Genomic DNA, 288,358 nt, shown 5'->3' with positions numbered 1-288,358 from the left:
CCATACTTCAATAAAAATTAACAAAAGAAAAAATAGAAAAACCTACTTGCTAACATCCTTATCTCTATCAAATTCTGCAAACTCAACTCCCTCAGAGAATGACAGTTTCTATCTCAGTGCTTTTATAACTTTTTTTTCTGCATTATCATCATCTTACTGAAATCCTTGAGAATGCACTTCGCTGACAATTATGAAAAAGAGTTTCAGCTAAACAGAGCAAAAAATACATAACGATTTTCTGTCTCTCAGTCAATCTGGACGCCTACTACATATCCACAACAATATAAATGAAAGAAAACCTCATAAAAAATGCAAAGTGCTGACCAGCCTAACAAATTATCATCTGTCCTCCAAAATGCAAGGAGAAATAGTGTACAAAGAACTGCCACACAGTACTCAAGCTTTGGTCATAATCTCCATGTTACCTAGAATTCTTAAATGCCAATAGCCTGATTTTCTTCCAAAACAAGACTACATGCACTGCTGACTTGGAGAGATTAGTAATAGTAGCAGTAGTAGTAGTAATAGTGTCATCATCACTAATTTTTAAAAAAAGAGCATTATGTTACTCTCCTCTTCCACTTCCTCTTCCACTCTCCTCTTTTTCGTCCTCATCATTTCCCTTCTCTTCCTGAACAATTCAGTCCTTAGAGCCATTAACTAGGGTAGAGAAAAGGAGGCATCCACACCAGAAGAAAGAGGGAAGCCGCAATGGCCTACAGTGAAGCGATAAAGCTCAAGCCAGGGGAGAAGGATGATGGGGTTGGGGACAGCTGACACCATACTGGGGTGTCAGAGCTTAAGCAAGCTGGAGAAGGCATCTTCATACAGGAGTGGATGATGTGAGAGGGTCAGAGCCCAAATAGGGTGAAAAGGGTGTCCATGTAGTAGTGGCAGAGGGGAACATCCTGATGTGGGGTGTCAGAGTCCAAACAGGGTGAAGACTGTATTCACATACCAGGGTCATACCCAGTGCAGGCAGATTAGGCCCTAAGAAAAATTTAAAAGGTATCCCTCTGTAGATGCCAACTGGCATAAGGAGTCAGAGCCTGAAAAGGGCAAGAGGGTTTCTGTGTAAGAGACAGCCTAAAATGGTGGCAGAGCCTGAGTGGGGCAAGGAAGACAATGACACAGAGAGGGTAGGCAGTACTGAGAAGGACTGGTTACATACAGGGGAATTTATCAAATAAGTATATGTACTAAAGTGAAGTGAAGCTAAGTTTTCCACTACTGAAAATGTAAGTTACAAATATAGGAAGGGAGAAACTAAAATGAATCCTGCATGTGGAGTTGGAATAGAATTAGACATATCATTGTAAACTCATGGGTTACAAAAAATGTAGATACAGATGTTAATATGTGTATCTTTGTATGTGAATATTTTTTTTCACTCTCTTGTGGAGATAATCGGAGATAGGTGACACGCCAAAAGCAATGAGCATACCTAGCACCCAAAAATCTTAGCTTCTAATTACCATTTTCCAATAAAAGGAACCATAGTTTCTTGGAGAAATGGTTGGTTCAGTACTGAGGCAGAGAAAGATGAGTCTTCTAACATTTTATGATGCCAAAAGCAAGGAAATGATGAAAAGAAGTCAGCCTGAAAGGACTTGTACTGGCTAAGTTTGGGACAATTTAAGTATCAAAATTAATAATGTCAATAATGCATTATAACCTATGCGATAAAATAATAAACCATGAGTCCTTACGTATTTACAGGCATACCTCGTTCTATTGTACTTCACTTTATTGCACTTCAGATACTAGATTTTTCACAAATTGAAGATTTGCGGCAACCCTGTGTCAAGCAAGTCTACTGGTGCCATTTTTCCAACAGCATTTGCTCAATTCATCTCTCTGTGCCACATTTTTGTAATTCTTGCAATATTTCAAGCGTTTTCATTGTTATTATATTTGTTATGGTGATCTATGATCAGTGATCTTTGATGCTACTATAGTATCAATAATTGTTTCGAGGGAGGGAGACATTCAAAATGGCAGAGGAGTAAGACGTGGAGATCACCTTCCTCCCCACATATACATCAGAAATACATATACATGTGGAACAACTCCTACAGAACACCTACTGAACGCTGGCAGAAGACCTCAGATCCCCCAAAAGGCAAGAAACTCCCCACGTACGTGGGTAGGGCAAAAGAAAAAAGAAAAAACACAGACAAAAGAATAGGGATAGGACCTGCACCACTAGGAGGGAGCTGTGAGGCAGAGACAGCGAGTGGGGGGGAGGGGAAGGGAGCTTCGGAGCCACAGAGGAGAGCGCAGCAATAGGGGTGCGGAGTGCAAAGCAGAGAGATTCCCGCACAAAAGATCGGTGCTGACTGGCACTCACCAGCCTGAGAGGCTTGTCTGCTCACCTGCCGGGGCGGGCGGGGGCTGGGAGCTGAGGCTCGGGCTTCTGTTGGATCCCAGGGAGAGAACTGGGGTTGGCTGCGTGAACACAGCCTGAAGGGGCTAGTGCGCCCTGGCTAGCCGGGAGGGAGTCCGGGAGAAAGTCTGGACCTGCCGAAGAGGCAAGAGACTTTTTCTTCCCTCTTTATTTCCTGGTGCGCGAGGAGAGGGGATTAAGAGCACCGCTTAAATGAGCTCCAGAGACAGGCACGAGACGCGGCTATCAGCACGAACCCCACAGACGGTTATGAGACGGTAAGTCTGCTGCTGCAACCACCAAACAGCCTACGTGCAAGCACAGGCCACTCTCCACACCCCCGCTCCCAGGAGCCTGTGCAGCCCGCCACTGCGAGGAACCCGTAATCCAGGGACAACTTCCCAGGAGAACACACGCACGCCTTAGGCTGGTGCAAGGTCACGCCGGCCTCTCCTGCCTCCGCCGAAGGCTCGCCCCACATCCGTACCCCTCCCTCCTCCCAGCCTGAGTGAGCCAGAGCCCCCGAATCAGCTGCTCCTTTAACCCCGTCCTGTATGAGCGAAGAACAGACGCCCTCAGGCGACCTACAGGCAGAGGCGGGTCCAAATCCAAAGCTGAACCCCAGGAGCTGTGCGAACAAAGAAGAGAAAGGGAAATCTCTCCCAGCAGCCTCAGGAGCTGTGGATTAAATCTCCACAATCAACTTGACGTACCCTGCATCTGTGGAATACTTGAAGAGACAAAGAACCATCCCAAAATTGAGGCAGTGGACTGTGGGGGCAAGGAGATACATTATTTTTTCGTTTTTCTCTTTTTGTGAGTATTAATGTGCATGCTTCCTTGTGTGATTTTGTCTGTACAGCTTTGCTTTCAACATTGTCCTAGGGTTCGCTCTGTCCGTTTTCTTTTTTTTTTTTTTAAAGTATAGTTTTTAGTGCTTGTTCTCATTGGTGGATTTGTTTTTTGGTTTGGATGCTCGCTTCCTTTCTTTCCATTTTTTTCTTTTTTTATAACTTTAATTTTTTTATTTTTAATAATTATTTTTTATTTTAATAACTTTATTCTTTTTTTCTCTCTTTCTTTTTTTCTGCATTGTTTTCTGAGCCATGTGGCTGACAGGTTCTTGGTGCTCCAGCCAGGAATCAGGCCTGTGCCTCTGAGGTGGGAGAGCCGAGTTCAGGACATTGGTCCACCAGAGACCTCCCAGCTCCACGTGATATTGAACAGCGAAAGCTCTTGCAAAGATCTCCATCTCAACACTAAGGCCCAGCTCCACTCAATGACCAGCAAGCTCCAGTTGTGGACACCCTATGCCAAACAACTGCCAAGACAGGAACACAACCCCACCCATTAACACAGAGGCTGCCTAAAATCATAATAAGGTAACAGACACCACACACCACCGGACACAGACCTGCCGACCAGGAAGACAAGATCCAGCCTCATCCACCAGAACACAGGCACTAGTCCCCTCCACCAGGAAGCCTACACAACCCACTGAACCAACCTTAGCCACTGGGGACCAACACCAAAAACAACGGGAACTACAAACCCGCAGCCTGCGAAAAGGAGACCGCGAACACAGTAAGTGAAGCAAAATGAGAAGACAAAGAAACACACAGAAGATGAAGAAGCAAGGTAAAAATCCAGCAGATCAAACAAATGAAGAGTAAATAGGCAGTCTACATGAAAAAGAATTCAGAGTAAAGATACTAAAGATGATCCAAAATCTTGGAAAAAGAATGGAGAAAATACAAGAAACGTTTAACAAGGACCTAGAAGAACTAAAGAACAAACAATGATGAACAACACAATAAATGAAATTTAAAATTCTCTATAAGAAATCAATAGCAGAAAAACTGAGGCAGAAGAACGGATAAGTGACCTGGAAGATAAAATAGTGGAAATAACTACTGCAGAGCAGAATAAAGAAAAAAGAATGAAAAGAATTGAGGACAGTCTCAGAGACCTCTAAGACAACATTAAACCCACCAACATTCGAATTATAGGGGTACCAGAAAAAGGAGAGAAAAAGAAAGGGACTGAGAAAATATTTGAAGAGATTATAGTTGAAAACTTCCCTAATATGGGAAAGGAAATAGTTAAGTCTAGGAAGTGCAGAGAGTCCACACAGGATAAATCCAAAGTGAAACATGCCAAGACACATATTAATCAAACTATCAAAAATTAAATACAAAGAAAATATATTAAAAGCAGCAAGGGCAAAACAACAAATAACATACAAGAGAATCCCCATAAGGTTAATATCTGATCTTTCAGCAGAAACTCTCTTGTTTCAAGCAAGCCAGAAGGGAGTGGCAGGACATATTTAAAGTGATGAAAGGGAAAAACCTACAACCAAGATTACTCTACCCAGCAAGGATCTCATTCAGATTTGATGGATCCATTAAAACCTTTACAGAGAAGCAAAAGCTAAGAGAATTCAGCACCACCAACCAGATTTACAACAAATGCTAAGAGAACGTCTCTAAGCAGGAAACACAAGAGAAGGAAAAGACCTACAATAACAAACCCAAATCAATTAAGAAAATGGTAATAGGAACATATATATCAACAATTACCTTCAATGTAAATGGATTAAATGCTCCAACCAAAAGACACAGACTGGCTGAATGGATACAAAAACAAGACCCATATATACGTTGTCTACAAGAGACCCACTTCAGACCGAGGGACACATACTGAAAGTGAGGGGATGGAAAAGATATTCCATGCAAATGGAAATCAAAAGAAAGCTGGAGTAGAAAGCTGGATGTTTTCTCATATTAGACAGAACAGATTGTAAAATAAAGCCTATTACAAGAGACAAAGAAAGAAACTACATAATAATCAAGAGATCAATCCAAGAAGAAGATATAACAATTGTAAATATTTATGCACCCAACATAGGAGCACCTCAATACATAAGGCAAATGCTAAAAGCCATAAAAGGGGAAATCGACAGTAACACAATCATAGTAGGGGACTTTAACACCCTACTTTCACCAAAGGACAGATCATCCAAAATGAAAATAAATAAGGGAACACAAGCTTTAAATGATTCAATAAACAAGATAGACCTAATTGATATTTATAGGACATTCCACCCAAAAACAACAGAATACACTTTCTTCTCAAGTGCTCATGGAACATTCTCCAAGATATATCATATCTTGGGTAACAAATCAAGCCTTGGTAAATTTAAGAAAATTGAATTTCTATCAAATATCTTTTCTGACCACAACACTATGAGACTAGATATCAATTACAGGGAAAATTCTGTAAAAAATGCAAACACATGGAGGCTAAACAATACACTACTTAATAACCAAGAGATCACTGAAGAAATCAAAGAGGAAATCAAAAAATACCTAGAAACAAATGACAATGAAAACACGACGACCCAAAACCTATGGGATACAGCAAAAGCAGTTCTAAGAGGGAAGTTTATAGCAATACAATCCTACCTTAAGAAACAAGAAACACTTCAAATAAACAACCTAACCTTACACCTAAACCAATTAGAGAAAGAAGAACAAAAAAAACCCAAAGTTAGCAAAAGGAGAGAAATCATAAAGACCAGATCAGAAATAAATGAAAAAGAAATGAAGGAAACAATAGCAAACATCAATAAAACTAAAAGCTGGTTCTTTGAGAAGATAAACAAAATTGATAAACCATTAGCCAGACTCATCAAGAAAAAAATCAAAAGACTCAAATCAGTAGAATTAGAAATGAAAAAGGAGAAGTAACCACTGACACTGCAGAAATACAAAGGATCATGAGAGATTACTACAAGCAACTATACGCCAATAATATGGACAACCTGGAAGAAATGGAGGAATTCTTAGAAAAGCACAATCTTCCAAGACTGAACCAGGAGGAAATAGAAAATATAAACAGACCAATCACAGGCACTGAAATTGAGACTGTGATTAAAAATCTTCCAACAAACAGAAGCCTAGGACCAGACGGCTTCACAGGCGAATTCTATCAAACATTAAGAGAAGAGCTAACACCTATCCTTCTCAATCAAACTCTTTCAAAATATAGCAGAGGAACACTCTCAAACTCATTCTACAAGGCCACCATCACCCTGACACCAAAACCAGACAAGGATGTCACAAGGAAAGAAAACTGCAGGCCAATATCACTTGATGAACATAGATGCAAAAATCCTCAACAATATACTAGCAAACAGAATCCAACAGCACATTAAAAGGATCATACACCACGATCAAGTGGGGTTTATCCCAGGAATGCAAGGATTCTTCAATATATGCAAATCAATCAATGTGATACACCACATTAACAAATTGAAGAATAAAAACCATATGATCATCTCAATAGATGCAGACAAAGCTTTCGACAAAATTCAACACCGATTTATGATAAAAACCCTCCAGAAAGTAGGCACAGAGGGAACTTCCCTCAACATAATAAAGGCCATATATGACAAACTCACAGCCGACATCATTCTCACTGGTGAAAAACTGAAACCATTTCCTCTAAGATCAGGAAGAAGACACGGTTGTCCACTCTCACCACTATTATTCAAGATAGATTTGGAAGTTTTAGCCACAGCAATCAGAGAAGAAAAAGAAATAAAAGGGATCTAAATCGGAAAAGAGAAGTAAAGCTGTCACTGTTTGCAGATGACATGATACTATACATAGAGAATTCTAAAGATGCTACCAGAAAAGTAGTAGAGCTAATCAATGAATTTGGTAAACTACCAGGATACAAACTAATGCAGAAAAATCTCTTGCATTCCTATACACTAATGATGAAAAATCTGAAAGAGAAATTAAGGAAACACTCCATTTACCATTGCAACAAAAAGAATAAAATACCTAGGAATAAACCTACCTAAGGAGACAAAAGACCTGTATGCAGAAAACTGTAAGACACTGAAGAAAGAAATTAAAGATGATACAAACAGATGGAGAGATATATCATGTGCTGGATTGGAAGAATCAACATTGTGAAAATGACTATACTACCCACAGCAATCTGCAGATTCAATGCAAGCCCTATCAAACTACCAATAACATTTTTCACAGAACTAGAACAAAAATGTTCACAATTTGTATGAAAACACAAAAGACCCCGAATAACCAAAGCAATCTTGAGAAGGAAAAACGGAGCTGGAGGACTCAGGCTCCTGGACTTCAGACTATACTACAGAGCTACAGAAATCAAGACAGTATGGTAGTGGCACAAAAACAGAAATATAGATCAATGGAACAGGAGAGAAAGCCCAGAGGTAAACCCACACACCTATGGTCACCTTATTTTTGATAAAGGAGGCAAGAATATACAAAGGAGAAAAGACAGCCTCTTCAATAAGTGATGCCAGGAAAACTGGACAGCTACATGTAAAAGAATGAAATTATAACACTCCCTAAAACCATACACAAAAATAAACTCAAAATGGATTAAAGACCTAAATGTAAGGCCAGACACTATAAAACTCTTAGAGGAAAACATAGGCAGAACACTCTATGACATAAATCACAGCAAGATCCTTTTTGACCCACCTCCTAGAGAAAGGGAAATAAAAACAAAAACAAGTGGGACCTAATGAAACTGCAAAGCTTTCGCACAGCAAAGGAAACCATAAACAAGACGAAAAGACAATCCTCAGAATGGGAGAAAATATTTGCAAATGAAGCAATTGACAAAGGATTAATTGCTGAAATTTACAAGTGGCTCATGCACGTCAATAGCAAAAAAACAAACAACCCAATCCAAAAATGGCCAGAAGACCTAAATAGACATTTCTCCAAAGAAGATATACAGATTTCCAACAGACACATGAAAGGATGCTCAACATCAGTAATCATTAGAGAAATGCAAATCAAAACTACAATGAGGGGCCTCCCTTGTGGCGCAGTGGTTGAGAGTCCGCCTGCCGATGCAGGGGACACGGGTTCATGCCCTGTTCCGGGAAGATCCCTCATGCCGCGGAGCAGCTGGTCCCGTGAGCCATGGCCGCTGGGCCTGCGCGTCCAGAGCCCGTGCTCCGCAACGTGAGAGGCCGCAACAGTGAGAGGCCCGCGTACCGCCAAAAAAAAAAAAAAAAAAAAACTACAATGAGGTATCACCTCACAGCAGTTAGAATGGCCATCATCAAAAAATCTACAAACAATAAATGCTGGAGAGGGTGTGGGGAAAAGTGGACCCTCTTGCACTGTTGGTGGGAATGTAAACTGATACAGCCACTATGGAGAACAGTATGGAGGTTCCTTAGAAAACTAAAAATAGAACTGCCATAGGACCCAGCAATCCCACTACTGGGCATATACCCTGAGAAAACCATAATTGAAGAAGAGTCATGTACCACAATGTTCATTGCAGCTCTATTTACAATAGCCAAGATAAGGAAGCAACCTAAGTATCCATCAACAGATGAATGGATAAAGAAGATGTGGCACATATATACAATGGAATATTACTCAGCCATAAAAAGAAACGAAATTGAGTTATTTGTAGTGAGGTGGCTGGACCTAGAGACAGTCATACAGAGTGAAGTCAGAAAGAGAAAAACAAATAACATATGCTAACACATATATATGGAATCTAAAAATAAATGGTTCTGAAGAACCTAAGGGCAGGACAGGAATAAAGACACAGACGTAGAGAATGGACTTGAGGACATGGGGAGGGGAAGGGTAAGCTGGGACGAAGTGATAGAGTGGCATGGACACATATACACTACCAAATGTAAAACAGATAGCTTGTGGGAAGCAGCCGCATAGCACAGGGAGATCAGCTTGGTGCTTTGTGACCACCTAGAGAGGTGGGATAGGGAGGGTGGGAGGGAGACGCAATAGGGAGGAGATATGGGGATATATGTAAATGTGTAGCTGATTCACTATGTCATAAAGCAGTAGCTAACACACCATTGTAAAGCAACTATACTCCAACAAACATGTTAAAAAAAAAAATTGTTTCGAGGTGCCATGAACCATGCCCATATAAGATAGCGAATTTAACAGATAAATGTTGTGTGTGTCCTGACTGCTTCACTGACTGGCTATTCCTGTCTCTCTCCCTCTCCTCGGGGTTCCCTATTCTGAGACACAACAATACTGAAATTAGACCAATGAATAACCCTACAATGGCCTCTAAGTGTTCAAGTGAAAGGAAGACTCAGTCATCTCTTACTTTAAATCAAAAGCTAGAAATGATTAAGCTTAGTGAAGAAGATACGTCAAAAGCTGAGACAGGGGCTTCCCTGGTGGCGCAGTGGGTGGGAGTCTGCCTGCCGATGCAGGGGACGCGGGTTCGTGTCTCAGTCTGGGAGGATCCCACGTGCCACGGAGCGGCTGGGCCCATGGGCCGTGGCCACTGGGCCTGCGCGTCCGAAGCCTGTGCTCTGCGACGGGAGAGGCCACGGCAGTGAGAGGCCTGCGTACCGCAAAATAAATAAATAAATAAATAAAGCTGAGACAGGCTGAAAGCTAGGCATCTTGCACCAAACAGCTAGCCAAGTTGTGAATGCAAAAAAAAAATTCTTGAAGGAAATGTAAAGTTCCACTCCAATGAACACACAAATGATAAGAAAGCAAAACAGCCTTATCACTGATAAGAAAGTTTTAGGGTTCTAGACAGAAGATCAAATGAGCCACAACATTCCCTTAAGCCAAAACCAAACCCAGAGCAAATGAAGTCTGAGAAAGACATGAGAAAGCTGCAGAAGAAAAGTCTGAAGCCAGCAGAGGTTGGTTCATGAAGTTTAAGGAAAGAGGCCATCTCCATCACATAAAAGTGCAAGATGAAGCAGAAAGTGCTAGTGTAGAAGCTGTAGCCAGTTATCCAGAAGATCTAACTAAAATAACTAATGAAAGTGGCTACACTAAACAACAGCTTTTTCAGTGTAGACAGAACAGCCTTCCATTAGAAGACAATTCCATCTAAGACTTTCATAGCTAGAGAGGAGAAGTCAACATCTGGCTTCAAAGCTTCAAAGGACAGCCTGACTCTCCTGTCAGCCTGTTAGGAGCTAAGGTAGCTGGTGACTTTAAATTTAAGCCAATTGTAAATCAACTATACTTCAATTTTTTAAATTAATTAAATAAAAATAAATTGAAGCCAATGCTCATTTACCATTCCAAAAAATCCTAGGGCCCTTAAGATTTATGCTGTATCTACTCTGTCAATGCTCTGTAAATGCAACAAGACTGGATGACAGCATATCTGTTTACAACATGGTTTACTGAATACTTTAAGCCCACTATTTCTCAGGAAAAAAATATTCCTCTCCAAATATTACTGCTCAATGACAATGCACCTGGTCACCTAAGAACTATGATAGAGATGTACAATGAGAGTAATATTATTTTCACACCTGCTAACACAATGTCCATTCTTCAGTCCACAGATCAAGGAGTAATTTCAACTTTCAAGTCATTATTTAAAAAACATATTTCATAAGGCTATAGCTGCCACAGATAATGATTCCTCTGATGAATCTGGACAAAGTCAATTGAAAACCTTCTGGAAAGGATTCACCCTTCTGGATGCCATTAAGAACATTCATGGGGGCTTCCCTGGTGGCACAGTGGTTGCGAGTCCGCCTGCCGATGCAGGGGACACGGGTTCGTGCCCCGGTCCGGGAAGACCCCACATGCCACGGAGCGGCTGCGACCGTGAGCCATGGCCGATGAGCCTGCGCGTCTGGAGCAGCGGGAGAGGCTGAAACAGTGAGAGCCCCGCGTACCGCAAAAAAAAAAATATATATATATATATAAAAAAGAACATTCATGATTCATGGGAAGAAGTTAAAAGATCAACAGGAACAGGAATTTGGAAGAAGTTGATTCCAACCCTTATGGATTACTGAAGGGTTCAAGACTTTAGTGAGGGAATTAACTGCAGATGTGGTGAAAATGGCAAGAGAACTAAAGATGGAAGTAGAAACTGAAGATGTGACTGAATTGCTTCAATCTCATGATAGACCTTGAACAGATGAGAAATTGCTTCTTATGGAATGGCAAAGAAAGGAGTTGCTTGAGATGGAAGCAACAAAGGATTTAGAATATTACACAAACTTAGTTGCTAAAGCAGCAACAGGTTTTGAGAGGATTAACTCTAGTTTTGAAAGAAGCTCTTTTGTGGATAAAATACAAAATAGCATTACATGGTACAGAAATCATTCGTGAAAGGAAGAGTCAATTGAGATGGCAAACTTCATTTTCTTATTTTAAGAAGTTGCCGTAGCCATCCCAACCTTCAGCAACCACCACCCTGATCAGTCAGCAGTCATGAACATCGAAGGAAGACCCTCCACCAGCAAAAAATATTACAACTCACTGAAGGCTCAGATGTTGTTTAGCATTTTTAACAATAAAGTATTTTTTATTAAGGTATGTACCTTGTTTTTTAGACATAATGCTATTGCATATTTAATACACTATAGTATAGTATAGTGTAAACATAACTTTTATATGCATTGGGAAACCAAAAAATTCATGTGACTTGCTTTATTGTAGTGATCTGGAACTGAACCCACAGTACCTCTGAGGTATGCCTATAAATAAATAAATGAAGGGCTTCCCTGGTGGCACAGTGGTTGGGAGTCCGCCTGCCGATGCGGGGGATGCGGGTTCGCGCCCTGGTCTGGGAGGGTCCCGTGTGCTGCGGAGCGCCTGGGCCTGTGACCCATGGCCGCTGAGCCTGCGCGTCCAGAGCCTGTGCTCCGCGGCGGGAGAGGCCGCAGCAGTGAGAGGCCCGCGTACCGCAAATAAATAAATAAATAAGCGAAAGTTTGATGAGGAATGGGATACTGACATAGTTTAAATGTACTTCCCCACAAAATAGTTTTTACAAATGGAAAAAGGGTAATTGTATATAGGGAAGTCTGACAGACACTAGTAAAAGCAAGTGATTAAAGAGAACATTATCAGAAATAGGACAAAATCAAAATCACATGCCATCAGATAGGATGCAATGAATAGAACACAGCATCCCTTCTGTGATATTCCTACCAAAATGCATGAGAAAACATCAGGAAAGCCCAAATGAGGGGCATTTTACAAAATAACTGGCCTATAGTCTTTGAAAAGTGTCAAGGTCATAAAAGTCAAGGCAAGACTGAGAACCTGTAGCATACCAAAGAAATTTAAAGAGGTATGACAACTAAATGTAATGGGTGATTTTGAACTGGATCCCAATGATGCATACCACTGGCACACCAGTCAAAACCTGAGTGGGGTCTGGTGGTTATTTCCTGATTTTAGTGGATGTACTGTAGTTATATTGGGAAATATCCTTGTCTTTAGGAAATATCTAAATACAAACTAAGGTATTCTGCGGTGCTAGTACATTAGGTTGGCAACTTACTCTCAAATGGTCCAGGAAAAGAAACAGTTATTTGCCTTGTACTTCCAGGTTTTCCTCTAGTATGTGATTATTTTTTTAATTTTTTTAAAGAAAAATATTTCAGAGTATATAGTTCTATCTTCAGCTGTTAAAGAATTACTTAAACGTGATTTATGATCAGATTCAGATCATATACTGGTATGCAGTGGAAGATGAGAGCCAAATGTTGACACTGGACTAAGCCAAAGAAAAAGTTGAATTTATGAGCTCTCAGACCCTAGTAAAATTAGACACTACTATATAGTTAGCTATCATCCTATGTGTGCAGTTTTTGTAAGGGCCTGAAGAGAAGTTTATTTTCTATCCTCCAAAGCACCATCATCATGGTAAATACACAGTACACACCCTCAAAATATTTGTCAATTAATAATGCTTTAAAAAGAAAAATAAGGAAAATATTAATGATAGGCTTATTAGGAACCCATTAACCACATGGATTATAGCAGAGCACATACAACTCCAACAGAACACAATTTCTTTCTGTTCAAATTAGCTTTGTGAGGAATGTAGAAGATATGAATAAAGGCTAAATCTTTGGTGACCAGAACCACTCCTAAAAGTAGGCATGAAAAAGTAATCCCTAGCTCTGCAGTCAGGAAGACTGGACAAATCATCATCCCCAATGGCCTGTCTTGGTGCCTATACCATTAACGATTTAGGCTAAGACAATGTCCCTAAAGAAGTTACCTATTAAAATGCAAATATCCCAGAGTTTACATTGAAATAAAGATACTCTGAATCTATAACAATTATTTCTTGCACAGCCATTAATGTCCTAGTAATAATAATAATCGTAACAGAAGCATGCATTTGAGTCCTCCTATGTGACAGGCACTGTGCTAGGTAGTTTATATAAATTATCTCTACTTCTTACAACTCTACAAGACAGGTATTATCATTTCCACTTTATAAATGAGGGGATTGAAGCCCAAAGAAGTGGAATAACTTGCCAAGGGCCAAAAATCCATTCAATGGCAGTTTTCATTCAATCCCAAGATTCAGACTTTTTCCATTACATTTTGCTGCTTCTTTCTACTATGCCATTTGCTGTTTTTGAAAATGGAGATCTAAGGCATGAAGGAATAAAATGTAATATAGGAAACTTTTTTTGGTACAGGGTAAAACTGAATGAGAGTTCTGAGTTCCAGATAAAAGAAGCCAAAGAATGCCTCATAACCAAGACAGACAGAAAGGCTCTGAAAAGGGACAGAGGTGCACAGAAAGAGAGGAGGTGAAGGTCCTAACTGCATTGGTTCCTTGGTTTTTCTACACAGCCTAACACTAGATTTGATGAGGTCCCTGAGTTGTTAATGAGCTCAGTTAAGAACTATGAGCTCAGATTTATCAGCTTGAAAGAGATAAACTATAAAGTTTATTAAGTGAGGACTATGGTGAACACTTTATTTTCCTCCTTTTGTAAGAGGGAAGAAATAAGGAGATATAAATCACACCCATCTGAATCACACCCATCTGACAAGTTATTAGACCACCTTTGAAGACAACAGAAGTTATATAACATCAAGTGCCTAAGAAATTTTGGGTAAAACAATTCCACCCTGTTTAAGGTGAAAATGATGACTGACAAAGAAATATTTTAAAACATCTTTAACTAACTTAACATTGAATTCAGTTTACTGTTTATGTGCCATCAAGAAACGAATGTAGGACTTCCCTGGAGGTCCAGTGGTTAAGACTCCACACTTCCACTGCAGGGGTCGTGGGTTCAATCCCTGGTGGGGGAACTAAGATCCCGCATGCCACACAGCACAGCCAAAAAAATAAAAATAAATTTAAAAAAATTTTAAAACTTGGTAAATAAAAAAAAGAAACAAATGTAAAGCAAAATACTGCCTATAATGTGAAACTGTATGATGAGCAAAAGCAAAAATAATGAGAACTATGCAAGATCTGAAATACGTTACTATATAATTTTGTAGAAAATGTACTTTCTATTTATATACTGGAATCATATTGGCATTTTCATATTTTAACCAAGGACATACATTGGTCCCTATGGAACAAGGAAGCAACATGGCACAATAAAAAGATCTCTGGGATCAGAAAGACCTGAATTTAAATCTTGGATCTGTCACTAGCTTTGTAACTTTGGGCAAGTTATTCAATTTTTCTGCTCTTTTACCCCATATATAAATATGGAGTTAATAATAAATACCTTTTAGAATAGTAATTCCACTTCTAGAAATGTATATTAACAATATAATTTTATGGAAAAGATGATTTGTATAACAATGTTCATCAAAACATTACTTATAATAATAACAAGTAAGTTAAAATAAACAAGTATCGAGTATTAAGGGTATGTTTAAGTAATGGTATATACATCACCAGATCAGTGGTTCTCACACTTTACAGAGTACACAGCAATTAAACTAGGGAAGCTCGTAAAATGCATATTCCCAGACCTTATACCCCAAAACTCTGACCTAGTAAGTCTGAGATGGGAATAGGAAATGCATATTTTTAACAAACAACCAGGAGTGATTCTGATGGAAGAGGTCTATGAAAATTCTGCATTAAATGGAATACTATGGTGTGATTAAAAATATGATTATGAAGACTTTGGAATAACACTGAAGAAGTTTGATATATTACTAAGCAAAAAATTCAGGATTCAAACTGTACGCTCTATCTAACAGCAACTACATTAAACATAGGAAAAAGTTATTTTAGCAATAGGATTGGAATGATTTTTACTCTTCTACTCAATTTTCTGAAACACAGTCATGCTATTATCATAAATGAATAAGTAACATATCAAAATTTGAAACAAAAAGTCAATGGATCTCCATGGCCTTCAGATTAAAATTCAAACTCCTAAGGGCAGCACACAAGTACTTCAATCTCCAGACTTACCTCATATCCATGCTCTATAACAAACTCCTTCTAATACCCCATATTATATATATTCTACATTTTCACACACAATTATTAAATATACTGTTCCTTTTGCCTAAAACACCCTTCCTGCAAACTGTCAACCTGACAAACTCCTACTCATTCAACAAGATTCAAGAATCACCTCCTCTTTGAAGTTTCCCCTGACTACTCCTCCAAACAGACTAAAGGTATCTCCTCCTTGCTGCTGGCATTCCTGTAGCATTGTTTGAGACTTCCATTACAGCACATATCACACTGTATTAACTCTTTGTTAAATATTCTCCCATTATTCTACAGGTACTTGTTTGTAATTCTTCACCTTCTCCATTATGTCTCCAAAGTTTCTATGAAATTCAGAGTAACAGACCACTGTGGTCACTAGCCAAAGCAAGCCAACAGGAAGCAACTCTGTTGCTACTCCACCATCATGTAGTTTACCATGCCAAAGAACATCTCTGCCTAATTCCTGCAGCTCCCCACAAACTCCCACTCACTCCCATGCCTCCATACTAGAAGTAAAATATCTATACAAAACAGGGATAATTCTTTAAGTAAATACAGCAATTTTTTAGTATATTCAAAACATAAGATACTAAATTTAGCATATTTATATGCTACATGAAATATTTCAAATGCAGATTAGTAACTAGAGGTATCAAACAAGGATTCAAAGTGGCTACTTATTTGGGGGGGGGGTGGAGAAAAAAAGAAAAGAAAACTTTAGTGTGGAAGAATGCTAATTGGGATCCAGGGGACAAAACTTCAAACACCTCCCCAGTAGTGAAACATGGGTTTATGAAAAAACCTACATATTGAGTAAACTTACAACATGAATTTTTTTAATAACAAGAAAATGGATGTGGAAGAATTTGAATCTAAAACCACATTAGATATTAAAGCTCTTATACAATTCTATATCTTTGTTATAATAAAAACATCTCAGGAATAATTTCTGGAAATAGGCAAAATATATACCATATGCTGATACCTAAGATCAGTATATAACAGATATCCAATAAAAAGTTCTAGGGACTAATTAAGTAGCTAAAAAAACAAAAAGGATTTTCCAGCACCAGCCCTATGCTATCCTATTTCTCTTGTCTCCAATCAAATCCCTTTCCCCTTCTACAGCACCAGCCTTGTAAGAAGAAAGGATAAATGACCACCTTTATCCAACCCACTCTTGAAAATCTGAATAATCCACTCCATCAACTCTGCCATTAGAGTTCCAAAGCTTTAGTATTTTGGCCTAAATGTTGTTTCCTCTTTAAATGAAAATACTAAAAGAGCTTCCTCTTCCTAAAAGCCTTTACCAGTCAATCATACTTCAGTATGAATTGTCAGCACCCACAAATAATTGTTGGTGGTGGGGTAACGTTAGGAAAGGCACAAGGGCACTGAGTCCATGACATGTGAGGAGAAATTAACATTGAGATATGCATGAAATTAGAGATGATGAAAGCAAACTCTGCAAACTCCACAATTTTTGTTCTTCTTAATCTACTTGTCACTATACACAGCCCACCCCAACTCTACTCCTCACACAAAATCTGCTACTCTTGAGAGGGACAGTTGGCACAGGAACTAGAGGCAGGTTGAACCTGTACTAATTAGAATGGAGAAGAGACTTTCTTACTAGAAAAAGAAATTTGAGCAGGAAGGGTTAGAGGAAATGGGGTACAGGGAACAGAAATATCAAGCAGGCAGCAAGAAATGAGGTTGGCTGTTTATGCCCACAACCATCAGTCAAGAGATGATGCAATTTAAGGGCAACAAGTTTAGGCCAATTGTTTCAGCTCACTTAACTAGAAGTAATTAACCACTTTAAATAAAGCTGCTCTCACAACACAATAGAACCCAAATAATTCTACAGCACAATTGAATCAAAATTCATTTTATAGACAGATTCATAAAGATATGCTGTTAAATAATAAAGCACTATATATAAGAAACACTCTCAGAGGTGAACTTTGGAGATTACAGTAGAAGGAAATGAGGAAAACAAAATTTATCCTTTGAACATATATTTTGATTCACCCTCAAAAAATCACACACTTGCAAGCCTCACCCAGGTTTAACACAAATGTAGAATTCACCCGCTGTCCTACTGACACAAAAGAAGAAAACCGGACTCTAAGAAGAGTTCTTAGATCTGTGTTACACAAAAAAATGCAATGGGCTGTCAACTGGCATTGTGCCTCTGGCTGCCATATGGTTTACATGACCATGTCATCACAAACTAGAGAAAGAACTGGCACACAGATGAGTCTTCTGTGTAAATTCCTGCTTTTTCAAATGTAAGATAATCTCTCATATCAACATATAATGAATAACCAAAACTCATCATATTTTAATTAATTAAAACCATGCTGCAATATGTTCAAAATGGAAACCAAAGACACACTGAAATGCATTAAATGTTAAATAGCTTCAGGTTCTGTAGGTTGAAATTAATCTTTTCTAACCCATGATTTGAATTATAGTCAGCTTCCATTTCTAGTTAAATACTCAGGAAAATGTTCTAAAATAGGCTCTTTGAAAGAATTTTCCAAAATTACCTCAAATGCATAATTAAGTAAATTATTTCAGTATACAACTGAACTAATCAAATTGTGTTTACTGTCACTCGAGAGGTTAAATTGCTAAGGTCAGTAGGCACACTACTGAATACTGTAAGTTTCTGCATTCATGTCAGTGAAGACCTACTTCACTCATCTGCAACTGTAAGAAACCACTGAGACGCACTAGGAATTGGGCAATGTAAAAACGGACAGGTTGAGTAGTCACCAGCTGGTTGTCCTAATTCCCTGCTACACATCAGCCTCACAGTTTTGAAGAGGGAGCTGAAAACCCTTTAGTTGAGAAAGAGGTCAATACCAAAATTCTCTCTCCTCTTTCCTCACTCCCCATCATGCAGCTGGCACTGTTCACTCTGGCAGACACAGCTCCCTGAACATAATGGTGCAATCACCACTTCAAACACCATTACTATCTAAAATAGATAACCCACTTGCAACTTGACTATTTTTATAGATATAACATTTCCATGCAGTTTAACTGCTCTATTTGTGATTTATTGCATTTAACTAATACAGTTTCCCTGGAAATAAGTACCTTATATCAGAGTCCCAATAACCACAATTGCCCAAATAGTTGTGAAAATTACAATACTTCCAAGTTGCCTCTTATCTCCTTGTATCCATCACCAAAAACTTCATGAACTGAATCCTGAATCTGAAAAATTTATAAGCTCTCTGGTTTATATACCTTTGATAACAAGAAGATTATTTTTTCCTCAGTTCTTACTGATATACTTCTTCACATGGGAGTCTTTTGAACTGGATTCCTTATGTTCAACAAGAATTTACTAAATACACTTTACATGGTATTCGACTCTTTGAGGCATTAAGAAAATCAAGTAAATTTGAGGTATTAACAAACTTTTTACTGCTTTATCAAAGTACAAATAATTCTTAATCTAGACTAAAAAAGAAATAATTTAACACAGTTTAAATGGGAATTATTCTTGTTTAGATTAAAAGGTAGTTATGCCAAAGAGAGAGATTTTAAAAAGCTCTGCAGCTGTCTCATGAAAGATATGTTAAATAAAATGAAATTTCACATATAATATGAAGGAAGAAAAGGAGGGAAGCAACTCAATTTGAGTACTCTAATGAGCTCTGATGAGCTCAGATTTTTTTTAAGGATGAAAGAGGGTGGTGACAGGTCAAACTGAAAACAAACACAAAAGTGAACTTGTACACTTGCCCTAGAAAAAGGCTAATGTCCTTTCCAGCTAAGTTTGGAAAAAAGGAGGGAAGTAATAGAAGTTCACTGCTATGACAGCTAATGTAACTTTAATCCCTCACAGAGTAAAACTGTGGATGGTTTTAGACCACAAGAGAATTTCCTAAGACATCTAACAACACCAAGAATCTGATTCTTCCCAACTTCTACTTTGCTCTTATCCCTAGTGAGAATCATTTTCAAACCAGAAAGGATAAACAAATAATGCTAGGAGATTACTGAACCTCCAAAAAGACAGAGATCATAAGAGACACTGATGCTTTAAATGAATCTAAGTATCCAGACCCAAAAGAATTAGAAGCAAGGGGGTAGAAGGAATTTGCACAATACTAGGCATCATCAATGGTTCGCTATCAGAAACAAGCTATAACAAAGTAGCCTAATTTTCCTGGAATTTATAGACTTACTACTACAGGGTACATCAAAGGAATGACAAACAGAACATAATGTGAATATAGAAAGGCAATGGATAAAATACCTCATAATATTCAAACAGATATATTGGAGAGAAACAGCTGGCTAATAGTTCTGTTAAGTGGCTTCGATGTTAGTAGGAAGACCAGGCATAAAGATTGCTATTTTTAAATTTATACCAACCTGAAGAGAGGTTCTTTAGAGGTTTTCATTACACAATACATGTTTGCTGTAGAATATTGGAAAATGCAGATAAGCCTAAATAAATAAAGATCACCCACAATTCCACCATTCAACAAAGAATACTATTTACATTTTGGTATTTATCATTCCAGACTTCTTAATGTACAGTATAAATGTTCACACACACTTATTCTTTGTTAAAGAAAAGGATCATACTACAAATGCTGTTCTATAACTTTTTTTTTAATTCAAATATCCCAGTATATTCTACACTGGTCAAATGACACCTAGTGCATTTTGTCCATTTCTGGTCACCACATTTGAAGAGAGTCATTGAAAAATTTGAGAATATGAAAGAAGAAAAAGAGGCTAGTGAAAAGTATAAAAATGTAAGTTCTTACCACCTATGCTCTACTGCCACATGACAACAGGCTGCTAAAATCTTGGGGAAAAAATAGTTATAAGAAAACAATATAGCTAAATATTAGCTAAAGAACTGCCCTGGCTACTTTGTATTGACTCATAAAGCCAAACTAGTACCAACTGCTGGAAATTACAGGGAGGTGAATTTCAGTTCAATAAAAGATGAATTTTTTTAATTATTAGAGCTGTCAAAAATGGAATGGATGGATCTAGCCATTGCAGGGTTTAACAGAACTGGAATAACTGGTAAAGGATGTTAGAGGTAAATTCTCTAAGTAAGAAGTTGGATGAAAAGGCCCCTTTCTATTTTAAGGTTCTGTGATTCTAATGGAAAACTTACTACAGAAATTTACTCCTAGTATAATGTAAAGCCAAACCCTTAGTAATTAAGGCCTTAAGACAGACAGTCAACAAAATGGTAAGGAAATGGAGATATTTAGTCTTGATAATGAAAGTAGGAAGAGGTGGCAATAAAGACCTTAAAATTGTTGAAGCATTGTTACATAGAAGTTGAGATTAAATTTATTCTGGAAAGCTCCAAAATTTAAAGCTAAAAACAAAATGCAGCAGTTCAAGAAAGGAAGATTTCAGCTCAGTGGAAGGGAAGGGAAGGTTTACTAATAAATTAGAGCTTTCTAAAATGAAAAAAAAGAAGAAATAAAGTCAAGTGCTTTAAAGCTGTGTGAGAAATAACGGCACAATGATGAACACCAATGTGCATTAATTTCTTTATACCTCATTTAATCCTTACAGCAGCCCTATATGATAGGTATTATTACTATTTCCACTTCATAGAAGAGCACAGTGAGGCTTAGAAACATATTTATATTTATTCAAGGTCATTTTTACTACTGCTAAAACCCACAGTGTCACCCAAACATACCTGACTCCCCATCATACAGTTACTGCTCACTTAGTAGATAATATGTGATCAAAAGCATCTTCAGAAAAGTCTTTATCTACTGATCCCTCAAAGGGCAGTTACAAGTTGTTTTGGGGGTTTTTTTAAGCAAAAAAAAAAAAAAAAAAAATTTAAGGATTTTTAAATTAAATTATTATTCATAGCAAAAAAGTGTTCAGATTAGACTATCTAATTGGCCATGTACCTTAAAACTTTTGCAAATAAAACAGATTCAATGAGTAAGACTTAAGACGCAGTAAGGCAAATCTGAATCACAGAACTTAAAATCTTTGCCATTACTAATTATGTGACCTTAGGCAAGTTCTTAATCTTCCTATCTCTTTAGTCCTTCATCTAAGAAATGAGGACCAACATCTTAAGGTTGATACAAGAATTGAATGAGATGACACACGCATTTAGCACCGGTTCCGACCCTATTACTACACAACACAAGTAATGAAGTAGGGCAGGGGAGTACCACACCTACTCCACAATTCATTCCAAAATAGTTTAAAATTTTGAAGTGCCATTATGTTTGAAGGAAGAGGGATAATTACCTATTATCCTGTAAATAAACTTTTGATGACAATCATTTGTGAAATAAAGTGACAACTAAATAAAATGTGCCTTCTTAGGAATTTCATTTTATGCAAAGGATCACCAAAAGAATATAATTTCAATTCTCATTTTCTTCAAAGGCACTGTTTTAGTTATTTATTCAGTATGAGATAGATAAATGCAAGTTTAAAGGTTATTGGTTTTGATTTTGATGTTTTACGGCTTGGTTCAAACTACTCTAATGAACACACTTTTTTTAGGTTTTTTGTTTTGTTTTGTTTTGTTTTCTATGTGCATTCTCATTGTAGAGCTACTATTGCTACCTCTGACAAAACCAGCAAAAGAGAAAACCTCTCATTCAAGAAGTACATTGGGGTCAAAATTTTGGTGTTTTATTTATGTTTACCAACATTAAATAGTTGCTATTCTAGTCCTAAAATTTGACATCTATTCTTTTTTTTAAATGGCACAACTGAGAAGGTATTTAAAAGATGTTTACCTTTAAGTTCTATCACAAAGATAAGCTTTTTAAAACACCATTTATCTCAATGAAATTAACCAAAATTCGCACTGTTCTCAAAGAATTCTTTAGTGTTTTTCCAAAGAAATTGATTATTTTTAGAAACCTCTTTCAGGATACAGGTTTCTAGCCATAATTATTTTTATCACTGATATGACCCACTGGCAAACATACTTATTCTACCTGCAGTTTAAAACTATAGTCAAATAAACTGCTTCTGTATACACTTCCTGTGACTAAGGGCAATTACTAGAGCTATAATCTGAAATATTACACATTGTCTAATTGTGATTTTTTTAAAGACTTCTAAGCTCTTTACCTGCCACAGTTGAAAACCAGAAGTACTTAACTTTCTTCTGACCCTTATTTGTATCATCAGTAAAATTAGAAATGATAAATGATACTATATTCTTTGTCCAAAGTATAGAGCCAAATGAGAAATAGACAAAGAAATTTGAAGTACATGTTTTAAAAACATATTTCAATTTGATACTTGTAAAAATTTTTTTGGAGGATGTGATTTAACTCTTTGGCCAGTCTTTGTAGAAGACATACATACTCACAACAGCAATGACATCCAAACTCAGTCCTTTACCTTACATCTCCTTTCCCTCTTATCTCCTAAAGAGAGCAATCTGGAAGGGCTGGCATTATTAGATTCAAAATCCCCCATGGAGTTACAGAGAGCTGAGCTATTTTGAAAAATTAAAACAGTGACATGGCAACAGTCCAGATAATAAAATGAGTCAAGGTTCTACAGGATGCAGAAAAAATGAAAAGTGCCATGTACTTCTGATTGAAAGTGAAAATTACTCAACAAGGGAGTACACACAAGAGTCATCACTTCTAAGACCTAATGAAAAAAATGTCCCATAAATATTCATTGTTCTGAAGTGAACTGTCATTCCAATAAAATGTCACTGTCAACAAGTATAGATGATCACTTGGAGTTTTCTAAAATCCTATCAACTATTTTCCAACTAAAGTCATTACACTGTAATAGAAATATTCTCATTTACCCTGTTGGCCAGGACTGTAAATAACTGCTTTATCTGACCACCACAACATATGAAAACTTGTGTAAAGAACAATGTCATCACCCAAAAGTTTGTATTAAGCACCTGTCAAGAGTAGCAAGAAACAGTTTTTAAAAACCAAGAAAATCACTTGAGCTTAAAATTTTTTTTAAGTACAGCTGAGCTGTCTAAGAGATGTTTTAGGGTAAAGATATGAATGATGATTGATGCCGCCAAAATTATCCAGGGTAAACTGAATAGCCATGATTTTAGAAACTAAATAGCTTTCCTTGAATTTTATCTAGTGAATATTCTTCAGGCTTCCTCCCTCACAACTGATTTCATTTGCCCATCAATTCAACTTTTAATTGTTTTTTCAAACATGCAAATCAACACTGCTATTTCCAAGGTACTGCCTGCTGAATAAAGACCTTGACATTTTTTTAAATGTCATCTTAGAAAGATTCTCCAAGCAATATTAGTCTCACCTGGAACATCTTCCCATTAAAAGGCCTCTACTATATTCCATATACACTTTCCCAATCCCGACCAGGCATCCTTCATCCTGAGATATAATAACCAAGTTTCACTCAGCCATGTCCAGGTGGCTGAAAGTACTGCTGGGGCTACCTAACCTGCCTCATCAAGTTTTACACACACCCTGTACTGATGACATCTCATCAGAAGGTTCACTTTCTTCATTTTGTGGGATCATATCCCACAGCACAGCAAATGCCTTCTGCAAGGGAAGGGTAGCAGCAACCAAAGGCTGTGGCTTTTGCAGAATAATTGCACGCACGCAATACTTCTTTGCCAATTTCATTTATGTAGACAAAAAAAAAAAAAGACCGGGTTCGAAGCAGAAAATATATAATAAACACTTATGTAAAGAGGGTGAAACGCAGAAATTCTTCCAGCAACACTAGTACATGTATAAGTTCTGCACCACAGCTCAGAGAAAAGTAGCTACCGACGCATTGATGGAAGGCTATCTTAAAATTAGTCAAAGAATCTAAGGCATTAATCTGACTGGGAGGTTCATGCCTCCTCTCCATACACACATTCTGTTTTCCTACCTAATTTAAGAATGAATCGCTGGCAGCCACCAGGTGCAACAACCATGAGGCGCAGGACGTATCCATCACGATGCACAACGAGGTGTGCAGACCCGGAGCCGGTTCCAGTCCTTACCTTAGCAGATTAGACAGGGGCAGGGGTCCGGATCCACCGCCCAGGATCCCTCCTTTCCTGCCAGACAGGAGTTTCTCCACCAGAGCCACATTTCCAGTGCGAGCAGCTTCCAACAGCTCCTGGTCCTTCCCCATAGTCTCTCACCGACTCCCTCACAGAGTCCTTTCCCCTTCGGGTCTTCCTCCCCGCCCACCCCCACTGGCCCCAAATCCAGGGCCCTCCCCGCCCCACCCTAAGATAATGCCAGAGCTTCAGCACCGGGAGATGCGTGCAGCCCCCAGCCGGGGACACCACTCTCCGCTCCTCTTCGGGGCGCAGCTTTCACAATGAGAATCAGACCATGTCTTGGAAGAGGGTCTGGCCGAGCTGGGGAGCCGCGACGCGCCCTCACAGCCACTCCCCTGAATTCCCGAGGCCTGGTTCCCGCGGGTGGGGCGTGAGGGGGTGGGGACCGGGGGTGCTTTTGAGGAGCGGGAGGAGGATGGTGTGGAGTGAGGAGGTCGGAGGAGGAGACGGAGACCGTCCTCGCCTGAGCCCGAGCACCGCGAACGCCCGCGGCGGCGGCGGCGGCCCGCGCGCCCTCGCGCCCCGGCCCGGGTTCTCCTCAGCTTTCGCGCCCGGCCCGCTCGGCGGTTAAGGCGGCGGCGTCCGCGGCCCGCGGCGGAGAGGAGCGCGGCGGCTGTGGCTCTAGCGGCCGCAGCCCGCGCCGAGGCCGGGCGGTGAGGACGAGCCGCGGCGAGCGCTTGCCGAGGGCGGCGATGGCGGAGGCGGTTCGGGGATGGGATAGGGAGGGCGGACGCCCAGGTCCGTCGGCTGCGGCGGCGGCAGCTCTGAGGCCTGGCGCCCAGGGCGGCCAGCGCGCGGGGGGCGTGTGCGCGCGGGCAGGTGCGGCCAGTGAGTCCGTCCAGAGTTGGGGGTGGGGGTGGGGGGAGGAGATGGGGGCGGGGCGCCGGGACGAGATTCTCCTGGTTTTCGTGGGCGGGGACCCTCCCTCTTCCAGTCTCCTTGGGAGAGATTTAACCGTGTGAGGACTGGAGTTCTCCGGGCCGCTGCGACTCCTCAGCCGGTCGGGCGCCGGCGCCACTCCTCGGGTCAGTCACGACGCTGAGGAAAATCCTCCATGTCCGGGATGGGAGGCTCGTGATGCTGGGAAGGAGCCCTCTGCCACCGCTTATGTCGGTGTCCGGGTGACTGGACCGGTTTTCGTCCTTCCGTTTACCTCCAGAGACGACTGAGACCTGCCCTTGCTTAGAAAGAAGAGGTTTGTTTTATTCTAGTTTCTGTGACACTGGCCACTGGAATGGTTTGTGACTGTTCCAGTTTTCCTAAGGTCTTTCATCAGTCCTCTATTTCAGTTGGGCTTTGAGGATCTGCTGACTTGTGAAAATACCAGGAAAAAGGCTCTCATTGAAAATTCTAACACATTCACACTGGGAAAAAATATAAATGAGCATGGATTAGACACCCACTTTAATTTGCATATTCATCAGCAATTCACTGTGCATGGTTGGCTTGATTTTGTTAGCTGCTCTCCTTGCCCGCGATGGAGAACACGCATTTATTTTCTTTTGAAACTTCCTGTGACACCCTGTGCGTTGCCTTGCCCTTGGAATAGACTTCATAAATGTTAACTTGTTGTTAATCAGTTGGGAGGAAAGGGACATAATGGGCAGTTTCCTCACAACAATTCAGTGAACTGGATATTACTACCATATATCCATTTTGGTAATGAGGAAATAGTGGGTCAAAGGGTTAATTAAATTTCTCAGGATGCTGCACATAGTAAGTGGCTGACAGAACTGGACCAGAGAACTGACTCACTGCTAGCCCATGCTCTTCCCCATATACCTTACTGCCCCCATGAAAAAATAAAATGGACAGACAATAATCATCACAGACATTTGATGAGCGGTTACTAGGTACCAGGTACTATGCTAAGTTTTTTTCATGTTATCTCAGCCTTCATAACAATCCCATGAGATGGGTACCATTTTTATCCTTATTTTACAGATGATGACGCTGATTAGCCCAAAATCATGGAGCTAGAAAGTGAGCCAAGACTCAAATCCATGACTGCCTGCTATAGGCGGAAATTTTAAGTAAATAACTGGAGAAAACTTAAAAGACATTGAGATAAGTAACAACCAAAGTATATGTTAAAATTTTTTAATGAAATTTAGTATTCTGAGATTTTATTTGAATGGTTCAAAGTGTTAGGTATATTATGGTTGCTTATGGGAGGTTTCCTGAAGGAAGTAGATTTTGAGCTAGTGGGTTTTTGTTTTGTTTTTGTTTTTGAATCTGTTTTAATAATAAGATGATATTATATATGATAATAATATGATTCCTGATATTCTGGGACTAGCAGACCAGTTAAAGAAACAAGAGGTAAGGAGCCATTAATTTCATTTTGAAAATGGCACACAGAAATCTTTCTTCCACTTTCCTAATGTTGCCACCTAAGCAAAACACATGTATCCCAGAATATACTATAAGTATTCAGTTGGTCAGAGCTAAAAAGAACCCACAATTTTGAGAAGCAACGTTTCACCATGGCTGAGTTAGTGATCAGAAGGGTCAACCCCCAATGGGAAACCTTTAGTAATGATTTATTCCAAGAATCAGTTCCACAGTTCCAGCTACTCTAGTGGTATATGATACTCCAAGCCAGTTTTCAACTTCAAACTCTTTGTTTGAAGTTACATCATAGTTTCTTGTTGAAGAGGACAAAGGCTTGACTGCATGGGAACTAACATGCAAATTAAAAGTGAAAACATTTTTCCAAAAATCTGGAGAGGCCAAAAAAAAACAATTCAGATTTTTTTAAACATCCAGATTTCATCAAGGTATTTTGCATCTGTGTGTAGTGGAAAGAGCCAGAGAATCTTGGGAACCAATTGCACAGGCTAGATCTCAGTTGGCACGTATGTAAAATGAAGTTATGTCTGATGCTCTCCACTGGCCTTATATTGTATGCCTATGATGAAATATGGTCTTAGTCCATTAAGTTATATGCATAATTGAAGCTAGAAATCAAGTATGGGGATAAATTTGAGATCAATTTCTATTCTGTTTTAATAACAAAAATAAAAATATATTTATTCTCCACACTTTTCTAATTGAGCCTTTTTTATTCATCAAAATCTATCTTTGCTATTCTCAATGGATAGTATTAATTATAGTAAATATATATATGTGCCAGGAACAATACTAGAGTATTTTTTCTCTTTTTATTTATTTTTATATATAACATATTGTGTATATATACACATGCTGTATATACTGTGTATATATATATCATTATGCATGTTTATTACATATTGTTAGATATTATTGTATATATGTTTTATACACACATACAAACCAGTCAGGCTTAAATGAGACAAAGTAAAGAATCTAGTATTGTTCCTGGTACATAATAGCATAATATTATCTATATATATACTAGATATTATAATTCCTGCAGAAGCTCTGAATCCCTTACTCTAAAGTCTGATATACACAGATGTAATTCTGTATACTTTTAAGCAAGTTGAGAATTATTGCAAGTCACTCCTCTTGGGGTTGACTAATAAAAAAAGGGACTAGGGGTTGAGACTAGAAAAGGGAGATAAAGCAAAAGACAAAGCAAGTATAAGAAGCCTTTGGAAACATAAAGTAAAGGAACATGAATCAAGATCAATCTTAGAACTGCATACCAAGGTCTGTTTGCAGTGAGGAAGAGGAGAAGATGATGTCTTATAGCATCAAGTTATCAGCTGAGCTAAGATAGGATAACTCTGTGATTTAGGGAGTGGATTTGGAAAATATCTACTTTCTCCATCTTGAGCTCTAGTTACTCTGCATAACTGGGACTGTGATAGGCTGTGGGACAGAAGTTAGCAGCTCCAGGTTACAGAATACTATGAAGATATTAGACATCTGAATAGAACACCAAGTTCTTGCTTTCTGCATTCCATTTAAGTTTGTCTCCTCATGCCTACCTACATGGCACAAACTTTGCCCTTCATCATCTTCCTGAGGAAACCCAGACACCAAGCATATCATCATGTTTGCAGTCTTTCTGAATTTATGGTCATGAATGTTGAAGGCCATGGAATGTCCTTCAATCACCCATCTTCTCCAGGTTCTAACCGACTGAGAATAGACACAAGGAACCAAATGAGCATCTCATTAGTGTCATCTTTATTATCTGGATGAGGTAAGTATCTAATATCCCACAAAGTGCAGGGATCCATACTAAAACTAGACTGAAAATGAGACTAGGAACTTCCTCTCTGTAAATGTGCATCCTGAGACCTGTCTGTGGAGAAAGTTAGATCTGAAAATTCATATAGCCAGCCAGCCTAAAGCATGTCTCACAAATGGAATCAGAAGATCAGAGAGAATGATAGGTTTCTAGGGCTGCCTTTGGAAAGCATCCTGAGACAGGTACTGATGCCCAAGTATGCCCACCATCTTGTTAGGTAGCAGAAGAAAGCCTACTGCCCTTCTTAGTGATCCATGAGACAGGCATTGCAAGAGAGAAAACAAGCCAGCATTGAACCTGTATCTTGTTTTAAAGGAAAGTTTTCCCACCCACTGGTAAAGTGATTCCAATGGAAGCAAGTAGGGAAAGAAAGCAAAAGTGTTTGCTATAATACAATTCCCTCTTGGAAAAAGGAGCAGAAGTTTCTTCCCCCCTAGGGAAATTTGACGTGGAAAAGTAAGGGTTTCCCCCAAGACCATCACATCACACTGCACAACATTCCACCACCATCCTGCCGATTCTATCATTAACTTCCTCCTCTCTCAGAGCCCCCCTGCCTATGTGCTACTACCTTTGAAAACCTGTGTGCCCCACAGGTGACCCAGTACACAGCCCACTGAAAAATGTAGTCTTGTCTCCAAACTATTTCTCACAGAGAGAAGCCCCTGAAATGCCAAAAAATAAATAATTTTTACCATCTCTATTTATTTTCCATTGAGGAAAAGAGCTAGCATCCTGATAAACCTATTACACAATATCTAGAGGGGTGACTAAGAAGACACAAAGAATGTAATATGCACTTTTGGAATCTCATCTCATGTTTCTCAAGGGCTAATACCTCCTTCTTACGCCCCATCCTCTACTTCTGTCTTTCTCCTACACATGGGTCACACACTTTTTCATTAAAGGGCCAGAGAGTAAATATCTTCAGCTTTGTGGGCCACACAGTCTCTATCACACTACTCAACTCACCATTGTGGCATGAAAGTAGCCATAGGCAATATTCAAAACAGAGTGTGGCTGTGAACCAATAAAACTTTATTTATGTATACTTAAATTTGAATTTTGTATAATTTCCACGTGTCACAAAATATTCTTCTTTTGACTTTTTTTAAGCCATTTAAAGATGCAGGGACTTCCCTGGTGGCACAGTGGTTAAGAATTCTCCTGCCAATGCAGGAGGCATGGGTTCAATCCCTGGTGTGGGAGGATCCCACATGCCGCGGAGCAGCTAAGCCCATGCACCACAACTACTGAGCCCACACGCTGCAACTACTGGAGGCTGCGTGCCTACAGCCCATGCTCTGCAACAAGAGAGAAGCCACCGCAGTGAGAAGCCCACGCACTGCAACGAAGGGTATCCCCTGCTCGCCGCAACCAGAGAAAGCCTGCGCAGCAAGGAAAACCCAACGCAGCCAAAATAAATAAAAATGAAAAAAACCATTCTTAGTTTACTGGCCATATAGGCCATGGGTAGGTTTTGGTCCATGAGCCATAAGCCTACAGATTTAGGAGTGACTTATTCTAAAGCCCTTTTGGCGGATACTACTTCTTTGCTTGGCCTGATTGTTTAGAGGGGCGAGGAGGGCAGGAGCCTGGAATCAAATTATCCCCTCAGGCAGCCAAATATGCCCAGCCTGGGCAGAAAGGAATGCTTCCCATCAGCAAATCATCTCTAACTCTCTCATATCTCAAGAAAGATCCTTTCTTTAGATGAGCAGAAGACTTGTCTCCAGAGGAGATACTTAAACTGAGACTTGAGAGATATATGGCAAAGGGAAGCAGAAGGTGGAAAAAGAGTGTCCCATGAAGAACACTGTTTGGAAATCTGTACACTTTGCTCTTTAGAAGGCAGTTGGGAATTATACTCTCAGAACTAAATCCCTATGTTACCTCCTGCCATCTTTTCTTTTACCTCTGCTCCTATCTTGTAATAATTCACTCACATCTCCCAATCGTTTTTATTGTTTATGGAATTTAAGTGTATTATTGTTATTGAATGTTCTTAATTTCAAAATTATATAAAGTATTATACAAATGCTTTTTCTAAAAATGAAGTTGCTTTTTCATTTGCATTATGTTCTCTGATTCTTTTTTTTTTTTAATAGGAGTTCTTTTCCCATTTTTTTAAAAGTCTTTATTGAATTTGTTACAATATTGCTTCTGGGTTTTTTTATGCTTTGGTTTTTAGGCTGTGAGGCATGTGGGATCTTAGCTCCCCCACCAGGGATTGAACCTACACCACCTGCATTGGAAGGCAAAGTCTTAACCACTGAACCGTCAGGGACGTTCTTCTGATTCCTTTTTTAATTGATGATATTTGCCCACTTCAAAGGAGCTTCCCTCTTTCTTCATATGAAAAAAAAAACAAAATAAATAAACCATGGCTTGTATGTTTTTTAATGTCTATGTATACTTTATGGATCAATGAATAAGAATGGGAGTTAGCTGCATGAAACAACTTGAAAATAAAGCTAAGCTTCATGAGAAAAAATGAAGTTAATTCTAACTATAATCGTCCAGCATACATATGCTTTTTAATTCTATTACACTAACAAAGAAACATGTGCAACTAATTCTCTATTTATTTACCACAATCCAAAGTCCTCCCACCTTCCATATTCATGGACCATCTTCTTTCTATTACCCAGCTGAGGTCCAAGCCTGCCAACTGGGGGACCAAGCTGGGCTGGATTTTCAGCCAAGAACAGAAGGGGAATAATTGTGAGATTTTCCTGGACTCAGTAGCTAACATTATCTGACTAAATGTGTCTTCTTCTACATTGGTACCTAAATGCTTTCCAAAGCACTTTTTCTCTTATACCACAAATTACAGTTTTGTAATTTAAACACACACACACATACCTAGAACTGTGGTCAGAAGACGTGGGTTTCAATCCTGGTGTGACCTCTTCTTAGCTTGGAAAACTTCTAGAGCCATCAGTCCATAGACAAGTGTAATACATACCTTTACAAGTTTATCAGTTTGCTATGGCTGCCATAACAAAGTACCACAGACTGGGTGGCTTAAACAACAGAAATTTATTTCTTCACAATTCTGGAGACTAGGGTCTTCAAGTTGAAGGCAGGGTTGGTTTCTTTTGAGGCATCTTTCTTTGGCTTATAGATGGCCACCTTCTCCCTATGCTTCACATAGTCTTCCCTCTATGTGCATATGTCCTAATCTCTTCTTATAAAGACACCAGTCTTATTGGATTAAGGCCCATTCTAATAACCTCATTTTAACTTAACTACTTCTTTAAAGACCATATCTCCAAATACAATCACATTCTGAGGTACTGGGGGTTAGGACCTCAATGTATGAATTTAGAGGGGACACAGTACAGTCCATAAGAGGGTTGATGGATGTTTTGTGGATCAGATTAAATGAGATTTAAAAAGTGAAGGCAGGGGCTCCCCTGGTGGCGCAGTGGTTGGGAGTCCGCCTGCCGATGCAGGAGACGCGGGTTCTTGCCCCGGTCTGGGAGGATCCCACATGCCGCGGAGCAGCTGGGCCCGTGAGCCATGGCCGCTGAGCCTGCGCGTCCGGAGCCTGTGCTCCACAACGGGAGAGGCCACAACAGTGAGAGGCCCATGTACTGCAAAAAAAAAAAAAAAAAAAAAAAAAAAAAAAAGTGAAGGCATTTGACTCTTAGTAGATATGTGATAAATGCCAGTTAAATCTAAACAAGTAATTTTTTAAATATCCATTTTATATTATTATTTAGTACAATTTTTATAGTATCCATATCTAATGTAATGTTATCCAGAAACATTTGATGTTGAAGGTAAATTTTAAATAAGAAATTTGTACTTCCTATAGGGATACACAACTACAATTCTGTAATAAAGTAATCCAAAATGTTTGAGTTAATTCCTTCACCGCCTTTGAGAGTCAACAGTAATCAGGGAGAAATTACTTCCCTTTGGTATCCATGTGATCATATTGTTTATGAGGATCATAAAAATTTTCTCTTTGGGGGAATTCTGAGTATTTTAAACATCCTAGTAATTGGAATTAATTTTACTCAAGGCTTTGTTTCTAAACTAGAGTCAAACTTTTAAGTTTCATAGCTTGACGTAGAAATCCAAAATGTGTATAAACATGTATGTGTATGCATGTGTTTCCTACGCATGTAGAAAAACAGTAAAATTAGAAAAATACTGTGGTAGTATTAATAAATACATCAATAATCAATACTACATCAATAAATGCATTATTACTATAATTCATACATAAAAGTATATGAAACTCTCAGTACTTTTGCAGGGACCTAGTCTAAACAGGAAAGAGGAAAGGTAAGGACCCCCCCAATACTCTCTCAATCATGGAATTGCTTTTCATAAACTATCAGCCCAGTTTTTTTTGTTTTTTTTCTTGTGAAACATAAGCATTTAAAATATAATTTTGTAACTATGGTACAATATTTCTTCATTTTCAACACTCTGAGAGCTAAAAACCAAATACAGATGGCTTAGCCTTCTCTTTTCTTTGAAAGACCATGACAAGTGGCAATTTCTATGTGTTCAGAAACTTAGAAGGAGCCTGAGAAGTCTGTGGCAGCCCAGTTTTATGATGATTTTCAGTAGCTATGAAGTGTCCATTTAATAAACAGGATCACATGCACTAATAGAAAAGTACAGATATTTACTTGACTCAAATAAGTTTGCTCTAAGAATATGAATGAAGGAGAACAAAGAATTAAACCATGTACAGAATATGCGAAATGAAAGAAATATTTCACTTGTATGTTTCCTGGTTAGAATATGTTGTTTTAGGTGAAGGAACCTATAAGCAAAGATGATTACTGAAGCCCAACTTGATAAGAAAAACATTGTAAACACCTAGAGTCTAGAAAAAAGAAAAAAATGAAACTATTTTCTAGTATGTATAATTATAGAAGCAGCATAGAGAAGATTCCAGAGAGTCCAGGGAATTTGGGAAGGATGGGGAAAGAAATTACTGAGACATTCAAACTGCTAGGGTAGGTAGGGACTCAGTGAACTACTTCTCTTAAAACACTATGAACTGGGCTTCTGTGGTGGCACAGTGGTTAAGAATCCACCTGCCAATGCAGGGGACATGTGTTTGAGCCCTGGTCCGGGAAGATCCCACATGCCACAGAGCAACTGAGCCTATGCACCACAACTACTGAGCCCATGCTCTAGAGCCTGTGAGCCACAACTATGGAAGCCCACATGCCACAACTACTGAATCCCGCATGCCTAGAGCTTGTGCTCCTCATTGAGAAGCCTGTGCACTGCAACGAAGCCCCAAAGCAGCCAAAAATTAATTAATTAATTTAAAAAATAATTATTAAAATAATTAATTTTAAAAATAATTATTAAAATCATTAATTTTAAATTTTCTTTTAGTAATTATTTATTATTTTTAAAATAATAATTATTAAAATAGTTAATTTTTTAAAACACTATGAAAGAGATCAACACATTAAAAACACCCCCCACATAAAACATTTAAAATTCACTCCATTGTATAACCTTCTTCTCTAGATATACATCACTTTATACTTATAAGAATGTGATAAGATAAAACAAACAAACAAAAAATCCTCCTCTCCCATTCCCTTTTCCCTTTGCTCCTCACCTTCAGCAACCCATCTCCCACGATAAATAAATAAATAAAGTATCCCATTTCTCAAAGGAGGTACCTGGTAAATAACCTCAAGTTCTCTTCCTGGCTTTTGGCTTACAAAATCTTAGGCCCCTAAGAGAAGGATGAGGCATTTCAAATATGAAGAGAGGGGGAATTGAGGATAACAGGGTTCCTCACCTCACCCCCATCCTGGGATAGAAAATTGAGACCACCCACACCCATACAGCTTAAGTACTGGTACTGAGAACTGAAGTCACCTGTGTCAACATGACTTTTAAATTTACTCCAGGAAATTCTTTCCCAGGAAGACAATTCTATGAACCAATAAATAATTTCACTGTTTCCTTCAGGAACTTCCTTAAAATGAATTTATCTGAACAAAATCTTTGATCATCTGGGTAAATAGCCCCTTCTTAGGATTGTAGAGGGGGGAATGTGCTTTAATGGAGAACTTTGCACTGTTTAGGGCACACTCTTCTGGGTTATGTGATTCCGATTATGTGGAGGTTCTGTGCCTTTTGTTGCTTGTAAGCTATTTCAGAACTCTGTAAGTTCTAGATAACTGAACTTACATTGCTATGCAGAATAATTCTTGCCTATATACCTGCAAGTAAATTGTCCAATGAATGTCCACTAATGTTCTGGAGTAAAGATCTAGCAGAGGTGCCATCTTATAGGACTAAAGAGGTGTAGTATTTCATCTTCCCATTTTCCTATATTCCTCCTAATTCTTTTTTTAAATAATTTTTATTGGAGAATAGTTGCTTTACAATGTTGTGTCAGTTTCTACTGTACAGCAAAATGAATCAGCTATACATATACATATATCCTCTCTTTTTTGGATTTCCTTCCCATTTAGGTCACCACAGTGCATTAAGAAGAGCTCCCTGTTATTATACAGTATGTTCTCATTAGTTATCTATTTTATACATAGTATCAACAGTGTATATGTGTTAATCCCAATTTCCCAATTCCTCCCAACCCTCCATTCCCCCCTTGGTATCCATACATTTGTTCTCTATTTCTGCTTTGCGAATAAGATCATCTATACCATTTTTCTAGATTCCACGTATAATAAATGCTGGAGAGGGTGGGGAGAAAAGGGAACCCTCATGTACTATTGGTGGGAATGTAAATTGATACAGCCGCTATGGAAAACAGTATGGAGGTTCCCTAAAAAACTAAAAATAGAACTACCATATAACCCAGCAATCCCACTACTGAGCATATACTGAGAGAAAACCATAATTCCAAAAGACACATGCACCACAGTGTTCATAGCAGCACTATTTACAATAGCCAGGACATGGAAGCAACCTAAATGTCCATCAACAGAGGAATGAATAAAGAAGATGTGTACATATATACAATGGAATATTACTCAGCCATAAAAAGGAACAAAATTGGGTCATTTGTAGAGACATGGAAGGACATAGAGAAGTTTTGGTCCAGAACAAGAAGTAAATTTAAAAATGTATTCTTCTTCTAAGAGTAGATGAAGCTAGGTAGAGGAGCCAAAGATGATGAAAGTAATAAATAACTAAATATAGATTTATTCATTTATACATTTTTATTCCATGTGTAAATTATTCTATTAATTTTGGCAAATAATGTACTATATTTTTCAGGTGACTTAACCAACATTTCCCTTAAAAATATATCTATAATTTTAAAGTATAGACATTGTGATCTCAAAATTAGCTGTACAAATACATTTTTGATTACTTACACATTCCTGAATTTGTTATAGACATATGAGATAAAGAGACAACTAAACTCCATAAATGACTTTTACTGGAAACTTTACTATTATATTAAATTCATAATCCCACAATTCATTGTCTGTTACTCAAATCATGATAGGTATCAAATTATTTACAATACGATTAAGATTTTTATTAAAACTGTACTGCACAGAGATAATTATGTTTTGTAGAACATGTATTGTTAGGCTTTTTTTTTTTTTTTTTTTTTGCGGTACGCGGGCCTTTCACCATTGTGGCCTCTCCCGCTGCCGAGCACAGGCTCCGGATGTGCGGGCCCAGCGGCCATGGCCCAGCGGCCATGGCCCACGGGCCCAGCCGCTTCTCGGCATGTGGGATCCACCCGGACCGGGGCACGAACCCCCGTCCCCTGCATCGGCAGGCGGACTCCCAACCACTGTGCCACCAGGGAAGCCCTGTTAGGCATTTTTAATTGATGCTTATCAGCAACAAGTTATTTGCTGCATAGCAATCCTTTTTTTTTTAAGGATTTAACCCCCCTTAAGGTTTAATGTATACACGTTTAAGATCATTTTGAAGCATATTTATATAACATAAAATTCACCCATTTTAAGTGTAAAGTAGTATGGTTTTAGTGAGTGTATAGAGTTGTGCAACCACAACCAGAAATAAGTTTTAGAACACTTTAATCAACCCTCCAAATTCCCTTACGCCCTTTTGTGGTCAAGCTGTCCCTCACCCCCAGCCACAAGGCAAGCACTGATCTGCTTTCTGCTGTTACATTTTTGCTTTTTCCAGAACTTCATGTTCATATTTCATATGTGTTTTGTGTCATTCATTTTTTTACTTATCATTATGTTTTTGAGATACTTCTACATTGTTCTGTATATCAGTAGTTTATTCTGCTTTCCTTGCAGTTGTATTCTGTTGAATGTATATGCCACATTTTGTTTATACATGGACCAGCTGCTAGATATTTGAGTTGTTTCTATTGTTTGGTTATTATGAATAATGATGCTATGAACATTTGGGCACAAATCTTTGTGTGGACATATATTTTCACTTCATTTAGGTAAACCCATAGGAGTAGAATTGCTGGGTCATGTAGTAGGTGTACATTTCAATTTTTAAGACACTGACAAAACTGTTTTCCAGTACCTGCACCACTTTGCAATTCCACTAGCAATGTATAAGAGTTCCAGTTGTACCATATCTTCACCAACACTTGATGTTTCAGTCTTTTTAAATTAAGAAATTCTAACATGTGTATAGGAGTATCTTACTGTGGTTATAATTTGCATTTCCCTAATGACCAATCAAGTTGAGCATCTTTTTTTGTTAAGTATCTGTACAGATCTTTTTCCCGTTTCTTAAAACTGAGTTATTTATATCATTATTGAGTTGTAAACATTCTTAATTAGATGTGGACACAAGTCTTTTGTCAGATATATGCTTTACAAATACTTTTTCCCAAGCTGTAGTTTGTCTTTTCATTTTCTTAATGATTTCAACAAGCAAAAGATTTTAATTTTTTTAAAGTCTACTTAAAATTTTTTAAATTTATGGTTCATGTTATTTGTGTGTTGTCCCAAGGTCATGAAGGGTTTTCTCCTATGCTTTGTTCTGTAGGATGTATGTGTTTTTGCCCTTACATTTAGGTCTGTGATCTATTTTGAATTAATATTGGTGTATGGTTTGAAGAAAGATCAAAGTTCATTTCTTTTCCATGTGGATATACAGTTATTCCAAAAACATTTCTTGAAAAGCCTATTCTTTTCCAATTGACTTTCTTTGATACCTTTACTGAAAATCAATTGACCACATAAGTGTGAGTCCATATCTGGATTCTCAGTTCTGTTTCATTGATCTATATGTCTATCCTTATGAATTCTTTCATTTTTAATCTTGAAGAATGGCATAATGTTTAGAGAAAAATAATCATGTTTGATAACTTCCATTGAAACATACAATTTATCTAAATTTAAATACAATAATAGGCAAAAAAGGATGATTAATCTTTCTTTAAAATGTATTCTTTACTACAGTTTAAAACAAAAATGATAATTAGATCATTTTGGATATTTTTACTGGATGTAGAAAAAATAGATGGAAAAGCCTATTGTCTGAGGCAGTAAACTATTATTAACTACTGTGCTGCTTATATTCATTAAGAAAAAATTTCAAATTTAAGAGGGTTAAATAAACATGATTATGAGACAACTGAAGCATAGTAAGAATACACATAGTTCCTTTAAACTGGTTAAAGTCTTCAGCCATGGATGAATTACATCCATGGGTATAAAACATAGTACTAGGTGGTGTAATGATAGAATCATTGTCAGTAATTTTGAGAAATGGAGAAGAACACAAGACTTGCCAGAAGACTGAAGATGTACAGATGTTTCCATTTTCAAAACATAAAAAAATAGATTGCAGAAGCTAAAGGCTAATAAGCATGATACTGAAAGCTGGTAAAATTATAGAAGAGATAAAGCATATATTTTATCAACATCTTTTCAAATGATCACTAGAAGAAAAAATAATTTTTTTTCACCAAAATTATTAAATTACACACCTGAAAATGGCTAACATAGATCCTGAATGACTGTGACTAGTAAATATCTTTTTTAAAGTGAAACAACCTCAAACCTTTCTCTGAGAAATCATACAATAGGAAGAAAGAAAATAAATGAAGTAAAAACTAATGGCATCCAAACAAAATTTTTTAAAAATATCACATGTAATTCTACACTTAAAAAATAGAAAATCTTGATGAAAGGTACTAATCTCAAATTATCAAAATTGATGTCTCCTTCTCTGTGCATGGTAAGCCTAGTGACGCCAAGTATAGACTAAGAAATACCCAGAAGTTGAATATATGAGTTTGGAGTCCAGGGAAGAGTTAAGGCTAGTTATAGGAATCTGGGACTAGTCAGTGCATTTGTGGTATTTAAATCCATGAGACTGGAAGAGATCACCTAGGAAGTGAGTATGGACAGAGAAGACCAACAACTGTAGAAATTCTCTTTTATTTCCATCTTCACAGTGAAATAATAATCAAAGTCATGGGCTTGAGTGGAAGGAGAGGAGAAGGAGTGTTGGAGGTTTGTGGAAAGAGGAGAGAAGCATAAAATAGTTGAAGAGTAGACCTGTGAATATAGAGGGATTAGAAGGCAGCCCTGACGGCTTAGGAGTGTTCGGTCGCCATAAATTTAAAGCAAAATCAGCAGAAGGATCAGGAAAAGAAGCAAGAATTACTGAAATAACTGAAGAAAACTTTCAGTGTTAGAATTGAATCTGCCAAGTTAAAATGCCAAGGGCCAAGAAAAATAGAGACCAACGTCTACACATGCTGTCGGGACATTTTAAAACTTTAGATATTTTTAAAAATATTGCTAGCAGGACTTCCCTGGTGGTGTAGTGAATAGGACTACTCTGCCCTCCCAATGCAGGGGGCCCGGGTTCGATCCCTGGTCAGGGAACTAGATCCCACATGCATGCTGCAACTAAGAGTTCACATGCCACAACTAAGGAGGCGGCAAGCTGCAACAAAGACCTGGCACAACCAAATAAATAAATATTTTTAAAAAGTATTTCTAGTAATCAGTCAACAAAACAAGTTATATTTCAAGGAACAAGAATCATGCTGACCTCATATTTCCCTGAAGAAGCAATGGAATAACATATAGAGTTAAAGTTATGTACCAGGAAATTTTTAGTTCCAAGAAATAGAAAACGCAACACAACTAATATAAACAATAAAGCAGATTTATTATCTCACATAAGAATTTCTAAATTGGCTCTGAGATTGGTTATTTTAGTAGTTTAAGGATCTAAGTTCTTTCCATCATTCTTTGCCAAGCTCAGGGGATCAGTCTTGCCCTGAGTTAATCATCCTCTTGTTCATAAGGTGGTCCTGAAGTTCCAGGCATTACATGTAGACATGACAACATCAAGCAGAAGAAGAATCTCACTGGTTAGTGTTGTGTCACATACACTTTCCTAAGCCAATCACTTATAAGGGCAATGCAGTTGGCTTAGTTAGTATAGTGCGTGACTGGGTGGAGAACGATAGATTACCCAAACAAAACCAGAGTTCTCTTAATAAGGACGAAGGGGAAATGGCTATTGGGTAGGCAACGAACAGTGCCTCTTTCATGAGAGGGAGAAAATATTGTAACCCCAAAATAAAAAACCCACTAAAAGGCACTAAAAGTCTTCCCTGGTGGCACAGTGGTTAAGAATCCACCTATCAATGCAGCAGACATGGGTTCAAGCCCTGGTCCTGGAAGATCCCACATGCCGCGAAGCAACTAAGCCACAACTACTGAGCCTGCGCTCTAGAGCCCGTGAGCCACTACTACTGAAGCCTGCACGCCTAGAGCCCGTGCTCCGCAACAAGAGAAGCCACTGCAATCAGAAGCCCGCGCACCACAACAAAGAGTAGTTCCCGCTCACCACAACTAGAGAAAGCCCACGTACAGCAACAAAGACCCAACGCAGCCAAAAATAAATAAAAATTTAAAAAAACCCAACCCACTAAACTATGAGTTTTTATGAGGACATATTCTCAGACATAAAAATACTTCGAAAAACTATACTACCCATATACCTGTCCTGAAATTTTTTCTTGAAAATATTGCAGATGACTGAGAGAAGAATCAAAGCAGCTCAAAAAAGAGCTGGTAATCAAGTGAAACAAAGTTAAGTCTACTTACTTGTTTTTGATAAGTATCTCTGCAAATTATATTAAAAACCAAAGGCTTAAATGACATTTCAGCTGCTACCTGAAAACAATGCTTAGACAGGTGAAGAATTGGGAGGAGAGCATTACAGACAGAAGGAACAACATGGGAACATTTCTTTAAGGCTGGAGATAAACACAAGTTAGATGAGGCAGGAGTCAGATTGTGCTGAGTCTCATGAGCCATGTTAGGGATTTGGAGTTTTATTTTAAGTATATTGAAAATCGGTGATATATTTTAAGTAGAGGAATGACATATCTGCATTCTATTTTAAGAACATCATTCTGGTTGCTCTTTAAAACAGCAGATGGGAGGCAGGGCAAGGATGGAAACTGAGAGGCTATTGAAGGTAAGACATCATATTGTTTGGACTGGGAAGAAGTGTAAATAAAAATGGTAAGCAATTGATAAATTGGAAATATGTGTAGAGAGACTCAATAGGACAAGCTGATGGATTGCACGTATATGAGGATAAGTTGAGGGAGACTGGAGAAACAAAGATCCAAACTTTCGGCTGAGTGGGTGGTAGTGCCATTTACTAAAATGAGAGACACCAAAAGATTATCATGTTGCATCTTAACGTGGGGAGAAGAGAAAGGGAAAGAAGGACCAAGAGCTCTATTTTGAACATTGTGTGAGATGCCTATGAAACATCCAAGTGAAGATGTTAAGAAGTTCAGAATAGTGGTCTGAGCGGGAGATATATTTTTGGAAGTCTTGGCATATAGAAGATATTTAAAACTACAGTAAATGAATAGCATTACCTAAGAAAAGAAAAATGAAATTCCAGCACACAAAGGTTGGATAGAGAAGAAAATGAGATATAAAAGAAACAAGCAATGAATTAAGAGGAAAACCAGGAGAGTGTTGGAATCATGGAAGCCAAGATCAAGAAGGGAGTATTCAGTTGTGTCCAAAATTGCACAAAGTCTCATAAGTTGAAGACATGCACATTTTCATTAGATATAGCAACATAGAGGCTAATGATAACAAAAACAGTTTCAGTTGACTAGTGTTGGTGGGAGTGGAACTTCAGGTTGCAGTGGCATTGAGAATAAAGAGAATGTGAGGACGTGGAGACAGCTTGTTTTAGGTAACTCTTCTGAGAAGTCTGGCCATGAAGAAGATTGGAACAATATCTTGGAGATAGACTGGAGAGACACAAAGGCTCAAGAGAAGTTTTTTGTTTTTTAATTTAAGGATGGGAAATACAAGTATATATTTTTTAAAAGGTGTATCATTTATTTATTTATTTATTTTTGGCTGCATTGGGTCTTAGTTGCTGGCACGCAGGATCTTCATTGAGGCATGTGGGCAGGATCTTTCGTTGTGGCCCACAGGCTCTTCGTTGCTACGTGCGGGCTTCTATCTAGTTGTGGCATGTGGGTTTTCTCTTCTCTAGTTGTGGTGCGCAGGCTCTAGGGCACGTGGGGCTCAGTAGTTGTGGTGTGCAGGCTTAGTTGCCCCAGAACATGTGGGATCTTAGTCCCCTGACCAGGGATTGAACCCTTGTCCCCTGCATTTTAAGGAGGATTTTTTTACCACTGGACCACCAGGGAAGTCCCTACAAGTATATGTTTGAATGCTGATAAATGATCTGATAGTAAGAGTTTGAAGATGTGAGGGAGATGGGGTTTAATTGAAGGAGTGTCTTCAGAAGGCTTTAAACCCATCATTAGATTGAGAGAATGGAATTTTGATATTTTCACCAGTCAACATAGTTATTGAGTGCTATGTGCCAAGCTCGGTTCTAAGCACCAGTGCTGTGAGAATGAAGAAGACAGCCAATAAACCTGCCCTCAAAGATTGTAATTTCTAGTGTGGAAGAATGAAAGCATGTAAACAAGCAAATGAATATACAAGATTATTTTGAATATTGATAATTGCTATAAAGCAGTCAAGAGAGAGTCCATGTGTTAGAGCCAGACCATGCTCTGCAAGCCTCCCTGTATTATCCATCAGCCAAAATCAAATGGGAACTTCCAAATCTTATGGGATCCAGGCAAGACTACACTTCTCTTTCCTTTAAGACTCATAGCCTCACCACTGCCTTTATCTCTGGGACCCAAAGAACAAACATCCTTATACCCTTGATCCCTATTTATGTCATTCATCACAAGCCATGGTCTCCTTACACATCCCTCACTCTCCAGCCATTAATCCCTATACTGATCTGTACATCACCTTTCCTGATTCAATCTTCCATCTCTCTCCAGCACCCAAAACCTTTCCCCCGTGAGTCCTTCTGGAACTCAATTATCAGCAAAATCACATTTCCTTAATGTCTTCTTTAAATATTCCTTTTACTGACTTTATCTTACTGAAATCCGTCTCTCTCCTAAGGCCCCTGCTTCAAGTAGTGGCAGTTTTTCCTTCCACAGTCTTCATATCACAGAGCCCGGAGGTGGGGTAGGTGTTCTGTAATTTATTAATGCTTCCAGAACATTTTCCCTCCCTCCTCTTTTGAAAAAGTCACCTTTGAATCTTGTACCATCAGACCACAGCATCCATTACCCCACTCTTGTTGATGTTACCTTCCAACCCCACAGTTTACTCCTCCTTGATCCTTAAACATTTTAGCTCCTGGATCACTTCACTCTAAGACTCCTCCTGTCGTTAATCTTGGGGATTTTAAGATTCTCACTGATGAACCATCCAATGCCCTGCCCTCTCAGTTCTCTGGTCTCCCCTCTTCCAATGATATTGCCTTTCACTCTTTGTTAGCTACTCATTCCTAAAATCATTTTATTAATAGATCTTTCATTACCATTAATTAACCTCTACATAATCTCAATTTCAAACATTCCATCCTCCAATCTCTACGTTATTTCTAGAATCCCAACTCCAAACACCCTTCAGTACTATTGGGATCTACAATCCATTGATCCTACCACTATTTTATCATCTCTTACCCCCTCATGTCCTTACTTCTCTCTCTTTACTCAGATATTACGGGTTGAATTGTGTCCTTTCTAAAGATATGTTGAAGTCCTAGTACTCCCCAGTACCTGTGAATGAGCTCTTATTTTAATATAGGGACTTTGCAGATGTAATCAAGTTAAGATGAGGTCATTAGGGTGGGCCTTAATCCAATACGACTGTTGTACTTATAAAAAGAGGAAAATCTGAACACTGACACACAAGGTGAAGACAACCATGCAACGACAGAGGTAGAGATTTGAATTATGCTACCGCAAGCCAAGGAACGCCTGGAGCTACCAGAAGCTAGGTGCATGGCCCTGCCGACACCTTGACTGCACACTTCTAGCCTCCAGAACTGTGAGACGATACATTTCTGTTATTTTAAAGCACTCAGTTTGTGGTATTTTGTTACAGAAGCCCTATGAAACCAATATCCCAGGTTAAACTATTGATATATATGGTCAGATGATGACATCATGATAAAAGTTATTAAATGGCCTAATGATGAAATCATTCCCGTGCATACACTCTGAGTTCCCTTCCCTTTCTCTAACTTGATTGTACTTGGCTAAACAATAAACCCTGATTAAATCCCATTTTCAGCTTTCTTCATGACCAGAGTTGCACAGTAAAATGTGGCTTAAGAAAAACACACAACCATGTTGATCCATCTTACTTAAAACACATGGTGATTAAATGCAACTGGACCTGAATGGCGCTTGCAATCATATTGTGTTTGTCTACTCCATTCATTCTTTCTCCTATGAAACTATTTCAGGGACTTCCCTGGTGGTCCAGTGGTTACGAATCTGCCTTCCAATGCAGGGGACATGGGTTCGATCCCTGGTTGGGGAACTAAGATCCCACATGCCGTGGGGCAACTTAACCTGTGGGCCACAACTAGAGAGCCTGCGTGCAGCAAGTACTGAGCCTGCGCACCACAACTAGAGAGAAGCCCGAGAGCCGCAGCGAAGACCCGACGCAGCCAAATAAATAAGTAAATAAATCTTTTAAAAACATAAACAAAAAAACAAAACTATTTCATATCTCTCTCTCAAAATCTCCAATAACTTCTCCCTAATCCTCATTCTTAGTAAATGTCCTATTACAATAACCTTCATAAGAAAATTTCCACAAGCTCCCATGACATCATCTCATCTACGTGAGTTTGTCCCCATGTTCTTTGCCTTCTATCCATGCTCCTGGCTAAAACCAGCCTTTCCCTTTACACAATATACTATCCCCTCTTCCCTAATCAAAGAAATTGCTCTAAAAATGTCCTTTCCCTCCTCTATCATAAAACTTTCCCTCCCTACCAGATCATTTCTATTAGCTATTATTTCTCCCTTCTTAAAAAAACTAATCAACCACCACTTTTTCTTCCACTTCTCTTCCAGCCATAGCCCTCGGTCTCTCCTTTTCTCCACAAAATAACATTTCTTTCAGTTTGCCATGACACTTGCAGTTCACACTTAATTATTTAATTAAATCTTGGTTTAATTATTAATAGTACCCTTTTCAAATGTGTTCGTTTGGACTGTAAATTACATAGCTAGCTTACCTTTTGATGTAAAACTCCTTGAAAGTGTTGTCTGTGCTCATTCTATCCAATGTTTCACCTTTCATTCTCTCTTGTGCCCCATTTCAAAAAGGTCTTGTCCACACTACTCCACTGAAGCTGTTTTCAAGGTCACCAAACATGTCCTTATCCTTAAATCTGATTGTCAGTTTTCACTCCTCACCTTTTTGAGCTTTGAGCAGCATTTAACATAGCCAACTATTCCTTCCTTCTTAAACAATTGCTTCATTTGGCATTTAGGGCACCACTTTCCGGTTTTCCTTCTGTAACTGCTTCTTGGTCTCCTGTCCTGGTTCTTCCTCACCTCTCTGAACTCTGAACAGTGGATCGGCAAACAGCTCAGTCTTTAAACTTCTGCTTTTTATCTATAATCATTCCCTCCTGACTCTTCTCCTAATCTACTTAGTGAAGGAACTAAAACCCATCACACCTCCCCCACGACACACACTCCGAGTAAAGAGATGATAAAGCCACACTAGATGGTTCTTAACTTTGTGTAAGGAAGAGAGTTATCTTCAGGAATTGCATTTTGCTGAATATGGGTGTGCAGTACAGCTGAATGGTTCAGGTGCAGAGATGCTGAACACTCCACTAGACATTTTGTTGTTGTTGTTATTTGTGGGCGACAGTTATTTTATTATAGAAGAAACAGATGTAATAAAACAATTAAGTTATTATACAATGACAACATCACCATTTTAAAATCTCTAATGAAAGAATGGATATAGGCAGGGACCACCAATCACTACTAAAGCCATTAGGTGAAAAGTCGATGAGAAAGTATAAATTTGAGAGATTAGGCTATGAGAATTTGAATCCACTAAGGAAAGTAAGTATTACTAAAAGTGGGATAAACAGGCTGTATGTGCATTTGCTGTGATATAATATGAAGTATACAGAGCCACCTATAAAACATTCTTGCCAAAAAAGAAAAGAAAAAAATAAAAACAAGGACCCGAATTCAACCAAGACTCTAGCTCTTCCAGTTTTGTTTTTTTTTTTTTTAATCCTTATTGGACTATATTTGCTTCACAATGGTGTGTTAGTTTCTGCTCTATAACAAAGTGAGTCAGCTATACATACACATATATCCCCATATCTCCTCCCTCTTGTGTCTCCCTCCCACCCTCCCTATCCCACCCCTCTGGGTGGTCACAAAGTGCCGAGCTGATTTCCCTGTGCTATGTGGCCACCTCCCAACAGCTATCCATTCCATACTTGGTAGTGTACGTATGTCCATGCCACACTCTCACTTTGTCGCAGCCTACACTTCCCCCTCCCCGTGTCCTCAAGTCCATTCTCTATGTCTGCATTTCTATTCCTGTCCAGACCCAAGGTTCTTCAGAACCAATTTTTTTAGATTCCATATATATGTGTTAGCATATGGTATTTGTTTTTCTCTTTCTGACTTACTTCACTCTGTATGACAGACTCTAGGTCCATCCACCTCACTACAAATAACTCAATTTCGTTTCCTTTTATGGCTGAGTAATATTCCATTGTATATATGTGCCACATTTTCTTTATCCATTCATCTGTTGATGGAAGCTGAGGTTGCTTCCATGTCCTGGTTATTGTAAACAGAGCTGCAATGAACATTGTGGTACATGACTCTTTTTGAATTACAGTTTTCTCAGGGTATATGCCCAGTAGTGGGATTGTTGGGTTGTATGGTAGTTCTATCTTTAGTTTTTTAAGTAACCTCCATAATGTTCTACATAGTGGCTGTATCAATTTACATTCTCACCAACAGTGCAAGAGGGTTCCCTTTTCTCCACACCCTCTCCAGCATTTACTCTTTGTAGATTTTTGGATGATAGCCATTCTGACCGGTGTGAGGTGATACCTCATTGTAATTTTGATTTGCATTTCTCTAATGATTAGTGATGTTGAGCATCCTTTCATGTGTTTGCTGGCAATCTGTATATCTTCTTTGGAGAAATGTCTATTTAGCTCCTCTGCCCATTTTTCAGTTGGGTTGTTTGTTTTTTTTATATTGAGCTGCATGAGATGCTTGTAAATTTTGGAGATTAATCCTTTGTCTGTTGCTTCATTTGCAAATATTTTCTCCCATTCTGAGGGTTGTCTTTTCATCTTGCTTATGGTTTCCAATGCTGTGCAAAAGCTTTTAAGTTTCATTAGGTCCCATTTGTTTAATTTTGTTTTTATTTCCATTTCTCTAGGAGGTGGGTCAAAAAGGACCTTGCTGATATTTATGTCATAGAGTGTTCTGTCTATGTTTTCCTCTAAGAGTTTTATAGTATCTGGCCTTACATTTAGGTCTTTAATCCATTTTGAGTTTATTGTTGTGTATGGTGTTAGGGAGTGCTGTAACTTCATTCTTTTACATGTAGCTGTCAAGTTGTCCCAGCACCACTTAGTGAACAGGCTGTCTTTTCTCCTTTGTATATTCTTGCCTCCTTTATCAAAATTAAGATGACCATATGTGTGTGGGTTTATCTCTGGGCTTTCTATCCTGTTCCATTGATCTATATTTCTGATTTTGTGCCAGTACCATACTGTCTTGATTACTGTAGCTTTGTAGTATAGTCTGAAGTTCAGGAGCCTGATACCTCCAGCTCCATTTTTCTTTCTCAATATTGCTTTGGCTATTCGGGGTCTTTTGTGTTTCCATACAAATTGTGACATGTTTATTCTAGTTCTGTGAAAAATGTCATTGGTAGTTTGATAGGGGTTGAATTGAATCTGCAGATTGCTGTGGGGGTAGTATAGTCATTTTCACAATGTTGATTCTTCCAGTCCAGAACATGATATATCTCTCCATCTATTTGTATCATCTTTAATTACTTTCATCAGTGTCTTACAGTTTTCTGCATACAAATCTTTTTGTAGCTTTATTCCTAGGTATTTTATTCTTTTTGTTGCAATGGAAAATGGAGTGTTTCCTTAATTTCTCTTTCAGGTTTTTCATCATTCGTGTATAGGAATGCAAGAGATTTCTCTGCATTAATTTGTACCTTGGTTTGTTACCACATTCATTGATTAGCTCTAGTAGTTTTCTGATAACACCTTTAGGATTCTCTATGTATAGTATCATGTCATCTGCAAAAAGTGACAGTTTTACTTCTTCTTTCCCAATTTGGATTCCTTTTACTTCTTTTTCTTCTCTGATTATTGTGACTAAAACTTGCAAAACTATGTTGAATAGTAGTGGTGAGAGTGGACAACCTTGTCTTGCTCCTGATCTTAGAGGAAATGGTTTCAGTTTTTCACCATTGAGAACAATGTTGGCTGTGGGTTTCTCATATATGGCCTTTATTATGTTAAGTTCCCTCTATGCCTACTTTCTGGAGGGTTTTTATCATAAATGGGTGTTGAATTTTGTTGAAAGCTTTTTCTGCATCTATTGAGACGATCCTATGGTTTTTCTCCTTCAATTTGTTAATATGGTGTATGACAATGACTGATTTGCATATATTGAAGAATCCTTGCATTCCTGGGATAAACCCCACTTGATCATGGTGTATGATCCTTTTAATGTGCTGTTGGATTCTGTTTGCTAGTATTTTGTTGAGGATTTTTGCATGTATGTTCATCAGTGATATTGGCCTGTAGTTTTCTTTTTTTGTGACACCTTTGTCTGGTTTTGGTATCAGGGTGGTGGTGGCCTTGGAGAATGAGTTTGGGAGTTTTCCTCCCTCTGCTATATTTTGGAAGAGTTTGAGAAGGACAGGTGTTAGCTCTTCTCTATATGTTGGACAGAATTTGCCTGTGAAGCCATCTGGTCCTGTGCTTCTGTTTTTTGGAAGATTTTTAATCATAGTTTCCATTTCAGTGCTTGTGATTGGTCAGTTTATATTTTCTATTTCTTCCAGATTCAGTCTCAGAAGGTTGTGCTTTTCTAAGAATGTGTCCATTTCTTCCAGGTTGTCCATTTTACAGGCATATAGTTTCTTGTAGTAATCTCTCATGATCCTTTATATTTCTGCAGTGTCAGTTGTTGCTTCTTTTTCATTTCTAAGTCTATTGATTTGAGTTTTCTCCTTTTTCTTGATGAGTCTGGCTAATGGTTTATCAATTTTTTTTAATCTTCTTCATGAAAGAGCTTTTAGTTTTATTGATCTTTGCTATTGTTTCCTTCATTTCTTTTTCATTTATTTCTGATCTGGTCTTTATGATTTCTTTCCTTCTGCTAACTTTGGGGGCTTTTTGTTGTTCTTAATTGCTCTAGGTATAAGGTTAGGTTATTTGAGATGTTTCTTATTTCTTAAGGTAGGATTGTATTGCTGTAAAGTTCCCTCTTAGAACTGCTTTTGCTGCAACCCATAGGTTTTGGTTCATGTTTTCATACTCATTTGTTTCGAGGTATTTTTTGATTTACTATTTGATTTCTTCGGTGATATCTTGGTTATTAAGTAGTGCATTGTTTAGCCTCCATGTGTTTGTATTTTTTACAGACTTTTTCCTGTAATTGATATCTATTCTCATAGCGTTGGGGTCAGAAAACATACTTGATATGATTTCAATTTTCTTAAATTTACCACGGCTTGATTTGTGACCCAAGATATGATCTCTCCTGGAGAATGTTCCACGAGCACTTGAGAAGAAAGTGTATTTTGTTGTTTCTGGATGGAATATCCTATAAATATCAATTAAGTCCATCTTGTTTAATGTAGCATTTAAACCTTGTGTTTCCTTATTTATTTTCATTTTGATTGATCTGTCCATTGGTGAAAGTGGGGTGTTAAAGTCCCCTACTACGATTGTGTTAACTGTCGATTTTTCCCTTTATGACTGTTAGCATTTCCCTTATGTATTGAGGTGCTGCTATGTTGGGTGCATAAATATTTATAATCGTTATATCTTCTTCTTGCATTGATCCCTTGATCATTATCTAGTGTTCTTCTTTGCCTCTTGTAATAATCTTTAAAGTCTATTTTTTCTGATATGAGAATTGCTACTCCAGCTTTCTTCTGATTTCCATTTGCATGGCATATCTTTTTCCATCCCCTCACTTTCAGTCTCTATGGTCCCTAAGTCTGAAGTGGGTCTCTTGTAGACAGAATATATATGGGTCTTGTTTTTGTATCCATTTAGTCAGTCTATGTCTTTTGGTTGGAGCATTTAATACATCTACATTTAAGGTAACTATCGATATGTATGTTCCTATTACCATTTTCTTAACTGTTTTGGGTTTGTTATTGTAGGTCTTTTCCTTCACTTGTGTTTCCTGCCTAGAGAAGTTCCTTTAGCATTAGTTGTAAGGCTCGTTTGGTGGTGCTGAATTGTCTTAGCTTTTGCCTGTCTGTAAAGGTTTTAATTTCTCCATCAATTCTGAATGAGATACTTGCTGTGTAGTCATCTTGGCTGTAGGTTTTTCGCTTTCATCGCTTTCAGTATGTCCTGCAACTCCGTTCTGGCTTGCAGAGTTTCTGCTGAAAGATCAGCTGTTAACCTTATGGGGATTCCCTGTATGTTAGTTTTGTTTTTCCCTTGTTGCTTTTAATATTTTTACTTTGTATTTAATTTTTGATTGTTTAATATGTGCCTTGGATTTATCCTGTATGGCACCTTTTGTGCTTTCTGGACTTGATCGACTATTTCCTTTCCCTTATTAGATAAGTTTTCACCTACAATCTCTTCAAATATTTTTTCAGCCCCTTTTCTCTTCTTCTTCTGGGACTCCTATAATTCAAATGTTGGTCTGCTTAATGTTGTGCCAGAGGTCTCTGAGACTGTTCTCAATTCTTTTCTTTCTTTTTTCTTTATTCTGCTCTGCAGTAGTTATTTCCACTATTTTATCTTCCAGGTCATTTATCCGTTCTTCTGCCTCAGTTTTTCTGCTATTGATTTCTTATAGAGAATTTTAAATTTCATTTATTGTGTTGTTCCTCATTGTTTGTTTGCTCTTTAGTCCTTCTAGGTCCTTGTTAAACATTTCTTGTATCTTCTCCATTCTATTTCCAAGATTTTGGATCTTAACTATCATTACTTTGAATTCTTTTTCAGGCAGACTATTTCCTCTTCATTTGTTTGGTCTGCTGGATTTTTACCTTGCTCCTTCATCTGCTGTGTGTTTCTGTGTCTTCTCATTTTGCTTCACTTACTGTGTTTGGGGTCTCTTTTTCTCAGGCTGCAGGTTCGTATTTCCCATTGTTTTTGGTGTCTGTCCCCAGTGGCTAAGGTTGGTTCATTGGGTTGTGTACGCTTCCTGGTGGAGGGGACTGGTGCCTGTGCTCTGGTGGACGAGGCTGTATCTTGTCTTCCTGGTGGGCAGGTCTGCGTCCAGTAGTGTGTTTTTGGGTGTCTGTGACCTTGTTATGATTTTAGGCCGTCTCTCTGCTAATGGGTGGGTTTGTGTTCTTGTCTTACTAGTTGTTTGGCATAGGGTGTCCAGCACTGTAGCTTGCTGGTGGTTGAGTGGAGCTGGGTCTTAGCGTTGAGGTGGAGATCTCTGTGAGAGCTTCCACCGTTTGACATCACATGGAGCCGGGAGGTCTCTAGTAGACCAATGTCCTGAGCTCAGCTCTCCCACCTCAGAGGCACCGGCCTGACACCCAGCTGAAGCAGCAAGTCCCTGTCAGCCACATGGCTGAGAAGAAAAGGGAGAAAAATAGAAAGAAAGAAAACTACAAAATAAAATAATTAAAATTAAAAATATTAAAAATTAATAAAAATATAGAAAAAAAAGAGAAAGAAGCAAGACAGCAGCCAAACCAAACAACAACAAATCCACCAATGAAAGCAAGCACTGAAAACTATACTAAAAAAAAAACCAAAAAACGAACAGACAGAACCCTAGGAGAAATGGTAAAAGCAAAGTTATACAGACAAAATCCCACAAAGAAGCATATACATACACACTCAGAAAAAGAGAAAAAGGGGAAAAAAAATATATATATATATATAAAGGAAGAGAGCAACCAAATCAATAAACTAACCTACCAATGATAATAAACTCTAAATACTAAAATAAACATAAAGCCAGAAACACATTAGATGCAGAAAGCAAACCGCACGTCTACAGTTGCTCCCAAGCTGGGAGAAATTTCCTTCTCTTCTTTGTTCGCCCACCTCCTGGGGTTCAGCTCTGGATTTGGCCCTGCCTCTGCATGTAGGTCACCTGAAGGCATCTGTTCTTCGCTCAGACAAGATGGGGTTAAAGGAGCAGCTGCTTTGGGGGCTCTGGCTCACTCAGGCCGGGGGGAAGAAGGGGTACGGAATGCAGGGTGAGCCTGCAGCAGCAGAGGCAAACATGACATTGCAACAGCCTGAGGTGCGCCGTGTGTTCTGCCAGGGAAGTTGTTCCTGGATCATGGGAACCTGGCAGTGGTGGGCTGCACAGGCTCCTGGAAGCAGAGTTGTGGATAGTAACCCATGCTTGCACACAGGCTTTTTCGTGGCTGCAGCAGCAGCCTTAGCATTTCATGCCCATCTCTGTCATCCGCATTGATAGCCACAGCTCGAACCCATCTCTGGAGCTCATTTAGGTGGTGCTTTGAATCCCCTCCCCTCCCACACCCTGAAACAGTGGTCTCTTGGGCAGATCCAGACTTTTTCCTGGACTCCCTCCCAGCTACCTGTGGTGCACTAACCCCCTTAAGGCTGTGTTCATGCAGCCAACCCAACTCCTTTCCTTGGGATCTGACCTCTGAAGCCCGAGCCTCAGCTCCCGGCCCCCACCCGCCCCGGTGGGTGAGCACACAAGCCTCTCAGGCTGGTGAGTGCTGGTCAGCAGCAGTCCTCTGTGCAGGAATCTCTCCACTTTGCCCTCTGCACCCCTATTGCTGTGCTCTCCTCCATGGCTCCAAAGCTTCCCCCCTGCCACCCCCCATCTCCGCCAGTGAAGGGGCTTCCTAGCATGTGGAAACTTTTCCTTCTTCACAGCTCCCTCCCAGAGGTGCAGGTCCCATCCCTATTCTTTTGTCTCTGTTTTCTCTTTTTTCTTTTGCCCTACCCAGGTACGTGGGGAGTTTCTTGCCTTTTAGGAAGTGTGAGGTCTTCTGCCAGCATTCCATAGATGTTCTGTATGAGTTTTTCCAAATGTAGATGTATTTCTGATGTATTTGTGGGGAGGAAGGTGATCTCCATGTCTTACTCCTCTGCCATCTTGAAGGTCTCTCTGTTTTTTATTTTTAAAATTCTCAGTCTTGATGGTTGTGATTCAGTATTTGAGTTTTTTGTTACATCAATAAAACAATTCTCCTAAGTGGTTGCAAGAAGAAGGTTAATCACCTCACTGTACTCTCTTAAACTCCAAAATGCTCAGGTATATTTCTTCACCTAAACAATCAAATATGTCTTCACATAAAAGTGAAGAATTAAAGTCAAGAATGAGAAATTTTACTTACCATTCAATCAGCTTAATATAAGTTATTGGAAAGAATGAATTGACTTTTGATTGGTAACACAAGCAAAGTGAAAATAAAACCTAATGTATAAATTATTTACTATTGCCTTTTAATCTAAATGGTTTCAAAATCTTTTAAAACCCTGTTTACTCCTCTTGGTGATTTAGTGATACATTTTTTTCCCTAAGACTAGAAAAAACTATCATACTATACAAATAGAAAAAAAAGACATTTAGTTGATTTCATATGTCTTAAAATTTTTCTCGTAAAAGAGTTTCAAATCCTCAGACCTACCAGGCCAGTAGTGTGGGCAGCACTTATATTGAATTTCAATATTGTAACATTAACATGAATTTCCCTCCAGTGTACAATGATCTATTAGTTAATATCTAATGGTTTATAAAAATCATCATGCTTACATTTTTGCTTCATGTTACCTTAATTTTTGTACTTCTCAAAAAAGCAGCAAAAAAAATTTTAAATGTCAAGTATTATAATTTAATGAAGAAATCAGTGTTTAAAAACATTACTTCTTTAATGTTTCTATATATATCCTGCATAATTCCATCTTTGGGTATTTTATTCTAAAAGGAAATTGAAACATAGCTCAAAATTTATTTTCTTTAGCATCCCTGGGTGCAAGGTAAAATGAGACTGTTAACACCTTAAGGAATTAGGCACAACTGATCCTGTGTATCAATTTCTCAAAATTGAAAACTATTTCAGCCACTACTTTTTTGGCCTTATTTCCATTCTGTTTAGCTGACAGGACTGGCAGATCTCAACAGCCGCAACACCATATGTTACAATCAAAGCCAGATGACATTCTGGCACTGCAGTGCCTGTATGAATCGATGTGCTAATTTTCTCTTCTGTGATGATTTGTGATAAATCATCTAGAATTTCAGGTATTTAAAATTCAGAAGGACATAATATGGCAAATTTATCCATTCTCCATCTTTTTCTTTCCCTATGGACTCAAGTAGTCTGCCACTTTTAATAACTACCACCTCCAAATTTTATGCCTATGTTCCATTTCCCCTCAATCCAACTGAGGGGAAGAACTCAATACCTGAAAAACATCTTTGATACCTCATCCATTCATTTTATTCTTTCAACAAATTTATTGAGAACCTACTATGTGCCAGGCACTGTATGAGGCACGAGGAATACAAAGTTGAACAGTGGCAACAAAAACACACAAAATTCCTGTCCTCATGGAGTTTACAATGTAGAGGGTCTACATTAATCAAAAACATATAAAATTACAAAGGTGTTCAGTGCTAAGTAGTGGTATGTGTTCACGTGATAATGTATAACAGTGGGTCTTACTCTGGTGAAAGAAATTAGGGAATGCTTCCCTGAGGAAGTGATGAATGAGCTGAGATCCAAAAGACAAACAGGAATTAACTAAGCGACGAAAGTACTTCAAGCCAAAGGAATAGCATGAACAAAGATTTCTATGGTGGAAGAGGCACTTTGATTCTCACTTATTTCAGACAGTTAAAGTGCAATGAGGGTAGAACACAAAGAAAGTAAAACATGGTGCAAAATGAAACTAAGAAGTAATAATAATAACCTCTATTAAATGCTTTTTAAGGTGATGTGCCAGTCATTGTTTTAATGTTTTGAGACATTAACTTTTTCAACATTCATAATTATAATATAAATAGTGACCCTAATACATAATCTCATAGGCAACAAATTTTTGTTTTAATCATAAGAGCAATTAAATGCCATTAATGTGTTTTAAGCTAGAGGTGAAACTGGGGTAGGTGGGTTGCCTTGATCAAAAAAGAGAATTCTCCCTGCCTATAAAAATGAATCAGGAAGGCCAGAGTAGCTTAGGAAGACCAGTTACGAGTCGACTGCAGTAATGCAGGTAAAAAGTGCTGATGGTAGCTTAGATTAGGAAGGTGGTAAGTGAAGTAGATAAATTTACAAGGTAGAATGACAGGATGCAGTAGTGAACTAATTTGGGGGTGGGGGGTTGCAGTTAGGGAGAGGAAGGTGTCTAAGAGGAGTTCTAGGTTACCAGCTTGGAAACCAGGGTGATGGTGGTACCTCAGATTGGATACGTTAATAAAAACATAAAGAGGAAGTTTTAACCCCTGTACTGACAAGTACTGAATAACAATAACTACAATAAAAATCCAAAAGGAGTTTCTGGTTAATTTTTTCACATATATTTACCTGCAATCCTATACAGCCATTCTTACATGGCTTAAATAAAAATAATGTTTAACTACAACTAGTGTCACATGGTGATCTTTTGAATTCTAGGATAAAATGAGAAAAGAAAAAAAATACAAGATGCCAAGAAAATGTTTTTCACATATGTAAAATTAAAAAGGAAAACTCAAGTATCATTTTCTTCCCCTGATTACTAACATCTCTGCTAGGGATTTAGCAAAGACATGGCAACTTTATATCTAATTTGTGGTCATTTAAAAACTCTGGTAAGTTTATTACAGGTTGATTCCTATATTTCTCACACAGCTAAAAAGGTTGGGGTTAACTTAAAAAAAATTCTCCCCTTATCTTTTAAATAGTTTGAATAATACACACATCATACACACACACACACTTTAAAAGTATTATTATTTATGTTTAAAAGAAAAACAGATAAAAGACCAACAAGTGATTCCTTTCCCCACATCAAGAAAAATCTGTGAAATAAGGAATAAGATAAAATAAAAGCATATAATTGGGATGTAAGTAAAAAGAGCAGGTTATTGTGATTTCAGTCAAGTCACTTGTTCTTTCTGAGCCTTAAGGTTTTTATTTAACTTTTAAAATGTGAATAATACCTACCTCCCAGGTTTGCTGTGGGAATTACATAATGGTTTTGGAAGTGTTTTATTAATTTTAAATCTCTAGAAAAATAGTAATCACTATAAATTTTAAAAAATCTAACTAAGCATATAGAATGTTCAGATCCACATTAATTATCATCTCTACTGTTTATATGATTTTCTTGAGAAGGCCAAATAAATTGAAAATAAGAAAAACATTCAGCATCTATAACACTAAATAATTATAATATATCATAAATTTAAAATTCATATAGAGCAAATAGCTCAAGTCTGAGAAACACTGCAAGCTCTGAAGAAGTTAATGTCCCATCAATCCAGCTTTTCTATAATAGAGACTGCTTTTGTTGACTATATACCTACAGATCAAAAGTACTCTACTAAGGATATAAGCTATACATTTAAAATATTTAATTAGACCTTTGCTTTTAATCTAAAACTATATAATAGTCTTAGATTAAAATGGTTTATCAGGATTTTAAAAACACTCTGAGGTAAAATAATAACAATTTAACTTGCTCTTTGCTGTATCCTTAGCTCCCAAAACAGGGCCTGTATTTTAAATAATGTTAGTTAAAATGGACATTATAGAAAAAAAAAAAAAAGCCAGTACCATTTTCAATAAAATCTAAAATCACTCCAACACTTAATGTAAAATGAAATGTATTTCCTTCCAAGTACTTAGATAGAGGGATGGCTATATAAGTCATACCAAACAAGCAAAGCACCATAAAGTGTCTGAACGTGGTTGAAAATTTTCAAGTACCTTAAAGAAAGAGCAGTCCAGCTATTTCATGTTCTATCTTAGATATATTTATGTTTAAGAATGTGAATTTTAAAATAGACCCCACTTAGTTTAATTCTATCAGAAATATATTTTAAATTGTTAAAAGCCTCTGTTTCTTAAATACTCATAAACTTTTATTTCATAATGCATGATTGAGATTCTCTCTCATGTTGCTTTCAAACTTAACAATCCCTAGAAAATAGAGTTCAAAATTTACCAGTTTTTCTTATTATAGAAGATAATATATAAGTCACATAGAACTTTAATCAAAACTAGCATTATAAATTTGACATGTGCAAACATCCACCTGTTGTGATACTACAGGAATGGTATGAAATTGTTTTATGTATGTGAAAAGAAAATTCTCTGAAAACATTCCCTTCCTTAAATAAAGGAAAGATGAAGGTAAAGAACTAATATAAATAGCATTAGTTAAAATTCTTACAGTTACAAATGCTAAATTTAGTAGGATAGTTAAATTACTCTTTTACTTCTAACAATAAATGTTTAAAGGAATGTACAAATAATGCTTTTTAAATCAGTTGGCCATATACTCTAATGTCTTGCTTTTTTACAGTTTATGCTTTTTATTTTAACATTTATGCCATCTTCTTTGTTGAAAATTATAGCTTCAACTTACACAGTTTACCCATCACTTAAAATGATTCTTTTTCACATTTTCAAGTTACTTCATAAGTGCAGTAGGGTGATGATTTTCTAGAATTTTCAAACCGAGCCATTAGATATTCATTAATTTGATTGGACTTTTTTTTACAGTAATTACATATAGATTTAAGTACATAATTTTAATAACATTTAAAATGTAAGCCTCCTTTTATTTTACATTAGCCCTAAAAGCATCTGAATCTTTGTAAATAATAGTAAATTATTAACAAATAGTGATAAATAGTGGGAACACATAGATTTTAATTTTTCTTTTTAAAAAATGCCTATAATGTAATATCAAAATTAGGAAATGACATCTTCTATTCATTAGGCAGGTAATTATTTTACAGTATGCATTGACTTCCTTATATCACACCAGTTTAAAAGAGGGTTTAAACCCCAAAACACAAAACAACCAAAAGATTGTAATGCCCGTACCTAGTATTTTCTAAACTGGCTTTGGAATAGTCACCACTTCATCACATTCTATTTCATTTTATTGTCTTTTCATGAAAAGGAAAGTCTTCCACTAACTGGAAACATCACATTATAAATATAACCACCATACTCCAGAGCTATAATTTGAGTTTCTGACTGCCACTCCTGCTATTCAACTGTCATCTTCTTTATATGATGGAGAAGAGCATCTTTTTCCAAGTGAGCCTCTGCAAGAGCTGTTTTAGCTTTAGCCAATTCCTGTTTAAGAGATTCATTCTCTTCCATGAGCTGAAATGATAAATTTGGAAAATAAGAAAACTTAACCATTTTCAGAAAACACAAACTATTTATACAGTATCAAAGGTGTGAAACATGAGTCAGTAAAATTACCCAATGCTGGTGAGGATGCACTTAAGCCGGAAACTGTTTTGCGAATTTACTTGGAAACACATACCAAGCACTTAAAAATGTTCGTAAGTTTTGACCCAGCAATTCAAAACACTAATTAACTTCTAATTTCCAAATCTAATAGTGATTTTGTTTAATTTCAATTTCTCTTAAGATGCTGCTGCCTCACCACTCCTTGCTACGCCTCTCTCCTCTTTTGCCTTTTATGCTACAGTTCTTTCTTGTTTATCCCTCTCTACTTATGGACTTTTCATCTCTTCCTCAGCTGTTTAATAACCCTTAAATTTTTCATATTCTATTAAATTCCATAATTGGTCGCCTTCTCTTATCACTGGAGCCACTCTCTTAGATGATCTCATCTACTCCTGTGGCTCCAATAACTACAGATAGCCTGATCCAGCACAAGCCTCTCTCTGGAGCCCCAGACCCACATTCTGAATATCTCATTAGACATTTTCATCTAGATGTCAATAGGTCTGCCCTCATTAAGACTCGGTTCAAGCATTTTATCCTCTTAGAACCATTCCCTAACCCCTAGTCAGGAAGATGTGATAAAACTTTCTCCACAGGAAAACACATTTACACAGATATATTAAAATAAATTCGTTCAATTTCAAAGAGTTCTCAGACCTTTTAGTACCAGCTTAAGAATGCCTGCCTTACAGACCAAGTTGGGTATTTCACTGTACTTCCCAAACTCTAGTACATATAACACATGAAACAGTATGTTCTGACTACCGTTTACATGCTTCTGTCTTTCCCACTAACCTTTGAGTTTCTTAATAGACAGGGCGTGGTATACTGTTACAATTCTATATCCTTAGCTTAGAGTTGACATCCAACAAATCCTGTTAAACAGATGAATGAACTCATTCTGTGGTTCTATCATAGAGAATTAAAATTCTGCTGGATAGAATTTGATAACAGCAAAAAATAAGAAGCAACTCAAATATTAAATGTTAAGAGGAACCTTTAGAAATGACAACACATCCACACCCATATTAATCTGCCACTAACAATAAATATGAAGCATCGACTATACTTGAATTAAAAAAACAAATAAAATACATATGCGAAGCATACGTAGTAATATGGAAGACATCTGTTAAACAATGTTAAGTAAAAAAAAATACAGTTATATACACTAGAATAGTAATTGTTTAGAAAAATTATGGAAAGAGCCTGGGAGGAAAAATTTTAAAATACTGACAGCACTGTAGGAGGTTACAATATGTTAGAGTTGTTTTAAAAAATTTTTCCAAAGTTCCGAAACATAACAATACTTTTGCAACTTAAAAATAAGACATCAAAATGAATATATCTTCCAAGAAGCCTTCGTGGATTCCAGAAACTGGCACTGTCCCACACTTACTCCTTTATCTTCCATCAGACTACAAACTCTGTGAAGGCTGGGGATGTCCATACCTTGCTCAACACTGTATCAACAGCATCTAACACAGTGCCTGGCATATAACAAGCACTCAACAAATGTTAAATAAGTAAATAATGTCTTAACTATTTAATATTTATTTTAATTGCTGAAACTGAATGAGAATGAACTAGTTTTTCCATTACCTGTTCCCTAGTAAAGTCAAAGGAGCACTCAGGAAAGTTGACTGACTGAGAAGGCCAAGGAACCTCTGGGCTCGTCTGAGTGGCTTGAGTGACACTGTGTTGTTTTTTCAGATCACACCTTCCACTGGTAAGCAGCACTGAATCACTTTTGACATCTTCTTTCAAATCATTCCTAGTGTTAAGCATCTGAGAATCTAATACAACAAATAAATACTCAGATAACATTAAGTTCTCTTGTGAAAAACTAACTTAAAAATGAGTATCTCTATTAGTAGGAAGACATTACGAAACAGGAAGACAAAGAGTCAATAAAACAAAAAAGCTCATTCATTGAAAAGATGAACAAAATCAAAACCAAAAGCTCATCTGTTGAAAAGATGAATAAAATTGATAAAACCTTAGTTAGATGGACCAAAAAATAAAAAAGGAAACAAATTATTAGAATCAGAAATGGAAGAGGGGATGTTACTATCAACCTAACAGAAATAAAAATACTTGTAAAGGAATACTGTGAAGAACTGTATACCAATAAATTAGATAGCTTAGATGAAATAGAAAAATTCCTACAAAGACACAAGCTACCAAAATAGACACAAATACAACAGGTAAAGAGATTAAATCAGTAATCAAAAACAAGTGATGGTGCTTCAGGTATAGCCAGATACTGAAATTCATATGATGTCCTCAGGAGTGTCAATTTAGGAACCTGACTCTCTCTACTTCTCAGGTCCAGTTTTCTTCTCTTCTGGGTTAGTTCAGTCATATGATGGCAAACGTAGACTCTGGTGACCCCAAACAAGTAAGTTCTACAGCCTGTGACCCCTTCTCTCTCAGTGTCCTTTCAATTCACAAAAAAAGACTCAGAATGCTTGGGTCACAGTCCATTCATGTATCACTCAGTGTCCCAAGGGCTGAAATCTTTTGATTGGCCCTGCTGGGTCCCATCTCCATTTTTGTGATAGGGTCATATGATTGCTAAGTCCACCAAAATCACATGCAACAGTCATGATAGAAAGGCAGTTCACCATATCAAATTATACTGAGCAGACAAAAGAGTAATACTGCTCAAAATAATTTTTCCCCTTAAAAAGATTTCCAGGGCTTCCCTGGTGGTGCAGTGGTTGAGAGTCTGCCTGCCGATTCAGGGGACACGGGTTCGTGCCCCGGTCCGGGAGGATCCCACATGCCGCGGAGCAGTTGGGCCCTTGAGCCATGGCCGCTGAGCCTGTGCGTCCGGAGCCTGTGCTCCACAACAGGAGAGGCCACAACAGTGAGAGTCCCGTGTACCGCCAAAAAAAAAAAAAAAAAAAATTTCCAGAAGGGGTTAGCTAAGTCAAAGAACAAAAATATTTTTTAAAGCTTCTGTTCATATTGCCAAATTACCCTCCATAATGGTTCTATCAATTTTACCCCATTCTGTATATAAAAAAAATGGAATAGTTCCATTAACATGGATAAATGACATCAAGTTGAGTTTTGGTTTGTTCTTGGGTTCATTATATTACAGTGGTCTCAAATCAGAAACTACTTTTTACAATATTGTCCTGTACTGATTATGTTTTTAGTAGTATTAACTAAGAAAAAAACTACAAAAACTGTTGTATTGATTCAGACTAGCATACAATTCAGCTTGGCAGTGACTGTAAGAGAAATCCTAAAGTACTATGCCATGGAAAAGCCAAATTCTCCACTCTTTCAACCTCAAAAAATTAATAACACCCCTAAAATTCTACTTGATTACAAATTTATAACATACTTTTGTTTTTCAAACTTTTAGAGGAGCAAAACTCTTCTTTTAAATGAAATCTGACATAGAATGCTAATATGAACTAAAAAAAAGCTGACTTACATAGGCTGTAGTGAGGAAAACAGAGGGCCCAAGACCCATTTTATTTAGCCTATATCTCACTACTCATGAGATCTTAAGAATAATGAAAAAACCACTGACCAAACAATTCTGAAACCCATTTTATTTCGATCACTGGCAGGTGGAATGAGGAGAGAAAAGGGAAGGAGAGGGAAAGAAGAGGAGAGGAAGAAATATGGGAAGAGAAAAAGAAGGAATGAAATAGAGGAGGAGGGAGGAGAGAGAGCTAGAGAGTGGAGGAGACAGAGGAGTGAGGATGGGAAAAGAGGAAGAGGGATGTAGCTGTAACTGGAGATAAAGACGGAGAGTTAACGTTGAGTCTGTTTTGCATATACACTCATTTGTAGTACCTAAATTTTAGATTCCACATATAAGTGAAATCATTAGTATTTCTTTTTCTCTGTCTGACTTATTTCACTAAGCTTAATATTCTCTAGGTACACTCGTGTTGCTGTAAATGGCAGAATTCATTCTTTTTTATGGTTGAGTAATATTCCACAGTGTGTGTGTTTTTTTATATATATATATCTTATATCTTCTTTATCCATTTGGGTTGCTTCCATATCTTGGCTACTGTAAAGAGTGCTGCTCTGAACAGAAACAGACTCAAAGATACAGAAAACAAACTAGTGGTTACCAAAAGGGAGAAGAAAGCAGGGAGGGGCAAATGAGGAATATGAGACTAAGAGATACAAACTACTAGGTATAAAATAGATTAAAATAGATAAACAACAAGGATATATTGTATAGCACAGAGAAGTACAGGCATTATCTTATAATAAGTTTTAATGGAGTATAATCTATAAAAATACTGAATCACTATACTGTACACCTGAAACTAATATAATATTGTGAATCAACAATACTTCAATTAGAAAAAAAAAGAGGGAGAGATAAGTAGGGAGGAGCAGGTAGGAAGGGAAAATGAAGAGATAAGAAGGGGAGGAATGAGGAGGAAGAGGCAGAAAGAAACAAGTGTAAAGATGGGAGGGACTGGAAAGGGATAGGAAAGGAGAGAACCTGTAACTGACAAGGGTAATTGGAGTCTATTACTATAGAAAGACATATTTCCTTTTATTTACTTTAAAAGAGCTTCTTTCTAGTTTTTTGTTTTTTTTTTACGGTACGCGGGACTTTCACTGTTGTGGCCTCTCCCGTTGCGGAGCACAGGCTCCGGACGCACAGGCTCAGCGGCCATGGCTCACGGGTCTAGCCGCTTCACGGCATGTGGGATCCTCCCGGACCGGGGCACGAACCCGTGTCCCCTGCATCGGCAGGCAGACTCTCAACCACTGCGCCACCAGGGAAGCCCTTCTTTCTAGTTTTTAAGACAAATTTTGATGAACAAATCCATGCCCCTCATGGATGAAATGTGCACCTTACGACAATGTACACTTTTCCCCTCGCATAGGCTCTGCTAGTTACTTTCTAGATCTTGTACCTTGGACAAGCCATTCAACTTATCTAAACTTTAATTTCTTCATTTGCAAAAAGGAGATGATAAGAATACTTGTCTTAATTATCTCAAAGGGTTATGGTAAGAATTAAGTGAGTCAATATTTAATGTAAAAGAACTTTACAAACTGGAAAGCATTATTCAAATATTAATTGCTATTAGTACCACAGCAGGTGTTCAATAAATATTTGACTTTAAATCGAGGTTTTAACAGTTCTCTGTTTATTCAGATAGAAGATGTCTATTCATTTGTCTTCTCTGAGTGTCATACAGGCACTCTTCCGAGTTTAGGTTTTACACTACTCCTTAGGTTTAGTAATTTAAAAATTCTTCCCTCATTCCCAGTGAGGAAGTATTATGGCAATGATTCTAAGGCTGTATATGGCAAAGAGTTGTTCATCACAGACTGTTAAATATACAATGCCCCATCCTACCCCCAACATTCCAATATAATCTATTGGGAGGTACTCCCTCACAACACTTTTGCTGGGAGTCAATGCCACAATGGCCACTCTCTCAGATGGGAGTATGCCAGGTCCTAGGTGTGTTGGGTGCAAGACATGTTGAGAGACAGGACACTACTATTAAAATTAATTAACAGCAAATGGCATAGGATATACACACATACTATATATATATATATATATATATATATACACACACACACACACACACACACACAAACACATACACAACAAACATTTTGTCTTTTTCTCTTATAATAGTGTTATTAAGTTACTCAATTAGTCATATTTCACTGGAGCAACAAGAAATTGTAGTATACCTTTGTAATTTTCTGAAAAATTATTTTAACTTTCTCTGTACTGAAAAATTAGTCTTTCCCAAGAAGTGTGGAGTACTATGATAAGTGGCAATAAATAAATAAATAAAAACAAAAAACCATCTATTCCTTTATGATGAACTTTATTTAATCACATCCAGAGCAGCTGCAAGTATACCTCATAGTACACTAAAAGAACAGGAAGGAGTAAAGAAAAATATTAGGTAAGCTGCTATTATCACAGCAACAAACACTTAAAACTAATTTTTGAAACACCTACTAGTCAGATTATTCTGAATGTTCCTGTTTGCTAAATAAATTTGTTTTAAGGGAGAAAAACTCAGCATACCTCAAATTTTCCTTCCTTATTTTTCTTTTTTGGCTGTGCCACGTGGCTTGCAGGATCTCAGTTCCCCAACCAGGGATTGAACCTGGGCCACGCAGTGAAAGCACCGAATCCTAATCAATAGACCACCAGGGAATGGCCATACCTGAAAATTTCTTAAAGAGCTACTTGAGAAAGTAGGGCCATTCAAATTATTTACCCAAAGTGCTTCAAAATTCTAAGAAGCAAATAAAACTGTTAAATACTTGTTTATCATGGCTAATATATTAATTTGAGTCGTATTTATGATACATTATCATACAAGCTTTATGTGCAGTACATTAGACTACGTATTACGTACATCATACACCAAAGACCCTCATGCAATTCATTTCCACATGATAAGAAAAATAACATAATGTAATCTGCTTCATGATATTGCTCTTAGGAATACACTGATATAAAACATGAGACACTCTGTATAAAACAAGGCATACTTGCTTATGCTTAAAACATGTTGTTCTTTCCAGAGACAATGGAAAACTAAAATAAATTGTCTTAAATTTTGTACAATGTTAATATCCTGAATAACACAACAAAATTTTCCATCGTCTCAATGAGCTTTTGAAAGGTACATCAACAATTTACAGGACTTCCCTGGTGGCGCAGTGGTTAAGAATCCGCCTGCCAATGCAGGGGACACGGGTTCAAGCCCTGGTCCGGGAAAATCCCACATGCCGCAGAGCAACTAGGCCCGTGCGCCACAACTACTGAGCCTGTGCTCTAGAGTCTGCGAGCCACAACTACTGAGCCTGCGTGCCACAACTACTGAAGGCTGTACACCTAGAGCCCGTGGTCTGCAACAAAAGAAGCTACTGCAATGAGATGCCTGCGCACAGCAACAAAGAGTAGCCCCCAATGCCCACAACTAGAGAAAGACTGTGCACAGCAACGAAGACCCAACACAGCCAAAAATAAATAATATTTTTTTTAAAAAGTAATGCTTAAAAAGAATATTTTATATACATGAGTACTGCTGCTAAATTTAAATAATACCCTGAGTTTTGATGCCCACTTAAAGAAAATCTAGCATATGCTTTTCTCTAACATTTCATCACTACCTAAATGGCTTTGCTGAAAAGATCCAAGTGTCACTGTAAAAACATGAAATAAAAAAATTATATTCCTAAAATGTAAAACATTTGATAAGGAGCAAGAGTTTTCAAAAATGTAAGAAATGAAGTGTATAAATATGTGACATATTCTGAAAAGATAAATATGTGATTTTTTTTTTGGCCATACCACAGGGCATGTGGGATCTTAGTTCCCCGAGAGATCGAACCTGCGCCCCCTGCAAAGGAAGTGCAGAGTCTTAACCAATGGACCGCCAGGAGTCCCTCATATGTGATTTTTTTTTAACCCATACAACTTTAAAGACAAATCCAAATGGAGTTTCCATATTGAAATGATCTTCTTGCAAATATATGCCCTTGCTGTATCAGTGATTCACTTTTGCCTTAGCTACTACATTAAAATACAGTTCACAATTGGTAAAATATGTATTGATATTTCACTAATTGTAAAATATAGATAAGAAATATAGGGGAAAATATAGAGAAAATTTTTTCAAAGCACCTTGATTTTGTTAGTTTTTACTCATTAAATTGATGTTTATTTAATTCTTTATTTCTCCATTATGTGTATGCAAGTGGATATTTTTCTTTAGATATTATAAAACTCTCATTTAAAAGAAATATTTGTTTTTGTTTTCTTTAGCAAATAGTAATTAATCTCACTCAGTTGGCAATAAATCCCCAACAGTTAGAGCAAGGATTGTTTTAAATTTTGTCAAGTATAGATATTTTATTTGGGACTTCCCTGGTGGTGCAGTGGTTAAGAATCCACCTGCCAATGCAGGGGACACAGGTTAGAGCCCTGGTCTGGGAAGATCCCACATGCTGCGGAGCAACTAAGCCCGTGCGCCACAACTACTGAGCCTGTGTGTCACAGCTACTGAAGCCCGTGCGCTTAGAGCCCGTGCTCTGCAACGAGAAGCTCACGCACTGCAACGAAGAGTAGCCCCCACACTGCAACAAAGACCCAATGCAGCCAAAAATAAAATTAATTAATTAATTTAAAAAATATTTTATTTTCTGCTACATTTTTATGTCAATGACAAACTTTATTGCACTGATATCAGAGAAATGGTCTGCATGAACTTTATGTTTTGGAATCTGTTGATATTTTCTTTGAGACTGAATTAATAGAGAAGTTTTATGGGTATTTGAAATTACCCATTTGTTGAATTCAAATATATATATATATATACATACACATACACACACACACATATTTATATTTATGTATCTATACTTGTACTCTGAGAGGCACGTAAAAGTTTCTCTATGATTATAGCATCTCAATGTGATATGATTCCATTTCTCTTTACTTCAAATAGGTTTGCTTTATATTTTTCAGTTATGTTGTTAGATGGATAAAGGTTTATGACTGAGGTATGTTTTGGGGTATCTTTAATCAATAAGAAATCTCTCTCTGAGGCCAATGACTTTAAGAGGCACCTCAAAAGAAGATATATAGATGGCAAATCAGCATACGAAAAGACACGTACATCATATGTCATCAGGGAAATGCAAATTAAAACAACAGCATACCACTACACACCTATTTAGAACAGCCAAAATCCAGAACATTGACAACACCAAATGTTAGTGAGAACATAGAGCAACAAGAAATCTCATCCACAGCTGGTAAGAATGTAAAATAGTACAGCCATTTTCTTACAAAACTAAACGTACTCTTAACCATAAGATCCAGCAATCACACTCCTTGGTATCTACCCAAAGGAGCTGAAAACTTAATGTCTACACAAACACCTGCATGTGAATGTGTACAGCAGTTTTATTCATAACTGCCAAAATATGGAAGCAACCAAGATGCCCTTCAGTAGGTGAAATAAACTGTGGAACATTCAGACAATGGAATATTATTTGGCTCTAAAAGGAAATGAGCTATTAAGCCTTGAAAAGTCATGGAGAAACCTTAAATCATATAACTAAGTGAAAGGAGCCAATCTGAGGGCTTCCCTGGTGGCGCAGTGGTTGAGAGTCCGCCTGCCGATGCAGGGGACACGGGTTCATGCCCCAGTCTGGGAAGACCCCACATGCCGCGGAGCGGCTTGGCCCGTGAGCCATGGCCGCTGAGCCTGCACATCCGGAGCCTGTGCTCCGCAACAGGAGAGGCCACAACAGTAAGAGGCCCGCGTACCGCAAAAAAAAAAAAGAAGCCAATCTGAGACAGCTACATACTGTATGATTCAGGTCTGACTCTGGATATCTCTTGAAGGTAGAGCTGATAGATTTTAGGTGACCTACTATTTTTAAATTCAAAGATCAGGTTTTTAATTTTCAAGGACTTCTAACTGGTTATTTTACATAAAAGCTTGTTCTTGTTTTGAGTTCAAAATCCTATCATCTGTCTGAGGATATTAATTATATTTCTTTAAAAGTCTCAACTTTTCTTCAGCACTCTGAAGCACTGGAACACTCTGTTCTGGTTTTGTGTAAGACAGACCTGCAGTTTGGGGATCTAAAGCATCTGGGAGCAAGAGCCATACAGCAAACCTAACTTCTCACACCTGAGCTATCTTCACCTGAGCTTTTATCAGTAATGAAGATGACATTTTGATCTTTGTTGGCCCGACTTCTATGTTTGCTGTAGCTGTTCCCCAGCTCCAGAGAGAAGGACTCTTCAGTCAAGAGTGCCCCACAAACTGCTTCTACCTCAGCAATAGTCTTCTCTTTCATGGTTTCTGGCTACAGATTTTTCTGGTTTGTCTCTTATCAGTCCCTCACATTTCACCCTCAAGTAGCTACTAACAAAGTGAGGACTAGAATACCTAGGTCTACCAACTCAAGCTCTTTCCACTACTCCACACTACCTTAGAAGACACAGCCCTTACATTAGAGACCTTAGAAATCTTGCTAGAATGGAGATACAAGCACTGAAACAGAACTAAATACATAGCAATATACTATAAGTAACTAAGGTACGGAGAATAAGTACTCAAGAATTTTAAGAAGTCACATCAAGTTATAGAGAAGGGTTCATTGAAAAGGAGAAGATTGAGATAACCCTGGAAGGACTTCATTCAAAACACCTTTGTAGAATAGATACTAAATCAATTATAGATGAGTTATTCCTGAGCTAGAGGTTCATACATGGATGATATTTTATCACAATGTACTCACAGTGTCCCTAAATCATCTACTACTACATATGCATACACATATAAAATAGTATACAAAAAGTATGAGTGAAAAAAAAACAATCAGCATACTAATAATGACATATTTCAGTTAAATGTTCACTTAAACTGTTTTCATATATACCTCTGATATGAAAAGAGCCATCATCATTTCTCTCTACCACAAGATGATCAATATGAACAGTTACAGGAGCTGGTTCAAAGGATACTGTATTACTACGAGGACTGTCATCCTACAGGAAAGATAAATAGTATTGGCATGTTGTTATTAAAGTAAAAGATAAAATTAATCATCTTCAATTAATCATTTTCTTAAACATTACTTCAGCCAATAATATTCTTAATGAGTTTGAAATATATCTTTAACACGCTTTAGTTCATACAGTGAGAAAACTGCTCATTTTATTTTGATATTTTCTAAGTTCTATGAAAAATCTCTACACCATCACCACAAAGACCAACCAGTTCATATTTCTAGACATGAATCAAAGTCCAGGTAGGCAAAGTGAACATTTATAACATGAAAATATAAAAATATTTGTTAACATACTTTTAAATTTATTTTTGTGTTAGAAACTTGTATCTTCATTGGCATCACTGTTGCAACAGTTTCATCTTCCAAAAAATGTTGAATATTCATAAGAGAAGATATAAGAAACTCAGTGCTAAAGTTTTCTATATGGCACTGCAGAAAGCCATTCTTTTCTGCAAGCAAAGAGTGTATTACAGCACCAGGCCCACTTTCAAATCTCAGAGTAATCTCAGGAGAGGATTTAGAATGAATTACAGCTTTATGATCTGAACCTATGAAAAAAGAACAAATAAAAATTATAACTTTGTAGTACTACTCAGAAATGTCACTCTCAATTACCAGTCATTATTGTCACTTTGTACAATGTTAAAGCAATAATAAACTTTTAATATTTACTCTTAATTTAAGATATATACAGTACATATACCACATGTACCCCACCTTAATTTTCCTAATTTTCATTTTTATAGACAATCTTCTGCAATAACGCTGTCTTGTCTATACTTTTCTAAAATATTTATTTATTTATTTATGCCTGCGTTGGGTCTTCGTTGGTGTGCATGGGCTTTCTCTAGCTGCGGCGAGCAGGGAGCAGGGGCTACTCGTCGTTATGCTGTGCAGGCTTCTCACTGCGACGGCTTCTCTTGTTGCGGAGCACGGGCTCTAGGCATGCGGGCTTCAGTACTTGCGGCACACAGGCTTAGGTGCTCCACGGCATGTGGGATCTTCCTGGAGCAGGGCTCAAACCCGTGTCCCCTGCATTGGCAGGCAGATTCTTAACCATTGTGCCACCAGGAAAGCCCTGTCTTCTCTATACTTTTATATATATTTTTATTTTTTGGTAACATGGAAAAACATGCTGTGAGATAAATCTGATGATGCATAACTCAGATATTTTGAGTGTGTCTGAGTGTGTACATATCTATACATTTATTATATAATGGACAACTGTGATGAAGAAACAGTCATGGCATTTAAAGTGACTCAAGTCATTTCTCAAGTAGTGATAAAAGCCTGAAGTTTTGTACATTCTTCATTAAAATTGGGCCCTTAAATAACTGGAAAGGTAAATAGAGAAGACCCCATTAACATGTTACTACTAGAAGACAATTTTGAAACTAAAATTATAGCAAAGGAAATATATTTATATTTATGTTTATATTTATATTTACATTTATTTATGCCTTGGTCTTGCTCCAAAAAAGAATTTGAGGTGGCTTACAGAGCTATAAATACTCAAGTTCAAAACAAATTTCTTTAATTTCAATAAACACCCATAAAATATCTTTAAAAATAAAAGTTCCTAGTGGAACGACTTAAGTGAATTGGCGCTCATGGTAACTATTTTATTTTACATTACCTAGCTCTAAAAAGAATAGGAGAAAACATGCACATGGTATAATCAGATTAAAAAAATAAGTAGGGGAGAGAGCGGGAAGATGGCAGAAGAGTAAGACGCCGAGATCACCTTCCTCCCCACAGATACATCAGAAAAACATCTACACGTGGAACAACTCCTACAGAACACCTACTGAACACCAGTAGAAGACCTCAGACCTCCCAAAAGACAAGAAACTCCCTACGTACCTGGTTAGGGCAAAAGAAAAAAGAATAAACAGAGACAAAAGAACAGGGACACGACCTGCACCAGTGGGAGGGAGATGTGAAGGAGGAAAGGTTTCCACACACTAGGAAGCCCCTTCGCGGGCGGACACTGTGGGTGGCAGAGGGGGAAGCTTCGGTGCCGCGGAGGAGAGCACAGCAACAGGGGTGCGCAGGGAAAAGTGGAGAGATTCCCGCATAGAGAATCGGTGCCGACCAGCACTCACCAGCCCGAGAGGTTTGTTTGCTCACCTGCCGGGACGGGCGGGGCTGGGAGCTCAGGCTCGGGCTTTGGTTGGAGCGCAGGGAGAGGAATGGCACTGGCAGCGTGAACACAGCCTGCAGGGGGTTAGTGCGCCACGGCTACCCGGGAGGGAGTCTGGGGAAAAGTCTGGACCTGCCGAAGAGGCAAGAGACTTTTTCTTGCCTCTTTGCTTCCTGGTGCGCGAGGAGAGGGGATTAAGAGCGCTGCTTAAAGGAGCACCAGAGACAGGCGCAAGCCGCAGCTTACAGCGCGGACCCCAGAGACGGGATTGAGACACTAAGGCTGCTGCAGCCGCCACCAAGAAGCCTGTGTGCGAGCACAGGCCACTCTCCACACCGCCCGTTCCGGGGAGCCTGGGCAACCCGCCACCGCCAGGGTCCCGGGATCCAGGGACAACTTCCCTGGGAAAACGCACGGTGCGCCTCAGGCTGGTGCAACATCACGCCGAACTCTGCAGCCGCAGGTTCATCCCGCACTCCATACCCCTCCCTGCCCCTGGCCTGAGTGAGCCAGAGCCCCCGAATCAGCAGCGCCTTTAACCCCGTCCTGTCTGAGCGAAGAACAGACACCCTCAGGTGACGTACACACAGAGGCGGGGCCAAATCCAAAGCTGAACCCCGGGAGCTGTGCGAACAAAGACAAAGGGAAATCTCTCCCAGCAGCTTCAGGAGCAGCGGATTAAAGCTCCACAATCAACTTGACGTACCCTGCATCTGTGGAATACCTGAAGAGACAACGAGTCATCCCAAATTGAGGAGGTGGACTTTGAGAGCAAGATTTATGATTTTTTCCCCTTTTCCTCTTTTTGTGAGTGTGTATGTGTATGCTTCTGTCTGAGATTTTGTCTGTATAGCTTTGCTTTCACCATTTGTCCTAGGGTTCTATCCGTCCGTTTTTTTTTTTACTTAAAAATTTTTTTTCTACATAATTATTGTTTTTATTTTAATAACTTTATTTTATTTTATCTTTCTTTTCTTTTCTTTTATTCTCTTTCTTTCTTTCTTTCCTCTTCCTTCCTTCCTTTCTTTCTTTCTACATTTTCTCCCTTTTATTCTGAGCCGTGTGGATGAAAGGCTCTTGGTGCTGCAGCTATCAGTCAGTGCTGTGCCTCTGAGGTGGGAGAGCCAACTTCAGGACACTGGTCCACAAGAGACCTCCCAGCTCCATGTAATATCAAATGGCGAAAATCTCCCAGAGATCTCCATCTCAACACCAACACACAACTTCACTCAATGACCAGCAAGCTACAGTGATGGACACCCTATGCCAAACAACTAGCAAGACAGGAACACAACCCCACACATTAGCAGAGAGGCTGCCTAAAATCATAATAGGTCCACAGACACCCCAAAACACACCACCAGACGTGGACCTGCCCACCAGAAAGACAAGATCCAGCCTCATCCACCAGAACACAGGCACTAGTCCCCTCCACCAGGAAGCCTACACAACCCACTGAACCAACTTTAGCCACTGGGGACAGACACGAAAAACGATGGGAACTACGAACCTGCAGCCTGCAAAAAGGAGACCCCAAACACAGTAAGATAAGCAAAATGAGAAGACCGAAAAACACACAGCAGATGAAGGAGCAAGATAAAAACCCACCAGACCTAACAAATGAAAAGGAAATAGGCAGTCTACCTGAAAAAGAATTCAGAATAATGATAGTAAAGATGATCCAAAAACTTGGAAATACAATAGAGAAAATGCAAGAAACATTTAACAAGGACCTCGAAGAACTAAAGATGAAACAAGCAACGCTGAACAACACAATAAATGAAATTAAAAACACTCTAGAAGGGATCAATAGCAGAATAACTGAGACAGAAGAACGGATAAGTGACCAGGAAGATAAAATAGTGGAAATAACTACTGCAGAGCAGAATAAAGAAAAAAGAATGAAAAGAACTGAGGACAGTCTCAGAGACCTCTGGGACAACATTAAACACACCAACATTCAAATTATAGGGGTCCCAGAAGAAGAATAGAAAAAGAAAGGGACTGAGAAAATATTTGAAGAGATTATAGTTGAAAACTTCCTTAATATGGGAAAGGAAATAGTTAATCAAGTCCAGGAAGCATAGAGACTCCCATACAGGATAAATCCAAGGAGAAACACGCCAAGACACCTATTAATCAAACTGCCAAAAATTAAATACAAAGAAAACATATTAAAAGCAGCAAGGGAAAAACAACAAATAACACACAAGGGAATCCCCATAAGGTTAACAACTGATCTTTCAGCAGAAACTCTGCAAGCCAGAAGGGACTAGCAGGACATATTTAAAGTAATGAAGGAGAAAAACCTACAACTAAGATTACTCTACCCAGCAGGGATCTCATTCAGATTTGATGGAGAAATTAAAACCTTTACAGACAAGCAAAAGCTGAGAGAGTTCAGCACCACCAAACCAGCTTTACAACAAATGCTAAAGGATCTTATCTAGGCAAGAAACACAAGAGAAGGAAAAGACCTATAATAACAAACCCAAAACAATTAAGAAAATGGGAATAGGAACATACATATCGATAATTACCATAAGTGTAAATGGATTAAATGCTCCCACCAAAAGACAGAGACTGGCTGAATGGATACAAAAACAAGACCCATATATATGCTGTCTCCAAGAGACCCACTTCAGACCTAGAGACACATACAGACTCAAAGTAAGGGGATGGAAAAAGATATTCCATGCAAATGGAAACCAAAACAAAGCTGGAGTAGCAATTCTTGTACCAGACAAAATAGACTTTAAAACAAAGACTATTACAAGAGACAAAGAAGGACACTACATAAAGCTCAAGGGATCGATCCAAGAAGAAGATATGACAATTGTAAATATTTATGCACCCAACATAGCAGCACCTCAATACATAAGGCAAATACTAACAGCCATAAAAGGGGAAATCGACAGTAACACATTCATAGTAGGGCACTTTAACACCCCACTTTCACCAATGGACAGATCATCCAGAATGAAAATAAATAAGGAAACACAAGCTTTAAATGATACATTAAACAAGATGGACTTAATTGATATTTATAGGACTTTCCAACCAAAAACCACAGAATACACATTTTTCTCAAGTGCTCATGGAACGTTCTCCAGGATAGATCATATCTTGGGTCACAAGTCAAGCCTTGGTAAATCTAATAAAATTGAAATTGTATCAGCTATCTTTTCCGACCAGAACGCTATGAGACTAGATATCAATCACAGGAAAAGATCTGTAAAAATTACAAACACATGGAGGCTAAACAATACACTACTTAATAATGAAGTGATCACTGAAGAAATCAAAGAGGAAATCAAAAAATACCTAGAAACAAATGACAATGGAGACACGACGACCCAAAACTATGGGATGCATAGTTCTAAGAGGGAAGTTTATAGCAATACAATCGTACCTTAAGAAACAGGAAACATCTCGAATAAACAACTTAAACTTGCACCTAAAGCAAGAAGAGAAAGAACAAAAAACCCTCAAAGTTAGCAGAAGGAAAGAAATCATAAATATCAGATCAGAAATAAATGAAAAAGAAATGAAGGAAACGATAGCAAAGATCAATAAAACTAAAAGCCCGTTATTTGAGAAGATAAATAAAATTGATAAACCACCAGCCAGACTCATCAAGAAAAAAAGGGAGAAGACTCAAATCAATAGAATTAGAAATGAAAAAGGAGAAGTAACAACTGACACTGCAGAAATACAACAGATCATGAGAAATTACTTCAAGCAACTCTATGCCAATAAAATGGACAACCTGGAAGAAATGGAGGAATTCTTAGAAATGCACAACCTGCCAAGACTGAATCAGGAAGAAACAGAAAATATGAACAGACCAATCACAAGCACTGAAATTGAAACTGTGATTAAAAATCTTCCAACAAACAAAAGCCCAGGACCAGATGGCTTCACAGGCAAATTCTATCAAACATTTAGAGAAGAGCTAACACCTATCCTTCTCAAACTCTTCCAAAATATAGCAGAGGGAGGAACACTCCGAAACTCATTCTATGAGGCCACCATCACCCTGATACCAAAACCAGACAAGGATGTCACAAAGAATGACTACTACAGGCCAATATCACTGATGAACATAGATGCAAAAATCCTCAACAAAATATTAGCAAACAGAATCCAACAGCACATTAAAAGGATCATACATCATGATCAAGTGGGGTTTATTCCAGGAATGCAAGGATTCTTCAATATACGCAAATCAATCAATGTGATACACCATATTAACAAATGGAAGGAGAAAAACCATATGGTCATCTCAATAGATGCAGAGAAAGCTTTCGACAAAATTCAACACCCGTTTACGACAAAAACCCTCTGGAAAGTAGGCATAGAGGGACCCTACCTCAACATAATAAAGGCCATATATGACAAACCCACAGCCAACATTGTCCTCAATGGTGAAAAACTGAAAACATTTCCACTAAGATCAGGAACAAGACAAGGTTGCCCACAAGGTTGCCCACTCTCACCACTCTTATTCAACATAGTTTTGGAAGTTTTAGCCACAGCAATCAGAGAAGAAAAGGAAAGAAAATGAATCCAAATTGGAAAAGAAGAAGTAAAGCTGTCACTGTTTGCAGATGACATGATACCATACGTAGAGAATCCTAAAGATGCCACCAAGAAACTGCTAGAACTAATCAATGAATTTGGTAAAGTAGCAGGATACAAAATTAATGCACAGAAATCTCTTGCATTCCTATACACTAATGATGAATAATCTGAAAGTGAAATCAAGAATACATTCCCATTTACCATTTCAACAAAAAGAATACAATATCTAGGAATAAACCTACCTAAGGAGACAAAAGACCTGTATGCAGAAAATTATAAGACACTGATGAAAGAAATTAAGGATGATACAAATAGATGGAGAGATATACCATGTTCTTGGATTGGAAGAATCAACATTGTGAAAATGACTCTACTACCCAAAGCAATCTACAGATTCAATGCAATCCCTATGAAACTACCACTGGCATTTTTCAAAGAACTAGAACAAAAAATTTCACAATTTGTATGGAAACACAAAAGACCCCGAATAGCCAAAGAAATCTTGAGAACGAAAAACCGAGCTGGAGGTATCTGGCTCCCTGACTTCAGACTATACTACAAAGCTACAGTAATCAAGATCATATGGTACTGGTACAAAAACAGAAATATAGATCCATGGAACAAGATAGAAAGCCCAGAGATAAACCCACACACATATGGTCACCTTATCTTTGATAAAGGAGGCAGGAATGTACAGTGGAGAAAGGACAGCCTCTTCAATAAGTGGTGCTGGGAAAACTGGACAGGTACATTTAAACGTATGAAATTAGATCACTCCCTGACACCATACACAAAACTAAGCTCAAAATGGATTAAAGACCTAAATGTAAGGCCAGAAACTATCAAACTTTTGGAGGAAAACATAGGCAGAACACTCTATGACATAAATCACAGCAAGATCCTTTGTGACACACCTCCTAGAGAAATGGAAATAAAAAGAAAAATAAACAAATGGGACCTAATGAAACTGCAAAGCTTTTGTACAGCAGGGGAAACCATAAACAAGACCAAAAGACAACCCTCAGAATGGAGAAGATATTTGCAAATGAAGCAATTGACAAAGGATTAATCTCCAAAATTTACAAGAAGCAGCTCATGCAGCTCAATAACAAAAAAACAAACAACCGAATCCAAAAATGGGCAGAAGACCTAAATAGACATTTCTCCAAAGAAGATATACAGACTGCCAACAAACACATGAAAGAATGCTCAACATCATTAATCATTAGAGAAATCCAAATCAAAACTACAATAAGATATGATCTCACAGCAGTCAGAATGGCCATCATCAAAAAATTCTAGAAACAATAAATGCTGGAGAGGGTGTGGAGAAAAGGGAACACTCTTGCACTGCTGGTGGCAATGTGAATTGGTACAGCCACTATGGAGAACAGTATGGAGGTTCCTTAAAAAACTACAAATAGAAGTACCATATGACCCAGCAATCCCACTACTGGGCATATACCCTGAGAAAACCATAATTCAAAAAGAGTGATGTACCAAAATGTTCACTGCAGCTCTATTTACAATAGTCAGGAGATGGAAACAATCTATGTGTCCATCATCAGATGAATGGATAAACAAAATGTGACTCATATATACAATGGAATATTACTCAGCCATAAAACGAAACGAAATTGAGCTATTTGTAATGAGGTGGATGGACCTAGAGTCTGTCATACAGAGTGAAGTAAGTCAGAAAGAGAAAGACAAATACCGTATGCTAACACATATATATGGAATTTAAGAAAAAATAAATGTCATGAAGAACCTAGGGGTAAGACAGAAATAAAGGCACAGACGTACTGGAGAACTGAAGACACGGGGAGGGGGAAGGATAAGCTGTGACAAAGTGAGAGAGTGGCATGGACATATATACACTACCAAACGTAAAATAGATAGCTAGTGGGAAGCAGCCACATAGCACAGAGAGATCAGCTTGGTGCTTTGTGAGGACCTAGAGGGGTGGGATAGGGAGGGTGGGAGGGAGGGAGAGGAAGAGGGAAGAGATATGGGAACATATGTATAACTGATTCACTTTGTTGTAAGGCAGAAACTAACACACCATTGTAAAGCAATTATACTCCAATAAAGATGTAAAAAATAAAGAAAAAAATAAGTAGGGAATGGAAAAGTAAAGACAAGTAGTAAGATTATTCACTTAAAACACATTATTTAAATTTCTGTGCCAAAGGTAGACCAAAAATAACTTCCTAGCAGCAAAAAGAAATATACGATCAGTTTCACACACAATTCATAGAATCTGTGAGTTAAAAACAAACTGTTCTGGAAAGGTGAAGCTGCTTCAGTTATTGAGGGTCCAAGTTATCTGTCCCATGGGCCCTCATAAGAAGACTCCATTTATCAAATTCATGATGGAAAGATGTTTAATTTTCCTCAGTATGCGTGTGAATACTCTAGTCTTACAGAAGTGAAATGTATATATATTTATGAAGGGGAGAAAGGTGCAAGAAATTAAATATACTTATATTTATGCAGCACGGATAGATCTCTACATGCAACATAAAGTGGAGAGTTGTTTTTAAAACTTTTGTTTCAGATAAAAATTGATATTTAATTAATGTTAGCACTATTTATTAACAATTCAAAATAAATAAATGGTATAGATACTAGAAAAGATTAAAAATACTCCTAGGGAATTCCCTGGTGGTCCACGTGGGACTTAGCTGCCAAAAAAAAAGACTCCCAAAGAATTCTTTTAACAATTAAGAACTAGATATTTTAATTTTTTTAAATAGAAGGTAAAAGAAATGGTCACAAACTGATCATGGTTAGTGTTTTTTCCTGTACCAAGAAAAACAAGAGTTAACTAACTTGTCTACTTAACAGTAAGAGCAACTGAAAACAACTTGGTAAATGTGATTTTATTTTGCCTTTTATCTATCTGTATATCTATATAAGTCTATCTACACACAAACATACACACAGACACACATACACACTACTCACTCCAGGGAGCTGAGAGCCATAAGTAATTTCAAACGAAAAAGAGTATTTAGAACAGGGGTAAAACAAAACAAAATTCTCCTTAAGTCAAAAATCACTCCTGCTTATTACCTTTTATGCCATGAAACTTACATTAAGGTCTTCCTATTAAAAGAATCCAAAGTCCACCCATTATAGAAAAACAAAAACAAACAAAAGCAAAACAACTTTGCAATTTTTTTTCTTTTTTTTGTGGTACGCGGGCCTCTACTGCTGTGGCCTCTCCCGTTGCGGAGCAGACGCGCAGGCTCAGCGGCCATGGCTCACAGGCCCAGCCGCTCCGCGGCATGTGGGATCCTCCCGGACCGGGGCACGAACCCGCGGCCCCTGCATCGTCAGGCGGACTCTCCACCACTGCGCCACCAGGGAAGCCCCAACTTTGCAATTTTAACTGTTCATGTCAGAGTGACAGTGTATATAAACTGTAGATCAAATACAATCTTTGTTCATATGGCTTATTAATGTTTTAAATGTTCAAGCTATTTTTTTCTCCTTTTCCCTTTATTCCCTTTCCCTTTCCTTTCCTTTCTTTCTTGTTATTTTGTTTATTTTTAAACAACCAAGACAGCTGTGAAAAAATAAGGTATTAGACAGCACTGACTGTATAACCCATACATATAAGGCATTTCAAAATGATTTCTGCAGTCAGGAACAACATGAAACAAAGTAATAAGTGGGCCATGGTAATAAGTGGGCTATAAAAAGGAGTAAAAAACTGTGCAAAAAAGTGTTTGTGTTGGGTATAGCATAGGGTCTAGCTCTTGAAATTTTATGTTCAATCTTTTTTTGTTGATTTTTCATTGACTACAAAACCTTTCCAACTATATACTTATCTTCCTCCATTTTGTATGCTATTGGGATTTACACTTGCTAATATGAAATTCTTGCATTTTTTTTTAGGAGATACATTGTAAACTGCAAGGCCTACACACAGAAAAAAGCCAGGAGCCAATTTTTTTCTATGATGCTGGTTTATAGACAAATTACTTGCAATTCCCAGGATGTGAGGTGATAGCATACTTATTTGATATCATGCAGGACTATATGTATTTCAACATGTTATATATCAGATATAGCATTCTGTGTATATAGCAAAGAAAAATATTGCAGCTCAGTGACTTTTCAAAAGAATATTGTCGTTTAAATTTCTTAGTATAACTATTTTAATAAATTCATTTCTTTAAATAACTGAAAACCGTGAGTGATAATTCCACATAAAGTTTGAGAAAGGGATGGTTTAATGTGGTATTCCTCATCATACACTGTGTATTTTGTTGCTTATATCCCTCTATGTCTAAGTGAATGTGTTGATCTTAGAATGAAAAACCACAAGAACAGGATATGTGATTTTACCAAATATCAAGTAACATGCCAGACTCAGAAAATGTTTGCTTATAAGCAAGATAATGGAATACAAAAATTGACACTTATTCTAGTGTAGAACTAACTTTGACCTTTTAGGATTACTTTATCACTCTTTTTTTTTTTTTTTTTTTTTTTTTGCGGTATGCGGGCCTCTCACTGCTGTGGCCTCTTCTGTTGCGGAGCACAGGCTCCGGACGCGCAGGCTCAGCGGCCATGGCTCACGGGCCCTGCTGCTCCATGGTATGTGGGATATTCCCGGACCAGGGCACGAACCCGTGTCCCCTGTGTCGGCAGGCGGACTCCCAACCACGGTGCCACCAGGGAAGCCCCTATCACTCTTTTAATACAGAAAAGATTTTAGTTTTCTCAGACCTATCATCTCAAAGAATGAGACAATTGAAAAAGTAAAAGATGAAACTTAACAGCAGAAACAAAGAGAAATGAGGAAGTACTTCTTCAACAGGTTATGTTTCTAATAACTTAAAGTACTTTATTGAAATATGGTAATCTAAAAGAACAAATCTCTTGCATTATTATAAATAAATGTCATTTTCTGTGAATGCATTTATATCAAAGACAGAATTGCTGATAAATCATATGGGTAAAAACAAAACAAGTTTAGGCTTTCTTGGTGGCACAGTGCTTAGGAATCCACCTGCCAATGCAGGGGACACGGGTTCAAGCCCTGGTCCAGGAAGATCCCACATGCCGTGGAGCAGCTAAGTCCATGCTCCACTACTGAGCCTATAAGCCACAACGACTGAAGCCCGCATGCCTAAAGCCCGTGCTCCACAACGAGAAGCCACCGCAATGAGAAGCCCGCGCACCGCAACAAAGAGCAGCCCCCTCTCGCCACATCTAGAGAAAGCCCCCGCACAGCAACAAAGACTCAACTCAGCCAAAAATTAATTAATTAATTTTTAAAAATTAAATTAAAAAAAAAAGTTTAAATCACGTTAAAGTCTTACCTACTGGACGATTAGAAAGGTAATGTCGTAGACTGATATTGCCTAACTGATCTGGTGTCACTTGGTCTACTTGAAGACAGATTGCCATATCTTCCCCTCGGATGTCAATTTCTCCATTAACACCAATAATTTTAAACACCACAACTGACATCTAATAAGGATTGCATAAATAATATTAGTATACCAAATAATTTAAAACAAAATTTAGGAAATAACACAGGAAACTACTATAACCTCTAAAAATACAACTGTGACTTAATAAACCAAAAATATATTTGTGATCAACAGAAAGCAGTTATTGCACTACAGTGATAAACTTCCACTTCCTTTCTTCCTACTTAGTCAAGAGACTATTTTTAGGTCACAAAGATTAATTATATGACATTTCTGTGTGAAGTTATTTTCACTAAATGCTGAACTTATTTTCTAAGTCATCCATAAGAATATTTCACTGGGTGAAGATGGCTTAAAATAAACCAGTAACATTTCTTTTGTAGACAGCCCTTCGTAAGGACTGACCATCATCTCTACTATCAAACTTTCTCAAAGTGTATTTAAATTGAACTAAGATCAAAATATAAAGAATTGAAAAAAGAAACATAGAACCTTCCCTCAATACAAAAAAAAAAATTTACAAAAGTGAAATTCAGAAAAAAATGATTCAGTAAGACCAAAGGAAAACTTTCAAGAGTAGAAAGAGCAAAGTAAATCACCCACAATCTAAGTCAATTCATTTTACATATTAATGTCTTTAAATGTGTACATATTGAATATGAGATAAAGTTGGTGGCATTTCTCTTCATAGAATGTCTCAAAAGATTACCAGGTCGTCATGATTTTCTTGAGCACCCTCTGAATTTGTACTGATGGCATCTGGAGAGGTTTCACTATAATTCTGTAGGTTTTCACTGGCATTTGCCCGATCTGCTGGGCTCTGGTAATTTGTAGTTGAGTTCTTTTTAATACCTGAAATAATACAGAAATAAACTACTAAATTAAAATCAGTTTACACATGGTCCAACAATGTTACATTTATCTAACCAAAACATTATTTCTTCAACACTTTCTCAAGCACAGCCATGTTTAAAAGACAATAAGCAAAGAAAAACTAAACTGTGGTTAGTTAGCAAATAATAAGAAATAACTTTCCACAATAAAACATTAGAGATACTAAACCCTAAACTTAGACAGTATGAAAAGAAATCTACCACAGCCGACCACAATCTGTGTTCTTCCCATTGCAGGTGTGGTGCTGGCGTTACTAGCAGGTTCCTGGTCAGCCAGCTTTGCCTCCTCTATTCTACCCAACATTCAGTGGTCCCAGTCTGACCACTTCATTTCCCTTTTCAGTATCCTACGGTTCTTCATCTACATGAAGTTAATGCTACTACTGTCAATGTGATTGTTCTCCATCCTTATCGACCTGCCTTAATTTCTCAACATGCTATATTTCAATATTTCTCAAACTGTCTGTGGTAAAAGGCAATTTAAAAAAATTTTTGTGTCCATAACACATCAATACTTTAAAAAAATACTATCCTTTTGCTTAAGCGATAGTATTTTACAAAGCTTTACTTTGTTGCTGTTGTTGTTGTTAGAAACATCTTTGTTATGTCTTCATAACACTTCAGTGCATGCATTATAGAATGAGTATCACTTCCATTCACTGAAAGAACAGTCTGCTGAATGCAGCTTGCAAGTAGCTGGTTAAAAATTTCTTTCTTTTCAGATGTACATTATAATTTGTTATCTGTATACACTACAAAGTGATCACCACCAAAAGTCTAGTTTACCATCCATAACCATACAATTGATCCCCTTCATCCATTCTGACCATTCCCCTACTCCCTTACCCTCTGGTAACCACCAATCTGTTTTCTGTATCTATAAGCTTGTTTTTGTTCTGTTTTCATTTGGGTTTTTTAAAAAATATATCTCACATATGAGTGACATCATATAGTATTTGTCTTTCTTTGTAATAATTTTTTATTATTATATTTACTACTATATAATTAGGTTCTAACCCAGTGCCTGACAAAACAGTATGTGCTCAATAAATTATTTATTGAATGGGTGAATAAAATGATTTTTAGGGCCAGGGAAAATGCATAAACACAATCGTGGTATGAGGAGATAATAAACTCCCATTTCACAGGAATTCCTAACATTGCCAGAGGTTAAGATTTCACAGATAAAATAATATTTAAGCTAAAGTAAACAGAAAGAAAAAAGAACACTCTAGGCACAGGTACAAAGGCTAAAGAAGTTTGTCATAGTGAAGAGATTGACAGAAAGACAAATATACTATAGTATAATTAAAGTGTAGTAAGCACATGGGAAAACAGCAGAAAAGGTAAGCTGGGGCCATATCACATGGAGCAACTGTCAGTAATGTTAAGTTTTTTAAACTTAATAGCCTTATAGTTGTTAGAAGTTATCAGGACTAAAATGGAAATTGACATGATAGTATATACATTTTTAAAAGAATATTCTGCCAGTGGAATGAAGTATGAACAAGAAATTGACAAGAAGAGAATTGGGGAGACTAGTTAGAAGCCTGTGGTGGAGCGGTACTCGAGCTACACATTTGTTTGTTTATAAATATGCATGTATATTCAAAAATATGTACTCACAATATACCTATGTATGTATATGTGTATGTGTATGCATATGTGTGCATTAGTGTGCATATGTATAAACGTACATGTATATAAAAACACACAGAAAAAGGTCTGGAATTATGTCAATATATACCAAAAGTCAATGGTAGTTACTTCCGGAATGGGGAATGGTATCAGGGCAGAATAAGGGTGGTATTAAAGTGATATTCTAGATATCCCCATGACATCTGATTTTTTTTAAAGAGAAAGTATTCATATATTTTTTGTAAAATTAAAACAAAACAAAAGAGAACTCAGAAAAAACAAGTCTTTTCCCAATGAAAATCAATTCCTTTGACAGAAAATTATTACAGTTCAGGAGAATAATGAATGTACAGTCACATATCGTCTAAGTGTTACACACAAAATTAATGTCCTTGTATTTTTCAAGAACCTAAAAACAGCCTACTGCTGGAATCTATTCTAAGACAGTTATTAGAAATGAAGACAAAAATTTATGAACAATGATATAATTATAGCATTTTATAGCTGTGAAAAAACTATAAACAATCTAAACATCCAGTATCAGGGAAACAATTAAAAGGTGAGGGTACATTCTTATGACAAGTTAATATAGACAAGTGATAAAAAGCAGGTTGAAAAACCATATATGTGATATAATACCAAATATACATATATGTGAATACATACATATATATATATACATTTATAAGATAAATTATAATCGATATCTCTAGATTGTGGGACTTTTGGGTTATTTTATTTTCCAAACTGTAGTTGTTTATATTTTCCAAGTTCTCCACATTGAGTGGTAGTCACTTTTATTAACTATTTAATTTTCAGAAATAAGAAGAAAATCACTGATGCTTTTTACGAGTAAGTAGAGATATTTTCTACAGGAACTGTTTTTTTTTTTTTTTTTTTTTTTTTCTTTCGCGGTACGCGGGCCTCTCACTGTTGCGGAGCACAGGCTCCGGACGCGCAGGCCCAGCCGCTCCGCGGTATGTGGGATCTTCCCAGACTGGGGCACGAACCCGTGTCCCCAGCATCGGCAGGCAGACTCTCAACCACTGTGCCACCAGGGAAGCCCAGGAACTGTTTTTGAAGCATCATTTGATCACAAAACAGAAATCCTCTATTAAAGTAGAATTTTAAGCCATAAGGGGGCAAGGGAAGTAGGCAATAGAGCTATCTGTGAATCTAGAATAGATTTTTTGACCCATACCAGTAACTTGTCTACATTTAACTGGTAAAGTATGCTGGAAAGGGGTTTGCTATGAATTGCCTATAAAAGTGTTGGGTTAAGGCTTTTAGTTTACATATAGTAATCATTTCCCAAGTCTGGGGTACTAGCATAGCATACTGGTTGGTTAAAAACTGAGGTTCCTGAGTCAGACTAGCTGAGTTCCAAATCTGCCTCTATTACTTCCTGACTGTATATTCATTTCTCTAAGCTTCAGTTTCTAAAGCTATGAGCCTTTCCTTTCCTAAGCTGTTTTCAACTACATCAATAGGTTTATTACTCTTCATATACAAAGTAATTCACATTTGCCTCTGGTCTCTTATGCTTTAGGGTCTGTGGCAACTATTCTCTGGCTATGGTCCATGGTTTTGTTCCTGTTCACAAAGTCCCCAATGCCTTAGTGATGGGGATGCACCTAATACTAAGTCATTCCTGGTGGTCTGTACTAGGGCATTAGTTGCTTCTGAATAAAATAGGGGAATCATGTAGTTCCATCATACACTATCACGCATGAAAGAGAATTCTGGTTATGGGAATCAACAGATCCAGTCTGGAAAAATTCCAGTCATAGGACCACATAGTTGAGAATTCATCATGCAAATTAAGCCTACCTAATCAAAATTCCAGATATAGGAGTCCCTGTGATAGAGGCTAGTAGAATTAATGTTGTCTGCTTTATGATCTAAATGACTGTATATAAATAATTGCTGGATGTTGTCCATAAAAAGGAAGGAGTATCTGGTCAAAAGAAGCAATGAAACAACCATTAGAAAGTTAGGTACAATGCTCTTTGTATTGTGCATGTATGTGTGTGTAAATAAATAAGTCTTTTTGGGCTGTGATTGATTACTGAATATAAATTTAAAAACTTAAATACTACTTCTAAGATTTGTGTATATATAATATGAATTCTTAAACTGTATTGCTTTACCTTTTTCCAAAAATATATGACTATCACTTCCATCACTTTCTAACAACTGTTCTTCCAATATCATGCTGTCAAGTGAAATGGTATCCAGTGAGGTTTGTGAGGGGCTTCTTCTCATGTTCTTGTAAGAAACAGAGAGCGGAGCCATGTTGGGTGGGCAACGTTCCTTAGGCTTTCTACTGTTAACAAACAAAATTATCAGAAAATCATCACATAAAAGGAAAAGAATTCTTTCTAAAGAATACTTCAAACAAAATAAATATATATTTATATAGTATACACAATTTTTAAAATTATATAAGCTTAAAGTATTTTCATATTTTGAAAACTCTACTCTTCCATGTGTTAACTCTAACAATGCCATATTTATCATGGTTTTCTGTCCAAAGCCAAAATATACTCATAAGTACATGCACATGCATGTGCACGCACGCACACACACACACAAATACACACACACACACACACAAATAAAACACACACACACACATACAAATAAAACAAACCCCCCACCCCAAATTCTAACAGTCAGTTGTTACCTTAAAGATGACTGTGATGTAAGTGTTCTGACTGTGGGTGCTTCTTCTTTACTGATTTCCATGTTCTCAGAGAGTGAAACTGTTTCTGGAAGCAAATCTTCAGCTTTAAAGATTGACTCTATGGTTTCATTTCCTTTACTAGTTAAACTATTTGAAAGTATGTTCTGATTACCACCATTATCAAATGACAGGATACTTGAGTCTTCTCTGTAGTTTAAGACACTATTTGAATCTGTATAAGACGAATCCTTTTTGCCACTTGTTTCTGATCCAATTTCTCCTGAGCCACTTTTGCAAACAATTCCACTACTTTCATCTTCGCTTATTTTCCCTAAATTTTTATCTGATAAATAATCCAGAAAAGAAATACCTTTCTGCAGATTTGTATCACTAGCTGATTTAAAAAGCAAAGAATCCTTCAAAGGGACATGGCTAAGGTCAATACTCATAGATCTGTTGTCTGACATGTGATTAACAGTTACACTTCTAATTTGTTTTATACCACTATTAACTTGTTTTCTTTTTGAAGACAAAAATTCTCCACTTTCTGTAGGCAAATAATCAGGAACCACTGGACTCACACTTTCAGAAACAGGAGACTTAAGACTATTTGCTTTATCTACTGGATGAAGCAAAAGAGCCACTTCCGCACTTTTAAGTAAAATTCCAATACAAATGGATGTCTGACTAGCTGGATTGCCAGTCACAGCTTCTACATCTTTCCTTAAATTCTCTGAAAGCAAAATAAGTGACTCATGGAGGAAAAGCAGGAGCAGATACTGGTAGTGATTGATCTGCATACTGACATGTTTATGAATGTGAACCAGGACATGAATATCTGCATCTGATGATGAAGAGGAAAATCTTAAAAATGTATCTGAAGGTTTCTGACTACCATTTGTCAAGGGATCAGACTCTGTACTATAATACTCCTTCAAGAGCTTTTTCCGCTTCCATCGGCCAGTCAGATCACTAGACTCACTTTGTGAGGTATTTAGAGATATCTGATTACAAGTCTGCAGCAATTTTTGTGACAGTGCATACCTTTTTGGTTGACAAATCCAGATGGAAAGAGGGAAAGAATCTACAAAATTTATTGGTCGTCCTTTTCCACTTTTCATCCCTTCATAATCTATCCAAAATTGAGAAAAGTACACAGCCCAAACATCTGTGGCAGCAGAAGTTTTAAGAGTGTATTTATTCAACTTAGGAGTAACATTTCCTTTATAAACTTCATGCAGTTTGGTATCTTGTTCATGAGCATGTCTCTGGAAGATTGGATGCAGAAGATTAAAATTGTCACCAGATTTGGGGAAACTGGTATATGTTTTACTGAAAAAATCACAATCTTTGAAGTCTTGAAACAAAGCTTCTAAATCAGAATGTCGACAGTTTGAACAGTATCTTGTATTTGTAGCAATCATTTCTGAACTCTGAATAGAAATTGCATGTGGTTGATCTTGATGACATTCAGATTTCATTTCAGAAGGAATGACAAACTAGAAGAGAAAAAACATTAATCTAGTCTGACTTACAAATCCATATATCTTGAAGATAAAATAATCAAGAGCATGACTTGGTTCAGGAATTCTTTTTGACATTTTGCCCCAAAACACTAATTTTCTATCTTGACATAAAATACTCTCCCTCCCAAATCTTATTAAACCAAATGAAAAAGGCTTAAATGATTAACAACTAAGAAAAGAACCAAAGGAAAAAGACCAATAAATAATGAATAAAGTACATAACATACATATACATATTTGTAGACAATATATCACAAAATAAAAGGAACAAAACTGAATTGAATCAATTATTAAATGCTTACTATGCCCTGAGTATATATACTCCCTGAGTAAATAAGAAAGCACAAAGTTTGGAAAAGATAATTTTTTGTTACGATATTTTAAATGCAAGCAATTTGGAGGATGACTAGATAAGTAAAAGGAATGACTGGATAACTGTCAATAGAATCACTTTTCTGGGATAAAACTATTAATAAAATAAACTCAGGAGTATAGGTCAAACGATTTAGTAAAATTATTTTCTACAGATAATTAAGCCCAGTCCTCAAAATATTCACAACAAAGAGTTCAAACTGACTGGTTTTAAAACTCAAACTGCCCATATTCACAAAATGTAAAGATCATTCTGTAATTGTGTTTTAAATTATAATTATAAATGTTATAAAGTGTGTCTCTTTATATTGAATATTTTAAGGTCTTTGAAACGATCTTTAAAACATTTCTGCAATGCAACCGTTGAGTATTATTAATCTCATTTTACAGAGAAGAAATTAAGGGTATGTAAATTTAGGCTACCAGCAACAGAGCTAGAAACTGAAATATTCATCCATGCCCAAATCTTATTCTATTTACTACATTATATGTTTTTGCTTTTTTTTTTTAGCTTCCTTCCTTTAAAGTTTAAATATCCATGGAATTCTGATTATCAACTACTTGGCTATAATAAAACACAACTTTCTAATATCTTTGGATATTAATAACAGAATAAATGTAACAAATAAAACCCAGATATAACTTAGAAGTGTCACTGTGTTATTTACCCTTCTTAAAAAAATTTTATCAGCTCCAGCAAGAAGTAGGAAAAAAAAAGATATTTAAATTTACTTCTACTGCTTACCTCCAAATGGATGAGCTCCAGTAAGAAGTAGAAGAAAAAAGACATTTAAATTTATTTCTACTGCTTACCTCTAAATGGATGAGCAGGGGGAAAGAAAAGGAAGAAAAGTAGAGAAAGAAGGGGTGGAGAAGGGTGGGGAAGCAGTCTCTTAAAGCTTCCATAATTGAAAACTGAAATTAAAATTCAAATTTCAAAATCAAAATTAATATTGCAATGAAGTGACTTATATTTGAGCACCCATCTTAAATCCTGGAAATAACTTTTCTTCTGTAAAAATGGTTTTGTTCTCACAGCCACTTGTTTATATGGTACCTTTAGCATTAAGCCATCAACTCGAATATCAACATGCTCATCAGATTTTGAATTGTCATTCAACTTGTACACAGCCATAAACTGATTAAGACTCTGTTTCAAATCCAACAGAAACTGATTTAACCATAGAATACTTCTTTCATCCACAGTAAACTGTAGTGCATTCAGCTGGCTATAAAGGTTGGGAGATGGAACTGTGGAGAAAAAAAATTTTTAAAGATTTTTAATAAACTGATAGTTTTAAATCTTCCCTGAGAAAAGAAAATGCATTTTAACCAAGTTTTATTCTTCTTAAATTAAGATTAAAAGATTTTGCAATGGTATTTACAAAATTAAAGTGATACTACATGTAGATGATAGCAAACACATTTGGAGAGACAGAGAACATCGTTCATTGCTTCACTAATGGAAAAATATGCAGTTTAAATGCAAATCAATTAAGAAAATGGTAACAGGTACATATAGATAACTACCTTAAATGTAAATAAATTAAATGCTCCAGACAAAAGACATAGACTGGCTGACTGGATACAAAAACAAGACCTGTATATATGCTGTCTACAAGAGACCCACTTCAGATTTAAGGACATATACTGACTGAAAGTGAGGGGATGAAAAAAGATATTCCATGCAAATGGAAATCAAAAGAAAGCTGGAGTAGCAATTCTCATATCAGACAAAATAGACTTTAAAATAAAGACTACTACAAGAGACAAAGAAGGACACTACATAATGATCAAGGGATCAATCCAAGAAGAAGATATAACAATTATAAATATTTATGCACCCAACATAGGAGCGCCTCAAAACATAAGGCAAATGCTAACAGCCATAAAAGGGGAAATCAACAGTAACACAATCATAGTAGGGGACTGTAACAACCCACTTTCACCAATGGACAGATCATCCAGAATGAAAATAAATAAGGAAACACAAGCTTTAAATGATACATTAAACGAGATGGACTTAATTGATATTTATAGGACATTCCATCCAAAACCAACAGAATTCACTTTCTTCTCAAGCACTCATGGAACATTCTCCAGGATAGATCATATCTTGGGTCACAAATCCAGCCTTCATAAATTGAAGAAAATTGAAATCCTATCAAGTATCTTTCCTGACCACAACGCTATGAGACTAGATATTAATTACAGAAAATATCTGCAAAAATACAAACACATGGAGGTTGAACAACACACTACTAAATAACCAAGAGGTCACTGAAGACATCGAAGACAAAATCAAAAAATACCTTGAAACAAATGACAATGAAAACACGACAACCCAAAACCTATGACATACAGCAAAAACAGTTCTAAGAGGGAAGTTTATAGCAATACAAACCTAACTCAAGAAATAAGAAATGTTTCAAATAAACAACCTAAACTTACACCTAAAGCAATTAGAGAAAGAAGAACAAAAAAACCCCAAAGTTAGCAGAAGGAAAGAAATGATAAAGATCAGATCAGAAATAAATGAAAAAGAAATGAAGGAAACAATAGCAAACAACAATAAAACTAAAAGCTGATTCTTTGAGAAGATAAATAAAATTCATAAACCATTAGCCAGACTCATCAAAAAAAAAGGAAGAAGACTCAAATCAAAAGAATTAGAAATGAAAAAGGAGAAGTAACCACTGATACTGCATAAATACAAAGGATCATGAGAGATTACTACGAGCAACTATACACCAATAAAATGGACAACCTGGAAGAAATGGACAAATTCTTAGAAAAGCACAACCTTCTGAGACTGAACCAGGAAGAAATATAAAATATAAACAGACCAATCACAAGCACTGAAATTGAAACTGTGATTAAAAATCTTCCAAGAAACAAAAGCCCAGGACCAGATGGCTTCACAGGTGAATTCTGTCAAACATTTAGAGAAGAGCTAACACCTATCCTTCTCAAACTCTTCCAAAATATAGCAGAGGGAGGAATACTCCCAAACTCATTCTACGAGGTCACCATCACCCTGATACCAAAACCAGACAAAGATGTGACAAAGAAAGAAAACTACAGGCCAATAGCACTGATGAACATAGATGCAAAAATCCTCAACAAAATACTAGCAAACAGAATCCAATGGCACATTAAAAGGATCATACACCAATATCAAGTGGGGTTTATTCCAGTAATGCAAGGATTCTTCGATATATGCAAATCAATCAATGTGATACACCGTATTAACAAACTGAAGGAGAAAAACCATATGATCATCTCAATACATGCAGAAAAAAGCTGTCAACAAAATTCAACACCAATTTATGATAAAAACTCTCCAGAAAGTAGGCATAGAGGGAACTTTCCTCAACATAATAAAGGCCATATATGACAAACCCACAGCCAACATCATTCTCAATGGTGAAAAACTGAAACCATTTCCTCTAATATCAGGAACAAGACAAAGATGCCCACTCTCACCACTCTTATTCAATATAGTTTTGGAAGTTTTAGCCACAGCAATCAGAGAAGAAAAAGAAATAAAAGGAATCCAAATCAGAAAAGAAGAAGTAAAGCTATCATTGTCTGCAGATGACATGATACTATACATAGAGAATCCTAAAGATGCTACCAGAAAACTACTAGAGCTAATCAATGAGTTTGGTTAGTAGCAGGATACAAAATTAATGCACAGAAATCTCTTGCATTCCTATACACTAATGATGAAAAAACTGAAAAAGAAATTAAGGAAACACTCCCATTTACCACGGCAAAAAAAAGAATAAAATACGTAGGAATAAAACTACCTAAGGTGACAAAAGACCTGTATGCAGACAACTATAAGACACTGATGAAAGAAATTAAAGATGACACAAACAGATGGAGATATATACCATGTTCTTGGATTGGAAGAATCAACACTGTGAAAATGACTCTACTACCCAAAGCAATCTACAGATTCAATGCAATCCGTATCAAACTACCAAGGGCATTTTTCACAGAACTAGAACAAAAAATGTCACAATTTATATGGAAACACAAAAGACCCCGAATAGCCAAAGCAATCTTGAGAACGAAAAATGGAGCTGGAGGAATCCGGCTCCCTGACTTCAGACCATACTACAAAGCTACAATCATCAAGACAGTACTGGCACAAAAACAGAAATACAGATCAATAGAACAGGATAGGAAGCCCAGAGATAAACCCACACACCTATGGTCACCTTATTTTTGATAAAGGAGGCAAGAGTATACAATGGAGAAAAAACAACCTCTTCACTAAGTGGTGCTGGGACAACTGGACAGCTACATGTAAAAGAATGAAATTAGAACACTCCCTAACACCATACCCAAAAATAAACTCAAAATGGATTAAAGAGCTAAATGTAAGGCCAGACACTATAAAACTCTTAGAGGAAAACATAGGCAGAACACTCTATGACATAAATCACAGCAAGATCCTTTTTGACACACCTCCTAGAGGAATGGAAATAAAAACAAAAATAAACAAATGGGACCTAATGAAACTTAAAAGGTTTTGCAGAGCAAAGGAAAACATAAACAAGATGAAAAGACAACCCTCAGAATGGGAGAGAAAATTGTAAATGAAGCAACAGACAAAGGACTAATCTCCAAAATTTACAAGCAGCTCATGAAGCTCAATATCAAAAAAACAAACAGCCCAATTCAAAAATGTGCAGAAGACCTAAACAGACATTTCTCTAAAGAAGATATACAGATTGCAAACAAACACATGAAAGGATGTTCAACATCACTAATCATTAGAGAAATGGAAATCAAAACTACAATGAGGTATCACCTCACACCAGTCAGAATGGCCATCATCTAAAAATCTACAAATAATAAATGCTGGAGAGGGTGTGGAGAAAAGGGAACCCTCTGGCACTGCTGGTGGGAATGTAAATTGATACAGCCACTTTGGAGAACTGTATGGAGATTCCTTAAAAAACTAAAACTAGAACTACCATATGACCCAGCAATCCCACGACTCGGCATATACCCTGAGAAAACCATAATTCAAAAAGGGTCATGTACCGCAATGTTCACTGCAGCTCTATTTACAATAGTCAGGGCATGGAAGCAACCTATCTTGGATTGGTCCTTCGATAGATGAATGGCTAAAGAAGATGTGGCACATATACACAATGGAATATTACTCAGCCATAAAAAGAAATGAAATTGAGTTATCTATAGTGAGGTGGATGGACCTAGAGTCTGTCATGCAGAGTGAAATAAGTCAGAAAGAGAAAAAGAAATACCATATGCTTACACATATATATGGAATCTAAAGAAAAAAAAGATTCTGAAGAACCTAGGGGCAGGACAGGAATAAAGATGCAGATGTAGAGAATGGACTTGAGGACACAGGGAGGGGGAAGGCTAAGCTGGGATGAAGTGAGAGAGTGGCATGGACATATATACACTACCAAATGTAAAACAGACGGCTAGTGGGAAGCAGCCGCATAGCACAGGGAGATCAGCTCAGTGCTCTGTGACCACCTAGAGGGGTGGGATAGGAAAGGTGGGAGGGAGATGCAAGAGGGAGGAGATATAGGGATATATGTATATGTATAGCTGATTCACTTTGTTATGCAGTAGAAACTAACACACCATTGTAAGGCAATTGTACTCCAATAAAGATGTTAAAGAAAAAGTATGCAGGGCTTCTCTGGTGGAGCAGTGGTTGAGAGTCCGCCTGCCGATGCAAGGGACACGGGTTCATGCCCCGGTCCGGGAAGATCCCACATGTTGCGGAGCAGCTGGGCTGTGAGCCATGGCCGCTGAGCCTGCGCGTCCAGAGCCTGTGCTCCGCAACGGGAGAGGCCACAACAGTGAGAGGCCCACATACCGAAAAAAAAAAAAATGTATACAGTTTAATCTAAAACTCACTGTATAAATAAGAGGTATTGTTTTGATTTCTTTTCCTATTGTTACAGTCAGCAAGAAGCAACCTTCAAAAACTTTACCTTCTTGGGACTTCCCTGGTGGCGCACTGGTTAAGAATCTGCCTGCCAATGCAGGGGACCCAGGTTCGATACCTGGTCTGGGAAGATCCTATGTGCCGTGGAGCAACTAAGCCCATGCACCACAACTACTGAGCCTGTGGTCTAGAGTCTGCGAGCCACAACTACTGAGCCCGTGTGCCGCAACTACTGAAGGCCACGCACCTAGAGCCCGTGCTCTGCAACAAGAGAAGCCAACGCAATAAGAAGCCCTCACACTGCAACAAAGAGTAACCCCATCTAAAGAGTAGCCGCTAAAGAAAGCCTGCGCACAGCAATGAAGACCCAATGCAGCCAAAAATAAATAAATAAATTTAAATATATATATTTACATTTATATATATAAACAGAAACATCTTATTGGGATGTGGAGGTGCTTTTCTCTGAAGATAGTAAGGAAGTGGGTTGCTGAAGCGATCATGTCAAGGGAAGAAAGTGGAGGGAATCTCAAATACAGATTGAGTGATGATGGCAGCCACAGAGAGAACTAGAGAGCAAATGTAGTCCAGGATAGAAGAACCCTGACTGCATATCTGGGATAGAGGAAGAAACCTGCTACACTAAGCAGTAGAAAGATCTACCTGCAGTTTCTAACAGGGGTCTACTTATGAAATAGATTAGTACATAGCTATTAAAGATATTTAAAATGAACTTGTAGAAACTGGGATCATTAAGGGAAAAGGACAGGATGTAAATCAAATATGTTAAAGAAATGCATACATTAAAAACAGAACTAACAACACTATACTTATTGTTATAGTCTGAAATGCATCCCCTCAAAATTGATATGCTGAAGTTCTAACCCCTAATACCTCAGACTTAGCTGTATTTGGAGATAGGGCTTTTAAAGAGGCAATTATGGTAAAAATGAGTTAATATGGGTGGGCTCTAGTCCAATAAGACAGGTGCCATAAGAAGAGCTTAAAAAATGGACACACACAGAGGAAAGACCATGTGAGAAGACAGCCATCTACAAGCCAACGAAAGAGGTCTCTGAGGAAACAACCCTGTCAACACTCTGACCTAGAACTTCTAGCCTCCAAAACTGTGAGGAAATAAATTTGTTGTTTAAACCACCTAGTCTGTGGTATTTTATTATGGCAGCCATAGCAAACTGATACACTTATGTTAGTAGAAGTTGTCTCTAAGTTGTAGGCTCACAGGCATTTTTTAAATTTTTGGCCATTTTCTCTTTTTTTTTTAATATAATGAATGTATGTTACATTTACAATTATAAAAAAAGGTTATATATATATATATTTTTTTTAAGGTTATATATTTTTTAAGTTGGATTGCTTAACAGAAAGACGAAATGTGAGAACTGAAAATGGATCCCTATACACAGGGATTCAGTATACTATGTTCTTTACTTTTATATCTGTTTGAAATTTTCCATAATAAAAAGTTGAAAACAGTTAAACGTAAGCAACCAATTTCACTCCTAGGTGGCTAAGATTTAAATTGCTGGGAAGGAGTTTTATATTTTTATGAGAAAAAATCATATAGATTATAGAATGGGATTATAATTCCCTTGGTGCATGTTAACAAAACTGATAGAAATAAACCTAGATTAGAAGTCTGAAATCCTGGAAACTATAGGCTTTAGTCTGAAGAAAAGTTACTAGTTCAATGAATGAGACATTATTTAAGGAAAACAATTTGGTGGGCGGGTGTTGGAAACAATGGGATTATCCAATTATAGGTAAATAGTTGTGAATAACCTGGGGAGGCGGTGAAATATAGTTGGGGGGAAAGGGTAGGAAGAATTTTGATTTAGAAGACCTATACTTGAGTTTCAGCTGGGCCATTTTATTCTTCATAAGGTGCTGAGCAAATGCCTTAACCTATCTTAATTTTCTCACTGTTTCAGTCAAGGAGGTAGAAGAGAAAACAAATTTGAAATACACAAAAGAATACTGAAAAGCATGAAGATGGTGAGGAGATTAGATACTAAAAGGTCATTACAAATGAGGATTAAAATGATAAAATAGTTTGACATCTCTTTCTCCAAAGTAATTTCTTTCTCCAAAGGATATCTTTTTTTAAATTTAACAACAAAGGCATGAGCATCAGAAATTCCCTTTGAAACTAAAAACCTATATTAAGTGACTATTAAACAAACGAGCTAAGTAGGTCAAAGAATCTGGAGTTCTACTTAAAAAAATTTTTTTTCCTCAAATAACATAACCTATTTCGTTTAAACACTTTTTCTCAACTATAATTTTCAACCAAAATAATGAAAAAGGTACCACATAAACAAAGGTAAATTTTAGTTTGAAGAATTAGATGAACTGAGACAATAGCAAAGAATACAAACGTATAATCATAAAGTAGCTTACAAATAAAAATTCATGTATTTCAATGTTTCTAACAAAAGACAGTGCCAAAAGTTGTCCAAGGTACACATTTGGGTATCAAAACCTAGCCTCCCAAATTCTCTATAACTAAAAGGCTAACTTCACTATTCATTTTTTAATGAAATAGAGTTTTATGTAGCTGAAATATAAATGAAGTTTTACTAAAGAAAAAAAAATGACCTTATTCTACAATAACCTAACTTTCATTCATTCTTTCATTTAACAACAGCTACTAAGAACAAAAATGAGTCAAACCTCAGGGATAAAATGAAGCATGAATACTACATGGTTCCTGATATCAAGGATGCTACAAGCTAGTAAGGGAAAAGAACATATGAACAAATAATAAGTAAGTAAAAATGCTATACTAGAGTTATATACTAAACACAATGATTACAAGGGCAAAGAACAATGGACTTTTTTCTTTTTTCACATTTATAATACTTGAAAACTTTAGCAAGAAAAAATCAACTTCCCAAGTAATGGACAAACAATAACAAAAAAGGAAATTCTTACTTGGAAAATCCTTTCCATCTGGATAGTAATATTCTGTGAATTCTATATAGACAGCTGACATTTCTTGTGGAAGATACAGGGATTTTTTATTGCAAGAAATCATACTTTTGGGGGAAGAACGACATTGTTCTGCTGTAGAGACCTGAAAAAATAATTAATTTTATTGAAGTAACACTAAACAAAGCCCTTTCCAAAGAATTTATGCAACATGGACAATACTTCAAACTCTTAAAACTACTTCCAATAATTAATTAGTTAATTGCCAATGTAATCTTTATCATATATTTCATTTCATATTAAATTATTTTAAAATAATACCAATTAACTTATTCATAAAACTATAACCTCTTTGGATTCTTATTACAAAGTCAACTCTGTACAATTTTGTTTGCAAACTTACTACTTTGAGCCTTACAATAACAGACAGAATATTTCTGTAAGACAATACAAATAAGTTAAGTGGCAGAGTCAGGACACAGATACAAGTCCTCAAGACTAGACTGCTTCCCAACTATGTACTTTATAATAGTTCTTTACCATAATTCATTATTATGAAAAATAATTATATACAGAATGTTAGTTTAGAATAACAGAAAAATTACAGAGACAGTGGTGATGGTTGTACAACAATGTGAATATACTTAATGCCAATGAACTGTACACTTAAAAATGGTTAAAATGATAAATGTTATGTCATGTATATTTTACCACAATAAAAATTAATTTAAAAATAACAGTACACTATAAATGCTCCTGTCAAATAGTTTAAGCTCTTAAATTATTTTTCCAAAAAGACTATTAGTTTTAAGATTCATGTTACACATTTTTTACTCTCTGCCCAAAACAGCTAATTTATAATCACATCAAAAACTTGTATACTAATTTCTCCAAAGTTCAACCAATAGCATTTTATCAGTTTCATTTATTTATGCTTGTTTAGCAGACCCAGGGATATATCTCAAGGTTATTTTTTTTCATTCATTCAACAAACATGTATATTTCTCATGTGAAGTGGAATGACTCTTCAATGTTTTACTTGTTTCCCCTTGTATAAATTGTTAATCAAACCTTTGATTATTTGTACAGTCTTCATAAATTTAAGTCAGTTCCTTACATTGTCTAATAAGAAGCTTTTCTCTGCATACATGGAAACAAATTCTTTTCAACTCCAGAGTGTCAAGTTATTTTATATAGTAGACAATAGCTTTTTTCCTTTTTCTTTTAATAGTTAAAAAGTTATTCAAATTGGGGTGAACATACTATCTTATTTTCTTCCAGTTACTTTTGTTTGTTTTGTTCTGATGTATTCGTGTATGTGGGATTTCTTTATTGTATTTCATTCTCAATCATATGGGATTATGGGTGATTCCCCTTCCCCATTTCCATACGAATTTATTCAAATATAATGCATTATATAGAGAACATAAAGAAGCAATTGCACAATAAGAAAATAACTCTTAAATCAGGGTATCTCAGAAGTGGCACTATTGATATTTGGGGCCAGATAACTTTGTTATGGGGGCTGTCCAGTGCACTGTAGAATGTTCAGCAGCAACACTGATCTCTACCCACTAGATGTCAGCAGCAACCCCCTCCAGCTGTGACAACAAAAGTTGTCCTCAGACATTGCCAAATGTCCTCTGGAGGGCAAAACTGGTCCTAGTTGAAAACTACTGAGTAAAATGAAACCTTTCCAGATAAAACTAAGTCTCAAAGACACAGACTTACCAAAATATACACACAATTCACAAATGATAATACATACTTGAAATCCTTTAATTAAAAAAAAAAAAAAAGGGTCATATTTTTACCGTGTTGGTCTCAAGGATTGTGATGTTAGACCATGTTGTACCGATTATAGCCTGAATAAGAATGTTAGTATAAATAGGACAGAGTTCTTAGCTATAAAATTATGTTCACAGTATAGTCAATACTTAGTAGTTAATTAAGCAAATATCGTATTCTAGTTTATTCCACTAAGACCTTTGTGAAATAAGGAATCTGGCCTACAAAGAGAGGTCTGGCCTTTGTCCCTACTCTTGGGAGGTAATTCTTTTTTTTTTTCATGTTTTCTTCTAAAATTTTTTTTTGGCCGCATTGCATGGCAAGTGGGATCTTAGTTCCCCGACCAGGGATCAAACCCACGCCCTCTGAAATGGAAGGCAGAGTCTTAATCACTGGACCGCTGGGAAAGTCCTGGGAGGTAATTCTAAAGTCTTGGAATTTCCCATTCATCGTAGACCCCTGAGACCACAACTGATAGTTTATGCTCACAAGATAACTCAGAATGGGACTGACCACACTTGATAGTCTTAGTAGTGTTTAAGACCACCTGTAGAGACTGAGTTCAACTACATGGGCAATATTTCATACATATTGTTACATGTTCATTCTGGGAGGCTAATGTTTCCTAGGGACAAGGAAATTCTGAATTTGCAGCCTTTGAAACTCCACTCTGTGCTCTCTTCCTATGGCTGGTTCTAATTCGTATTCCTGCCTTGTAATAAATGTGACTCTGAGTATAACTGATTTCAGCAAGTTCTTTGAGTTTTTCTAGTAAATTCTCAAATCTGAGGGTAGTTTAGGGAAACCCCAGAAACTACAGTTGGTGCCAGAAGTCTTGTGCAGACTTGGCAGTCAGGCAAACTGTGCCCTTAACCTCACAGTTTGCCTAATTCTGGGTAACCATATAAGTGAAAATTAATGAACTGGTATTTTCTCTTCTAATTTAGCCATTTCACAATACTAGTCAAGATGTTTTTAAATAAAATGGTGGCACTGGTTTATAAGAGTTGTTTGCAGGAGATACTAAAGGTGTTTATCAGAAGATTTAAGAAATAAAACATACCTGATATATATTGAAATCTGCAAGTCTAACCACAACAGAACTAGACATTAACTTAACTTTGGATTGTTGAGGTAACACTGTAGGTGTTTTGGAAGTCCCTTTCAGAGTTGAGTCTTTCTCTGTGGGAAACAAAAATTCCTTTTAATTTATAGTAAAATTATTTTTACCAGTCACTCTTTTATTACTAAGACAGCTACTAGAAATATAGATGAACCCTAATTTCTCAAACAAGGTAACATATGTGGAAATACTTTATATATAAACTGATATAAGAACATAAGTTATTATGATGATTACTCTTTTATTTTGTGATAATTATTCTTTAAATGGGAATCATATCACATTGAAGAAACTCTCATACAATAACTTTTGGGTGGAATTCTTGTTAAAAAGAGAAATCTACCTGTCATTTAAGAGTCTGAAATATTCTACATGGGTATTACTTTTATTAGTCATATTAAATTAAAAAGTGCTTTGACCTATAGGCCTATGATCCGAATGAGGTACAGGCTTTTTAGACATTAATTAAACACCATATTTATTTACAGAAAATACCATATGGTGAACATACACACACACTCACACACATACACACACCCAATTAATATCAGGGGAATGACATAATGTTGTTAGAGGTAAAATACCTGTTTGTGTGTGCTGGGGAGAGGCATGTGTTGGGGATTTAGGAGGTGAACCTACATCATGATCCTTTACAGCCTGTTTAAGCATTTCAACGTTGCACTCAAATTCATGTAACAACTCGTTGGCCCAACCATTTTTTATTTTCGTTGCATCACTAAAATACATCCAATGATTACAACTATCTCCTGTAAAATGAATAACAAGTATTTCACTGAAAAATGCACATTTTTCATTTATTCAATTATAGCAGAGCTTCTAATGATAAATATTCATTTTCTCAAGGGATTCTTTAACCTTCTAATAAATTTGAAGCTTTCACCTACTACAGACATTAATCTTCCTAGAAAATATGAGTAAAACATTTAGAATAGAGGGAAAGAGTGTCAAAAGCAAATAACCTGGGAGGGTTTCTGTCTAGAACCTATCTGAGGTAGAACATCACTCAAAGTTTCAATAAGAAGCAGCAATGCTGGTCACCCTTCACTGAATGCTCAACCCCTGGCATGCCTCCATTGAATAGAATCCCAGTAAATACCATATAGGAAAAAGTCTCTTCATCAGAGATTTGTTGTAAAGTGAGTAAATGCAGCCATATATATATATGTATGTATGTATACACACACATATATATATGTATGTATATGTGTATATATATATATCACATATAGGATTTTTGGAGGAAAAATTTAAAATCAGGATTATTAGGTTTATCTGTAGCAATTAAGAAAAGTAGGATCTACATAAAAGGGTTAAGAAAATAAAACCTACTTTATGACTAAAAGTTTTACCTTCTAAATAGGAATGATTTCTATGGTAAAAATTATTTTCAGTATATGTAAGTCACTTATGAATCAGGAGGTCAAACTGTAAGACAAAGCCCTTCAAACAAAACTCTAAACAAATAGTACAACCTTTAAATTCTACCAGGTACTGACACAGAAATGACAAACACTGAGAAACTGAAATTTGTGAAGAGAAAAATGTTATCATATTTTAAAAGTTCTAGAAAACTCATTATAGTTATTTGTTTTTTCTTATTTGTATGAATTAAAAAATAAAAAGCCACATATCACCAAAATGCAGAGATGAGTATAAGGTCAAATTACTTAATTTGGCCATAAACATACATATTTTTGTTTTTATTATTTGGGGGGGAAGTGCCTATCAATATGTGATTATTAAAGAACCTATTAACTCTTATCTATTGATGAAATTTAGAAAATACAAAAAAGTTTTTAAAAAAAAGTTCCTGGAATCCTACAATTTAACTAAAATCACTGTTATCCTTTTGCTTTATTTTCTTTTTTGATTTTTGAATATATATAATTAAAAAATTCAAAACATTAATAACTTGCTTTTGTCATAATTAACAAAATAGCACAAATATGTCTTCTATCTTCTAATTTTTTAAAGTTTTAAATCAGTTTACAATATTTTCAATTTCTAACAATTATATTTACTAATCATCTACATAAACCTTAATATAAGATTCATGAATATCTTCCATGGCAATTACATTTGCTTGGTAAGATACTGCCAGGCGGGGGGGAAATAATAAATGCCTTGATCTCTTTTCTCCTTAAAAAATTAAAACAAAATAATAAAATAACAACAAAACAAAATAAATTGGCTATATAATTTAAAAGCAAGATAGGTTATACAAACCTGCTTTGTGATAAGGATAATAATCTATAGTTAGCTGTGTAAAAGACAGTTGCATAGCCCCTCCAGTAATACGTCTGTTTGACTCTGGGAAAGGAAAAAGATGAAATTGAAAGAGAGACAGAGAAAGAAGTATTAAGCAAATATAAGAAACATTTCATTTACCATACCTGCAGTCCAAGCAGTGATAACTGTCTCTCTGTTACCGAGGTTAATACAATAAGGATTTTAAGAAATGCAATTCAGGGATTTCCCTGGTGGTCCAGTGGTTAAGAATCTGCCTTGCAATGCAGGGGACACTGGTTCAATCCCTGGTCCGGGAACTAGGTTTCCACATGTCACAGGGCAACTATAAGCCCTCATGCCACAACTAGGGAGCCTGAGTGCCACAACTACAGAGCCCATGCGCTCTGGAGCCTGCGTGCCACAACTAGAGAGAAGCCTGTGCACCCCAACTAGAGAGAAGCCTGTGTACCACAACGAAAGATCCTACGTGCCACACTAAGTCTCAATGCAGACAATAAATAAATAAATAAATATTTTTTGGAAAAAGAAAGAAATGCAATTCAACCTAGTAAGTATTTATTGAGCCCCTATCCCCTGCAAGGTACTAAGCTAAAAGGTGAGGATACAAGAATAGCAGAACTTTTATATTTACATATATATTTGGCATATATTTACCATATGCCAAACATTGTTTTAAATTTTTAAAGTGTACTTATTCATTTGCTCTTCATGGCAACCCGATGAAATAGATACCATTAATATTATGCCTATTTTCTAGATAAGAAAATTAAGCAAATAGGCCAAGGTCATACAATCAGTTAGTGTAGGGCTGGTTTTGAAACCAGGAAATCCTAACCACTGCCTTATATCATCCTGCCTCTTGTTGAAGAAGCAATTGAATCTACTAGGTTAGGTAAGTTTTCTAAAGTCACACAGCTATGTTAAGATTGGAAGTATCCAAAAAAAAAAATTTTTTTTTCCATTTCAAATGTTCTAATTCTGTAAATATTTATTGATATAATCCACGTAAAAAAACCTCTTGAGGTTCTTAATAGTTTTTGAGAGTGTAAAGTGGTCCTGAGACTAAAAAGCTTGAGAATTACTAAGCCAGGCTTATCAGAAAAACTTAAGATTGCTAGTTTTTTACTGCCATTTAATTATGGGTATATTATAATAGAGCAAAAGCATGGATCCTCACTCTTAGAATAAGCTTCTGTCATCTAGTTGGGCAGAAGCTTAGATAATTTCTTAGATATGGTATTTGGAATAGAATCTATGCTTTTAGAATCTATCAGACAAAAAATAAAACAACCTCCCCAAAACACCCTTAAGTAAATGTAGTTGGTCTTCTTTAAATGCCACTGAATAGAATGTGGCATTAATGTTTGCCCCTTGGTTTAAAATGTGATTCTTCAAAATAGAATTTAGAGATCAAGTCTCTCACATTTTTGAAATAAATGCTATTTGGCAGGGCTTCCATTTGTCCTAGTCTTTCTATTGCTTTTTGGGATGTCAAAACACCCTTAAACAGCTCTTTAGGGTTAGAAGTTCTCTTTTTTGGCACTTTGCCTTCCCTTCTAATGATACTAAAGGTTGGATCACTAGAAAGTTGACCGATAGATATATTCCACCCAAGGTTATCACCTCAAGATGAGGTTATGAAACTCCTTATATGGATAGCCATATTCCTTCTACCTGAAAATAAAGCTGTAGAAAAATAAAACTTTAGGGCTCTGTACAACAAGGTTTGTACCACTTATTATATTCCAAGTAATTTTCTAGATGCTTTACAAATGCTGACCCATTTAAATCTTGTAACAATCTTATGAAGGGCCAATGAAATTGAAGAACATAGAGGTTAAGTTACTCATTCAAGGTCACACAGCTGTTGCATGGTAGAGAGTCCAGACAATCTGCCTTCAGACATGTGTCACTAACCAGCATAGTATGCTGAAATAGTGCTTTAATTGGGGATAATTTAAAAAAATAATATTTCAAATGAAGAGTTGCTTGATTTTGGTGGACATAATCTTAATTAAATTTACTTGTGCTTTGTACAAATACGCTTATGCTTATAAAACTTCTGAGAAGAGATTCAGGAGCAACTGAAGGCACAGGGGATAGAAGTTGCAATGATTTGGAGTTGCCAGAAATCTAATTATGCTGCTCAGACTCTGCCAGTAAAATACCCAAGAATGGCAGAAGTATGAGAACCCTGGTTCTCTGGTACTAGTGACAAATGCCTTTGAAATTTCATGCTTTCTTTTGTAAATGTTCTTGAATTCTGTAAACTATACTACTATATTTTAATACAAAAATCATGTTTTAAATGACTCCTCATTGAAAATAAATGATGCTCCAAGAAAAAAAAAAAAAAAGATTGGAAGTATCTAAAACTGTTTCTGTTTTGTTATGTCTGTTCATTTATTTTGTTTTTTAGATTCCACATATAAGTGAAATCATACAGTATTTGTCAATAGGTGATTGCCAGAGGGCAGGGGGATAGGGGAAGAAGAAAAATAGGTGAGGGAGATTAAGTGGTACAAACTTCCAGTTGTGAAATAAATGAGTCATGGGTATGAAATGTACAGTGTGGGGAATATAGTCAATAATTACATAGTATCTTTGTACGGGGACAGATCATAACTAGACTTATCACGGTGATCATTTTGAAATGTATAGAAATAATGAATCACTATGTTGTGTAATAGGAACTAACATAGTGCTGTAGGTCAACTAAACTTCAAAAGCAAACACACTCATAGAAAAAGAGATCAGATTTGTGGTTACAAGAGGCAAGGGGTGGGGGAAGGGAGAATGCGATGAAGGCAGTCAAAAGGTACAAACTTTCAGTTATAAGATAAATAAGTACTAGGAATATAATGTACAACATGATAAATGTAATTAACACTGCCGTATGTTGTACATGAAAGTTAAGAGAATAAATCCTAAGAGTTCTCATCACAAGGAAAATTTAATTTCTTTAATTTTGTATCTATATGAAATGATGATGGTCACTAAACTTACTGTGATAATCATTTCATGATGTATGTGAGTCAAATCATTATGCTGTATGCCTTAAACTTATACAGTGCTGTATGTCAATTATACCTCAATAAAACTAGAAGAAAAAATAAAAATAAAAAAAGGTAAAAGAGAAATCCAAAGTAGATGAAAAGTCAGTGTAACTCCAACATAGAACTCAAACATTAAAACAGCATAGACAAATCAAATACAAATTAGTATAGAGCTATGTACACACTCTCTATATTAATTTGTTAACTGCAATTTATCTCAACCGGCAGAATTTCTAGTACAGATCTACAATCCCTTATTTAAAACCCTTGGAGCCAAATGTTTCAGAATTCAGAACTGTTTTAGATCTTATTAAAGTATGTATATCTGTGTATACATACATATATGAACTGCCAGCAGGTTCTGAGGCAGCACTAAGTAACAAAAGATAGTAATTCTGCAGCAAAACTCAAGTATTTACACTAAGCGGGTAAAAGAAAGATGATAAATAGCAACGTGCTCATTTAGATGAAGTTTTGCCAGCAAATGAATTCTTTACAAACTTATGAAAAAGCATTTCAGACCCTTCTGGATTTTAGAATAGCAGAGAACTGATTATAGATCTTTAAGATGAGGAAGCTATTTTGGTGGAGGGGTTTTCTCCTTAAATAACATCATTTAGCTTATTCTATGAGGGAATATAGAGGGAGGAATGTAAAAGAGCTGAGAAAACAGTTTTCTGGGTTTTTGCTGATCACTTAACCTTGACCCCTCATTTTGTTATTTTGGTTTGTTTTAACTTTTTTGATTTTCCTTTCAAATCACTAAAGCAGAAGATGCCAACTACAAGCCAAATGACAAAGGTAGACAAACAAAAGACAGCAAATCTCTCTCCAAACTCCAAAACTTCCTTACCTTTGCTGCTCCACCCTTTTATCTGGTAGCTGATATCTGGCTGCCCTTTCTGAGAAGGCAAGGTAACTTCCATTGCTAAGTATAGGAGCAACATAAGTTACAGGGGTTGGTCTCAATATTCACTCTCTCAGCTTTAAAAATTCAGAGCAACAACTCTCATAGACATAGATTCTGATTCAGGTCTGAGGCCCCAGGTTGGATGTCTCCATTGAAAAAAGATTCTCAGCTTGATTCTCATGCTCACCAAGGTGTGAGAAACACTGTCCTAGAGGCAGGACTACCTGACGAGTCCTTCCAACGCTTATGGGCCAGAGACACTCTCTGGAGGAGAAACAGAAATGCCCAGCACCTAGAGTGTGGAACCACAGATTTTCAAAATGACCAAGAGCAGCTCCCTGCTAACCCCATTACCTGTGTTTACTAAATAGGGAAAAATAAGAGAAGCAAAAGCTAAAAGGAAAGAAAAAACCTTCCTAACTGGGATTTAGCTTCCTGACCAAATTTAGGGAGGATCTGGAGTAAGGAGACACAAGAAATGTTAAACAGCCACATAGTTGTGTTTATATGCACATAGGGTCAGAAAAATGTAGATAAACCATCATGCTGAAAATGCATGTGCATCGCTTTTCGGCCTTTTGTCTAAGATCGAGTGAAAATACACGTGCAAATAATTATGAATTGAGTGTGGACTAAAATTTAATTTACAAACAATTTCAAAATTATGAAAAAGTTAATTCAAAGGCTAGTCTAATTTTTCATCAACCTCTAAGGATGTCAGTCGTGAAAAAAAAACGAATTTTACCATTAGCATTGACAGCTAACAATTAATTATGTTGAGGTACTATTAAAGCAAAATAAAATTTTATACCAATATACAATGCTTAAAATTACACCTTTCACCTACATACCTCAATGAATGATAAAATTATGACTAGTTATCTTAAGAGTACAGACTATATATTGCATACGATAAACAATCCAGATGTGTAGTAAGTTCTAGAAAAACCAAAAATAGTTTCAAACAGCAGCTTTTATTATTTATTACCTTTTTCTTTAGCATGAATATCATCACATATGTGTAGATCTAGATGAGAAATCACTAAGTGATGGGAGGTTTCTTTAACATCAAAGTCATTGAATAGTTTCACAATTGCATCATTTAGATCAGGAGCATTTGAAGTCTGTGGTGTCTTCACTTGCTGGGTAGATGGGGCTACTGTAGAGCTCTAAAAGATTCAAAACTGCCTTAGCACTGCAAGTTAAATATTTGACATTCCCCACTCAAAAAAACTGAAATATTTTTAGTAATAAAGTCATAAAAAATAAGCAAATACATTTTCTTTTGTATCAGTAACTCAGTTTCCTAAAATATTTTCTGTATTATGTAGGAATAAAACTAAAGCCTAAAAACTGGAGAAATGTAAATAATTTGAATATGAACCCAATACATTTTAGTAAATATCTGAATAGCTATATTTATATATTTATAGCCCTTCCTGTTTTAGAAAATATATTTTTAACTATTAAAGGCAGCTTATTTAAATATTATTAGTTTTATATATTGAAAAAGAAAACAAATGTGATCAGCTATATACACTATTTTATGTCCTGTAGAAATAAATCATTACTTTGTAAAAGCACTTGTGATATTATTTAGTACTATACGTGCTCTCATGCCTCTTAAGAGGTGTGGTATGTCCTCTGAACTTGGATATCTGAAGAAGCCAGAAAGCAGAAGAGATTTATAACGGATTGTGAGTTCACATTCTTTTCTCCCCAAAGAGAAAAAACAGAATACTGTTGAAGTATAAAGACATCTGTGAACCTCCAACAGCCTAAAATAACTCTGCATACACAAGAATACTGTGAGATGATATGTACATGTTAGCCATAGAACTATACATGAAACTCTGGTAACAATTAACAAAATGAAGACCAGATTTATTATTAAAAATATTTAAAATTTTTCTAATTAAGAACAGTTCATTAAAAGTATAGTTATTTACAGAAAATTAAAGTACTATATACATATAGCTTGTATACAATATACATATTCTTAATAGTAAAAACTATGGTCATACTGTAAAAGAATTTCAAAGTGTACTCAGTAAATGAGAATGTCTCAATGAAAATGATTGGGGCCCACACTATTTAAAGAAAAGCAAAGATGAAATATAGTTGTGAAGGCTTAAATTCTAGGGGCTCAAGTAAGCTTTTTTACTAATTAACTGTTAAACTGATTTCCATCAGAAAAATCACTTTTTCTTACGTTTTCCCCCATCTACTTTCAAAGCCTTACAGACTATTATTTATGTCTATGATGGTACTGTTTTGAAAGAAAACACTCTCCTGTATTTCTTTAATCATGTATCCTCTTTTTCATCAAGACAAATACTGATACAAATAAAAACATAAGCATTAATCTCCCTACAAACACTTTTCTTCATTCTGAGGTAGATTTAGGTTTTTGGATGACAATTGTGGGGGGAAAAGTGGGTCACTATAAATTCTTTTGCCTCATGAATAATCTTAAAAAACTCTTAATTTTCAAGTTTGTAAGGCTCTCAAGTTATAAAGTTGAGCAAAGGAAAACTGTCACCTATTTCACTCTGTAATGCACTCTCTTGGTACCTCAAGTGATCAGGACATTCTGTATGATAACTAAAGTAGTGACGTGACAACTACTACCCAAGAAAGAAGCTCCACAGTAATGTGAATGGTTAAGTACATCTACTATAAAATATTATGGCATGACAAAAAATACTAATTACAAATACTAATGACATGGAAGAAAACTATAGCCATTTGCTACTACATCCTTACTAAAACTAGGGAAAAATGCAGATGCTTAGGCAAAAAATCTGTAAGGAAATACCTCAAAATGATAACACTGGTTTTGTTATGGTGGTAGGATTACAGAATTTTGTCCTTGTTTCTAGTTTCCTAATCTGTATCTTTATCTAGCTTCCTAATCTACATTCTATTTTATATAAACATATCTACATATTGCACAAGTAAGAGCTACAGTAACATCAACATTTTGTCTATTGGTCTTTAATTTCAATTACCATCTCTGTTAATGACATCCTAAGCTACATAAATCCTTATTGCAAGCCTTAACAGACTAGTGTTTATGTCTATGATGGTAATATTGTAAAATATTATCTCCTGTACTTCTTTAATTATTTTTCCCACTCCAAAATGGAACTCATTATTACCTTTTCTCAGCCTTACCTCCCTTAATCAAACCTGCTTCCTTCTGCATTTATTCTATTGACTAATGGAATTACCAATTATTTGAAAAGTTCTCTTCTCTCTTCTTTATCCTCAACTGGTGAAAGACTCAGATGTCTTTCCCCAATTTGGCTTGTTTTTTCTTCTTCAAACCATTACCAGAGGTCCAAGTCCACTCCTCCCCTAGAATAGCAATCTTCCTACTCTTCAGTCTACCCTCTATAATACTACCATGTCATACTTGACTTTTGTTTCCTATTTTAAAACTTCCATTGGCTTCTGCATGCCTATAGGAAAAGTAAACATATAATACTCATCATGTCTAGTTGCCACTTACTTCTGCTTAAACTCAGGCTACCTGCCTAGGAAAACTCTATTCCACGCTATGGTCCAGTATTCTGTTCATCAAACTTTTAAAATTAGGTTCCCTTGAAGAATTATGAAGACATCTTATTGGATAAATATTAATTATTGGTAGAATGATACAGGGTTCACCATCAATTCTCTGTTTGTTTTTATCGTTTAAAGCTCTGGGAAACTTTGTTAACATAAATAAGTAGATTAGAATGAAATGAATTTTGTTTTAGCAGTGTGACACGACTCTTTGAACTCTTTCAAGTTACATGCCAGGATTCACAAAGTGATCTATTGTAAAAAATTATTTTTAATAGTCTAGCAGCTGACATTTATTAAACTTCCTTCAAATGTGTTGAAAGCAAAGAAGTGGGAATCACTTAATTTGTTAGTCTGTCATGGGTCATTCACTTCCAACATGGACAGCAATATTTCAAATTGCCTGTCTTATTTTCCAGAGGTTTTTGAGTCAAAACCCTCCCTTCCCAACCCCCCACACCCCAACAAATCCATCAGAGTAAGAATGAGGATGAGTAAGAAGAATGCCTTTCATTTGTAAAGTAGGATACTAGGATACGAGGAATTATGGAAAGGGAGAACCAGTCAGACATCTTAACACAAGAACATTCTCACGTAGTCCAAATTTAAGAAAGAGTACACCTCAAAATGGAAGGTGTGAAACAATTTCTTTAAAGCTTAGAAAGTTGTCATATATTCACAAGGCATGTGTACCTCACTCTCAAAAATAATGCTCTAGGAACACCAAACCCCTTATTTTTATCAGAAAATACCATGCTCCTTAACACCATCATACTTTTGCAGATTCTATTTCCTCGTCCAAAATACCCTTTCCCTCACCTGGAAACTTCTACTCATTTTTAAGACTTAACTTCATTATCCTCTTTGTGAAACCTTTCCAAACTCCACAAGCAGTTGATTAAAACTTCTCTGTGCTTCTATAATCTCATCATTCCCATTTTTAATTCTGCACTCTCGCATATACGTTGAACTGCAATGATTTGTTTTATATTTGATTCCCCATTACACTGAGATCCTTGAGGGCAGGATCAGACAATATTTATTTTTACATCCACAGCATGTAGCCCTGCACCTTATGACAAAGCAGGCAGGCAGTAAACAATGCCAATCTGATAGTCACAGGAAAGCCCATGCACCAGCCAGATCACCAACAAGCTATATATCTAAGATGTAATTACTCTGTTTCTAATGAAATAATTCATAGAAGTATGATTTCACAATATCCTTTAAGTCTTTATTGGATAGATATAAAAAGTCAATCGTACTTATAAAATTATCAAAAGACGCTACACATTGGGATTTTCAACGTCCCTTCTACAAAAATCTTCATGTCAAATTCTCAGAATTTACTACTAGGAAAGATTAGAATACCTCTTTCTTTTAAGAAAAAACTAGTAATGCATCTGATTTTAAGAAAATGATCAATAAATAGCTTCCCCCATTTTCATCCCAGCCATCAGACAATTCTAACAGTTTTGTGTTCAACTTCAGCAATTCCCTAGGGCTTTAGTTTCCTATTTTAATATTAATCCTTACATTCTTTCCCTTGACTATAATTACCCAGGTTTTTACCTTTTGCACTTACTTTAGTAATTTTTAAATTGTATTTTTTTAACTTCCTGAAAGGAAGTATTTATAACACCAAAATACTTTTATGTTATCAGTAACTCTGATGCCAAGCACAGACCTCCAAACAAGATAAGTACTATATAGACAGAAATACATTTAATATATGCTTTCATATAGATACCATGTAGGTAAAATTAATATAGTAAGATATATAAGAAGATTCTTGGACTCAAAGTATTATAATCTATTTTGCATAAAGAAAACAACCAACCATTCTGATTTTTAAACCATTTACATGTAAACTGAAGTGTTTTTCCTATTAACATAAAATAGCATACCTGTGTAGGTTCAGGAGCCATACTCTTCCTTTGGTCTGTTGATTTTTCTATTGCTTCACTAAGAGATTTTGCATATTGTACCATAGCCTTCAACTGGGAATCCGTTAAAACCCATAATAAGTCATCCAGCATTAGAACTAACTTCGTTGCAATGACATTGCAATCCTTTAACTGTCAGGAAAAAATGATTCATAAAATTAAGCCAAGAAATAAAACTTATAATGCACTTGTATCTTTTAAAAGTTTTAAATTTTTCAATGGTTTAAATATGGATCCTTCCTTATTCACCAAATATTTATTGAGTTCCTATAATATGGAAGGAATATCTCCTAGTATTGGAGATACAGTGGTAAAAAGGACTGATAGATTCCTGTACTTTAACAGGAACAAGTTATATAGGTACAAGTATTTATATAATTTAATTTTTCATTTATAGCTAATAAATCATAAAATTACCTATGTTAATTCAACCCCAGTTGACCCTTGAACAATGCGGGGTTAATGCATATAACTTATAGTCGGCCCTCTGTATCCAAATTTCCTCCATATCCAACGTTCCTCCACATCCACAGATTCAACCAGCCTCAGACCATGTAGTACTGTAGTATTTACTATTGAAAAATATCCACATATAAGTGGACCTATGCAGTTCAAAACTGTGTTGTTCAAGGGTCAACTGTAATTCTAATAGAAAAAGGGGCATTAAAATTAATTAAAGGGACTTCCCTGGTGCTCCAGTGGTAAAGAACCTGACTTACAATGCAGGGGACGCTGGTTCGATCCCTGGGCGGGGAACTAAGATCCCACATGCGTGGGGCAACTAAGCCCATGCACCACAACTACCGGGCTCGCACGCGTCACCTAGAGCCCACGTGCCGCAAACTACAGAGCCCATGTGCTCTGGAACCCACAGGCCACAAATACAGAGCCCACGCACCCTGGAGCCTGCACGCCACCACTAGAGAAGAGAAAACCCACACATCATAACTAGAGAGAAGCCCGTGCACCACACAAAAGATCCCACATGCCTCAACTAAGACCCGATGCAGCCAAAAATAAATAAATCTTTTAAAAAAATTTAATAAAAAACTGAAATGCTATTTTAACCATATTTCACATTTTAGAATACCTGTATTGTCATACTCTGAAAAATTCTTTTCAATTTAATTTAGTACAGTGATTTGTGTCTAGTACTAGAAAACATATCGTTGAGATTTTAATTGAGCCAAGTTTTTACAAAAGTCGTTATTCCCCCTCATTAAATTTCATCACAATCCACAGTGGACTCTCAAATACTGACATCCTTAAGTAACTATCGTCCCTATTTATCTAAATTACCAGTCATATCTTAACCTTCTAAAACTAGTCGTTTTGGTTACTAATAGTGAAGACTTTACCATTTACCCACTCCTGAGCAAGATTCAATAAGGAGAAGTAAAATTATAAAACAGTTAATGTTCAATAAAACTTTGATAACTGAGAAACCTATTCAATTTATCAAAAATAAAAATCTGTGGGCTTCCCTGGTGGCACGGTGGTTAAGAAACTGCCAATGCAGGGGACATGGGTTCGAGCCCTGGTCTGGGAAGATCCCACATGCCACGGAGCAACTAAGCCCGTGCACCACAACTATTGAGCCTGTGCTCTAGAGCCCATGCTCCGCAACAAGAGAAGCCACCGCAATAAGGGAGCCCGTGCACCGCAACGAAGAGTAGCCCCCACTCGCGGCAACTGGAGAAAGCCCACGCACAGCAACGAAGACCCAACACAGCCAAAAATAAATAAATTATATAAATAATTTTTTTAAAAAGACCCTATTTCCGAATAAAGTCACATTAAAAAAAAAATCTAAATATTAAACTTAGAAACCTGAAAAATGTTACCATTACATTAGATTTCTTCAAATATTGCTTGAGGCACTATATTTCCTTTTATTTTACACTTTTAATATGCCAATATTTCAGCTAAAAAATAATTTTAAATTTCCCATCAATTCTAATAGCTATCACATAAATCATAAGGGTAACCCTGTTGACTTACTCTTCTTTTAAGTGTGACTCTGATTTTTGATTGGTTGGTTATTAATCGAACGGGAGCACACATAATTTCAAGATGTGAGCTTTGGGTAGCATCTGCCTCTATTCGAATCATCTGCCAATTTATTTCCTTAAAGGTCAAAACCTAAAGAGAATATAGAGATTAGCTTCACTTACACAAAATAGAATAAGAAAAATGTAGATTTGTAAAAACAAAAAAAAAGTTATTATAAAAATGTATTTCTTCACTAATTTTCATATGACATTCTAGATCTATTCACTATGCTTTAATTTTTTTTAATTGTAGAATTCCAAATTCAGTAACACATCTTCATAATTATATTCATTATCTGTAAAGCTGTTAACAGTTTTATTCTAAGTAATTTAATTTTAATATAAAGCACAAAGAACATTTGAATTATGTAACCAAGAAGAATTTTAAAAACATATTTTAGTTATATATATTTAAAATTCAATTCTGAGAAGCTAAGAAGTTAAAATAGGACTCATTAATTCTGCAAGTTGAAATATTACAGTAAAAACATTAAAATATGCACATTATATAATTAAATGATTAAAAGTAGTACAGAGAAAAGTATAGTTAAAGGGCAAAAGTAAATCTAGTAGTATGTGAATATAAGCAACCATAAAAAGTAATTATTTTAAATATACTTTTTAAAAATTTATTTATTAAAAAAAATTTTTTTAACATCTTTATTGGAGAGAGTGGTATGGACTCATATATACTACCAAATGTAAAATAGATAGCTAGTGGGAAGCAGCCGCATAGCACAGGGAGATCAGCTCGGTGCTTTGTGACCACCTAGAGGGGTGGGATAGGGAGGGTGGGAGGGAGACCCAAGAGGGAGGAGATATGGGGATATATGTATATGTATAGCTGATTTACTTTGTTGTAAAGCAGAAACTAACACACCACTGTAAATGTACTTTTATATCAATCAATGACTAAAACATTTTTTAAACAAAGAAAGAAAAGGAAAAAATCTTTACCTCTCCTCTCTGTGGATCCTGAATACGAGCAAATCTTAAATCTCCATGTTCCCAGTTCGCATTTACACTATAGATCCGTAGCTGGGAAAGTTCAAAGGATGCATTGAAGGCTTTTGCTCCAATGCGGATGACAATGGAATTTACAGAAACAGTAATTCCCTCAACTACTTTTTCAGCAAAGCCGTATTCACTGGGAAAACAAAGCAGAACAAAATATAACGCACTAAAACCAAAATAAAATCATTAGAAGTGAAAAAGTTTTGTTAATATTCTCACACAAGTACACAAACTGCCATAATAGTATCCATTTTTGTTTAACAAAACACATTTTTGTTAAAACAATAATCTAGTCTGGTTACATGTAAGTTACAAAAAAAAAGTGTTCTTCTCAAAATGATAAAAGGTTTTTAAAATTGGAAGTTACTCTCTAAATTATTATAATCACCTTCCAAAGTTGCCTAGTCTCAAAAAGCATTAGTGCAGACAACTGGCATCAATGTTAGTAAGTAAGAGGGCTAAATTCTTGACACAAAGAAGGTTGCAGAGGCCAAGTGGAATATAATCTCATAATTTAGAAATAAAGTCAGAAAAAGTTCACATTCTCTAATTCAATTCAGCAAGTATTGAGCATCTACTATGGAGATGATGCTAGGACATAAAGAAAAACAAAGTAGAGCTGTGGCGTTACAGGGTTTGCAAGTTACTTGGGTAGGAAAAAAAACACATATCTTAGCAACTGAAACATGAGGCAGTCTGTAATTAAGTGTTTTTTAAAAGGAATCATCAGTACACTTGGTAGAGGAAGAAACTGTTTATAGTTAATGAGAAATATATCCAGGAAAGAAAGATGAACTTTCCTCAAGGAGGGATGAAAAGGAAGGGAAATCTCAGAATAAGGAAAAGCATGAGCAAAGACATGGAGAATAATAAAGTAAAGGTCACATTTCAAGAATGGTAAGTACAGTATGACTTGAATATAGACTATCAGTATATTTTGGCAGGGGGGTGGTGAAAGTTTGCCAAATTGGCACCTTACTTCAATTATGACCATTATTCCTAAATCTATATCACTATCCAGATCTCTTGCTGTAACTTCAGACTGTAAAATTCAAAGGTCCACCAGACAGTTCTACCTGGCTGCCTCTCACACATTTCAAAGCCAACACACATAAAAGTGAGGCCATCATTTTTAATGATCATGCACACTGCTCCTCTATACCTGCTGCTATGTTTCTTGATTTACTATCTTAATGAATAAATAAAATTACTCATCTTTTCTAAAATTTAGATGACATCTTTTAAATCAGGATACACTTTGTAGGTTATGTGTAGATTGCATGAAATAATGCATATGAACCACATAGCCCATCTCTGGACTCAAGATACTGAAAAAGATATAACTGTTATTTATAGTATTATAAATAGTAGTATATTATTATTAATACTACTGGAAATCTCTAAGCCTCAGTTTCATCATTTGTAAAATGAAAATCATACCTATTTCAAAAGGTTGCTGTGGTCCTTAAGTGAAATGGTGTATGTGTAGTAATTTATACGGTCCTTGGCTTGATTGAGGTAATTTTGTTATAAAAAAAAGGTGGTTGTCTACCTGGGGTTTAGAAAATTGAGAACTGAAGAGGAAGAACTCATCAGCATCCTAGGGAGGAGTTGCTGTGATCCTAAGGACAAATACTGGTCACTTAGACAGAAATATTCCTGGAGTTGGAAGAATATTTCTATAATAATTATCTGGGAATACCCTTTAGAATATCCAAATCCATCTAATCTAATCTATGCACATTGAAAAGTGCTACAATTGTACTGGACAATTTACCATCAGAAGGGTGAAGGTGGACTCAATGACTAATGTCTACATGTTTCTGGTTTATGTCATCCATTATAAACGAAATTTCAGTTTACAAATAAGTCTCTTCTGAGTTTGGTTAATCTTCACATAGATGTTTATCTCCTTCATGTGAAGTGATAAAATCAAATTTCTGAATTTACAAAGTTTCCTAGACCATCAATCTGTGGGAGCATTGTTAGCCTACAGGTTCTGCACAGAAGGAAGGGTCACCCTATTAATCGTTAATTTCCCTCTATTTTAATCTCTTAGCTAGAAATAAAATCAAATAGATCAGTGTTTCCTTAAATTGCATGACTATAAAGAATTGTTGAAAATACATATTCATATTCTTGATAACCATTCTAGACCTAATGAATCCTAATTTTAAAGGAGGAGCCTAAAAAACTCTGTGAATTTCATAAGCACCCTAAATGATTGCTACAATTAGGCAAGTCTGGAAAACAGAAACAGATTAAGATACTACCATACAATATAAGAATTACCATCATATGATTACAAAGCCAAAATTATAAAGCTTGTTGACACTATAAAAACATGAATTGGGAAGAACAGTATCAACTACACTTAGCATACAATAAGAAAATACCTAATTTCTGCCACACCTAATTAAAATAAATCATTTGTTTATAGCAACTTTCCTGATCTTCTTTTGCCCTTTTAATAGTCTTATAAACATCTCAACTTTTTCTCCAATTTTCTGAGTCTAGCCAATTTTAAGATCAACTGCTCCAACCTACTCTATCTAACCTGAAATCATAATCTAAACTTTAAAATCTCAAATTGCTGGAAAATATGTAAACTACAAAGAAGTTAATGTGAAAGCTCTTTTCCCCATCACTATTACATATAGTCCAAATATAAACTGTATATCTGAAAAATCTGGCCTTCAGTCAACTCTCAGCAGTGGATGGATCACCATTTGATTCCCACACGAAAAGCCACTGATCAGACTGCAGGTATTCTCACAGAACGCATTAATAATGGTGGCTCAACCTTGGTGAAAGAGGAGGAAAATATGAGAGTGCAAGAAACAGAGTATGTGTGTGTATCTGTATGTGCATGTTCATTCTCAAGAAGAGTTTATCACTGGTTTTATACAGCACGCAGAATACTGTAAATGTTCAGGGCTGCCACGTTGTACAACTTGAGGAGGCATTAATCACATTAAAATCAATGTAAACTTTTTACGTGAATAGCTGCACCATCCAGAAATAGTGCAGAAAAACTGTTTTGAGGAAATGATATACAATACAAGATCCAAATTTACTGAATGCAAAGATGAATAGGCAAGTTTTTGAAGATCTATTTTTTAAGAACTATTCTAACTTCTCGGGGCAGCTTTGTGAAATGCTCCCCATGCTCCTACTTTATTAACATCTGATTTTTATCTATCAAAATTCAATCTGTGTAAAGTGTGAGCATTCTATATTTAATGAATTTTAGAGTAATCTGAAAGGTCTATAACTTTTTAAGGCATCAACTTAACTCTTAAGAGTCATAAAAATTCCACTGATGCATAGAACAAATGTTATACAGAGAAACCAAGTAAGAGACTATCTGATTTAGAATGCCTAAGCTCTTCTTTCATTTTCTGCTACTGCTCTGCATTTGACTGATCATTAGTATTTAATATCAAGGAAAGCAAGATGAATAAAAGAGGCTAAAAATCAATTCTGCTACTTTTGCAATGTATTTACTGAAACTGTAAAATGTTTGATGGGAGAAGTGACTAAAATAGAAACTGAAGTTAGGAAATTTTACTTTATGTCCCATTACTGCAGATAACAGAAAAAAAAAATTCCCTTTGCCAGTCATACAGATTAATGGAAAATAGCTTACCTTTGTCCTGAAGCAGTTGCAATTGGTGATGGGCCATTTGGGGTTCGTGGTTCTTCACATGTACTCATTTCCATTATTACTTTATCCAAGGACTAATAAAAATATATTTAAAATGTAAACATTAGATATTTTATTTTATGTATATTATTTAGATATTATTTAAGACTATTTTCTCTTTCATTTCTTTAGGAGCAAAGAAAACAGTAAGTAAGCAGAGTTATTTTAAATGTTTCTCTAGAGGTCTAAAAAGAGAAATACTAAAAAAAAAGTGCTTAGTCCTTTCTCAAGGCACTTATTTTCTGGTGGAAAAGCTTATTACAGGAGTACAGGAGAAGAAAACTGATGACATCATCAGGTTTTACAGACATATAATCACTAATCCCAGAGTGTACTACATTATTAATTGATAAATTAGATTATTTATTAATAAATAGGACTAAACCACCTCTAAAAGCTTAAACCTGAGCTTTAATTAAAACCTGGGCTAATTAAAATAAATAGAACCAGTCTAAAACCTGAGATTTAAGATGTGTAACTAAGAAAAATGCAAGAAATATGAAAAAGTAAATACTCTCATAGTAAAAAAGTTTCTTTCTCAGTCTAAGTTTTTTCTTGAAGGAAGATCAAATGTCCTTAGTAGTCATCACTAACACATCTCCAGTCATTCTTCATTCTCTATTTAATATTGTACTTATTATCTGAAACTGTCTTGTTTTGTTTACTTGTTCGTTGTCAGTCACCTTGTAAAAATATGCTCCCTCAGGGCAGAGGGGAGGTGCTCAGTAAATATTTGTGGTATGAATGAATCAATAAATGACCAACTGATCAGTTTTCCTTAAAAAGTAAAGTATATTAAAGAACGTATTATATTAGGTCAGTAAAAGCAGAAACACAGAAAGTCTGGACCAAACTTTATTAAAAGAAGAATCTCATAAATAAAGTATAATATATCAATAAAAAGTTTAAAAATGCAATAAAATATACCAACTTACAATATAATATTCTAGACCTGAAAAACTTTATAAAGACCCTCTCATTTTAAAGTTCAAACTTCTCATTTAAGAACTGAGAAAACTAAGTACGATCAAAATAGAATGAAAGTTAACTAGCAGAGAAGCCATGAGATTATGTTTCTATGAAACAAAATATTAATATTTTGTTTAATATTAATTAGATTTGTTAGATTATATGCATGTATGTGTTTATTTCTGAAGCAATTCAGAACTTACCAAACAGATGGGATGTGTTTTCAGTTTTGTCCATGGTATCTACAAAAGAAAATTTTTCTTTCTTTAAAATGAATCATTAAAAAAATAATGTAAAACAGTAATCAACACAGATACTCTCTTAACGTAGTGAAAGACATACCAAATTATATCAGATGACTTTTTTCTTAAATTGCAAAATAATAAACTAAGCAATTCATTCATACTCTTGAAATCAGCTGCACCTATTTTATATTAAAAAAGACTACTCGCCTTATTTTCTTGGTCATCTTTTTAAATAAAAATTTCAGGTTCTCTTAATATCTTTTTCCCTCAGTTCTGAAAACACATTTTAATTTTGTAGCTGAAGAATTCCTAGCAAAGCATAATCAGTGTTTTGTTCATTTAACAATTTTTTAAATTCCAACCAATCTTCTTGTAGGTATTCAAGACAAATACAAAAGTGAGACCATTAATGTTAAATACAAGTAATGTCAAATAAATAATGTTCAAATATATCCTGCACTAAAAATGTCATGTTTTTAGACATTTGGGCTTATGGAGGATAGAACAAAAATTAAAGGTTACCATCAAAGGATACAGCAACTTTTCTACAATCTTTTCTTTGGAGCCCAATTTTAATTTTATGAAAAGTTAGCATGCAGTATTTCTACTGAGTAGGCTCCCAAACTAAGCCTAATCTTTAAGAGAAGGAAATGATATGATGCATGATTAGACCCAAAGATAATAAGAAAGCTTAAGTTTTAATAAGCAGAAATAGTATTAAAAGAAAACTTTAAAAACCTCAAAATAAAAAACAAATGAGGAAAAGAGACAGAATTTCAAATAAAAGTATAATGTCCAAAATAAGATAACTTATCAGTCCTTATGTCTTCATTTGAAGTAGTGTTTACAAATTTAAATTGTCCCTTTTGACAACAAATCGTGTGAAAAAAATTTTAAATATGTACCAAATTATTTTATTAATAAAGCATCAACAATTTTATTTAAATATTAATATTAAATTTTAATAAAACTTAAAACCTATTAATTAATAAACATATATTAGCATTCAATTAAATTCAAAAGGCACACATTCATGCAATTATTTACAAGGTATCTGTCTTTTAAAATTATGTTAATAAAAATGCTTCTTTTCAGAATTACCTAAAACAAAATATTTATTTTAAAAGATAGGGATGAAATAAATAAAATGAAAACAGAAAGTGCCTTGCACAGATATCAAAGTCTCACCCTAATAGATGCTTTATTACAAAAAACTTTGTTGATAGCAAGCCATGTTGGCAAATCCAACATATTCTGGAGCACCTCTTCATCCAACTCCAAATTCTTCAGTTCACCTTCTCCTTTAAGGGTACTTAGATTTATCTTGTCAGGAGATAAATTTTTGGTAAATCTGAAAGAGAATATATATTGACACTTATTTTAGTGTTAGTTACTGTACCCCTGACTTGTTCTTGCAAATATACAGAGCATTAAGAATGTAATAGCAGCACTAAGAAACACAAAACCACAATGATAGGCTCTACTCTAATCTGTGTTTTTCAATGTGTTTTTGTCATTATTGTTTTGATCTCCCTTGTCCATAGCTCTCTTACACAAAGTCTACAGTATTTTTGGTATACATTTAAATATCTTATAACCAGACACAAGCAAGCTCTAGTTCTTACTGTCTTTCAAATTTATGAATACTTAGTATCCACTATTTTTCAGGAACTATGCAAGGCTTTGAGCCATCCCCTACAACATTTTGTTCACTTCACTCCAGACAATATCACAGAAGTGGATATTCCTATTTTACTAACCAATATACAAGTAAGGTAAGGAAATGAGGTGGCCCTTTAGAAATAGTAGCAGCAGCAGCTGCCACCACTGCCATTCATCACGCCAAGAGCCTAATGCAAGTGCCCAAAGTCACATAGGAGACTGGACCCTGAATTCTAATTAAAGAACTCAAATTCTCTATAATGATTTAGAAAGGAAAGTTCTTAAACTCAAAAGAAAAGATTGAAAATAATAATAGTTAAAATAACAGTGAACATTTTCCAAGGGTTTATTGGATACCAAGCTCTTCTCTCTGAGTGCATGTGTTACTAATTTTCATGATAACCTATTAGGGTCAATACTATTTTCATTCCCACTTTTTTTTTTTAATATTTATTTATTTATTTGGCTGCACTGGGTCTTAGTTATGGCAAGCGGGATCTTCGTTGCTGCGTGCGGGATCTTTAGTTGCATCGTGCGGGATCTTTTAGTTGCAGTATGCAGGCTCTTAGTTGCAGCATGTGGGATCTAGTTCCCTGACCAGGGATCGAACCTGGGCCCCCTGCGTTGGGAGTGTGGAGTCTTAACTGCCGGACCACCAGGGAAGTGCTTATTCCCATTTTTTACAAGAGTAAATATAAAGAGAAACTAATTTATTTGCCCAATGTCACAACTAATAATGATGATAATAGTAATAATAACAATAAATTATACATGCACTTTAAAGAACTTTCGTATATATTAATTCTTAACACAACCCTACAAAATAAAAAATTGCTAACTTTACCCAGCCTTACTTTTTCAAAAGTGAAACTATTGAAAAAGTTAACTACTGGCTAACAAAGGAGTTATTAGCCAGTCTTCTACCATTTTTTGATATTAAATATTAAAGTAACAAAATGTACTGGGTTATTTACATGACCTACACATCAACAAGAATCAATATGCACATGCTTCTGCACTGACTCTAAACCAGAATTTCTTGAGCCAGATCTTATCTGGATTCCTATCTTCTCACAAAGTGTCAACACACTGACTTTCTCAATATAAAGCTCGTATTTAACCCATATTTGACCAAAGATGCTGAGTTGTTTCTCACTTACTACCAATCATGTTTCATTTAAGAATATGAAGTTTCCTGAGAGGCTGCCATTTCTAATCATATAGGAATGACCTGCCACTGCCTCAAGGCAGAATATTAGTGCAGAAGGGAACATTCAATAAGTACTTACTGAGGATTCACTATTCCGACACATACACTGGCAAGCAGTATACTCAAGGTTTTTGCCTTTCTGAAATATTCAGTTTAGTTGGTGAAGAGTGAATACAGTAGGGGTTCTTAATCCAGATCGTCTTTGAAATAGGGACTTTTGAGCTGATATCTAAAGGATGAGTAATAGAAGTTAACTAGGCAAGGAAAAGAAGGGGTCAGGAAATAAAGCGTATTCCAAGTAGAGGGAATAAAACATATAAAGGTTCTGAGGCAGGAGGGAGCATGGTATAAAGTGGAAGTGAAAAAGATCAGCATCTGGTATGTAGCAAGAGAGCCAGGGGAGCAGAAGATAACTCTGGAAGGACAAAGAGAGGACTGATTACACAAGGCCTTGACCATTTTATTCATTCATTCATTCAATAAATTTTAACTGATTACCTATAATTTAAAAGGCACTAGGCAGGGCGGGCTTTCCTGGTGGCACAGCGGTTAAGAATCCACCTGCCACTGCAGGGGACAGGGGTTCGAACTCTGGTCCTGGAAGATCCCACATGCCGCAGAGCAACTAAGCCCGTGCGCCACAATTACTGAGCCTGCGCTCTAGAGCCCACGAGCCACAGCTACTGAGCCCACGTGCCTAGAGCCCGTGTTCCGCAACAAGAGAAGCCACCGCAAAGAGAAGGCGGCACACCGCAACGAAGAGTAGCCCCCGCTCACCACAACTAGAGAAAGCCTGCGTGCAGCAATAAAGACCCAATGGAGCCAAAAATAAATAAATATTTTTTTAAATAAATAAAAGGCACTGGGGATTTGAGAGTAAACAAAATAGATAAAAATCTCTTCCTTCATGGAGCTTAACTGGGGGGGTGGAACACAGAGAATTAAGAAATAAGTTAAATATATAATAAGTCAGATTCAAAGTGAAGAGGTACTCCTTACAGTTGAAATAAGAAATACAAATTTAAGTATATTGTTTAACCTCACAAATGTAAGCAATGGAAAAGCTAACAATAGTGATATAATTTATTAGGTATTGTAGGTCGGGAAAATTTGGAGTGGTTAATTTAGTAAAATCCTTACCTATCTTAGCAGTAAGTGAGTATGCAAGATCTAACACTGATACATCTAGAATGAACAGCATAAATATATAATTTAGAGCTAGTAGGGTAACAGTGAGGTAAATGCGACTGCCACTGGGGAACAAGATTGGAGGGATCAGGAAAGGATGGGTTGGAGGCTTGTTGCTTTTTGTGTTCAGCCCGCTTGAATTCATTCATTCATTTATATAACAAATATTTGTTGTGTGCCAAAAATGTGCCAGACACATAAATGAAACAGATGAGTGGGGGAGACAGGGTATTTTCTACCACAACAATGCCAAAATTTGAAACTGAATATTAGGCAGCCTTCTTCTTAAAATTTATTAGGCAATTGATGCCAACATTTTGCTCCCCTCTTCTCTTACCCTTCCTCTTACATTGTCATTCTGTAACACAAACTTTTCAGTCATCTGCTACCCACACCCAGTCTTGTTTTTTGGTGTTGTGGGGAACTTATGAATGGGGCAGTAAAGGAGAACTCTTACCTGTCCTACCTTTCCCCTCCAGTGGCATGGCTAGGAGAGGTCCCAGGATTTCTGTGGAGGGGATTTGTGGTTGTTGAGTTCCAGGTAGTTATGAGACACTGCAGTGAGCTGAAGCAGCAAGGATGATAAGCATGCTGAGCAGACTACTTTGGAGCCGGAATGAGAAAAGCTGTCTCTTTTTCTATATATTCAGGTACCAGAGCAGTGCATATAGAACCACCTGGGAGCGTTTAAAAAACTCAATGCCCAGGCACAACCCCCTCCCTTCCCACCCTCACCACTACCAATTAAATTAAAAAGTCTCTGGCAAAGGGACCTCAGGCACATGATTCAAATCATTAACATACAGTTCATAAGCGATTTCTGCACAGTTGATTGAGTTAAAAAATTAGAGCTTCAAACCACTTTTCATTCTGATATTCATAATATAAAGTCCAAGAAAGAACAACACTGACTTCCTTGACTTTATAATACATAGTTATAGTGTAAATAGAAAATGTATAGCTTTTATTTCATGAATAAGGTTAATTCTGTGGTCAAAAGCCCCCCCACACACCAACAAACATACTAGTTTACAGTTCTAATCTCACCTCTTACCCTCAGTGTCCCCATGCTGTTCTCCAAACATACCAGGCAAGCTCTCCTCCTTAGAATTTTTCACTGGCTGTTCCTACTGCCTGCAACACTATTTCCACCATATCCATAAGGCTAAGTCCCTTACCACCTTAGAGTCTACTCAAATATTACCTCCTCAATGAGGCTGCTGATGAAACAAAATTATTTTAAGGCAGGAAAAAAAATTTAACGTGAAATTTTCTCTGCTGTTTGAGCCACTATACCTTCTCCTTAGTGTGCATTGTGCATCTGCATTATACATTAACTAGATTCCCTACGAAGACGCAGGAACGTCTACACACACACACACACACACACACACACACACACACACACACATCAATTTCCTGCTGGCACCAGCAAGGAAACTCCTTAGGAGATAGCATTCCCTCCGTAAGGGGTTATGATGACACACTAGTCACTTTGTTGAACTATGTAAACTGTCAATGCCACCTTGATGTTTAACCCTTTGATGTATAACCCTTTGTCTCAAAAACTTATATAACTGTGCTTTGACCTCTAATGGGCAGAACAGTCCTCAGAGCTTTCTGAAAGACTATCTCCCTAGTTATAATTTTCAGATTGGCTTGAATAAAATTTCCCATTTCTTTCTTGAAAAAAAAAAAGTCAGATTCTGATAACTGTGGAAAAAACAAAGCGAAAGTAAGATAGGAGGTGCAAGCAGAGGACCTTTTAATTTTTAAAAGAGTAGACAGGGGGCTTCCCTGGTGGCGCAGTGGTTGAGAGTCCGCCTGCTGATGCAGGGGACACGGGTTCATGCCCGGGTCCGGGAAGATCCCACATGCCGCGGAGCGGCTGGGCCCGTGAGCCATGGCCGCTGAGCCTGCGTGTCCGGAGCCTGTGCTCCAAAACGGGAAGGGCCACAGCAGTGAGAGGCCCGCATACTGAAAAAACAAGACAAAACAAAACAAAAAAGAGTAGACAGGAAAAGCCTCATTAAAAAGATGACATTTGGGCAAAGAACTGAAGAAAGCCAAGGAGCTAGCTATGCAAATATCTGGAGGAAGAATGCTCTAGGCAGAGGAAAAGCTAAGGGCAAAAACTGAGGTAGGAACATGCTTGGCAGGTCTGAGGAATAGCAAGAAGGCCAATGTGATTGGAAGAAATGAACAAGAGCAAAAATGAAAGGAGATGAGGTTAGAGAAATAACAAGGGCCAGATCATGTGAGGCCTTTTAAGCCACTCTAAGGACTCTCTGGCTTTTACTCTGAGTAAAAATGAGAGTGACTGGAGATGGTTTTTGACAAGAACAGGGAGTTTTAAAGGATGGCTCTATTGAGAATAGATAAAAGAAGGACATGGACAGAAGCAGGGAGCCCAGACAGAAGGTTATTGCAATAAGACAGGTAAGAGAAGATGTTGCCTTGGACCAAGATGGAAGAGTAGGAAGTGGTGAGAAGGGAACAATTCTAGACATATTCTGAAGGTAAAGCCAACGGGATTTGATAGTACAGATTGAAGTCAAGGATGGCTCCAAGGTTTTTGATCTAAGCAAACAGAAGGATAGAGCCACCATTTATTGGGGTAAAGAGACAGAGGGAGAAATAAGCTTGGGATTAAGGATCAGAATTTAGGCTTGGAATAGTTTAATTAAGAGATGCTTATTAGATATCCAAGAGGAGATACCAATTAGGTAGCTGGATATTCAAATCTTATTCAGTAGTTGCAGATACAAATTTAATAATCACCAATGTTATATATGGTATTTACAATTGCAAGATGGAGACAAAAATGAAATGGCTCAAGGACTGTGGTCAAGGACCACTAAGAGGCAAAGTAACCAATGAAGGCGATTAAGAAGGAAGGGCCAGTGAGGTAGGAGAGAAATCGTTTTTGTTAGGTGAGAGAAAATTCAGCAGGCTTGTATGTTGACGACCATGATGCAGAGAAAAGAAAACTACTGATGGACAGACAATGGATGGAATAAAATCCTTGATTAGAAGACAGCACATAGAGTACACAAGAAGAAGGACTGGCTTTGAACAGTTTTGATTTTGGAAAGCATATTAATACTCTATATATGCAAAAAATAAAATAAGAAAGAAAGTGAAGAGAGGAAATGCCTAAAACTGAAAGCGACCTGAAACAAATGAACCTAATTGTATTAAAAAATACTGTAACCATATTCAAGGGGAAGATAGGAAGAAAGGACAGAGGGATAGATGGACAAAAACTAATCTGATTAACTCATGAATACAACATTTGACTATATATCCTTAGTGTTGGGCAAGGAGGGGTGATTAGTGGAGAAATCAGGCAACATCTTAATGGTCTATGGTACAAGAATGTTCATCTCAATGATATTTACAAAAGGAAAAAAGTGAAAGCACTCCATAATAATCCCTTTAATTATGATACATTATGCCTACATATATATCAAGCAATACGTGTTGAGAATTATATAAAGAAATGGTTATACTATAGTGCCTGGTGAAAATTCAAGGTTCAAAATTATATACTGTGATTTCAATATGCAAAAGTGGAAGATGGAAAGATTAAAATGTTATTCAAAAGAAATTCTATCTTCAATTTAGTTCATACCAAAGGGACAACATGTGCAAGGAGCATGGACCTTATTTAAAGTCAGACAAACAAATGTGAATTCTAGTTTAGCCACCTACTGTGACACCCCTCTGCCTCAATTTCCTCATCTGTAAAATGGAGAAAAAACTCAAAAAATGTGCAACTCAAAAAATTTTAGTGAGGATTAAAGATAATATGTAAAGTATTAAAGATAATATGTAAAGTATCTGATACAAAACAGATATCCAATTAAGAGTTATGTTTCTCCTGACCTGCTTTCTATTGAGTTTAAATTATGAAGGCATTGATTATAGTTTTAACAGGAGCAATATCAAAAGTTCAAGCTTGGGGGGACTTCCCTGGTGGCACTGTGGATAAGACTCCGAGCTCCCAGTGCAGGGGGCCCAGGTTCGATCTCTGGTCAGGGAACTAGATCCCACATGCATGCTGCAACTAAGAATTTGCATGCCACAACTAAGGAGCCCACGTGCAAGGAACCAGCAAGCCTCAATTAAGGAGCCCTGGAGCCACTACTAAGAAGCCTGCCTGCTGCAACTAAGACCCAGCGCAACCAAATAGATAAATATTAAAAAAAAAAAAAGTTCATGCTTCGGAATTCCCTTGTAGTCCAAAATCTGCACTTTTACCACCGAGGGTGCGGGATCAATCCCTTTTCAGGGAACTAAGATCCCGCAAGGGGTGCAGCCAAAAAAAACCAAAAAAAGTTCAAGCTTATCCAAACAGGATAAGAGCGGTGGAGCTAATCTTGAAACATATTAATACTGCTCATCTATTAAAATATTTTAAAGAGGAAGCTGAAGATGTATTGGTAACTGTCACATCCACAGCAATTAGAGAGTTGGTTTCTTATACTGGGTAGGCCGTGGACATATCAAATTATTTATCTTCTATTATTCATACATGAGGCTTTCATTTAACATATATTTCAGTTTTGCACAAATATTTCCCAATCATTTATTAATATAATTATGTTCCTTCCAAAAGCAGAGAGAGGAGGATGGTTTTTCAGTCACATTTGTTAACTTAATTGATAGAGGAAAAGCACACTTTCAATAAGTGTACACTAAGTAAACAAAGGGACTAAAACCCACAAAATAACATTAAGGCATGGAATAGCTATGTGTCTACCTATGCTTTGTCCAAGTGTTGCTATAGGCTCTTTGGACTAAATTGCCATGTGAAATCTCCAGATAATTGTATTATTCTACTAAATATTCTACTAATATTAGAAGGGTTATAATACTGGGCCTGATCCTAAAGAGAATAAATTATTATCTGAAGTAAACCTCTTCAGTTCACTAAAGACTCATTTAAAGTTCTAAAAGTTATATAAACATTTTAAAACAAACTTTTAAAAAAATGGTAGAAATCTAGGTCAATGAATTAAACTTCTAAATAATTAATTATTTGGTGGAGATAAGAGTGGAGTGGGAGAATGGAAGCATGAAATCTATATAAAACCGAAGTAGACATGTTAAAGACTCAAAATGAGGATAAAAAAGAAAGCTGATTGACTTGAATATGTCAAAGTCATAACAACTGTACAGAAGAAAGTCATAACACATAATAAAGATAAAATTGGCACAATTCTTACTGAATTTATTTTTAAAATTCAGAACACACAATAATGTTCCATTACTATGTACATTATGGCATGTAAAGAGGTTTATTTTAAAGTAAACATGTGTTCTTTATTTTAACATTAGTATTATATGAAATAAATTTTAAATGTGGATGTACATATTTTATTGGTTAACTATATTTTTAACAATGTAACAATTTTAAAGCTAACTTAAAACATGCAAACAGGCTTCCATTTTTCCAAAATCTTCTTTAATTACATGTAATACATGAAAATAAATTTACTAGGTTTTTCATTAGTAACAACAAAATAGCTAAGTAGAGGAATAAAATTTCCAGGCAAATGGAAAGGAAAGGTTTGATTTAGATTACACATTTTACAGTTAATACATAATTAGAGTCTAAATTATGTGTAGAGCACTGTACACGGTAAAATTTAGGGCAAAACAAGTAAGTCTGTCCATATAATCAAGATTTATAATTTGCTTAAGGGAACACAGCACAAATGCACGAAAAGTCAAGAATCGCAGCTCTGCAAGAAGAAAAATGCCACTTAACACTTAACCTCTCGTGGATGACCTAGAGTCTGTCATAGAGTGAAGTAAGTCAGAAAGAGAAAAACAAGTACTGTAGGCTAACACATATATATGGAATCTAAAAAAAATAAATTAAAAAAAATGGTTCTGTAGAACCTAGGGGCAGGACAGGAATAAATATGCAGATGTAGAGAATGGACTTGAAGACACGGGGAGGGGAAAGGGTAAACTGGGACGAAGTGAGAGAGTGGCATGGACATATATACACTACCAAATGTAAAATAGATAGCTAGTGGGAAGCAGCCGCATATCACAGCAAGATCAGCTTGATGCTTTGTGACCACCTAGAGGGGTGGGATAGGGAGGGTGGGAGGGAGGGAGACGCAAGAGGGAAGAGATATGGGAACATATGCATACGTATAGCTGATTCACTTTGTTATATAGCAGAAACTAACACAATAATGTAAAGCAATTATACACCAATAAAGATATTAAAAAAAAAATTGCATCCCCCTTCAAAAAAAATACTTAACCTCTCAGACTTCCCTGGTTGCACAGTGGTTAAGAATCTGCCTGCAAGTGCAGGGGACACAGGTTTGATCCCTGGTCCAGGAAGATCCCACATGCCGCAGAGCAACTAAGCCCGTTGCACCACAACTTCTGAGCCTGCGCTCTAGAGCCCGCAATCCACAACTACTGAGCCCGCGTGCCACAACTACTGAAGCCCACGCGCCTAAAGCCTAGAGCCTGCAACAAGAGAAGCCACCTCAATGAGAAGCCCATGCACCGCAACGAAGAGCAGCCCCCACTTGCCGCATCTAGAGAAAGCCTGCGTGCAGCAACGAAAACCCAATGCAGCCAAACATAAAATAAATAAAATAAATTTTTATTTATTTATTTATTTATGGCTGCATTGGGTCTTGTTCCTGCATGTGGGCTCTCCCCAGTTGCGGCAAGCAGGGGCTGCTCCTCGCCGCAGTGCGCGCACTTCTCACTGCAGTGATCTCTCCCACTGCAGAGCACGGGTCCCAGGCGCACAGGCTTCAGTAGTTTTGGCACCCGGGCTCAGTAGTTGTGGCTTGCGGGCTCTAGAGCTCAGGCTCAGTAGTTGAGGTGCCCAGGCCCAGCTGCTCTGCAGCATGTGGGATCCTCCTGGACCAGGGCTCAAACCCACATTCCCAGCACTGGCAGGCAGATTCTCAACCACTGCACCACCAGGGAAGGCCAAAATAAATTTTTATTTAAAAAAATAAATAGGGCTTCCCTGGTTGCGCAGTGGTTGGGGGTCTGCCTGCCGATGCAGGGGGCGTGGGGTCATGCCCCGGTCTGGGAGGGTCCCGTATGCCGTGGGGTGGCTGGGCCCGTGAGCCATGGCTGCTGGGCCTGCGTGTCCCGAGCCTGTGCTCCGCAACGGGAGAGGCCGCAGTGGTGAGAGGCCCGCGTACCACAGAAATAAATAATAAATAAATAAATCATCTCTCTATAGCTCAGTTTCCTCATCTGTAAAATGGTGATAATAATATTACCTGCCTCATGGGGCTGTTTTGAGGATTAACTGAGTTAGAACATAGAAAATGCCAGGAATTGTCTCTAACACAGAAAATTCACTGATGTTTATAAATAAAACAAAACAAACACCCCCCTCCCAAAACCAGCCTTTCTAATAAACAGACTTGTTTAAAAAGAAAAAAAAAAAACAGAAAAGAAAATTCAGTGAGAGTTACCTACAATAATATGAAGATGCAGGTTAAATAGGAATATGAACAACACAGAGACATTACATAACCAGTGATCAAAATTTTCTAAAGAAAGATTTCTGGCTTGATAAATCACTAAGTATACAATAGATCATAAATCAGAAAGGTATAAATTATATACCTGATGTTACTGTAAATTTTAGTTATGATTTATCTGAACTTTCATCAGATCCATTTTATAGCTGTATCATAAAAACAAAGATCATAAAGTTGTTTTATTTGCTAAAGCAAACTGCAACAGATCTGTGAAATAAACCATGTCTAGATTAAATACAGTATTTGGGGGTAGAATCATAAAATCTTAGTGCTAAAAACAATCTTAGAACATAGCTTATAAACCCTTTTCTGACCTACTTACCTTCTTCCACAATTCTTTGTATTCAGATAACAGCCCCTCCCTGGGACATTGTTTTAAAACTTCATCAGCTAATATGCATTTCTTGAATTATTCACCTTGTCCTGAAAGTATTTATGGTTCCTATTATTGTACAGGTTGTTAGAGATTCACATCAATGCCTACTATTCTTCTAAACTTAAGAAGTGGCAAAAAAAAAAAAAAGAAGAAAGAAAGAAAAAGTAGCTATGCTACTTGATAACATTTTTCTCAAATAACAGTTGTAATTACAAGTAATCATTCTGGGCTTCCCTGGTGGCGCAGTGGTTTAGAGTCTGCCTGCTGATGCAGGGGACACGGGCTCGTATCCCAATCCGGGAGGATACCACATGCCACGGAGTGGCTAGGCCCGTGAGCCATGGCTGTTGAGCCTGTGCGTCCGGAGCCTGTGCTCTGCAACAGGAGAGGCCACAACAGTGAGAGGCCTGCGTACCGCAAAAAAAAAAAAAAAAAAAAAAGAAATAATCATTCTCATTCTGATATTTCATGCTATAGCATGAAAAACCAGACTTTACAGGGAATTTTAAAATGCACGTTAAATTGTTTAATTTAAAAGTTTAAAGTAAGCATACTTAATCTGAAGTTCTTGGATGGGCTTCAATGGGTCCAAGATACTTCATAATATTTTCAAAGGGGGTTTTTGGACACTGAAAAGGCTCAGAACCATTGCTTTAACGTAAATAGCATTAATTGTAACCATCCAGAAAATAAATTACTTCAATACTGTAATTTGATTATTAATATCATTGTTGTTTGATTTAATTAACTTATTATAAACAAACACCTCTCAGGGTGCCTACCCAGTTACCACTGATTCTGTCTTCCCAGAGAAAGGCTATAAACATAGGGGAAAGGTGCATACCTAACACATGTTATATACTTCCTTGGTTACAGCTGATTTGATCTAGAGAATGACAAGGCATTTAGACTCTTCAATCAGATTTCTTCCTTCAGAAATTTAAAACTAGAACACTACCTTAGGATCAAACTGACAATAAAGAAGTAGAACTGAGAAACACAAATCCAACATTTAAGAACTTAAAGATACCATAAAGAATCTTAACCCATCATTGTTCCATTCTCTCCAGTTGGGCCTAACTAAAACCGTTGAAATGAACTAGTAATTGAAATCACTAGCTAGTATCTCAAGACTGTGCACCCCTACAAGGATTGTGTTCTCACTGCATATGAAAAGATATAAAAAGAACCAAAATCTTTATGTAAGCAAATCTAACAACAGCTTCAGCTTGACTTTATTAAAAACAATATTTCTAGAAGAGAAAATGCCTAAAGACCACATGGTAAAGCTGTACGAGAGAACATGTTACTGGAGCACGTTCCGAAAATCTGATAGTCTGCCAAGTCCTTTGGCTAAAAACATTAAGTTATTAATCTGCACCTAATTACACCCTTTCACAGACCATGGGCTTCATCATGCAGCCATAAAGATTCCTCCACTTAAAACTAAGAAACAGGGCTTCCCTGGTGGCGCAGTGGTTTACAGTCTGCCTGCCGATGCAGGGGACACGGGTTTGTGCCCTGGTCTGGGAAGATCCCACATGCCACGGAGCGGCTAGGCCCGTGAGCCATGGCTGCTGAGCCTGTGCGTCCAGAGCCTGTGCTCCGCAGCGGAAGAGGCCACAGCAGTGAGAGGCCCACGTACCGCAAAAAAAAAACTAAGAAACAAATGAGGTTTTTCTAAAGAAACCCCTATTTCCTTTCTGCCTTACCCAACACCCCAGTTGCACCTCCTTTAACCTGGCAACCTCCTCTTAAGGCTAGTTGCCTTCTTGCCCTACTCTATGCCTCATTGTCTTCAGGTTCAAGAAGTGAATTAGTTATTTTCAAAATTTTGGATATGAGATCAAGAAATAGACTTTACAATCCAGTACACACATACAAAACAAAAATTTCTCAAAGTGATAGTTTAATACAGTCTGATATTTTCCATTCTATTTCCTCCTTTCAAAATGGTGATTGACTACACTATTTTCACAAGGCAAGCTATGACCCACAGTTTAAGAAACAATACATAAGAAGTACATACATCATAACCAAGTATTTATTCCAGTAATGAAGGTTGGTTTAACATTCAAAAATCAACTAATATAATTCACCACATGAAAAGTAAAATCACATTGTGATCTCAATAGAGGCATAAAAAAGCACTGGACAAAAGTTAACACCATGCATGGAAAAATAATTCTCAATAAACTAGGAACAAAAGAGAACTTCCCCAAAACTACAGGGACTTGTACAAAAACCCTACAGTTGTGATCATACTTAATGATGAAAGACTAAAATGCTTTTCCCCTAAGACAGAGACAAGGCAAGGATGTCTGCTCTCACCATTTCTATTCAACATTGTACTGGAGGTTCTACCTGACACAGTAAGGCAAAAAAAAATGAAATAAAATAATAAAAATAAAAGGCATCCAGTTTAGAAATGAAATAAAACTGTGTTATTTCCCAGATGACATTATCATCTATGTAGAAAATCCTACAAATCTTAAAAAAAAACAAACTACCAGAACTAATAAATGAGTTTAACGAGGTTACAAGATATAAGACCAACATAAAAAATAAAATTAATTAAAGACACAAGAGCCATATGAAAGAGCTCCCAACAGCCAAAGCTGGAAAAAACTGGGCAACAAAATAAATTAAATATTATTGGATTATAACTCAAAGTATAAAATAAATATACATCAGTCTACACAGATAAAAAAACATGACTGAATAAGTAAATAACTGGGAGAAAACAGATTAATCTCCCACACAGAAAATTTTTAAATAACTTAATAAGATATTCAAACCTTAGGGAACTGCAGAACTCCTCACTCATTTTGTGTGTGCTGAACATAGTATTTCCTCCTTCCAAAATGTACAGTATGAAAGTGGGGAAGAGAGTAATTTTATAGTGGATAACCTGACAAACACTCTTATCAGCCAGGTGATCAAGGTCAATGTCAACAATAAGAGATCTAAAGACACATACAGACTGAAAGTGAGAGGATTAAAGAAGGTATTCCACGCACATGGAAATCAAAAGAAAGCCAGAGTTGGGCTTCCCTGGTGGTGCAGTGGTTGAGAGTCCGCCTGCCGATGCAGGGGACATGGGTTCGTGCCCCGGTCCGGGAAGATCCCACATGCCGCTGAGCAGCTGGGCCCATGAGCCATGGCTGCTGAGCCTGCACGTCCGGAGCCTGTGCTCCACAACAGGGGAGGCCACAACAGTGAGAGGCCTGTGTACCGCAAAAAAAAAAAAAAAAAAAAAAAAAGAAAGCCAGAGTAGCAATAACTATAACAGAAAAAATAGACTTTAAAACAAAGACTGTAACAAGAGACAAAGAAGGACATTACATAGTGATCAAGGGATCAATCCAAGTAGAAGACATAACAACTATAAATATATATATGCACCCAACATAGGAAAACCTAAATATATAAGCAAATATTAACAGACATAGAGGAAGAAATTTATAGTCACACAATAATAGTAGGGGACTTTAACACCCCTCTTACATCAATGGACAGACTATCCAGACAGAAAATCAATAAGGAAACACTGTTGTTAAATGACACATTAGACCAAGTGAACTTGATTGATATTTAGAGAGCATTCCAACTGAAAGCAGCAGAATGCATATTCTTTTCAAGTGCACATGGAACATTCTTCAGGACAGATCACATGATAGACTACAAAACAAGTTCATTAAATTTGAGAAGACTGAAAACATATCAAGCATTATTTCCAACCACAATTCTATGAGACTAGACATCAACTACAAGAAAAAAAAAAGCACAAACGTGGAGGGTAAACAATATGTTCTAAACACCAATGAATCACTGAAGAAGTCAAAAAGGAAACTGAAAAAAAGAACCTGGAGACAAATGAAAACAAAATGATCCAAAATCTATGGGACTCAGCAAAAGCAGTAATAAGAGGGAAGTTTACAGCTATACAAGCTTACCTCAGGAAACAGGAAAATCTCAAATAAACAACCTAAAGAAACTAGAAAAAGAAGAACAAATAAAACCCAAAGTTAGTAGAGGAAAGAAATTATAAAGATCAGAGCAGAAATAAATGAAATAGAGACAAAAAAATAGAAAAGATAAATGAAACAAAGAGCTGGTTATTTGAAAATTTAAACAAAATTGATAAACCTTTAGCCAGACTCTTCAAGGAAAAAAAGAGGGCCCAAATCAATCAAATCAGAAATAAAAAAGAAATTACAACTGACACCACAGAAAAACAAAAGATCATAACAGATTACTACAAACAATTGTACATCAATAAAATGGACAACCTAGAAGAAATGGACAAATCCCTAGAAATGTACAATCTCCCAAGACTGAATCAGGAAGAAATAGAAAATATGAACAGACCAATTACCAGTAGTGAAACTGAGTAAGTAATTTTAAAAACTCCCAACAAACAGAAGTCCAGAACCAGAGGGCTTCAAAGGTGAATTCTACCAAACAGTTAGAGAAGAGTTAACACCTATCCCTCCAAATTATTCCAAAAAATTGCAGAGGAAGAAATACTTTCAAACTCATTCTACAAGGCCAGCATCACCCTGATACAAAAACCAGACAAAGATACCACAAAAAAAAAAGAAAAAAGAAAATTCCAGGCCAATATCACTGATGAACATAGATGCAAAAATCCTCAAGAAAATATTAGCAAACCAAGTTCAACAATACATTAAATGTATCACACATCGTGACTGAGTGGGACCTGTCCCAGGGATGCAAGAATGGCTCAAAAATCCACAAATCAAGCAATGTGATAAACCATATTAACAAACCAAAGAATAAAATCATAAGATCATCTCAACAGATAAAGGAAAAGCTTTTGATAAAATTCAACATGTGTTTATGATAAAAACTCTCAACGAAGTGGGTATAGATGGAACAGACCTCAACATAATAAAGGCCAAATATGACGAACCCACAGCTAACATCATACTCAATGGTGAAAAGCTGAAAGTATTTCCTCTAAGATCAGGAACAACACAAGGATGCCCACTCTCACCACTTTTATTCAACACAGTATTGGAAGTCCTAGCCACAGCAATCAGACAAGAGAAAAAAAATAAAAGGAATAAAATTGGAGAGGAAGAAGTAAAACTGTCAGTTTGCAAATGACATGATACTATACATAAAAAAATCCTAAAGACACCAAGAAAAAAATACTAGAACTCATTGACGGATTCAGTAAAGTTGCAGGATACAAAATAATATACAGAAATTTACTGCATTTCTATACACATATATCAGAAAGAGAAATTAAGGAAACAATCCCATTTACCATCACATAAAAAAGAATAAAATACTTAGAAATAAACCTACCTAAGAAGGCAAAAGATTTGTCCTCCAAAAACTAAAAGACAATGCTGAAAGAAACTGAAGACAACACAAACAGATGGAAAGATATACTGTGTTCTTGGATTGGAAGAATCAATATTGTTGAAATGACCATACTACCCAAGGTAACCTACAGATTCAATGCAATCCCTATCAAATTACCAATGGCATTTTTCACAGAACTAGAACAAATAATTTTAAAATCTGTAAGAAAACACAAAAGGCTCCGAAGAGCCAAAACAAACTTAAGAAAGAAGAACGAAGTTGGAGGTATCACACTCCCTGATTTCAAACTATACTACAAAGCTACAGTAATCAAAACAGTACAGTATTGGCACAAACACAGACACATAGATCAATGGAACAGAGCAGAGTCCAGGAATGAACCCACACTTACATGGGCAATTCATCTACAACAAAGGAGACAAGAATATACAATGGAGAAAAGACAACCTCTTCAATAAATGATGTTGGTAAAACTGGACAGCTGCATGCAAAAGAATCAAACTGTACTAATTTCTCACACCATGCACAAAAATAAATTTAAAATGGATTAATAAAGACTTAAATGTAAGAACGGAAACCATAAATAAAACTTCTATAAGAAAACATAGGCAGTATGCTCTTTGACATTGGTCTTAGTAATATTTTTTGGATATGTCTCCTCAGGCAAGGGAAACTAAAGCAAAAATAAACAATGAGACTACATCAAACTAAAAAGCTTTTACAAAGTGAAGGGAACTATCAACAAAATGAAAAGGCCACCTACTGAACAAGAGAAGGTACCTGTAAATGCTATATCCAACAAAGGGTTAAAACAGAAAACAAAGAACTCATACAACTCAACATCAAAAAATAAAAACAAAAACCAATTAAAAACCGGTCAGAAGAGCTGAATAGATATTCTCCCAAAGAAGGCAGACAGATGGCCAGAAGGCACCTGAAAAGATGCTCAGCATCACTAATTATGAGGGAAGTGCAAATCAAAACCACAATGAGATATCACCTAATACCTGTAAGAATGGCTATTATCAGAAAGACCACAAATAACAAGTATTAGAAAGGATGTGTAGAAAAGGGAACCCCCATGCACTGCTGGTGGGACTGTAAATGGGTGCAGCCGCAATGGAAAACAGTACGGAGGCTCCTCAAAAAAATTAAAAACAGAACTACCATACAATCCAGCAATTCCACTCCTGGGTATTTACCCAAAGAAAACTGAAACACTAATTATAAAAGATACATGCACCCCTATGTTCATTGCAGCGTTATTTACAATAGCCAAGATATGGAAGCAACCTACCTGCTCATCAATGGAAAATTACTCAGCCGTAAGACAGATACTGAGAATAAACAGGTGGTTGCCAGAGGGGAGAGTGGTAAGGAAGAAGAAAAATAGGTGAGGGAGATTAAGCGGTACAAACTTTCATTTGCAAAATAAATGAGTCATGGGTATGAAATACACAGTGTGGGGAATATAGTCAATAATTATGTAATATTGCATGGGGACAGATGGTTAACTAGACTTATTGTGGTGATCATTTTGAAATATGTAAAAATATTGAAACATTATGCTGTGTAACAGGAACTAACATAGTGCTGTAGGTCAATTATACTTCAAAAACAAACAAACTCACAGAAAAGAGACCAGATTTGTGGTTACCAGAGGGTGGAGGGAGGGGGAATTGGATGAACACAGTCAAAAGGTACAAACCTCCATTTGTAAGATAAATAACACTATGAATGCAATTTACAACATGATAAATATAATTAACACTGTTGTATGTTATATGTGAAAGGTGATAAGAGAGTAAATCCTGAGTTCTCATCACAAAGAAAAAATATATTTTTCATTTCTTTCATTTTATATTCATGTAATATAATGGATGTCCACTATTACCACTATTGTGGTAACCATTTCATGATGTATGTAAGTCAAATTATTATTCTATACACCTTAAACTAATACAGTGCTTATACACAATTATATCTATATATAATATCTATATATATGTATACAGTGCTTATACATATAATTGTGCTTATACACAATTATATCTCAATAAAACTGGAATAAAAATAATAATGATAAAATATGCTGATAATATGTACCCTTGATATGACAATAAAAATGCCACTTTACTTTTGTGGTCTTCTTGCCAAAAACCCATAACCTATTCAAATTAAGAGAAAAAGATTATACAAATCCTGTTTGGGAGACACTGAACAAAATATCTGACCAATACTACTCAAAACTCTCAAGGTCATCAAACACAAGGAAAGTCTGAGAAACTGTCACAGCCAGGAGGAGCCTAAAAAGAAATGATGACTATATATAATGTGGTATTCACAATGGGTTCCTGGAACAGAAAAAGGACATTAGGTAAAAAGCTAAGGAAATTTGAATAAAATATGTGCTATAGTAAATAATAACTTATAAAAATTGATTCATTAATTGCAATAAATGTACCATACTAATGTAAGACGTTAATAATACAGGAGATGGAATATGGGATGTATGAAAACTCTCTGTACTATCTTTACAACTTTTCTACAAATCTAAAAGTATTCTAAAATAAAAATCTTATTTAAAAATCATTGAGCTGCATATGGAAGGTTTACCTCAATAAAAAGTTACTGCAATAAAAGTGTTGATTGTGTTTCTATATACTAGCAACAAACAATCGGAAACTGAAAATTTTCAAGTACTGTTTACATTAGTATAACAAGTTTGAAATTTTTAGGGCTAAATCTGACAAAGGGTGTATAAGACATACTGAAAACTACAAAATATTGCTGAGAGAAATTAAACAAGACAAAATAAAATGGAGAAATAAAACATGTAATAGAAGACATTATTGTTAAGATGTCAATTCTCCCCAAACAGATTTATAGTTCCCAAGCAAATATCTAGCAGGCTTTTTGGTAGGAACGACAGGCTGATTCTAAAATTTATATGAAAATGCAAAAGACCTGGAATGTCAAAATAACTCTGACAAAGATTAATCGAGTTGGAGGCCTGTACCACCAATTTCAAGACTTACTTAAAAGCTACAGTAATCAACAGTCTGATATTGGTGTAAAGATAGGCAAATAATCAATGGAACAAAAGAGAGTCCTGAAATAGACCCAAGTTTATAGTTAGCTGATTTTCAACAAAGGTGCAAAATCAATTCAATGAGAAAAAGATGATATTTTCAATAAATTGTGTTACAGCAATTGTATAGTCATATGCAAAGGGAAAAAAAAAAAGAACATTGACACTTACCTCAAATAACAAATTAACTCTAAATGGATCACAGACTAAAACCTAAGAACAGAAACTACAAAACTTCAGTAAGAAAATACAGGAGAAAATCTTAGTGACTTTGAGCTTGGCAAAGATTTCTATAACACAACAAAAAATTCACAAATCAAAACAGAAAAAAATCAATAAGTAATACTTTATCAAAATTAAAAACTCTGTGCATCAAAAGACACTGTTTCTGGGACTTCCCTGGTGGTCCAGTGGTTAACAATCTGCCTTCCAGTGCAGGGGACACAGATTCAATTCCTGGTAGGGGAAGTAATATCCCACATGCCATGGGGCAACTAAGCCTGCGCGCCACAACTACAGAGCCTGCACACCATGACTACTGAGCCCATGAACCACAACTAGAGAGAGGCCCGTGTGCTGCAATGAAGAGCCCACATGCCACAACAAAATCTCCTGCATGCTTCAACTAAGACCCATCGCAGACATAAATAAATAAATAAATAAATAAATATTTAAAAAAATTCAAAAAGACACTTTCTAAAGAACAAGCCACAGACTGGCAGAAAATATTTACAAAACATATGTCTGGAAAAGGACTTGTATCTACAATATATAAAGAACTCTTAAAACTCAAAAATAAGACATCCCATTAATAAAATACGCAAAAAATTTAAACAGACCCTCAAACCAAAGAGGGCATACGGGTGGTGGATAAGCACACTGAAAGATGCACAACATCACCAGTCAATAGGAAGCTGCAAATTAAAAACCACAGTCAGGGGCTTTCCTGGTGGCGCAGTGGTTGGGGGTCCGCCTGCCGATGCAGGGGGCACGGGTTCGTGCCCCGGTCTGGGAGGGTCCCTTGTGCCATGGAGCAGGTGGGCCCATGAGCCATGGCCGCTGAGCCTGTGCGTCCAGAGCCTGTGCATCCGGAGCCTGTGCTCTACAATGGGAGAGGCCGCAGCAGCGGGAGGCCCGCATACCGCAAAAAGAAAAATAAAAAAACACAGTCAGATACCACTACTTACCCACTAAAACAGGTAAAATTTAAAAGACTGACTATACTGAGCATTGGTGAAGATACGGAGCAAGTGGAACTCTCATATACTTGCTGGTGAGAATATGAAACATACACCCAGGAACCACTTTGGAAAGCTGTAAAGCAGCTTCTTTAAAAAGTTATATATGTTGCAGAGAATTCCCTGGCAGTCCAGTGGTTAGGACTCCATGCTCTCACTGCTGAGGGTTGGGTTTCAATCCCTGGTCTGGGAACTAAGATCCCACAAGCCACGAGGTGTGGCCAAAAAAATTTTTTTAATTTATACATGTCAGGAATTCTCTGGCAGTCCAGTGGACTTGGCACTTTCACTGCCAGGGCACGGGTTCAATCCTGGGTCAGGGAACCAAGATCCTGCAAGCTGAGTGGTGCAGCCAAAAAAACAAAAATAGAAAAAAAGTTATATATGCACCCACATATAACTCAACCATTCTACTCCTACATATTTATTGAAGAGAAATGAAAAGCATATGTCCTCACAAAGACTTATACATGAATGTTCATACCAGCTTTATTTGTAACAGCCCCAAACTAGAAACAACCCAAATGACCATCAACAATTAAATGGATAAAGAAGTTGTGGACCATACACGATGGAATATACTCAGCAATAAGAGAGAATGCATAGCACTCCCTCCTGCGAAAGCACTGGAATCATAACTGACTGCTGAACAATCATCAACAGGAAGACACTGGAACTCACCAAAAAAGATACCCCACATTCAAAAACAAAGGAGAAGCCGCAATGACAAGGTAGGAGGGGCACAATCACAATAAAATCAAATCCCATAACTGCTGGGTGGGTGACTCACAAACTGGAGAACACTTATGCCACAGAAGTCCACCCACTGGACTGAAGGTTCTGAGCCCCACGTCAGACTTCCCAACCTGGGGGTCCAGCAACAGGGGGAGGAATACCTAGAGATCAGACTTTGAAGGCTAGCAGGATTTGATTGCAGGACTTCGACAGGACTGGGGGAAACAGAGACTCCAAAGAGCCAGGAAGGCTCCAGTGCTGGGTCACCTCACGCCAACCAACCAACAGGGAGGGAACCAACCCCACCCATCAGCAGACAACCGAATTAAAGTTTTACTGAGCTCTGCCTACCAGAGCAACACCCAGCTCTGCCCACCACCGGTCCCTCCCATCAGGAAGCTTGCACAAGTCACTTAGGTAGCCTCATCCACCAGAGGGCAGACAGCAGAAGCAAGAACTACAATTCTGCAGCCTGTGGAAGTAAAACCACATGCACAGAAAGATAGACAAAATGAAAAGGGAGAGAACTTGGTACCAGATGAAGGAACAAGATAAAACCCCAGAAAAACAACTAAATGAAGTGGAGATAGGCAACCTTGCAGAAAAACATTTCAGAATAACGAGAGTGAACATGATCCAGGACCTCGGAAAAAGAATGGAGGCAAAGATCGAGAAAATGCAAGAAATGTTTAACAAACACCTAGGAGAATTAAAGAACAGAGATGAACAATACAATAACTGAAATGAAAACTACACTAGAAGGAATCAATAGCAGAATAACTGAGGCAGAAGAACGGATAAGTGACCTGGAAGACAGAATGGTGGAATTCACTGCTGCAGAACACAATAAAGAAAAAAGAATGAAAAGAAATGAAGACAGCCTAAGAGACCTCTGGGACAGCACTAAACGCAACAACATTCGCATTAAAGAGGTCCCAGAAGGAGAAGAGAGAGAGAAAGGACCGAGAAAATATCTGAAGAGATTATAGTCAAAAACTTCCCTAACATGGGAAAGGAAATAGCCACCCAAGTCCAGGAAGTGCAGAGTCCCAGGCAGGATAAACCCAGGGAGAAACATGCCGAGACACATAGTAATCAAATTGACAAAAATTGAAGACAAAGAAAAATTACTGAAAGCAACAAGGGAAAAACGAAAAATAACATACAAAGGAACTCCCATAAGGCTAACAGCTGATTTCTCAGCAGAAACTCTACAAGCCAGAAAGGAGTGGCACAATATATTTAAAGTGATGAAAGGGAAGAATCTAAAACCAAGGTTACTCTACCCAGCAAGGATCTCATTCAGATTCGATGGAGAAATCAAAAGCCTTACAGACAAGCAAAAACTAAGAGAATTCAGCACCACCAAACCAGCTCTACAACAAATGCTAAAGGAACTTCTCTAACTGGGAAACATAAGAGAAGAAAAGGACCTAGAAAAACAAACCCATAACAATTAAGAAGATGGTAATAGGAACATACATATTGATAATTACCTTAAACGTGAATGGATTAAATGCTCCAACCAAAAGACACAGGCTCGCTGAATGGATACAAAAACAAGACCCATGTATATGCTGTCTACAAGAGGCCCACTTCAGACCTAGGGACACATACAGACTGAAAGTGAGGGAATGGAAAAAGATATTCCATGCAATTGGAAATCAAAAGAAAGCTGGAGTAGCAATACTCATATTAGATAAAATAGACTTTAAAATAAAGAGTGTTACAAGAGACAAGGAAGGACACTACATAATGATCAAGGGATCAATCCAAGAAGATATAACAATTATAAATATATATGCACCCAACATACGAACACCTCAATACATAAGGCAACTGCTAATAATTATAAAAGAGGGAATCAACAGTAACACAATAATAGTGGGGGACTTTAACACCTCATTTATACCAATGGACAGATCATCCAAAATGAAAATTAATAAGGAAACACAAGCTTTCAATGACACAATAGACCAGATAGATTTAATTGATTGATATTTATAAGACATTCCATCCCAAAACAGATTACATATTCTTCTCAAGTGCACACAGAACATGCCCCAGGATAGATCACATCTTGGGTCACATATCAAGCCTTGGTAAATTTAAGAAAATTGAAATCATATCAAGCATCTTTACCATCACAACGCTATGAGATTAGAAATGAATTACAGGAAAAAACCCGTAAAAAACACAAACACACAGAGGCTAAACAATACGTTACTAAAAAACCAAGAGATCACTGAAAAAATCAAAGAGGAAATCAAAAAATACCTAGAGACAAATTACAGTGAAAACACGACAATCCAAAACCTATGTGATGCAGTGAAAGCAGTTCTAAGAGGGAAGTTTATAGCTATACAAGCCTACCTCAAGAAACAAGAAAAATCTCAAATAAACAATCTAACCTTATCCCTACAGGAACTAGAGAAACAAGAACAAAAACCCAAAGTTAGTAAAAGGAAAGAAATCATAAAGATCAGAGCAGAAATAAATGAAATAGAAACAAAGAGAACAGTAGCAAAGATCAATAAAACTAAAACCTGGTTCTTTGAGAAGATAAACAAAATTGATTAGCCAGACTCATCAAGAAAAAGAGGGAGAGGACTCAAATCAATAAAATTAGAAATGAAAAAGAAGAAGTTACAACAGACACCACAGAAATACAAAGCATCCTAAGAGACTACTACAAGCAACTCTATGCCAATAAAATGGACAACCTGGAAGAAATGGACAAATTCTTAGAAAGATATAACCTTCCAAGACTGAACCAGGAAGAAATAGAAAATATGAATAGACCAATCACAAGTAATGAATTTGGAACTGTGATTAAAAATCTTCCAACAAACAAACGTCCAAGATCAGATGGCTTCATAGGTGAATTCTAACAAACATTTAGAGAAGAGTTAACACCCATCCCTCTCAAACTCTTCCAAAAAAATTGCAGAGTAAGGAACACTCCGAAACTCATTCTAGGAGGCCACCATCACCCTGAAACCAAAACCAGACAAAGATACTACCAAAAGAGAAAATTACAGACCAATATCACTGATGAATATAGATGTAAAAATCATAAACAAAATACTAGCAAACAGAATCCAACAACACATTAAAAGGAACATACACCGGGCTTCCCTGGTGGCGCAAGGGTTGAAAGTTCGCCTGCCGATGCAGGGGACGCGGGCTCGTGCCCCTGTCCAGGAAGATCCCACATGCCACAGAGCGGCTGGGCCCGTGAGCCATGGCCGCTGAACCTGTGCATCTGGAGCCTGTGCTCCACAACAGGAGAGGCCACAACAGTGAGAGGCCCGCGTACCACAAAAAAAAAAAAAAAAAAAAAAAGGAACATACACCATGATCAAGTGGGATTTATCCCAGCGATGCAAGGATTCTTCAATATACGCAAATCAATCAATGTGATACACCACATTAACAAATTGAAGAAGAAAAACCATATGATCATCTCAATAGACGCTGAAAAAGCTTTTGACAAAATTCAACACACATTTATGATAAAAACTCTCCAGAAAGTGGGCATAGAGGGAAACTACCTCAACGTAATAAAGGCCGTATACAGTAAACCCACAGTCAACATCGTTCTCAATGGTGAAAACTGAAAACATTTCCTCTAAGATCAGGAACCAGACAAGGATGTCTACTCTCACCGCTATTATTCAACATAGTTTTGGAAGTCCTAGCCACAGCAATCAGAGAAGAAAAAGAAACAAAAGGAATACAAATTGGAAAAGAAGTAGTAAAACTGTCACTGTTTGCAGATGACATAATACTATACATAGAGAATCCTAAAGATGCCACCAGAAAACTACTAGAGCTAATCAATGAATTTGGTAAAGTAGCAGGATACAAAATTAATGCACAGAAATCTCTTGCATTCCTATACACTAATGATGAAAAATCTGAAAGAGAAATTAAGGAAACACTCCCATTTACCATTACAACAAAAAGAATAAAATACCTAGGAATAAACCTTCCTAGGGAGACAAAAGACCTGTATGCAGAAAATTATAAGACACTGATGAAAGAAATTAAAGATGATACCAACAGATGGAGAGATATACCATGTTCTTGGATTGGAAGAATCAATATTGTGAAAATGACTATACTACCCAAAGCAATGTATAGGTTCAATGCAAGCGCTAAATAACTACCAATGACATTTTTCACAGAACTAGAACAAAAAATGTCACAATTTGTATGGAAACAGAAAAGACCCTGAATAGCCAAAGCAATCTTGAGAAAGTAAAACGGAGCTCGAGGAATCAGGCTCCTGGACTTCAGACTATACTACAAGCTACAGTAATCAAGACAGTATGGTACTGGCACAAAAACAGAAATATAGAACAATGGAACAGGACAGAAAGAGATAAACCCACGCACCTATGGTCAACTAATCTATGACAAAGGAGGCAAGGGTATACAATGGAGAAAAGACAGTCTCTTCAATAAGTGGTGCTGGGAAAACTGGACAGCTACATGTAAAAGAATGAAATTAGAACACTCCCTAACACCATACTCAAAAATAAACTCAAAATGGATTAGAGACCTAAATGTAAGACCGGACACTATAAAACTCTTAGAGGAAAACATAGGAACAACACTCTCTGACATAAAACACAGCAAGATTTGTTTTTATCCACCTCCATAGAGTAATGGAAATAAAAACAAAAATAAACAAATGGGTCCTAATGAAACTTAAAATGTTTTGCAAAGCAAAGGAAACTATAAACAAGACAAAAAGACAACCCTCAGAATGGGAGAAAATATTTGCCAACGAGGCAACTGACAAAGGATTAATCTCCAAAATATATAAAGAGCTCATGCAACTCAATATTAAAACAACAAACAACCCAATCCAAAAATGGGCAGAAGACCTAAACAGACATTTCTCCAAAGAAGATATACAGATTGCCAACAAACACATGAAAGGATGCTCAACATCACTAATCATTAGAGAAATGCAAATCAAAACTACAGTGAAGTATTACCTCACACCAGTTAGAATGGTCATCATCAAAAATCTACAAACAATAAATGCTGGAGATGGTGTGGAGAAAAGGGAACCCTCTTGCACTGTTGGTGGGAATGGAAATTGATATAGCCACTATGGAGAACAGTATGGAGGTTCCTTAGAAAACTAAAAATAGAACTACCATACCACCCAGCAATCCCACTACTGGGTATATACCCTGAGAAAACCATAATTTAAAAGAGTCATGTACCACAATGTTCACTGCAGCTCTATTTACAATAGCCAGGTCATAGAAGCAACCTAAATGCCCATTGACAGGCAAATGGATAAAGAAGATATGATACATATATACAATGGAATATTACTCAGCCATAAAAAGGAATGAAATTGGGTCATTTGTAGAGAAGTGGATGGGTTCAGAGACTGTCATACAATGTGAAGTAAGTCAGAAAGGGGAAAACAAATATCGTATATTAACGCATATATGTGGAATCTAGAAAAATGGTACAGATGAACCGGTTTGCAGGGCAGAAATTGAGACACAGATGTAGAGAACAAAAGTATGGACACCAAGGGGGGAAAGTGGCAGGGTGGGGGGTGGGGGGGGTGAGATGAATTGGGAGATTGGGATTGACATGTATACACTGATGTATGTAAAATAGATAACTAATAAGAACCTGATGTACAAAAAATAAATGAAATTAAATTTAAAAATTAAAAAAAAAGAATGTCTATATGTGTAAAACAGTCATTCTGCTGTACAGCAGAGATTGGAACAACACTGTAAATCAACTACACTTCAATAAATAAAGGTAATAATAAAATATGGAAAGAGAATGCAGTGCCAAAACTGGCCTGAACGCTTACAAAAAGTAATCAGACAGAAAGTCTGAGTGTGGGGCAGAGAATACTCCTCTATATTAAAAGAGACTAAAAAGACCTAACCACCAAACATGTGAACCTTGCCTCCTGAACTGAAATAAAAATGCTGTAAAGACATTCTTGAGACCAGTAGGGATGACACGACTGACTGGCTGTTTATTTCCTTGGATTTGATGTGGTGCTCTAATGGTGTAGAGTGGGGTCTCTCAGCCTCAACACTTAGGAGACAGAAAATTAATTCTCTCTTCTGGGACTTTAGCAGCATTTCTGGCCCCTGCCCACTAGGTGTCAGGAGCACCACACCCGTTCAGGAGCAATAACCTGAAAACTCAGTGCTGGTTTAGAATTAGGAATGAAGGTTGCATCACATCATGAATTTACTAAAGAAACACCTTAAAATGGTTAAATGGTGAATTTTATGTTACGTGAATTTTTTTCAATAAAAAATGTAATTAAAAAAAAAAAGAGAACGCATAGGGCTTCCCTGGTGGCGAAGTGGTTAAGAATCCGTCTGCCAATGCAGGGGAAATGGGTTCGAGCCCTGGTCCGGGAAGATCCCACATGCCAGGGAGCAACTAAGCCCGTGCGCCACAACTACTGAGCCTGCCCTCTAGAGCCCCCGAGCCACAACTACTGAGCCCGCGTGCCACAACTACTGAAGCCTGCGCACCTAGAGCTGTGCTTGACAACAAGAGAAGCCACCACAAAGAGAAGCCAGAGCACCGCAATGAAGAGTAGCCCCCACTCGCCGCAACTAGAGAAAGCCCGTGTGCAGCAATGAAGACCCAACACAGCCAAAAATTAATTAATTAATTTAAAAAATATTATACTTAACATTAAGTACACAAAATAAACTCTTTAAGTCCTTCAGTGAATTGATCAAAACATCCTCATTATCAAAAGAGCCTTCATACTTCATTAATTAAATTAGACTATGACGCCTAACCCATTAAAGAGTAGATAAAGCTAATTACTATTTTCAAATAGCTGACTATAAGTTTTAAAACTCACTCATGCAACATCAGAAAGAACTGGTTATAGCTTTATTTCATTGCCAAACCTTATATACTAGAAGACATTCTAAGAGCATTGCATGAGCCTGTAGCTACATGGTAAAAAAAAACAAAAAAAAAAAACCAAACAAACATGAAGTCGGTGCCTGACAAAAAGAAGAAGAATCAGAAAATATTCTCAAAGTATCTTTATGTGGGGCATAGTAAGTGCTTGCATCTACAGAAAGAAAAAAAAAATGGGGAATAAAAGAATTACCTGAGGGCAGGAAATTCAGACAAAAGGTCCCTACTGGTGGTGAAAGCAAGTAGTCAGTTGCCAGGGTTTCTTAGACTCCTCTGGTACTCATTTGGGTGATTATGAAATTCACAGCACACCAATCTCCACCACAGCCAGCAGGGATCGCTGCAGGGAATGGGTACACAGGGGACACAGAAGGGAGCAAGTTTAAGGGAAGGAAGAGGAAAGGAATGATATGATAAAAATATTTAGCTCTGATGCACTTTAAAGAAAATACAGTTGTATTTCACACTGGATTAACTAAAGGTAAATGCTGCTTAAATTCTAAGATAAATTAATCATTTATGATTTTCTTCATTCTCTCTACCACTGGTAGCACTACTACTCTATTAAATCAGTATTTTAAAATATTTATATTAAAAATAATAGTTAACAAAAATGAGATAGCTATATTGTACAAAAGTTATACAAAGACTGAACTGTACAATTCAACATTAAATGAAACCAATTAGCACAAGCACTCTAAAAGACAAGCAACCTATAAATACAAATTGTCAAAATTTTAACTGCCGTAAGGCCCAGTTAAAACTATAATCCTCATTTCATTTCATAGAGAATACTAAAAAGAGTAAAGTTACCTATGAAAAATAACCCACAAAACCAAGAGATCCAGCAATAAACTACATCTATATACTCAAAAGTAAATTGGAGAACTAAAGTATTAGAAAAAAGTTTTAATTTAAACTTTTTGGATATAAATCAACTTTTCATGTTTCTGAACAACTACTATGTACCACAGTACTGTGGCAGATGCTAAAGATACAATGGTGAATAACACAAGCATAGTTACTGCACTCAGAATTCAAAGCCTATCAGGGTTATTCTACCCTTAAAGAGATGACAGTCTATGGAACTAATAAACATGAAGCTTTTGTTTTAATAAATAGACAACAGTAGAGGAAAACAACACGATGCTATGATAGCAGTGGCAAAAAGGAGCCAGAGATTCCTCTCTTAATGGTATTTTTGGGTAGAAAAAGAGTACATTATACATATAGCTAAAATGAAGTCTTAAAGGATAGACTAATATAGAGATTCAAAATTTACACACAACATTCTCTTTGGCTGGAAGAAGTCTCGAAATAAGTCAGTGAATTATGAGACAGATCAATAGTAAGTCCAATGCCTGAAAAAAAACCCAAACAATAAATTACCATATCCTGAGTCAAATTTGCTCAGCTCTTAATTTTGCTTTAATAACTTGGTCTTGATATGATAACTACTCATATTTCACTCGTGGAAATAGTCATAAAGCCTTTCACTTGTAACTTATGTTCAATGTGAGCTAATACCAACTTGTAAATACCAATATTTAATAAATATTAAATTACTCATCCTAAGTAACATAATATGCAGACTTTAAAACATATAAACTGATAAGATAAGATCAACTTACTAAGGAAACGTTTAGACTGGAAACTGCAGTATTAAGGCAAAGGGCAATATTGCAAAAAAGTGATATTGCAAAAAAATTATGCAAGTAAAAAGAAATAAATGGAGAAATTGTCCTTCCCCAACTTTAAAGAATCGCTGAGTCAAAAGACTATGTTTCCCAAGCTTCAAAGGACTGCAGAGTCAAAGTATTCCCAAGTAATAAAAGAATCTCCTAAGGGATATTGCAGGAGGATGATAAAACACCATAAAAGAGTAATAAGGGAAATGCCAAAAACTAAAAGAAAAGCAAACTGTTAGGTGGGAACAACAGCCTGAACAGGTAGTATAGAATAATCAAATTATAAGGGTGCTGGATCAGTGACTTAACCACTCAACACTACCTGTTAAACCTTGGGAAAGTCAAAAACCTCAATGTTTTAATAACCTCCTTCTAGGAGACAGGAACAAATACCTTCTGATTCTAGGATTATAATATTACAACATCCAATGGACCAAGCATCCAATCTCCGTTTCACCTGACGTTTTCAAATCAATCTCCTAAAAGTAACTTTTCCAAGAACCAATATCTTGGTTATAGTTGTAAATTAATGTGAAAGAAATGGGCACCTTGCTCAATTTCAGATGCTTCTACATAGTGTACGTAATAGAAAAAAGGAAAAATCCACCCCCTAAAATTCAACTCACAATTCACTTTTCTGTAATTATCCATTGCTTAAGCCAAAGGATAACCACACACAAAAAACACTGACATTGTTGTTGCCCGACTATAAGAGATGCAGTCTAAATTAGCTTACAAATAAAAGGGATCTCCAGTAAGATACTTAATAGGCATCCAAATTAATGTATCCAGAGCCAACTTCCCGATCTTCTTCTATAAGCCTGCTCCTCCTGCATATCTTCTCCAGCTTAATTAGCAGCAACTCCATCTTGTCAGTTGCTTATGTCAAAGTCATCCATAACTGTTCTCTTTCTCAATGCACATCTTATCAGCAAATCCTGAGGCTCTGCCTTCAAAACACATCTAGAACCTATGTATCCCAACAACTCTACTGCATCCACGTAGCTCCAAGCCAATATTTTTCTCATCGGGATAGTTATCACTTTTCATTGGGCTCCTTCTTCTGCCCTTGCCCTCCTATTATTTATTTCCCACTTGATCAATGGCTCAAAGCCTTCCAGTGGCTTCCAATCTCACTCAGGGTAAAAGCCAAAGTCACTACAAGGTCCCACAAGATCTGGCCCTTGTCTTCTCTTTGATCTCATCTTCCTCTACTCACCTCACTTCACCTATATCGGAGGCCTCGATATATTTGCCAAAAAATGACAAGTAAGCTTCCACTTCTGGATCTTTGCATTTGTTCCCACCCCCACTTTCAGGTCTCTTCTCAAATAACATCTTCTCAATTAAGCCTCCTCCATCACTAGATTTAAAATTGCAAACTCTGTCCCCGCCTCCTTGCACTTCCTACCCCCTTTCTGTGTTATTTTTTTCAACAGCACTTACCACAAATTGATATAATGTACTTCACTTATTCATTTAATTACTCTCAGCCTTCTCTGATTAAAATGTAAACTCCATCGAGGGCAGGGATTTTTGCCCAGCACTATGGACCAGTACCTGGTACAAAGTAGCACTCAGTAAATATTTGCTAAATAAACAACTAGTATATATAGCATTATTGGAGTAAATCAGCATTATTGGAGATTATTTTTAAAACAATACAATTTAAGTAACCAAACATTACTTCAAAAAATCCCCAAACTTATAAAAGTAAATTTATTTATAATCCTAAAAGGTAATATTTAACTCACTCTTCTCCCAGTTGCCTCATCCAAGTAAACCAAATCTCACAAATTTGATATGGCAGTACAGTTCTAGAAATAGGTTACATTTAGTGATCCTATTCATGCTTCTTATGCCAGAACAGGAATCACTGAAATTTTCCAAGAGCTGAGACCATGTATCTCTAATGCCCAGTTCTCAATAACCTGGTACATATAAACTCTCAAAAATTATTTATTGAACTTTAAAAGTGAAAAATGTAAATAATTAGCCTGTCAATAATTATATGAAATTATAATTTTAGAAAATAATTTCTTTTTTTTAAAGCTTTTTATTTTAAAAATATTTATTTTATTTATTTATTTTTGGCTGCAGTGGGTCTTCGTTGCTGCGCACGGGCTTTCTCTAGTTGCGGCGAGTGGGGGCTACTCTTCATTGCGGTACGCAGGCTTCTCATTGCGGTAGCTTCTCTTGTCGAGGAGCACGGGCTCTAGGCGCATGGGCTTCAGTACTTGCAGCACGTGGGCTCAGTAGCTGTGGCTCACCGGCTCTAGGGCACCATCTCAGTAGTTGTGGCGCACGGGCTTAGTTGCCAGACCGGGATCGGACCCGTGTGCCCTGCATTGGCAGGCGGATTCTTAACCACTGCGCCACCAGGGAAGTCCTGAGAAAGTAATTTCCAACAGTCTAAATAATCTATGTTGTATTTCTTTTTAAGAATGTCTGATACAAGAAGAATTATAGACCCAGTGGTATTCATCTCCAATTACATACACCTTAACTTCTCTTCAGCAATGCACTTCCATGGCCTTTTCTGATACTTTGCCCTAAACTAGGCTTACTCTAAAATCTTTTTTTTTTTTTTTTTTTTTTTTTTTGCATTACCTGGGCCTCTCACTGTTGTGGCCTCTCCCGTTGCGGAGCACAGTCTCCGGATGCGCAGGCTCAGCGGCCGTGGCTCACGGGCCTAGCCGCTTCGCGGCACGTGAGATCTTCCCGGACGGGAGCACGGGAGCACGAACCCGCGTCCTAAAATCTTAAACTTTAACATATATGACACTTTCAGACAAAACATCTAATCCTTCCAGTTTTCTCATTTGTTCTTCTCAACTGCTCTTCTAGTAGATAAAATTTCCAATCTTTTGAGGGTTTTTTTCCTTTTCTCCCCAGGCTATCATCGGCTGCCCCACCCCCCTTCTGTCCTTATACAGCCTAAGCCATCCCAATCAATACACTGTGAAGCACTGGAAACTCACTTCACTTTGCCATTCAGTCACAAGATCATGCAAGCCCTCAACCCTTCCTAATCTCCTTAACAAATATTCCAAATATTTAACAATCTTCTCAGGCCACCCTCCCTTTCTACTTGTTCCTTCCCCTTTATTTAGGGAGCATGTCTTGTTGAGACTGTCAAGTAGTTTCTCTTACCTAGATCCTTGGTGCTGACCTGTATCCAAGCCCTTCCCAAGTCTGTTTCTCTAACTTTCCCATAACCTCTGTGGTACACTGATATCCTTCTACATTACTTTTCTACTTAAGTTAATCAGAACCCCTCTAGAGACTCTATGTTTCCACCCCAGACAACAGCTCCTGAACCCTGGACTCCAAACCAAACTGATAACCATGCACCTTTAGTGATCAGGTCCCTCTTTTGTCAGGAACTCTTTATTAGCAGTCACCTCCTGGGATGAAGTTCAATTTCAATTTCCTTGACATAGCAAATGAGGCCCTCTGAAATCTAATTAAGTTCAGTGCCTATTAAAGACACCAAATGGAGCAGCAAAGCCTGACTCAAAATAGTTCTCCCCATGACCATATTTTTGCTCTATAACCCTTTGCCATTGTTAATTGATCCATGGATAAACAGAACTGGGCCAAACAGATTTTCTCTCCCAGGAATCTGAAACTTGACAGGAGATCAGATTGGGAGTTATGAGAGATGGGACAGCACCCTAAAGCAGTGGTTCTCAACCAGGAGCAATTTTGCCTTCCAGGGGACATTTGGCAACATCTGGAGACATTTTTTCATTGTCAGGACTGTGGGAGTGCTATTGGCATCTAGCGGGTAGAGACCAGAGATGCTGCTAAACATCCTACAATGCAGAGAGCAGCCCTTTACAACAAAGAATTGTCTTGTCCAAATGTCAATAGTGCTAAGGTTCAAGCACGCTTCCAGTTAGGCCCTAGGAGTTGTCTAGTTTCAGATTCTGTAACCCACCCCAAGAGCTTTCTGTTACATTTCCTTTTTCAGCCTAAGTTAAACAGAACAGGTTTCTGTTGTCTGCAGACAATATAATCTCAACTGGCATAGTACCCTAGTTTAATAATCTGACATACATGTGTATACTTTAAACCAGTTTCTCAACCTCAAAACTATTGACACATAGGCCAAATAATTCTTTCTGTGGGGGACTGGGCTGTGTACTGTAGGATGTTTAGCAGCGTCCCTGGCCTCTACCCACTAGTCACCGCCCCACCCCTACCCCTGCCAAGTTGTGAGAATCAGAAACGTCTCCAGACATTGCCAAATGTCCCCTGAGAGGTAAAAACACCCATATTTGATAACTACTACTTAAAACTATACAAAGACTGTACCCAGGTGTGGTGTATGTCTGTCCTGCCAAACCCCCAGTAAACCTTGTGCCCAGCATAATATGCCTTGAGCCAAAGGAATAGTGGGGAGCATTTGTATCTAAATCTTCCCCACCCCTTTTCAGGTCCTGGCTTAAATGTACCCCATCTTCGAGCTTCTATTCCCCCCCTCTGCCTTTGCTGGAGCATGCATGTACACATACCACAGTAACAGGTAATGAGGCCTTGAGCTGAAAGGTAGCTCCTGCTCTTATTTCTTTTCTTACACTTGTTCTGACTTTTCTTTAGAAGTTTCCATTTCCTTCTGAAAAAAATACTCTCCTAGAGAAGCCTCCAAAACATATTTTATGCTGATGATGGTATGAAAGATCAGGGTAAATTCTCCTTCAAAGGCTTTTCCTGTTTCACTTCTCTTAAAATGCAACTACTCCAACCCCCATATCCAACACACACACACACACACACACACACACACACACACACAAACACACACACAAACTCTCCCTCTTCAGTACTGTTTTCATTAACAATGAAAGAGATGCTTGGAATACAAACTAAACAATTAGGCAGGGAACAAATATATAGATTTACACTTCTCAAATAGTTCAGCGTTTGCTTAAAGCATTTGTTAATCTCTTAAGAATAATTCCTCTTTCATACTTTTCCAATACACCAGTTTCTTAAGCCCCTGTGTCTAAGTAAACCTGGTTTTAACCTTCCAATTTCACCATACTTCAATCTCAAGGCTCAGAGTTAGCACTCTCTTTCTCCTGTTGCTTCCTAGATAGTCTTCCTTACTGGAAGACCCCTTATATAAAGGGTCATTTTCCTAGTCCTTCCTTTCCAGGACACCGGCACCACATTTATTCAATGATTCAATTGCCCATTATTCCCTAAAACCACAGGAAAATAGGTCATGCCCAATATCTGCAATAATATTGGTGGCTTATAGTCTTGCCTTAGTTAAAAAAAAACAGCAATGTGAGGGAAAGTCAGTTCATTGTTGTCATTCATGCATTCATTCAAAAAATAGTCGTTGAGTGCCTACATTATTCTAGACTCCAAAAAACAAACAACAACAAAAATCCCTATCCTCATGGAATTTACATACAGTGGAGAAGACAAACGAACTGCAAATAAATAAGTATATATTATGACTGATGAGAATGAGCGCTACAGAGAAGAGTATGGTCAGGTAAGGCCTCCGTTAAGAAGGTGCCATGAGTTCCATTCACTGGCCATAAGAAAGGTATTGGAAGGTAATATGTTCTAAGTATTTCCTATCAAACTGTGTTCCAGATGATTAGATCAGTATAGTGACATCTTCATTACTGAATAACCTGTAAAATTAAGCTTGACCCAGGTAATTTCAAAAGTTCATTCCTATTTGAGTAACTATAATTTATCACAACATCCACCTTGTTTATTCTACTGTCATCCTTTATGTTTATAAATAATTGTATTTTTCTTAGGAGATGACAAATGACAGCAACAGCAGTAAGATTAATATTTTAACCAAGAATATGAATTTGATGCTCTTCAGTTCATCTGACTTAAGGAAGTTTTGAAATGTGAAATAACTGAAAACTCAAGTGCTTCAAAAACTCATGTCAAAAAAATCATTGTTATTTACAACACAGCTATTGAAAATCATACAGATTAAAAAGTAATCCTCGAGAGTAGCACTGACATATACACACTACAAGATGTAAAAGAGATAGCTAGTGGGAAGCAGCCGCATAGACAGGAAGATCAGCTCGGTGCTTTGTAACCACCTAGAGGGGTGGGATAGGGAGGGTGGGAGGGAGATGCAAGAGGGAGGGGATATGGGGATATACGTATACGTATAGCTAATTCACTTTGTTATACAGCAGAAACCAACACACCATTGTAAAGCAATTATATTCCAATAAAGATGTTTAAAAAATAAAACAAACAAACAAAAAAGTAATCCTCAAGGCTCAATTCTGAATGTGTCTATTTTGTGAAGTTAGCCATTACCTTTACAACTAATTTTTAAGAGTCCTTCCAAACTGGAGTTCTACAAGAGAATTAAACTCTAATGCCCTAAGGCACTCAATGACTGAACAAACTTTTCTCCTATGCATCTAGAATGGAACTAGCTAAGTACTATCATCCTAGGGAGAGTGAGAAAATAGAAATTCAAATCATTTTCTATAGGTCTGAATTTTCTTGTAGGAACTGAGTATGAGAAAGGCTGGAGGACATCTGATAAGTCAGATCTTACTTAAATCATAAAAAATAATAATAAAGATAAAATCTTCCAAAGTGAGATAATTCATTATTGGACTATACAGACAATTTTAAACGAAACTTTCCAATTAGTGATAATGTTAAGAAATGTAGATTCATAAATGCTGCTATAATTTGTTACTTTAAAAAAATATCTTATTCAATGTTATAAGTGAGAAAAATATTTGCTGAATCACAGAAATAATTATTTTGTTCCCTAATATATAACCTGTGGTATACAACGATTTGGAAAATCAAGAATTGTCTGTATTACGAAAGTATATTATCACACCCAAGTGTTTTCCTAAAATCAGTTAAAATTAATCATTAACTTACAGACAAATAACAGAGAAAAGGGTCATAGCTAGGCAGTTTGAATTCGCTGTTAACAACTTGCAAACAAGATCCTACATTTAGCCTGTGTCTTGAGACAAATATGGAGAAGTCAGGGGCAGAAACAAACTGCCAGCTTTACTGAGTCATGATTCCGACTAAAACCGCGTTACGAAATGGAAAGAATGACAAGTCTTGGGTTTATTACCACAGATGTTGGCTCCCTAAATGTATGGGTCTTAGATTAAAATAAAGCAAAAAAAAAAAAAAACCCAAAAAAACTGCTTTGTACGAATGATGTGGGGCTAAAAGGACTCCAGAAAGAACTCGCCAAAGCTGGTAACTCTGATTATTTACCTAAAACAAATCCTAACTGTGCAAACAGGCACACCCTCTAATGCATTAGACTGGGAACGGCGAGGTAAGGTGAATTCAGAACAACAACAAGGTTAACATTTCAGTGAGAAAACAATTCTCAGCCCTAACAGTCCACACTGCGCCAGACGCCCTCGGTTAACGGAACCACTCAGCTCCGAATGGAGGCGAGCAGACACCGGGCACCTGGGTGACAAACCATCTGCAGCCTCCGCGCAGGACCGCCCGAGAGGGGTCCTCCAAACGCCCCCAGACGCCGTGTCGGCAACGATCCCAGTCCGCAGCCTCCCCCGGCAGCCCAACACGCTCCTCCGCGAGCCAGCCGGGAGAGAGAACCCGTCCAGGGGCGAACCCATCCAGGGACGAACCCGTCCGGGGGCGAACCCGTCAGGGGACTGACTCGTGAGGCCAGTCTTGTGCGCCGCAGGCGACGGGAGATCCGGGGCAGCGACCTCTGCCCGGACTGGAGCGGGGAGCCCGAAGGTCGCCTCCCGCTCGGCTGCCAGTCCCCGCCGCCCCCGAAGCCGCAGGTTGCCTGTGATAACCGACTAGGGCGGAAGCGGACTAGCGCCCACGCCCGAGGCTCTGACTGACCTGGAGAGGTGCTTCAGGATCTGTTTCTTGATGAGCCCAGCCATGATGCCGAACCGGGGGGCGCCGCGATCTCTCTCCGTTCCTCACTGCCTCCTCTCTTCGTGGCCGTCTCCTCTTTGTCTGGGTTAACCCGGCCGGAGGAGAGGCGCGTGAGCACTCACGCCCGGGACAGACCTGAGCCCCCTGCCGAGGCCACATCCGCCACCGCTGCCGCCAAGGACCGGGAGCATTCCTCTCAGGTAGCCGCGGCCACCGCCGGCGCCATCTTGGCTGCAGCATCACCTAAGAGATCTGAGGGCGGGCCGGAGCGGGGCGGGCTCGAAGCGGGGCGGGCTCGGGGTGGGGCGGGGCAACGCAGGCTCCGGACAGGCTCTTGCTGCCCCGCCTCCCTCGCTGGGACTAGCGCGCTAGTGTCCCTGACACTGTTGGATGCTCAGACTCCCAACCCCAGAAGCTTCTTGGGTTTTAGACCTCTGTCCCCGTCTCCGTCACTGAGTTCTTCATACACATCTTCTCTTTTTCATTTCCCTGTCAGAATTTGCTCCACAAACGGCTCTAATTGCTTTGCTTTCTTTACCTACTCAGCTTTCTTCATATTCTTGCCTCAGTGTCTTATCCTTTACTTAGATATTCTGCTTTTCCCCCGGCTAAATGCTGTAATTTGATGTTTCCTCTAGAAATTCTAAGAGAAGTAAAAGTTGATAATGTGTTTTAATAGAACCCAGGACCTGGGAATTAGAAGGCCTAAATTTAACTCCTGGCTCTAGTATTTTCTAGCTGTGTTAAGCTGGAGAAAATAATTTACGTACTTTTAGCTTCAGTTTAATCTTCTATACAATAGATTAATAATATCAGCCTTACCCAACTCACTAGGTTGTTGTATCTAAAGAAATAAGGATTTAAAATTTCATTTAAAAATTTCTATGTGGGCTTCCCTGGTGGCACAGTGGTTGAGAGTCCGCCTGCCGATGCAGGGGACACGGGTTCGTGCCCCAGTCCAGGAAGATCCCACAAGCCGCGGAGCGGCTGGGCCCGTGAGCCATGGCCGCTGAGCCTGCGCGTCCGGAGCCTGTGCTCCGCAACGGGAGAGGCCACAACAGTGAGAGGCCTGCGTACCACACACACACACAAAAAATTCTATGTAAAGGAAGGAAATTGTTGAAATAGCAGGGAGAACTATTACAGCTCTGCACCTTCACCCCACCCAGCCCCAAACCAACATTTTACAGAGGTGAAAATGACCACTCTGTTTACAGAGGTGACATCTAAAAGTGGGGGAGGGGAGAATAACACTACCTCTGAGGGATGTGTCAGAAAATGCTGTGGGTGTCTATGGGGATGGCCAGGGGATAGTTTACACATATAGTCCAACACCTGACCCTTTTCAAGCAAGGGAAAGGAGATATATGTGGATTGACTGTTTACTCACTTAACATTTATAATGTACTATAAATGAGGCACTATTCAAGTAACTAGGTAGCCTAAACAAACAAAACCTGTTCCTGCCATCAAAGAGTTAACAGCCTCAGAGGGAAGCTAAATTCCTAATGCTAGGACCTTGAGCTCTATCATTACACTCTTGTTCAAAGCCTTGCTCCACCATTTTGTAGCTGTGTAAACTTGGGCAGGTTATTTCACTCTCAGCCTCAGTTACCTCATCTATTGGAGATAATAGTACCTAACACAATTTTGTGAGGATTAAATGAGATTATGCATATATAGTGTTGAACAAAGTGCCTAGCATATGTAAAGCTCTTAATAATGCTATTATTATCCTTAGCATAATTGAAAATAGAAGCAAAGTGCTATGAAAACATAAGAGATGGAGTGATTCTATCTTGTTTAGCCAGAGATGGATTTACAGTGGAGATATTATTTCAAAGGTGAGAATGTCAGTTTAAAGTTAAACGGACTGGCCCTGAAGTCAGACTTGGATTGGAAACTTTGCTCTGTGGATTTTTAGCTATGTGGTTGTTGTGAGGATTAAGCTAACGAAGTTTAAGTACTTAGAGAATGCCAGACACAACTGTGGTTTAAATTTACATTTTTGTTAATTGGTATTTAATTCTCAAAGTATGATTTTCAAAAAGTTAAAAATGTGACTGTCATACAAATATATAATGAATGTGCATCAAAGATTTGTTAACTCATATTGGCAAGAACCAACAAGATAGGGTATAAAGTTAGTTCACTCATTAATGTGACTTAAATCTGTTGCACATGTTCATTATGTATTTATATCAGAGTGATATTTTTAACTTTTAAAATTACACATTCTCAAAATATACATGTATTTGAAAAGTAATAGTTACATGCTTGAGATTCTTTGTACTAAAACCTGGGAGGGGAGAGTGCATGGTGTGAAGGTCAATAGAGTCAGGGCTTTTACTGAACAGTCTGTGCTGAAACTGGCTTATACTGGCTCATGAGAACCAGTTGTGCACATATCTTCTCAACTCTGTGTTCTGGTGTTTGGTGAGTTCAGGAAAGCTTGAAAACAGCCATTGTGACAGTATTTTCACCACAGAAAATGGTAAACACTACAAATCAGGACTTTTTTCTTGGAGATCCGGTTGTTAAATATTTACCAACACAGTGTAGGATGGGTTGAAGGGGGATGAGATTGCAAATGTATGGACATTATTTCATAGGCAGTGTCAAGTCTTGGGAGACTTCTATGGTGACTGAATTTGGGGAAGATGATCAGATTTCTGATTTAGAAAAATAGTCTGATAACCGTACTGGCAGTACAGAGGACAGATCATGAGAAGAGAATGGAGACAGGAGCCTTGAGAAGGCGGCAGCATTACTATTTTTGGTGAGAGATAAGGCAGTATCAGTAAAGGTAAATAAACAAAAAAGGACAAATTCCAGAGATTAATACAAGGATTGGAGTTGAAGTTTACTGAGGTTTTTAGTTTGGGGCACCGGGTAGATATTGGGGCACACCACTAATTGAGACAAGTAATATAGGTGAAACAAGCAGTTTTGGAGATAAAATTGTTTTGGATTTGTTACCTTTAAGGTTATCTCAGGACCCCTGGATAGAAACATTCAGGTTGCAGTTGGGGGTAGAAATTCTTCTTTAGGATTTATTGGTATTCAATGATAGCTGAAGCCAAGAACAAAAATGATCTTGATCCAGGATCAGGTAAATATGAAGGAAAGCAAAAAGGGAAGCTTTCTGAAAGAGCCTATTTTAAAAGATGAGAGGTGAATAGAAATGATGGTTACTCTGTGATGTAAGACTGATAAAATATTTTTTACATGGGGGATCCTATCAATTTAATATTGTTAGAGAAAATAGAATGACTAAAATTGGACATAACTAACTTTGGACTTTCAATGACTTTTTGATACAAAGGAATATAGACACCAATAGAGTGCCTAACTTAAAGGAGTTTGCCATGGCAAAGGTAACAGAATGATCACATGATAAAAGGATGATGATGATGATAATTACTAACAGATACTTGACTTTTATCATTTACTCTTCATAAAATAATTCTGCAAGGGGGGATTATTATAGTATTCCATTTTACAGATGAGGAAGCTAAGATGTAGAGAGGTTAACTAACCTGTCCAAAAGGTTTGGTGTAAAGAGGTTAACAAACCTGTCCATTTTACAGATGAGGAAGCTAAGGTGTAGAGAGGTTAACTAACCTGTCCAAAACATGTAGTTAGCCAGGATTTGACCCAGGAGTTTGAATGCAGAGACTGCACTCTTAACTACTATCTTTGATTTCAATAATAGGACCTACTTCATAAATTGTAAAGATTAAATTAGTAAATATACATAAAGCTCTTAGAACAATTTAACCACACGCATTAAGCCCTGTGTAAGTATTAACCCTTATCTTTATCGCCCAAGGTTACACAGCCATTTTGTGGCAGAGTCCGGATTCCAACCTAAAATTCGTTCTCTTAACCATTACGATATAGACAAGTGAGCCCAAGACATTAAGGGAACACATAGGAGGAACACCTAATTTCAGGAAGGGGAAAGGAGGAGTGTGTCAGAAGTCTAGAAGCTTTTTGAGATAAATAAGACACAAAACTCCGTGCAGAAGAACAAGCAGACAGGGAAGACTGTGAGTTAAAAAAGCGAGGCGGTTGACGTGTTCCGTGTTTGTAACAGGGTGGTTGGATCCAACAGTCAGAATGGCAGTGGCGGGCAATAAAGCTGAAGAGTCTTCATGTCCAATTCCGTGCTGCGTATGACTTTGCAATTTATTCTTCAAAAGACGTTACTGTCTGAACAATACTATTCGAACACACACACACCCACAACCTTCCCCCCCAACCCCCCCACAAAGATGGTTCGTTATAGGGGTTAGAAGAAACTCCCAAGAGCGACTCAATCTGCAAAAGTAAAGAACAATCACACATTGGGCGAAAAATACCAGCGTTTTCTCTCTTATTGGATCTCGCCAAAACGTAAACGGGTTGAGATAGGAAGCACGTTACGACTCTTGCTGGCAGGCTGGGCTGCAGTGCAATCTCTGCCTTCCGGCGTCCTCAGTTGCTAAGGGAGAGCGGAAGCGCCCTTACGCTCCGTGGGTGCCACCATAGAGTGCCGGAAAAAGCGTGAGCAGAAGGGTCGAGAAAAGAAAGCAACTGCGGTTAGTACTAAAATGACGACCTTAGTGCTGGATAACGGAGCCTACAACGCCAAAATCGGTTACAGCCATGAAAATGTCTCGTAAGTGTTCGCTTCCTCCGAGGAACAAAGCATATATGCCTAGTAGTTACGTATATTACGCTTCATCTTGGGACGTCTGTAAACTGCAAACGCCCCCGCGCGGCCCTCAGGCAGAGGGATGCTCTGGTTGGAGTTGGGTAGTTTGAATGCTTTGAAGTGGGACATGGTTACTAACTTTGGGCTACGTGGCCCCGGAAGTGGGACGTGTTTCGTTTCGTAACAGGAAATAGTTCAGGAAAATAGGCTTCGAAGGAAGCGGTTCCTGAAAGAGGGATCCGTACACAAAGTTCATGAATCCTCAGGAATCGTGGGCAACGTTTTTGTGTATATGCATTTTTGGGGGGACGCGATCATGCCTTTCATCAGATCCTTAAAGGGTTCCATGGCCCCCAAAGTGTAAAAACCACTGTTTCAGTGGCTGTAGACTTTGAAGGCTTTGTACTTTAGCCGTTCTAAGTGCTCATTGGCTGACCTGGTTGATCAGACGCAAACAAATACTACACTGGCTTTCATAAACTATGTTTGAGTAGAGACTAAGCAAATTAAAAGACACACTTTTGCTCTAGAGTAGTCACAGGGGACTTTTTCCCTTCCTCCCTCCTTTCCTTTTTCTTTTTTTAGAGGACAAACTGCGTAGGAATGTATATTGTTACAGTCTTATTTTGGCAATGTGTATCATTGTTCTCATCCTTTGACAGCAGTTCTGTTATCAGTTACTTAAGGAATAATTTAGAAGTCTTGATAAGAGTGCGGAATACTCTGTATCATGTACAGACATTGTGTATGGTGACACAAAGGTGTAGGGAGAAGCAAGCTAAATATTCAAGAACAGTAAATTGACTAAAATTGTAATACAGCCAAGATTGACTACAAGGCAGGTTTTAAAATTATGTCCTTGGGCTTCACTGATGGCGCAGTGGTTAAGAATTCGCCTGCCAATGCAGGGGACATGGGTTTGAGACCTGGTCTGGGAAGGTCCCACATGCTGCGGAGCAGCTCAGCCGGTGAGCCACAACTACTGAGCCCGTGTGCCACAACTACTGAAGCCCGCACGCCTAGAGCCTATGCTCCACAACGAAGAGAGTAGCCCCCAATCGCCACAACTAGAGAAAGCCTGTGTGCAACAATGAAGACTTAATGCAACCAAAAATAAATAAAATAAATAAATTTTAAAATATATTGTTTTTATGTCCTTGAAGAATATTTAAACATAGAGAAAATGACAGCATAGTAAGTGAAATAATCAGGTATAAAACATTTTTACAGTATTATCCCAATTAATGCAAGGATTTTAATCGCCTTTAGCGCAAAATAATCCTTATACCAAAGTGGAATATTTTGGCGTGACAAATTATGTTCCCCTTCACTTTCTCTCTCTCTATCCCTTTCTCTGTGTGTGTATATATATGCACACACACACGCATACACACACATACATGTGTACACATGTATGATGGATAATGGTTCTAGTTTGTCTTCCTAACCAGATTGTAAACTCATGGTGCGCAGCAACTATATTTAAAACTACCTCCTACATCTGTACCTTATAGCATCTTGCTGATTGAAAATCTTTGACTCCATGGAAACTTAATTTTATGGTCAGAATTTTGAACTTGGAATTTTTTTTTTTCTTACCAGAGTGGTATTAAGAATTTTCCAGGAACTTTACCTCAGCCCCTCTTCACCTCTGTGCAGTGGCAGAACCAATACCCACCCGTAAGGGTGTCCTGAAGATTATTTGAGAAAGATAATGGGTCCAGTACAGAACTGGTATATACTAGAACCTTAAAAAAAAAAAGGCATGTAAAAATTTTTTGAAGACAGAATGAGAAACACTGGTTTTGGATATTTTTTGACACTAAGGGTGGTGGTTAGGTAAATGTATTTTTAGGAACTAAGTATTTAGGGAATAATTACATTATTTGTTTCTTTGTTTATAGAGTTATTCCTAACTGTCAGTTCAGGTCAAAAACGGCACGTCTTAAAACTTTTACTGCCAACCAGATAGATGAAATAAAGGATCCTTCTGGACTCTTTTATATTCTTCCTTTTCAAAAGGTAATTCAACTGTATGTCATTTCTAGCATTAAAGACCTAAACTGAAGGATAATTTGGAATGTATATTTAAGATTTTGTATGTATGAAAATATTTTTGAATCTCTGAGAAAAAGTTATTTTAATTAAGATCTTATTAAAACCAAAAGTTGAATTTAAATTGTCATGTTAAAAAATGACCATGATTAATTATACTTCAATGAAAAAAAATCAACTATACTTCAATAAATAAAAATAAATGACCATGATTTAGTTACTGATTGTGGGTACTGAATTTTACTTGTTTATGTTAAAGCTAAATGAAACGAACACATTAAAGAAAAAGAGTATAGAGAGGCATCTCTACATATTGGTGTGTCTTTTGAACCCTTGATATTTTGGTTATTGTTAATTTGTAATATTTTGAATTTCTAAAAGGAGAAAAACATACCAATATAATAGGTTTGAAATTCAAACATCATTAGACTGGTGAATGTGACCATAAAGAGATAAGAATCAGTGATTTAGAATATATTAATCTGATTTTTTAAAAATTGTTCAAATATTTTTGATAATTAAATTCATAAAACAAATTTTTTAGGGCTATTTGGTGAATTGGGATGTTCAAAGACAAGTCTGGGATTACCTTTTTGGAAAAGAAATGTATCAGGTAACAAATTGGAGTATGTATTCAAATTTCTATTTCCATGTCTTATTCAAATGAAAAATTTAAATCTGTGCTTATATCTTAAGATTTATAAATTTTTGAATATGTTTCTTATATATATTTAAGTCATTTAATCTACTGTGCTTAACTTTGATTTTCAAATAAGTGCAAGTGAATGGAATTTCCATTGTGAAGTGGAATTTGAAGTTGAGAAGAGATAGTCTGTATGAAACTTAAGATTAAAATTTTTACTTCAGATTTCTGCTATTCTTAGACCAATTCACTGTCTAATTTTTTTCACAATAAAATATTTTTGCTGATATATCTGAATGTGTGAATGATACAATGTTAAAATTTTGTGCTTTAATATCTTTACTGTGACTTTAGGTGTACTGAGAAAATGTTCAAATTTTAATGCTTCTTAAAAGTGTGTGGGAGAGAATTATGTAAACGTTAAATATTCTAAAGCTTCTCACCTTTTAACTTTTAAAAACAAAATAACAGTCCTGGTGCCTGTAGTTGTATCATTTATTACTTTTGCATAATTATCTTTAAACAATTTGACAGTACCATTTTATCAATGCTATCATTAAGAGAGTTAAAATTATATAATAGTTAAAGTGCATGTATTCTGTAACCAGACTTCCCAAGTTCAAATCCTAGGTATGTCACTAACTAGTTATATGGACCTTCGTAACTCATTCAACTCTACTGTGCCTCAGTTTGCTCACCTTTTAAAAGGGAATAATAGTAAGACGTGTCTCCTAGGGTTATTGTGAGGATTAAATAAATGTGTTTATATATATAAAACAAGTACTTATAATTATGACTACAAAGTTACAAAACTTTGGGAATTTTTTTCCTCACATAGGTTGATTTTTTAGACACTAATATTATTATCACAGAACCATATTTTAACTTCACTTCAATTCAAGAATCAATGAATGAAATCTTATTTGAAGAATACCAGTTTCAAGCAGTATTAAGAGTAAATGGTGAGTTAAAGTTTTTATTGAAATTGAGTTATGTGAATATGAATATGAATAAAGAAACACTTAAGGTCCAAGAATACTGGGTGACATTCTTTTTGATTTGAAGGAAATAAAACCTGGAATTTAAAAACTAGATGGACCCTTAGAGATTATCTAGTCAGACTTCTATCACTTTATCTTTTTACTGATATGATATTTCTCCCTAATGAAGTTACTAGCCACATTTCTAATCTCTGAAAGATTATTGTTTCTGAGTTGTCTTTTCTGTCACTGATGTGTCTGCTATTGTTATTATTATTGTTTGAAATAATGTCAATAGCTCAGGCTGCCAATATGAGGGAAAATAATCTGTAAATATTATCTAGAAGTAAGTTTATTAAAGGCTAGAATCACATTACATGACTGTACAAAGAAAGTATTCACATATTTAGCTTGTAGAATTTAAGTCTGTATAAGCAACAGTATACTGTAATGGTTAGGAGCATAATCTCTAAAACAGTGTTCTCAACCAAGGGTGATTTTGCTCCTGGGGACATTTGACAAAGTCTGGAGACATTTTTCGTTGTCACAACTGGGAGGGTGCTACTGGCATCTAATGTGTAGAGGACACAGATGCTGCTAAACATCTTACAATGCACAGTAAAACCCCCAACAACAAGGAGTTATCTGGCCCAAAATGTCAGGAGTTCCAAAGTTGAGAAACCCTGCTCTGGAGTCACACTGTCTATGTTTGAATCCTAGCTCTGTTACTTTCTAATCATGTGACCTTGGGCACATTATTTAACTTCCCTGTGCTTCACTTTCTTCATCTGTGAAATGGGATTGTTGTGAGGATTAAAACACACACACTCATGGAGTTTAGAATAGTGCCCAGCATGTAATAAATGCTCAGTAAAATCATCTGCTATTAAAATAATTATTATAAACTGTGAAGTGAATATTTACCTTTAAAAGTTGCTCACAAATTTTTTATCATTTTCCACAAAAATATCACGTTTTAAAGTTTAAGCATTATAAAGAGCTTGTGACAGAATTAGGAATGTTATTTTAAATTAGCATTTTTCCTATAAATAAAGTTGTCTTTCTGCTTGTTTTTGTTTGCTACCTTTATTTATTGCTTTAAATTAATTATACTCTTATTCAGTGTGTTTATTTTTTCTTTACCTTTTTTTTTAAATAGCTGGGGCTCTCAGTGCACATAGGTATTTCCGAGATAATCCTTCTGAATTATGCTGTATCATTGTAGATAGTGGATATTCCTTTACACATATAGTTCCTTATTGTAGAAGTAAAAAGAAAAAAGAAGCAATTATTCGGTGAGTTGCATTCAATTTTCATCTTATTTCTTAGAATAAAACTGAATGAAATGTGTAATAAACTGAACCAAATTTGAATTCTCCATTTTTAGGATAAATGTGGGAGGAAAACTCCTAACCAATCATCTAAAAGAGATTATATCTTACAGGTAATACTTAACTTTAATTCTTTGGGAGGATGGGATGCTGGGGGTGAACTTTTTAAAGTAATTTAAAATTATTCCTTACCTTTAGTTCTAAGTTCAGGTGGCAATTCTATATTATTGCTTAGAAGACTATATCACATATATAACTACTAATGATGTTCAAGTTGAAAAGCTTTCTAACATATGAAATGATAGTATCCACCAAAAAGACATTTCCAAATTCTAGATAGCTTAATACATTAATAATATTTTAAAATGACAAATGTATATGTATCTCGTAAAACAAATTTAAAAATACGTATAAGGAAATAAGGATCCAAAAAGAAAATAAATCTCTGCCTTCCCTTTCCATTTCTCTTGTCAGTTTTACTCCATACACAGCATAATATTTCAACTTTATTATCTTTTACTCTTTCTCTATAAGCCTTAATAATATATTGATATGTTTCTGGATTAGCCAATATTAGTTGACTGTCCACTATTAAAAGATGAAGAATTAGTACTTAATCATGTGCCAACTCTTCTCCTGCCTCCTAAATTTTATTAATGCTATTATTTTTAGTTTTATTGTGTTTAAAAACATAAGTAGAATTCTTAAATCTCAGTTTTTGCTACATTAACTTTGACCGGTATGATACTGTCAGTATCTCTTGGCTTCCCTCTGTGTTATATATGAAAATAAGTGCATCTACATTTCTTTCTTCCCTCCTTTTCTTTCTCTCGGATGTATCATTACTTTTTTAAACAGCTTTATTGAGATATAATTCTCATACCATACAGTTCACCCATTTAAAGTGTACATTTCAATGGTTTTTAGCATATGCATCCATCACCACAATCAATTTTAGAACATTTCATTACCCCCAAAAGAAGCCCAATCCCCTTAGAGCTGTCTTACCCATCTCTAGCGCATTTAAAAAAAAAACTTTTTATTTTGAAATACAGACACAGGAAGTTGCAAGAATAGTACACAGAGCCCTGTGTACCCTTAGTGACATTTTATATAACTAGTACAACATAAAAATGATAAAATTGACGTTGGTGCAATACTGTTAACCAGACTACAGATTATATTCAGTTTTCACTATTTTTTACATGCACTAGTCTGCCTCTAGTTCTGTGTGGTTTTTATCCCATGTATAGACTCATAAACACTGCCACAGTCAAGATACAGAACTGTTCCACCATTACAAAGGAACTTCTATGTGCTCCCACTTTATATTTGCTCCCCCACCTTGTCCCAGTACCTTGGCAATTGCTAATCTGCTTTCCATTTCTATAGTTCTATTATTTCAAGAATGTTAGAGAAACAGAATCACACAGTATGTAACCTTTAGAGATTGACTTTTTTCATTGCTATACTATTTCTTCTTAATTATTGAAATTTATAATATTTACATAATGCTCTTTACTATAGTTAAGTCTTCTTGCCTTGATTATAGATTAATTTTAAAAATAGAAAACTTATAAATAGTATTTACAATATTATGATTATGTGAATGTTACTCATTATGAAACCAAACAGAATTAGGCTCAGCTTCAAAAAGTTTAGTTGTTTAATTCCCTTTCCCAGAAACAGCAAATTAGAAAGGTAAGGGAAGGCTGATACAGATGAGGACATTAACCAAGACCTACGCAGTTTCAGTCCAAAGCCTATATACTTAGTCCTTCTGAATGAAACACTGAATGAAAAAAAATTCATATGTTCTTAAAAGCAAGGCTGTTGAAGTCTGACTTGGAGAGAAGAAGCTGGCAGGAACAACTAGAAATACTGATGAAAAAGAATGATAATGAAAAGAGACTTCTCTAGTAGATGATTAAAAAAATTAAAACTAATAATTAAATTAAGGTGACACTTGTATAAGAATTAACTGACAGGGACTTCCCAGTGGTGCAGTGGTTAAGACTCTGTGCTCCCAATGAAGGGGGTCTGGGTTCGATCTCTGGTCAGGGAATGAGGTCCCACATGCATGCCACAACTAAGAGTTCGCATGCCGCAACTTAGGATCCCACGTGCTGCAACTAAGACCCAGTGCAACCAAATTAAATAAATATTTTTTTTAAAAAAAAGAATTAACTGACAGATCAGTGACACTGAATTGTTAATCCTAAATCAAACATTATATGTAAAAAAAAAGTAATTACATATTAAACAAAGCATCAGAAACCAATGAGGAGGGGAGTAACTGTTCAAGAAAGGATACAGGTAAAGTTCCCTGTTTGGAGAAAAATTAAGATTTTACTTTGCCTCATACACTGAAGTTCAGATGGTTGTAAGACTTAAGTATAAAAATAAAACCACAAGAAATATTTAACTGAGTTGCTAAGCATAAAAACAGTGGAAGAGGGCTTCCCTGGTGGTGCAGTGGTTAAGAATTTGCCTGCCAAGGCAGGGGACACGGGTTCGAGCCATGGTCTGGGAAGATCCCACATGCCGCAGAGCAACTAAGCCTGTGCACCACAACTACTGAGCCTGCGCTCTAGAGCCCGTAAGCCACAACTATTAAACCCTGCACTCCTAGAGCCCATGCTGTGCAACAAGAGAAACTACTGCAATGAGAAGCCCACGCACTGCAATGAAGAGTAGCCCCTGCTCGCCGCAACTAGAGAAAGCCCACGCTCAGCAACAAAGACCCAGTGCAGCTAAAAATAAATAAATAAATTTATTTTTTAAAAAAAGTGGAAGAAGTAACAAAGGGTGTATTTTCTTACAATTTCTTTTTAAAATAAACTTTTTATTGAAGTAAAACATATATAAAAAAAAGTTTAAGACTGTGAGTGTACAACTCAGTGAATTTTCAAAAAGTGAATGCACTCATGTAACCAGAACACAGTTCAAGCAGAATATTACCAGCACCCTTAGCCCCCCTTTTGTCTCTGTTTAGTCTGAAAACAACTGACTTAAGGACAGGATAGATTTTGCCAGCTTTTGTTTTTTAACTATGTAAAAATTTTAAACCTTATGTACATCAAAAGCCTTTGTAAGCAAAACTAAAGTAAACAATCCTGAGAAATAAACCTAAAAGAAATATGACACAGGGTTGTTTTCTTTAATATATTAAGAGCTCTTATCAATCCATAAGAAAAACACTACCCCAGTATAAAATGGTTAGATAATTTTCAGAATACAGATGGTCAGTGGCACAAATAGATAATCATTGGAGAATTACATGCTGTCAAAGGTTATAAAATGGATAATTCTCAGACATAAAAAGTGTTAAACATCTGTAGTAATCACAGATTCCATTGCGATATTTATTGAGCATTTATTTAGGAGCTTGGGATGCAAAACAGAAAAGCATTCCTCTTCCTCATGGCACATTCTAGTAGAGAAAATGCAAATTAAAATACTACTCTTACAATCCAAATTAATAGAATTTTTTCAAAAGGTGTTGCAGATTTGTGATATGGACACTCTTATTTGCTGCTGGTCAGAGTATAATTTGAAATAACTTTTCTGGTAGACAATTTTGCAATATACCAAGAGACTAAGTATTTCATATTATGTGTCCTAGAGTATGAATAAATAATGGGATAATCAGAGATATCGATTAAGATGCCTATATTTCGAATACAGGGACTATGCTAAACACTTTACATGTATGATTAGAATTATTTACTTCTTGCAGCTGTATTAAGTTGGTGAACTTATTACCCTTTTAGAGTTGAAGAGATTGAGTCCCAAAGAAATAAAGTAATTTGTCTACTAAGTTGTGATTAAGCCTGTCTCAGACTCCAAAGTCCATGTTTATAAACACACGAGTATTTTTCCTCCTGATCTAAACTTTCAATATTTGGAATATGGATAAATACATATTAATAGACCCCTCTGGTTGAAGTATGATAGGGCAATAAGAACCTGCTGTATAAAAAAGTAAATAAAATTAAATTTAAAAAGAAATATGATAAGGCATTAAATCATATTTTTAACGAATATGTAATAGCATAAGAAAATGTTCCTGAGATAATGTTTGGGCTAAAACATAAAAAGTAAAAATCTATGTGCAGAGAAAAATATTCAAAGGAAATAACCTCACATTTTTGTTTGTTTTTAAAAACATCTTTATTTTCTACATTAAGCCTGTGTTGTCTCTGATTCACTCATCAAATATTTACACATCTACTTTTTTTTGCTGTTTTTTTTTTTTTTTTGCGGTACACGGACCTCTCAGTGTTGTGGCCTCCCCCGTTGCGGAGCACAGGCTCCGGACACGCAGGCTCAGTGGCCATGGCTCACGGGCCCAGCTGCTCCGCGGCACGTGGGATCTTCCCAGACTGGGGCACGAACCCATGTCCCCTGTATCGGCAGGCTGGCTCCCAACCACTGCGCCACCAGGGAAGCCCTAAGCATCTACTTTTTGCCAATTAGTGTGTGGTGCTGACTAACAGTCCTTGTCTAATAGGAAAAGAAAGTGCACATAGTTAAGGCATTTTAGCAGGGTTCTATTCAGAATGGTTGGAAGAAAATGTTTCCCTTTAATTGGATAATCCTTGCCACTTAAAACCTCTCTTTTCAATTTCCTTCTGCAAACTGAACTGTTTGCTCTTAGAGGGATAATGGGGAGATTAAATAACATAATGAAATGGGTATTCCATAAAGTTAAAAATATTTTACACATTCAAAAATTTAATACTTTTAAAAACTCAGTTACCTGAAAATTTAATTCCAGAAAAACATTTTAAATAATTGTAAGTTATGTTTAAATTTTCTTTTTTTTTTATTAGTCATCAATTTTATACACATCAGTATATACATGTCAATCCCAATCACCAAATTCATCACACCCCCACCACCCCCATAGCTTTCCCCCCTTGGTGTCCATACGTTTGTTCTCTACATCTGTGTCTCAACTTCTGCCCTGCAAGCCAGTTCATCTGTACCATTTGTCTAGGTTCCACATATATGCGTTAATATACGATATATGTTTTTCCTTTTCTGACTTACTTCATTCTGTATGACAGTCTCTAGATCCATCCACGTCTGTACAAATGACCCAATTTCGTTCCTTTTTATGGCTGAGTAATATTCCATTGTATATATGTACCACATCTCCTTTATCCATTCATCTGTCGATGGGCATCTAGGTTGCTTCCATGGCCTGGCTATTTTAAATAGTGCTGCAGTGAACATTGGGGTGTATGTGTCTTTTTGAATTATGGTTTTATCTGGGTATATGCCCAGTAGTGGGATTGCTGGGTGGTATGGTAGTTCTATTTTTAGCTTTTCAAGGAACCTCCATACTGTTCTCCATAGTGGCTGTATCAATTGACATTCCCACCAACAGTGCAAGAGGATACCCTTTTCTCCACACCCTCTCCAGCATTTATTGTTTGTAGATTTTCTGATGATGCCCATTCTGACTGGTGTGAGGTGATACCTCATTGTAGTTTTGATTTGCATTTCTCTAATAATTAGTGATGTTGAGCAGCTTTTCATGTGTTTCTTGGTCATCTGTATGTCTTCTTTGGAGAAATGTCTATTTAGGTCTTCTGCCCATTTTTGGACTGGGTTATTTGTTTTTTTAATATTGAGCTGCATGAGCTGTTTATATATTTTAGAGATTAATCCTTTGTGCATTGATTCATTTGCAAATATTTTCTCCCATTCTGAGGGTTGTCTTTTCATCTTGTTTATGGTTTCCATTGCTGTGCAAAAGCTTTGAAGTTTCATTAGGTCCCATTTGTTTATTTTTCTTTTTATTTCCATTACTCTAGGAAGTGGATCAAAAAAGATCTTGCTGTGATTTATGTCAAAGAGTGTCCTTCCTATGTTTTCCTCTGAGAGTTTGATACTGTCTGGCCTTACATTTAGGTCTCTAATCCATTTTGAGTTTATTATTGTGTATGGTGTTAGGGAGTGTTCTAATTTCATTCTTTTACATGCAGCTGTCCAGTTTTTCCAGCACCACTTATTGAAGAGACTGTCTTTTCTACATTGTATATCCTTGCCTCCTTTGTCATAGATTAGTTGACCATAGGTGCGTGGGTTTATCTCTGGGCTTTCTATCTTGTTCCATTGATCTGTGTTTCTGTTTTGGTGCCAGTAGCGTATTGTCTTGATTACTGTAGCTTTGAGGTATAGTCTGAAGTCAGGGAGTCTGATTCCTCCAGCTCCGCTTTGTTCACTCAAGACTGCTTTGGCTATTCGGGGTCTTTTGTGTCTCCATACAAATTTTAAGATTTCTTGTTCTAGTTCTGTAAAAAATGCCATTGGTAATTTGATAGGAATTGCACTGAATCTGTAGATTGCTTTGGGTAGTAGAGTCATTTTCACAATATTGAATCTTCCAATCCAAGAACATGGTATATCTCTCCATCTGTTGGTATCATCTTTAATTTCTTTCATCAGTATCTTATAGTTTCCTGCATACAGGTCTTTTGTCTCCCTAGGTAGGTTTTTTCCTAGGTATTTTATTTTTTGTTGCAATGGTAAATGGGAGTGTTTCCTTAATTTCTCTTTCAGATTTTTTATCATTAGTGTATTGGAATGCAAGAGATTTCTGTGCATTAATTTTGTATCCTGCAACTTTACCAAATTCATTGATTAGCTCTAGTAGTTTCCTGGTGGCATCTTTAGGATTATCTATGTATGGTATCATGCCATCTGCAAACAGTGACAGTTTTACTTCTTTTCCAATTTGTATTCCTTTTCTTTCTTTTTCTTCTCTGATTGCCGTGATTAGGACTTCCAAAACTATGTTGAATAATAGTGGTGAGAGTGTACATCCTTGTCTTGTTCCTGATCTTAGAGGAAATGCTTTCAGTTTTTCACCATTGAGAATGATGTTTGCTGTGGGTTTGTCATATATGGCATTTATTATGTTGAGGTAGGGTCCCTCTATGCCCACTTTCTGGAGAGTTATTACCATAAATGGGTGTTGAATTTTGTCAAAAGCTTTTTGGGCATCTATTGAGGTGATCATATGGTTTTTCTTCTTCAATTTGTTAATATGGTGTATCACATTGATTGATTTGTGTATATTGAAGAATCCTTGCATCCCTGGATAAATCACACTTGATCATGCTGTATGATCCTTTTAACGTGTTGTTGGATTCTGTTTGCTAGTATTTTGTTGAGGATTTTTGCATCTATATTCATCAGTCATATTGGTCTGTAATTTTCTTTTTTTGTAGTATCTTTGTTTGGTTTTGGTATCAGGGCGATGGTGGCCTCATAGAATGAGTTTGGGAGTGTTCCTTCCTCTGCAATGTTTTGGAAGAGTTTGAGAAGGATGGGTGTTAGCTCTTCTCTAAATGTTTGATAGGATTCACCTGTGAAGCCATCTGGTCCTGGACTTTTGTTTGTTGGAAGAGTTTTAATCACAGTTTCAATTTCATTGCTTGTGATTGGTCTGTTTATGTTTTCTATTTCTTCCTGGTTCAATCTTTGAAGGTTATACCTTTGTAAGAATTTGTTCATTTCTTCCACGTTGTCCATTTTATTGGCCTAGGGTTGCTTATAGTAGTCTCTTAGGATGCTTCGTATTTCTGGAGTGTCTGTTGTAACTTCTCCTTTTTCATTTCTAATTTTATTGATTTGAGTCCTCTCCCTCTTTTTCTTGATGAGTCTGGCTAATGGTTTATCAATTTTGTTTATCTTCTCAAAGAACCAGGTTTTAGTTTTATTGATCTTTGCTATTGTTTTCTTTGTTTCTATTTCATTTATTTCTGCTCTGACCTTTATGATTTCCTTCCTTCTGCTAACTTTGGGTTTTGTTTGTTCTTTTTTCCCTAGTTCCTGTAGGTGTAAGGTTAGATTGTTTATTTGAGATTTTTCTTGTTTCTTGAGGTAGGCTTGTATAGTTATAAACTTCCCTCTTAGAACTGCTTTCACTGCATTCCATAGGTTTTGCATCATCATGTTTTCATTGTCATTTGTCCCTAGGTATTTTTTGATTTCCTCTTTAATTTCTTCAGTGATCTCTTGGTCATTTAGTAACGTATTGTTTACCCTCCATGTGTTTGTGTCTTTTACGTTTTTTTCCCTGTAATTCATTTCTAATCTCATTGATATGAGATTGATTTGATGTGATTTCAATTTTCTTAAATTTACTGAGGCTTGATTTGGGACCCAAGATGTGATCTATCCTGGACAATGTTCTGTGCGCACTTGAGAAGAAAGTGTAATCTGCTGTTTTGGGATGGAATGTCCTATAAATATCAACTAAATCTATCTGGTCTATTGTGTCATTTAAAGCTTCTGTTTCCTCTTTTTTTTTTTTTTTTTTTTTTTTTTTGCGGTATACTGGCCTCTCACTGTTGTGGCCTTTCCCATTGCGGAGCACAGGCTCCAGACACACAGGCTCAGTGGCCGTGGCTCACGGGTCCAGCCACTCCGCGGCATGTGGGATCTTCCTGGACTGGGGCACGAACCCATGTCCCCTGCATCGGCAGGTGGACTCTCAATCACTGGGCCACCAGGGAAGCCCCTGTTTACTCATTTATTTTCATTTTGGATGATCTGTCCATTGGTGTAAGTGAGGTGTTAAAGTCCCCCACTATTATTGTGTTACTGTCGATTTCCTCTTTTATAGCTGTTAGCAGTTGCCTTATGTATTAAGGTGCTCCTATGTTGGGTGCATATATAATTGTTATATCTTCTTCTTGGATTGATCCCTTGATCATTATGTAGTGTCCTTCCTTGTCTTGTGTAACACTCTTTATTTTAGAGTCTATTTTATCTCATATGAGTATTGCTACTCCAGCTTTCCTTTGATTTCCATTTGCACGGAATATCTTTTTCCATCCCCTCACTTTCAGTCTGTATGTGTCCCTAGGTCTGAAGTGGGCCTCTTGTAGACAGCATATATATGGGTCTTGTTTTTGTATCCATTCAGCGAGCCTGTGTCTTTTGGTTGGAGCATTTAATCCATTCACGTTTAAGTTAATTATCGATATGTCTGTCCCTATTACCATTTTCTTAATTGTTACGTGTTTGTTTTTCTAGGTCCTTTTCTTCTCTTATGTTTCCCACTTAGGGAAGATCCTTTAGCATTTTTTGTAGAGCTCATTTGATGTTACTGAATTCTCTTACCTGTTGCTTGTCTGTAAAGCTGTTGATTTCTCCATCGAACCTGAATGAGATCCTTACCGGGTAGAGTAATCTTGCTTGTAGGTTCTTCCCTTTCATCACTTTAAATATATTATGCCACTCCCTTCTGGCTTGTAAAGTTTCTGCTGAGAAATCAGGTCTTAACTTTATGGGACTTCCCGTGTATGTTATTTGTCATTTTTCACTTGCTGCTTTCAATAATTTTTCATTATCTTTAATTTTTGCTAGTTTGAGTACTCTGTGTCTCGGCACGTTTCTCTTTGGGTTCATCCTGCCTGGGACTCTGTGCGCTTTCTGGACTTGGGTGGCTATTTCCTTTCCCATGTTAGGGAAGTTTTCAACTATAATCTCTTCAAATATTTTCTCTGGTCTTTTCTCTCTTCTCCTTCTGGGACCCCTATAATGCGAATGTTGTTGCATTTAATGTTGTCCCAGAGGTCTCTTAGGCTGTCTTCATTTCTTTTCATTCTTTTTTCTTTATTCTGTTCTGCAGCAGTGAATTCCACCATTCTGTCTTCCAGGTCACTTATCCGTTCTTCTGCCTCAGTTATTCTGCTATTGATTCCTTCTAGTGTAGTTTTCATTTCAGTTATTATATTGTTCATCTCTGTTTGTTTGTTATTTAATTCTTCTAGGTCTTTGTTAAACATTTCTTGCATTTTCTCGATTTTTGCCTCCATTCTTTTTCCGAGGTCCTGGATCGTCTTCACTCTCAGTATTCTGAATTCTTTTTCTGGAAGTTTGCCTATCTCCACTTCATTCAGTTGTTTTTCTGGGGTTTTATCTTGTTCCTTCATCTGGTACATAGCCCTCTGCCTTTTCATTTTGTCTGTCTTTCTGTGAATGTGGGTTTTGTTCCACAGGCTGCAGGATTGTAGTTCTTCTTGCTTCTGCTGTCTGCCCTCTGGTGGATGAGGCTATCTAAGAGGCTTGTGCAAGTTTCCTGATGGGAGGGAATGGTGGTGGGTCTAAATTTTTTTTATTTCACGTTACCATTTTTTTTTTCTGTTCAGGCAGTTACATGTTATGGATGAAACACATGTGATTAATCAAGTGAAAGAAGATGTATGCTATGTGTCTCAGGATTTTTATAGAGACATGGATATTGCCAAGTATGTATAATGGTAACCTAAGAATTAGAAAGTTGATTCTTGGGTAATGTTACACATAGTTAAAATATTTTATAAGTCTGTGTTTTGTTTTCCAGGTTGAAAGGAGAAGAAAATACAGTAATGGTAGACTATGTTTTGCCTGACTTTAGTACAATTAAAAAGGGCTTTTGTAAGGTAATTTTTAAAACTTTATTTTATATTGGCGTATAGTTGATTTACAGTGTTGTGTTAATTTCAGGTGTACACCAAAGTGATTCAGTTATACATATATCTATTCTTTTTCAGATCCTTTCCCATATAGGTTATTACAGAGTATTAAGTAGAGTTCCCTGTGCTGTACAGTAGGTTCTTGTTGATTATTTTATATATAATAGTGTATGTTAATCCCAACCTCCTCATTTATCCCTCCCCCTACCTTTCTCCTTTGGTAACCGTAAGTTTGTTTTCTAAGTCTGTGATGTAAGGTAATTTAAAAAATACTCAGTGATAATTCTTCAAGTGACCACCTCAGTCAGGTTTGAACAGCATCCAGCTGGGATGGGTGGAATCTCAGAGTTGTTGATGACTGCCTTCCTGCCTGGTGGCCATTTCTTTAGGCACCAGTGTATGAATGATTAGTTAATATCTCTACTAAAGTTATTTAGAAAAAGAACTATCTGCCATGATAGCACATGGGACAAATCTGGAGATTAACAGTATCGTTACCTATATTATGGTTTACCCTTTTGTGTTTCATTAAGAATTAGTTTAAGTCCAGTTAGAAGTAGGTTATTTGTTGTGAATATTACTGGCACAGCTGACCCAAGGCTCTGCTATCAGATTGTAGTTGAAAACAGCAAAATCCAGTGCACTTTCAAAGTGTTGAGATGAGTTTATCTTGGATGTGAAAACAAAGTAATTTCTCTCTATCTTTGAGCAGCTCAGGTAAATTATCAGTTCTGTGGTTGGGTAAATGTGAAGTTTGCCCTTCTAGTTACTGGCTTGGTGAGGAATGTTAGGAAGTTAAAAATCTTTGGTCAGAAACTTAAGCACAAGGAGATATTTTCTCAAGGGGACATGTATGGTAATGTTCATTGTAGTATACATTAGAAGAGTGAGAAATTGGGAAGAGCCTAGGTAGCCATTAATGGTAGAAAAATAGATAAATTTTGATATATTCATATTATAAAATAAGCAGTGAAAATGAAGTAGAGCTACGTGATCATCATGGATAAGTCTCAGAAATGTGTTTCTGTCTAAAACATGATGATGTCTAAAAGCCAGTTTTAGAAGGACGTATACCATTTCAGGCTATTCAGAATAATTATTATGTTTAGGAATTTATAAATATGAAGTAAAAGTATATAAACTATGTATGTGAATGATAACACCAAATTTAAAGGGGGAGTGTTATATCTGTGAAGTTACATTAAAATGGTTGATGGATATATGGGGTTTTTTCTTTTTTTTTTTTAATTATTTATTTTTTGGCTGTGTTTCATCTTCGTTGCTTGCACAGGCTTTCTCTAGTTGCAGTGAGTGAGCGCTACTCTTCGTTGTGGCGCATGGGCTACTCATTGCAGTGGCTTCTCTTTTTGCGGAGCACGGGCTCGCAGAGCACGGGCTCCAGGCGCATGAGCTTCAGTAGTTGTGGCACATGGGCTCAGTAGTTGTGGCTTGCATGCTCTAGAGCGCAGGCTCAGTAGTTGTGGCGCACGGGCTTAGTTGCTCTGCGGCATGTGGGATCTTCCTGTAGCAAGGCTCAAACCCGTGTCCCCTGCATTAGTAGGCAGACTCTTAACAACTGCGCCACCAGGGAAGTCCGGATATATGGGTTTTATATAATTATTTATACTTGTTTTTATGCCTGAAATTAAAAAAATTTCGTGGCCAGATTATTGAGGTGAAATACACATCAGAATTCAGAGAAGGCTACCCCGATACTCATTAAATCAAAATCATCCTGTAATGTCCTTAGAAACATATCCTTGCAGAAGGACCAAAGCCAGCTTTCAGAAGTGGGAATCGTGACAGATTATGGGATCATGTTGTCTGGCATGAACTGGGGAGAGAAACTGGAAGCCCATGTCCCACTTAGGATATGGAAGGTGTATTTTTTTCTTTATCAGACAGGGAAAACTGCCCCAAACATATAGATACCAAGCCACTTTCTCATTAGGCACATTTGATCATCCTCATTTATTATAGCTGATTAAAACAGTCCAGTGATATAAAACACCTTGTGGAGAATTTATAGCACTCTGGACTCATGGTGGTAAAGTAATCCATATTTCTACAGGGATGGACCCTGAGTAAAGTCTCAGTAATTCCCAGTTCCTCCAAACCTGACTAAAAATCACCTGGGTCACTTGAAGAACAATTGGTATCCATGTTCTCAGTCCCTGTCCCTGGAAATGCTTAGTGCCTAAGTTTGAAAACTTAAACTTAATCTCTAAAAAAGAAAAAAGTTTCTTCCAGGTGATTGGACTATCAGCTATGTTTGGAAATCTTTCTCTTTTTTAAACTGTAGTTCTTGCTTGCCCTGCAAATGAGAACTTATCAGTTTATTGGACATTATCTGCTGAACTCTGCTAGCTTCCTTCCCAAATCATAAGCCTTGATTTCTCAATCCTACACCTTACATAGTGAGCTAGTAGAGTCATGGTTGTTCCCCCAGTTGATTATTGTTTTACTCATCAGCTTTGGAGAAAAAAGGCAGAAGCCACATTGTATTGTTTGCAGCTCTTTTATTGGCCTTTGGCCTTGTGATCAGAATCTTGTTATGACGGCACTTCACTAATTGAGTATAGACTCCCTGTTACTTGTACACTTTAACATCAGTTGAGTGGACATAGTTGGACTGAACTTTTACCAGATGATGGAATGTTACATCAAATATTTATTTCAGAAATAATGGATTAACCTTTACTTTGTCAATTAATGTTAACATTTTTACCACAATACATGTTAAAGTGTACATCTTAATAATTTTTAAGGTTTAGAAATGGTTATATTTTGTATATGTTAGGATTACTCCTAAAATATATTTTTTAAATTTAATACTTGATTAACTTGTTTTCATCATTGCCTGACAATCAGAATCTTTGATGAGGGCTGTTAAATACTTATGAAACTAGAAAAACAATACTGCATAAGATGAAAGAGAATTATACTTGTTTGAGAGCCTTTATACTTAGGATATTGTTAAACTCGGACCTTGATAGTTTATTCAAGAATATTTTTAAATACTTAGGAAAAACTTACCACCTTGATTTTCTACTACTGATGATAGTAACAATAATAATAAGGTCTGTAATATTGTTACTGATTACAACCGATAGAAATTCCAGTTTTATTTTTTAACAGAAAGAGGATGCTTACGAAAGTGTAATGAATGCTTTACTGACCTAAATTGAGAAAATTGCCCTCATAGTTAACTGTTATCACTTTCTGCAGAGCCATTGTAGTTTAAACATTTCTTTCATGGTACCGGAATGAAATTTATGAGGGCTGTACAGTAATCATGACTTGTATTGACTAAAATAGCAACTCCCAGCAGCCTTTATAAATTCCTTCATTTGTCTATGTCTAAAACAAAAATCTTTTTGAAATTGTACTCTTAGAAACAGAAAATACTTGTAGTTCCAGATTATATATTAACGATTAGTGGCTTTAGAGCTAACATTCAGCAAGGATATCTAGTTCTGGCTTTTCCCCCAGTTAGATATTTGACCCTGGGTCAGTCACATGATCATCTTCTGTAAAATCAGGGCTGTGGACTAGATAACCTCTAATGTTTTGTCAAATTAAATTGTCCAAGTCTGTATCTGTCTCAAGTTATTTTGAGTGTTGACAATATGAGTTATATCCTATACACTCAAGCCAATATCATTTTTAAATGAATTTGTAAATTTATAGGAAGCATTTTCCATTCTGCCTGAGAAGGAAGAATACTTTATCTGTGAAGAAATAATATTCTTCTCTTTGCTAGTGCAACCATAGTTTAATCGGGTTGAAAGTGATGTGTAGTTTTCCTTGTTCTTCCTAGGGTATTGTGAATTTTGTGTAATTTTTAGGATATTTTTATTTAAAAATAATGTTTCAAGGGACTTCCCTGGTAGCCCAGTGGTTAAGAATCCATGCTTCCAGTGCAGGGGTTGCAGGTTTGATCAACTGGTCTGGTAACTAAGATCCCACATGCTGTATGACGTGGCCAAAAAAATTTAAAAAAAAAAAAGAAAGTTTCAAGCATGGAATTTCCAAATGATAGAAATCAGAATCATTCATATCCAGGTTAAGAGAGGCAATGTAGTAGGAGGAATATATTGCATGTGCTCGAGTTATTAGTTGAATGATCTTGAGCAAGTCACGTAACCTTGCCTAGTGCAATTGCATCATTAGTAAAAGGAAAATATATCTACCTTACAGGGTTATATGAGAATTCAGTATGATAATGTATGTAAAATGCCTAAAACAAACACCACATTGTTGACTGGCATGCTATACTGGGTAGTGGATATGTGATGGCGAACAGTGTAGATGATGAAGGATAATACAGGGTGATAGTAAGAATACTAGAGGGATCTTTTATTTGGGAGTCAGAAGAAGCCTCTCTGAGGAAGCTGAAACCTGAACAGAGAGTAGATGACTAATTATATTAAGGAATAGTTTTTATATAGTTTACTCTTTAACAATAAATTATTAATATTTCTTTTCATATATTTTAAGTATTTTTATATTTATATAGAGGATTGGGATATACTCTGTTACAGGTGGAAAATTGCATATACGAGTCAAATAAAGTTAATGTCTTTAACAATCTAGAAAAGCTGATGAGTCTTAGTGCAATTGAGGGGACCATTATTTTAATGATGTAGAATGCTGTAGAAGGAGATTATTTTTTTCTGGCCCCTTCAGGAGCACAGCTCACAGAGTGGGTGGGTTAACAGAAAATAAATAGCAAAAGAATTTCAGTGATAAAGTCCATGTATTTGCTTAAATCATTTTGGAAACTGTTTTTTTGAATAGAGATTGAATAAATAATAAAGAAATTTAATGATGTAGGCTTTTTGCACAAGGGAAAGGGGAAATCCTAATAGAATAAAACCATAATGCCCAATAAAAATCTAAGGCAAGGTCAGGGGAGTGAAAGTAGATAGTGCTGGAAACATAAGGTACAGTGTTTTTTATTTAGAGTATGTTCTTTGTTCTTTAAAAACTGGAATCACTCTTAGAGGTAGATTATGAAGCTCCTTCTGCTCTATTCTCCTTTTCTTTCTTTCTGTTTTAAAATGTGTGGAATAAAGCCACATCATCTTTGGGGGAATAGCTATATTAAGAGTCAGTAGTTATTTATTTGTGTGGTTAGGCAACAGCAGAGAAGACCACATTTTTCTAACTTTTGAGAATCCTGAAACTTCCAAGAACATGGTTAATATATTGGTATTACATATTACTAAATGTTATTAGTGATGTGAGCTAGATAACATAACTTAAACTTTTCATCTTATTTTTCTTTAAGCCAAGAGAAGAAATGGTATTAAGTGGAAAATATAAATCTGGGGAACAAATTCTTCGTCTGGCCAATGAGAGATTTGCTGTTCCAGAAATACTCTTTAATCCTTCTGATATAGGAATTCAAGAAATGGGAATTCCAGAAGCTATTGTCTATTCAATTCAGAACTTACCTGAAGGTGCATAAATAATGAGGAATAATGATATTTTTTAAAAATCATAAGCTCTGTGAACCCTAGAGAAGTCATCTGTTTCTTCTAAATAATTTGAGCAAATGGCTACTTTATTTGCAGAGATTTCCAGATCTAACTTGAATAATTCTTTATTGTACTTTATTTTACTTGAATAATTCTTTATTGATCCTAGACTGTAAATTTGATATGGGAAGAGTAATTATGGTCTGCTTAAATTTGAAGAACTTCATCTCTTTATAAGTATTAAATTGCTATATCCATTTAAAAAGTTTTAATTTAAGCCAAATTTGCACAGAGTAGAAATTTATAATTTAACAATTTAATGGGTTTTAGCTGTTGATGAGACTGGTTTATTCCTTCTGTTACATTTTGATTAATATACAGGAAGTTAGTTTTAATGAGATTGAAGTATAGTGCTTCACAGTGATTTCTGGGTTCTCCTGAAGCATGATTTAACTAAATAATGTTCTAAAGTTTTGGAGTACCTTTATAGCTTAAAAATGTCTTCCTAGTTCATAAGGAACAGTGTAGGCATTGCAGAAAATCTTGCCTATGCAGTGTCCTTTCCTCCCATTAAAAAAGAAAAGAAGTCAGATAATGCCATCACCTTAATATAGTTATTTCACAACTAATTTCACATTAATATTTCATATTGATTTCTCATTTTATCTAAAGTTGCAGTCATGAGATATACAACATTTTGTACTACACTGTTTTAATGTTGTGTTGTAAGACTCAATATTAACGTAGCAGTACTCTGTCCCTATTTTGTGAACAGAAGCATTAGGTGGCATGGCCAGTACCTATCAATTCCTGACAAATTTCCCAGTGGTGCTTGGTAGCCCTTTAAGATTGACTAACCATGTGGCACTTAATATTTGCTATCATGTAACTTTAATGAGTGTAGAACATAAGATCCTTTCTTTAAATATTATTATAGATTGAGTATTTTTCACTATCAATTGTAAGTGTTGCACAATAAGAATGTGTGTCTCAGTGAGATAACATGGAAACTTGGATTTTCAAGTTTAAAATGTTATGAAGGACCTCCTTTTCATCTTTACACTTGCTAACAGTCTCAGCCTACATAAAGACCTCCTCCATTTTAGGGGAGAACAATTTTAATTTTCAAATGTCTGCTACTAGAATTTTACTCATTTATGTATAGCTTACATGTATATGTAATAAGTTGCTAGTAATTCAACCCCTTCACCTTAGCCTTTGTTTTATAGAACTGTGAGGTCATATTTCTGTTTAATATGTTTATTTGTATAAATGATAACCTCATTATAAAATCTTATAAGTTATAATTTATATGGTTATAAAAAACTATATGGTTTCCCAACCAGTAACTTTCATCCCCAATTGCTTTTACCTAATCTCTCATCCCCATTTCTCCAGAAAGATAAGTAAACAGATATTCTAATGCCTTTTTTCTTTCTATTTTTCTCTTTTAAAAGAAATGCAGCCGCATTTTTTTAAGAACATTGTTTTGACAGGAGGAAATTCCCTTTTCCCGGGATTTAGGGATCGGGTTTACTCGGAAGTTCGATGTCTCACTCCAACAGATTATGATGTTTCTGTCGTGCTGCCTGAAAAGTAAGTGTTGGCTTATATAGAAACAAATCATGGAAGTTAGTTTACAGATAAAGAGGTCTGTAAGCAGACTTGAGTTTAAAGCCTGTTTCTACTGGGTTGCCAGGTTAATTTCACCTTTGGGATGCTCATTTTTCTCAAAAAAATGAAATGATATAGCTGCTGGACAGTCATCGACAGGAAGACACTAGAACTCACCAAAAAAGATACCCCACATCCAAAGACATAGGAGAAGCCAAAATGAGACGGTAGGAGGGGCGCAATCACAGTAAAATCAAATCCCATAACTGCTAGGTGGGTAACTCACAGGCTGGAGGACACTTAGACCACAGAAGTCCACCCACTGGAGTGAAGGTTCTGAGCCGCACATCAGGCTTCCCAACCTGGGGGTCTGGCAGTGGGAGGAGGAATTCCTAGAGAGTCAGACTTTGAAGGTTAGTGGGGTTTGATTGCAGGACTTCGACAGGACTGTGGGAAACAGAGACTCCACTCTTGGAGGGCACACACAAAGTAGTGCGTGCATCGGGACCCAGGGGAAGGAGCAGTGACCCCAGGGAAGACTGAACCAGACCTACCTGCTAGTGTTGGAGGGTCACCTGCAGAGGTGGGGGGTGGCTGTGGCTCACTGTGGGGACAAGGATACTGGCAGCAGAAGTTCTCGGAAGTACTCCTTGGCGTGAGCCCTCCCAGAGTCTGTCATTAGCCCCACCAAAGAGCCCAGGTAGGCTCCAGTGTTGGGTTGCCTCAGGCCAAACAACCAACAGGGAGGGAACCCAGCCCCACCCATCAACAGTCAAACGGATTAAAGTTTTACTGAGCTCTGCCCACCAGAACAAGAGTCAGCTCTAGCCACCACAGGTCCCTCCCATCAGGAAACTTACACAAGCCTCTTATATAGCCTCATCCACCAGAGGGCAAACAGCAGAAGCAAGAACTACAATCCTACAGTCTTCTTGCAGAAGCAAGAAACTACAATCCTGCAGCCTGTGGAACAAAACCCACATTCACAGAAAGATAGACAAGATGAAAAGGCAGAGGGCTATGTACCAGAGGAAGGAACAAGATAAAGCCCCAGAAAAACAACTAACTGAAGTGGAGATAGGCAAACTTCCAGAAAAAGAATTCAGAATGAGAGTGAAGACCATCCAGGACCTCGGAAAAAGAATGGAGGCAAAGATCGAGAAAATGCAAGAAATGTTTAACAAAGACCTAGAAGGATTAAAGAACAAACAAACAGAGATGAACAATACAATAACTGAAATGAAAACTACAGTAGAAGGAATCAAGAGCAGAATAACTGAGGCAGAAGAACGGATAAGTGACCTGGAAGACATAATGGTGGAATTCACTGCTGCAGAACAGAATAAAGAAAAAAAAATGAAAAGAAATGAAGACAGCCTAAGAAGCCTCTGAGAAAACATTAAACGCAACAACATTTGCATTGTAGGGGTCCCAGAAGGAGAAGAGAGAGAGAAAGAACCAGAGAAAATATTTGAAGAGATTATAGTCAAAAACATCCCTAACACGGGAAAGGAAATAGCCACCCAAGTCCAGGAAGCGCAGAGAGTCCCAGGCAGGATAAACCCAGGAAGAAACACAGAGACACATAGTAATCAAATTGGCAAAAATTAAAGGCAAAGAAAATTAATTGAAAGCAGCAAGGGAAAAATGACAACATACAAGGGAACTCCCATAAGGTTAAGAGCAGATTTCTCAGTAGAAACTTTACAAGCCCGAAGGGACTGGCTGATATATTTAAAGTGATGAAAGGGAAGAAACTACAACCAAGATTACTCTACCCAGCAAGGATCTCATTCAGATTCGATGGAGAAATCAAAAGCTTTACAGTCAAGCATAGCTAAGAGAATTCAGCACCACCAAACCAGCTCTACAACAAATGCTAAAGGAACTTCTCTAAGTGGGAAACACAAGAGAAGAAATGGACCTACAAAAACAAACCCAAAAGAAATAAGAAAAATGGTCATAGGAACATACATATTGATAATTACCTTGAACGTGAATGGATTAAATGCTCCAACCAAAAGACACAAGCTTGCTGAATGCATACAAAACCAAGACCCATCTATATGCTGTCTACAAGAGACCCACTTCAGACCTAGGGACACATACAGACTGAAAGTGAGGGGATGGAAAAAGATAGTCCATGCAAATGGAAATCAAAAGAAAGCTGGAATAGCAATACTCAGATCAAATAAAATAGACTCTAAAATAAAGAATGTTACAAGAGACAAGGAAGAACACTACATAATGATCAAGGGATCAATCCAGGAAGAAGATATAACAATTATAAATATATATGCCCTCCACATAGGAGCACCTCACATAAGGCAACTGCTAACAGCTATAAAAAGGAAATCGACAGTATCACAATAATAGTGGGGGACTTTAACACCTCACTTACACCAATGGACAGATCATCCAAAATGAAAATAAATAAGGAAACAGAACCTTTAAATGACACAATAGTCCGGATAGATTTAATTGATATTTATGGGACACTCCATCCAAAGACTGCAGATTACACTTTCTCCTCAAGTGCGCACGGAACGTTGTCCAAGACAGATCACATCTTGGGTCACAAATCAAGCCTCAGTAAATTTAAGAAAATTGAAATCATATCAAGCATCTTTTCTGACCGCAGCGCTATGAGATTAGAAGTGAATTACAGGGAAAAAAACATATAAAAAACACAAACACATGGAGGGTAAACAATACTTTACTAAATGACCAAGAGATCACTGAAGAAATTAAAGAGGAAATCAAAGAATACGTAGAGACAAATGACAACGAAAACACAACGATCCAAAACCTATGGGATGCAGTAAGAGCAGTTCTAAGAGGGAGGTTTATAGCTATACAAGCCTACCTCAAGAAACAAGAAAAATCTCAAATAAACAATTTAACCTTACACTTACATGAACTAGAGAAAGAAGAACAAAACACAAAGTTAGCAGAAGGAAGGAAATCATAAAGGTCAGAGCAGAAATAAATGACATAGAAACAAAACAATAGCAAAGATCAATAAAACTAAAAGCTGGTTCTTTGAGAAGATAAACAAAATTGATAAACCATTAGCCAGACTCATCAAGAAAAAGAGGGAGAGGACTCAAATCAATAAAATTAGAAATGAAAAAGGAGAAGTTACAACAGACACCCCAGAAATACAAAGCATTCTAAGAGACTACTATAAGCAACCCTATGCCAATAAAATGGACAACCAGGAAGAAATGGACAAATTCTTAGGTATAACCTTCCAAGACTGAACCAGGAAGAAATAGAAAATATAAACAGACCAATCACAAGTAATGAAATTGGAACTGTGATTAAAAATCTTCCAACAAACAGAAGTCCAGGACCAGATGGCTTCACAGGTAAATTCTATCAAACATTTAGAGAAGAGCTAACACCCATCCTTCTCAAGCTCTTCCAAAACATTGCAGAGGAAGGAACACTCCCAAACTCATTCTATGAGGCCACCATCGTCCTGATACCAAAACCAAACAAAGATACTACAAAAAAAGAAAATTACAGACCAATATGACTGATGAATATAGATGCAAAAATCCTCAACAAAATACTAGCAAACAGAATCCAACAACACATTAAAAGGATCATACACCATGATCAAGTGTGATTTATCCAGGGATGCAAGGATTCTTCAATATACACAAATCAATCAATGGGATACACCATATTAACAAATTGAAGAAGAAAAACCATATGATCACCTCAATAGATGCAGAAAAAGCTTTTGACAAAATTCAACACCCATTTATGTTAAAAACTCCAGAAAGTGGGCATAGAGGGACCCTACCTCAACATAATAAATGCCATATACAACAAACCCACAGCAAACATCATTCTCAATGGTGAAAAACTGAAAGCATTTCCTCTAAGATCAGGAACAAGACAAGGATGTCCACTCTCACCACTGTTATTCAACATAGTTTTGGAAGTCCTAGCCACGGCAATCAGAGAAGAAAAAGAAAGAAAAGGAATACAAATTGGAAAAGAAGTAGTAAAACTGTAACTGTTTGCATATGACATGATACCATACATAGAGAATCCTAAAGATGCCACCAAGAAACTACTAGAGCTAATCAATGAATTTGGTGAAGTTGCAGGATACAAAATTAATGCACAGAAACCTCTTGCATTCCTATGCACTAATGATGAAAAATCTGAAAGAGAAATTAAGGAAACACTCCGATTTGCCATTGCAAGAAAAAGAATAAAATACCTAGGAATAAACCTACCTATGGAGACAAAAGACCTGTATGCAGAATACTATAAGATACTGATGAAAGAAATTAAAGATGATACCAACAAATGGAGAGATATACCATGTTCTTGGATTGGAAGAATGAATATTGTGAAAATGACTGTACTACCCACAGCAATCTACAAGTTCAATGCAATCCCTATCAAATTACCAGTGGCATTTTTTACAGAGCTAGAACAAAAAAATCTTAAAATTTGTATGGGGACATAAAAGACCCCGAATAGCCAAAGCTGTCTTGAGTGAAAAAAGCGGAGCTGGAGGAATCAGACTCCCTGACTGCAGACTGTACTGCAAAGCTACAGTAATCGAGACAACATGGTATTGGCACAAAAACAGAAATATAGATCAATGGAACAAGATAGAAAGCCCAGAGGTAAACCCACGCACCTATGGTCAACTAATCTATGACAAAGGAGGCAAGGATATACAATGGAGAAAAGACAGTCTCTTTAATAATTGGTGCTGGGACGACTGGACAGCTACATGTAAAAGAATGATATTAGAACACTCCCTAACACCATACACAAATATAAACTGAAAATGGATTAGAGACCTAAATGTAAGACTGAACACTGTAAAACTCCTAGAGGAAAACATAGGAAGAACACTCTTTGACATAAATCACAGTAAGATCTTTTTTGATCCACCTCCTAGAGTAATGGAAATAAAAAGAAAAATAAACAATGGGACCTAATGAAACTTCAAAGCTTTTGCACAGCAAAGGAAACCATAAACAAGACGAAAAGACAGCCCTCAGAATGGGAGAAAATATTTGCAAACGAAGCAACCGACAAAGGATTAATATCCAAAATAACAGCTCATGCAGCTCAATATTAAATAAACAACCCAATCCAAAAATGGGCAGAAGACCTAAGCAGACATTTCTCCAAAGAAGACATACAGATGGCCAAGAAACATGAAAAGCTGCTCAACATCACTAATCATTAGAAAAATGCAAATCAAAACTACAATGAGGTATCACCTCACACCAGGTAGAATAGGCATCATCAGAAAATCTACAAACAACAGATGCTGGAGAGGGTGTGGAGAAAAGGGATCCCTCTTACACTGTTGGTGGGAATGTCAGTTGATACAGCCACTATGGAGAACAGTATGGAGGTTCTTTAAAAAACTAAAAATAGTACTACCATACCACCCAGCAATCCCACTACTGGCCATATACCCAGAGAAAACCATAATTCAAAAGGACACATGCACCCCAGTTTTCACTGCAGCATTATTTACAATAGCCAGGTCATGGAAGCAACCTAAATGCCCATCGACAGATGAATGGCTAAAGAAGATTTGGTACATATATACAGTGGAATATTACTCAGCCATAAAAAGGAATGAAATTGGATCATTTGTTGAGACGTGGATGGATCTAGAGACTGTCATACAGAGTGAAGTAAGTCAGAAAGCGAAAAACAATATTGTATATTAACGCATGTATGTGGAAGCTAGAAAAATGGTACAGATGAACTGGTTTGCAGGGCAGAAGTTGAGACAGAAGAAACGTATGGACACCAAGGGGGGGAAGCCGTGCGGGGGTGAGGATGGTGGTGTGATGAATTGGGCGATTGGGATTGACATGTATACACTGATGTGTATAAAATTGATGACTAATAAGAACCTGCTGTATAAAAAATAAAATTAAATTTAAAAAAAATGAAAACTTTACTTTCAGTGGATGAAAGGGGATGAAGTATGTGAAGTAGCATCCATTATTGTTGGTATATAATGGGTGCTCAGTTAATGTAAGATCACTTCCCTATAGTGAATCAGTCATCATTACTTGGAGATTTTTTACAGGCAAATCACTTAGGTTATTTATTCGATTTGGGACTTCCGTCGTGGAGCAGTGGTTAAGAATCCGCCTGCCAATGCAGGGGACACGAGTTCGAGCCCTGGTACAGGAAGATCCCACATGCCGCGGAGCAACTAAGACTGTGCGTCACAACTACTGAGCCTGGGCTCTAGAGCCCGTGAACTGCAACTACTGAGCCCGAGTGCCACAACTACTTCAGTAGTGTGGCCTGTGCGTCTGGAGCTTGTGCTCTGCAACAGGAGAAGCCACCGCAATGAGAAGCCCATGCACAGCAATGAAGAGTAGCCCCCGCTCGCTGCAACTAGAGAAAGCCCGCACACAGCAATGATGACCCAACGCAGCCAAAAAGAAATAAAAAATAAAATAAAAATTAAACACTTATCTATTTGATTTATCTGAGATATGCCATTTCTTGAGAGTTTCTATGAAGAATAGAAATCTGAGAATTTAACCAAGATAAATTATGTCAATTGGTAAGTTGTTTTGGAATGTTTTTAAATAATTTAAAATACTTAAACTTTTACATTTAAGTAGTCATTTTTTTTATAATTCAAAACTTTTATATGTACCCCCTATCCTGTTTTATGAGAAAAAGCAGATAAGGTATAATTTTAGAGCTGTAAGAAAGTCTTATAGATCATCCTCTTCTGTGTACTTATTTGTAAATAAACAAGGGCTCATGAGTTAGCAAAGGTCTTATGATAAGTTAATAGCAGTAACCAGACTAAAATTCAGTTCTCTTTATCTGGAGGCAAAAGTTCTCACCAAATCTATGTCTAAATAATCCCCCATCACTGCTCCACTGTTTTAAGCGGCAGAGTTGCAAACAAGACCCCACATACCTGATTTTTAATTTTAGAGGTTTGTTTCAAAGCTAAAGAAGAATTTTTCAAAATCAATAGCAGTTAATAGAAGACCCTCATCAGATCACTTAATTTTATAGCTATCAGATAAAAGAATAAATTATCATTAGATATTGGAATGATTTTTATCAGCATTAATGTTCATATACTCTTTAGAATATGAAGCATATTGGATTTTTATCCTGCATTTAAGTGGAAGTCATGCATACATTACAGGCCAAGGGATCTATAGAAATAATTTTTATTCTTTTATTCATCAGATCTTTATTGCACATCTGATTTTATAGATAGATATATATTTAGGTTTTTTTAAGGTTAGGAATAAGATAGATATATATTTAGGTTTTTTTAAGGTTTTTTATTTAGGTTTTTTTAAGGAAACCTAAAATATATATTTAGGGATTTTTAAAAAGGAAATGTAATAAATATAGTAAGGAAAACACTTTTTTCTTTATCATTTTTCATATTTACAACTGAATTGGGGGAGAGGAAGAGTAGAAGTAGAATTACACAAATTCAACCAATTACACAGAATTACAACCAAGTAACTTGGTTGTACATAAAATTAAACTAAAAGTTTGATGTGCTCTAATTTTACTTATTGTCCATGTCCTACCATGTAGCAAGTTTATCATGCACTGTGGCTTTTAAATGTCTCATTTATTAGAGGCAACAAAGTATAGGAGCAAAAGCACAGACTGTGTGAAAACAGTTCCGAGTTGAATCCTAGTTTCAGTCTTAACCTCTCTGAACCTCATTTTCCAAATCTATAAAGTGGGAGTTATAATATCTATTTCATTGGTTGCTGGGTGAATTGATTTGATGACATATCTTTGCCATGTACAAAAGTTAGACTCAGTTATTACAGTGTTTTTATTTTTATGCATTTTTATATTTTGCTTGTATTCTTTTTATTAGAGATAGAAGGTCCATAAATTCAGGGCACAGGGAAAATAAAAAGAACACTTACTTGTAGTGGTGACCAACTTTCCTTTCCGAGTCTGCTTTACTCCTATGAAGTTTATGCTTATTTTCACACTTTAAATGATGTTCTGTTAAATCAGGTTGGGTAGAGATTGCCACATTTTAGTTACTAATTAACGTTTCTGGCATTTCAGTTCTGTAAAATCATCTGGGTTCACTTATTTTACCTTTATTTTTAGCCCGATTACTTATGCCTGGGAAGGTGGAAAATTGATATCGGAGAATGATGATTTTGAAGATATGGTGGTAACAAGAGAAGATTATGAAGAAAATGGACATAGCGTCTGTGAAGAGAAATTTGATATTTAAGAAACGTTTCTGAAAGTTTTGACTGTGACAAAGGTTTAATTTTCAATGTTCTTTTTAAAGGAAGTTAAGGACCTGTGTTAACTTTCATCCTAAGATAAGATAACATCTTGAACTTATGTAAATACTTTGATCCATGGCTGACTTTCAAAGGTTTCTTACCTAGGTTAGTAAGTAAACTGTAACTCAGCCCAAACTTTCATTTAGGAGCTAGACTTACTATAACAATGCTTATGCTGTTTCCGAGACTAAGTTATCTTTCATTAGAAGATGAAAGAGTGAGTATATTTTAAGTTTAATTCTTTATAGCTAAGAGCACAAACTTAACTGTCTCACTGGTCAGGTTTCCTTAGAAGGTAGTTTTGTGTGACTGACTAGGAATTGGCCAGAGTATTTTCAGGCTGATAAGATTTCTCTCTTTCTTCTAGAGCTAAGTATTTTATCTTTTAATTGTCATTTCATTTTTATTTGTATATACTAAAGTTAGAAAAACTAATCTATGTGTATGTAATGTTTATTTTTTACTTAGCCCAAGTTTGAAAGGATGAAGACCAAAGCCAATTTATTAAAGTGTTTTTGGTCAGTACTGTGTTGTAGAAATGTATTATTTCACTCATAAAAATACTATACCATTTTTTAGGATGAAATTCTTGTGTCATTGGGCTCATGAATCAAATTCCTGCCAATCTCTTTACCTTAGCTTGGATCATGTGCCTACCCCATGGCTTCAGGGATTTTAACAGCCCTACTAAGATAGCCTAGAGTGAAAGAAGGTAGTTTCCCAAAGGAAAATTAAGGTGAAGAGACAGATGCTGGGCAGGGTGAAAGAGCTGTCCACTACAATTATATTTGGATTATATGGACAGCGACTTAATGATTTTTTGACTTTACAATGGTGTGAACGCAATATGCACTCATTAGAAACTGTTCTTCAAATTTTACACTTTAATATTTTCCTGGGCTAGCGATATTTGGTATGTTTCTCTCTTGTGATGCTGGGCAGCGGCAGTGAGCCACAGGTCCCAGTCAGGGTAAACAACCAATATGCTTATAACCATTCTGTACCCACCAACCATTCTGTTTTTCACTTTCAGCACAATATTCAATAAATTATGAAATATTCCACACTTAATTATAAAATAGGCTTTGTGTTTGATGATTTTGCCCAACTCTAGGCTAATGTAACTATTCTGAGCACGTATAAGGTAGGCTAGACTAAGCAAGCTATGGTGTTCGGTAGGTGAGGTGTAGTAAATGCATTTTTGACTTAATCAAAGAAGATCTGTATGAGGTTAGGGCCTGGTCAGTCCTTCCTAGACCTAGGCTAGTTACATTACTTGTTATCATTGCAGAGTTGCAAATTGATTGTGTTTGTGTGATACCTAGGTACTAGCATATAATCTGTGGAGAGTGTAGCAAAAAGATACTGGTGGCATAAAAGAAGTTTTTGCAACCATACAGTGTAACAGTATAACTGTGCTAGAATTTCAGGGTGATGCAGTTAGAGTTATAAAGGTAAGTCACCATTTAAAGGGCTTTCCTTGACTTACCAGGACCTCATCTTGCAGGCAGAATACTATCATCAACAACCAAGATGTTTTTCGTATGAGGAACCGGGGCATTCCTCAAAGCTGCATTTCCAAAACATGCCCTAGCTTGATGTTTCCCATTATGTTCTGCTGAGAATAATGTGTGTGTCACATGCTTACTACAGTACACTAATTTCTGTTCACGGTGTAGGTCTCATAGTGCTCATTTTTGAGACACTAAAAATTCATTTCTGAAATTAATGAACATAGATGCTAATCGTTTATCTCTAGCCTTGAAGCTCCCATCAATTTTAACACCTGCCTAATTTTGAAACTTTATTGCTAGAGATAATGTTTTAATATTATACAGTAAGTTGACTTCAAAGAGAACATTTAACATTATCTCTAAATAATAACAAGGTTATCTGTTTTTGAAAGATGTTAAAGATCCTGATTTGAGATTCACTAGAAGTATTGAGCGAGAACTTAGCCACATTAGAGTTTATAATTTTGTGCTGCAAATTGCATGCATGGAAACAGTGTTCTAGCATTGGCCATGCATAATATACACCTTAAGACAGTAGAGGATTAGGGTTTACATCAGTGACTAATCAAGATAGGATAATTCTCTCCAACACTTTTCTATCTTGGTTTTGAATTTTTTAATTCAGTGGTGACTGGCTTGACGTGGCAAACTGATCATGTTCACCTACTTTACCTGTCCGAAATCCCTTTAAACAATTTCTAGTGGAGGAATGCACAGGGAACACTTACTTCAGTGCTTTTTGTGATATATTATGTCTCAAGCTGGGTTGGTGGGCACATGGGTATTCATTATATTAGAATCTTTATTGTGTGCATGAAATAGTTCATATTATATTTTGATAGTAGAGTAAATCCTTAAGTGGACTCTAGGAAATAAAAAGGGTGGCACTGATGAACAAATGTGGAAGAATTCCTAAAAGATGGAAAACAAATGGGATTAGGTTGTTAGAGAAACAAGAAAACCTATGTCCCAGATCAGGGCAGGAGGAAACTACTAGAGACCTAAGAGCAATTCCAGAGACGTTTTAATTCAGGACAAATAGAGGAGATCATGGATTAGACAGTAAAAGAATGAATTGGAAACACTGAGCCCGACTCCCTTTTTTTTGTTGGGGGAGCGCTGTGCTGCCTGGATTGCAAGATCTTAGTTCCCCTACCAGTGATCCAACCCCGGGACCCTGTGCTCCGCAACGGGAGAGGCCACAACAGTGAGAGGCCCACGTACCAAAAAAAAAAAAGAATGACCCCTTAGGGGACTTCCCTGGCAGTCCAGTGGTAGGACTCGGTGCTTTCACTGTAGTGGCCTGGGTTCAAGCCGGGAATTAAGATCCTGCAAGCTGTGTGGTATGGCCAAAAAAAAAAAAAAGCCCCCTTATGGAATAAAATTTAAAAAATTTTATAAGTAACATTCTGTAAGAGATTGGTGAGGCAGTTGCATCTATTGCAACAAGAATAGGTTGCTGTACAGGGAACTATATTCAATATCCTGTGATAAACCATAATGAAAAAGAATATATATGTGTAACTGAGTCACTTTGCTGTAGAGCAGTAATTAACACAACATTGTAATTCAACCATACTTCAAAAATAGGTTGCTATAACAGGTTCCAGACGCACAGGCTCAGCGGCCATGGCTCACAGGCCTAGCCGCTCCGCAGCATGTGGGATCTTCCCGGACCGGGGCACAAACCCGTGTCCCCTGCATCGGCAGGCGGACTCTCAACCACTGCGCCACCAGGGAAGCCCCGAACCTATGTACTTTTATGCCAGTTTGCTGAAGAGTGCACAGTCCTGGAGGAACGTGACAGGTTAAGGAGAATGACGTAATCGTAATAAACTGGGGAAAACTTAGCAAGGTCTGTTTGTTTAGATTCTTCTTGGCCTCCCTTTGTCTTTGGAGCTAAGGATACTCCTTTCCTTTGGGTACAAGGAGGGCATCTCTCATATGAGGGTTTTATGGCCAGTTTCAAGGAGGAAGGACAAGGGGGAAGTAGGTCAGAGTGATCCTCCTGCTTCTGCATTTTCTCAAGCCCTTTCAGCTTAAAATATTCAATATGTCAGGTGCCATATTTTGGGGTAGTGTGTCCTGAGCCCTATCAGAAGCATGTGCAAAACATAGACAAAGAATTTCATGAACATGAGCAGTGTTTTTTCACTGCTCTGTGAGCTGTCTTAGCATGTACAGTCAACCAATCAACCAAGCTTCTCCCTAGGCTAATCTACAGATGGGGACGCCTTAGCCTCCAGACACACGAAAGCAACTCTCAATCAGGGTAACCTTTGAAATCCTAAAGCCCGTTAATATTAGGGGGTTTGCCTATTGTCACTATAAACACAGCTTCACTTAAACACACCTATGGTGACACCTGGTATTACACTGCCTCTGAAAACTTAAAATCCTACACCTAACTCTCTATTCAGAATCTACTGTCCTTCAAATAGTAATACAATAATAACTTAGGGGACTTCGCTGGTTGTGCAGTGGTTAAGAATCCACCTGCCAATGCAGGGGACACGAGTTCGAGCCCTCGTCCGGGAAGATCCCACATGCCGCGGAGCAACTAAGCCCATGTGCCACAACTACTGAGCCTGCGCTCTAGGGCCTGCGAGCCACAACTACTGATGCCTGGGCGCCTAGAGCCCGTGCTCTGCAACAAGAGGAGCCACCACAATGAGAAGCCCTCGCACCGCAATGAAGAGTAGCCCCTGCTCACCACAACTACAGAAAGACCGCGTGCAGCAACAAAGATCCAACCCAGCCAAAAGTAAGATAAATAAATTTATATTTAAAAAAATAGCTTACAATGAGTGCTTACCATGTGTCAAGCTTTTTGTACTTTTTCTCATTATATCTTCAATGTTCTAAGGTGTAAGTGTGCAGGTATTATTATTAACAGCCCTGCCTTATCGATAAAGAAACAGAAGCTTGGACCACATGGCTGAGCTAGGATCTGAACCTGGGATTGTCCCACTCCCAGGGTTTGGGATCCCTATACTATGCCATACTGCCTTGAGCTCTGTCACAACTCTCGTCAATCTCAGAGCGATGTGCCATTTTTCTTTGTTCATCATCTCTTTTTTCCCATCCTGAGTCAGACACATATCTGATCATCTGAACCGCTTTCTCACTAATTTGTGTCCTCAATTTTCTTGCACTCCAATCTTTCTGCCACACCTGACAAAGCAAAATTTCAGCCCTTAATCAATGCTTGAATCCACCTTTTACACTTGAACATTCAAGGAAATAAGTGCTGCTGAGAAAATTACTGTCCAAATTGGCATCACTAAAATTTATAATGTACTTCATCAGGATCCTCAGAATTACTCATCAGTCCATTTATTTGTCTTTTCTCAACTGCTTTTCCCATTCCCTGTCTATTTCAAACGATTCCCTTTTTCTCATGTCATCCATTCAATGGTCCCCCTACAACTCCTCAGACAATAGGGTCTCCTCCTCCTACTTTGTCAAGGAAAATGGATTCATCATTTAATGATCTCCTTCAACTTTCTACCTTGGACCTACATATTTATTTATATCCATACACACTATCAACTTTACTCTTCATATCCCTCCCCTGTTCAAGGAAAACCCTTGGTCCTGTGCCCTTGAAGGCATTTCCTCCTGCCTCCTCCAGGGCCTGGCTCCATCAGTAATCTCTTTTGACCTCTCAGCGGGTCATTATGCTCAAATCTCTGGCTTGATTTAGCATCGCCCCAGTTATTCCCAGCTTCTCTCTTCCCTTATCATAGATCCACTCTTTAATCTCTCACCCATTCATTCCTTTTCATCCTACTTGCAACCTGGCTTTTGCCTCTCAAGCTACTAAATCAGCTCTCACTAATTGGCTCCAGAGAGTCCAGAGCAGTCCTGATCTGCTGCCACATGCAATCCTCCTCTTTAAAATGTTACATTTCCTTGGCTTTACGAGGACAACTTCACCTCATTCCCCTTCTAACATTCCTTCTCTGTCTCAGTCATAGGTTCCTCTTTACTTACCCCTTGATGATTAGTGTTCTTTAATGTTTTATCCTGGACCTCTTATATTGCTCAACATACTCTAAATGACCTCAATTTCCACATGCTCCCAGATATTTAGTTTTAGTTCATATCTTTCCCCTGAACTTCAAAATTGCACATCCAGCTGCTCTGCTGAAAATATCAACCAGAATGTCCCACACATATCTTAAATCAAAAGGTCAAAACAGATTCAATCATTGCCCTACACATGTTCCTCTCCTCTGTTTTTCTATCTGAATTGGTGGCAGTCACCTCACCTGGAAACTTGAGAATTATCTTTGAGTCCCCTTTCTCTCGGACCCCCAGATGCAATCAAGTGTTGCCAATTTTACCTCCTAAATATTTCTCAAACCTGTCCCCTCCCTCCATCCCTCTTGTCTCTGCTACAGTACAGGCCTGCATGATTTCTCACTTGCACCATTGTAGTAGTCTCCTAAGAACTCTGCTTCCAGTCCCCCTGGCCAACCCATTCTCCAAACTGCTGCTAAGCGCTATCTAAAATATAAATCTAGCCGTATCACTTTTTAAAAAATAAAAAATACCTCCCCAGCTGCCTAGTGAATTCCTTGGCTGCTAAATGAGGCCCTTCAAGATCTGACATCTATTTCTCTAGTTTCAATTCCTGCCACCGCTCAGCTGTAATTTCTAGCCTGTACCTATTTTTGCTCACAATGTTCCTCCTGTCCAGAATATCTTCCCCTTCTCCACTCCTCTGGTTTAGCTTGCATCTAGTTCTTTAAGACTCCCACTAGGTATCATCTCCTCCACAAGCCTAGCCTGATGCCCTCAAACTAGGTCAGGTAATCCTCCTCCTCTAGTCTTCTATAACCTCCTCTGGCTTGAACATATCCCTCTTATATTTTATTATGATTGATTTATAAATGGTTGTCTCTCTCATACTTCAGTTCTTTCACTGAATTAATTTATTCAACAACTATCTATTGATATCTGTAACTACTAAGTGCCAGGTGCTTTTAACATGGAACATAAACTTATTGCAAGCAGGGGCATTATCTTATACATCTTGTATTTTGCGGTGCTTATACAAAGTCTAGCACAGAGTAGATCTTCAAAATGTTTAGTGAATAATTGAATGGATGGATGGATGAATATTTGATATCAGGAACATTTTAAATCAAGACATGAATTTCAAATAATCAATTCAAGCATGCAGAAAAGAGCATACAACACAAAACACAGAGGCAATTAAAAAATTCAATTAAGTTGTATACTGATATCATCTGACAATTTTACTGAATAAGGGATAAACTTCAAGAAGAGACGAGAGTTAAGCTATTTAGGGAGAAATATTATCAGATAACTCTTCACTTCCCAAGTGCTTATAGCACACGGCACAATGCAAAGCACTTATATTCATTATCTCCCTTTAAAGCATATTGTTGAATAAATGTTGGATGGAAATAAATGTTAAAATGCCTACAATTCCTCCATTTTCCTCAAAGCCAAAACTAATGAAAAATTGAATGTGAAAAGCTAATATAGTATGGCAGCCAAATGAAGTTTATCTTGAAATTAGTCAGATGAGATCTAATTAATCTAAAAAGATTCCAGATGTTAGGTTCTGAATACTTTGTTAGTATCTGTTTAACAGCATCAAACAGACAGGATGCATGTGGCAACAGACCTGTGGCCATATGTCCTATGTTCAAAGAAGGGAATGGGAGGAAATAGCATCTATTAGCTGAGAAATTCCAAATAATCCTGGCAAATAAACGTATGCCCTACTCTATGAATACTTTTCTAGAAATTAGTAATGCCTTAGAAAACTTTTTTTTTTTTTTTTTTTCGGTACGCGGGCCTCTCACTATTGTGGCCTCTCCCGTTACGCAGCACAGGCTCCGGACACGCAGGCTCAGCGTCCACGGCTCACGGGCCCAGCCGCTCCAAGGCATGTGGGGTCTTCCCGGACCGGGGCACAAACCCGTGTGCCCTGCATCGGCAGGCGGACTCTCAACCACTGTGCCACCAGGGAAGCCAGAAAACTTTTTTTTTTTAAGGAAGAAATGTTACCTACATTTCTAGTTGGTCAAGTTACTTAATCTAAGTTTCAGTTCTTACCTATAGAATGGGGTAATAATAATGCCTACATAATAGGTTATTGTGTAGAATAATTTCATAAATGCATGTTAGTGCTCAGCACAGTCTGACACAGAGTAGGATTTAATATTAGTGTCAATTAATATTAGACATCATTAGTACTTAATATTTAAATAATACAATTTAAATATAGTATCTATGATTTATAACTATATTATTTTTAAAATTATGAAATTCACCGTATTCTCTCATTTTGTGTTTATTTTTTATATATAAATTTATTTATTTATTTTTGGCTGAGTTGGATCTTTGTTGCTGCGTACGGGCTTTCTCTAGTTGCGGCGAGCAGGGGCTACTCTTCGTTGTGGTGCACGGGCTTCTCATTGCGGTGGCTTCTCTTGTTGCGGAGCACGGGCTCTAGGTACATGGCTTCAGTAGTCGCGGCTCGCGGGCTCTAGAGTGCAGGCTCAGTAGCTGTGGCGCATGGGCTTAGTTGCTCCATGGCATATGGGATCTTCCCGGGCCAGGGCTCAAACCCATGTCCCCTGCATTTGCAGGTGGATCCTTAACTACTGTGCCACCAGGGAAGCCTCCAATGTTATATTATTAATATAAATACTAAATATTTAACAACTACAAGGTAGATACTATTATTCTCATTTTGGAGATGAGGAAGGTGAGGCACAAAGAAGTTAATTTGCCCAGGCAATTTGGCCCTAGCACCCAAAGTTATACCTATTACTTTATTTTGTCTCTCACATGACAATCTTAGGAAATTTGGCTTTTAGATATTTTATGGTTTAAAGAAATTAAAAAGTAAGGAATCAGATCAATTACCAAAAGACATGGAGTAAAAAGAATCATGAAGCCTTTTCAACTGGGTAGGGGCAAGTGTTTAAGCTCCTTCTCTATAAAAACTTTGTCATTTCCTAGAAAAGAGGAGGGAAAGAGAGAGAGAATGAAAAACAGGAGAAAGAAAAACAGTGTGCACAGGAGCAAGGAAGCAGGCAGGTGGGTAATAAATGAGGGGAAGGTGAGACCTGGGAGCAGCAATGAGATATAGTATGTGTTTACCTTTTTAGAAGAAAGGTAATCAAACAAAGAGCTTCCAGAAACAACTAGAGAAGAACTTGCTCTGGAGATATTAAAAAATAACCTTAATGTAACCACCTTTCATAGCATTATATATTTATTACATACTCACCCTTGGCTCCTTTCCAACTTATGTGGCTATAACAGTCACTTAATGATAAAGAAAGAATAAGACTGAATCAATACCTGATATAGCATCTGGATCTTCTCCATGTAGAAGCTTCTTAAGTTTCTTACTAACCAGATCCAATAAAGTAACCGGTGTCTACATAAAAACAGATATTTTCAAATTTTAATATATTTTTCTAGCCAGTAATCCAATATAGAAAAAAAAACCCTCAATATTTTTGACCAATGCATAGGGGAAGAGGATTGCAGATGGGGAGAGGGGGCGGGTAGCAGAAGGCCTCTGAATTATAAAGGGTATAAATACTTGAAATTCTTTTTTAGAATTCTTAAAATTCTATATTCTACTCCCACATATGTAGTATATCTGAAACTAGATTAACCAATCATTAGTGCAGTGTTCTCTTATAATAAAAATTATTTGTACTTCCATAACAGCACTGGTCTAAATAATCTTACATTGTAATTACATGATCCATATGTAAATAGTAGCTCTAAAATACATAATAATTTCATTCTCTTAAAATGGATAAATACTCCTCTTCCAGTTTTGGTTATACAAAAGAAATCCCAGATTATAACATGTATCTGGGGGAAATAATTCCTCAGCTAATATTGTTACAGAGGGCACCCCCTAGACCTACCAGTGTTGAACCTCATATCCACATAGCTCCTTCATCTTGAGCCCCAGGGTACTTTCCATTAACTTCTATTGTCCTGAAAATTTACAAACATGAAGCCATCCCCATTAATTCATTCTGTCATTCAACAAAAATTTAGTGAATGATTTCTACGTTCCAGGACAGTTCAAGGTGATGAACAAGCAGATCTAGTCTGAACTCACAGAATTTACATTTTCATATGAGAGAAAGACAATTTCAAAAAATCAGCAAATACATAATATAGTTTCAGGTAATGATAAGTGCCATTAAGAGAGCATAAAGCAGGATAAGAAGCTAGAATGAAGAAGATGGGTAGCTATCTCAGTAAGGGAAGGCTTTTGTCTTACTGAGAGGGTATCATTTTGAGCAGAGGCCTGAAATGATGTGAAGGAGTAAGCCATAAAAATACTTGGGAGAAAAGGTTCCAGACATACAGTAGACAACACAGGTAAAGCCCTGTAACAAGAAAAAGCTAGGCATGCTCAAGATCCCCTATTAATACCCACATCTCAATCTCCCTGAAATACTTCATTCCCTAATCTCCAGAAACCAGTCATCGGAGCCACTTCTCCCTGCTTCCTGAATCCCATACCCCCACTTCCTCCAGCCCACATCAAGTTCCTTTTCTCCCTTTGTGTCCTGCCACAATATTTGAACCAGTATGTTTCTTTACGGCACTGCTAGTTCTGACATGAGGGGAAGTAAAAAATGAAAAAATCCTTTCTAACTTCTCAACCATATGTAGGAAAGAGGAGAATTCATTTACCTAGAGGAGGAAGCAGGGTGAGAAAGAAGAAAGTGGAGAGGCTAAGTGGTAAGGAAGAGGAGGGTAGAGAAAATGTTCATTCTAAATTCCTGGTTGGAATCTGGGACCCATTTCACAAATAAGCTATAAACATGAATTTTGGTTTAGTGACTGTAGAATTAAACATTTATGTAACCTGGGCCCTAATCTCATTTATTATATTTTTTGATGAAAAACTAGGTGCAGACTAACAACTTTTTTTTAACATCTTTATTGGAGTATAACTGCTTTATAATGGTGTATTAGTGTCTACCGTATAACAAAGGTAATCAGCTATACGTATACGTATATCACCATATCTCCTCCCTCTTGCATCTCCCTCCCACCCCTCTAGGTGATCACAAAGCACCGAGCTGATCTCCCCGTGCTATGCGGCTGCTTCTCACTAGATTGTTTTACATTTGGTAGTGTATATATGTCCATGCCACTCTCTCACTTCGTCCCAGCTTACCCTTCCCCCTCCCCATATCCTCAAGTCCATTCTCTATGTCTGCGTATTAATTCCTGTCCTGCCCCTAGGTTCTTCAGAACCTTTTTTTTTTTTTAAGATTCCATGCATATGTGTTAGCATAAGGTATTTGTTTTTATCTTTCTGACTTACTTCACTCTGTATGACAGACTCTAGGTCCATCCACCTCACTACAAATAACTCAATTTCGTTTCTTTTTATGGCTGAGTAATATTCCATTGTATATATGTGCCACATCTTCTTTACCCATTCATCTGTTGATGGACACTTAGGTTGCTTCCATGTCCTGGCTATTGTAAATAGAGCTGCAATGAATATTGTGGTACATGACTCTTTTTGAATTATGGTTTTCTCAGGGTATATGCCCAGTAGTGGGATTGCTGCATCCTGTGGTAGTTCTATTTTTAGTTTTTAAAGGAACCTCCATACTGTTCTCCAGAGTGGCTGTATCAATTTACATTCCCACCAACAGTGCAAGAGGGTTCCCTTTTCTCCACACCCTCTCCAGCATTTATTGTTTCTAGATTTTTTGATGATGGCCATTCTGACCGGTGTGAGGTGATACCTCATTGTAGTTTTGATTTGCGTTTCTGTAATGATTAGTTATGTTGAGCACCCTTTCATGTGTTTCTTGGCCATCTGTATGTCTTCTTTGGAGAAATGTCTATTTAGGTCTTCTGCCCATTTTTGGATTGGATTGCTTGTTTTTTTGATATTGAGCTGCATAAGCTGCTTGTACGTTTTGAAGATTAATCCTTTGTCAGTTGCTTCATTGGCAAATATTTTCTCCCATTCTGAGGGCTGTCTTTTGGTCTTGTTTATGGTTTCCTTTGCTGTGCAAAAGCTTTTAAATTTCATTAGGTCCCATTTGTTTATTTTTGTTTTTATTTCCATTTCTCTAAGAGGTGGGTCAAAAAGGATCTTGCTGTGACTTAAGTCATAGAGTGTTCTGCCTATGTTTTCCTCTAAGAGTTTTATAGTGTCCGGTCTTACACTTAGGTCTTTAATCCATTTAGAGTTTATTTTTGTATATGGTGTTAGGGAGTGTTCTAATTTCATTCTTTTACATGTAGCTGTCCAGTTTTCCCAACACCACTTATTGAAGAGGCTGTCCTTTCTCCACTGTACATTTGTCATAGATTAGTTGACCATATGTGTGTGGGTTTATCTCTGGGCTTTCTATCCTGTTCCATGGATCTATATTTCTGTTTTTGTGCCAGTACCATACTGTCCTGATTACTGTAGCTTTGTAGTATAGTCTGAAGTCTGGGAGCCTGATTCCTCCAGCTCTGTTTTTCTTTCTCAAGTTTGCTTTGGCTATTTGGGGTCTTTTGTGTTTCCATACAAATTGTGAAATTTTTTATTCTAGTTCTGTGAAAAATGCCACTGGTAGTTAGATAGGGATTGCAATGAATCTGTAGATTGCTTTGGGTAGTAGAGTCGTTTTCACAATGTTGATTTTTCCAATCCAAGAACATGGTATATATCTCCATCTGTTTGTATCATCCTTAATTTCTTTCAACAGTGTCTTACACTTTTCTGCATATAGGTCTTTTGTCTCCTTAGGTAGGTTTATTCCCAGGTATTTTATTCTTTTTGTTGCAGTGGTAAATGGGAGTGTTTCCTTAATTTCTCTTTCAGATTTTTCATCATTAGGATATAGGAATGCAAGAGATTTCTGTGCATTAATTTTGTATCTGGTTACATTACCAAATTCATTCATTAGCTCTAGTAGTTTTCTGGTAGCATCTTTAGGATTCTCTATGTATAGTATCATGTCATCTGCAAACAGTGATAGCTTTACTTCTTCTTTTCTGATTTGTATTCCTTTTATTTCTTTTTCTTCTCTGATTGCTGTGGCTAAAACTTCCTAAACTATGTTGAATAATAGTGGTGAGAGTGGGCAACCTTGTCTTGTTCCTGATCTTAGTGGAAATGGTTTCAGTTTTTCACCATTGAGAACAATGTTGACTGTGGGTTTGTCATATATGGATTTTATTATGTTGAGGAAAGTTCCCTCTATGCCCCCTTTCTGGAGGGTTTTTATCATAAATGGGTGTTGAATATTGTTGAAAGCTTTTTCTGCATCTATTGAGATGATCATATGGTTTTTCTTCTTCAATTTGTTAATATGGTGTATCACATTGATTGATTTGCATATATTGAAGTATCCTTGCATTTCTGGGATAAACCCCACTTGACCATGGTGTATGACCCTTTTCATGTGCCATTGGCTTCTGTTTGCTAGTATTTTGATGAGGATTTTTGCATCTATGTTCATCAGTGATATTGGCCTGTAGTTTTCTTTTTTTGTGACATCTTTGTCTGGTTTTGGTATCAGGGTGATGGTGGCCTCATAGAATGAGTTTGGGAATGTTCCTTCATCTGCAATGTTTTGGAAGAGTTTGAGAAGGATGGGTGTTAGCTCTTCTTTAAATGTTTGTTTGATAGAATTTGCCTGTGAAGCAATCTGATCCTGGACTTCTGTTTGTTGGAAGATTTTTAATCACAGTGTCAATTTCAGTGCCTGTGATTGGTCTGTTTATATTTCCTACTTCTTCCTGGTTCACTCTCAGAAGGTTGTGCTTTCCTAAGAATTTGTCCATTTCTTCCAGGTTGTCCATTTTATTGGCATAGAGCTTCTTGTAGTAATCTCTCATGATTCTTTGTATTTCTGCAGTGTCAGTTGTTACTTCTCCTTTTTCATTTCTAAGTCTATTGATTTGAGTCTTCTCCCTTTTTTTCTTGATGAGTCTGGCTAATGGTTTATCAATTTTGTTTATCTTCTCAAAGAACTAGCTTTAAGTTTACTGATCTTTGCTATTGTTTCTTTCATTTCTTTTTCATTTATTTCTGATCTGATCTTTCTTTCTTTCTTTCTTTCTGCTGACTTTGGGTTTTTTTTGTTCTTCTTTCTCTAATTGCTTTCAGTGTAAGGTTAGGTTGTTTATTTGAGATTTTTCTTGTTTCTTGAGGTAGGATTGTATTGCTATAAACTTCCCTCTTAGAGCGGCTGTTGCTGCATCCCAGAGGTTTTGGGTCACTGTGTTTTCACTGTCCTTTGTTTCTAGGTATTTTTTGATTTCCTCTTTGATTTCTTCAGTGATGTATTGGTTATTTAGTAGTGTATTGTTTATTCTCCGTGTGTTTGTATTTTTTACAGATTTTTTCCCTGTAATTGATATATAGTCTCATTGTGTTGTGGTTGGAAAAGATACTTGATACTATTTCAATTTTCTTAAATTTACCAAGCCTTGATTTGTGGCCCAAGATATGATCTATCCTGGAGAATGTTCCATGAGCACTTGTGAAGAAAGTGTATTCTGTTGTTTTGGGATGGAATGTCCTATAAATATCAATTAAGTCCATTTTGTTTAATGTATCATTTAAAGCTGTTGTGTTTCCTTATTTATTTTCATGTTGGATGATATGTCCATTGGTGAAAGTGGGGTGTTAACATCCCCTACTATGGTTGTGTTACTGTTGATTTCCCCTTTTATGGCTGTTAGCATTTGCTTTATGTATTGAGGTGCTGCCACATTGGGTGCATAAATATTTACAATTGTTATATCTTCTTCTTGGATTGATCCCTTGATCATTATGTAGTGTCCTTCTTTGTCTCTTGTAATAGTCTTTATTTTAAAGTCTATTTTGTGTGATATGAGAATTGCTACTCCAGCTTTCTTTTGATTTCCATTTGCATGGAGTATCTTTTTCCATCCCCTCACTTTCAGTCTGTATGTGTCCCTAGTTCTGAAGTGGGCCTCTTGTAGACAGCATATATACGGGTCTTAACAAGTGACTTTTAAATGAGCTTTTAGAATACATTTCATTCAAAATTCATAAATGGGGGAGTGCTTCTACTGTATACACTTAGTACCAACTTTTTCTCTAAAATAATGGAAAAGTAACTTCAGTTAATATTGAGAGAACTGTTACAAAATTCAAACCAATATGTTTCTAATGACATGAGAAATTTTTTACACAAAAAAATTAAGAAGGGAACAATTCTTTATAGAGGCTTTGGATAAATAATGCCACTGAAAGTAACACTGTCTGGTATTAAAATATACTAGTGAGGCTAAAAATAATCGTTTTCTAAGACATTTCAAAATATATCAACAATCTGACAATGTCTTACTAACTTATTTGCTACTCCTCTGTTTCAAGTCACCATATCTCTTGCTCAGATTATTACAACAGCTTCCTAAAAGGTTCTCCTGCTTCTACCTTTGCCCCTCTATAGTCTGTTTTCAACACAAAATCCAGTTATTTTCATAAATATCAGTCAAATGAGGCCACCATTGTGATCAAAACCTTTCATGATTCCCCATTTTATTCCAAGGAGAAGCAAAATCTCTTCAATGGCGTACATGGGCCCCCATATCTCTCACCTCACCTCACAATACTGTCCCACCTGCTCACCATTTCCTTGCTGTTCCTCAGCACCCAGGCATGCATCACCTTCAAGGCCTCTGCTCTAGGAACAATTTTCTCTGCCTCAAACCACTTACCTCCACTCTCATGGCCATTTGGTTCACTCCTCCCCCTTCCAGTCTCTGCTCAAATCTCATCTTCTCAGTGAGCCCAACCTTGGCCATGCTGTTTAATACTGTAAGCTCCTACTAACCCCCACCCTGGCACCCCAAAATCCCCTTAAACTGCTCTTTTTTTTTCTATTGCATTTATTTATTTATTTCTATTGCCTTCTAGCAAACTATAGGACGATGATTTATTGTATTTCTTCTTACTGTCTCTGTCTCTCACTTCCTTCTAGCAAACTATAGGACGATGATTTATTGTATTTCTTCTTACTGTCTGTCCCTCACTTGGATATAAGCTTCTCAAGGGCCTGCTTTCTTGTGTTTTGTTTGCTAATGTATTCTAAGCACCTAAAACAGTGTCTGGCACAGAGAAATAAGTTGAAGAAATTAATCAATATACTTGCAAATATCAACACTTTTAATTCTGCTTTCTTCTCTTTAGTGGGTGTGGGGAAAGAGCATTCCTTCAAACTTTGCACATTATAGGTTCTCAGTAAATTATTTATTAAGTGAATGATTTGCCTTTTGTCTGACACAAGTAGCTTAGTAATAAATGTGCCTAGGCAAAATGCCAGATACCTTGAAGAGCTCAGAGTGGAACTCCAGTAGAAACAAGACTAGTTTTTCTGCCCGTACTCTTAATAATGATTTGGATTGCAAAACTGCTTTGGCAAGAGTTTTCAGGACCACCGTTTTGTTATCAAACTGTAAACAGAAAGAGTAACATTAACTTGAATCATTTTTATTAAAAAAGAATAGCAGAAGATTGTAAAACTGTTATTGCAATTTTTTTCACCTGTTTTTGTAATTTGTAGGCATTGGGTTCTGATGCAGTTGCCATAAAAGTGAGTAGCCGTCGTAATTCTTCTCTAACGTTGGGCAACAACAATCTTAGACATAGTTGTGTTGCTTCAAGTGCTTCTGATCTTTTCTCATTTTCTGTTACATGGGTTACAAAGAAGACAAAGCAAGGGACAAAAAAACCCCAGAGATTATAGTACGTAGCAGTCAATTAAAATGCTATGATACTGTGTTTGGTTTGCAGATTCTCTTTTACACTTGAAAGTTTTTATTAGGAAATATTTCAAACACACAGGAAATTATCTACATAATATGCCAAACACCTGCATAATTATATCCAGCATTGTCAAACAGCAATTTGTTTTTAACATGAAATTATATGGCCACCTACAAAGCTAAAAAAGAGACATGATGTGTCACTCAATTTTTATTTTGCTAAAAGGTCATCAAATTAATACAATATTTCCAGATACCTCAGTTCTTTAATCCTCTAGTACTATATCAAAATTTTTCTTAGAATGTCCCTGTGATAGAATTACCTTAGATCTAATTGCTATACTACAGTATTACATTTGATAGTACAATTTACATGGCCAAGTGAATTGAAAAAAGACTCTATGAAGTACTTTGACATCATAGAAGAAAAATATTAAAATGTAATACTCATATAATACATAAAATCTTCTGCAACTTGTATTATTAAAAAAGATTATGCAAAAAAACTGAAGTTTAAACATCTCTTACCTAAAAGTTCAATAATTCCTGAATGAATATCAAAGTACTCATCAGTTAATAAGCAATCTCTCTCTTGATTATAATATTTTACTATGACATCAAAGAGTAACTTCTTCTGTGTATTCAATCTTGTCTCTTCATTTCTGTTTTGAACTAACTGCTCGCTGACAGTAACTATTAAATGGTCAGGGAAATATTCCAAGCATTCAATTGCTGAATTAAGCCAGTTATCAATCCTGGAGGTAAAAAACAAAATAAAATAAATTAATGGTTAACGTTTCCATTTAACTGCCTAAAACATTGTTTGATAAAACAACAAAATCTAGTTTATAATTAACCAAATCTAAAGAAGAAACTAGTTTTGAGAATCTTCTTAATAATTTTTGCTGGATGACTGAAGCAGTAAATGAGAGGGAATAGCTTTTCTCCTCACCAAATACCACCACACCCTTCTGTACCTTTACTTTCAAGGAATTAAAATATTTGTGGGCCACCTTTTCATTATTTGTTTCTAACTTTGTTAAATTTTGTTCAGAGGAGTTCATCTGTACTGTTCCATTCCACTGGTGTTTCCTCTCCCCTTTCCCACTCTGATCATTAGGTGCATATGGTTCTATCACTATTTGAAAATAAGATACCAAATATTTCCCCCATTAAGATGCACCGTTTATCCCACCACACACTGTTTTCCCCCTTTTTATCTCCCGACCTCAATAAGATAAGGAACTTAGGATCCTTTCACTCCTCCCTCCCTTCAGTGATGATTTTAGAAGGCCTTTAATTCCCCCTTCTCCTCTACCTTCCCCACCCCCAGGTTTTGCTGAGATAGGTTAGTATTTATTATAATTTCCCTTAATACTATGTCCTTCTTTTTTTGATATCTTATTTAGCACTTATATTTTGTACATTCTCACACAGCCTTACCATATCAACTTCGAATATGTTGTGTGTACATGTGTGTTTGTATGCATGCACATATGTGGGTACAAAATTAGGGAGAAGAGAAAATAGTGAGAGCGCACAGACCAAAGTTCATTGCCTACCAATATTTCCTTTCCTCTTCATCTGTCTCCATCTTGGGGTTCTGGTTATTTCTTTGTAGTCAGATTAAAATCTTTCCTCAAATATTTTCCTAGGAGGGGGTTCCTGAGTGATATATTCTATGAATTCTCAGTGATCCTCAAATATCTTTCCTTCTTCCCTCCTATTCTCTTTCCTGTTCCATTTCCTTTTTTCTCCCCACCCACACCAACCCCTGTTGAATGGAACATATTGCCTAACATGTGTGACTTATCTTCTAGCTCCTAGTGTTGCAGATGAAAAAATTAATGACAGTTGGATTGCATTTCTCTTGCAGATAACCTACACTTTCCACTTGGAAGCTCATAAAGGCTGACTAGCTGCTGTCTGTTTCCTGCAGAGGCATCTAAAGAAATCCTGTTTCTTTGCTGGTGTCCCTATATTCTCCCTGACTCAGGGGCTGGGGAAGACTCATTTGCTAGGTCTTTCTCAGCCTGTTGAATTAGGAGCAAACATGTCATGTGCAAACAGGGCAATGGTTGACGATCTAAGTGGGTTCACAGGTCTCTGATCATCAAGCTCTTTGTAGGATCTGAAGCTTTCTGGTTCTCAGGTTTGGAGTCTGATGTTCTTTTCTTGTTTGGCCCATGTGGCAGAAAGCATCATATCAGTTCTCTTTGCTGGAATCTCAACAGTACCCAAGGTCTTATACTTATGGTTCCTAGCAACTGATTTATGATAGGGCTTATTTCATTGGACTGTAATGTTTTGTTTCATAAATGTCTCCCCTACTAGACTGAGGATTCTCTTAAAGCAGGAATAAATAAACTGGTAGAAACCATGATGGTTTTTATTTTATGGTTATAAAATGGAAATAATAGAACTTTGAAAAAACACTCAGGGCTGGTGCAGGGAAAGAATGATTGACAAATCATGACAACTCATATGAATGAAACCACTCAGATTTCCAATAATCTTCTCACAGGTCATAACCAGTGTCTTTCTATTTTAGATCAAATGAAAATTCACAGTGATTAATTTTTAAATCAATGATGATGTCTGCTCATACATATGAATATGTTCTCACACCTTAAAATACCAAGGGCAAAATATGTGAAAGAACATTTTAGTTATAAATTGACAATAAAAATGGTCACTCACTCAAGTAGACATAAGCTTGGAATAACCTCTCTGTCGAGGCAAGTGTTTGAGATAACAAGATCTTCCTCTTTACTTAATTGGAGATTTTGTGTTTTAACTGGAGGCTCCAAAATATTTTCTAAGAATGGAATGTGAATAGTTGAAGAATACGTAGCAATGTTTGTTGTTTCCAAACATCTTCCACAGCTTAGAAAGAAAAATAATATAACTATCATACTAATAAATAACATATACATATTCAACCAGTATCATAGAATTCTTCCATTTCTAGTAATACAACAGAAAAGCTAATAATGGATTAATTTGTTAGGATAATTTAAATTTGCTAAATTACAATTTCTATTTTCAAGATTGACCTTTAAATAGACATCAGGATTATGAGCCATATTGATTTTATTTTCTGGCTATGTTAATTATAAAGTGATATTATCTAGCTTTTAAGGTGATCAATAGGTTAATTCCAGATATTAAAAAAAAACTACTGGTCCTGCTTATAAATTATTTTGATAATTGGAGAGAATGAGATTACTAATTATTTATAATTTTATTCAAAGCAGAGATAAATGTAGTTAAATTGCTTTTAAATAAAAATACAGTATTAGGTTAATTTTAACTTGGGTTTCTGGTCATTTATGTTAAGGGTTAATAAAGTTTTTCATTATCCTAATTATCAGATCATCATTAATATTTTGTTTTTCCTTTAAATGAAACAAAATTACAAAAGCAACAGCTGGGCTTCCCTGGTGGCGCAGTGGTTGAGAGTCCGCCTGCCGATGCAGGGGACACAAGTTCATGCCCCGGTCTGGGAGGATCCCACGTGCCGCGGAGCGGCTGGGCCCGTGGGCCACGGCTGCTGAGCCTGCGCGTCCGGAGCCTGTGCTCCACAGCGGGAGAGGCCGCAGCGGTGAGAGGCCCACGTACCGCCAAAAAAAAAAAAAAAAGCAACAGCTACAGTAAATCTCTCGTGGAGCTTTACTGCCAGTAGCCTATGTATTAAATTTGGACCATAGTCATGATTTGTTTGGTTATAAAGTATTTTGAATAGAATTAACTTGTATAAAACTGGGAGATTTCAGGCTTCCCTGGTGGCGCAGTGGTTGAGAGTCCGCCTGCCGATGCAGGGGACATGGGTTCGTGCCCCGGTCCGAGAAGATCCCACACGCTGTGAGGCAGCTCGGCCCGTGAGCCATAGCCGCTGAGCCTGCGTGTCCGGAGCCTGTGCTCCGCAACGGGATAGGCCACAACAGTGAGAGGCCTGCGTACCATAAAAAAAAAAAAAAGGGAGATTTCATATAAAATTCCGGGTTTCAAGCTTCTCTAAAAATATCTTAAGAGGGCTTCCCTGGTGGTGCAGTGGTTAAGAATCCACCTGCCAGTGCAGGAGACACGGGTTCGCGCCCTGGCCCGAGAAGATCCCACATGCCGCGGAGCAACTAAGCCCGTGTGCTACAACTACTGGAGCCTGTGCCCTAGAGCCTGTGAACCACAACTACTGAGCCCATGTGCCACAATTACTGAAGCCCGCGCACCTAGAGCCTGTGCTACGCAACAAGAGAAGCCACCACAATGAGAAGCCTGCGCACCTAGAGCCTGTGCTCTGCACAAGGAAGAGTAGGCCCCCGTTCGCCGCAACTAGAGAAAGCCCACGTGCAGCAATGAAGACCCAACGCAGCAAAAATAAACAAATAAATAAATAAGGAAAAAAAATCTTAAAATCTCATGACACTGGGCTTCAATTAATGCCTGACTAAAGTTAGCTGATATGAATTAGTGGCTACCTTATTTGCATTGGCATGTCATTTCCAGCTCACCACAAACCCCACCACTTCCTACTGTATCCCAAACAGTGAAGTTGAGTGTCAGCTGCCATTTTCATGGTATTGTCCTGTTGGTTTTGTTACAGTAGAAATTAATTTCCCTATAGTTATATCTCTTCCTTAAGTGGGAAAAGGAAAAATAGCCAAGAGGGCCCTACATTTCAAGCAAAACAACAATTTTTCCTACACGTTTGAAAATGAAGTACTCACCTGCTCTCCAATCTGCCTGGCTCCTAAAGGCATCTGAGTTTACTACTTCTGAGTTATTGGCCCAAAATAAATCAAATTAGCAATCTTTTAGTAAAGACGAGATTGTAAGTAGCCTCTAATCAATCAGTCCACATTTGTCGATACCAACCTTTGGGCACAGCACTGAACCACGTGCTAGAAAAAGATACATATATAAAAACAGTGGACCTTCAGCAGCCACACCCTATGTAAGGAGGTAAGGATAGCCACATATGAAATGGATGAAGGCAAATTTTATCAAGTCACCAAGAAGTATGAATAGATATATTATGAATACATCCAAAAGTGGAGAAAAGACTATTCTTAGCAATAGCATCAAGACAGAACATTCATTTACTCAACAAATATTTATTGAGACCTGTTTTGTATTAGGCACTGTTCTAGGTTCCAGGGATATAGTGGTAACCAAAGCAGGCAAAATCCTGGCCTTAATGTAACTTATATTCTAGTGGGGAGAGGGAGGCAGGCAATAAATAAACAAACAAACAAAAAGTGAAATATGTGGTGTGTCAGCTAATAGTAAGTTTTATGGAGAGAAATTAAGCAAAAAAGGAGATTAGACTACATTAGGGGGTTAGTATTGCAATTTTAAATAAGATGGGTGGGAATTATCATTGGGAAGATGATATTTGAGCAAAGACCTAAAGGTGAGGGAGCAGAGAAATGTGCATGTCTAGAACATACTAGCCAAGTGCAGAGCTGATAAATAGAATAGCTAGCTCTGTGTGAGGAAATTAGACTCAAGAAGGATACTGTAGCAACATATATAGCCACCACCCTCATCTTAATGGAGCACTTCATACTCAATGATCACTGTGCTGAATGAAGGGGATCCAAGGGGATAGACTCTACATTTGAAAAGCATACAATCCAAGCAGCGTTTAGCATAGCCTACACACACACACACACACACACACGTGCATGCACATGCACATATGCACATATATGTACATATGAGTGTATGTGTATAGACGCATAAATAAAAAGAAAATATTTATAAAATGAGGCTGTCTGTGAGCCATTCATCCACTAAATGTAATCTACCAAGAGCTAAGCACTGGGCCACTCAACAGGGATACAACAGTGAAAAAGGTAAGGACTGTCCCTGTCTAAGTACCTCACACTCCAGTGGGAAATAATGACAAGTAAACAGGCAATTTCATTAAGTGAGTAAATGTTTTGGTGGGAGAAGTACAGTGTGTTCAGTAGGAATCAAATTTTGTCTCAGCTGAGGAAACCTTTGAACAAACATATTCTTCTGGAAGTCAGGTAAAACAGATTAATAGTGGAATTGCTCCAGCTGATATTGGCATTCCCCTGAGACCTACCCCACAGAGGTGAGGTGAGGGAGAGGTTCTGCACCTTTAGAACCCCTCACATTTCTAAAACAATGCACATATACTTCAAAAATATTAGTCATTATATTATCAGTAAGAAACACCTGTAAAAAATAAACAAATCTCAGCAAAGGTGGTTCACCTTAACTCTACTAGTCTCACAAAAACAAATTTGCAAAAAGCCTGCAGTCCTGGGACTGCATTGCTTTACCACTGCTGGCAGATTTTTCAACTCAATTCAAGTGAAGTTGGTTTCTCAGTTCTTTGGGAATTAAGAAATGACCTTGGGCTTCCCTGGTGGCGCGGTGGTTGAGAGTCTGCCTGCCGATGCAGGGGACGCGGGTTCGTGCCCCGGTCCGGGAGGATCCCACATGTGGAGCGGCTGGGCCGCTGAGCCTGCGCGTCTGGAGCCTGTGCTCCGCAATGGGAGAGGCCACAACAGTGAGAGGCCCGCATAACGCAAAAAAAAAAAAAAAAAAGAAATGACCTTTCTCAAAAAAAAAGAGAAACTCCATACTTTTATTTCTTGGCTGAAATGTATATAGGTGTGTTGCCAACTGCATACCTTTAACCAGCCATATTTTTCCAAATAGAAAGTGGCTTAAATTTTCTTGTTGGCCAGCTAATTATTTAATCTTATAAAACCAGATAGTTTTATATCTGAGGGGGTTGTTTTTGTGCTTGAGGATCACAGAAGAATCAGATTTCAGTGGATAATAACAACAACAAAAACTCCTTTCATGCCTGATTTGTTAGAGTTTAGAGACACTTCCAAATGCACTTTCTCCAAAAAGTTTTGGTATGAAAACGTAAATTCCAAAAAAGTTATCTTTTTTTAACTCATTAAATACAAGAACAACCAGCCAATTTTAAAGTTAATTCTCTTTTGCAAGGCTTTTTACAAAACAAAAAACAAAGAAAAAACCTACCCTAGCAGATTCAAGACTTTTGAACATAAAGAGATTTCCTATTAGTAATTTATTAAAGACTACTTCTCTCAAAACTATGTTTTATTAGAGAGAACAACTAAAATAGTTTTTTGTGTTTCTCTGTTCTGAAGGCTGATACATTCAGTTGCAACAAAGAGCAAACATACCAACTAAACATAACTTCAGTTGTACCCAGTTTAGAATTTACAACACCTTGTTGCAACAATAATGATAAAACACTGGGTAAAAGTATGGAAATCTAGGTCTGAATCTTGATGCCATTAGTTAACTGCGGAAACTTGGCAAATTATCTAACTTCTCTGAGTCTCAGTTTCCTTGTCTATAAAATAAACCATCTAAACTAAATTAAGTCTAAAGTAAAGCAGTGGTTCCAAGACTTGGCTGATTTTTGTTTCAACATAAAATAACATAAAATTTTTAACACAAAATCTCCTTTTTTAGGGAATTCCTTTGCGGTCCAGTGGTTAGGACTCGGTGCTTTCACTGCTGTGGCCTGGGTTCAATCCCTGGTGGGGGAACTAAGATCCTGCAAGACACACAGTGTGGCCAAAAAACCCAAAAACCAAAAAACTCCTTTTTTAAAAAAGCAAAACTTAATAGTTATTGTTGTGTGACTTACTGTTTAAAATCTCTGGCTAAACACAATAGTCTTAAAACTAAAGATATTCCTGTTTTCACCTAACATCTTTTTTTTTTTGCGGTACACGGGCCTCTCACTGTTGTGGCCTCTCCCGTTGCGAAGCACAGGCTCCAGACGCGCAGGCTCAGTGGCCAGGGCTCACGGGCCCAGCCGCTCCGCGGCATGTGAGATCTTGCCGGACCGGGGCACGAACCCGTGTCCCCTGCATCGGCAGGTAGACTCTCAACTACTGCACCACCAGGGAAGCCCTCACCTAACATCTTTTTGTTAAATATGTTACTCATAAGAGTATATAAAAGTATATGTATCATTTAAAGAGTTGGGGAGATAGATGCAAGAAAGGGAACAGGCCTAAAACCCTGTTTTCCTTTGTAGAAAATTACTAGATGTCCCTAAAACTGAAAAAGCATGAAGTAGCAGTATAAGCATGACATTTAGAGACGTGAGATACATTTACAACACACATGAATTACAATTTATACAAATTGTAAATGGTTGTCTCTGGAGAGGGGGAAATGGGTGAGAGGGGAAGGGTAGGGAATTATTATTTTTTGGTAACAAAACCTGTAGGACTATTTGAATGATTTACATTATGTGCATGTATAACAAAGATAAAAATTAAAATGTTTAAAAAAGTACGTAAGAGTGCCAACTTTCCTTCCCTACCATGTCTTATTTATTTATTTATTTTTCTGAGTCTCAGTTTCCCAAACTATAAAAAGGAAGTTTTACCCCTCACTTTACAGGGCTATTGTTAAATTATAGAGAATAAATATAAAATGCATAAGAAATTGCCTGGCCCAGAGAAAGGCCCAATAAATGAAAGTTACTTTTATGAGCATCTTTACTGATCAATTATATCCATCTTTAGTTAGAAATTTCTAGAGGTACCCTATATCCTCATGGGAAAATGATGAGACAAATTTTTCTTTTTCATTCGTAATAGGTAAAAACTGAACTTTTGTTGGCTCCTCTTCTTCAGCCTGTCCTCTAAATATTAATCTTTCTCGGAGTCTTCTTCTAATCCCTCTTCTTTTCTCACTCTGCACCCTTTCTCTGGGCACCATGCATTCCCCTTATCACACTTATCCTAGTTATTGTTGATAACCTTTGCTCCTCCAGTGTGCAAATCATGCTTGTCTTACTTCCATCATGGTTTGACCACATGCAGTAAAGCATGTAACTATTAATGAATTGTGTATGCAACCCTCCTAATTGCCCTGGGTATGGGGCTCTTCTTTCAACTGTTAAGTTGCCTTATAAGGACAAAACCACAAGTAGATGAAGTAAATGGTAAAGAGAATTAGAGCAATAGGTAGCCTAGCTCATTTGTTCTGAAAGGCAAAGAGTAGGGAGATGTTTGGGAGGAGCTTATACAATGGGCAAAGGATATGCTCATAAGAAGATGGTCTTGCATTATAAATAATAAGGACTGGTAATGAGTTTGCATGTTTTTTTTCTGGTAGTAAGGACTGTAGTACCTCCAGTTAATCTGATCATGGTCATTGTAAAAAAATAAACTAAATGTTATTGGATCTACATTGCCTCACCTGTCTTGTCTGATGCAATCACTATGTAGAAGGAAACTCTTACGGGGAGAGGAGTAGTGAGTCAGTACACCAAACACACTACTTCTATTGTATTTGAAAAGTCAGTTCTTAGAGACAGTAAAAAGATCAGTGGTGGGCTTCCCTGGCAGCACAGTGGTTGAGAGTCTGCCTGCCGATGCAGGGGACATGGGTTCGTGTCCCGGTCCAGGAGGATCCCACATGCTGCGGAGCGGCTGGGCCCGTGTCTGGAGTGCTCCGCAACGGTAGAGGCCACCACAGTGAGAGGCCTGCGTACCACAAAAAAAAAAAAAAAAAAAAAAAAGATCAGTGGTTGCCAGCAGGGTAACGGGGAGGGAAGGAGGAACAGGTGAAGTACAGAGCATTTCCAGGGCAGTGAAACTATTCTGTATGATACTATAATGGTAGATACAGTCATCATACATCTGTCAAAACCCACATAATATACACCACCAAGAGTGAACACTAATGTAAATCGTGGGCTTTGAGTGATAATGATATATCAATGTAGGTCCATGGATTATAACAAATAACCACTCCAGTGCAGGATGTTGACAGTGGGGGAGGCTGGGTATGTGTGGGGGGCAGGGGGCACATGGGAACTCTCTGTACTTTCTGTTCAATTTTTCTGTGAACCTAAAACTGTTCCAAAAAGTAAGTTCTATTTTAAAAAGTCAGCTCTTCTTACAAAGTTCGGAAAAAAATAATGAAAACTGAAATTACCTTCTTTTGAAAGTGGAAGAACAGGTTTGTCAACTGTGATGTTTGGAGGTAAAGCCAGAGTCCCACTCATTGTATCAATAAGTTCCTCAATTCTTTCCTCACCAATCTCTTGTGCTAGAGGATTTGAAATCAGTTTGCCTTCTGGTCTGTTAAGAAATAATATGTAAATTTTTCCATTACACACAGGACCAAAATTTCAAATATGCATTTTAATTTACTTATTAAAACTTATTTATACATTTCCTATTTCCAAAAAGGATGTCAGGCAGCTTACAATAAAAGATACAAGTAATAAATGTATTAAATAACAGAATATCACGAGAAGAGGATGTTAGGATTGTAAATAAACAGAAAAAAAAAGTTAATTCTAAGGTTATCATGGCTTAGAGTAGAAAATTTCTGGTCTAGTTTCGTTTCCATAACTTTGGCTTTAGCTACTTTGGCTAAGTCATGTTTCAAAAATTAGGAAGCATATAATTCATCAGAGGAGATAAAGTTTTTCCTGGTACAAATTCTGAAATATTTATGTGATCATGTCCTCCATAACAGTTTTAGAGCAAATGCAGAAAAGATTAATTTTTACATGGCTATTTCTTTTATTGACTTCTGAAAAAAACAGAAAGCATAATATTCAAGGTTTGTTCAATGACGACTGTTCTGCCAGCAACTAAAAACAATATATTACAGTATCTTGGTTAACACTAACCTTAAAGATTCCTTTGCTTTTATTTCATCATTTAACCCAGTCTCAGAATCCTTCTTTCTTTTGCAAAAAACATAAGATGATTTATTCCCTAGAAACCTGTAGAGACTACTGTTTGAATCCTCAAATTCCAATTCCTTTTCATTTTTGAGTAGCTTCATTTCTACTGGTTCAAATACTTTATGGTTCATTAGAACTTGACAAAGACGAACTCCTTTAAGACGAGAGATATCATTACTACTCAGGCACATATTTTGCATAAGATGACTTAGTACTACATCAACAGCATCAGAACCAGTAAAACAGTCTTTGTATGTTCGTAAATGATGCCTCCTTCTTTTTATTTCCACTTGAGTCTGAAGGGAGTGAATAATACCATCCCATAGCTGAGTAGCTTGAAAAGGACCAGAGCATCCTGAAAAAAAATAATTAAACATATGTTTCTAACAAATTTAGATTACACAAAAATATGTAAGTTTTTTTGTTTTGGCAAACTTATGCTTTTGTATGGCACATCTGCTAACAATGTCTTTCTTAAATTTCTTCTCTTCCCATCTTGTGTAAACAATAATATGTTTACTAAGTTTGCACATGTTCGTCTGCCAATAAAATCACAGTAAACCTAGGAACTTGCTTTACTGATATGAAATATACTACTATGTGAATTTATACATCCTAATGTTACATGCTTAATAACTAGCTAGACTTAGTCTTGAAGAACATTATTTCAGGCTACATTTAAAAGGAATGTACACACACATTGGAGTCTTGATTATTACAGAGATGTGGCTTCACCAGACTCTGCTTTTCCTTTCTTCTTTTTGCCTTTTGAACAATGACAAGCATTGCATGAAAGAAATCTACGGCAAGGAGCTGAAAAAACTAATCAATTTATCTGCCAGCTGTTCTTCTTGAAAAATAAAAGTTTGTTAGGAATAATGAAAACCTGAAAACAATGAAAATGTCCAGTGCCTGGGGAATAGTTAAGTAAATTATGGAATAGCCTTATTATAGGATATTAAGCAGCCATTAGGAAGAATGACATTTATAGCACGGAAGGATTTCATTAAGTAGTAAAAACAAAAAACCAATGAGGTTGGGCAGAACAATTTATATACTATCATCCTAGTTATTAAAAATGAATTCCCAACCTACATACAAATATATGTAAATAGAAAAGTCTGGAAGGATAAACCTCAAAGTAACCTTTAGGAAATAGGTGTAATGAAAGAATACTCACTTTTTAGAATACATATTTCCAGTTTTTATAACGTACATACATAATTTTTTCAATTAATTGTAGACAGTAAAATTTTAAAATTGAGATATAATTCACATTCCACAAAATTCACCCTTTTAAAGCATACAATTCAATGGTTTTTAGGTACATTCACAAAGCTGTGCAGCTATCTCTATTATCTAATTCCAGACCATTTTATCACTTCAAAAAGAAACCCATACACTCTTGATACTATGTATAAAATAGATAACTAATGAGAGTATACTGTATAGCACAGGGAACTCTACTTAGTGCACTGTGGTGACCTAAATGGGAAGGAAATCCAAAAAAGAGGGGATATATGTATATGTATAGCTGATTCATTTTGCTGTACAGTAGAAACTAACACAACATTGGAAGGCAACTATACTTCAATAAACATTAATTTAAAAAAAAGAAACCCATAGTTAGCAATCACTGCTCATTCCCCTGTACCCCAGTAAATTTTCATTAAAAATTTTTTAATAAGATAAGGGAATACGTTGAAACATCTAGAATGTTGTTTCTAGATTTTCGTTGTTGTTAGAATCTGAGATTTTAAGCTCTTTCTTCCTCTGACTATGAATAACTGGAAACAGGATGTCCAACTTTACATAATGGTCTGATGTTTAGGACAGAAATAAAAGCCCATCACCTTCAAATGCCTTCTGTAACAGAAGCTGTCTGTCTGTCTGTCCTTGAACTATTGGCCCGAGACACTGTGGACAGTGCATAGACAGGAGTAGGGCGTGGAGGGCGAGGAGTGGAAACGGGGAGGGGTTGAGGAGGGAGTAGGGACTGGGTTAGGGTAGGGAGGGGTGGATAAAGCTAGGAGTCTATGAGAGGAGGAGACAGGGGTATTTTCCGTCTGCCCCTCTAAGCGTCATTAAACAAGTAGGCTAGGTTAAAGAAACAGTCCTCGTGCTCAAGGACTTGCCATCTAGTACTTTTAACCCCTTGTTCTAAGTGTAGCCCGCTGACCAGCAGCAGTGGCATCATCTGGGAACTTATTAGAAACGCAGAATATCAGACCCTACTCTTGAATCCAAACTGCATTTTAACAAAGTTCCCAAATGATCTGTGTGTATATTAAAGTTTGAGAAGCACCGCTTTCCAGGACGCCCCAAGGAAAGTAGCTTCTGAAAAGGTCCAGTGCCCGTCCTCAGCGGGACTGGGAGAGCAGGTGGGCCGGGAAAGGGGCGGGTCCAGGAAAGGGGCGGGCCCCAGACGCCTAAGGCGCAAAGTCCAAAACGCCCGCTCCCCTCAGCCGTCCCCCCACTTCGGTGCACATTTGGTTAGGACCCAAAGGTGTACCTGTCCTCCTTTTCCGGCAGAAAACATCTCTAGGGCTCACGAAACTTGACACACTCCGCCCTGGGCCGGGAAGCTGGCTCTGGCTGCCAAGGCTACGGAACCACGGAGTCAAAAGAAGCGCCATAAACTCGTCCGCCGGGCTCCTCCCCCGGCCCGTAACCCCGCCCCCACCCCGTTCTCGGGAGGCGGAGGCCGAAGACGCCCCGGCCCCGCCCCTTCCGAACAAGCAGGAAGTGACGTCATGCCCGGGCTGGCTGGCCTTTCGGTCTTCTTCCCCCTCCCTTACTCTTCCTCCCCAGTCCCTCCCCTCCCCTCCCCCTTCCCTCCTCCGGTTCCAGCCTTTGAGGCCGCGCGAGTGTGAGAGGCTATGGAGTAAGCCGGCGGCAGTGGCCAGGCGCCGGGGCTGAGCAGGAGCAGCCAGGAGGCGTTTGGGGGGGGCGGGGGAAAAGAGCCCCAGCACCGCCCCTCCCGGGGGAGAAGGGGAAGAGGTGAGTTACCCCCCCCACGGGCACGGAACGACCTCCTTCACCGGCAGCGCTCTCGCTTGGGCTCCTCAAGCAGCGAAAAGGAATGGGGAAGGACCCGCGCCCGGGGTAGGCCTCCCAAGGTCCCCGGGGCTGGCGACTGTTGCCTGGTGACGGGCCTGCCGGGTGCAGGTGGGGCCGGCGGGGCTCTGGGCGCCCGCGCGAAGCTGGGCTGGGGGAGCGGCGAGCTCCGGGGAGAGGATCTGGGAGGCCCGAGTCTCCCGAAGAGGCCTGGAAGCGACTGGAGACCCCGGGCTGGAGCCATCTGCTGGGAGAGCCCCCGGCTCCGGCTCGGGAGCTCGGGTTTCCGTGGTGGAGATCTTGGTTCCCTTTTGGGAAATTGGACACTACTCTGGGACTGGGTGAGAACAAACAGCTCCCCTCGGTTCTGAGGTCCGCCTCTGATAACCTGGGTTACCGTCTAGGGCCCTACCGCCCGGCGTCCTTTTCTGACAGTAGCTTTAGTTCTGGAATGGAAGGTTATTGTTTGTGAGGTGGGTGGGGCAGGTGTTTTGTTAAATACCCGCTCCGAGGCTCCTGCACTCCTGTTTTTCTAAGCGGGAGAGAAAAGGATGGAAGAAGGTTGAGACCCATGAGGCTTGCAAAAACTTGGGATCCGACTGAATACATACCTATGATCAGTTATGAAGGGGTCCAGTATTGTCACGTCAACTCCCAAAACAGTCTTCCTGAGACTCCAGACTCAAGCGAGTTAAAAGCACTATGTCATTAGTGACTTACAATTGTAAGTTGCAAACTAGTATTTTTGTAGATCAAAGTCAGGAATCATCTGAAAAATGAAATGAAAATCATCTGAAAAAAAATCATTTTTTTTTACAAATTGGATTCTATGAGTAAGAAGTTTTCTAAGTCGCATTCGCAAGCCTCTCCATTCTGGAAAATTAATATAGTTTAAGGTTAATGCTCCAAACCAACCTGTCACTAAAACCGGTCATGTTCTGGTAACAGCTTGAAAGTCAGGTGATTGAAGCTTCCTTTTGGACTTTGCAGGCCTTTTTTCGTTTGGCTTCTTATTTTTTGGTTTAAATATTAAGTTTTAAAAAGTTTTAAAATAATTTATCAGCTGAGTGTATAAATAGAATTCTTGAGACACTATTAAACTGTAGTCATAAAAGACACTTTTGGGGGCCTCTAAAGGAACGGAACCTAAAGGAAGGACCTTCATTCTGTTCAGATCCACTTAACACACATGCAGAAACCTTTTGTCTCTAAGATCCATAAACACCCAATAAAATAAATAGAAGCACATTGTACTTACATACCCTGGAATATTTCTGTAAAAATCAACCCCATACTTGGGAATAACTACTCATACTCACATGTTTGAAATTCATGACTTATCCCCCAAGAAAAAGAGGTCCTCTTACTGTTTGACTCAAGTGACTAGCTTCATCATCCATCCCTTTCTATAGCAGTAGAGATTTGACAACTTCCTGTCTCTCAGGCCTCATATCAGTCTCTCTTGAAGTCTCTTGATTTTGCCTCTTTGAATATCTCTTGAGTCTGTATACTCCTGGTCTTCATACTAGTACTCTAGTTCCAGCCACCATCGTTTCTCGTTTGAAGTACTTATGGTCTCCTAATTAGGGTCTACCTGCATTTACTGTGGCTCCCTCTGTAGTTTTCCACACCAGACTGAGTGATTTTTTAAAAATGTAGATCTAATCACATTATCTCCATATTTAAAACTCTTCACTGTTTTTAAGCTCAACTAAAATCTTTAACAGGCTGTTTAGGTCCCTCTTAATTACCTTTGCGACCTCATCTCCACAGCACCTTCTGGCATTCTTTCCTCCTAGTCACTCTGTTCTTTCTGTTCTGCTTCAGGTATATGGCTTTTGATTATGATGCATCCTTTGCCTGGAAATGCTCTTCCTTTCCTTTTCATTCAGTTAATGCCTGCTCATCATTCAGCTCACGTCAGGGAAGACTTTCCTGATTACGATAGATTCCCCTAATTATATGTTCTCATGACACCATTGCAGAGTTGCCATGCTTATTAATACTTAATAAATTAATGAGATTCCCTAATCTCCTGATACTGTGTAAGTGCTTAATAAATGTTTTTTAAATGAAAATTCATTGACTGCTTACTAAATGTGCCAGGAATTGTACTAAGCATTTTCTGTGTATCTTTAATCCTCACAACAGTCACTTGAGGAATGGGTGGCAATTCCCTCTTTAGAAAGATTGGAATTAGTGTTAGGGATGCTAGTAGGTGGTCATAGTGCTTGTATTAGAACTGGCGTTTGAACCCAGGTTTTGTTGCCGCTGAAGATTGTGTGCTTAATTGTATAATTCACTATGCATCAGAATCACCTGGGGAACTGCTCAAACTATAAGTGCCTTGACTGCACATTTATGGATTCTGATTCCAAAGGTTTGAGATAGTACATAGACATCTATATGTTTTAACAAGTTACCTAGTCATTTAGATGTTATTAGATGTTTTTAGATGTTCACCAGAGTTTGAAAATCATTGCTTTGGAGTTTGAAGACCATTGTTTTAGACAACACTTCAGTGCTTTATGAGTTTCAGTTTTCATGCATTGTACTATGCTGTGTTTCAGATTTTATATGCTCTTAAATCAAGGGCACTAGGGAAGTGCCCTTAATGACCATTTCGTCTAATTTCCTACCCAGTTATTCCTTTTCCCTCTCTCTTTGGCTAGAGGAGCTGAATAGTGAGACACTGCCACCCCAGTGCTGTTGCTACTTTTTTTTTTTTTTTAATTTCAATAATTTCCAAGTATCTGGTTGACTTCCTATAGTAAAAGCTACACTAAGTTCATGGGCTGGAAGGGCCTTCTAAAGAGTTGGATGTAATCTCTCCTCAAATTTTACTTATTGTTCAAATTAGTAGTTTGATATTTAAGTATATGTTGCCTTATAACCTCTCATTCTGCTTTTAAAATCTTATTGTATACAAACTTAATGATAGAAACAATGTTTTACTTCTTGTTTCTCCTACTGCACCTTAGCATGGTGCTTTCCACCTCTTCTGTACCCAGTAGTTTGTTGAATGGATGTGTGCTTCACTGTACATTGCTAAGTCTTCTTAGTTTTTTATGTTTGTTTCTTAAATCACGTGTGTCCCCTGAAGTAATCTGTTCTAGCTCAACTGATAATAATTAGATACCTTCTGTAGTTGCAAAGAGAATGATTGTATTGAGCTGGTACAATCTTTGTTTCCTGAGTAAAATTAAACATGGTTTCTGTATAGGCCAAAGAATGTTTTTAACCATTTTTTAAAAACTGTATCTTTTAAAAACTTTTAGTAATCTGTAAGCCCCCCTACAAGAAAAAAAACACGTATTTCAAAGGTATATCTCAGGATCATCTTAGATATAAACAGATAAGCACTGCATATAGGAGTATAGGTACAAAATTTTTACCAAGTTTTACGAAGCATTTTATCAAAATTATTTGTCATGTTAATGTAATTCTTATTTCAAATTATAAAATTTTATGAGTATTTGTACAAATGACTATATAAGTGGTATTTTAAAATTCTCAGACCCTTGTACCTCTTAAGGACTAAAACTATTTTGAATTCATTTGTATTTTTTTGTGTTGTTTTTTATAGTCAGTGTGTATTATTTTGTACTTATTGAAAGTCTAGTCTCTGTAACTAACAGTTACTAAACATAATTTCATTATCAGGTGTAATTACAGTAACCTTTTTATTTGCATTACAGTGTTTCCAACAAAAAAATCAAGCTAATTCTACTTATTGTTCAAATTACTAATCAAATTACTAAAAAAAGTATTTTATTCTTGGGGAAGTAGAAAAAGGGACTTTGGGAGTTTTGCTACTTGAAAATTCACAAAGTTTTATTTTATCCTGCTATATCTAGAGTTTATGAGTAGGCAGAACTGAAAGAATTGCCAGTTCCTTTCAGCCACCTGCCATCAGGTGCCGAATACCCAACTCACCTTATGCCAGGTGCATGTAAAATCTAGTATGAACAGATTCATCTACTGGTTTTAGTAAAAGCCAAGTGATGGCTGAATCAGATGGTAGGGAGATATAATCTTGGGATCATACTGAAGCTGCCCCAAGTCTTATTTTGGCTGGGATTTACAAGGGGAATATTGAATTTCAAGTGAATTCTACTAAATGGTGTACAAAGGGCAATCGCTTATACGAATAAATATTTCTATCACTTATAATTTTATCTGAGAGAAATAAGACTTCTTTTTTCATTTATCAAGTGAAATTTGAAAAGCTATCATTTTAAGAAAATATATTTGGTCTCTAGGTTTCTTACATGTCAAAGAGCTATTGCCAGGCTTCCCTGGTGGCGCAGTGGTTGACAGTCCGCCTGCCAATGCAGGGGACACGGGTTCGTGCCCCAGTCTGGGAAGATCCCACATGCTGCGGAGCTGCTGGGCCCGTGAGCCATGGCCGCTGAGCCTGTGCGTCCGGAGCCTGTGCTCCACAACGGGAGAGGCCACAACAGTGAGAGGCCCGTGTACCGGGGGAAAAAAAAAAAAGCTATTGCCAATAATTCAAAATCTCATTTAAGCTCAGATCTTATTTCATAAACTCATTCATTTCATTTTGTCCTTAGCCTTCTGTTACTCTGATGATATACTTTTTCTTTTTTTTTTCTCCCCTTCATTCGTCAAAGTAGCCTTCTGTTACTCCCGTGATATACATATTCTTTTTTGGTCTCCTTGGGTAACCTTTTTCAAGCCTGTAGTCTTAACTACTATACTGCTTTAAGCTCATGGTGCCCACATTTTTATTTTCAGCTGAGACATTTTTTTCTAAGTTTTTGGCCTGCATATCTAAAAGCCTCCTAGCTATATATGCATATTAATGTCATTCAGGCAACTCAACTTTAACATGTCCAAAATTGAGGTTTTTCTCCCACAAAACAAGCAATTGTCTCCTGTAGCCTTGTCTTGGTAAATGGCTTCATCCTCCGCCTAGACTCTGAAATGAGAGACTTGATTGGGATTCCTAGTTTTGTCTGTTTCCATTATCTAATTATCTAGTGGGTCACCAAGTTCTCTTAGTTCTAACTTTTCTTAATTTTTCCTTTCCTCTCCTTCTTTACTGCTATTTCCTTAATTCAGCAACCTCTCCCTCTCAAAGTTTGTTTAAAATTTGATATATGATACATTTAAATGCATAATGAAGTTTAATATGTAATTATAAAATAAATATCCATGTAACCAACACCTTTAAAACACCCTCTCCACCTATTGTCTCTTTCCTATCTTCTCTATCCCTATTTCCAAGTGTCCTTTCCTTTGTTTTTTTTTTTTTTTGTTCTTTGGCCTATATACATTCTGAATTATGTATGTATAAAATTCCTGAAGTACAAATTGACAGTGTCTTCAGTCTTGTCATATTCCCTACTTCCACCCCTAGTATATCTTTCACTTTGCATGATGGAGTGACTAATCATTTTACTCAGGCCTGAAACCTGTCTGTGGCTTATCGTAGCTTGGTTTCTTACTACTTAATGCCCTTGGTAACCTGGCTTTTCTAAGTCTCCTTTGCCACATACTTCTCTCTTTTCCTCCAGTTTTTATCTGAACTGCTAGTTTTTACTCCTACACTTGTCCCATTCTCTATCTATTTCACTCCTCCTCCCCTTTAAAGACGTGTATGATTTTGCTGTTTGGGGGAAACTTTCTTCTGTCTGTTCCTCTTCTTTTTGTTCCTGTAGCATCTGTGTATGTATATTCTGTAGCATTTTATTACTGTAGGATAATAATGCTGTGGTTGGTTTACTTCTCTGTCTCTTACCTTTGATGGTAAGCTCTTTATGGCTTATTTTTCCTTTACTTCTTTCTTCCCCAGTTTCTTATGTGGTATCAGGTACATAGTGGGTGCTCAATAAATATTAAATAATTCACTGGATTAATTTCCATGTCTGTTTCTACCTTGTGTACACCAGTGTTGACTCTGGGTGATGGATAGGCATCTCAAATTTGACTATTAACTCTGAAAATATCCTTTGTTTTCATACTGAACTATTTCTAGTTTTCAAATCACATCATGTATAGTCTTCCCTCCATGTCTTAGCACGTAGTAATCCTTCTTTCTGGAAGCTCCTTCCCTTTTCTCCTACCTGAAAAACACTTTTTTTTTAAATTGGAGTATAATTGACTTACAAAAAACCCTTCATTTTTGAGCCAATCTTCATGTTCCCAAAGCATGGTACATTCATACCTCTAGTTAATTGCTATAAATCTTTGCAGGTCTGAGTCTGCTACTGGACTGATCCCTAAATATCAGACATGTTTCCATTTACATCTATATTTCCAGTGTATGGCAAGTGCATGGCATGTAATACGTAGCTACTCAGGCAGAGTTAGAGGAAAGTATATGTAGATTTTTAAATAGCGTTTTTATGTCTCTTCCACCTCCCCATCAAAATCAGCAGATGTTCATAGAGAACAACTTGGCATGGCAATGAATGTTTTCATGATGCCAGTAGCAACATTTTCTAACTGCTTACAGAAATGCAGCATTAAATTAAGAAAGGAAAGTGAATTTTTATTTCTATTTACAGATAGTTCAAATCTTTGATAGAAAGTAAATTATATGAATATAATGTAATTAACTGAGAAAATAGGACACAAACTAGTGCTGCCTTAGCCCAGTGGCCTTCCAAATATTTTTGCTTGTGTATTCTCTAAATAATTTTGTAAGATGTACTTCTTTTTGTGTTTTAAGTTGATGGCATCTGAATTTTTTTGTCAAGGGCTAGATAATTACAAAGTATCTGATTTCTAGATTGTGGTGTATTATGATTATGTTTTACTTTTATCAAAACCTTGGAATTTTTGCTTATTAATTGAAATAAATAAACTTGTTCCTATACAGCCCTGTGATGACTATCTTGTTTCTTAATTGTAATTCTGTGACAGATAAGGCATGGGGTTTTGCTGTTAAGAAATAAAGCACAACCCTCTTCAGAATTTCTTACCAAACTTCTTTTTGCTTTACTCTTAAGAGACTTTCAGGATTAATGTATTCTCAGATTGCATTTTCCCTTTTGGCATGCCTGCCAAAGATTTTTATACCCAGGGAAATACCCTATAACAAGACTGGGATGGCTGAGAAAAATATTTTACTTTGTTCAAGTGGGAGAAAACTGTGAAAAAAGAGTTGGTTAAGGAAAATTTTGTAGGACACAGACTTGTTCTTAGGTAAATCAATTTTTGGAGAGAATACACATGGCAGGTGAAGATTTGAAGAGTGATAGGACTTTAAACCTCTTTCTGGGCCATGGACCCTTAGACAATCTAGTGGACCTGTTCTCAGAATAACATTTTAACAGCTTGTCAGTTTCTTTCTACAGAAGCCTCTGGGATTCTGATTGGACTGCATTGAGTCTATAGATTGATGCAGAAAATTGACACCTTAACAATATTGAGTCTTTCATTTCCTGTACAAGTTTTTAAGTCATCTTCAATTTTTCGCAGAAATTTTTGTTATTTTCATTGTACAAGTCTTTGTGTCTTGTCAAATTTATCCATAGGTATTTCACATCCTTGAAATGGTATTTTTTTTTAATTTGCTGTGTTTATTGTGTTTGTTTGCATCAATATTTGTCCTTTACATTTTTTACTTTATTTGCAAATTTTTTCTAGTTCCTTAATTTTTTTTTTTTTTAGCGGCATTTTTTTTCTTCTCTAGTTGCAGTGAGCGGGGGCTACTCTTTATTGCGGTGCGCGGGCTTCTCACTGTGGTGGCTTCTCTTGTTGTGGAGCACGGGCTCTAGGCATGTGGGCTTCAGTAGTAGCAGCATGCAGGCTCAGTAGTTGCGGCACGTGGGCCCCAGAGCATGCGGGCTTCAGTAGTTGCAGCGCATGGGCTCCAGAGCACAGGCTCAGTAGTTGTGGTGCTCAGGCTTAGTTGCTCTGTGGCATGTGGGATCTTCCTGGACCAGGGATTGAACCCATGTCCCCTGCATTGGTAGGCGGATTCCTAACCACTGTGCCACCAGGGAAGTCCCTGTGTGCATCCTTTAAGAGTGAGGTCTCTGTTTCCCTCAGTCCTGTGGAGCTCCTGCAGTTGAGCCCTGCTCGCCTTCAAAGCCAGATGCTCTGGGGGCTTCTCTTCCCAGTGCCAGAGCCCTGGGCTGGGGAGCTGATGTGGGACTCAGAACTCTCACTCCTGTGGGAGAACCTTGGTAATATAATTTTTCTCCAGTTTGTGGGTCGCTCCCCCAGGGTGGTATGAGATTTGATTATGTCGTGAGTCTGCTCCTCTTACCAGTCTCGTGGTTCTGTCTTTATGTCTTTAGTTGTAGAGGATCTTTTTGGGTAGGTTTCAGTCTTTTTCAACAATGGTTGTGCGGATTGTTGTGATTTTGGTGTGCTCAAGAGAGGAGGTAAGCTTAAGTTCCTTCTACTCCACCATCTTGGCTGCTCCTCCCTTCAAAATGGTATTTTTGAAATTTCAGTGTTCAGTTGTCTGTTTCTAGAATATAAGAATAGTCTTTTTAAAAAAAAGTATTGTTTTTGTATTCTGCCATCATGCTAAACTCACATATTAATTCCAGTAGCTTTCTTGTGGATTACTTACGACTTTCTCTGTACATGATCATGTTGTTGAGAATAAAGAATTTTACTTCTTCCTCCCAGTATGAATGTCTTTTATTTTGTTTTCTTTTTTGCTTTGGCTAGGACCTCCATTAGAATACTGAATAGAAGTGGTAAAAGTAGATATCCTTACTTTGTTCCCTAATTTAGGGAGAAAGTGATTAATCTCTTATCTTTAAACGTGATATTAGCTATAGGTATTCAAAGGTGCCATTTATCAGGTTGAGGAAGTTCCTTTCTGTTCTTAGTTTGCTGAGAGTTTTTATTGTGAATGAGTATTGAATTTTTATCAAAAAATTTGTTCTGCCTTTACTGAGATGATCATATATTTTCTGTTACCCATTATTCAGTTAATATGGTGAATGACGTGGATTTGTTTTTGAGTGTTAAATCAATGCATTCCTGAGATAAATTCCACTTGGTTGTGGGGTTGGATTTGTTGGATGTGCTAATGTTTTGTTAAGGATTTTTACCTGTTGATGATGTATATTGATATGAAGTTTTCTTGTGTCATTATTTGGTGTTGGTATCAGGGTGATACTGACTATAGAACATCAAAGTGTTCTATTGTCTTCTATTTTCTGGAAGAGCTTATATGGATCTGGAATTATTTCTTCCTTAAATGTTTGATAATATTCAGCAGTGAACCCCTCCGAGCCTGGAGTTTTCCTTGTGGTGAGAGTTGCAGTTATGAATTGCATTTCTTTTTTCTTTTTTTTTTTGCGGTACACAGGCCTCTCACTGCCATGGCCTCTCCTGCCGCAGAGCACAGGCTCCAGATGCGCAGGCCCAGCGGCCACGGCTCACGGGCCCAGCTGCTCCGTGGCACGCGGGATCCTCCGGGACCGGGGCACGAACCCGCGTCCCCTGCATCGGCAGGCGGACTCTCAAGCATTGTGCCACCAGGGAAGCCCTGCATTTCTCTTAAATAGGATTATTCTGACTTTCTCTTCAGTTATGGTAGTTGTACCTTTCAAGGAATTTTTTCACTTTATCCAAGTTGTTGAATTAATTGGCTGGCATAAGATCATCCATAATATGATATCTGATTTGTTTAGAATCTTTAGGCTCTATATAGGATTAGCATCCGTAGGATTTCTTCTGTTTCTGATATTGGTCATTTTGTGTTTTTAAAAGTTTTCTTAATGTAGCTAGAGGTTTATCTTTAAAAAAAAGAAAGAGCGTGGCTTCATTGATTTTTTTCTTTTTCATTTTTCTATTTTATAGAGTATTAAATTACATTAAATTCAGTCGTTCCATTGATTTCTACTCTTTTTTTTTTAATAGATTTATTTATTTTTGGCTGCGTTTGGTCTTCATTGCTGCACGCCGGCTTTCTCTAGTTGTGGCAGCCAGGGCTACTCTTCATTGCTGTGTGCAGGCCTCTCATTGCAGTGGCTTCTCTTTGTTGCAGAGCACAGGCTCTAGGCGAGCAGGCTTCAGTAGTTGTGGCACACGGTCTTCAGTAGTTGTGGCTCGCAGGCTCTAGAGCGCAGGCTCAGTAGTTGTGGCGCACAGGCTCAGTTGCTCCGTGGCATGTGGGATCCTCCCGGACCAGGGCTCAAACCTGTGTCCCCCGCATTGGCAGGTGGATTCTTAACCACTGCACCACCAGGGAAACCTGATTTCTACTCTTTATTTCCTTCTTTCTACTTATTTTGAGTATAATGTTCTCTTTTTTTCCTAGCTTCCTAAGATAGAAGCTTATACCATTGATTTTGTTTTTTTTTTTTTTTTTAATAAACATTTAAAGCTATAAATTTCCTATGGGGCACTGCTTTGCCTACATACCACAGATTTTTCATTTTCATTCACTTCAAAATATTTTAAAATTTTCTCTGTGATTTCTTTTTTAGCCCTTGGGTATTTAGAAGTATTGTTTAATTTCCAGATATTTGCATTTTTCTAGATATTTCTCTATCACTGACTTCTAGCTTAATTTCATTGTGGTCAATGAACTTATTTTGTATTATTTCAGTAGGTTTAAGTATTTTGAGACTTGTTTTATGGCCCAGCATATAGTCTATCTTAGTGAATATTCCATGTACATATGAAAACAAAATGCATTCTGCTTTTGTAGAGTGGAGTCTTTTAGGTCAGGTTATTTGTTAGTGTTGTTCAAGTCTTCTACGTCCTTATTGATTTTCTGTCTACTTGATCTATCTGTCCATTTGCTACTGAGAAAGGACCCATGAAGTCTCCAGCTACACTTGTGGATTTGTCTATTTCTTCTTTCAGTTATGTCAGTTTTTGCTGCATTTATTTTGAAACTCTCTTATTTAGTGTGTACACTAAATAGGATTGTTATGTCTTCTTGAGAGTTTAGGATTGTTATGTCTTCTTGAGAGTTGACAACTCTGTCATTATGAAGTGTCCCTCTTTGTCTTGAAGCCTGTTCTACCTGTTATTAATATAGCCACTCTAGCTTGTATATTTTCACATTTTTTTAGTTTTAAATCATTTTGTAAAGTGTGTTTAAAGTGGGTTTCTTATAAACAGCATACGGTTGGGTCTTGCTTTTCTAATCTAGTTTGATAGTCTCAGCCATTTAACTGGAATTTTAAATCATTTACATTTAATGTAATTATTTATATGGTTGGATTCAAACTTATTATTTGCTATTTATTTTCTGTTTTTCACATTTGTTCTTTGTTCCTTTCTTTTCCTACTTTTTTTTATTAATTCAGTTTACTTTAGGATTGCATTTTATTTCCATTGTTAGCTTTTTAGCTTTGCCTCTTTATTATTTTAGTTATTACTCTAGGGTTTATAATATGTCTTTAATATGCCACAGTCTACCTTCAAATGATGTTATGCTACCTCACATATAAGAATATTTCAAAAATATACTTCCATTTCCCCCTCTCTCTTTTTTTTTAATAAATATATTTATTTGTTTTTGGCTGCATTGGGTCTTCGTTGATGTGCATGGGCTTTCTCTAGTTGTGGTGAGCAGGGGCTACTCTTTGTTGTGGTGTGCGGGCTTCTCATTGCATTGGCTTCTTTTGTTGCGGAGCACAGTAGTTGTGGCACATGGGCTCAGTAGTTGTGGCTTGCAGGCTCCAGAGCGCAGGCTCTGTAGTTGTGGCATACAGGCCCAGTTGCTCTGTGGCATGTGGGATCTTCCCGGACCAGGGCTTGAACCCATGTCCCCTGCATTGGCAGGCGGATTCTTAACCACTGCGCCACCAGGGAAGCTCCCTCCATTTCCCCTCTCTTATCCTTGGTTTGTTTTATCATATTTTTACTTCTACATATATTATAAGCACAATACATTTTTGTTATTTTTGCTTTAAATGATCAGCTGTCTTTCAAACATAACATGAGGAGTTTTTTATAAACCTGCATAATTTTTATTTTCAGAGTCCTCCATTCCTTTTGTAGATTCAGATTTCCATCTGGTATCATTTGCCTTCTGTTTGAAGGGCTTCCTTTAATATTTCTTATAGTAAATATATGGTGGCAACAAATTCTCTCAGGTTTTCATGAAAAAGTCTTTATTTCACATTTATTTTTGAAAGTTTTTTTTTTTTCTTTCCCTCATGGCTTATAGAATTCTATGTCAGCAGTTTCTTTTAGCTCTTTTGAGACCTTATTCAGTTGTCCGTGGCCTTTCCTTATTCAGCCTGTTCCCTAGTATAGTTTCTGATGAGAAGTTTGGGGGAAATTCTTATCTTTTTTCCTCTGTATATAATTTGCCTATTTTCTCTGGCTGCTTTTAAGAGTTTTCTCTTAATCACTGATTTTCAGCTATTTGATATGACATATTTAGGCATGGTTTTCTTTGTGTTCATCCTGCTTTGTGTTTATTGAATTTCTTGGTGCTATATAGTTTTCATCAAATTTGGAAAATTTTTGGCTATTTTTCAAATATTATTTTTCCCCTTTCCCCCTCATTTTTGAGATTCAGTTATATATGTTAGACTGTGATATTGTCCCACAGGTCACTGAGACTTTGTTCATTTATTTTTTCCCAGCCTTTTACTCTATCTTCAGGTTTCACTGATCTTTTTTTCCTACATTGTCTAATCTGGTAATTATATCCTCTGAGTTTTTTATTTGAGATATTTTTGTCTCTAGAGTGTTCATTTGATTTTTTTTAATATTCTATTTTCTTTTATTATGTTCGTGCTTTCCCCTAAATACTTGTTTTACAGGAGAAGAGAGAAGCGAGAGAATAGTCATGTCTCAGTCTCTGGCGAGATGTCTCAGTCTCTGGCGAGTCCCAGGACAGGCTGCCAAGTGAGGGTCCTTGGCTTCCTGTATGGAAAGAATTCAAGAGCCAGCCAAAGTAAAGTGAAAACAGGTTTATTTACTTTTTTTTTTTTTTTTTTTTTTTTTTTTGCGGGATGTGGGCCTCTCACTGTTGTGGCCTCTCCTGTTGCGGAGCACAGGCTCCAGACGCGCAGGCCCAGCGGCCATGGCTCACGGGCCGAACCGCTCCGCGGCATGTGGGATCTTCCCGGACCTGGGCACGAACCCGTGTCCCCTGCATCGGCAGGCGGACTCTCAACCACTGCGCTACCAGGGAAGCCCTACTTTTTTTTTTTTTTTTTTTTTTTTTTTGCGGTACTTGGGCCTCTCACTGTTGTGGCCTCTCCCGTTGCGGGGCACAGGCTCCAGACGCGCAGGCTCAGCGGCCATGGCTCATGGGCCCAGTCACTCCGCGGCATGTGGGATCTTCCCGGACCGGGGCATGAACCCGTGTCCCCTGCATCGGCAGGCGGACTCTCAACCACTGTGCCACCAGGGAAGCCCAAAGCAGGTTTATTTAGATAGATAAACATTAAAATTGGCAGAATGCAGACTGTCTCAGAAAGTGAGAGCGGCCCTGGGATATGAAGTTGTTGTTATGGGCTGGGTAATTTCTTATGCTAATGAGTAGGAGGATTATTTCAACTATTTGGGGAAAGGGGCAGGGATTTCCAGGAACTAGGCCACCACTCACTTTTTGGCCTTTTATGGTCAGCCTCAGAACTGTCATGGCACCTGTGGGTGTGTCATTTAGCATTCTAGTGTATTACAATGAGCATATAATGAGGCTCAAGGTCTACGGGAAGTCAGATCTTCTGCCATCTTGGGCCTAACCAGTTTTTGTCATATCTTCAATGGCTGTGTCATTCTTTTTTTTTTTTTTTTTTTTTTGCGGTACGCGGGCCTCTCACTGTTGTGGCCTCTCCCGTTGTGGAGTGCAGGCTCAGCGGCCATGGCTCACGGGCCTAGCCACTCCGCAGCATGTGGGACCTTCCCAGACCGGGGCACGAACCCGTATCCCCTGCATCGGCAGGCGGACTCTCAACCACTGCGCCACCAGGGAAGTGCTGGCTGTGTTATTCTTTTAACTGTTGTCCCTTGAGCTCTTCCTTCCTGTCTCACTTGGACATATGATAGTTTTTTATATCTTTGCTGCTAATTCTATAAGCTCATTTGGAGTCTGTTTTTATTGACTGATTTTGGTCTTGGTTATGATCACATTTTCTTCTTGGCACGTCTGATAATTATTGATTGCATACTGAACATTGTGAATGTTATATCGCTTAGTATCTGAAATTATTTTTGTCTCCATTTCATGAGTATTGGGTTTCATTCTGGTAAGCAGTTAAGTAATCTATGATTAGTTTGATCATTTGAGGCTAGCTTTTTAGTTTGTTAGGGCAGGTTTAGGATACTTTAAGAATGGTTTATTCTGTACCAATGCATAGTCCTTCTGGGGTTTCTACTGAGTGCCTTTAGTGATCAATGAGGTCTCTCCACTCTAGCTTGAAAAATTAAAAGATTTGCAGCCCTGTATGAACTCTGTAACTATTCAGCTCACAGCTCGCTAGTTGTTCATTGCCTGACCTTCTTACTGAACTCAGGTTCGGCTGCTTGCTGCTTGAAAGCCAATACTTGAGAGGCAAGTGCTGGTAAGAACGGAAAGGTGCTTTATTCAGGAGGCCAGCAACTTGAGGAGATGGCAGACTGGTGTCCAAAAACCCAGCTCCAAAGATTCTGCTTGATCATGAAAGTTTTTAAAGGGGGAATCATTTGGGGAGGGGATCAGTCCAGTTTATCTGCCACTGTGTGCAGATTTTCTTCTGCTTGGTTGGTGGTGAGGTAACAGGGTGGTGTTCCAGGAATCTCATGCTCAACCTGAAGTTATAATCCTCTACCTGGGTGGGGGCGGGCCTTAGTTCCTGTAGAAGAACTCAAAGGTATTGTTATGTATATTCTTTGAGGACCAGGACCCTGCCCTGAGGCTGCATTATTGTTTCTTGACTCCTCCTCTTTTGTTTCTGCATTCCATCCATTCCCTGATAAGCAATTGTTCGATTTTGCCCTTTGGAACTCAGGGAAGGTCAAGGGGGGTGAATGAAGCCTATTTCCTACAAACAAGAAATGGGGGGACACAGAAAGTATTTGTACCTGAGAGGGCCCCATAGGGTCCTGCTCCGTTTCAACCTGGTGAAGTTGCATACTATGTATGTGCATCTTAGTATTCAACAAAGCATCAGGGGGACCCCTGCAAATTTCTGGAGCTCTTTTTCAGCACTGTTCCCTTCTCTTTTTTGGCCTTAAAAAAATTTTTTTTCTCTTCTTCCCCCTTCCCTTTGAAATTCTGTCTCAGAAGTCCCAGACATCTCAGCATCATTGAATTCCAATTTCTTGCCTCAACTCCTTAATTCAGTTAGACTATGCTTGGGATTCTTTGTCTACTCCATGGTTTGCAGTGTGCCTCTAGGCAGAAAGCTGGGGCAACCCTAGAATTCACCTTGTTTGCTTTCTCACTGGGATCACGTGGCCTGTGCTGCCTGTTCAATATCTGAAAACATTTGTTTCATATATTTTGTCCAGTTTCCAGTTGTTGAGGAGGGAGAGTAAATATAGTGTTTGTTCCTCCATCATCACCAGAAATGTGTAACATCTGAAAAATATTTTATTACCTATTGCTTGTTCATGTGTTATTGTCCTTTAGCTTTTTGTTTAGAAAATATTCTTAAGTGACTTCATAGTTCAACAGTGGACAAAACTTTTATGAAGTACAAATTTATTGCTTAGTATAACATTAGAGCCTTTCAGGTTTTTTATAGTTTTTTTTTTTTACTGTGAAGATTCAGACCCTCTATACCACTTTAAGTCTTAAAGGGTCTTATAATATGGACCATGTTATATAGTTGAGCAACATTCATGTTAGTGTCAGTGTGAATATGTCTTTTCTCTTATTGGTCTGTGACAATTGAGGTTGAAGCACAGTTCGGTTCCTAGACTTAAATTTGCATTCAAGTATATTGGGTTCTCTGGAGGCAAAACTAACATATAGCTTTTGTTTCTATAGGATTGTTTTGCTCATTGTTTGGGGTATATTAAGCTTTCAGACTAAATAATGAATAAATACTTAAAGAAGTAAGAACAAATGATCTGTGCTCTCCTATCCCCCTATGTTTCTAGGTAACTATAACTACCCAGAATTGCAGCCATGGAGTCCATGCTTAATAAGTTGAAGAGTACTGTTACAAAAGTGACAGCTGATGTCACTAGTGCTGTGATGGGAAATCCTGTCACTAGAGAATTTGATGTTGGTCGACACATTGCCAGTGGTGGCAGTGGGCTAGCTTGGAAGATTTTTAATGGCACAAAAAAGTCAACAAAGCAGGTAAGTTTTAGTTTAGAGTCCAGTTGGAAGGAACACACAAGCTAATAAGTACCATAATGTGCATGTATACATTTTTATGTTAAGAAATGCTAAAAGTAATGGGTTCTTTAGTTGTCATTTCATCTAATGAAGTCATAGAAAAACAAATGCTTTTAAACATGCCCTTGAATCTCATTGTTACAAATACATTGTTTGATATATCATCTCATCTTGTACTTTAATTTTGTTTACTTAATAACAAACATATCAGTTGCACAAATGAGTGTATTAGATTTTAATATTTAGCAAAGTGGTTTTTATTATTTTTTTAACATCTTTATTGGAGTATAATTGCTTTACAACTGTGTGTTAGTTTCTGCTTTATAACCAAGTGAATCAGCTATACATATATCCCCATATCTCCTCCCTCTTTTAGCAAAGTGTTTTAGAATAAAAATTGCCATGTTCCTTTTTATCTTTATCAATACATTACGACAAAATACTCAAATTTTTCTAACATTCTTTTTTAAGCATCCTTATTCCCTCTTTTATTCTATAGCCTTATAGAAAATAGGCTTCTATAATATTTTTTCATATTTATTAACACTATAGTTTTTACCATCAGGGGATACATTTGTGGCATATAATCAGTAGTATGTTTGGGGGTATATTGATTTAAAAATTATTTTAAAACTGTTCTTTTAGTGAAGAGTAGTTTGAATGAGTTGTATTTTTATTTTTATTTGACTTAAGAGACCAACAGACTGTTCTTAGAAATGTGGAGGATTGTTAGTGTTAAATTTTACTAACAACTTTGTTGGAATTGTTAAAAGAATTGAAAAATCACCAGGTTTAAAATGTTTGTGGAGATATGTTCTTTAAAAAGAAGAATCAAAAAAGAAAAAAGAGGGCTTCTCTGGTGGCGCAGTGGTTGAGAGTCCGCTTGCCGATGCAGGGGACACGGGTTTGTGCCCCGGTATGTCGCGGAGTGGCTGGGCCCATGAGCCATGGCCGCTGGGCCTGCGCATCCGGAGCCTGTGCTCTGCAACGGAAGAGGCCACAACAGTGAGAGGCCTGCATACCGCAAAAAAAAAAAAGAAAAATCACTTTCCAAAAGTACTTTTACTTCCCTATATGTGAAACATATCAAATTTAAGACATGGGATTTAATACACATATTTTCCAATGACTATCAAAATTGTACAATTGTGAGTATGCATTGTGACTTTTCCAAAACCAGCTTATTTCCCAAACAAGTATGTTAAAGAAGAAATTGGCTTTGGTTATCCTTTTATGAAGGAAGAATCTTGGTTCTGTGATAGGATTGCTGGTATGTGGTTTGTACCCGATGTGTAAATCTTGTTTTTATTGCCATTTGGTTAGAAGTCTTTAAGTCCAAAGTTGATCTTTATCTTAAATATTGATTGGTCATTTTTTTTTTTTTTTTTTTTGTGGTACTCGGGACTCTCACTGTTTTGGCCTCTCCCGTTGCGGAGCACAGGCTCTGGACGCGCAGGCTCAGCAACCATGGCTCACGGGCCCAGCCGCTCCGCGGCATGTGGGATTTTCCCGGACCAGGGCACGAACCCGTGTCCTCTGCATCGGCAGGCGGACTCTCAACCACTGCGCCACCAGGGAAGCCCGATTGGTCATTTTTGAACATTGTTTTCTCTTTCACCAAGAGCTCATCCAAAAAAATAAATGGTTTCTTGAGTATTGACTACTTAAAAAGTTATGAATGAGGTCATGAAGTTATATAAATGACCAACCTCCAACACCAGCACAAATTGCTTTTATAATCAATTATAGAAAGGGAAAATGAAATAACACCAAATTTACTAAATTTTGCATTGTTTATTAAGGACGTAATAACATAATAGTGTCTTTGTCCTTAACCAAAAGAGTTCTAGGTGTTTGTGTTTATATCATTAGTTCATATGCTGAAATCCTCTAATGTTGGAGCTTCTGTTGGTGCTAATAGAACTTGAGAACCAGGCACAAATAATAGATAGTTAATTAGATATTACACATTAATACAGCATTTCTCAACTGCTGACTTCCGGAACTGAGATCTCTTATGAAACTTTAACTGTATTCCTTTTTTTCCCCAAATTTATTGCTTTGAGGAAAAAGGTAGTTTTAGAATATATCATTGCTCTCTGTGGATTTTGAATTTTCTTTTGCCTCTTTCAAACCTCAGAGGGTTAGACCTCGTGAGTATCCTGTCTCGACTGCTGGCTAATTCCTTAAGGAATAGCTAAGTCTCTTGGCACTGAAGCCTCATTTGAATTTCTCCCTTAATTGAAAAGTTTTAGTTCTTTTTTCAATGGCCTCATTTTTATTAAAAGGGAATCAGAAAAAATAGATAATCTAGAGCTGTGCTTAATACAATCTGGTAGCCATAAGCTATATATGGTTTTTTCAATTAATTAAAATTTAATAAGATTAAATTCAGTTTCTTTATTGGACTAGTCACATTTCAAATGCTCCGTAGCCACATGTGGCTCATATTACCGTATTGGACAGTGCAGGTAAAGAACTTTCTATCATCACTGAAAGTTCTATTGGGCAGTGCTGATTTTAGAGAAACTGGGAGAAAAATAATGGAAAAGGATACTCTGCTAGTCGTTTTCTTCCCCCTTAAAGGGACATTGAGACTGAAGGCATCTTTCTTACCCTCTCAGCTTTATTTGATTTAGCATACAGTGTACTTGATTGTAGTTGTGTTTTATAGTAGAATATATGATCTTAAATTTGACTTTGAGGTAAACATCGGGTATGAGGCTTTGGGCTAGGAGATTTTCATACCTGTTTTTTTAAAAATAAATTTATTTATTTATTTGTTTTTGTCTGTGTTGGGTGTTCGTTGCTGTGCGCCGGCTTTCTCTAGTTGCCACGAGTGGGGCTACTCCTCATTGCGGTGTGTGGGCTTCTCATTGTGGTGGCTTCTCTTGTTGCAGAGCACGGGCTCTAGGTGCATGGGCTTCAGTAGTTGTGTCACACGGGCTTCAGTAGTGGCGTGCGGGCTTCAGTAGTTGGGGAGCGCGGGTTTAGTTGTGGCATGTGGGATCTTCCTCGACCAGAGCTCGAACCCGTGTCCCCTGCATTGGCAGGCGGATTCTTAACTGCTGCGCCACCAGGGAAGCTCTCATACCTGGTTTTAATAGTTAAAAATATGAAGGTGTTTTCTGTTGTTACATGGCAGTGAAATAAATACCATGATATGAAATAAATACCATGATATTTAAACCATTGCATTTAAAGTTTAAGTCTTGTTCTTTTCCCCCATTTCACTTTTTTTACATGATCTTCAAAAAAAGTATCATAATTTCACATTGTCCAAAAAAAACCCAACAACAACAACAACAAAAAACACAGCAGTATTTCCAAGTTAAAAGAATCCTTGTATTAGTATTTTTAGGGTTTGCATACCCCTTTAAAGATTATCTGTGTATTTTTTCCTAGGGTTATTTCAAGTTCACATTAGTACATGATTAATTATAATTTTCAGATCATGTAGAAATTTTAACTTTAAAATTTATTTTTATTTCTTTTTGGCTGCATTGGGTCTTTGTTGCTGCACACGGACTTTCTCTAGTTGCGGTGAGCTGGGGCTACTCTTCTTTGTGGTGTGCGGGCTTCTCACTGCGGTGGCTTCTCTTGTTGTGGAGCACGGGATCTAGGTGCACGGGCTTTGGTAGTGTGGTGCGTGGGCTCAGTAGTTGTGGCTCCCGGACTCTAGAGCGCAGGCTCAGTAGTTGTGGCACATGGGCTTAGTTGCTCCACGTCATGTGGGATCTTCCCGGACCAGGGCTCGAACCTGTGTCCCCTGCATTGGCAGGCGGATTCTTAACTACTACGCCACCGGGGAAATCCCAACTTTTAACTTTTTAACCTAAATGTTTGAAGACCTCTTAGAAGAGTAGTAATAATAGCACCTACGAAACTGATGAGAAAAAGTACATATTTATGAAACCTGGAATGCAGCACGATAAAGAATTGGTAAATAAAAAGTTACTTGCACCTGGTTACTTGTGCCTTCATTGTACCTGATTGGACATCTGTATTATTATTCTGTCTTTATGCTTCCAAAAATAAGTTTCTGTTGCTTTTTATTATTTTTGAAAGACATTCATTGAAGAAACACGTCATAGTGAATAATTTATGAAAGTGAAATTAAGAATTCTAAGAATCTTCAAGACAAGTGTATAGTTGATTTTTTGCAGTAAAATAAATTTCTTAGGCCAGTTTTGTATATAAAATGAGCCGTTAAGACTTTTAAAAGTTTTTATTTAGATAAACTTAACCAAATACAACATGTAAACATGTTGAAATGGATAGATCTTTAAATACAGCTTAGCCCTGGAAGCTACTATTTAGGCTCAAGTGCTATTTAGTTTCCTTTTTGAGTGTTTATTTAGAAGCAGCTCTTAGTTCTTAACCATTACTCTTTCTAGAATGTCTTTCTAGAGATGCTATAAAACATTTCAAGGTGACATTTAGGGAATTTAAGTTGTCTAATTTTTAAAATATAAACTTATTTTTAAGAACTCACATGTGGAATAGTGCACAAATCATGAGTGAGCAGCTTTTTGAATGTTCACCGTGAACACATCTGTGTACCCAGCATCCATATCAAGAAAACATTGCTAATACTCATGTCTCTTCATATTTATTACCTCCCCCCACCCCACCCCAACCCCGCCCCTTCTCTCCAGGGCTAACTGCTCTCCTGTCCTTTGACACTTAGGAATAATCTTGCCAGTTTTTGAATTTTGTTTAGGTGGAAGCATAGCGTGTACTTTTGTGTTTGGCTCCCTTTTCTTAAATTTATTTTCATGAAATACATCTATGTAGTTGAACACAGCAATTTTTCTTTTCCTTGATATATAGAGTACTAATGTGAACATTGTTGTGTGCTGTTGGCATATATGACATGTTACCTAGATATGGAATTGCTAGGTAATAGTGTATGTATCTGTTCAGTGCCAAAAAGCTTTCCAGAGTGTTTGTGCCTATGTACACATCCACCAGCAGTTATAGATCTCCACATCTCTGCCCAAACCTTTCCATAGTTAGTCTTTTGAACTAAAAAGGGCTATTTAATTTTTGAAAATTCAGTGAAATATTTCCTGCTCCCCTACCTCTTGAACTTTTGTAATGTCTAGTAGATAGTTGCTAGGCTTAGAGTTTATGCTGCTGTATTTCTCTTATAGCTTTGAAACTGACTTAGTCTTTCTACAGAGTAGCATATTTAGGACTAAAATGGTTTTATAAACATAGACACTCTTTTCAAATATATCCTTATTTCCTTTTTAAAGAATATTTAAGAGAGATTTCTGAGACAAATGCCCTGCACTGGATTTCATTAGCTTTTCTAATTTTTAATTTTCTAATTTTTAATTAGACTTTATTTAAACAAGTCATTAAAGGGAATTTTTTTTGGTCAAACTGTATGTATAAGTGAGAAACGTTTGCTTCATATATATGTCCTTTAAAATTGAAATACCATCACCGTATCTGTTAGATAGGAATACTATAACTATAAAGGCTGCTATATATTTAAATAATTTGTAATAAAAGCACTACATAAATAGTTTCTGTCCCACCTGTATATATAACTTTTACTTCTTTTCAAGTAGAAGAATAGCTCAACATTTTGAAATCTCTTTCAACTCTCCTATGTCAAGCCAAGGGATTTATTTGGGGGGAAAATGTTTTAAAAAATACGTGTGCGTGTGTGTATGTTTATATATAAAATTTTGCCTGGTTCTCAGGCTATTCATGCATTTATTTATTAAGCATTTCTGTTTATCTTGACACAAGATTCTGTGTTGCCAGGTGACTACTCTTCAAATGGATTTAACATTTATTAGGAGTCTTCTAGTGTCCCACATTTATTACGATCTTTTTTATCCAGCTTTGGAGTAGTTCTTTTTTAAAAAAATAAGGCAACTTCAGTCTTATTTTGCCTTAAAAGTCATACTTGTTGGCCTATTTCTTTTGCCCTGCTTCATAACACCCCCAGTTAAGTTGCTATTCATATGAGGATAATAAAGATTGATCAGTTTTTTTTAATTATGCAGTAAAAATTTACCTATTCATATTTATCCACTCTACTACATGTAGGCTTGGACACAGTCCCTTCCTTATTACAGAATTTACATTATGTTATTCTAGATGCCAGTGTCCATGGGGTAAAGCTTGCTAATATTGTGTAGACAGAGGCATAATTAAATTATTATAAATAGTTAAATTCTAAAATATTAACAGCTTTAATGTAAAGGAAACCATTGTGCAAAGGTGAATGTGCTAGTCAAGTTGCTTAGATCAAAAGTGATCATAGGGCTTCCCTGGTGGCGCAGTGGTTGAGAGTCTGCCTGCTGATGCAGGGGACGCGGGTTCGTGCCCCGGTCTGGGAGGATCCCACATGCCGCGGAGCGGCTGGGCCCGTGAGCCATGGCCGCTGAGCCTGCGCCTCCAGAGCCTGTGCTCTGCAAGGGAGGGGCCCCAACAGTGAGAGGCCCGCGTACCACCAAAAAAAAAAAAAAAAAAAAAAAAAAAGTGATCATAGACTATGTCTAGTAATTTTAAGGAGTATATCTTGTTATCTCTCAGTCATCTCAACTTATTTTTAACTTAATCTAAATAAAAACATATTTTGTTTTATTGTTTTGAGAAAGGAACATTGTCCCAAAATCACACACAAAAAAGAAGAACATGATGCTTGGAGTTACCACCAGCCAGTCCTGAAAGGCCCATAAAATAAAGGATTTCAGGGAATGTCTATGTTTCAAAAACCATCTCTGGTGGCTCTGAGGAATAGGTTAGTGGAGTTCATGATTGCTATTAGGGAATCCTAGATACATTGGTGTATACTAACTCAGATTTTATCACTTAAATTATCATGTTTTCAGTGAGAGTTCAGCTTTGTAGTTATAGTAAGCAAAGTAGCTTTTAAAAATTATAAATTAGGTCCATATCAAAAGACAGCCTCCATTATGACAAATATTAATTTTTAGAAAAGATAATTTATTTCATATCCTTTTTTGTTTAAAGATAGGCTATTGAGAAAAATACTTTTTATTTATGGGTAACTCTCTTTGCCAATGTATTTTTAAAAATATTAAGTGAATAAACAATAGAGTGCCAAATGTTACTTACATTATTTTATATTTGGTATTATTTGTAATTTTGCAAAAAGAGTCTCTCATTTTAATTAGCGTTAACAGTTGAATCTTAAGTGGAAGATATATTGGATGATTGCACTACCTCATTTTTTTGGTATATTTGAAAATTTTCATAATGAAAAGTTGAAAACGGTTTTAATTCAACATGATAATGAAATGCTTTGAGTAGTTGCTTATCTTTACTGACCATCAGTAGGCAATGAACATCTGAGTATCTTTTAGGTGAAGATACTGTGGTGGGTACAGAGACACTTATGGCATGGTTTCTTTCTTCGAGAAGCTTGTAATATACATATAGGTATAGACGGATAGGATTTTTATACAAGTGATATGTGTTAGCAGAGGGGGTAGTATAGTGAAGTAGTAGAGGAAAGACAAATTTAGAAATTAGATGATAGTCTATTCTGTTGAAAGGTTTCAAGGTGCAGGCTAAGAGTTTTCTTTTAAGGAGTCAGTATGAGGCCTAAAGGTTAGTTAATTAGTCATTACTTTGTTGACATTGGTTAATTTTAATTAACTGATCCGAACAAAGAAATTTTTTTTTTTTTTTTTTTTTTTTGCGGTACGCGGGCCTCTCACTGTTGTGGCCTCTCCCGTTGCAGAGCACAGGCTCCGGACGCGCAGGCTCAGCAGCCATGGCTCACGGGCCTAGCCGCTTCGCGGCATGTGGGATCTTCCTGGACCGGGGCATGAACCCGTGTCCTCTGCATCGGCAGGCGGACTCTCAACCACTGCGCCACCAGGGAAGCCCCGAACAAAGAAAATATTTTTAAGATAGTTGATAACCTGTTCTGATCTATGTAGGAATCTTTCATTTTTGACCTAAAACAATAAATGAATGTCAGAGAGAGTTGTGTTTTTCTTTTTCTTTATGAACTGTAGTGTTCTGCCTTTAGAGTGGTGAATCTTTAGGAGCTCAGAAGTTACTTCATGTAATCTTTTTTTAAAGACTTAAAACATCTTGAAAAAATAAACATATTTAAATTAGATGCATTTATAAAATACGTTGGAACACTTACTAAAAATTGTACACATGAATAGTGAGATGGGAACTTGAACTTGTAGGTCATTTGTTTTTAGTTCAAGTTAATATTACATAATGCTCTTAGCTCCTGTTCTGTGTCTCAAAATGATCAAAAGAGCTAATATTTTGTGTTTGTGTGTGTGTATGTATATGTATATGCCAGGTTAACTTGTGAAGGCAGTATATATATGAGTGCTATTTAAAGCTCTCACTCAAATAGTTTTACTGAAGGCATATATCATGTTTTACTAGGGTCTTGTTTATTGGCCCTGTTATTTCTGGGGAAACAGAATGGTGTATTGGCTAAGAAAGTGACCCCTAGAGCTGGACTGACTGGGTTTGAATCTTGATTCTTCATCTTACCAATTGTGAGATCTTAGATAATATGTTTATCTTTTCCACAGTGTCCTCATCTGTGAAATGAGGATAATAACTTGTCTCATGGGTTGCTGTGAAGAGTGGAATAATTCCTAAAAAGTACACAGATGCTTGGGGAATAGGGTGTTCAATTTGAGTTACTAATATAGTCCCTTTACGTTACAACTTTTCAGAGCCTCAATCCTCTAAAATCCTTAACTTATCTATATATGTCTAAGGAGGCTCCAACTTAAAACAAGTTGTGTTTTGAGGAATTTACTGATTTGGATTTCTGCAGTGAATCTCCGTTATGTAAATAGGTTGCCAGGCTAACTTGTGAAGGCAATAATCATAATGTAGCAAAAATAATTAGAAGAGAACAGCAATAAAATGGAAAGATACTGTCTTGGTATCAACTCAAAGATAGTTGAGTAGTAGTAGGTTTAATTAAAAGCATTTGAAAGAGACACAGAGCTCTGAAAGAGTCATTCAAAATCTTCCATAGAATTTTGGAGGGCTAGCATTGATTCTTTGCTAATTTTACTTCCAACTTTATCAGTTTTCTTTGCATTTATGATGGAGAGCTAGCAGCATCACTGATGTATTACACAGTTGTAATATATCATCTATCAATATGGCTATTTTTTGACTGATTTGTTAAGATTAGGTAACTTGATGGGAACTGTTTTCTTTGTGCAACTGGTAGAGAATGAAAGAGAGAAGGTGGTTAAGGAGGTTGTGTGCTTTTAGTAGTATAAAATAAGCTGTGACTGATCTCAGAGAGACGATAGGGGAGCAGTTTCCCGTGCTGGTAACCATTCCCAGTTACTGCCCTTAACAAGAGGAGAGAGAGAAAGAGTATGGGTTATTAATATGTAAAAGATGCTTACAAATTGAGTTTTTGTATAAATAAGCACTCCCTGACATATAAGACGTTTCTTTTAAAAAGCATTTCAAGATTCTGTAGTATAATCCAGGGTTATCACTATGAAAAGCATTTTGAATTTTTTAACATTTTAACTTTTATTTGAACTCCAGTAAAATAAGAGATTACTACATAGGAGACAACACATTACACACAGTTTGTGTGTATCTCTGATACCAGAGTTGAAAGATGGAGATTTTCCTATGTTCTCTTTAGATGAGGGTTCTTAGTCTTATAACTCTAAAAATATTTAACTTTAGTAATTATGAAGAAACCAATTTTTTAATATCAGAAAAGTATTACAATGGTGCTAAAATGCACCGTTTTTAGTTGTTTCTCTTTGTAGACTGTTGTGACACTCAAATAAAATTTTATTGCTTTTATATATTCTTGATTAATTAGTTACACATTTCTTTCATTAGGAAGTAGCTGTTTTTGTCTTTGATAAAAAGCTGATTGACAAATATCAAAAATTTGAAAAGGATCAAATCATCGATTCTCTAAAACGAGGAGTCCAACAGTTAACTCGACTACGACACCCTCGACTTCTTACTGTCCAGCATCCTTTAGAAGAATCCAGGTAAATTTTTATGAAAACTTACATAAGAGACTTCCTAAACAAATAGTTTTTTTTAAAAAAAACTTTGTTTGAAATCTATCTATACAGTATACTGTCAGTGAAAAGTTCTTATCAACTGAGTGTTGAGTTCTTATGGATTAGTTATTTCTTTGAAATTTATTTGCATATTCTATGTATATGTCTCTTTTTGAAATATTAATAAAAGTTTTCTTCACATTTACCATGAGTCTGTATTTGCTTACTCTATGTTCAAGACTATAGCAGTCCAAATGGAAGATGTGAGAGAAGTATAGAATACAGTCCCTGCCTGAAAGTAATTTTTCTTGTTAATTTGCTAGAATTCATTGCCCCCTTTTCATTGATTCAATATTCAGAGGCTGTTTTTATGTGTATTCCAGGTAGTACTGTTCTCGATGTTTAACCTTTTACTATGTACAGTATGTCAGTCCATAGTCCTCAGTTACTCTACTATCTCTTTTTCTCAAAATGAGCTTGGGAACTGTTGCTGAGAATGACAAGAAAACAGAATTTATGTTGTGTAATCTTAATTGGATCCTCAAGCCTTGGTGCTTTTAATAACTCCTTTAGATACCCAGCTATATAAATCTTTTCCACATTACTCATAACCCCTAATTTATTCCTTCCTTCCTACTTAGCAGACTATATTCCCCTCTCTTAAATCAGATCTTAACCAAATGGTTTGCCAATGCATTCTGTGGACCCTAGGATTTTAAGGATAGGGAAAGAAGAGGCAGGGGGAGGAACCTAGCTGGCAGGGGCCCAGGCTTCCCATCTCCCTTCAACCAGGACAGTTTGGTTTTTATCTATTTTATATTTTGGATTTCTACATAGTTCTTACTTTAGAATCTTAAGTAACCCACTGTCACTTACTCACTTCCCCCAAAGACACAAGATCTTTTCTTTGAACCTAAAAGAAAAAAATCTAATGTTTACCATGTGAAAAACTGTACTAAATTTTTTGTATTTTTTTAACTTATTTAATTCTCAACAACTATATAGAAGAACTGAGGATTGGAGCTGCTACTACATAAGCCACATAGTTATGACACCCTGATTCCTGAGCCTATGCTGTGCCTACCCAGAAATATACTTATTTTATGTCTCTTATCATGATAATATTTTACTGCCCTTCTTTGTATAAATAAACCCAGAAGAAGACTATAGTTGTTGTCTTCTTACATAACACTCACTATTATGAACCCTCTATCTCAAAGTGGACTAAGTTTTCTTGGTCACACTTGTCCTGAGCTTTCCTGACTCCATGCTTGTTTGTGCTATTTCCTCTAGAGTGTTTTCTATCAGTAGTTACAGTGTCACCTATCAGAACCTACCCACCTTTGTTATTTTAACTTGTATTTCTTTTTTTTTTAATATTCCATTGTATGAATATAGCACATTTTGTTTACCTGTTCATCAGTTGATGGGCATTTGAGTTGTTTCTCCTTTTTGGTTTTTATGAATACTGCTGCTGTAAACATTTGTGTACAAGTTTTTGTGTGGACATACGTTTTCATTTCCCTTGGGTGTACAACCTAGGAGCCAACTTGCTGGATCATATGGTGACTCAATATTTAGCCGACTGAGGATAAAGTAGGATTTTTTTAAAATTTTAATTAATTAATTAACTTATTTTTGGCTGCATTGGGTCTTCGTTGCTGCGTGTGGGCTTTCTCTAGTTGCGGCGAGCGGGGGCTACTGTTCGTTGCGGTGCGCAGCCTTCTCATTGCGTTGGCTTCTCTTGTTGCGGAGCACGGGCTCTAGGCGCGTGGGCTTCAGTAGTTGTGGCACTCGGGCTCAGTAGTTGTGGCTCGCGGGCTCTAGAGCACAAGCTCAGTAGTTGTGGCTCACGGGCTTTGTTGTTCCACAGCATGTGGGATCTTCCTGGAGCAGGGATCGAGCCTGTGTCTCCTGCATTGGCAGGTGGATTTTTAACCACTGCGCCACCAGGGAAGTCCCTAACTTGTATTTCATCATTACGTTTTAAGTCTCTTGAAGGGAGAAAGGCCAGTGTTTTATATCTTTCTCTGTCCCTGCAGCTTCTTTTATAGTGATTTAAATATTACAGGACTAGGGCTTTATTGGCGTTCATGAAGAGAGATAATTCAAAGATTACTTTAAGGCATTTTCATTGATAGGTTGTAAAAATTGCAGTAGCATTGATAGAAATAGGAACGGGAATGAAAAAAATAACTTCTGGTTTTTAATGACTTAATAATGTGGAGATGACACTGGAATCATCCAAAAGAAATGTGCTATAGAAAATAATCCAGGGACTTCCCTGGCAGTCCAGTGGTTAAGACTTTGCCTTCCAGTGCTGGGGGTGCGGGTTCAAACCCTGGTTGGGGAGCTAAGATCCCACATGCCTCAGGGCCAAAAACCAAAACATAAAACAGAAGCAATATTATAGCAAATTCAATAAAGACTTTAAAAATGGTCTACATCAAAAAAAATTTTTTAATAAAAAAATAAAAAGAAAAGTAATCCAGGTGAAAGTTCAGAGTTGGTGATGTATATGGGGGTGAGTAAAATATAGGTAGTAATTAAAACCATGAAAAAAAAATGAATTTCAAGAGCATGAGTCAAAAGAGCAGAGTAGTGAGGACAGAACTTGAAATGTAGAGGGGAAAGAAGAGCCAGCAAAAGAAATTGGAAGGATCATGTTGTATGACAGGAGAAACATTGGCAACATGTTATGGAAGCCAAAGGAGGGAAGAAAGGACTCCCTAACACTGGGGACCACCAAATAAAAAGGAAATAAGGACTGAGAAGAATCCATTGCATTTGACTAATGAGAGGTTGTTAGTGATATTCAGTAATTTCAGTAGGATGGCAGTTTGGAAGCTAGAAAGGAACCCAGCAGAGAAGACATCATTATGTGAATAAAGTCCCATAGGAGGAACTCAAAGGAAATTTCAGGAGGATAGTTGCAAATCACTAATATACTGAGGTAAAGTGTAGGGAAATGAGATCATTCATGTTCCATGAACTTTACTTTTTCAAGATAGAACGTGGATAATAGATGAGTAGTAGGTAAAGGAATAAGGAGTTAATGGAATGAGGAGTTAAGATAAGAGGGCTATGAAGGGATGTTCTTGAAAAATAAAAAGAGCGAGGTTAAATAAAGTATACTATGTATCTTTAGGCTATGACTCTACAGAGACTTGGGTTTTCTATTTTTTCCTTCAGCTTACGACATAAGCAAGAGAGTAAAAAAACCTGTGATGGCGCCTACAGGGTTAATAAGGGTTTGTCCAGTAAAGGGTAGTAAGGGCGATAGTTTATTGTTGAGGTAGTAGGGAGAAAGACAGGAATAAAGTGTAGTCAGAACTGAATACTTCAAGTTTGTTGAATAAAGATACTGGGAAGCTAGGTTAGGTGGTGGTAGTAAAAGGGTAGGAGATGAATGGCTAGTAAACAGCTGCGGTTGGGGGAGGTGGCCTTGAGAGAGGATTTAGCCCTTCTGGTGTGTAACTGTTTGTAATGATGATGGAAATAAATATTCATGAAAGATAATAAGGCCTTCAAGCTTGAAGAATAATCTTACGAATATTGATATGACCAAGGATGATTTTGGGGACAAGACAGAAAAGGAAAAAAATAAGATTTGCTGAAATAAATGAGTCCTGGGAATCATTGGAAACTGTAGAGAAGACTAAGGGGTTTTTGAGCAGTTTTCCTCCAGTGCAGTTCAGCAAACGAAAGCCTGTGTCCACTGTGTTAATGAGCTTAGTGTGGGAGTCAGGAACAAGATCAAGATCATCGTCTTTATTGATAACTGAGCAGGGAGGACAGTGTAACTTTCTTCTTCAACCTAAGTAGCTCTGTCTTTATCGCTCATACATATGGAACTTCTGCATATGCTTTCATTTGAAAAATGGGTTCAAAGTGAAAGAAAAGTAACTCAAGTATTACTGACAGAACAGCAAAAGGCATATTTGCCATTAAACAGTTACTGTCCAGGTGCAGAGGCTTGGTATAGCTTTGTTACCGCACTGCCTTGTAGTTCTTCATTGCCAGAGCCTAAGCCAAAGTCCAAAATGTTAGGACTTGAATCTCAGACAGTTGGTAATTACAATAGCAATTGTAAACATTTATTGAGCTTACATTTTAGTCAACATGCTGTGTATTTTATATGCATTTGCTCATTTGATCTTTACAGTCACCTTTCAAGGTGGTCTTTTATCACCAGTTTACAAATGGGCAAAGTGAGGCTCAAAGTGTCCAAAGTCACCAACAAGGAATAGAGATGCTGGGACTTGAAGTTGGGTATTTGTATTCAGAGCTTGAGCTCTTGGTCATTACTCTATAAGACTTACTGAAGGCTTATTGAATGTTTCTAATGCTGAGGGCCCCGGCTCGATCCCTGGTTGGGGAACTAAGATCCCGGAAGCCGTGCGGCACAGCCAAAAAAAAAAAAAAAATCAAAGAACAATAATTTTAAAAATTGGAAACTTGTGACACCTTTAAAAATGATACATGAAATAGATAAAAGCAAAGGTGCTCTGAGATTGAAGTAGTCATCAGGCTAGTGACTCCCACCGGCATCTGGACCTGGCTGCCCGGTCCTGAGATCTTCCACATGGACCTCCTGCCAGGGAGCTCCCCGAGCTCCAGGTGTGTCCATGTGGCCATGCTCTGGCCAGGACGTCACATCTTCTGACACGTCCTGCCCCTCAGCAACCTGGGGGAGCCCTGCTGATCCTCTGCACACGGGCTCCACGGTCACTCCTACTCACCCACCCAGAAACAGGAACCCCCCCCCCCCGCCTCCCCTGCACCAAGCACACACATCGCATGCCTGTCCTGGCAATGTGCTGTGGAGGACAAGTGGACATCAGGGCTTGCAAAGTACCCTAGGACAGTGGTCCCCAACCTTTTTGGCACCAGGGACTGGTTTCGTGGAAGACAGTTTTTCCATGGACGGGGGTGGGGGTGGTTCAGGAGGTAATGCGAGCGATGGGGAGCGGCGGATGAAGCTTCGCTCCCTGGCCCGCTGCTCACCGCATGCTGTGCGGCCTGGTTCCTAACAGGCCGCGGCCCGAGGGTTGGGGACCCCTGCCCTAGAAGACACCACAGGATGTCATGTTTCCCAAAGCAAGAACAAAAGGGTTTTCACATTGTTTACAGGAGCAAAAGACAGTCCTAGAGATGCAAAAATGATGTGCCCTCCCAGGGTTCCAACAGCTCACAAAGGTCCCAAGAGACGTAATTCAGGACCCCTCCCTCACCCAGGTGTTTGCTCTTAACAGTGAAAAAAAAAAAAAGTGACTGTCCTGTGGGAGCTGGAGCTATGCCCTGTCCCTCTTCCTGACTCATTGCTCCAGAGGTGTCTGTGGGAAATCTACAGTTTCCTTTGAGCATATTCTGAGATTTAGAGGCTTAGAAATAAGGGTAATATCATAGGTATAATGTAACAGTGTGTTAAATTAATTCATTGGTTTTCCATAAAGAATATCAATCATTCAGGGCTTCCCTGGTGGCGCAGTGGTTGAGAGTCCGCCTGCCGATGCAGGGGACGTGGGTTCGTGCCCCGGTCCAGGAAGATCCCACATGCTGCTGAGCGGCTGGGCCCATGAGCCATGGCCGCTGAGCCTGCGCGTCCGGAGCCTGTGCTCCACAACGGGAGAGGCCACAACAGTGAGAGGCCTGCGTACCACAAAAAAAAAAAAAAAAAAAAGAATATCAATCATTCAAAATGCACAGTTGATAATGTTTATTTCCTGACTTTTTAAATTTAAAAAATGTAACACAGCTGTTATAACACTTAAAAGACTGAATGATTTATCCAGTGGAATTCATATACAAAGCTTCCTGACTTTGCTTTATTGGCCTAAGTGTGTTATATTAATGCTGAAAATAAATCTAAAATTGTCCACCTTCTTGTTGATAGTTAAATAGGACCACTAATATTTTTCTTTTTTAAAACAGGGATTGCTTGGCATTTTGTACGGAACCAGTTTTTGCCAGCTTAGCCAATGTTCTGGGTAACTGGGAAAATCTACCTTCCCCTGTATCTCCAGACATTAAGGATTATAAACTTTATGATGTAGAAACTAAATATGGTTTGCTTCAGGTATGTATTTTCATTCATCATGTGGATAGAATATTTTCCTTCAAAATTGTTTTTAGCCATTTCAAATTTAGCTGTATAAACTGCTTTATGTAAACCTTTAGATCTTCTCAGTAATTTAAAAATTATTTCTATGTTCTAGAATTTTTCTACAGTTTATTGTTAGGCTTAAACTATCTTTTTAATGTACGAAACATAACATTAGTAACCTTTGGAGAAGAGCACTTGTTGACTGGTGGATGTGGTGGTTCCTTTTTAATGTTTTTGAATTGTAAGCCTTCACAGTGCATCCGTTAAGTCCATCCACTTTTTCTGATTTTCCTTCCCCTGCTTACCAAAATATCTTCGGCTTTAGAGAGTGAATTGATACAGTAGATTCTTTGTTTTGGGGGGGGCAGAGATCATTTTATTCATTATTTTTTACAGTATTGTTAAGGTATAATTAATTGGCATACAGTAAACTTCACATGTTTAAAATATACAGTTTTTTAAGTTTATAGGTGGAACCGTCACTACAATCAAAACAATTTACATATGGACCTTCCAAAGTTTCCTCATACCCATTGCGGTCCTCCCCTCCTGCTCCTTGCTGTCTTCTGTCTCTCACCCCAGGAAGCCACTGACTACTTTCTGTCACTAAATCAGTTTGTATTTTTAGAGTTTTGTAAATGAAATCATACAATATGTACTCTTTTTCTGGCCTGGCTTCTTTCAATCAGTCTGATTACTTTGGTATTCATTCATATAGTTGTGCATATCAATACTTCTTTTATTACTGAGTAGTATATCATAGTTTGCTCATCCATTCACCTGTTGATGATCATTTGGGTTGTTTCCAATTTTGAGCTATTGCAAATAAAGCTGCTATGAACATTCATATGCAAGTTTTTGTATGGACCTATGCTTTCATTTCTCTTGGTTAATTACCTAGGAGTGGAATGGCTGGATCAAATGGTATGTGTATATTTTATTTTTTAAGAAACTGAAAAACTGTTTTCCAAATGATAGTACCATTTTACATTCCCATTGCAGTGTATAAAAGTTACATTTTTTTCACATCTTTGCAAAACTTGGTATGGTTGGCCCTTTCAATTGTAACCATTCTTTTTTTTCGTGGGATCTTAGTTCCCTGACCAGAGATTGAACCCAGGCCCTCGGCAGTGAAAGCATGGAGTCCTAACCACTGGACCGCCAGGGAATTCCCTCAATTGTAGCCATTCTAATATGTGTGCAGTGGTATCTCATTGGAGTTTTAATTTGCATTTCCTTAATGAATAATGATGTTGAACACCTTTTTATATGCTTCCTTGCCATCTGAGTGTCTTTTTTGGTGACATGTCTGTTCAGATCTTTTGCTTATTGTTTAAATGGGTTGTTTGTTTTCTGTTATTGAGTTTTGAGATTTCTTTATATATTGTGGACACAAGTTCTTTGTCAGATACATGACTTAAAAATATTCTCTCTTAGTCTGTGGCTTATCTTATTCTCTTAACAGTATATATTTTCTAATTGTGGTAAAATACACATAACATAAAATTTGCCATCTTAGCCATTTTTAAGTGTACAGTTTAAGTACATTCACATTCTTGTGCAACCATCACCTCCATCCATCTCCAGAACTCTTTTCACCTTGCAAAATTTAAGCTGTACCCATTAAACAATAAGTCCCCACACCCCACCTCTCATACCTCTCAGTCCCTGGCAACCATCATTCTACTTTCTGTCTCTATTAGTTTGACTACTCATATAAGTGGAATCATGCAGTATTTTTCTTTTTGTGACTGGTTTATTTCAGTTAGCATAATATCCTCTAGGTTCATCCATGTGGTAGCGTGTGTCAGAATTTCTTTCCTATTTGAAGGCTGAATAATATTCTGTTGTATGTATTTACCACATTATGTTTATTCATTCATTCGTTGATGGACACTTGGGTTGCTTTCACCTCTTGGTTATCATAATACTGCTATGAACATGGGTGAACAAATATCTCTTCAGGACCCTGCTTTCAGTTCTTTTTGGGATATACCCAGAAGTGGAATTGCTGGATTCTATGGTAATTCTATTTTTAAGTTTTTGAGGAACTGGCATACTTGGTACGGTTGGCCCTTTCAAATCCAGTTTTCACTTTTTGTTAACAAATTCCATGGTAATCTCAGGCACAAATATAAAATTACCAAATATTAATCCAGTGTGAGAATGAGTGAACATCAGTTAATGTTTGAAAACTGAGCACAATGCTATTCAGAAAGACTTAATTTCAATATGAAGTATAAGTATATAAAAATATTAAGAATTAGAATCAAATTGACAAAGGTATTTCTTGATATTTACTGTCTTTAAGTAAGAGACCAAAGATTCTCTCGCTTTTCAAATTCAGGAACTGAATAAATTTGGGTAGCAAAGTGCTTTTATTACTGTCTTTGCTTTTGCTTTTGTGCGTATAGAAAGGAACTTAATAAATAGTTGTCCTCTGCTTTTACAGTTGGGTTTTTCTTGCTAATGCTTAGAATGCTCTGGCAACTGAGAATATCTACACTTTTGCATTTATGAAATTTAATTGTTACCTGGCATGTAAAAAATTTTTATTGGGAGAAGCAGCAAATTTGATTATTATGAGATTTATTATTGTAATTGAAAGGAGTTTTATTAAAAATGTCTTTTATTTCCATTTACAGGTTTCTGAAGGATTGTCATTTTTGCATAGCAGTGTGAAAATGGTTCATGGAAATGTTACACCTGAAAATATAATTTTGAATAAAAGTGGAGCCTGGAAAATAATGGGCTTTGATTTTTGTATATCATCGACCAATCCTTCTGAACAAGAGGTAATGAAAGTTTTATTCTTCTCATTTTTTAAAGCTCTGGAAATTTGTGATTGCATCTGGAATAGATTAGAGAATTTATAAGCCTGATAAATGTGTAGAAATAGGCTATGTGGTACAATGGTATGTTTAAATGTATAGCTTTATAGAAAATTTCTAGTGTTCGTTGTACCTACGAATATTTAGCTCATTAATTCCTCAGTAATGTTATTTGAGAAGAAAGTACTAGAGTTAAGCAAATTTGAGCACTATTGGGTTAAGTAGATTTTTTTCCCTCAGAGTGTCAGATACACAAACAAACATTGTGAATCTCTAGCAGTGTTTCCCCAGTTTATTGGATCACAGAATCTTCTTTAAGGAGCATGATAACAATAGCAGTGATAATGATGGGTAACATTTATTGAAGCGCTTTTCTGAACACTTTTTGTGTATTATTATCCTCACAACGACTTAGTGAGGTATGGGAATAATGCAGATGAGTAAGTTAGACTCATAGAATAAAATAATTTGCCTAAGTTTAGGCAAGTGGTAAGTGGTAGAACTAGGATTTAAACCCAGTCTTTCTGGTTAAAAAGCACCTGTTACTTAGTGATTATGAAACCTGCCTATTTATACTTAGGAAAACACTGCAATATTTCAAATTTTTACAATATAGTTGTTACCTTTAACAACCATGCTTTGACCTAAAATACATTTCTAATTTAAGTAAACATTTTTAAGGGAAGCAGAAAGAATTAGTATTGATTGAGTACATACTATGCATCAGGCACTGTGCTGGCTCTGTTTTCCATACTTTTGTTTATCTTGCAACATCCCTTTGAACCTGTTAACTAAATCACATAGCTAGTTGGTGAAAGAACAAGGTTTCAAACAATAATCTATTTGAACTCATAAATTTGAAGCCTGTGTATCAGAAAACATAAGCCAGACCTTTCCATATTCATAATGCATTGTATAGTGTAGTGATAATTTGTCTTCTGGGAGAGAGCGCCAATAATCTCAAAGTTATAAGAGTTCTTATTCTTATCTCTTAACTTGTTTCATGCACTTTCTAGTTTTGGGATTTGGGGAAATTTAGAATTGAAAGTGATGGTGACATTTTTACTTGCATGAATGAGTATGAATTTAAAACTAAATTGTTACTACTTGACAGTGGTTTGCTTTAATTTAACTATTTAATCTATGTAATCCCTTTTCTGTCTTTTTATAGCCTAAGTTTCCATGTAAAGAATGGGACCCAAATTTACCATCATTGTGTCTTCCAAATCCTGAATATTTGGCTCCTGAATACATACTTTCTGTGAGCTGTGAAACAGCCAGTGATATGTACTCTTTAGGAACTGTCATGTATGCTGTATTTAATAAAGGGAAAGCTATATTTGAAGTTAACAAGCAAGATATTTACAAGAGTTTCAGTAGACAGTTGGATCAGGTATTTGCCTTTAAACATTTTCTTGCATTAAAAATGTATTAAATGTTTGTTTTTTTCCAAAATATGTTCAGAAAATTCTCTAAACTGAGATGAGTGTCTCATATTTTAAGTTTTCATAAAGTCAACTTAACAAAAGTAATTCTTAGGATTAATATTTGTTACTACAACTTTAATCATGGCATTTATTTACTAGAGTGAAAATTGAAATATGGTCTAAAATACTGGGTGTTTTGTTTTAGGAATAGAGACAATTTCAGGTATTAAAGATGTGTTTTAATTATCTTGCAACAGTAGAATTAGCCATTTGTTCAATCTAAAAATATATTTTTTAGTAAATTTCAAAAAGTTTTTTTTTTTTTCAATTTGTTATTTATTTTTGGTTGCATTGGGTCTTCGTTGCTGTGCGTGGGTTTTCTCTAGTTGCGGTGAGCGGGGGCTACTCTTTGTTGTGGTATGCGGGCTTCTCTTTGTGGTGGCTTCTCTTGTTGCAGAGCCCGGGCTCTAGGCGCACGGGCTTCAGTAGTTGTGGTACTTGGGCTCAGTAGTTGTGGCTCGTGGGCTCTAGAGTGCAGGCTCAGTAGTTGTGGTGCACGGGCTTAGTTGCTCCGTGGCATGTGGGATCTTCCTGGACCAGGGCTCGAACCCATGTCCCCTGCATTGGTAGGCAGATTCTTAACCACTGCACCACCAGGGGAGTCCCTTAAAAAGTTTTCTTAAATGGACTATTGACAGTATAAATGTGTATCTTTTGAATATTTTATATTCATATTTAACATTATTACTCTTTTGAAGTTGAGTCGTTTAGGATCTAGTTCACTTACAAATATACCTGAGGAAGTCCGTGAGCATGTAAAACTACTGTTAAACGTAACTCCAACTGTAAGACCAGATGCAGATCAAATGACAAAGGTGAGTGCATATGAATTCCTGCCTTAGATGGAGGGACAAAAAATGAGTTAAAGTTGATTAAATGCATCTGAAGATTTAATCAGATATAGTCCCCAGATAACATCTGTATTCTTGAATGTATTAAATATTCATCTTCTTTTAATCTTAAAGAGTTAAACAATTTATGCAGGTAAGTGCTCTGATATAAAGTTTAAGATTTCAAATAAAGAGACCTAATAGTTACAGTTAGGCATGCAGAAGTTCTAGACACCCTAAGAATGCATAGCCCTCAAATTCACTCATATAACCAATGGATTTTTTTTTAATGTTTGTTTATTTATGGCTGTGTTGGGTCTTCATTTCTGTGCGTGGGCTTTCTCTAGTTGTGGCAAGCGGGGGCCACTCTTCATCGCAGTGCACAGGCCTCTCACTATCGCGGCCTCTGCTGTTGCGGAGCACAGGCTCCAGGCGCGCAGGCTCAGTAATTGTGGCTCACGGGCCCAGTCGCTCCGCGGCATGTGGGATCTTCCCAGACCAGGGCTCGAACCCGTGTCCCCTGCATTGGCAGGCAGACTCTCAACCACTGCACCACCAGGAAAGCCCCTAACCAATGGATTTTAATGAATGGTACTATTTATGCCCTCAAGATATTTTACTTAATCTTTCAATATTTTACTAGTTATGTAAAGAAAATGTTACTGTGCAGCTAACTCACAGGTACTGTTTCTGAAAAACTGACCTTGAAAAGGAAAATAATTTATTACTTTCTTATTCTGATTTTTATAATTATAATTTTTATTAAGTGGTCTTGAGCATTTCGCTAAATGTTTCTGAATATTTTTTCACCATAATGTGTCAGTTTCAGATATGAGAAGTACTTTAATACTTATCAGAATAATTCTGTTTCTCTGTTTTTAGATTCCCTTCTTTGATGATGTTGGTGCAGTAACACTGCAGTATTTTGATACCTTATTCCAAAGAGATAACCTTCAGAAATCACAGTTTTTCAAAGGACTGCCAAAGGTTCTGCCAAAACTGCCCAAGGTTTGTTGTTGATCAGTTTGTTATTATATAGTCAGGAGTATAGAATTTAAAATTTACTTTGACTTACTATAATAACCCTTCCAAAAAAAAAAAATGTAACTTTTGCCAGGGGTACATAAATGACTATAAAAGGCTACAGACTGAAGTCACAAAAGTTTAGTGGACCTTTTTTGTGTGGTCCAAAAATTATTAATTGGGTAAAAAATTGGAAGGATAACACCTATGCAGAGGCAGCCCTTGGACATTAAACATCAGAAGAGAAGTCTGTAAACTGTCATTGTGGAAATCACTGCCTCACTAGCAGTTATACTGCTGTATTGATACTAGTCTCTCCAATTCCTTTACTCTCCCTTTCTCGCTTATTAAATTGTGAGGATAATATGGTCTAAAAATATTAGTGATTGCTAAAGAAACCACTGGCTGGAAAGCTAGTAATTCCTTTGCAGAAATATCTCCAGTGTTTAGTCTATCAGATATTCATTGGTTATGCACTGTTTGTCTAGCCCTTTACTTAGATGCTGTGGAGAATAGATGGGAAACAAAATATTGTCCTTGCTTTCAAGGGCTTTACAGTAAGTGTAGATAGGGTTAACGTGCATGAAACAGCAATGTGTGGTATGAATCATAAGTAATGAAGAAATTAAGAGAGAACTGTATTAGTGAAGACTAATTGGGGAAGATTTCCTAAAGGAAGGGTAATCGTATGTCCCCCTTTATCTGTGATGTTCCCAAGTTATGTCTTTTGTCCTGGCGTAATTAGCAATAGCACCCTAGTTTACTCTCAAAAGTGTCCCAGTTTCAACTATAAATTATATAGTCACCTTACCCAAAGGGATTGAAGATTTTAGACTCTTAACTTCAATGTTAATACTAAAGACCTGATATAAAGATTAGTTTTATGAAAACATTTTTTTGCCTTTCAGCGTGTCATTGTGCAGAGAATTTTGCCATGTTTGACTTCAGAATTTGTAAACCCTGACATGGTACCTTTTGTTTTGCCCAATGTTCTACTCATTGCTGAAGAATGTACCAAAGAAGAATATGTCAAGTTAATTCTACCTGAACTTGGCCCTGTCTTTAAACAGCAGGAGCCAATCCAGGTATGTATGTCGATATTTTTTTCCTGTTTATTCAATGGTCTTAGTCAATGATAACTATCATTGAAAAGAAAAGGAAAGGATATTTGACTTTTTAAAAATTGAGGTAAGTATGAGAGACTTTCTTTTCCATTAGTTAGAAGCTATTTTGCATGTGTTTGAAGTGAACCATTCCTAAAATTATAATTGAACTTTGCAAATAAATGTCTGTAGCTCTCCACAAGTTACTGTCTCAGAAAACAAATTGTAATGAGATTTTGCATGTGTTATATTGTTCCCATTGCCTTATTGAAAGTTACAGGTTTAGGAAAATAAGTATTTATTTTTCTCCTGCACTTTTAAGTATTTCTGTTTTTTTGTTTTGTTATTAAGAGTCTTTAATTTGTAGATGGTTTATGCCAGTTGTTTCTCTTTATTTTATTGCTAATAAATAGTTTCACCAGAAGAGGAGAAATGCTTCCAGTACCATGGAAGTAATATGTGTGTGTATGTATTGTTAAGGGAAAATTTAATTAGTCTCTGATTTAGACGCTATTAAAATATTTATTTGCTAGATTCAAGGTAGACTTGGATTTAAGAGAGCAGTAGGGTCGCATACATGGGTTAGAATCTCGCCTTCTTCATCTCCTTGGACAAGTCATTACTCTCTTAAAGTTTCTATTTTGCTCATTTCTGAAATGTGAAAAGGTTTGTTGAAATTAAATGAAATTTTCTGGCACATGGTAAATATTATTAAGTTTCTGCTACTACATGGCAAGAGCTTATTGGTAAACCATTGATTACCTGATTTAATGGTTTTATGACAGACTGTTTGTGGTCCTTCCATTGAAAGGAGGGGAACAGAAGGAAGTCTGTGGTAGTAAGACAGGAGTTCCCCTGCTTAAGGAAAGGGCAGGTGAGAGAACTGTAGGCTTCGAAGCAGAGTTCTCCAAACATGGTCAAGGTGTCAGGAGGGAAAGGAGTGGAGTCCCATCGTCACTAAGCTATGCATCAGATAGGATCCTAAGGAACCTATCACCTGAGCTCTTATTTGTCTTCATTCTTTGTATTTTTTTTCCCTTAGTAGTAGTAGTAGTAGTAGTAGTAGTAGTAGTAGTAGTAGTCTAGCTAAAAATCCCTTCTGAAAAATTTTAACTGAGCCTTGACAAAACTAAGTATTCTGCATGGATAGAAGGGATAGTTTCTTCCTTATTACTTATGTATGTGGTGGCAAACAAATGATCAGGGACAATTGAAAATGTTTCTAGAATTTTTCCTGACAGTCCTTTTCATTTCTGTACCTTTTCTTCTCTTGAACTTTATGGAAGCCCAGTGATGGAATTTACTTCTTTGGGACATCTGACTTTGCTGCCCTCAGGCTTTTATTTTTTTACGCGGTAGCTTTGCAGGTAGTTGGTACTTGTGGGTGAGTGATGTATTACTGAAGATATGTGAGAGTTAGGAAATTAGTCTTTATTTAAATGTTTAAACTGAGAGCAGATGTTAAAATATAGTGCTTCTAGAAACATAAGAGGCTTGATTTATATGTTTTTGTCTTCCATGCCTTCAGGCTAGCAACATGGTGAGTGTCAAAATACATAACTTATTCTTTTGAAGCTACTTTAAATTTTGACATGTATAAAGTGTCATAAAGATTCTAGACTTTAATACATTGTTTGCCTTTTCTACACAGATTTTGTTAATTTTCCTCCAAAAAATGGATTTGCTACTAACCAAAACTCCTCCTGATGAGATAAAGAACAGTGTCCTGCCAATGGTTTACAGAGCCCTAGAGGCTCCTTCCATTCAGATCCAGGTATAATATTCAATTTTTTTCCTTTAATGATGATTTTGATTCTTAAAGCAAAGAAATAAGTAAAGTACCTTTTAAGTTTGTCATAATTTTTTAATATAAAGCTCAATAGTATATATTAATCCATTGAATTGCATGATTTATACTACTACTAGTGTGTTCACTCCTAACTAATTTGAAGAATCAATTGATGAACACCTGTATTAATAAAGTAGAATGATTTGTTGCTTTTACTTATCAGTAATGTACTATTATAGAAGGTTTGATTTGTTGTAGTTTGGATTGCTGTATACCTTCTTCCTAAATGAGTAATTAATACATGAATGAAAACGACAAAGATGTATGTGCCTTTTTCTTATGAAAGCGTTAAGTAGGTACTTCTCATACTCATAATTTTCTTTCATGTTTGGTAACTCAGTCTTCTATCCAGAAATGTTCCTTTTGCATTGAAGTTAATTTGTATAGGAGGTAGGTAGAAAAGCAGATAGTAATTTAGTGTGACCATCCCTAATGCATTTATAGTCATGCTTTTGTGTTACAAAAGTGCTGTTAAAACATCACACACTTTGCCAAACTTTTAGTTCTGTAATTTTGCTACTAAAATTTTGGTTCTATGGGTTATCTGGAAAAAAATTTTTGGATTGCTATTAAAAGTATAATTTAGTTTGAGCTTTTTTTTCTCACTTTGGAAAATAAATACTTATGTTAAGAACATCTCACTGCATAAAAGGTGTCGTATTTAAAAGTTTATGGTCTCTTCACCAGTGCAAAGATTCTAGTAAAGAAAAACAAAGAATTTTACTTTTTTTTTTTTTTTTGTGGTACGCGGGCCTCACTGTTGTGGCCTCTCCCATTGCGGAGCACAGGCTCCGGACGTGCAGGCCCAGCGGCCATGTCTCACGGGCCCAGCCACTCCACGGCATGTGGGATCTTCCCGGACCGGGGCACGAACCCGTGTCCCCTGCATTGGCAGGCGGACTCTCAACCACTGCGCCACCAGGGAAGCCCAGAATTTTACTTTTTATAAGTTATTGACCAAAGCTTTTTTTTTTTTAAATGTGAACCTAATACCACACATATAAGGTCACTTGTTTGACTCATTTCAGTCCTTATCTAAGTTTTCTTTTATTCCAAGTTGTGAAGTTGATGTTAAAAATTTTCCTTATAGCGTCATCTCTTGCTGCCTTTGTCCAAATGACGTGGAATGATTGGGGAAGGTACTTACTATTACTTTTAAGTGCTTTCCAAAGGAATTGTGAATTATAGCTTCTTGAAACGTTCCCACAGGCCCTGTGTAGTCTACCTGGTTTTATATTCAGTGAAATTAGGGAGGAGAGGGAGGATCGAGTGATGTGAAAGGTCATTTTTCTTCCTAAGAGGGTTATTTTGGCCAATAAGTTACCAGCAAGTATTTTATTAAAATAGTTAATACATAATTCAAATTGAGTTGTGCACTTTGCCAAGTTTTAGAAACTAGCTTTTCTGATATCATTCAATATAAGTGTTTAGTCACCAGTCCAATTAACTAGTATCAACATTGCTTGGTACGGGTCTGATAAAGTTAAAGCCTATCCAAGCTTTGGGAGAGACAGTAAGAGCAAGAAACAAAAATCTTTTCCTCAAGCTTCATGCAAGTTAGAAGGCTAGGAGGTAACTTCTGAGATTCATTTTTGGAATGGTATTTTTAACTTGAAGTTTGATTAAAACTATTCAAGAGGCTAGAGAGAGTTTAGAAAAGCATTTGGAAAAGTAAAAGATGGTTTACAAAAGTTAGGGTCATTAGAGGCATTAATAGAAATGTATATGAGAACCAGTTTTTAAAATTATTTACCTTTAAATAAACGTAGAATATGTTTTCATTCTCCCCTCCCCACCACCAGTTACAGAGAAAGTAGAAAATAATAGGCAGAAGTTCCTGAGAATATGCTAATTGGACTTCCTTTTGTTTGTTTTGTTTTTTTCAGTCTCCTGTTCTTAGGTTCTTTACTCTGTCTCCTCCTATGGTTCTCCCCTCCTCTAGCTAAGTGATTTAGACATAATTTAAGATTTCCCTCTTTGTAACCTACTGCTGGATTATATGGCATAGTGCATGTGTGCAGTCAGTCTCTGTCTCTCTTTCACTCTGATATCAATTAAGGGCTGAACTTCCTTGTTCCCCTCTGGTAACAGGAACACAGTATCTCACTGACTGCTCATCCTTGCTCATCTTCTACCATCTGTGGAAAATCGTCCCTTAAATATAGTTTGTATTTATTATCCTCAAGTTATATCACCTACATAATTATTATACTTCTGAATAGATATTAATATTAACTCTTTTCTTTCTGTCTGCCTTTTGGAAGTCTGGGGATAAGTTAAAGCAAACAAAATACTTGCCAGTATACTGATAACGGATTTTTAGTGGTTGATTCATTTCTATCTGCTAACCATAAATGAATGTCTTTAAGTTTACCAAATATAGTCAATAACTCCTTCCCTGATATACATTTATACCCCCATTTTCTTCAGTAATCTCTTTTTTGCTTTCCTACAAGGATCATTCTGCCTTATAAGGTATCTGAGATTAGGTTCTTCAACCAGTTAGTTCTCAAGCCATTTCCTGTTTTTTTTTATCTCATTTAATCCTCCATCATCCCCCCCTTTCTTCTGTTATCCTTGAAGTTCCCAGTTCCAGTCATTTACACTATGGCATGGCATTAAGTTAACAAGAACGTTTTAAATAACTTTTCCTGTTTCTGTCATTTATATTGGCTTTAGTTTCAGAATTTAGAAATAGTTAAAAATATAAAGGAAATTAAAATCCTCTGTTAGAGATGCCCACAGTTAACATTCCCAGATATATCCTTCCAGTTTTTTTCCCTAAGCCTGTAGACAGATTTTAAAAATGGGATTATATAATAGTATCTTATTGCATTTTATCCTTGATATTGTTAAACAGTCTTGAAAATATATTTTAAAATGTTTGTCTTATATCCATCATATGGATATATGTAACAGCTAAGAAATTCCTTATTTAAAGAGGAATAGTTTTACGTGACTTTGTACTTGATTTTCCCTTGTTGTGAAAGATAGCAAAACTTAGATGTTACTTTTTTTTTAGATGTTCCTATTTCTAAAAATAAATGAAGAATTAATTGTGTTATCAGGGAAAGAAACTAGGAATGTGATCAGGGAATTTGGGTATATATGCTAGCTGTATGACCTAGCGTGAATTTGAGCAAGGTCTTCTGAGCCTGTTTCCTCATCTGTAAGATTCAAAATTGATAATAAGTATTTTTCTTTCAAACAGTTGTTGAAAAGGTCAAATGATATACCGTACATAAAAGTTTATTTCAAGCTATGTGACAAATTAGCCATGCAAATGCAAAATGTTTTTTAGTATGTGAGAGAGTCTCTAAGATTGATCCAATTTATTTTCTTAATAGGAACTCTGTCTAAACATCATTCCAACCTTTGCAAATCTTATAGACTACCCATCCATGAAAAATGCCTTGATACCAAGAATTAAAAATGCATGTCTACAAACGGCTTCCCTTGCTGTAAGTTATCGCATATTAATTTTTGTTTTTCTTTCACGCCTCATTGGCTTAAATAATTTTCTTATTGTTTAATAACCCTTTTATAGTTTGTTCATATATTTTGTCATGGCTATAAGTAGACTATATATAGTACTATGAAAGTGAGCAATAGCTGTAGTTTTCCCTGGTATATAATTTTACAGTATTCCATCCCTGACATTACTCCCTGTCCCCTAACTTTGAGTGCTTCAGTAGAAAATTTGAGTAATTTTTTTTCTTAACCCTTTTCTGCTTTAAGCCAGTTTATTTTTTTTCCATTGTTCTTGCAGAAATGTGGTGCTTTTTTGTTTTTTTTACCAACTAATTGTTTTCTGCTTTTCTTAATTTACTTTAAAAAAAAATAGTTTTATTGATATTATGATCCTGACTAAAAGTATTCTATCTTAACAAATTCTAGCTAAAAAAGTAGGGTGTGAAATATTTATCAAAATAGTCAAGAGAATATAGATATCACAATTGATAGAATTGTGATAAAAGAGCTCCTAAATATCAAGTTTTAGTAACTATTAAAGATATATTTAGAAATACAAAACTTTATGTAGGACAAATATACTTTTCACATGTTGTTAAAATATTTAGTTTAAGAATGACTTGAACCTGAATTAGAGAAAAATACTGGAAGCCCAGTAAAATTAATCACTTGGTGGGAAAATTTAGTCCTTTTTTTTTTTTTTGTGGTACGCGGGCCTCTCACAGTTGTGTCCTCTCCTGCTGCGGAGTAGAGGCTCCAGACCCGCAGGCTCAGAGGCCATGGCTCTCAGACCCAGCCGCTCTGCAGCATGCGGGATCCTCCCGGACCGGGGCACGAACCCGTGTCCCCTGCATCGGCAGGCGGGCTCTCAACCACTGCGCCCAGGGAAGCCCAAGTCCTTTTTTATAAGTCAAATGACTCCAAGGAAATATTCTTAGCAAACAAATGTGTAATAAAGCTTTTCAAATCCTAATTACTTTATTTAAAAAGATATAAAATTAGGGCTTCCCTGGTGGCGCAGTGGTTGAGAGTCTGCCTGCCGATGCAGGAGACGCGGGTTTGTGCCCCGGTCTAGGAAGATCCCACGTGCCGCGGAGCGGGTGGGCCCGTGAGCCATGGCCGCTGAACCTGCGCGTCCGGAGCCTGTGCTCTGCAACGGGAGACGCCGCAACAGTGGGAGGCCCGAGTACTGCAAAAAAAAAAAAAAAAAAAGATATAAAATTAAAATCATTCCTTACCTTTAACTACCTAGTATCCTGGCAAAGCAATCAAAGATGCTTTCTGAAACAAGTCAGGGGAATTTATAAATATGTGAATTTTCTATATTAATACAGGACGAGAGCTTTTAAACCTACTTTTATTCTTGAGGTCTTAACATATACCTATATGAAGATTATACTCATACTTAAAATATTTTGGTCCAGATTGCAAAGACTTTAAATGACTAATTCAGTTTACCTCTTTTAATAGGTACGTGTAAATTCATTAGTGTGCTTAGGAAAGATTTTGGAATACTTGGATAAGTGGTTTGTACTTGATGATATTCTGCCGTTCTTACAACAAATTCCATCCAAGGAACCTGCGGTCCTCATGGGAATTTTAGGTAGCTGAAAACTTAATGTCATTTGATGCTACTTTGTTTTACAGTTATGCACGTAAACTTTTCAATCTATAAAACCATTTTGTACTCTTTTCATGTATATAGCATTCAGTAACTGAAGAATGATGGGGTAAATGCCATGATATAACTTTTTCTTTGTGTTAATTTTAGCAAAAGTGGTAGTACTTGACATTTATAAAGGAATAAGATAGTTGGGAATCCTGGCTTCACAGGTATCATGATAGCATGTAGTGTTCTCTATAAAATGGTACTAAATAAGAGAGGCAAACAAAACTACTTGAAATGCTGATACCAGTCTTAATAGTAATACCTGATGTTTATTTGGTACCTGATTTGTAAGAGGCACTGTGCTGAGTCTTTTCTCTGCATTACCTTATTTTGTCCTCTTCAAAATCCAATGAGATAGGTACTGATATTTCTGTTTTACAGTGAGGAAACTGAGGCTCAGAGGGGTGAAGTAAGTTATTCAAGGTTATACAGCTGATAACTGGTAGAGCTGGTTTTTAATTTAGATATGTTTAAGTCTGAACAAATATTTTTCACTGCTAAGTGATGTGCCGATGAAGCATTATTGGCCTTACAGCACATTCTATTCTATCAGCATAATTATAAATCACTCTGTAAAAAAAACTCTGAAATTGCCTATAAATAGTTAAAGCCCAATCTGAAACTGTTCAGGGTCTGCTGTACTAATAGAGATAGACCTAGCTGTGGAATCACAGAAACATTAACAAGTTACTGAACTTGAAGTTCTTTGTTAGTTTTGAAGAAAAACTATGTTATTCAGCCATGTATCTTTAATACCTACTGTAGTGCCTGATTTATAGAAAGCCCTCAGTAAATATTTGTAGAAATGGTCAGTAAGTAATCTGTTGTGGACCTCTGTAGACATAGAACTTTTGTGATATGGTATGAAACTTTTGAGCTCAAAGAAATTAGTCTTCTTGAGAAGAAGTTTGACGTAGTGGAAAGAGCCCTAACCCCAGTCCTGGCTATGACAGTTCCTGGAGTGACTTTGAAAAGTTTCTTCATCTATCAAATGAGGATAAAAATAATATCATTATAGGAGTTTTGTGAGAATCAGTGAGACCAACTGAAGGGAAAGTAATGAGCATAGTGCCCTGCAAATAAGCATTTAATGGACACTCAAAGTTATTCTTTGAGTATGTAAGTAAAGTGTGCATTAACAGCAGAATAACAGGAGATGGTGTGTTCTAAAGCTTTGGATTCCATACAAAACACTTATAACACAAAAGCATTCAGAGAATGGGGAGCAAACGTGCTCAGTTTACCAAATGAAGGCTTTGTGCAATAGGTGTATCAAGCAGGGTCCTGAAAGTTGAGTAAATAGGTAAGACAAGAGGGAAGGACTTGTGTGGGGTTGACTTAAATTATTAAAGTTCAGAGATGTTGAGTCTGATTGGTTAAAGAAGTGAATAAAGGTATAGGACCTATACTTAGACACTTTAAATAGATGTCTCAAGTTTGAATGAGATGTCTGAAATATATATTTAGATTTGTTCAGAATAGAGAGACATTCTGTAGCCTTACTGCTGCACTGTAAGAACTGTATCTAGTCTGATAGACTTTTAATTTTATACTGTCATTAAATGTGTTCTTAAAACCAAAAGAATAGGGGATAAATGTGTCATGGTATGTTAAATCTAAACTGACAGTAAGGCTGAAACCACCCTGATCCATATATAAGAGCATCCTTCTTCTGAGCATTGATAAGGAAAAATTTGTAACTATACTGATTATCAAGAGATTTCATATAGATACGCTGTTTTTCTGATTTCTGTTGATTTGTGGCACTGACTTATAACATTTGTCTTACTCTTTTCTGTCAGGTATTTACAAATGTACTTTTACTCATAAGAAGTTGGGAATCACCAAAGAGCAGTTGGCTGGAAAAGTATTGCCTCATCTGATTCCCCTGAGTATTGAAAACAATCTTAATCTCAATCAGGTAGGAGTAGTTTTGTGCTTTATTCAATTTATTCAGCTTACTGTTTTCTTGGCATTGAATTTATAAATATATTACATATAAATTGGTAAAACAAGGAAAAATGTGCCAAAGAGATGAATGAAGAAAGTTTGTGGGTTCAAAGTAAGGAGTATGTGAGTTGGAAGGATGGATTATTGATTGGAGGCCTAATTGGGAGATAGTAAATGAGCAGAATTTTGAAAGATGTGTAGGACTGGGGACTGCTTCAAATTTGGGGCTGTGAAATTGACATGAACAAAGGGAAAAAAAAATATGTCTGGGCTGTGTATTCATTATTTATTGCTACCTCACAAATCACCACAACTTGCAGGTTTAAAACAACATAGATTTATTATCTCACAGTTTCTGTGGGTCAGCCAAGCCAGGGCATGTATGCTCTACTCAGTTTCTCACAATGCTGCAGTCAAAGACTGAGGTCTCATCTGAATGCTCAGCTGGGGGAGGATCTGTTTCTAAGCTCACTCAATGGTCATTGGCAGGATTAAATTCCTTTCAGACTCTTGAACTGAAGGCCCCACTTTGTTGCTTTCTGTTGTCTGGTTGCCACTGTGAATTCCTTGTTTCATGGGCCTCCAACACGGCATCATCTGGTTTCATCAAAGCCAGAAAGAGTCTGCTAGAAAGATGGAAGTTATAGTCTCTTATAATGTAATCAAGGAAATATCATCCCATTACCTTTGCCATATTCTGTTGGTTACATGCAAGTCACAGGTCCTGCCCATGTTTGAAGGTAGGGGATTACAGAAAGAGTAGCAGAATGAGGAGATAATTGGGACCATTTTAGAGTCTATCTGCCACAGGGAATGAATAATACGGTTTGAGAGATACTTATAATATAATCAGGGAGTGATGATATTAAGATAAATTGCGACTAGAATAGGTAGACTTTCATTTTATTTTATTTTATTTTATTTTGGCCATGCCGTGCAGCTTGCAGGATCTCAGTTCCCCCACCAGGGATTGAACCTGGGCCACGATAGTGAAAGCCCTAGAATAGGCAGACTTTAAATGCTCATCTCGTTTAGGTATTTGAACTTTCAAGATGTGGTAAATGTTTGAGCAAAGGGACTATGTACTCAAAGGTTATTATAGAATTACCTCTGCATACTTCTATCACTGTAGTTGTCACAGCTATATACTTGTGTGTCTGACTTTCCCAGAAGGCTGGTTGTTATAGCTTATTCATTACATCCCCAGTACTTAGTACAGTGCCAGAAACAAAAATTTTTATTGAATTGAGAGAAAATTTGAGGTATAGAGTAATGACAAGGCATTTTGTTCACCATAAAACTAATGTTTATTGATGTATAATGGAAAAGATGGGGAAGGGTTACTGTTTAACTGAGAGTGTCAGAAATGGATAGGCTGGCAAGGTTTGGAATTAAGGACTAAAAGTGAATTAGAGCAATGAAGGAAGCAGAAAGCTGAGAGTTAAGCAAGAGAGCTTTTGGCATAGGGGGGAGTGCTGAGTGAATGGAGTTTTCAAAATAGAGAAATTTGTAAAATTAATCAGGTCCAAAATTTCATTTGAAGTGGTAGGGTAAGCCCCTGAAGGTTTGTGTCCTTATATTTCAGTTTCTGTCTTGATAATTTCTTCATATCTTGGATGGCAGGGTTGAAATTAGGATTGGCAAAAAGGGAGGATGGATATTGGGGAAAAATAGAATGATAACATGCCTAAGATAGTCTTCAACTTTTGGTCATTTCTGTTCTTAGTTCTCATATTTATGATTTAGGGTGTTTTAAAATATTCTCAAATGCTTATTTTAGAATATATGATTACATTTGAAGTGTGTTAGTTTTCTTCAGCTTTATGGTTGATTTTTGGGGGGGGCCTATTTTCATCAGCAGAAATATTTAGATTCATATCATCTTGTATTTTACAATAGTTAGCATGGATGTGGTCTTCTTTCCTGTTCATTTCATAGACAGGGTTCCTAATTCAAGACTGCCCTCTTCTGTCAGTTCTGATTTAAAATAATCTAAGTATATTATACATTATGTGAAAAAGATAAAGTAACTTAGGAAAATACATTTTTAACATTTGATTAAAAAAGAGAAAATACCATGCAGCAATCCAAACACAATCACAGCTTGTGTTGGGGGACGGTTCCTATGACCACCCCCAGATTCAGTGATTCACCAGCAGGACTCAGGCCTCAGCCAATTGTTGTACTCACAGCTATGATTTATTATGGTGAAAGAATATAAAGCAAAATCAGTGAAGGGAGAAGGTTTATGGGGCAAAGTCTGGGGGAAACCAGGCTCAAGCTTCCAGAGTCATCTTTTGGTGGAGTCACACAGAATGTGCTTAATTTCCTGGGTAATGACTTGTGACAGTGTGTCTGAAATATTGCGAGCCAGAGAAGCTCATTGGAGACTCGGTGCCTGGAATTTTTATTGGGGGCTGATCAAGTGGCACCTCCTGCCTGCTACTCAAATTCCAGTTAGGCACAGTAAGCCACTATTATCAGTTAATGGTGGGAACCTCCCAAAATCTGAGTTCCTGGACACCAGCCAAGGGCCAACCTTGCAAGCAGGCTTTTCCGAGGATAGCCGTGCAGGCCTACTATGTTAATGCTGCAACAATATAGATGAATCTCACAAACATTATGTTGAGCAAATGAAGCCAGACACAGAAGAGGATCTACTGAATGATTCCATTTGTATGAAACGCAAAGACGGTTAAAACTACACTGCTAGAAGTCAGAATAGTGTTTTGTCATATGGCGAGGGAGGGTAGGAAATGACTAGAAGGGGGCACGGGGAAGCTTCTGGCGTGCTGCCAATGTTCTGTTCTTTTTCTGGCTACTGGTTAAATTCAGTTTGTGAATTTTTTGAGATGTGCCTTTATATGTGTACTTTTCTGTGTATGTTATATTTTGTTAAAAAGTTTAAAAATCTAATCAGCAAAGAGTCAGTCATGGTAAACAGCTAAGGAAACATGCCTTTTGTTACTCTTATGGTCAGACAGAGGATAAATGGATGATAGAGCATGGTTGAGAGGCAGCATAACGTAGTAGAAAAGAGTACAAGCTTTGGAGACAGACTTAGTATGAATTCTAATTCTGCCATATAAGTTATTTAGTATTTCTGAGTAAGTTGCTTTCTCTCTTGCTGAGCCTGAGTTCCCTCATTTATAAAATAGAAATATTAATAAATTTACTTTGAAGAGTTGTGAGGATTAATAAAATAGTGTATAAGCACCCAGCCCAAAGACGTAGTTGCAAGATTTGGGGAGGGGAAGAAAGCAGTTTCTAGAGTCTTCCTGCAATATGTGGTATTATTAAAATAAATTGTTTATGATGATCCTAAAGTACTATAAGAATTATTTAACTAGGGGCTTCCCTGGTGGTGCAGTGGTTAAGAATCCACCTGCCAATGCAGGAGACACAAGTTTGAGCCCTGGCCCGGGAAGATCCCACATGCCGGGGAGCAGCTAAGCCTGTGAGCCACAACTACTGAGCCTGCACTCTAGAGCCCGCGAGCCACAACTACCAAAGGCTGCGCACCTAGAGCCTGTGCTCCGCAACAAGAGAAGCCACCACAATGAGAAGACTGCACACCGCAATGAAGAGTAGCCCCTGCTCACCGCAACTAGAGAAAGCCCACGTGCAGCAACGAAGACCCAGTGCAGCCAAAAACAAACAAACAAACAAATAAATAAATTTAAAAATTATTATTTAAAGTTTAACCAAAGCTTAAACTATGTTTAAATTAGATATACTTTATGAATTTTAATTATTTGGAAGTTAGATTATGTATATTTAATATTTCTACTAACTTTTTAGAAAACAGGCTTATTTTAGCCAAACGTCATTTTTATAATGATTTGAATAAAGAGTAATTTTTTATGCATTATTAAGCAGATTGTTTTCAGATATGCACAAATTTAGATGGTCATTTTTGGATTAGTCTAGAAAAATCAATATGTAATAACTGCTGGAGTTGAATTTATATAAGACTGCTGAATAATAGCTGTTAGGATATAAAACTTATTGAGAACATGTTTTCTGGAACTTAAAAGTCTCATCAACTATATCACCACCATACAGAGATACTGTAAAAGCTTGCTATGATATATTGAGCTAAAATATACTATTCTTATGTCATCATTGCTATGAGTGGGTCATATTCTGATAAAAATAGAGAATATTATGAATGACTTGTTGAATTATTTTATTAGATTACTTTTGTGGCTAACTTGAAACATTATAACCATATCAATTTCTTATTACACCAGTTCAATTCCTTCATTTCCGTCATAAAAGAGATGCTTAATAGATTGGAGTCTGAACATAAGACTAAACTGGAGCAACTTCATATAATGCAAGAACAGCAGAAGTAAGTAGGTTGCATATGAATTGCACATGGTCCAGGAGTGACATTAAAGTTATGTCATGGTTGATTTTCTAGAATACGGACTAGAAAAATTGAAGGATTTCAATTTGACTATATGTAAAGCATATAAAAATTTTCCAACATATTAAGTTGAAGTGAGTTTAAATAGAATGTTGTTGAAAATCTGCTGTCATTTCTGAGTACAGAAGCATAATAGGATGTAACCCTAGCGTTTTCTCTACATAAAGAAAATTCTGTTTCTAAGAAAATCTCTTGTCACATTAGCTACTGGCATTGTAAACTCAGGGTGCTGATTGCCAAGAGCACCACTTAAAAATATTTTTCAAATCTGTGAAATCCTGGTATTTTGATTTCTCCTTCTTTTTTCTCTAACCCCAGAAACAGTTATAGAGAATTCATTCCATATGTAGTACCACAGTGTGTACCTCTTTTTTTGTTTGTTTTTAGGGAGGATTTTCTAAATTATTTGCAAAATACTAGTATTCAAAGGAAGAGGGGAAGGGTAAAAATTATTCAGTGGAAAATGCCAGTTTTTATGATCACATCTCCACTATATTCTTTGCTCCAGAGGCAAAACATGATTTTAGGATGCCTGTTAAAGTTTAATCCTGAGTCAAAGACATCTGAAAATCAGTAAAAGTGGTATCAATCATGAGCCAAGTCCCCCAAAAGAAACTTTTTAGATTCTGCTCCTGTGTAAGATGAAAGCTTTATGGAAATAAATATACACGGTGTAGAATGATGTGAAATAGCCCTTTGTATGCACTAAGTATTCTGTGATGTATATATTTATCATGTTTAATGGATTGACTATATTAACTTAGGAACCCTGGAAAATAATCTTTAAAAATTACAACAGAGAGAAATTTTCTATGTATTCTCTTTTTCTCCTTCCTATCTATATCTTACTTGTTTTTCAAGGCATAGATCTTGTCCACATCACTTATTCAGTGATTATAGCATTTATTGTTAGAATCACAGATTCTGAACTTAATCACATTAAGTTCCCATCTCATATCTTGTCTCTCAGTGAGCTGTAAACTCTCCTATGGTAAGAACCATGCTTGCCTGGTTTTATGACACTAAGTTCTCCAGTAAATCTCAAATGCTGAGCTTTAAAAAAAAGACGTGTACAAATGTACATTTTGGGGACAAGCAGACATTAATAGTAGTAAATAACGAAAAAGATTATGACTCTCCTTAAAGAATGAAGTTGCAGTTTTTTTAGATTGTAGTAAATTCCATGTGGATGAACTATTTTTAGTACAAGTATTTTTAAAACATACATTTCTTTTTATTGCTTTGTCATAACTCAACTCTCTCACAGATCTTTGGATATAGGAAATCAAATGAATGCGTCTGAGGAGACAAAAGTTACAAATGTTGGGTCTCAGGTAAGAAGATATTTAGATTATTCTAATTTTTGAAAAAAAATGCTTGATAGTGTGCTCCATTTCGGGGGCCTCTGATCTTTAAGCAGTAAAATCACAATCTTGCACGTCATTCAGCTGGTTCACTTTTTGTATTTCAGCATATTGACAAAGTCTTTAACAACATTGGAGCAGACCTTCTGACTGGTGGTGAATCAGAAAATAAAGAGGATGGGTTACAGAATAAACATAAAAGAGTAAGTGTCTTTACTGTTCTTTTAGTACTCGTATTTATATTATATAACTTCTAAAACCACATATTTTTGTTGGGAAATACTATTTAGCTTAATAAGAAACATTCTTTAATTATCTTTATGAAATTTAAAAGTTATCAGTGGGTCATGCATGACCTGACTCATGCTGAGAATAAACATGCTTAAGATTTTTAACTTCCTTTATTATTCAGTCTCCCATGTTGGTAACATTTCTAGGTTGCCTGACTTCTTTGTCCTTTCTACTGTACTTTGCCGGTCACATCCCTTGATAAATTCTACAGTGTCTCTTCTCTGATTCTGATTTTGAATAACAAACTTTAAAATGATACTTTCCAATTGAAATGTTGGTTAGCATCTGATATAAAAAATATGTCAGTTTTGAATTTCTGCTGAGGGCAGTTTTCTTCTGTTTATTCAACAGATATGAGTACCTGTATGTGTAGAGCCAAGGAACTACTAGACATTGTGGTTTACAAAATTTGTTAAGAGGACATACTGCGAGCTTATAGGTTGGCAAAGTTGATATAAGAAAAAGACAGATGTTGAATTTGATGCAGACATTAGCAGTGAAAGAAATTGTTCACATTAAAAAAAAAAGTTATTTCCTTTTTACTTAGCTTTTTGATGAGTTTCTAAAATATTTTTAGAGTGAGCTAGAATCTCCCAATTTTATAAAATGATATCACCTAGTCATATTCTCATTGTCTGGAAAAAGATGATTCTAATGAATGGTTTTAAAATAATAATTTTATTATTATTTTCATACTGGAAATAGTTTAGCAGGGATCCTGTGAGTTTCTACCTAAAGTTAAATTTTACCGTAATTCAAAATATAACTTATGCTGTGGCAATCACCAATACAGGAGTAGTTTGTAAACTACTTGGTATCGTCAGACATACCAAAAAGAAATCTTCTGTTTTATGAATGGAATTATGAAAGTTGTCAGTTAATTTTTTTGGTTTTGTTTTGTTTTCAGGCATCACTTACACTTGAAGAAAAACAAAAATTGGCAAAAGAACAGGAGCAGGCACAGAAGTTGAAAAGCCAGCAACCTCTTAAACCCCAGGTGCACACACCTGTTGCTCCAGTCAAGCAGGTCAGAGTTCATTTCTTTTGCATAATTCAAGCATACTACACTTTTTTTTTTTCACATCTTTATTGGAGTATAAATGCTTTACAATGTTGTGTTAGTTTCTGCTGTACAACAAAGTGAATCAGCTGTATGTATACATATATCCCCATATCCCCTCCCTCTTGAGCCTCCCTCCCACCCTCCCTATCCCATCCCTCTAGGTTGTCACAAAGCACCGAGTTGATCTCCCTGTGCTATGCAGCAGCTTCCCAGTAACCATCCATTTTACATTTGGTAGTGTGTATACATCAGTGCTACTCTCTCACTTCATCCCAGCTCCCCCACTCCCCGCAAGTCTGTTCTCTACGTCTGCATCTTTATTCCTGCCCTGCCACTAGGTTCATCAGTACCACTTTTTAGAATTCCATATATAAGGCATACTACCCTTAAGGAGTAAGGTAGTATAGAACTTAGTCTACCTACTAGTGTTTTATAAAAATGTATTTCAGAAAATACTTTAATGTGTAATTTCTAAGAAGTATGGGCATCAAGAATTTTCCAGCAACTCCTCAGTAGCCTGCCTAATATATAATGTTTTGTAATAGTGCTTGTTACCAACAAAGAGGAAGCTAGATTAATGGGAGTTAAAAAATATTAGGTCTATGGTACTAATTCAATGCTGCTCACTTTGAAATGACCAGGAATATTATATTCATGCATTTATGTAGTTTTGAGCAAAAAGCAATTTTCAATTTTTAGCTTTTTTGTTATAGTCATGTTTGTGACTTGATTTAGGAATACTTACCTGTATGTCCTGACCAGTATTTATTTCCTGCTATGGTCCAGGCCGTGTTCTAGGTGCTGGTGTTAGAGCAGTGATTAAGGTCTCTGCTGATAGAAAGTTTACACTATTACTGATTGCAGAAATTACTTTATCTTAAAAGCTTTCTTTAAATTATTTTTTTGTTGTTGTTGTTGCCTCTTAATCATTAAATTTCTTCCTCTGGGAAAAATCTTTGTGAGCCAAGAGGCAAAAATAAAGTATTTTATAGGTACTTAGAATAGAGAAAATAAATTTCCACAAAATTTTCATGAAATTCAAAATACAAAAATAATAGAATATCCTTGTCTGTAATACAGATCTAATGAGAAAAATGCAATTCTGTTTTTTGGTGGAGGTGCAGCGAGGGAGACAACATTTCATTTAATTGGAGTTCAGAGTTGTGTTCCCTATCATCAGATTGATTACAAATGTTCATCCTTAAAAAGCCTTACAAAAATATGTGGCAGGCTGGATTTGGCCTGTGAGCTGTGGTTTGCTGTCTTAGTGTAGACTATTGAGCTTAATTTTAACTGTCCTTTATAATAAAATTTATCAAATGTTTACTAATTTTTAAGTAATTTGGAATTCTTGGAGATAAAGTAATTTCCTCATATTTTTCAGACTAAGGACCTGACAGACACATTGATGGATAATATGTCATCTTTGACCAGTCTTTCTGTTAGTACCCCTAAAATTTCTTCAAGTACCTTCACTTCTGTTCCTTCCACGGGCCTTGGTATGATGTTTTCTACACCAATTGATAATACAAAGAGAAATTTAACAAACGGCCTAAATGCCAACATGGGCTTTCAGACTTCAGGATTCAACGTGCCAGTTAATACAAACCAGAACTTCTTCAGCAGTCCAAGCGCACCTGGAGTGGCCAAGATGACATTGGGAACACCTTCCACTTTGCCAAACTTCAGTGCTGTGAGTGTTCCTCCTGCTGGTACGAAGCTGACTCAGCAAAGACCCACAGATATGTCTGCTCTTAATAATCTCTTTGGCCCTCAGAAACCCAAAGTTAGCATGAACCAGTTATCACAACAGAAACCGAATCAGTGGCTTAATCGGTTTGTGCCTCCTCAAGGGTCTCCAGGTGTGGGCAGTTCGGTAATGGGAGCACAGACGCGCATGATAGGACAGTCTGCCTTCGGTGTGCAGACTAATCCTTTCTTTAACCCGCAGAACTTTGCACAGCCGCCACCTACTATGACCAGTAGCAGTTCAGCTAGCAGTGACTTAAAAGATCTTTTTGGGTGAGGTGTCACGCTCCTGTTTTTGAAGGATCACTTCAGTTTTAATCATGGGTAAGCTGATTTACATCTATATAATTGGCTTGGAGGAAGTACTTCTGTGGGAAAGTGAATGGTCTTGTCTGACAGAAAAAAACCTGTTGTCATGCCAGCATAGTAGTTGTATGGACTCTTTAACAGTTGAGGTTTTTAAAGCCTTGAGGATTTTTTTCCTCTTACCAACTCCTCTTCAGGTTTTTAAAAGACCCAACCCATATCAATCTCAATGAGAAAAAAAGACACCTGAGTATCTTGAATAGCAGAATTTTTAAATCAAATGTTTATTTTGGCTTGTAAATCTTGGTGTTATTTAAAAAATTGAGTTGATGGTAATTGCAAGTTTCATCTGTTAAATACTACATGGTACACAGTCTGCCTTCACAAGTCATTAGTCTTCATTTTTACTCTGTGAAAAATCTTGATGCTGTATTGATTTGTTTGCATTTAGTGTGACTGAGTGAGAAAACGATAAGCCTAATGAAAAGGATCGGGTCATTTGCTTTTCCAATCTTATTACTTCTCAGATGAACTAATGTTTAGTGCAAAAGACTGAGCAAATACTGCAGAATTTAACTTAACCTTGATTTCATTGGTTCAAACTAAGGCATTATTAACTATCATAAATGCAAACTAATCATTGTAAATTATATTTTAGCATGGTCTGCCTCAGATAGTAATGTTTTTTCTGCATTTACTTGGATATGTTTAGAATCACTTTTTTTCCTACTGTATCACAGACAGAAGAGGTATGTACTGATTTGTACAGATATTTGACAAAGCCCTCTGATGTGCTTTCCCTGACTACTGCCTCCATATTTCATTTTGAATTCAAACTTCTGAGGTTGCAGCACATATGAATTGCATTTTCAAAAGGAGATTTGTAAGAATTAAACTATATTTAATGAGTATACTTTTGAGATTTCTGCTGTATTGTTTCAAATGTAATAAACTTTACTTCTATAAAATGAGCACTTGTATCTTCTGGCTACTAACAGATTAATTTTCAGCTTGACACGTTATGATAACGTCTGACTTCGTCAGTTACTGCATCTGAAGTTTAAATCTTCTCTAGGAGTTTCAGGACCCTTTGTTCGAACATTTTTATGTCCATAATTAGCCATTTTTAGGAAAGAAAGAATAAATTCTTCTAACAGGAAACATGCTTTCTTTTTCAAGACCTTTCTCTGATATTTTTCTTTGATTTGCTGATTAGTCAACCATGGAATCTTATGCTATAGATGTCATTTGTATTTCGTTATATTCCATCATTATAACTTTAAACTGATCTTTCAGAGAACTATAAATGTGTTATAATCTCAGCCATAGAGTTTGTGGTTTTTAATTATCTGAAACCAGCAATCATTTAAAATAAGTCATATGAAGTTTAGTGTGCTGACACTACATTTATTCATTGAAAAACTACGTATACACACACTGAACATACAGTACTTGATTATAAAATTTAAGTTGATAATATTGCTGGCAGCATTCAATAAGAGGGTATGTTAAAAAATAAAAAGTAGCTTAACATCTGGTTTCTGTATGAGCTGTATTTTGTTACATGGTTTTAGGAGAAGGACTGATAGGAATGCTAAAGAAACTTTTCCAAGAAATGAAAAGCAGTAGGAAGAGCAGATGTTTTTGGCAAATACGTTCATACCTGCACCTGATTATTTGTCTCATTCGTAACACAATATCTATCTTGAGAAAAGTTTACATAAGGAATAAAACTGCTTAACATTGAAGAATTTTTCTTCGTAACAATTCAGTAGTCACAGTTCATTAGGAAATTGCTTTTTATTTTGTAAAATAACTTTGTCAGTGTTGAACTCCTAATTAGAAGGAAAACTTAATAGAACAATTTATATAATTTGAACTTCTAAATATAAAAATAGATTATTTGAAAAAAATATGTGATTCTTAGGTAATTTTCACATCTTGAAATTTGTTCATTCATTGAGGTAACGATGCTACATTTTTAGAAGATTTTCTACACTTTTTTCTTACTTTCTTGAAGGTATTTTGTTTAAATCATTTCTATCACTCGAACTGTTACCCTCGCCTTTTTCTGTTGTGAAACTGCCTCTAAAAAATAGTGCTATTTTTAGGCTTGTATTTCTCTGTGAACAAAATTTTCAAAGTACTAGATAGATCACCTTAAAATTATTGTAGATATTGACGGCATTTTAAGTCCTTTGTGCTTAGAGTAGAAAGTTAGTAGGTTAAAAAGCACCTGTAGACAAAAATTACAAGAAAGATTACCTTTTATTTGAATTGGTTCTTTATTCTCCTAATGCTAAAGTGTGTGATATATTTAGAGGATGCATAAAAAGAAATGGAAATAGACTATGTACTTGGCTGGGGTTTGTTTTGTTTTTATTTTGGAACGCTTATAACCCTCTTTTCACCTGAATAAGTTAAGGAAATAGGTTTTTGTTATTGTTTTTTAACCTGTAAAATACCTCACATGGTTGCTTTTACATATTAAGGGAAAAGGTATATGTGAAAGTACCTGATAGCAAGCACAGAGTATGCACCAAATAAATTTCGGCTTTGACGAAACTTTCCACATTAAGTTGTGATTTCATGCTTTGTTATTTACTGGTCTTGAAATAATTTTAGAACAAAGCAAATCTGTAAGAATTCGAACTGTATAGGATTTTAAGAGATTATTTATGTTGCTGGCTTTCAAGCTATAACTGTGACACTCAGTAAGAAATATATCTTACATTACAAACCCAGTATATGAAATTTATACCTGAAACAAAAGTTTCAGAAAATCTTTGATACATATAGTGTACTCTGTTTTTTTTATTATATCCTACTAATTAAAAAAAAAAAACTGGTTACAATCCCTAACAAGATTTCATGACATAGTTTGAGTAAAACTTAAATAATTCAACACCATGCAGATGTAGAAACAGAGGGTCAGAGATTTACATGCCCTAACCCAAGAAAGTTAGAGCCAGGACTAGAAGCTAGATTTTTTTTTTTTTTCTGATCTGCAATCCCATGCTTTCTACCATTATATCTTTTATTGTATGAATTCTGGAGTTGTTTTGTCAAAATGTTTTAATATAGTAAGTGTTATGTGTTCAGTACTTATTTGGTACCATAAATATATTTACATTGGAAAAATTGTCATTGAAGAGGAAGAGGGAGATGATAGAATGGAAATGTTCGTGGTCAAAATCAGCCTCTGGGCTGCTTCTCTGAATTGTGGATGAGGTGGTTGGGGGAGCCAGGTTAGCAGTGCTTGCAGTACCCAGACATGTAGTAGAATTAAAGCATATAACCTTGAGGAGGGGGTGGCATAGTGGAAAAAGCCATTTCACCAAAATGGAGCTTGCTAGATATTAGAAACTTCTATCCAAAGCAGCCAGGTTGCTCTAGCCACTCAGAGAGGACTTAACTACCTGGAGTGCAGAACACATACGTAATTTAAAATTTCCTAGTAACCACATTAAAAAGTAAAAATGGGGCTTCCCTGGTGGCTCAGTGGTTGAGAGTCTGCCTGCCGATGCAGGGGACACGGGTTCATGCCCCGGTCCGGGAAGATTCCCCCATGCCGCGGAGTAGCCGCGCCCGTGAGCCATGGCCGCTGAGCCTGCGCGTCCGGAGCCTGTTGCTCCGCAACGGGAGAGGCCACAACAGTGAGAGGCCCGCGTACTGCAAAAAAAAAAAAAAATTGATACAAAATTTAATGATATATTTTACGTTCTTTTTTGTACTTAGTCTTGAGATCCAGTGTATATTTTACACTTAGGACATATCAATTCAGGCTAGTCACATTTTGAGTACTTGATAGCCACGTATGACCAGTAGCTCCTGTGTTAGATATGTAGGTATATATGGAAGGTCAGACGCCAAAAGAGTGAACTCTGGCAGTTATCAGTTTACTGTCTCCCAGCTCCAAATCCATCCTTCTCTGCCCTGCTTTGTGATACTCGAGCTGGATCCTGTAAACGCATCTCCCTTGCCAGCTTGGCAGAATGTTAGGCTTCGTCGGTAGAGGGTCCTGAAGTGGCACTGCAAAGCAATAGCAGTAAGAAGTCACTTCTGGATTCTGCTTCTCCATTTTTATTCACTGCAGGAGCCCGGCAGCCCCAGCAGAGGACCCCAGCTGTGCCTCAGTCACACTCTCCCGCTTGGGAGCAGCTCCAGTGGGCTGCTTTCGGCCACTCCCTCAAGCAGCTGTCTCCCACTCTGGCCCTCTGACAAATCTCTTCACCACTGGTGGCTGAATGTACCTGTGGAAACCACACCTTCGCCGAAGAAGGCGCTCAGCTTGAGGGGTTGGAGTGGGGAAGAGAGCCTCTCCTAGTCTTTAGTTCCTTAATTTTCTTTTTACTTTCTCCTAGTCTAGAGGTAGTAGCTGCCTTTTTTTTTTTTTTTTTTTTTTTGCAACTGCTACTTCTGAACTCCTTAGAGTCCTTTTTTATGCCTTTTAAAGGCATAAAAGGACTAGTAACTTCTACTAGTTGACAATTCATTAAAATTTCCCTGTTCAAATGTCTGGTTTTGTCTCCTAAGCTTACCTTCACTGATAAGACTCCTCAGTCTATTAAGCCATTTAAAAATGGGGCCAATATGAAATAAGTCAGACAAAGACAAATACAAGTATGATTTCACTTTTATGTGGAACCTAAAAGACAAAGGAAAAAAGAAAACAAAACTCACAGAGAACAGATTGGTGGTTATCAGAGGGGAAGTGGATTGGGGTAGTTGGGCAAAATGGGTGAAGGTGGTCAATTGTAATGTGACACATTAACTAGGCTTATTATTGTAATTATTTTTTAGTGCATACAATAATTGAATTATTAAGTTTTACACCTGAAACTGATATGTTATAAACCAGTTTTACCTCAGTAAAAAATAAAAAGTTGTCCAAAAAAAAAAAAAAATGGGCCATAGGATGGATATATGTGCTGCTAACAAAAGCTATAGGGAATTGTATATATGTAGCCTATATTAAAACTTTCCTTTCTAAAAGTTCTTTTGAAATGTGCCTTGAGTGGAAATATGATTTAGCTACTCTATACCTATTTGAGCAGTTCCAATTTTCATCTTTCTTTTTTTTTTCCTGTATTTTGGATATATGTTCTTTCTGTGGTGGCCTGGGTTGCTAGGAAACCCAGTGTTTGGCTTTCATATGAGAATGAGACTCTAATGTCCAGAGTTTGCATGTAGGAATCAGCATTCATGCAGGTCCCTTCCGAGTCCCTGCCAGTTTTACTAAATGCAATGATCAAACAAAAGTCAAATATGGGGCTTGTCCACGGGCGCATTAGGAGCATAGAGTGCATGGACTTTGGAGCCAGATAAAGTTGGGGTTTGGTGGGGGGCATATTTTTTTGGAAATTTCAAGCTAAAATTATAGCATTTATGCTCTATGGAGGTGGGATGGGTTGCTTTACATGTTTGTTCAGTTGGAACAGATCCAAAATAGTTTTTAAGAAAATCTTGTCTCTAACAGTGGGTGCTCTTAAGATCACTTTTGTGGAGAGATGGAAAGGCCTCTCACTGAGTGGTATTCTCCTTAGACTGCTCCAG

At 37.0% G+C, this 288,358-nt stretch overlaps 5 protein-coding genes across 8 annotated transcripts in view; 2 read left to right on the top strand and 3 right to left on the bottom strand.

The window, feature by feature from the left end:
- ANKS1B (ankyrin repeat and sterile alpha motif domain containing 1B) overlaps nt 1-24,817 on the bottom strand; it is a 1,192,652-nt gene extending 1,167,835 nt beyond the window's left edge. For all 3 annotated transcript variants that reach the window (XM_065888049.1, XM_065888050.1, XM_065888051.1), the window contains exon 1: nt 24,684-24,817. In XM_065888049.1, the coding sequence (XP_065744121.1) occupies nt 24,684-24,817 (134 nt within the window). The remainder of the gene's footprint in view (nt 1-24,683) is intronic.
- Nucleotides 24,818-58,703: 33,886 nt separating this feature from the next.
- On the bottom strand, nt 58,704-159,527 carry BLTP3B (bridge-like lipid transfer protein family member 3B). Its single transcript, XM_065887279.1, has 21 exons — nt 159,248-159,527; nt 121,520-121,682; nt 120,290-120,328; nt 119,061-119,152; nt 115,355-115,544; nt 114,348-114,488; nt 112,308-112,478; nt 107,819-107,999; nt 102,841-102,924; nt 101,178-101,360; nt 100,534-100,652; nt 97,686-97,827; nt 89,841-90,034; nt 86,886-88,384; nt 86,350-86,525; nt 82,378-82,520; nt 81,555-81,705; nt 69,783-70,036; nt 69,357-69,465; nt 60,519-60,712; nt 58,704-58,823 (listed from the first exon to the last, which is right to left on the bottom strand). Exons 1-21 carry the CDS (start codon nt 159,289-159,291, stop codon nt 58,704-58,706), a joined length of 4,389 nt encoding a protein of 1,462 aa, XP_065743351.1. The 5' UTR covers nt 159,292-159,527.
- Nucleotides 159,528-163,818: 4,291 nt separating this feature from the next.
- On the top strand, nt 163,819-195,418 carry ACTR6 (actin related protein 6). Its single transcript, XM_065887269.1, has 11 exons — nt 163,819-163,949; nt 165,890-166,007; nt 166,585-166,653; nt 167,522-167,645; nt 168,823-168,958; nt 169,051-169,107; nt 179,170-179,268; nt 179,364-179,442; nt 184,769-184,940; nt 186,416-186,554; nt 194,709-195,418. Exons 1-11 carry the CDS (start codon nt 163,882-163,884, stop codon nt 194,836-194,838), a joined length of 1,191 nt encoding a protein of 396 aa, XP_065743341.1. The 5' UTR covers nt 163,819-163,881; the 3' UTR covers nt 194,839-195,418.
- Nucleotides 195,419-203,358: 7,940 nt separating this feature from the next.
- DEPDC4 (DEP domain containing 4) lies at nt 203,359-226,297 on the bottom strand. The gene is given in 12 exon segments (XM_065888149.1): nt 203,359-203,414; nt 203,764-203,842; nt 210,763-210,888; nt 210,980-211,122; nt 211,729-211,955; nt 213,901-214,039; nt 214,042-214,077; nt 221,185-221,330; nt 221,891-222,302; nt 224,460-224,862; nt 224,957-225,312; nt 226,267-226,297. Coding segments are annotated over 12 exon segments (2,154 nt in total).
- On the top strand, nt 224,772-285,360 carry SCYL2 (SCY1 like pseudokinase 2). Of its 2 annotated transcripts, none has more exons than XM_065887012.1 (18): nt 224,772-224,947; nt 241,004-241,208; nt 251,106-251,263; nt 257,213-257,357; nt 260,030-260,179; nt 261,387-261,608; nt 262,401-262,517; nt 263,415-263,540; nt 264,464-264,640; nt 266,310-266,432; nt 269,855-269,968; nt 271,449-271,581; nt 273,450-273,568; nt 277,851-277,951; nt 279,297-279,363; nt 279,501-279,596; nt 280,592-280,711; nt 282,132-285,360. In XM_065887012.1, the coding sequence occupies exons 2-18, from the start codon at nt 241,032-241,034 to the stop codon at nt 282,771-282,773; spliced, it is 2,787 nt and encodes a 928-aa protein (XP_065743084.1). In that variant the 5' UTR covers nt 224,772-224,947; nt 241,004-241,031; the 3' UTR covers nt 282,774-285,360. The 2 variants fall into 2 exon arrangements, with proteins under 2 accessions (XP_065743084.1, XP_065743083.1); XM_065887011.1 differs by lacking the exon at nt 224,772-224,947 and adding an exon at nt 266,187-266,198 and having other exon boundaries at nt 241,032-241,208; nt 282,132-283,760.
- The last annotated feature ends 2,998 nt before the right edge of the window (nt 285,361-288,358 follow it).

This window comes from Phocoena phocoena, chromosome 11, assembly GCF_963924675.1.
Source record: "Phocoena phocoena chromosome 11, mPhoPho1.1, whole genome shotgun sequence".
NCBI lineage: Eukaryota > Metazoa > Chordata > Mammalia > Artiodactyla > Phocoenidae > Phocoena > Phocoena phocoena.
The sequence above is the reverse complement of the archived record's forward strand: the minus strand, read 5'-3'. Positions and strand labels throughout refer to the sequence as shown.

Bases quoted from the DNA above. Each gene is read 5' to 3' on its own strand.
- ACTR6 (XM_065887269.1), top strand. From the start codon at position 163,882: ATGACGACCTTAGTGCTGGATAACGGAGCCTACAACGCCAAAATCGGT. The intron at 168,959-169,050 runs GTGAGTTGCATT...CTCCATTTTTAG, and splicing joins AAAAAAGAAGCAATTATTCG to GATAAATGTGGGAGGAAAAC. The intron at 169,108-179,169 runs GTAATACTTAAC...TTTTCTGTTCAG, and splicing joins AAAGAGATTATATCTTACAG to GCAGTTACATGTTATGGATG.
- SCYL2 (XM_065887011.1), top strand. From the start codon at position 241,032: ATGGAGTCCATGCTTAATAAGTTGAAGAGTACTGTTACAAAAGTGACA. The intron at 251,264-257,212 runs GTAAATTTTTAT...TTTTTAAAACAG, and splicing joins CATCCTTTAGAAGAATCCAG to GGATTGCTTGGCATTTTGTA. The intron at 279,364-279,500 runs GTAAGAAGATAT...TTTGTATTTCAG, and splicing joins TTACAAATGTTGGGTCTCAG to CATATTGACAAAGTCTTTAA.
- BLTP3B (XM_065887279.1), bottom strand. From the start codon at position 159,291: ATGGCTGGGCTCATCAAGAAACAGATCCTGAAGCACCTCTCCAG. The intron at 120,329-121,519 runs GTGAGACTTTGA...TTTCTTTTGTAG, and splicing joins GTAATAAAGCATCTATTAGG to ATACCATGGACAAAACTGAA. The intron at 102,925-107,818 runs GTAATAAATAAT...TTCCTTTCCCAG, and splicing joins TATTCATGCTAAAGAAAAAG to AGTCAAACAGACGTATTACT.